Source organism: Xiphophorus maculatus, chromosome 12 (assembly GCF_002775205.1).
Source record: "Xiphophorus maculatus strain JP 163 A chromosome 12, X_maculatus-5.0-male, whole genome shotgun sequence".
NCBI classification, from domain to species: domain Eukaryota; kingdom Metazoa; phylum Chordata; class Actinopteri; order Cyprinodontiformes; family Poeciliidae; genus Xiphophorus; species Xiphophorus maculatus.
The window spans coordinates 22,539,814-22,817,454 of record NC_036454.1 but is presented as its reverse complement, the minus strand read 5'-3'; the positions used below and the strand labels follow the sequence as shown (position 1 = coordinate 22,817,454).

At 39.2% G+C, this 277,641-nt stretch overlaps 15 protein-coding genes across 37 annotated transcripts; 8 read left to right on the top strand and 7 right to left on the bottom strand.

Moving 5' to 3' along the window:
• The first annotated feature begins 4,828 nt into the window (after positions 1–4,828).
• On the top strand, positions 4,829–29,565 carry aak1 (AP2 associated kinase 1). 10 transcript variants are annotated; one of them, XM_023344349.1, is made up of 19 exons: positions 4,829–5,641; positions 9,316–9,434; positions 9,821–9,929; positions 10,377–10,519; positions 10,657–10,778; positions 10,865–10,946; positions 11,391–11,523; positions 11,642–11,745; positions 11,966–12,045; positions 12,585–12,748; positions 13,067–13,242; positions 14,099–14,281; positions 15,029–15,216; positions 15,494–15,684; positions 15,757–15,825; positions 20,404–20,505; positions 21,597–21,758; positions 22,061–22,147; positions 22,668–25,201. In XM_023344349.1, the coding sequence occupies exons 1-19, from the start codon at positions 5,482–5,484 to the stop codon at positions 22,760–22,762; spliced, it is 2,469 nt and encodes an 822-aa protein (XP_023200117.1). In that variant the 5' UTR covers positions 4,829–5,481; the 3' UTR covers positions 22,763–25,201. The 10 variants fall into 10 exon arrangements, with proteins under 10 accessions (XP_023200117.1, XP_023200108.1, XP_023200109.1 ...); XM_023344340.1 differs by lacking the exon at positions 22,668–25,201 and adding an exon at positions 27,375–29,565 and having other exon boundaries at positions 4,830–5,641; positions 13,073–13,242; XM_023344341.1 differs by lacking the exon at positions 22,668–25,201 and adding an exon at positions 27,375–29,565 and having other exon boundaries at positions 4,830–5,641; positions 20,404–20,472.
• A 790-nt stretch (positions 29,566–30,355) lies between these two features.
• On the top strand, positions 30,356–34,230 carry med22 (mediator complex subunit 22). 3 transcript variants are annotated; one of them, XM_023344104.1, is made up of 5 exons: positions 30,356–30,464; positions 30,652–30,798; positions 30,910–30,990; positions 31,455–31,663; positions 33,672–34,230. In XM_023344104.1, the coding sequence occupies exons 2-5, from the start codon at positions 30,676–30,678 to the stop codon at positions 33,856–33,858; spliced, it is 600 nt and encodes a 199-aa protein (XP_023199872.1). In that variant the 5' UTR covers positions 30,356–30,464; positions 30,652–30,675; the 3' UTR covers positions 33,859–34,230. The 3 variants fall into 3 exon arrangements, with proteins under 3 accessions (XP_023199872.1, XP_005804388.1, XP_005804389.1); XM_005804331.2 differs by having other exon boundaries at positions 33,666–34,230; XM_005804332.2 differs by lacking the exon at positions 33,672–34,230 and having other exon boundaries at positions 31,455–33,323.
• Positions 34,231–34,971: 741 nt separating this feature from the next.
• Positions 34,972–37,857, bottom strand: c12h9orf78 (chromosome 12 C9orf78 homolog). Its single transcript, XM_005804330.3, has 9 exons — positions 37,687–37,857; positions 37,452–37,511; positions 36,890–36,941; positions 36,734–36,804; positions 36,561–36,638; positions 35,981–36,178; positions 35,723–35,859; positions 35,531–35,635; positions 34,972–35,439 (listed from the first exon to the last, which is right to left on the bottom strand). The coding sequence occupies exons 1-9, from the start codon at positions 37,767–37,769 to the stop codon at positions 35,342–35,344; spliced, it is 882 nt and encodes a 293-aa protein (XP_005804387.1). The 5' UTR covers positions 37,770–37,857; the 3' UTR covers positions 34,972–35,341.
• A 46-nt stretch (positions 37,858–37,903) lies between these two features.
• On the top strand, positions 37,904–41,791 carry LOC102231591 (NFU1 iron-sulfur cluster scaffold homolog, mitochondrial-like). Its single transcript, XM_005804329.3, has 8 exons — positions 37,904–37,993; positions 38,834–38,934; positions 39,147–39,282; positions 39,724–39,790; positions 40,276–40,393; positions 40,483–40,546; positions 40,631–40,805; positions 41,397–41,791. Exons 1-8 carry the CDS (start codon positions 37,923–37,925, stop codon positions 41,427–41,429), a joined length of 765 nt encoding a protein of 254 aa, XP_005804386.2. The 5' UTR covers positions 37,904–37,922; the 3' UTR covers positions 41,430–41,791.
• Positions 41,792–43,035: 1,244 nt separating this feature from the next.
• On the top strand, positions 43,036–60,114 carry LOC102231329 (glutamine--fructose-6-phosphate aminotransferase [isomerizing] 1). Its single transcript, XM_005804328.2, has 19 exons — positions 43,036–43,119; positions 44,733–44,840; positions 45,783–45,890; positions 45,978–46,103; positions 46,206–46,264; positions 46,361–46,495; positions 46,616–46,677; positions 46,822–46,901; positions 46,990–47,098; positions 48,004–48,167; positions 49,338–49,433; positions 50,614–50,711; positions 50,890–51,010; positions 51,254–51,411; positions 54,438–54,552; positions 55,178–55,305; positions 55,642–55,809; positions 56,540–56,701; positions 58,273–60,114. The coding sequence occupies exons 1-19, from the start codon at positions 43,113–43,115 to the stop codon at positions 58,315–58,317; spliced, it is 2,049 nt and encodes a 682-aa protein (XP_005804385.1). The 5' UTR covers positions 43,036–43,112; the 3' UTR covers positions 58,318–60,114.
• Positions 58,444–90,395, bottom strand: LOC102217611 (anthrax toxin receptor like). The gene is made up of 18 exons (XM_014470746.2): positions 89,914–90,395; positions 86,883–86,954; positions 86,735–86,806; positions 84,717–84,798; positions 84,505–84,538; positions 83,397–83,476; positions 82,753–82,821; positions 80,199–80,279; positions 79,560–79,620; positions 77,768–77,866; positions 74,037–74,106; positions 73,836–73,914; positions 73,455–73,550; positions 71,015–71,056; positions 69,446–69,541; positions 69,159–69,326; positions 68,275–68,355; positions 58,444–63,696 (listed from the first exon to the last, which is right to left on the bottom strand). The coding sequence occupies exons 1-18, from the start codon at positions 90,093–90,095 to the stop codon at positions 63,283–63,285; spliced, it is 1,878 nt and encodes a 625-aa protein (XP_014326232.2). The 5' UTR covers positions 90,096–90,395; the 3' UTR covers positions 58,444–63,282.
• A 4,204-nt stretch (positions 90,396–94,599) lies between these two features.
• kansl3 (KAT8 regulatory NSL complex subunit 3) lies at positions 94,600–116,651 on the top strand. 6 transcript variants are annotated; one of them, XM_023344307.1, is made up of 21 exons: positions 94,634–94,783; positions 96,217–96,489; positions 96,618–96,788; positions 96,894–96,984; positions 97,227–97,412; positions 97,544–97,672; positions 98,029–98,145; positions 98,244–98,342; positions 98,621–98,692; positions 98,799–98,873; positions 98,972–99,129; positions 108,303–108,555; positions 109,481–109,637; positions 109,943–110,020; positions 110,258–110,431; positions 111,996–112,083; positions 112,300–112,427; positions 112,812–112,921; positions 113,792–113,990; positions 114,637–114,755; positions 115,539–116,651. In XM_023344307.1, exons 2-21 carry the CDS (start codon positions 96,281–96,283, stop codon positions 115,539–115,541), a joined length of 2,616 nt encoding a protein of 871 aa, XP_023200075.1. In that variant the 5' UTR covers positions 94,634–94,783; positions 96,217–96,280; the 3' UTR covers positions 115,542–116,651. The 6 variants fall into 6 exon arrangements, with proteins under 6 accessions (XP_023200071.1, XP_023200075.1, XP_023200074.1 ...); XM_023344306.1 differs by having other exon boundaries at positions 115,602–116,650; XM_023344303.1 differs by lacking the exon at positions 115,539–116,651 and having other exon boundaries at positions 94,600–94,654; positions 114,637–115,279.
• Positions 116,652–118,595: 1,944 nt separating this feature from the next.
• Positions 118,596–156,045, top strand: LOC102234545 (bone morphogenetic protein 1). Its single transcript, XM_014472304.2, has 20 exons — positions 118,596–118,862; positions 129,496–129,609; positions 132,993–133,118; positions 133,888–134,005; positions 136,043–136,221; positions 136,482–136,587; positions 142,735–142,859; positions 144,886–145,001; positions 145,655–145,757; positions 146,209–146,325; positions 146,631–146,776; positions 146,867–147,062; positions 147,263–147,388; positions 148,610–148,770; positions 149,450–149,630; positions 149,744–149,869; positions 149,984–150,111; positions 151,570–151,783; positions 151,885–152,135; positions 154,783–156,045. The coding sequence occupies exons 1-20, from the start codon at positions 118,718–118,720 to the stop codon at positions 154,915–154,917; spliced, it is 2,913 nt and encodes a 970-aa protein (XP_014327790.1). The 5' UTR covers positions 118,596–118,717; the 3' UTR covers positions 154,918–156,045.
• disp3 (dispatched RND transporter family member 3) lies at positions 155,783–180,836 on the bottom strand. 4 transcript variants are annotated; one of them, XM_023344298.1, is made up of 24 exons: positions 180,289–180,836; positions 180,066–180,176; positions 179,707–179,815; positions 175,351–175,414; positions 171,596–172,555; positions 170,292–170,511; positions 170,069–170,205; positions 169,843–169,977; positions 167,561–167,721; positions 167,244–167,383; positions 167,041–167,132; positions 166,751–166,915; positions 165,592–165,753; positions 164,735–164,881; positions 164,524–164,666; positions 164,273–164,442; positions 164,054–164,184; positions 163,545–163,729; positions 163,263–163,389; positions 162,254–162,399; positions 162,005–162,164; positions 161,803–161,916; positions 161,531–161,703; positions 155,783–160,329 (listed from the first exon to the last, which is right to left on the bottom strand). In XM_023344298.1, the coding sequence occupies exons 5-24, from the start codon at positions 172,545–172,547 to the stop codon at positions 159,973–159,975; spliced, it is 4,017 nt and encodes a 1,338-aa protein (XP_023200066.1). In that variant the 5' UTR covers positions 172,548–172,555; positions 175,351–175,414; positions 179,707–179,815; positions 180,066–180,176; positions 180,289–180,836; the 3' UTR covers positions 155,783–159,972. The 4 variants fall into 4 exon arrangements, with proteins under 4 accessions (XP_023200066.1, XP_023200067.1, XP_023200069.1 ...); XM_023344299.1 differs by lacking the exons at positions 180,066–180,176; positions 180,289–180,836 and adding an exon at positions 179,934–180,058; XM_023344301.1 differs by lacking the exons at positions 161,531–161,703; positions 180,289–180,836 and having other exon boundaries at positions 180,066–180,259.
• An 89-nt stretch (positions 180,837–180,925) lies between these two features.
• On the bottom strand, positions 180,926–191,558 carry LOC102234804 (dynamin-1-like protein). 2 transcript variants are annotated; one of them, XM_005808489.2, is made up of 18 exons: positions 191,409–191,558; positions 190,826–190,952; positions 190,197–190,338; positions 189,892–189,930; positions 189,663–189,709; positions 189,493–189,564; positions 189,319–189,405; positions 189,029–189,191; positions 188,493–188,613; positions 187,657–187,995; positions 184,792–184,912; positions 184,558–184,713; positions 184,385–184,474; positions 183,789–183,887; positions 183,479–183,595; positions 183,279–183,388; positions 182,971–183,130; positions 180,926–182,860 (listed from the first exon to the last, which is right to left on the bottom strand). In XM_005808489.2, exons 2-18 carry the CDS (start codon positions 190,925–190,927, stop codon positions 182,804–182,806), a joined length of 2,022 nt encoding a protein of 673 aa, XP_005808546.1. In that variant the 5' UTR covers positions 190,928–190,952; positions 191,409–191,558; the 3' UTR covers positions 180,926–182,803. The 2 variants fall into 2 exon arrangements, with proteins under 2 accessions (XP_005808546.1, XP_023200078.1); XM_023344310.1 differs by lacking the exon at positions 189,892–189,930.
• Positions 191,559–191,872: 314 nt separating this feature from the next.
• On the bottom strand, positions 191,873–197,437 carry LOC102235073 (ubiquitin-like protein 4A). Its single transcript, XM_005808490.3, has 4 exons — positions 197,243–197,437; positions 193,794–193,899; positions 193,494–193,702; positions 191,873–192,512 (listed from the first exon to the last, which is right to left on the bottom strand). Exons 1-4 carry the CDS (start codon positions 197,288–197,290, stop codon positions 192,405–192,407), a joined length of 471 nt encoding a protein of 156 aa, XP_005808547.1. The 5' UTR covers positions 197,291–197,437; the 3' UTR covers positions 191,873–192,404.
• A 1,082-nt stretch (positions 197,438–198,519) lies between these two features.
• LOC102217870 (cGMP-dependent protein kinase 1-like) lies at positions 198,520–210,637 on the top strand. 3 transcript variants are annotated; one of them, XM_023343157.1, is made up of 20 exons: positions 198,520–198,650; positions 199,009–199,201; positions 199,329–199,452; positions 199,629–199,795; positions 200,726–200,839; positions 203,580–203,685; positions 203,876–203,939; positions 204,113–204,154; positions 204,318–204,412; positions 206,255–206,320; positions 206,468–206,545; positions 206,620–206,716; positions 206,832–206,971; positions 208,037–208,126; positions 208,373–208,514; positions 208,584–208,747; positions 209,772–209,894; positions 210,051–210,113; positions 210,214–210,280; positions 210,373–210,637. In XM_023343157.1, exons 2-20 carry the CDS (start codon positions 199,012–199,014, stop codon positions 210,454–210,456), a joined length of 2,016 nt encoding a protein of 671 aa, XP_023198925.1. In that variant the 5' UTR covers positions 198,520–198,650; positions 199,009–199,011; the 3' UTR covers positions 210,457–210,637. The 3 variants fall into 3 exon arrangements, with proteins under 3 accessions (XP_023198925.1, XP_023198924.1, XP_023198926.1); XM_023343156.1 differs by having other exon boundaries at positions 204,077–204,154; XM_023343158.1 differs by lacking the exons at positions 210,051–210,113; positions 210,214–210,280; positions 210,373–210,637 and having other exon boundaries at positions 204,077–204,154; positions 208,584–208,743; positions 209,772–209,888.
• Positions 210,638–211,223: 586 nt separating this feature from the next.
• LOC102218120 (long-chain-fatty-acid--CoA ligase 1-like) lies at positions 211,224–228,615 on the top strand. The gene is made up of 20 exons (XM_005808511.2): positions 211,224–211,311; positions 219,193–219,407; positions 219,509–219,623; positions 220,567–220,631; positions 220,735–220,824; positions 222,385–222,484; positions 223,837–224,015; positions 224,111–224,143; positions 224,333–224,384; positions 224,543–224,616; positions 224,926–225,003; positions 225,080–225,214; positions 225,300–225,434; positions 226,071–226,239; positions 226,332–226,420; positions 226,497–226,613; positions 226,869–227,012; positions 227,115–227,216; positions 227,309–227,380; positions 227,471–228,615. Exons 2-20 carry the CDS (start codon positions 219,195–219,197, stop codon positions 227,606–227,608), a joined length of 2,100 nt encoding a protein of 699 aa, XP_005808568.1. The 5' UTR covers positions 211,224–211,311; positions 219,193–219,194; the 3' UTR covers positions 227,609–228,615.
• Positions 228,616–228,933: 318 nt separating this feature from the next.
• bin3 (bridging integrator 3) lies at positions 228,934–263,460 on the bottom strand. Its single transcript, XM_005808491.2, has 9 exons — positions 263,349–263,460; positions 256,603–256,651; positions 254,247–254,287; positions 250,347–250,408; positions 247,487–247,623; positions 241,947–241,987; positions 235,649–235,790; positions 233,507–233,641; positions 228,934–230,262 (listed from the first exon to the last, which is right to left on the bottom strand). Exons 1-9 carry the CDS (start codon positions 263,354–263,356, stop codon positions 230,116–230,118), a joined length of 762 nt encoding a protein of 253 aa, XP_005808548.1. The 5' UTR covers positions 263,357–263,460; the 3' UTR covers positions 228,934–230,115.
• Positions 263,461–267,031: 3,571 nt separating this feature from the next.
• On the bottom strand, positions 267,032–272,064 carry egr3 (early growth response 3). Its single transcript, XM_005808492.2, has 2 exons — positions 271,575–272,064; positions 267,032–269,094 (listed from the first exon to the last, which is right to left on the bottom strand). The coding sequence occupies exons 1-2, from the start codon at positions 271,726–271,728 to the stop codon at positions 268,016–268,018; spliced, it is 1,233 nt and encodes a 410-aa protein (XP_005808549.1). The 5' UTR covers positions 271,729–272,064; the 3' UTR covers positions 267,032–268,015.
• Positions 272,065–277,641: the final 5,577 nt, after the last annotated feature.

Sequence of the window (277,641 nt, the reverse complement as noted above, 5' to 3'; positions counted from 1 at the left end):
TCTGAGTTTATAAGCAGAAAATATGAAAAATTTGATCAAAGGATCAGTCAGAGCTGCTGATTTTTTGTTTAATATTTTCTGGCATTTGCATTAGTCTAAATATAGCACAAATCTCTCAACATTTATAAATATAAGTCACATCTGTTGACAGATGTGACTTACAAACAAACAGTATCTGTCATCGCTTTACTAAAAGACCACTGAGAAGATAACGAAAGGTCATTTCATGGCAAGAAAGGTCACATCAACGAGAGCAACTTCCTGGCTTCAAGGAATAACAAAGGTTTGGGATATGTAAAAGCAAGAGGCTTCATTTTGGTTGAGAGTTTGCTAAGGAGCAGTTAGTAATTTACAGCATTTGAGAATTAAATTAGAAAATAGAAAGTTAAGACCAGGATTATTGATTGGCTTGGCAGATTTAGTTTTCGAGTTAGTTTCATTTAACTAATAACTAACGACATAGGCATTTCCACAAAGAGACAAAATAAGAGGAGATTGTTATGTAAAAATAGTAGTTCAAATAGTTAAACAAATTGCTCTTCGTTTATATTTATCTATGCTTTTCAATTATTAATCAAAAATCTTTATTGGTTTTTATAGCAACCATACATTTAATTGATGTCAAGCTTTTTGAATGCCTGCTCTGGTATATGTTGCTATTCATCTTCCTACATCTACCAACATTTTCCTGATGTTCTTGCAGAGAATCGTCAAGTCTTTTTTTATTTATTTGATGCCATTTACTTTGATAAAAAAATGCTCTTCCACTGTTTGGAAAACATCCCCAAAGCATTTGCTCCCAGCACTGTGCTTGACTGTGAATATGGTTGTCTTGAGGTTGAGTGTTGCTCCTTTTTTGTCTTTACACCAATTCAACACTACATCATTGCGGTCAATCAATAAAACTTTAGTTTCATCTAACCAAAAACCAGAAGACCACAGGTATGATTTTGAGCAAAACCTTTTAAAAAATGTTTGCATTAATATATTCTCTTATATTCATCTGTGTGATGCTTGCTTGAATCTCTCTGAGAAAAAAAAATAGTTGGTAGTGCATGGTATTACACGTGGTGTAAGCAACACTTTCACCTTTGAAAATCTTTTAAATTTACCGTTTTGGAGTAAATTTATGGAGTCAAATCAAGACACATGGAAATTGCTTCATAACAAAGATAATGATATCCTCTTCAACAAAGTAAAATTCACATCCTTTAATGATGCAACTCCCACTCAGCTCGGCTCCCAGACACCATGAAACACTGTTGTTGATATGTGCTTACATAACGCTTACTTTTTTTTTTCTTTTCAACATTGCCTCTCTGGATTATCTGAAGCCCTGATGCCGAATGGTAAGGATGTTTTGGTTCTCAGGGGAGCACAGACAAATGAGAACAGAGTGTGTTTACCTTAGGGTTCCTGGTCAGAGGAGATCCAGTATATTATAAACGATCAGAGAGGAAAGAACACATCAGAGCATTGTGATTTATCACAAGCGCTCTAACAACTCTGCAGCTTAAATGTTTAATGGTTCAAATATTCAGTTGTTCAATTATGTTTCACAGTATAGTTGGATTGAATCCAAAGCATTGGCTGTGTTGGAAGGAATGTTCTGTACACTGTAAGCAAATAATGCATACATGCGTTCACTGTATCCGTAACAGATTTGAGAATAAAGTCTGAAATGAAAGGCATTTTTCTTTCTTAAGTCATTTAAAAAATCATTAACATTTAAGAAGTTCAGAAAAAGAAAACATGAGCATGAATTGGTGTTACATTACAAAAATAAGAAAAGTGGCTTTTGTTTAATCTGAAAAATGATATAAATTGAGTCTTCAGTAAGACTGACATAAGCTAAAAAATAATAATAATAATACAAAAGCAGACATAGACTCAAATCAAATCTGCTTTTTAAATCACTTAAGGACAGAAAAAAATGTTTTATACCGTCCCAGTAACATCAGGTATGAAGCCGATTAATGGTTTAAGAAGAAAAATACAGGCGAAGCGCCATCATATTTAATTTATGATGGAACAGTGTCCTCTGGTGGAGAAACATTCAGAAACAAGCTTGAATAATTTTAAAGATGGTGTCCAATAGTGTTTCTTTTATTCACCCACAAATGAACACTGACAAGAATAATACAACAACTGAAGTATAGATTTATAATGCATAATTTCACAAAGTGGCTGCACAGTAGCACAATTGAATTCTGGCCTGGAGTCTTTCTTCATAGAGTTTACATGTTTTCTCCATGCATGGGTTATCTCCAGGTAGCTTGGCTTCATCCCACAGTCCAAAAACATGACTGGTAGGTTAATTGGTCTCTCTAAAACCGGTCTTTTTTTTGTGAGTGCGTGCCTGCATAGTTATTTCATAAAGTCAAAAGATTTTTATAAGCATATCGAAGAAAATAACCATCTAACTTTACAATACTTTGAGTCAATAACATCACCAGAGACAAGAATTGGGCAAATTAGTTGGTTTTATTAAAAAACATTAAATCTATCATGCTTTTCTCATTCTCAAAATATTTCCTTTTTTTTGCAACAGTACGGAATAAAGTAAACACTATTAAAGGAGGAATTTGAGTAAAGCCCTTGAATAGACAAAGAAGAGTAAAGTTAATTAGTCATACAATCAAGATGTGAGAAAGAGCCATTGGAAGCAACAGACTTAGGTCAGAAGTGAACATTTGTGAGCAGCCATATGGTTTCAAGCCAATAAGTAGTACTACAGATGCAATTTTTGTCTTAAGGATGCTGATGTGGCCTCCATGGTCTATGCTGTTTGCATGTGGCATTGTGATTTGCAATATCAGCAGGGTGCACATAGAGGAAAAACTAGAGAGGTGAAGGTATTTACTAGAAAAGAGAGGAATGAAGATTACTCACAGCAAGACAGAATACATGTACGTATGTAAACAAGTGGAATGGTGACATTAGAGGGAGCAGATGTAAAGATATTAGAGGACTTTAGGGTAAACAGTCCAGAACAGCAGAGAAAATGCATAATAGGGGAAGAAGTGTGCGCAAACAGGTTGGAGAGGGTGGAGAAAAATATCACTTGAGACACATGATAAGAGGGTATCAGCAAGAATGAAAGGAAAGGTGTAAAAGACAGTGGTGAGACCAGCGATGTTGTGATTTAGAGACAGTACTAATGAGAAAAAGACAGAAGGCAGAACTGGAGGTTGCAGAGCTCAAGATGCTACGGTTCTCTATGGGAGTGACGAAGATGGACAGGATCAGAAATAAGTACATGAGAGGGACAGTTCATGTCAGGTGTTTTAGAGATAAGGTTAGAGGGCAGATTGAGTGGGTTCAAACACTTTCAGAAGAGAGACAATGAATATATCGGCAGAAGGATGCACAGGCTGGAGCCACCATGCAGTTGAAAGACCAAAGAGGAGATTTATGCGGATGTAGTGAATGAGTATCTGAAGTTAGTTAGTGTGAGGGTAAAGAATGCTGAGAATAGGATTAAATGGATGAAAATGATTCATGAAAATGAGTGGAAACTGCTTCAGGAAAAAGCTAAAAGAAAAGAAGAAGTAAAGATAAAAAATTAACAATAAAAATAAATAACTATATAACAGACCCTGCATGATATATTCTGGTTCTGTGAAAAAATAAAAAGATTAAACTATTTAACATTGTTTAACGCTTCACATTTTGACATGTTATACCCACAAAGTTCAATATGTTTTACTGTGACTGCATATTAGAGCTTAATTTATATTAAAAATATATACTAACTAGCTATAAAATAATTTAAGTTTTGACGATCTGCAAAAAAATATATAAAAGAATCAGAATCATGTTTTTCTACGTGTGTGTATGTTTCAATTACAACATTTTTGTTTGTCAACTTGATGTGGAAAAAATGGACACGTACAGGATGCAGGGTTTCCCCCAGAAAACTTGTTAAGCTCGGTGGTCGGGGAACCAAGGCGGCCCACCGGCGGTCCACCATGTTTTTGTATTAAAAGATGTTAAGTTGACAGGAAAAGTAAAAATATTACAGGATAAAATATATGTTACGGGAAAACATCGCCAGTGAAACGCTATCTAAACCCACAACCAGTCTCAAAAACAACAAATAAAAAAATACAATTAAAATGAATATCAATTATTTGCACTTTTTAAAATCCAAATTAAAAAAAAGTGCTTCTAGTAAAGCATGGCAGGCCGCCAGGCTTATAATACACTGGGGGAAACCCTGGGATGTGAACACATAGAAACATGATTGTGCATGATGTGACAACTGGGTGCACAGGGTCTAACAGTTTACATAATTATTTCAGTTTGTGTTTAATATGTCATAAGCCTGTGTTGCAGAACATCAATAAATGTCTAGGTCAGAGGTGAGGTTATCCTACTTACTACAATGTTGTCTGCAGTCTGCATCATGCATGTGTTAGATTAGATTAGTTGCGTCAAGGTTTACTGCTGCAAGAATCAAACGAACCTTTTTACAAGCACAACATTTTCAAGCATTTGTTCTGTACATCCACCTATACCCATGTAATCTACCTGGTCCTTCCAGCTGCTGCTTGATGAAATGTACAGCTTCCCCGAGGTCAGCTTTAAAGCTCCAGCTTTTGGTGATAATGTGACTATAATTCTTTCCTAGACTGAAATGAAACGAAATGAGATCGGTTTTGTCCATTACTATCACTATCAATGATAATAATAACTAATGACATTATTAAGTCGCGGCAACGACTTATGATTTTTATTTTTATTGTACCATGTCACCAGTAAGTCGACGACTTGAACAGCCCAACAGGAAGTTATTGATGTTTTGACCAATCAGAGGGAAAGACCGGAGCTGGAAAGAAGGTGCGCTTCCCCAGCAGCCTGTAGCCACGTTAGCCCAGTCACTAACCTGGAGCTGGTCAGCCATCCACAACTTGCTGCGGACGCGTATAGGCAGTGTTTTGTTGTTGGTTTTTTTAGCATGAGACAAACCCGCTAATGAACTAGCTAACACTATGTGCTGAAGACACAAGTAGAGATGTTTTATAGGCTACACTGGCCACCAAGGACCTACCTGGCTGCCCAGTCTACCGACTGACAGCTGTCACCTAGCTGCTTAGCTTGGGAGCTAGCTAGGTGAGCTAACGGCTAACTGGGGATTTTTTTAGGCAGGCTCTCAGCCAGGCTAGTATAGTCAGCCGGTGTTGGTGTCGCTCCAGACAGAAAACAATGACTTCTTGAACATTTGACTCCGCCTGTTGGTCAAACCATGAGTTAGCAGAGGCTCTTCAGACAACAGTATTTGGCATTATTTCAAGCTAGTTCAGCTATTTTCTAGCTTCAAGGTAGCTCACTGCTATCATTCAGTTATTAAAAAGCTACTGCAGGAGGAAAACACCGGTTCCTCCGTGGATTGGGACCTACTATAACTTGCTGTCGGCGTTGTTTCGATTCTGAACTATTTTTTGGACTTCGGCCTACTTTCGATAGCATCTGGGTGAAATGAAGAAATTTTTTGACTCTCGTCGGGACTTTGCGGGCTCTGGGCCTGGTTCGGGAGCTGGTGGAGGAGGCACTGGTTCTGGCGGCGGCGGGAGCTTTATTGGACGGGTCTTCAGCATCGGAAGATATCAAGTGACTGTCGAGGAAATTGTTGCAGAAGGTGAACTACGTGTCACTTAGCTACTCTTGATTCATTATCTAAAATATGAAAGTGAGGTATTAGCACAAGACATCTTTATCTTTCGGAAATTGATTTGGTTGCAATCCTGCTCTTTTTTTGTCAAAACTGTTGACTCAGATACATTTGCCTGAATAGCCATACTTGCATGTGAAACAGTAACAATCGTTTAAATTGTTGTGGCCTAGATAATTTTCCAAATTGAACTGAGAGAAACAGGACCTAAGTGAATTTTCAGCGAGGTTCTAAAATATATATCCAAGTTTCTTTGTGATATTTACAAATTCACTTTCTTGATGCTCAGATTTAGGGAACCATAGTCACTCTAACATTGTCTGTGTACTAAAACATCACTGGGAACCACTGTTGAACAGCTGAGATCTACTATTTCTAAGTGAATAATGGAAAAAAAAAATATTTGCAACTTCTTGATAGTCTTAAGCATGGGATAGTTAACAAATCTTTGAAAGTTATGCCATGTTGTTCCATGGTTGCTTGTCTTTGCATTGAGAATCTACGATTCTTTGTTAGCTAAGAGGGCCTGTGACTAAATAATACATGAAAAAAGACTGATTAATTTATCAGTGCTCTCCTGTAGAAAGGCCCCATCTGTTTGGACACCGTTTGGTTTTATAACCTTTGCTTTTAACAGACAGTGTGTAGTATGCTTTTCTAGATTCTCCTTTGTATTAACTCAATATTTTTCAGTCACAGAATTTTGCCCTTTTACTCATTCATTTCTGTTAAATCTGTTACACATGGTAACATTAATAAACCTGCATCCACTTGTTAGTGTTTCAAGACAGTACAGTTGTTCACGCTCAGTTGATCTATGGGGCCGTTTTTGGCATTTCTTTGTGTCATGTTGTTTGTAAACTGTATAGTAATTGAAGGGCCATGTGATATGCATCATCCCAAACCCCAGACTGTAGTCACTGGAATGCCATACTATTAGTGACAACATTTTATTCATAACTTCGAGATGTGTATTCAGGGCCTTGAAAGACTTTACAGTTGCAGATACATAATTGTTGTCTAGATTAGTTGTCCTTTTTACACATTTACATGGATTTGCTGCCGCACCTGTGCAGGAGATTGAATGGTATTATCCTGACAGTCGGTTACGTCAGGAGGCAGTGGCTATTTGTAGATGTACTTATTCATTTAGTCACACAGTCTACTGTAAACATAGACCTTTGCTACATGTTGCTTAAGAGGGCTTTGCAATCCTTCTAATTTCCAACATGCACCTCAGATTGGACAGCCAAGACAGCGGGGGTTACGCTGTCATTACTCTTAACCTCTCTCACACGTCTCAGTAAATACTAGAGCTGCACAAAATAGTGCAAGTAGATTAACATCACATTATCAGTCTTTATTAATGTCGCAAGGGATTATTTGAAATTCATTAATGGTTTCATGAGCTCATACTTTGCATGCAAATGTTTTTTCGTTATTATTTTGGATATTCTCACAACTGTACAGGTCTACAGATAATAGTGCCCGAGATAGTGAGTCATAAAAGTGTTGGAAGCACAAAAGAGAGACAGAAGTGAAATGTACATTTACTGAAAATGATACTGTCATAATTTCTTTACCAAATAAAGTCAGTGTCACATGATGATGGACACTAAGTTTCACTTTTAAGGCCTCTAAGATATTATTTTCTGTCATTTCTATGGTTTAAAGTTTTCCTAATGAGACACCAGAGTTTTGTCAGGCTACAGGGAATTTAGAGAGTACCCTCTCCCCATCTGCACACTGCCAGTGAGCTGGTTGAAAGAAGTATCCTACACTTTTCATTTGCTAGGGAAAATGACAAAAAATAATACTTATTTGTGCTGTGAGCACCATGCCTATGATTGTAGGTTACCTGTTAGGACAGATAACCCAACTAATTTGTGAAACTAATTAATTTGAAGTCTGAATAAAATCAAAATAATGGTAAAATAACCAAAATAACCTTATAATGCAGATAGTGGTATCTGCATTATAAGGTTATAAGGTTATAATGCTATCTGCATATACGTTTATTGTTCCCAGTTAACAATAATTTCCCTTTTTGATGTTGCTACTCTGTGTAAATTTTCTGCATCTTTTTGTTAAATTTCCAGTCACTGAAATCAGACCAATCACAGTCAGGTTGTTCCTCCAAATTAAACCATGCAAAGTGGTTAACCTATTAAAAGGTTGTTAAAATTGTTCTTGCTTCCCACTACCCCAATTTCTGTAAAAGTACAGATGGCTGAAATGTAGCTTCACGCTGTGCTAATGAAACATGAGGCCGCCTGGTCACGTGGAAGAGTCTTTGGCTTTGTGATGCCAGATGAATGAGTCAGTGTTGGGCATGGCTCTACCACAAACTGTGTGAAGGAAAAATTGTTCTGAAGCTCTGAAGTTACAACAAATATATACAATTTATCATTAATGCTGCTGTGCTGTCTAAGACTTGAATTGCATAGTCTAAGATTGAACTGGTGAGCTAAAATACCCGTACTTGAGTGAAAGCTGAAGACTTCAATAATATAAATGACACCAATCAGGCATAACATAAAGACCACTGGCAGATGAAGTGAAAAACAGCAATTATCTTTTCATCATTGCAATAACCTGGACGCCCTTTAAATCGAGCATCTGTTAGACGGACTGAACAAACACTTCTGATCCACTTCTGCTTCACAGTGGTTTATGTGCTTTCTTTCATGCTCTTTTATGCACTTTTATCTGTATTTGTTGAGGGTTGTAATTCTGTGAGAATGTTTGTTGATGGAGCCCTTGTCAAGGATGAATTTCTGTCACCAGCCGGACATATCGTAAAGGTTTTCTACATGAGGGCCTGCTGCTGCTAACATTGTAGGACCAACTGGAAGGGACCCATTGAGACCCAGGAGTCTTAATGGGTCAGGACTGTTTTAGCAGCAAAAAGAGTCATAATGTTATGCCAAATTGGTCTTTACTTGTTTTTTGCTTTTGCTGTTTGCTCTGACTGGCTTTCATTGGTTAGCTGTGCAAAACTTCAAGGAATATGTTTGTTTGTTTATTCATCCATTTACTTTAGAGATTGCAGATGCTGACTCTTCACAAATGAAGACTTGGCTTCTAAAATAATGTATTTAGAAAGCTGTGTCTGAGCTCAGGATTTCTCAGAAGGATGGCTGCTGTTCTTGAGTTTAATGACATACTGACAACTTGCACAGAACATTTAATTGCCCGACTGCAAAATCAAGACCTGCTTTGAGGAATATCCAAAATGTGACTGAAATGCACTTTACTTGCAGATTTGTTACAAACTAATATTGTGAGAGGCTACATTTTAGGGGTTTTTTTGTTTTTTTTTACTATGTGAGGCCTATCACACATTGATCAAATATTTCTTTGGCTTTTAATTTACGATTGTTTCCAGCAGCAGCATTTATCAGCAAACTTTTGTTGCTACACTGGAATTTACCGGTATTCACATGAGTTTCATAAATCAGATGTGGAACTTTTTGTGCCCAAGTCTTCACTTGTTTTTGATCAGTGAGAGTCAACAAGCTACAGACACAAATATGTCTCTGAATCAACTATCTTACCTGCTAACCCAATTTGCATCATGACTGACATGAAAACCAAAGACGTCGATTGCATTTTAATCTTCTTCCTTTTCTTTTTTGCAGGAGGTTTTGCGATTGTGTTTTTGGTGCGAACTCACCAAGGGCAACGTTGTGCTCTAAAAAGAATGTATGTCAACAATGAACATGATCTCAGGATCTGCAAACTTGAGATACAAATTATGGTGAGTAAAAACAAGCAACTTCGAAAGGAATTAGGCTGCTTTCAGGATTTGGCTTCACCGAGTTTTTGAAACAGGTTACAGTTGTTGCATAGACGTAATTGGAGGAGCACCCTACATCTGAATTGCTCAGTACACAAAATGTACACCAAACTTTTGATTTCTAAGCTTATCTGTTTGTCCAGTACCAAACTTGGAGGCCTTTGCCACTTGGGGAAAATACGCAGTTCCTGCAGCCACACCCAGCATGACTAACGGTGGATGGTTATCAGGATTATTTCTGGTTTTTAAACAGCTAAATGAGCTATTTAGATGCATATTATAAAGGCTATTAAAAGTATATTTGTCATTTTTGTTTTTTGTGTGCATGTGCATTTTTTCACCCACAGAGAGACTTGGTAGGCAACAAAAACATAGTTGGTTTCCTGGACTCCAGTATAGCCGCTGTGGGAGCTGGAGATGTGTGGGAAGTCTTGATCTTAATGGACTTCTGCCGAGGTAAATCTGCCCAACCTGCATCACTTTCTGCTTCTGTTTAACTGAATTGTCAATTTCCTTCAGGGGCTCATGGTATCTGATAGCAGCCATGTCAATAGCGCTTTACATTCATTCAGTGCTTAACTGTGCTGTTTTTCATAAAAATTTTTTAGATATTTACCTGTGGTTTTTAAAACACAGAGGATCACAGTTTAGAGTTTTCTTTTTTATTTATTCAACAAAGATTTACTATCTGTTGCAGAAGTTGTAGAACAAAGTTAGTGTAATAAATAATGAAAAGATTTGCCCCTACATTTGAACAAAAAGTTATTACAAACTTCGAAGATGTGACAAAGTGAGAAATGTAAGCTATTTCATAAGATGCGTATTTATAGTGACCAGAAAGATAATGTGTGTGTTTATTTCCATTTATGTAGCAAAGCTCTTATTGGCCTGTTTCTTTTGTAGGCGGGCAGGTGGTTAACCTGATGAACCAGCGATTACAGACCGGCTTCAGTGAAGCTGAGGTGTTGAGGATTTTTTGTGACACATGTGAGGCCGTCGCTCGGCTTCATCAGTGCAAAACTCCCATCATCCATCGAGACCTCAAGGCAAGTTTGACTAATTTGTTTATATGCCTTTGCTACTTGCTGCTAGCTGTTTGTTAGCTGCACTAATTGCTTAATAAAGTTCTTTCACATTTTACATTTTTAAAATAATTTCATTGTCTTTTTTTTTCCACATGTAGGTGGAAAATATTCTCCTGCATGATCAGGGGCACTATGTGCTCTGTGATTTTGGAAGTGCCACAAATCATTTCCAAAACCCACAGACTGAAGGGGTTGCAGTCATAGAAGAGGAAATTAAAAAGTATCTATCTTTCAAAGTTCAAGAAATACCTTCTGTCTGTTTTACCGGAGTCCAAAAGCCATTTTTTGTGTTTTTTTCCCCCTTAGATACACCACCCTGTCATACCGTGCTCCAGAGATGGTCAACCTTTATGGTGGAAAAGTCATCACAACAAAAGCAGATATTTGGGTAAGAACTGAGTACTTTTTAAATTATTATTATTTTGAAGGAAATTAACTGCAAGCTTGTTTTTCTTTTCAGTAGACGCCATAAAAATATGTCTGGCCAATATTAATAATCAGTTTTTTTTCTTAGTACTGACCTAACAATTTTGACAATTTCTTCTTTATTATTGTAAAAACTTTAATACCTAAAAGTCAGACTTTTTTTTTATATTTTTGATTGAGATAGAGGTTATGAATCAAACAGAAAACTAATTGATACAAAATTGTCCTGAACAATCTTTCAAAAATCCCTATACTTTCTCAGATTTTTTTGTTATCGGTTGATGCTGTTAAAGACCCCAAGTTGGAGGAGTTATTAGTTTTGATGCATTAAATAAATAAGAGAAAAAAGTTGAATAAGTTAAGTTGAATGTTACTGCCTTTCTAGTAAAATGTCTTGTTTTTTTAGGCTTTGGGTTGTCTGCTCTATAAGCTCTGCTTCTTTACGCTTCCTTTTGGTGAGAGCCAAGTGGCTATCTGTGATGGTACCTTCACTATCCCAGACAATTCTCGTTACTCCCAGGAAATGCATTGTCTTATCAGTAAGTAACCTCATGTTTCACCCTGATAAGTTATGTCAGAAACTCCTCAAATGTGTATAAGCCAGACTGCTCATATGCTTTACTAAAAATTTGCGTCCCTTGTTTGTGAACTTCTCAGGATACATGCTGGAACCTGATCCTGACAAGAGACCAGATATTTACCAAGTGTCCTACTTTGCCTTCAAACTGGCCCGGCAGGAGTGTCCTGTCCCAAATCTGCACGTAAGTCAGCATGACAGGAGTATGACAGATAAGTTGCTTTATAACTTTGCTTATTTTTCTCTAATAATTTTTATTAAGCTCAAATAATGAACAGTGTTGATTGAGCCTGGCCAGTAATAATAAATAACACACAGCCATATCATAACCCAGTTGTTATTTTCTGGTAGTTTTCTGGCAGTGATGTTGGCTTTAATTGTCTTTTATCGTCTTTCTTTTACAGAATTCCTCAATTCCTTCAAAACTTCCTGAGCCTATCCGAGCCAGTGAAGCAGTGGCCAAAAAGAGTCAAACCAAAGCCAGGTGAGTGGGAGACAAAATAAAATACTTTGAATTATTGTGGTGAACCTTTTGGAGCTATATGTACTTTTTTTCTAACATGTGTCTTCCTTACTTGAATTCTCACAACAGATGTGATCCACTTGTCATTGATTAATCTGTTTACATTTCAGCTTTTGTTGAGCTGTGGTGATACAGTTGACACACTCAGCTGTGTCTGTGAGCAGCACACTGACGGGCTTTTACAAATACTTTTATTTGAAGCTGTACGGTGTGATTATTCTAAAGAAGAATCATAGATTTGATAGCCCTGCTGATACTTGATTTTTATTTTACTTTTCACTCTCTCTGGATGAGTTTAGTAACAACTAAAACTGAAAAGATTTGCAGCACATCTCTTCTACTTTTCTGTAAGGCAAGAGTTGAGCTCATTATGTTTTTGTTCGACATGTACCGTGAAGCATATCACAAGGTGTTCAAATCAACACCATGCAACTGAGAAAAAGGATAAGGAATAAGAAATTTTCTCACTATGTTCCCTCTTTTTTTATTTTTTCCCCTAGGCTAACAGACCCAGTTCCAACTACAGAAACCTCTATTGCACCTCGACAGCGACCCAAAGCTGGCCAGCCACAGTCGCAGCCTTTATCAGGCATTCTTCCAATCCAACCAGCTCTCACCCCACGCAAGAGGCCTAATGTGGCGACAGGAACACCGCCTGCTTTTGGTACAATCTGCTTTGTTGTATTGTTGGTTAGACTACTATTTAGCACTGTTAGTTCAAAATGCATCTAACTTTGTTGGATGTGATGTATTAAAGATATTAAGTTTAGACAATTGTATTCTTACTTAAAATAGCTCTTTTTGTCATCAATTTTTTCAACATTGTGAAAAATATAAAGACTATTTAAAGAGTTTTTGGGGGCACAACCTGCTAATAAACACACACAGGAAGTTTAAGTAGTTGTGCAAAATGTCTCAAGTCAAGATAAATGACCTAGTTGCTTTTTATTATTATTATTATTATTATTTTTGTCCATACGAGCGGCAGGAATCAATGCCGCAGCTGCTGTTCAACCTGCACAGCAAGCTTCAGCTGTACAGGCTGCTCATCAACTAACGCAGACGAGCAACAAGCAGCCACAGCCTACGGCACATCAGCAGGTCCTCATGAAGACACAGCAGGCCTCACCCTTCCTAATCCCTCACAATAACCAGCAGGTAGGAATCCTCCCACTGCCTGAATGGAAATTCAGTTTGACTGCCTTGTATCCCCCGGAACAACTTTTAATCACAACTGTGTAAATATGACACATTATATAATATATAAGTAATTACCAGCTAAAATAAAGTGTTATCACAATATCAATATATGCAATATTAGAATTGCAAAGAGCTGCTTGAACTGAAATAAATGGTAGCTAATTAAATGTTACCATGACAGTGGTACCTTTGGTAATGCTTGTGGTTTATTGCAGCAGAAAATGTTTCACAAGGGAAATAAGATGTTTTGTTGCCAAATATGAATATAGAGAGATACAGCTTATTCAAAAACCTCTTTGGTAAAATGTAAATCATAGATGCATTTTTTTTCCAGTAGCTGTAATTTGCTGTGTCCATATTTGCAGGAACCCTAATTAGAAAGACATTTGCATCGTTTAGTTTTGTATTTATGTGCTTATCCCAACTCATATCGCTATTATAACATTTATGACATTTTACTGATATCGTGCAGCCGCACGGAATAAGATGCTGTCAAAAACAAATAGTGTAAGCCTTCATAATATTAAATTAATAATGTTATACAGAGAGGATCACTCAAAGTTATTGGTGATTAAAATCAGTTCTACCAGTTATGGCATCATGGCTCGAATGAAACTTTTTAAAATTACTCTTAATATTTAAACCCATGGAAACAGAGTGGTCCATTTATATTTCAGTGTGATGTTAGTTAGTTATTAAAACCTTCCACGATGTAAAACTGGAATTTCCCTTTGTTTTTTCACAAGTGATGAACAATGGTATGACATTAAGCCTTTCTCATAATTGGTTGTGTGGTTATTCCAATCGACCACAGAACCTGCAGCACCAACAACAAACACCCTCCCATGCATCTGCTCTGCTGCAGTCCAAAGCTAAACCTGTTTCCCCAGTTTGCGCTCTGCAACTTCAGCAGCAGCATGTAGTCCACGAACCAGCCGCAACTCATCTTGCTCCCATTCCCGAGTCTGCAGTCATTGCTCCTACAGCTGCCCCAGAGGTTGTGGTAACATCGAACTCCTGCTGCTGTTTGCAGCTCTTCGGGTCGGGGCTGATTATTATTGTTATTATGAGGTCATCTCTAACGAATCACATCACGATTTTTTTTCTTCTGTTTTCTTCCTCGTCTTGGGCAGTGAATGTACAGAAATTGAGTGTCAATTAGTGTGTTTAAGTCATGGAGAAATTGTATGGTTTCTTTTCTAGTGTTTTTCTCAACATGGATGTCTATAAATCATAAGTTCTCCTGAGTTTACTTTCAGTTAACTTTTTTCTCTTATTTTTCGTTAATTAATTAACATTCTACTTAATTTTTTACAATATTATACCTTGTTTTTCAATTCATAAATGCAGTTTGTTTTTCTGATCAGTTTTTTGTAATGCATTTACAGCTGAAAAACTGAGAAAAGAAAGGGTGCAGTGACGATAAATTGGAAGAAAAACAAATGAAAGTAAAATGTACAAAAGTTTGAAAAACAGAATTATTTTCTGACACCTGGCTTTTTTTGTCTTTATTTGTTCATTTAATTAACTGAAAGTAAGCAACTTCTTCTTCTCCCCAGAAGTGATTTAATTTCACAGCATGTTTCTTTGATTTGATTTATTTCCTCCAATGATACTTGCCTTATTTTTCCTCTAACTTTGTTTTATGTCTGGGGTTAGATTCTGTTTTGCTTTCCAAGTTGATAGAAAATTTTGTGTTGCCTTTTTGAACCTGACCTTCTGTGTCATTTGCTTCTCACTGCAGACTCCAGGCAGAGAGATGCACAAAGCTGGCTCTTTGACACCTCCTTCATCACCAAAGATGGCCCCAAAAAGCGGCCACAGACGAATCCTGAGCGATGTCACCCACAGTGCCATCTTTGGAGTCCCAGTCAGCAAATCCACCCAGCTGCTCCAGGCAGCCGCAGCTGAGGCCAGCCTCAACAAGTCCAAGTAAGCAGAATAAACTCTTTTCAGCAACCCAGGAATAAAGAGTTCTTTTCATAGCGTAGAGCGAGTCTGGGAGGCCAGAGGGAGTTCATTCATACGGCAGAACGCAACAGTAAGATAAATGTCCCTTTTTACATCCAGAAGAATCGGGCTTTAGTAGCACCAGTTAATTCAGTCTTTAAGCTCGCTTAGTGAGTGGCACACACAAACACTCTACACCTTCTATTCAGTTTCACTTTGCTTGTTTAGCCTCATGTATTTAAACATGTTTGTGTTCCAGATCAGCCAGCACCACTCCTTCTGGCTCCCCCTGCTCGTCCCAGCAGAATGTGTATCATCCAGGTGGTGACGCTCCATCAGCGCTCGCTGCGCCAAATGCTCAGCCTGGCTGGAACCCCTTTGGAGATGATAACTTCTCCAAGCTAACTGCAGAGGAGCTACTCAACAAAGACTTTGCAAAGCTATCGGAGTGTAAGTTTTGTACTGCAGCAAGTACATCTACTGGTTGTCATTGATCTAAAACACTGTATTGTTTCTGCACAGCTGCTCAGCCTGGTGAAATAGACCTCACCTCCAGTGAAAGTCTCATTCCAGAGCTCGGGGCTTTTCCAGGTAAAACGTTACAGTATTCTTCTCTAAGCTATCCAATTACTTTATTATATTACCCAAATGTTTTCTTTGAGATTTTACTGTGAATGGGTCTGTGTGTCCAGCAGTATTAAGTGGCGTTGCCAGAGGTGATGGGTAGCAATTTTGTTGTTTATATGCTCTGTTGTTTTTTATGACATTTTGATATATACTCATTTAGTTGTACCTTTCAGTCATTTGTTCTCCCAGTTTTATTTACTCATGTTTTTAATATAAGGTTCTAGTTCTGCTCACTGTACTGTTTGGTCAGGTCTTTGATTCACTCCGACTTTTGGACGTAAATATTGTACAGTGTGGTGTAAAGTTTTAAGACCGCCAGAAACATTGTTTTTCACAGACTTTACTGTTACTCCAATGTTGGATTGTTGTTTTTTATTCAAAATGAATTAATATGTGGACTTCAAATGCTTTTATCTAAAAATGCACTACATTTTTGAAAACTGAACAGGTTTTTAATGGAATTAAGGCTTGGAGAGTTCCTTGGAATATTGACCCAGATGTCAATATTATAAATCCTGAGGTACTTGGTGATCACCTTTGCCTTGTGACGCTGTGTTCCATGCTGGAAACACCTTTGTCCATCACCAAATTGGGGTTATTGTATAAAGTTGCTCTTAGAGTATGTTTGGATTCCACTTTTTATTTATGGCATTTTTTATTCAAAGTTGTGAGAGACTCTTAAAACGTTCTGCATGGAGCTTAATTAGAGAAGACGATGGGCAATCCTGGTTCTTCCTGGTTCTTCATAACATTCCAGCATATTATAAAAGTTTCCTCTTCACTGTATTTGCCGAAACACTTAAACCTCCTTGCTGCCATTTCTTGACAAGCTTTGGTGGCAAAACAATCTTAGTTGAATATTTTTTAGGAGATGAACTCTATTAGGGGCTCTGAAGCTTTATTTTAAGTTCTGGGTGATTTGACAAATTTGCAGATTTGGTTGTTTTTATTAGCAGGAGCATCCTTGCCTGTAATGTCCATTTTATGTGTATTTATGTATTTTCCTTGGAGGTAAATAATGACTTAATGCACCACTCCCTGTTAAAGAAAATTATTCTGCTGCTCTTATTCCATCAGAATGACAGCATATATGTTAGCTGTGGAATTAGCATTATTAGCTTCTCTGTCTGTTTTAAATCTTTCCCTGGAGCTAATTATAAAGTGGTTGAAATTATCCTACCAGGTCATTTTATACCAGCCCTAAATAAAACATAATGCAAATTTTTTTTCCCCTTATTAAATTAATTTTAATTATGTTTTTGTTTCATCTAATCATTCTACTTTACAAGATAAACTAACGCAAACTGCCCTCACCAAAACAGGAGCAGTGAAGTTTGCACACCGTGCTATCATGTTGACGTAGCTCACAGCCTCACAGTGGCTTCTTGTCCTTGTCTATGAATAGACACCTTAGATACAGCTAGATGGCATCTCACATGCAGCTCTGCGCTTTCACTGTTGCATGGCAACGCGCAGGACAAATTCCCTTTTGTTAATTGGATTGCTTTACTGCAGCAAGAGGGCTTACCAGAGCCACGAAGAACAATTGAAAGTTAATTATACCGTCATGTTAAAGTGGTGATCCAGTATGTGAGGCTCTCCTTAGATTAACCTTTGAGCAGTAATCATTTTTGTATGTTTGAACTACTTTGTGCAAGTGCTGTTCAAAGTAATTTTGTTCTATGTAAAGAGGATGTGTTTAATCTTTCACACCTTCCATGACTCATCTGTTAGATTCACACTAACGTTTACTCAGATACCAGTCACAGTCTTAACATTTGCTGATGAGGCAGAAATTCTCTGAGTACCGGTAGTTTTATGGAGCACTTGTTAATATACAAAAAATAGAAAAAACGTTTTATTGTCGCATAATTTCCAGCACCTTTATTTTTTACAAATCAAAGATTTGTGTAAACCTTTTGATACATTTTGGCCTTTTTTCCTCGTAGTCAGGGCAGAAAAAGGTCACATCTGCTGTGTCATTTCCTGAGTCAACACATTCCTTGTGTTAAGGTCTCTTCCACACCCCATTTTGACTCATAGCACTTTACTTGTAAGTATGAGCAGCAGCCACCAATCGGTGGTTTTGTGCATGGATTGCACCCCACTTCGGTTTATGTTGTCCTGATAACAGATGTTTCACTCGATTTAAAATCATTGTGTGTGACATGGAAAGCTATCTTAACAAATTTTACTGTAGGTTCTTGTAATGAAGTGTCATTACTGGGATTACATTTTTTAATATAAAGGAATCGTGCTAAAACATGTTCTTACAAGGTTTGGAGAAAGAGATTTTGTGCCCTAATTTTTTCAGCACAGCATTACTTAGCCATTTGAATGGACAGCACTACTAACTTTGTTGTGTAATGTGTGGCAGTGTTGAGTTGAACTAAATCAATTAAGAGACCATGTAAAAAAAATATGTATTTTTTACTACTGTGCACTAATGTTTCCCCTGTGGACTAAAAAAGTTTTGAATTAAGACTAATGGATGTCTCAAATATTATTCAGACTTTTTGAAAATCAAAATTTTGTGGCCCTCTGTACTTACTGGTACTAACATTTAAATGAATTTACTCACCAAGAATGCACCCGTCCCATACAGAGCCAGCTGATCGTTTGTTCTCAGCCATCCTGTTGGTTAGAATAAATGAGCCATGCCGGGACACGCTGTGACTGTCAAATATGGAGACATGGATGAAATGCTTCCTATTTGCATTAAGTGTTGTATTAGACCTGAGTGAAGTTGGCCCCCCCACCTTCTTCAAATTAGACAAAATTGGTGTCAATCAACTCGGCTACGTTTGTGCTGGTTTGTGCAGCAAAGATTTTTGTTTGTGCCGCTATCATTTTAAAGATATAAAGAAATGTTTTTAGAGGTCATCAAAGGTCAACCAGCCCCCCCACCTTCTTCAAATCAGACGAAATGGGTGTCAATCAACTCGGCTACATTTGTGCTGGTTTGTGCAGCAAAGATTTTCATTTGTGCAGCTATCATTTTAAAGATATTAAGAGGGCTGGTTGACCTTTGATGACCTCTAAAACATTTCTTAATATCTTCAAACCCGAAGCAGCACAAACAAAAATCTTTTCTGCACAAACGAGCACAAACGTAGCCGAGTTGATTGACACCCATTTCGTCTGATTTGAAGAAGGTGGGGGGCTGGTTGACCTTTGATGACCTCTAAAAACATTTCTTTATATCTTTAAAATGATAGCGGCACAAATGAAAATTTTTGCTGCACAAACCAGCACAAACGTAGCCGAGTTGATTGACACCAATTTTGTCTAATTTGAAGAAGGTGGGGGGGCCAACTTCACTATGAGCACAGCTGAGTGCTTCAGTTAAATCAGAAAAAAAAACTCTTTCTGCAAACTGTACTTTAATGTTCAGCTGTTTTGGATTCGAATTTGATAAAACTTGCTGAGGAGGACTTTCTTCCCATAAAGCAGGTCTTGATCCAGTCAGCCAGCTCCCTCTAACAGCATCTCGGAGCCACCTTCTGCCCAAAGACTAAGTCGGTGCCACTGGACTTTAGCTGTTTAGATTTTGTTCTGACTGTAGATACAAACATGTTTTGTAGGACTGCTATTACTCAGTCATTTGCAGATCATCTCATATGCATTTAGTGGATTGTCATCTTCTTCTCGCTTTGACAGAAGAAGCTAAAAAGAGGTGGGCTTTTGTCATACTAATACTCCAGGGAAACAGGAAATAGTGGGCAACTAATTGAAAAGTAATTAGACACTGAGATCCACTTGAAAAAGTGAAGCATAAAAGTGAAAATGCTTTGCTTACTTTTGGATTTTTAAGTTTGCCAATCATTTTGGTAAGCTTTTCTTTTTTGTCATTTTCTGGAGACGTTTCAGGATAAGCTTATGCTTCAGTGATTAGAAGGACTAACTGGTTTTGTGGCTTACACTACACAATGTGTTGAGATTGCTGTAACTTTAGTTTTGTCTCGGAGTTGAAAATGTAAAAATATTTTATTGCTTGTCATCTCTTGGATATCTATAGATGTGTAGTGTCTTCAGTTTGGCATTACTTTAACAAAGTCTAAAGCAATGTAACATTATAATGGAAAATATCTACAACTCCAATATGCATCATAATTGGTAACAGGCCCATACATATATCATGTTGCATTAACTTTCCAACTGGTTTTGAACTTACTGGAAATTCCCCACCCAGCCATAGCCTTTTCTGTCTTTACAGCTGTCTCTGCTCCCTCACTATTTTCTGTTTCTCACTCATTTAGAGAATGTTACAGAGACTGAAGTCCACTGAGTTTTCTCTGCTACTTCCTAACATTTTACCCTTTTCTGTGGCTCCTTAAGTACTTTTGCAAAAAATTTTATGGCCTTCTACTGTCTCCATGCATTTCCTCCAAATTTCACATCTTAGGCTACTGAAACACATTTGAATGTGTTCTTAGCTTCCACCATGAGTTTCAAAGTAAATAAGGCCATCAGTTTGTACCCAACTACATTTATGTTTTCATGTCTATTATTAACAACCATATTTTTTCTGTGTTGGTGTAGCAAAGGCTGAGGTGTGTGTGGATTCCTTGATTCCTGGTTTGGAAGCTCCTCAGCCTCAGCGAAATTCAGGTCAGCCAGAACATATTGCTGCCAGCATGCCAGGTCAGCATTCTGGACCACAGATAAAAAAAAAAAATAACTATAACTTGTGAGACTGAATTATCCAAGGCTGATTTTTAGTCAGAATAGAAAATTAGGAATCTGTTGGGAAAAAATGTTGTTAGCAGTGATGTTTGGCTCTGGGCTTTGGACAGGATGGGTGCTTTAGTGTGGCATTATGACATGGATAAAAATTTTAAGTGTGAATCTTTAAATTTCTTGTAACGCTGTTTTTGGTAGAGATACACTGAGATATTGGCTGATGATGAAAATCTGCCTCTTTAGCCTGATCAGTGAGTCAGAGACTCAAAAAAACAATCTTTTTCTGAGCATAGAACACATCATATGCAAGTACAAATAGGTCTTGCTGACAGCAACATTTTTTGTGTGGAAGTTGTTACTGGGTTTGCTATCTTCTGTATGAGGGAGATCCTTAAAAGTGAAGTTAAAAGAAACAAAATCGAAGAAGCTATTTTTTTTTTGCTGACGAATGCTGACTGGTCATGTAGCAGATTACAGGAAGACTGCAAAGTTACTCTGTTTTATTGTTTGAATTAGTCTACTTCTGTTGCGGACTGAAGTTTTAGAAAATGATGATGGCCTTTTGGAACATATCCAGAGTTGAGCTAAGGACCTGTTTTCTCTTGGGATAAACACAGACTGCTTTTTTGGGAATTCCTAGCCTTGCTAACCATGCTAATACCTAATAGAAGATGCTAAATCACTTCAGCTGCTTGTAGCTATCACTTATAGCTATTAAATCATCAGTGACTACAGGAAGGCTAAAACATGTTTGAATAATGTTCTTCAAATTCTCCTTAAAGAACAATTTAATCTGCAAAAATCACTAAAACGAGGATCAAAAATCAACCTGATTTGTTCATCTTTACTTTTGAGTTATTTATACCTTGTTCCTCAAATCTAAAAAATTCAGCATTCAATATTTAGTCAAAGCAAACATTAATATTTTTTGGAACTAATTTCTGCTGTGTTGCTCTCTATTTTGTTATGCGAGCTTGCTTTACTAACAGACTGCATCTTCCTTTGCTATTCTAACATGTTTATTTTCCTGTGGTCCTTTGGCTACGCTTCAGATTCTTTCACTGGGGAGGCATCTCTGCTGGGCTGTGATTTGCTAACTCATACTTCTGCTGGAAGCCAGCCTGTTTCAGCACTCCCTTCCTCCTTCTCCTCTGGCCCTCCTGGCTGTGGCTCCGGATCCTGTCTGGAGGATCTGCAACCCAGTCAGGCTGCAGGTAAGCCCTTAGTTTTGCACCTGAGTGTGTGCTGGGTATGTGAGCCTGTCACTTAAGTATCTCAGAAAGCAGTACCTTAGGTATGTGTCATAGATAACAGAGTGGATAACAACCTCAGGAACCTTGGCTTCTTTGTTCACACTCTCTAAGCTGTGAAACTTCGATCCTAACACTGACTTCTACATCATCTGTCTCTTTTTTATTTCCACACACACACTACTTTTTTCCTGGCTTGTCTTCCCTCTCTGAATTAACCATTTCCTCCTTCCATTTCTACCTCACTTGTTCTTCCTTCGCCACAGACTCTTTCCTCTTGTCTGGTGGGAAAAAGGGCAATGATGAAGAGTTTGACCCCATTCCTGTGCTCATTCCCAAAAACTCAAATCAAGGTAAGTTGTAAAGAAATTCAGGGATTTCACTCACACCTGGTAAGACCACAAAGATGAATGAGCTGATCCCTAGTTAACTCACTCCAGCTTGTAATAGTGTTACATCAAGGCCCCCAACCCACCGCTCATCAAACTCTCACCTTACCTCTTTTCTTTCCTTCATCCCGAATGTTAAACTGCCATTGTTTCCCGATTTGAAGGTGTATTGGCTATGTATAATTCATCTTGAGACTCGCTTCATATTAGAGCGGAAAGTCCTTACACTCACCTATGATGATGCAGCTGTATAAACATGACCCCAGCTTATTCTTTGCTTCTTTCTCTCTCTGCCTCTGTTCATACTTTTTTTTCCTTTCTGCTCTGCCATCATTTCCTTAATCCTCATCCTCATATCCTTACTCATAATTTTCTTCATACGATCCCCTTTTATTGACTCTTTCTTTTGCTTGTCTTTCAAAACCTCCCTGGGCTCCTCCATGTCCATCTCTGTCTCCTCTTTCTTTCTGGCACATTTTTTCAGGTGGTCACACTCACAGCAACAGTGGCAGTTCAGAGTCCAGCATCCCCAACTTGGCGCGCTCCCTTCTGCTGGTGGATCAGCTCATCGACCTCTAGAGGGGTGGGAGAGGTCGAAGGGGCCGAATGCAATCCTAAAAACTAAATGAAACAAATAAAAAGCGTGTTGGAGAGACAGGCACTTACTGTATAAACCTTTTGAAGTGAGGAAAAGCCAGCATGGATTGGTTCAGTAGAGCCATTCTGTTTATGTGCCTCCTTGGCCTCAACTCCATCTCTAGCAGCGTGATAAGCTGGTTTCATGCATCTCTGCTGGCGTTGACATTTCCACGCTGGTAATTTTGTTTTTCCTTTTCTGTTAATGGCTGAGCATATCATGTCTGCTTCTGTCCTGGCTTCACCATGGTCTTTTTTTGTTTTTTCATGCTTCCTTGTTCTTGCAATAATGTCAATCATTGATTTTTTTTACACCCATGGTGATTGACTGTCATAGCGTGCACTGCTTGGTCCCTGGTGTTTTTTGTTCGTTATCATGGTTGAATCTTGAAAGGACTGTCAGGAACATTCCTGCATGTCAAGAGGTTGTTGAAGAAGTGAAATTGAGAATGATGTAGACCTTATGAATACTGTGATGGAGTCTTTTTTTAATGATTTGGACTGGATCAAACAAGATGGGACATTAAGGAACCACTCAATCATTTACTGCTGCATTGAACAAGTTTTTTTGAGCAATGCAAAAGGGAATTTGTTTTAGTTAATTCAACCCATTGTGTTCAAACAGCTTCAATAGGATTACAGAGCATATAGCCTTAGGAATTTATATCCATTCAGTCCTATTCTGCTGTTCCCATGTGCATCTTTCACATTGAGGTAGATTATAGTGCCTTGCAAAAGTATTTCTATACCTTGAATATGTCAATGTTTTGCTTACATAGCAAAACAACTTTCAGTGTATTTTAAGGGGGATTTTATATTCTACATCAGTACAAAGTTGTATAATTATTGACGTAAATTTAAAATTAAATTTAAAATTATTTCACTAAGAATTGAGGCACTTAGCATCAGAAGTAACTTAGCTGTAAAATTGAGTCATAGATATCCTGTGAAGGACTAAAATGTTGAGTTGAGAATTTTAAAAATTGATTTATTTGACTTGAACCTTTATGTTTGTTCACTACTTTGTGCTGGTTTATCACATAAAATCCCAACACAATACATAGAAACTTATGGTTTTAGCATGTCAGAATGTGGTATAAATGCTTTTCCAATACACTGTATAAGTAGTTGTATGCAGATTTCTTTTTCTGAATAACATAAAGGATGTTACAAATGTTAAAACTACAACAATAATGGTTGTGATCTTTGTCTTTTTAAAACACGAAATGCTTGAACTTTGGCTGACTAGTTTGACACAAAGATGTTCTCCTGATCAGCCTTTTTCATAACATCACGTGTGTATTAATCAAACTGGTGCATTTTCATTTGTATTTTTACATTTTTCCAACTCTAACACTAATGTGAACAGACAAGAACCAAAGTGAAATGAGATTTTGTCATCCTGCTGTTAGCGATTTAACGTTCTGCTCTCAGGGTCAGTATGAGTGAGCAGACTTTTTCAGTAATCATCCTCACACTGAAGGAGGTTTAGTGTAGACACCATCAAGTGTTTGTTTTCTGTGGGACAACCATCTTAACAACAATGACCTACCTGCTCTTAGTCAATTCCCTCTTCCTTACTCATATTTATATGACTAACTTCAGTGCAAAAATATCCTACTGCTCAATTTCACTATTTTTAGCCCTTTTGATTTTAGATAGTTTTATTGTATATTATTTAAAGGCATTTTATCTGTCATAGTGTGAATAATATTCATAGGGATTTAGTAAAACATGTATGAGCGGTCCCATCATTTAACATGTTGAACAATTTATTTAGATTAAACACACATTAATTACAGTGTATTTAGAAGTGTAAATGATGACCCAGCCTGTTCAATTTTCCGTTATTTATTTCTCTCCATTCATGTCGATCATTCAATCAGAGCTTTTGATGTTGATGCACTCAATACATGACATGGTGTGCTTCTGAGTTGTCTGCCCAGATCATATTTTTAGCACTTTGTTCCCATTGTACCACTGATATGTTACTGTTATAGTGACGGCAGATTGTTGTGTTGTGTTATAAGAGATGTTATGATGGAGTATTCTTCCTGATGTCTCTGGAGCACCTTTGGTTCCTCATGACTGCCTGGTTTTATTTATCAAATAATGAAAGAGAGGTGAATGGCAGCTGTACAAAAAATGCATTACATTTACTGACAATCATTGCAGTTTATGTTGTTATATGTAAAGATTCCACCAACTTCTACTTTGAATTATGGCTTTTATTTTGTGAAGGAAGTTTAACTGCATTGTACATTGTAAGCTTATTTTTAAGCGTAGTTTGACCTTGCATTTAACCTAGAACTGCACATTTCTTTCTGTTTTGCCATCACTGCTACAGTTAATGGTTTATGCATAAATCTCTTTAAGAAATCAAGTTTAATTCCTTTCATTCACTGAAAGTCACATGGTTAAGAATCAGCAGTGGTAATTTAACACCCTTTGGAATTGTATTATTCAATCATTTTTGATTGATGCATTTCTATAATACCTAGAGATGCACTCATCAGAATTTTGAGATTTCTGATTCCCAGTTTTTGTAAAACTTTGACGTTGTAGCAACCAGTACCTAAACAGGTAATTATGATAATGCTAAATAATAAACTGAGCTATTGGAAATGTAATAAAGCAAATAACATTATCAATAATTTTAAGAAGTTATGCATCATTTTTATTATCACCAATCAGTAGTATTTAAAAAATCCTCTGTAAATGTAACCACTTTAGCCAGTAATGTAATAATACACAAGTAAGGCCTCATGTCTTAAAAATAACACTTTCTGCAGTTTTTGTACATCATAAATGGGTATTGTAATTTTTATGTAGCATATTCAGTCACTAAAGGTATGTAATATAAAGTACTCTCCTCTCTATCATTGATTTTGTAAAAGCTGATTTAAGATTTATTTGTTGTACAAAATCTTAATCTGCAATATTGCTTATATACTTTTAATTCATATTTTATATATACAAATATTACTATATGTTGTAGTTGCATTACTTGGTGGAGTGTGCCGGAATTCAGAAAAATGATTGCGTGTTTGTTCAGGATTAGATGAAAAAGGAACAAAGAATTGAATAATGTGTTGTTCATTTACTCTCCATGTTGAAAAGGACTACAGCCTGGTTAAAAGTCATTATTAGTAACATATTTTTGGAAAGTTACTACCATAACATATTTTCTATAAAATGGGCAAAATTATTGTCCTTGGCCATTATTACATTAGTTGCTACAAATCTGTCGATGTTTTTTTTCATCACATGGTAGCTATATCATATGAGTGTTTATAGTGAATCTTTTTCAAAATACTAAAATATCTTTTCCTGGTGCCGCAGAATGCTTTAAAACAGAGGTGTCCAGGGGAAATTTGTGGCCCGAGCACTGATTATGTGTGGCCCCCTGACTACAATTTAAGAATGTTAAAAATGTAGCCTGCCACTAAATCTCCAAAGACTGTTTTTATTTGTAAATGGAGGAAGAAACTGCTGAACATATTGAAATCTGAAAATAGAAATGATGAACAATACAAAGTATACATTCTTTAAAATTAATGCCTTTTGATTCCTTTTTAATTTCATAGTAAATAGGACCAGAAATACCTAACGGCTTGTTCTCAAAAGCAGACCTGACTGCACCCAAATCTACATTTGTTAAGTGTATTTAAGAAAAATAAAAACCTGTCAAAATAAAAAAAAATAAACTGTATGCATTTCTTTCAATATTGCAAATGTAAAAATCGTTTCCCTCAAAAATTACTTTATTTCGCTAAAATATTACATGTGTAGTAAGTTGTTGTCCAGAAAAAAAGTCCCAAAATTTATGGGGTCTTTAATAATAACAATTAAAAAAACAAATGGCATCATTGGGCTGTGTTATTTATCACAGCTCAATAACTTGGGCTGTGATCAGTACAAATGTGTTGCATTAGAAAGTATTGGGAGCATTATAAAATAGAGCACTGACTAGTAAAAAAAAATACCAAAACAGGTGCTTGACTTTTAATGGCTTCAACTAACATCTCTGCAAGAACTACCAGCTAACACCTTCTGCCAACACCTCTGAGGTAAGACTCTCCTCGCTCCACTAATCTGTTCTAACCTGTCTGTCCCTATTTTCAGCTTATCTGTGACGATTTTCCTCACTTGTTTCCACAGATTTGCTAACTCCATCTAAACTCACATTTTAAATAATTCTTACTAAAATTTCAAAATACTGCTTTATCCCTGACATGGTTTAGAAGGGTTAGATTGAGACACCTGCAGCTAAATTGTGGAAACATGACTTTTGATAGCATAGTTGCTAAACTTGTCTGTCCTAAGTGGCTTGTTCCTCATAGTAGAGTTTATTTTGTAGTCTTGTGCTGGTTCGTCATCGTTCCGTCCTTTTGATCCGCAGTTGACAGATGTGTAGAGAGAGTTTGTTGGTCACAGGTGTGAAGTAACTCTGAAGGCTGATGGTGTGGTTGACAAAATGTTGGGCTTGCTACTTTCTGGTGGTGTTTGTAATATGTAATGGTTTTTTTTCTTCTTTTGTGTCTTTGTTGTGTAGAAGTACAAGTGGAGAGTAATGGCTACACTATGCTAGAAGAGGGACAGGAGGCTGAAGAGGTTGAAGAAAATGATCCAAATAATGAGGGCTGTGAGCACTCCAGCGATGAAGATGTGGAGAAGGCAGAACTTAAAGAGGAGCAGGAGGGGAGAACAGTCGAGAGCATCGTTGCTGTTCAAGACTGCAGTGGCTCTAGACCTCTACTGATGGACTCTGAAGATGAAGAAGAGCCTGGACCACTGGTAGCTCCCCATTCATCCCTGCCCCCCAACACAGCACCAGCACAACCACCTGCCGCCTTCTGTCAATTGAGGTCTAGCGCCTTTGCTCAGAATAATTCCTGGAATGTAGCAGAGACAGGTGTCACTCCAGATGTCTTCTCCAAAGCCCCCTTCCCGACTTCGCAAGAGGACTCCGCTGATGTTTTTGCCAATGCTCCATTTCCACGTTCCCCTTTTGTAGCTCAGCATCAGCTCGATGTGTTCTCTCAGGCTCCCTTTGGAAAAAGAAAGGAGGTCTTGGCTGCGCTGCCGAAGACCTCGCACCCCCAAGCAGCTGGGGGTCAGACTTTAACCTCTGATCAAGGAGTGCTGGGACAGGTAGCTCAGCAACCGTTCCGCCCTCAAGCTCTGGCCAAATATTCCCGACACTTCGAAGGATCCGCAGCTGAGCAGCCGGTAGCAGCTCCCAGTTTGAGCAGGCAAGCTGTCGGACCGCTTCAATCATGGACGTCAGAAGTTAATGCTGTAGACCCGTTCGTATCTGCACCCTTTCACCTCAAAGCACCGCAGGAAAAGCCCTGAACATTTTTTGCTACATTGCTAACATTGACAACATTGCAATGTACATTGCAAACATTGCTACATTGAGATAGCAATGTAGCAGAGATTTGCACCAATTAATTATGCAAACTGCAACTGGCTTTACTGCATGCTGTCACCAGCGCTGCAGCTGGACTGCAGGCCTTGAACAGATCTCATCCTCAACTTGCTAAAATGAGATCAGGTAGTGCGAGTTTTCCTTCCCCGTCCCTTCCATCCCAGTGTGCATCTACACTAAAAACAATGTTGGGTCAACCATTTGATTGTTTTCCTGTCTACCTCAGGTTGTGAGGGAGTTTGTGCAGGAGCTTTTGCAAAATTCTTTTCTGCACACTTAAGATCGACTGTAAAACTGTGATCTGTTAGCACCCCATACAGTGGTTATCAGAGGGAAACTATTCAGCATCATAATTTCACAGAAGCTTAACAGGTAGTTAAAAACAGATTAGAGAATGTTCAAACCATCTAAATGTCTGTTTCGAGGACCTTTTTAATCTTACTTGACTTGTTAATGAAATAGATGCTGGAAATAGTTTAAACAGACATTTCCATTATTGTGTTTTGACATAAAATCACTTGATGTAATGCAGGATAATTCAATGAAGCAGATCACAAAAATCTTTCTGTAGGTCCCCCCCCAAAAACAAAACATTTTCAACATATTATTCGTGTAGATCCACCTGCTGCATGAAACATGTTTTACCCATCTTAAAGCTGCTTTCACATTTGATTGCACTTGCTTTCAGCACCAAATGCTACTACTGTCTTTGGTGCATAACATCATAATGCAACACTGTATGAAACCTATTACTTCCAAAATGTGCACAAACTGACACATGCAAGTCTGTAAAACTGACGTGAAAATGTTTGACTGTCTTCAGCACTTAATCTTTGTAATTCCAGCCAGGGATTGTAATAAGTGTTGTGCGAGAGCTTGAATAGTGCCTGATTGATGACGTGTCATTTAATTTATATCATTCACTGTTTGAAAATATTTTGTGGTTTTTCTAGTTTATACAATCTTTTACACTAATTGTTTCCCACCACGGCACTTTTTTGGAGAGGGAATCCATGCTGTTTCAACCCAAAGGTTAACTTGTGTTTCTCTGTTTGAAGTTCTCCCCATACAGTCTCACCCAGCCTAAACACATGAAGATTGCACAAAGTAACTGATACGGAGTTAGGGTTCTGTAAGAATGTGTTCTGTCAGCTGTAAAATGAGTTTTGAGTGTTGTTGTACACCTAACCTCTGAAGGACGAGCAGAAAATCCTCTTGGGACAATAAAAAAAGCACTCAGAATACTTGTTATGCTGCACAGTATGCCTTTAAAAATGTCATAAACAAAAATATTAAATGAATGTAAATGAAATTCTGCACACGTTGCCTTTCTTTCTATGTTTTATGCCTGCTGTCAAGTATTTGTGTTCTAACACTTTAGTTAAAATTAGTCAGTTGTCACTTCCAAAGGCCAACTGATCAATCAAGACAGTCCAACTTCATGCCAAAAACTCTCCGTATAAATAAACTGGATTTAATGAAGGTCTGTAACTAAACATTGTGAAGACCATTGAACACACCAGGTAGGCACGAGATGTGGAGAAGATTGTTTAAAAACAATAATCCAAGCTTTGAATATTTCAAAGCACTGAGTTTATCTATAGCACAGCTATAAACCAACCAAAACATGGCCGTGCACCTAAAGGAAGATGGTAGCATAAAATCTCAAACAGCACTGCACCTTCACACCTTACAGTGTTCCAGGGTAATTAAATTTATTTTAAATAGTTTAAGGAAGTATCTATGTTTTTAAATAAATTTTCAATTGAATTTATAGTTGTGTTGTGTGTACTTGTATATCAGTGCAATATTTAAAGTATTATAGATTTTATTTAATACACATAGTTACAAATTTAGTTATGTTATTGCATGTAAAATTATTTGTTGACCAATTTATTTATTGAACTTTGGCACTTTTGCCATTCGATTATTTAAAGGTGTCTCAATACTTTAGCAATATTTGGTTTGGTTAAAAGAAGACTTTAATGACGTCAGGCAGTTTGGTCCTACTTATAATGCGCTTTAATTTTAAGCAAACTACAACTTATACAAACTAGACACTTTCTAGCACTTCGCCTGACTTTCATCTAGAGGGCGCTAATGTACATAAACATACCGGATGTGAATTGCCAACGGCCTCAAGAAGAAGACGGGGAGCCACAAACGGGATTTTCAATGAAATAATGCTTCTTCTGAGAATGCATTAAAGAAGTAAGTAATATCTGCAGTTGGCTCTCGTATAAATAAATATTCGTTCTGAATCGTATAAAACAAAAAACTGTGTTAATGTCGTCATGTGGTTTTGTTTAATGAAAACGCGCCTTTTCTGTTCGAGGCTGAATGCTCTCGGTCTATATTTGTTCCACTGAGTTGTTTCTCTGCGTTTGAACGTAAACAGGCAGAGCTGGTCCTGCTGAGCATCATGGCTACCCAGAGAGTGCTCCCTCAGAGCAAGGAGACTCTGCTGCAGAACTACAACAAGAGGCTCAAAGACGACATCAAGTCCATCATGGACAACTTCACGGAAATCGTCAAAACTGCAAAGGCAGCTCTCTGGTTTCTCACTCTAGCATGTTTTCCCCCCAGCAGTAAAATCTGCCCAGAGTTCACAGCATCTCTCTCACAGTTCCCATCTCCTTCTTTTATTTTTGTCCAGATAGAGGATGAGACTCAGGTATCGCGACCCACTCAAGCAGAGCAAGACCACTATGAGATGCACGTCAGAGCTGCAAACATCGTAAGTGAGACGCAAAGCGTCATTGACACTAAACATTCTGCTTCCTGTATAAACTAGAAGAATTAAACGTGGAAAAAAAGTTCCAAAGGTGCTCATACCTTTGCAGGGCACTTTATCATAAGTTGCTAGTAAATGCAAAAGAAGTTAATGTAAAGAAATTCACCAGTTTCATCCAGTTCGCTGGCTGAAGGAACACGTCATTTCCCAAAAGGCTCCACATAGAAAACACAGCAACATTCATTACATGTAACATTTCAAAAATAACATTTTAGACACAGAAAGCATACAAGGAAAATACTGAGCAGGTCAAAATTTTCTTTTCTGAAACAAAGAAACGAAACGAAGATACAAATCCACAACCAATACATGTACAGAAAACTTAAAAAATAAACCTTAAAGGATTGGCTATGTAGGGTTTTTTTTGTTTTTTTTAAGACAGTTTTCATTCTGTTTTGCTGCACCAGGTTCGTGCCGGCGAGTCCCTGATGAAACTGGTGTCCGATCTGAAACAGTTCCTGATCCTGAATGACTTTCCCTCGGTGAACGATGCCATCAGTCAGCAGAACCAGCAGCTCCGTGCACTGCAAGACGAGTGTGACAAGAAGCTGACATCGCTCCGAGATGAGATCGCTGTCGACCTCTATGAGCTAGAGGAAGAGTATTACTCCTCCAGGTACAAATAGGCTCAGATCCGCCCCATCCTGCCGCTCCTGTGTCGTCCCATTGCGTACTGTCTCAGCTTTGAACCCGGTTTAAAGGGTCTCGGTCAGATCTATTTATTGATCCAGACAGATCATCCACACACATCTCAGCTAAAGGTCATATTTACATTTTCTCTAGTGTCTTCACGATGTTACTGTTAATCAAGTGCCTTGTGTTTTGTTTTTTTTTTCCCCCAAAGTAAGGATCTTAAAGGGGCAAACACTACATATCAACTTTACCCACATATCCAGTTCTCAGTCTGCTGGTCAACATGTTTGTGACACACATCTGTTTAATGTTCATCACGCATTCTTCTGGTGATACCTTCTATAAACCAAAGAGATTGATGTCAAAAATGCTTTGCTAAAATATTCATACTCCGCAAATATTGTCACATTTTGTCACATTGGAACCAAAAATCTCTTTTAATTTATTGTGATTTTGTGTGATCAGCCAACTTAAAGCCTGACAAAATGAAAATAAGTGGAGGAAAAATTATGCATGTCTTTAATAATATTTTGTAAATAAAAATCTGGACATTATGCCATGCATTTTGAAACAGCGTCTGAGGATCAATTTTCAATTTAACTGTTGGTATGATACTCTGAACTCTTATTGGAGGTTGATGGAAGTTAGCTGGACAGAGCTATTATAACGTCTTAGGATGTTTTGATCTGAACAATTGCATTGTAGCCGTGGATTTATGTTGAGGGTTGTTGTCCTGCTGAAAGGTGAACCTCCACTTGAGCCTACAGTCTTTTGCAGGTGCTGACATGTTTTTTTCAACCATTGCCCTTTATTTAGCTCCATTCCACTTCCTTTCAACTATGAGCAGCTTCTACAGCCCTGCAGAAGACAATCACCCCAAAGCATAATGCTGCCAACACCATATTTCACAATGTAGACGGTTTGTGAGTTGCCTGGCTCACACAGTTTTACCATTTGGAGAAAAAATGTTGGGGTATTTTTTTTTTCCTGTTTTGGGCTGGTGGATTGAACTAAAACAGGTTAGGCGGTTGGTGGCACTTTATTTTATTTAGCTATATCATGCCTCACTTTTCCTTCCCTTCACTACTTTATCACATAAAACCTTAAATGAAATGTGCTATTTTTTGGTTGCAACATTGAAATGTGCAAAGGTCATGAATAGCTTTGCAAGCCACTGTATTTACTGCTGTTTTTATTTTTGTCCGAACTTAGAACTGTTCTCAAGATCAAATGGATTTATGAGACATTTTAACTTTCATGGCAGAGATAAGAATTGAAATTGTAAAAAAAAAAAAATCAAATTAAATCTGTTTTACTCACTGAGTTGTTGGAAGCAACACAAAGTTTTATATGAAGTTGGAAAAGATATTAGAAGAACTAAAGCAATATAAGAATATTTTTCTTGAAACAAATGAAAAATAGTCTGTGCTATAATTGATTAATTACTTTGCACTGTTGAACCCAGACTGGTTTTAACTTAAACAATTAGGTGGAATCTAAACCTAGTGTTTTGATGTAGATGTGTTTTGATAAAGACAATTAAGCGCCAACGTTTGTAGTGTCCATCCAATCAGTCTGTAACCATGTAAGCGGTTCACAGGACGTAAAATGATTGAGAAATAAAGCGGAGATAAAACGCTGAAGCAGTTTCTTTGTTTCTTATTTTGTTTTTTCTTTTTGAAAAGTGCAAAAAAGTATCTCTGGAGCATGGTTGATGTGGACCTAACTTTCTTGCTGTCCTTGCACTGCTGTCTTAAATAGCAACTAATTTCATCCTTTTGCTCATCTTAAATCAAGTTGTAAATCCAATCAAAAGCTATTCAATATATTTTTTTTTCCTGTGCTTTTGCTTCTAACGATTCTGTGCTTTCATGTTGCTCTGCTATGGGTGTGTTTATTCTGACCTGCTGCTCTCGTCTGCTCCTCTCTTTCTGCGCTGCGCTGACTCTTTGCCTCCAAATACGGGTTTCTGCTCTGCTGCAAAGCTACAGTCAGTGGAACAGCACTGACCTGCCTCTGTGCGAGGCCTACCGCCGGCGGGACAGTTGGGCCTCTCCAGACAGCAGCTCCAGCTCCACCCAAGACGACAGAGAGGAGGCCGCCAGGACGCCGTCGCAGGAGGCAAACGCCCAACATCACGTCAACGGACACGGGACGACCGCCACGGAGAAACCATGAGGGGAAAGCAGGGATATTTCTGCTAAATCTGGGCACTAGTGGTTTAGATGTGGCCAATATAACTATAGAAAATAGTGTTTAGTTTTGTTTTATGGAATTCAATTTACTATTTACTGAAAAGGCACAGGGAAATTCAGTGCACTGAACAAAATAATCTGGGAGGTCCAGTTATCCAAAAATGTGAGTTTTGAGAGCAACATTCCTCCTGATATCGGTTCAGTTTTTATGTGAAACGATTACTTCAGACATTACTGAAAATTACACTGAACTAAATGGAATGTATTGCACAGATCCTTGAAGTTGGGCCTCACCAGATACGCCCAACTGGAGAGGATCTATCTGGCCCAAAAATATAAACACCTCTAAGCTGTTTATATGTATATAGTTGTTTTTTTTTTTTGTATTATTGATGCATAAATCAGGAAAGGAAAGATGTTTTTGATAATGTGATACAAGGAAAATGTGGCAAATTCTATTAGTTAGCTGATTGGTGCATCACATTTTTAATTAATATTCTAAATGCATTTATCCCTGGATTTAGATTGTGAAACTTTTTTCCTCTGAAACTAATCGGATCACATTAAAGAACATGCTGTTTCTGTTTTTATTTTTTACCTGTATATTTTCATAGGGAGAGTCATAACGGAAATTTAATGCTAAAAGTGAATAGTAGAAAATAAATAAGCTGAAACTGTTAGGATTTGGCAGAGTTACACAGCAATGGATAATCTACTCTGCTGTTGACAACAACATTAAAAGTGCTTGGGTGCAGCAAATGGGATCCAATGCATCAGATTTACATCTGATAGATGTAATTTTTCATCAATAAATAAAAGCACCAATGTTTATTAATATTAGCAAACAACACAATGCATAAAAAGTTTCATTGTTTAAAATGGCACAGCCTAATCCACAGAACTACCTAAAAGGAAAATTAAAAATTGGGAATGCATATAAATAAAACACAATTGCAGTTCTAATGTTGCCTTCAACATTACAGATGTTCCCCCACTTTCTGCTTCATTGTCACAGCCACTGTAAATATGTACATGGTGTTTATCAAGGTCTGTTGAAAAGCGTCCAACCAGCCAAATCAGAAAGATTGAATAGAAATCCATGACACTGGGTGGAAATGTATTCAAACAAATATTGCATCAGAACAAGTAGATTACACTTTTAATGTTGCAAACATTATGGTTTTATTTACTTCAAAAACAACCAAATATTTTTAAAGTTAAAACCGTGAGATATTATTTGAGCATTTTTATTAAAAAGTATTGAAATTGTTTTTAAATCTGTGAAGAGCCTAAGTTAATGGGACGGCACAGAACATTACATGCCTAACAGACCACTTATGCTTTTTACAATAATTAAGGTAACACACTGTCAATGTACGGCCATCATTACTCTGTAGGTAACCAAATCCAGGAGCCGTCATTATGCCTCAGTGTCTAGGAAAGACGCCATGTTGAGTATTTCCATGCTAATATCTTCGATTCATCTTCTTAAACTTCTCATAGTGGTAGTCATCTGTGGCTTTTTCGTTGTTTGGACGTTTGCGGTGGTTGGGTGGTGATGGAGCTATGGATCAACAGAGAAAGCGTCATTTAGACTATTACAGTTTCCTGCTACACAGCAGTGGATTTAACAGGATGTGGCCGATGTCTCATACCTTCTGGACCAGGTTTCTCTGTATCTCCGACCCGCAGCGGTCTGGCTTTGGGCTCTTCTTTGTGCCTGTGATGCCTCTGTGGTGCATTCACATCCTCATGGTAGACTGAGAGGAAATAAATAAAACCGTTCAGTTCCTCCACAAGCTAATCACCTGGGTTTTTAACACCACAGCAAGTGGAAACGAACTCACAGCGGTTGTGTTGGACGTAATTTACAGCAATGTTTGTGGGGACAAAAGAAGTGCCCTGGTCTTTCTTTTTGTTCCTTTGTTCTGCCAAGAGTTTGGCTTTTGCTTCTTCTGTCTGGATGATGTTTTTTATCTTTGCACTGAGAAAGAAATTTAAAGACGATTGTAGCGTTAAAAGGAAGTGACTAACTGCAAGATGTTCGTAACAGGTATCCTCTGACACAGCCTGAGCAGTGTTATTAACGAATGGTCTCAACGTACTCAATGCCAAGATCAACTTCAGGGATCCCGCTCAGCATCTGATTGGACAACATCTCTTCCGTCTTCTTGGCAGAGTTGACCCTGATACTCTCTGGCAGCTCGTACAGGTGGTCCTCCGCATTTTTCACCTTTACTTTCTGCTCCTCAGCCTCCACCAAGCCCTTCTTCTTTTTTAACTCAGTCTCGATATATTTCATCCTATGAAAGACAAATACATGAAGCCAATGTCATGCTTGATCAGTGACATGCCACATTTAATGTCATCCCTACAAATTGTTTGTGACCCTCAGAGAAATGCTCTTTGGTTGCATCTGATCTGACTGACTGTATCAAATACATTCCAGTATCTATTCATCAGATCCACTGACATCTAGAGATATTCTAAATGATTTGGAAATTGATTCAAAGTTTAATCCTAGAAAATAAGGATTAAACTTTAAAATATTGTAATTTTAATCAGCCATTAAAATAAACTATTCATCGTGTTTTGAACAGCTCCATTGTTTGCTTTTTGAATACTGAATAATGTAAGCATTTATGTGTATAAATTAATTCTAATAAGCAAAGGAAGCACACGTACATGTCTGCATCCTCATCTCTTCTGTTAGTTTCCGCTGAGAACGATGTGCCAAGGTTCAGGTCTGTCTCATCTTCTGTCCTGTAATTGGATCGGTCACATTATTTAACAGATGGCGTGCTTAACTGTGAAATCAAACCACTTTATATACACAGCACCAACCTCCATTCACTTACATGTCTCTGTTCCTGTCTTTCACTTTCTTCATGTCTACAACCCCTCCGGTCTTCAGTTTGAATGGATCATTCTGTCAGAAATGTTCAGTTTAGCAAACAGAAGTTAAAGCGAGCTCTCCATTAACACAAAGATAAGGGTTTATTGACATGACTTACATCTATTTCAGCTTCTGGTGGGAGTTTCTCTCCAACCAATAAGGCAGTTATACTGTAAAAATTATAAAAATGTAAAGTAACTTATCTGTAATAATTTTTACATGCACGTCTTTCCTCAATATATTCCCAAAGTTTATAAATAAACCAGTTCAAAACTCAAACGAAGATTTATTAGACACATATTGATATATTTTAAGAGTTCAATTGTAAGAAAGACTGCTGACATGACAGTTGTCCAGCAGACAGTCAGAGGCATCTTCTACAAGGAGGATAAGCCACAAATGATCATGGCCAAAGAAGCTGGCTGTTCATAGAGTGCTATATAAGTGTAATAATGGAAAGCTGAGTGGAAGAAAAAACTGCACGAGCAACTGGGGTAAGTAACTCCAGTTTTGAGAAAAACACCCCTTCAAATGTTTTGCTGAGATTCACATGACATGAACTCTGGTTGAAGTGAGTGCTTCAAGAGCCACCCCACAGCATCTTACCCGAGATGAGGACAAAAAGGACTGCACTGTTCCTTAAAGTTTCAGAGTCGTCGTTTCAGATAAAATCACATTACCTGACTCCGCTCTGTCGTTTCCTCAAGCTCTGTAGCTCCTTTGCCTCTTCTACTTTCGATCTGAAAATATATAATACAATCTCACTAGATAAACAGCTTATTAAAAATCACTTATATCCATAAACTACAGTTTATGGGTATAAACTGTAGTTTAATGCACAGCTGTGCTAACTGCTATGTTAGCTAACACAGCGTTAGCTTCAACTGTATTTTAATCTGCCTTTAAAGTACTTACCTAACTTCTTGTGTAGTCCCATTATCTTCGTCCTCGTCGTCGGACGAATCCCTTCTCCGTCTGAAATTTTTGCCACACGGCATTTTCACGCTGCCTGAGTATTATTTTTGAACCTCCAGTAAAACTGCGCTTTCAATTACCAAGCTCTCGGTTGTATCTGGGGGAGGGATTTAGCACACGCACAATAATAATACGTCACTTCCCCCCCGTAGGACTACTTCCGTCCTCCTTAGTTAATGAAAACAAACATGGCGACTTATGCACAGGTCGGGAGGTTGTTGGGCGTTTCAGCAAGATTTTTGCGACCGTGAGTATGTTTGTGGGTGAACTGGAAGCAGGCGCTGCTCGCTCATGTTGTCTGTTAAAAGTTTCTTTTTTCGGCGTGTGAAGAAGCGCTGAGGGCAACTTGCTGGTTAAACATGGAGTGACGCAGACACCACTAGTAGATACACCAAAAGAAAGACGTGGTTGTTTCACCATAAGAATAATAATTTTGTTTTTTTTTAATTGCTTTATTCATAGTCTACGGAGAACGTCTGGTGACATCGGAGAAAAAAAATAAAAATATTGACCACGACTTGTTTAATTCGTGGACACGCTTCAAGAACTCATGGCCACGACCTAATAACTCGTGGGGACCACTTGTTTAATTCGTGGGCACGGCTTAATAACTTGTGGCCACAACTTAAAAATGATCATTGAGTACCATCATTAATAATGATAAAATATCCAGTGGTCCTGCGATGGACTGGCGATCTATCCAGGGTGTACCCCGCCTGTTGGCACCATCACCCCTGGCGATCTCACTAGGGACAAGCGTGTAAGAAAATGGATGGGTCGATTATCCAGCGATAATATCTTATCAAATCCGATCTCATTTCAATCTGGGAATGAATTATAATCACATTCTTCAGACGCTTGCGGTTAGGCATGGAGTATTTTTTTTAGCAAGAGACCTTTTCTTCAAAATCAATTTGAATTTGTCCCTAAATTTCAACCTTGAGTCCGGATCTCAGTCTGTTAGCTGTAATTTACGATATCACATTCTCAAATTCTGCATTCAGGCCCAATCCGGAATACATTAATGTTTAATATTAGGGTTTATATGCTCACATGTGTGTTTTAATGTGTTTATCTAAAATTTCAGACTGACCAGCAGTGGCTGTCAGAGCAGTAGAACCTATTGGCCCTCAAAAGCCACTAGTCTCTCCAACAGATGGCCACAAAATGCAGTCTGGCTGGTTCCTGGTTTGTGTTCCTTCTCTTTTTTTTCTGTTGGTCATTTAACCTGGATGCTGATACAATATTGATTGTTTTGAATGTTAGTGTGTGGTAGCAGCTGCTCACGTACTGTGAGAAAATCTTATATGGGTACATAGAAGACAGTCACATAGACACATCATATAAATGTTTCACATCTCAAGCTACATTTCTGCTCTTTGTGTTTTGTCTCTTTTCAGGAAGGACCATGTTTGTGCAGACACAGGACACACCAAATCCAAACAGTCTGAAGTTTCTGCCTGGGCGGACAGTTTTAGAAGAGGGGACCATGAATTTTGCTGGCCCCCGCGATGCATTCTGCTCACCGTTAGCCAGGTTTAGAACTTCTTCATAAAATGTCCTCAGAAAATTGTTTACTGAAGCACAAATGGTACTATAAGCACACTTGATAGAATAAAGCCTCCACTTTATTTATTAGATAGATTTATATTTTAAAAACCTGCATGTGCTCCCCACCGCCCCTCATATCGAGGGGGAACCAAAAACCTCCGTTCTGAAAAAAGTTTTTTTTTTAAAAAGACCTCAGATTCTTTTGACTTCTCCATAAACCTCAAGATGTCCTTGATGTTCCAGCTGGCTGTTCCCTTTAAGTTTGATTTAATTGTACTGCTTTTATTCCAAAGAACATGAATGGAAATCTCTTTTGAAATGATGGATGGCTGCATGATTGTTGTGTGCATAAATATATACTGTATATATATATATATATGAATTTGTGTTATATATTTATACTTCTCAAATACTTGTTTTCTTCAGACAGTTGTTTAGGATCGATGGAGTCAAGAGTGTGTTCCTGGGCCCTGATTTTATCACCATCACAAAGGTAAATTTCAGTTCAATATTCAGCACCTGTCCAAACTTTAAATACATGTATCATGTCTAATAATGTCATGCACTATAATTCCAATGTATATAATTATATAATTCCAAACTGGTTGAGGAATGTGTACAGCAGGTTAACATTAAGCTTCTGAAATTGCCAGAACCTATTTTTCATTTTAAAAAAGCAGTAGTTTGGGTCAGTACCAGAAAACTAACCCTCTTTTTTTTCACCAACTTAGCCTTTTTAAATAAGACGTGTGGTTAAAATAACAAACCATACTTATGTAAGTTGGTAGTTGAAAGTTATAAAAAAAAGCATTGGGAGGAGGTGAAACTTAAAGACATGAAAAGCCCCGATTTATACAACAGTCGTACTTATGATGGGTCTACTTACGCTCCTGACTGTATTTGAATAATTTATTGTAGAATAATGTAACACCATTGCCTTAAATAACTTGATTTCTCTTTCTCAATTTCTTTGCTTAGTCCAATGAAACAGTGGAATGGAAAGTAATTAAACCTGACGTTTATGCGGCTATCATGGACTTCTATACTTCTGGGCTTCCAGTTGTGAATGAAGGCAGCAAGCCAAGTGCAGACACAGGTCTGGATTTCAGCAGTCTGCCCAACCTGTAGGATGAGATGGGTGTTTCTTTCAAGTGGCAAATGATCATCGTTTCTGCTCTTTTCCAGCGCCATCAGAGGATGATGATGAAGTAGTTGCTATGATCAAAGAGCTGCTGGATACACGAATAAGGTAGTGGGTTCTAAAGATGCTTTCAGGCTGTCTGTTTCTGTGGTTTGTCGCTGTCTCACGTATGTGGATGCTCTCACCTCGCAGGCCAACAGTGCAGGAGGACGGAGGCGACGTTCTGTATCGGGGATTTGACGATGGCATCGTTAAACTGAAGCTGCAGGGCGCCTGTACCAGTTGTCCCAGTTCTATTGTTACTCTGAAGAATGGAATCCAAAACATGCTGCAGTTTTATATACCTGAGGTTGAAGCAGTTGAAGAGGTTTGCATGTTTTTGGTACTTCTATTTTTGGTTTTGTCAGAGATTTTCTTCTGACAACTGTTTTGTTAAAATTACTGAAATTACTGTGTTTCATCTAGTTACTCCAGTGGGTCTTTTAAGAATGATACTTTTTTTGGGGGGGTGGGGGCATGAAAAACTCAGTTTGCCCTTCTGCGTAATTTCTTCTCCCTAAAAAAGTATCAAGACTAGTATTGAGCTGTCTTCGTTGATATGAGCAAATAGACCGCTAATAATAAAGTCCTTATTACCAAGTAAAAAAAAAAACAACATCTGGTGATGCATGGAAATGGATGAAGTCATGATCCAGAGATCCAGGTGACATTTTAGCAAGGGAATAATGGCTTTCCTTTTAAATAAATAATCAGAAAAAAGGCTAATTTTGTTCAGATCCCTTGTGTGTCAAATAATGTATTATTTGAGCAAACGTTTTGTTAAAAAAAACCTCATAGCAAACATTTACTGAGATTTATTATAGATAAAGTACAGGAGACAAAATATTAAATGCCGTTAATGAAGAAACTATTTTAAATTTTTTGCCTAAAGATCTATATATATTTTTTTTCCTTGCAGGTAAAAGAGGATGAGGAGGCGGCTCAAGTTTAAACTACTGAAACCAGAGACGTGTCAACATTCCTCTCTATACAATCCACCTCCTTCAATCAAAGCCATAGATGCAATAAAAGTACTTAGCCCTGTTCTGATGACAAGAACTCATTCTCAATATTGATCCAAATATTTTCATTTCGTTTCATAGTTCTGGTTTGAGGAATTGAAAGATACGTTGGACACAATTCATAGAAACAGATTGTACAGTTGAAATAATTTGTATTTATTCTTTCATAGTGTTACACGACTTCTGAATCAGTCAGCAGTCAACACTGCCTATAGGCTGAAAATTCATATGGGATGCTTTATCTTTACAGAATGTATGCTGTGTCTATATAAATAAACATTGCTAAAATATGTGTTACGGTGTCTATGGCTTATACTTAAATGTTCAGGGTTTAGTTTAACTTTCCTTTCGTCTGTGAGAGTGAAAACTGATAATTATTGCTTCAGTTACAAATGTACAAAGATATCAAAAATTGATACTGTCAGTTATTTTCATAAAGCAGCCATTTGGTAGAACAGCTATTTGCTGCTTGTGATTCATCTTTCTCTCAGACCTGCTAGCCTGAACCTATCTTCACCAAGCTGGAATCCATAGAAGGCTTGCTATAAATTCAACAGCATAGAGGGATTGGAGCCCTGCTGAAACATACTTTTACATTTTATTGCTGTTTTCTAGTCTTTATGGGTAACTTCGTTGTATGACTTTGAACTGAAGACCTAATGTTTTCTTTAAATAGTATTTAATAATTCTTTTTTTTATTACTTTGTAAGAATTGCCAAAACTTAATGCGGTGCAAGATTATTATATTGTAGAAAGGGGAGGACATTACAAACAACCAAAACACCAACCACTAGGATTGTAGTGTTTGCTTAATCTTTAGTTTCAGTGTGTTTAGTCCATTGTCTTGGAAAAACACAATGTGAGATTTTCAAATACACAATGTCTGAAAATATTCATATCATTCAATATTGTCGTGGTAATCATACTAAAATCAGCGTGTACAATGTAGGTGTGTGGTTGAATAGTTGCATATGTGTATAATATAATTGTGTTTGAGTGTTTTGCTGTATGTTTGTGGGTGTAGATGTTGGGGTGGGAGGGCCTAAAATGTGAGATAGACACAGATAATGTAATGTAGCCAAATTTCAAGTATGTGTCACGATATAATTCCATGTAAAAAAATTAAATACTACTACTACTTCTTTGTAAATATGGCTACTATCTAAAACAAAAATGATATGATTTGTAAAATCACTGAAATAAATAGAAATGCTCTGAGTGGCGATGGTTCAAATTCGAATGGGTTTAATGTCTTTCGCTTTGTTAGTCTAGAAATGTGCGCATTACAATTAATTGCACTAATGGTTTACTAATTTGTTTCACCGTCGCTGGAAGCCGGCAGGAAGTCCAGTTATCCCATTACTGATGATGTCGGATTTCTCATCCTCATGCCACGTCATTATTATATACGTGTTTGTAGGCGCAACCCGACCGACACGACGCTCGACCAATTAGATGCTGCTGTTGAAGAAGGAGGTTGGCCTCAGCAGTCGCGTCGACCAATCAAAACGGGGCTGAAGGAGGCGGTTCGCGCTCAGGGGGCGAGGCTAACTGACAGGCGTCCTCAGCTTCCTTAGTCCTGAGTAGCTGAATCTCACAACAGCGCTGCAGTCATGTGTGGTGAGTGCTTATTCTACTCGTGTATCATTCGTTTAGAATGTTATGCTATCATCTCTTTTATGGGCTTGAAAGCAGACAACAATAAAACGGTATCGACTGTGTGTCTAGCGAGAAAGCTGCTAGCTGGGTGGCTAACCTCTTTCCAGTTAGCGAACATGAGCTGGTGTTACTGATGCTGCTCGTCAGCTAAATATAAAACAGTCTCATTTCTTTGCTGCTTTTCACTCCGTTTTTGACATGAAAGCTGTCTTTGTGTATGTGTATTCGCGAGTGTAAGTACAATTCCTGCTTTCTTCCGTCTAACGTCAGACAGCTAATGGGGCTTGCGATGACGCGTACTAATTTTTCCACTTGCTATTTTCTTATTATCGTTACGTATTGATTAAAATAATTGAGAATACCTTTTTTTGTTTATATCTAATCTAAAAATAGCTTTTGTCCTGAAACTGAAACTTAACCGGTAGCTCTGTTTGCATGTGTTTCCCACCCGCATTATGTTATAGAGAAACATATTTGCATACATGTAATGTTTTTGTTTATAACTCGTTTGTAAGAAAAGTATTTAATATCTTTGTTGGTCTGTTTCTTCGCTTTCATTTGTGACTGATAGCTCACGTCTCTGTGTCCCATCACTGTCTTTACAATCTGAGCAGACTAACAGGACCTGATAAACTCGTTTCTATTTTGTCTATTGACACCTGCCACCACTTTGCTCGATTAACCTTTTACTTTTTTCAGCCTCAGTGCTTCGTCAAATATTGTTCCTGTGAGTCACTTAGTATTTTTCCCTGCCCCTCACCTCCTCTGTCTATCTCTTGCTCTACTGAATGAGGTCTCTGTTTTCAAGCTTTTTTTTCCAAGTTCAAGATTTGCATTCATCTGTGCCTGCATAGCTGAGAAACTCAGTAATTTCATAGTCTCCTCAGGCCATGAGTTGTGTCCTTGCTTCTGGTAGTTGTTGAACTGAAATGTAGATGGGATCAGGGTGAAATCTTTATTAACCTATTGCTCTGATACTAAATGGCTTAAAATCAAAATGTCTCTGACTAAGATTTTTCCCCGATGCCACTGTTAAAATACCTTCTCCACTGACCCACCTTCTGCGTCCTGTTCTGTAAAGGCAAACAAGGACAAATAGCAATGTCTGTTTTTAGATTCCTGTAAGACTGGTCTCTTGTGGATTACTCGCATGCCTATTGACGTTGACAAATTGTTGAATTTCAAATATTTCCCTCCCAAGTACTCGCCAAAAACGGAATAAAATTTGTGTACTTACAATTTTAGAACTTACCAGTCTGAGTTTTCCCAAATGTAATGGTCATGTATTGACAATTTTTGTTTGATAAATATTAATGTTTGTTGTCAGAGAGAATACCCAGCATGTTTCCTCTCTGTTTCGTTAAATATACTGTATTTGAATTGAATTTACATTGTGAATATAAATTGGATCTGTTTTGTTGTAATTTGGCTCTATATGTATTATACATCACTGAGCTAAAAGCATTGTACCAACTGTTGAATAACCACTATCACTGCCACTATCACTGATGTAGGTATTTAAGCCTAGCAAACATTTTGCTTAATTAATCTTTGTTTTCTTTTCTGTTTTTCAGGAATATTTGCTTATCTCAACTACCATGTGCCAAGGACACGCCGAGACATCCTTGAGATCCTCCTTAAAGGTCTTAGACGCCTGGAATACAGAGGCTACGACTCGGCAGGTAAAAAGATGGTGGAAGGACATGATAACCACAACTTTGTTTTTTCAATTTCAGGCAATTGTCTCATTGTTTGAAACTTTCAAACAATCAAATTTAATATAATGTTTGAAATATGGGAAAGTAGGTCTTAGGCTGGTGTGGCTGCTAGTTTGGAACAGAATTTGTTTAAAATGTTTTTCATATGTCAAAGTACTCAGAGTCTGAGATCTACTAGTGTAGTGGGGAGTGTGTAAAAGACAAGTGCACTCTGGATATAAGAAGTACACCATACACATTGTGTATATGAGAGAAGATTGCACATAATGTTCAGGGCTTCAAGCTTTCAGCAAGACTTAAAGCCACTTCTATTGACTGAAGTACTCATTCAGCTATCCATTTATGGCTTTTAGTAACACATTTAAATTGTTCTGTATGTCAAGGTGGGATGATGATGCAACACACATCTTAAGTGAATTTTAAAAATAAGAATGCTGTTGTAATAGCCAGCTGTTCATTTAGACCATTTAGTAAAAAAGGTTTTCTTGACTCTAGTGGTATTTTATTTGATAATTATCAGACAGGAAAGCGGGTTGTGAGAGGGGAAGACATGCAGCAATAGACTCAAACTCATGACAGCCGCGTTTAGAACTTAGGCCTCCACATATGGGTCACATGATTTTACTCTTTCGCCACCGCCATGCCCCATTTAGGCCAGTTTTAACGATGATTAGATATTGATTCCAGGCACTGGCTTTAGCATGGCTTTTGTTTTAAACCAAAGTCTGCGCAACAAAGCAGAATAATAAACAAATTCAATTTGAATTTGTTTATTGTGGCAAACACTGTTTGGATATTGAGCTGCAGTTATTCCAGATGAATCTTTAACCACAGAGTCTAGTTGTAATTTGTTAAGGTACTTTAATAGGTATTTAATTACGAACTTTGTTTTTTCCTTATTGCCAGGTGTCGGCATCGATGGAGGCGACAGCAAGGACTGGGAGACAAATGCCAAGACTATCAAGCTGATCAAGCAGCGTGGAAAAGTTAAGGCACTCGATGAGGAGATTCACAGTAAGCTGAGATTAAGCTTTTTGCGAAACAGTCATAGAACGATCGGCATTGTAAATGTGTTGTTGTTTTTTTCTGTTTGACCTCTAGAGCAGCAAGATCTTGACCTGGATGTGGAAATTGATGTTCACCTTGGCATCGCTCACACCCGCTGGGCGACGCACGGCGTTCCAAGCCCTGTCAACAGTCATCCACAAAGATCAGACAAGAACAATGGTCAGTTGTTTCATAAAGGCCAAACTAAACAGCTCAGATCGTTTGAACTGTGTGCAGCTGTCGTGGATTTATAAACATTACAATATTCTCTCTGGTTTGCAGAGTTCATTGTGATTCACAATGGGATTATTACCAACTACAAGGACCTGAAGAAGTTTCTGGTGAGCAGATGTTTATTTCGTTGTAAAATAGACAAAACTCAATATGATTTTATTTGTCTCATAAAAACGACTCATCCACTCACATTAATTCCACAGGAGAGCAAAGGCTATGAATTTGAGTCAGAGACAGACACTGAGACCATTGCCAAGCTGGTGAAGTACATGTATGACAATCGGGAAAGTGATGACATCAACTTTGCCACACTGGTAGAGCGTGTGATCCAGCAGCTGGTACAGAAAAGCTACTAAAATATGTGTCTCAGAGGCGCATATTTTGTATTCTAGAACATTGTATCTGTTCTAGAGATACAATGCTTTCCTTAACATGTTGACCTTGGTTTTACCTGGCAGGAAGGAGCTTTTGCCCTGGTTTTCAAGAGTGTCCATTACCCCGGAGAGGCAGTTGGCACAAGGTACTGATGCAAAGGAAAATATGACAATAAAGACTTCTTTATTTTAATCATGACGATATAACATCTCTATTTCTTTGCTTAAGTTAGGGACCTACATACTGTAAAATTCTCACTTGCGTAAGGTGTAACGTGTTTTATGTGCAGGAGGGGAAGTCCTCTCCTGATGGGAGTGCGCAGTGATCACAAGCTGTCCACCGATCATATTCCAGTGCTCTACCGTTCCTGTAAGTATTCTTGTCTCTTTCTAGTCTGAATAAGTGAAATTTGATAGGAAGGTTTGGAACCTGAACCCTAATTGTTTTATTTCGACAGCTGGAAAAGAGAAAAAGAGCTGCAGTTCCATGCCGAGGACAGACCAGGACACTTGCCTGTTCCCATTGGACGAGAAAGCTGTGGAGTACTACTTTGCATCTGACGCAAGGTAAGAAGACTCCTGTGTTGCTGCTTCACTATGGGCAGTCTTCCCCTTTCCACTGCTGATAGTACTTTGCAAGTATTCTCCTTAAACTTTTCAAATTTTAACATTAGAACCACAAATGGGAATGTATTAGGATTCTATTTGACAGATCAACTCTAGTTGTGAATGATTGTGTAGTGGAACTAAAATGATGTATACTTTTAAAACAATATATTTAACAGATTTTTACTGTGTTATCAGTAAAAATCTTAAAATTTGTGGTGCAATATGTAGTCTGAAATCCATGAACAAAACTTTGTGGCACATTTTGGTCTCAGAAGTAAACTAATTTGTAAAGTAAGTACACATATTTGTAATTTAATCCTGCTTTTCTGTGAAAGCTCCAGAGGTCTTTTAGAAAACGCTAGTAAAAAAATATGTGCATATTGAAGACCCCGGGAACACAGAAGGAAGGTCAGAGAAACGGTCAACAAATTCCCTCCACAATTGGCCACAAGCCCTGTAGTGGACACAGCAAACAGGTGGAACAAGGCGCCCCGATTACGTAGAAGACTAACACTCCCACACCATCTCCATGGTAGAGGAAGTATCATGCTAAACAAGACCAGGAAATTTGGTTAGAGTTTCCTCTAACCAGTTAGAGCTGGTTAGAGGCGCCCCGATTACGTAGAAGACTAACACTCCCACACCATCTCCATGGTAGAGGAAGTATCATGCTAAACAAGACCAGGAAATCTGGTTAGAGTTTCCTCTAACCAGTTAGAGCTCCTTTCTCTCTCTGCTTTTCTTCCAGGAATATTGTTAATGAATATAGGCAACTAGTGCCAAAAAAACCTTTAAAATTAATTAATAAATGTACCTAGAATTAATGTTTAATTTAGATTTTGGTTGATCTCTTGTAACGCCAGCGCTGTAATCGAGCACACAAACCGGGTGATCTTCTTGGAGGATGACGATGTTGCTGCCGTGATGGAAGGCCGACTGTCCATCCACAGGATAAAGCGCAGGGTGGGGGACTACCCGGCCCGCGCCATCCAGACTCTGCAGATGGAGCTACAGCAGATTATGAAGGGTGAGTGGAGGGTCAACTTTTTGTGTTTTGTATTTTCTCTCCTTTAAGTTACTGATCCTTTTCAAATAAATCATCTGCACACTGCCTGGCAATTTTCCCTAAAATCTTGTTGTACAGCATATTTGTTGCCGCTGAAGCTGAGCTGCCTTAACAATTTACCTTTAGCTGAACTGTATTATCAGTCAAACAGTTGACGCATTTCTACACTAGCTGCATTCCTCAGAAGTTGCATTGTTGTTAAATGATTTTATGACTCTGTTGCACTCTATCTGAGTTTCATGTGCAAATAATATGCTTTTTTTTTTTTTTTTTACTAAGCCCAGTAAGTGAATATTTCTTCATTTTAGAATTTTAACAAGTTAATTTTATCATTCATCAAACTGCAGAAATATCAATTATAAGTGGGCAAATCATCTAAAAAAATCACACTTCTTTTCTTCTCCTTTGTTGCTTTTACATATAAAAATGTTTTGAAATAATAACGTACAAGTCGCATAATATAAAGGTGAACCCTCTTGAACTTCATCGTCTCTAGTTCCTGCCGGTTCAGTGTGCAGCAGTACATTCTCATCTTAATTCAAGCGAACTCACCATCGCAATAATTTCAGGTTAAACTACCTTGTTTGCTTTTGTTTCCACCTTGCTTTTCCAAAATAGTCCAGCAGGAGGCAGTGGCAGAACTGATGTTGGTTCCACTTCACATTCCTTTGTGGTCCTGTCATTACTCAGCCTCTCTCTCCTCTGTCTCTTCTCTGGAGTTTTTCTGCTGAATAACCTACTTTGCGTGACCCACATTGCTGTTGAAGAGAGGCTAAAAAAACAGCAGAGTTTCTGACTGTCATGGTTTTTTTAATGTTGAGACAAAAACATCTGCTTTAAGCCTCTTTGTTTTTATTTTAGATTTTTCCTTAAAGTTGCATAATTAATCTTAATTCTGAACATACGTTAGAGTAGAAGGAGATACCTCCCTGCAGTTCTAGGAAGCCAGAACAATTAGTGAAACGCTGTGAAAACAAGGTTGTCGGAAATGCAAAATGCAAAAGTGTTGGCAACATCTTAGAATGTCAGAATGATTTCTCCATAAGATCAACTATGTTCTAAAGATATCACAGCTTATTTTTTGTGGTGGTGTAGTAAATTTTTTCCCATTTTCTGTTCCTCATCTCTCAGGCAACTACAGCTCCTTCATGCAGAAGGAGATCTTTGAGCAGCCGGAGTCTGTGGTGAATACCATGAGAGGAAGAATCAACTTTGACAACAACACAGGTTAGAGATTTGGTTAAATTAGCCTTTTATGAAGTGCACAGATGATATATCTCATTTTAAATGTTTTAACTTTCAGTTATCAAGATCAGTCAAAAAGTACTTGCACTCTTATTAACTTTTTTTTTATAAACCTCGATTAATTTTATTGGGACTTTTTTTATGATGGACCAACACAACACAGGGCAATGCTATGAAGTGAAGAAAATTATACTTGATTGCAGCACTGATTGTATTCAGCCTGCCTTGGTCTATGCTTTGCAAATGTAGAGACCAAACATTTTGTCCACTTGTTTTGCAAACAACTTTAGCAAGTCACTCCAGTGTAGCTCTTGCTGTACGTTTAGCATTATTGTTCTACCACAAGATGAACTTGCTCGCTATTCTCGAATATTTCGCATCTACAAACAGGTTTTATCCACGATTGTCTCCAATCATTCTTTTGTAAACTCTAACCAACTTCCCTGTCCAGGCTGGGAAATGAGCATTCCCATAGCATGATGCTCTCAGCACTATGTTTCACAATGGGAATGGATTGTTCAGGACATTATGTAGTGTTTTTGTTTGATGTTTCCCACAGTTCTTTGCATGTAGGTCAAGAAGTTGAATTTAGTCTCTTCTGACTAGAGGACTTTCTTCCACCAGACATTGCTGATGGCTAACATTAAATGGCTACTGGTCATGTATTAATCCCATTATTATTTCCACTCAGCTACCAGAGCCAGATTTGTGCAGATTAATGCTCTTAAGCTACTCAAAGGTGAACTTGGTTTATTAATGAGTTGAAGACAATTTGTTGCGCTGCGTTTTATTTAGTAATATGAAAATAAAGTGGGCTGACTACAAATGCAGGCCTCACTTTTAAGATTTTTTTTTGTGTGTGTGTGAAATATTTGTAGCGCCATGTATTTTTTACCCACTTCACTACTATGTACTACTTTTGGTCACACTGAAATGTGTAATGTTATAAAATGTTGCAAAGCTCAAGAGATATGAGCACTTTTGCAACGCAAGAAAGTTTTTTTTTTTTAATTATTATTATTTCCGCACACTATATTGAAATAAATCTTAATTTCCTGACTGGACATGGATATATTTGCATAGCTGTTGCATGCAGTTCTTAATGCATCATTTCAGTTCCTGCCAGGGATTCCTCTGACGATTGGTCTTATTTGGCTTTTAGTTATACTGGGTGGACTGAAGGATCACATCAAAGAAATCCAAAGATGTCGGCGACTAATCCTTATTGCTTGTGGCACCAGCTACCATGCTGGAGTAGCTGTAAGTACAACCCCCCCCTTGTCACAACTTTTGGTCACCAGTTACTTCTTCTCATAATTACTTTGTGTGCTTTGTGGATGCAGGCTGGAGGTTTACGTCTGACCACATTCCCCTGCTTTGGGTTTGATTGGCTCGTTTTAACAGAACGACACTGTCTTGTTCTCTATCCCTTTTTCAGACCCGCCAGGTTCTGGAGGAGCTTACCGAGCTGCCCGTCATGGTAGAACTGGCAAGCGATTTCTTGGACAGAAACACCCCGGTCTTCCGAGACGATGTCTGCTTTTTTATCAGCCAGTCAGGTGTGGATCTGTGTGCTGTCTGAACCTGATTAACTCCACATTCCCCATCTGTACTCTGCTCTCCCTGTAGAGGAGCTGTCTGTCCACTGTGCTGTGGAGGATTGATGAGTTTATTTTTACCTGAGTGTGTAATATTTCTATGGTGGGCCTTGTGGTCTTTCATATGAAGCTTTCTTTACTCAGAGTCCTGCTTCTGGCTGAATCAGTTCCCTAACAAACAGGGCATTTCTCCCAACCCTGCAGGGGAGACCGCCGACAGCCTCTTGGCTCTGCGCTACTGTAAGGAGAGAGGCGCTCTGACTGTTGGCGTCACCAACACGGTGGGGAGCTCCATCTCCAGAGAGACAGACTGTGGAGTCCACATTAATGCTGGCCCAGAGATTGGAGTAGCCAGCACCAAGGTAAAGCAGGACAGCTAGAGCTGCTCCTTCAGACTGTATTACCACCACATTCACGGACGCGTTACCGTTTTTAACAGGCAAAGAGTGAAAGAGAGCTCATAGTATTAAATGGATCCAAATCAATACTAGGTTGTTTCTCCATGACTTTCTGGGACTTGATTCTAGGACACTGCTTTTCACAAATGTTGGTGAAAGATTAGTTGACCAAAAAATAAATAAATAAATAATAATCCATCTTTTATACGGAAAAATCCAAACTTTAATTTGAGTAGATCTATGTAGAGTAAAAAATAATTAAGAATAGTTATTTTACAAGATAACAGATTCTAATTCTAAAATTGACGCTGAAATTGACACTACAAGCAATTCTTGTAAAAAAAAAAAATAATAATAATAATTTATAGTTTATTTTTTAAGTTGATTAGATCCATGACTACTTGTTTCCCAGGGGTATAAATATGATGTAACACATATACAAGGGAGTAACCATGATCTCAGAAGAGAGGATGAATTTTTCAGAGATCTATTCATTGATTTATTGTCTCATTTAATTGTGCATCTCCTTAGTGATTATGTGGCTAAAAACACACATAATCTTTAACAGCCACAGTATGGCACCACTTTGTAAAATAGGAAAGAAAAGAGAATATAACATTCAAGCAAAGCTAATGCGTTGGTTTTCATAAATCAGGACATATTTAAAAAAATGCTACTGGCCTGACCGTCCTCACATCTACAGTCGGTGCAATTATTTAAAATCTTAAAACAACCAAAAAGGTGATAGAAAAGACCAGCAGCTGGGTTTATCATACCACCAGGCACAGTGTGGAGGTTTGTTAATAAATCTCCAAAGTTTATTGCACTTTAAAATCTGCTGCATAATGTGGAATATTTGAGTTGCCAAGTCTGTAGAATAACCATTAGAGCCTATCTGGATGCCAGATAGGCTCTAATCTGTTGGGGAAGACATACTAGGAGAATACAATTCCTGTCCTATCATCACTAACATAAATCTGTTGAGTTTTACAAACTACTGACTACTGATAGAACTACTGACTTCAATGGAAAATATGTGCTGTTGTCAGATTAGTGTAACTAATTAACTACTGCAGCAAACACTTCAGGTGGGTTTGGACACAAACCAGGGGATGAATGGAGCAACTCATGGACACTGTTGTGTATGGTGTAGAATCTGTGATTACATCATGAACTCTACTGGGAAGTCTGGTGACCTCTTCTTGAAAACTGAAGATGGGTCATTACTGGTGAAAATAATCATCCAAGTTAACAAAGAAATGGCTGCATAGCCACAAACCAACCGTCTTCTTCTGCCTTCTCATTATGAGCTAACTGACCCTTTAATACTGAGCTTGGGCTAGCTCAGGGGTGGGCACTCCTGGTCCTCGAGGGCCGGTGTCCTGCAACTCTTAGATGTCTCCCTGGTCCAGCACACTTGAATCCAATAGCTGAATCACCTCCTAAATGCAGTCAGGTTCTCCAGAGTCCTGCTAATGACCTCATTATTTGACTCAAGTGTGTTGAAATAGAGACCCATCTAAAAGTTGCAGGAGACCGGCCCTCGAGGCCTGGAGTTGCCCACCCCTGGGCTAGCTGGTGACTTGCTCTTTTTGGCTCATCTCACAGAATCCGATCACTACTATTTGAAATCCAGGACATCGCCAATCTATTCCCGCCTTTTGGAGCTTAACATTGTCTCTAATGCAGCAGAGTAGGGTGAAGAACCCCAGCATTATCAACTTGTCTCATGTGAATTCAGTTCCACTGGTATTTATGCCTCTCCCTCTTCTCACTTTCATAACCACAAGGATTTTCCAGCTGGGACTGAGAGCAAAAAAAACAAAACTGAAAGCCTCAGTCAAGTTTGTGTGCAGAAAGAAAAGAGAGGGAGGGAGAGAGAGTGAAGTAGGTCTTTTCCTGGTCCAGATTTTCATCTTGGCTCAGGGATTCTCTTGCTGCTCCAAAGCCCGAGAGCACACCTCAGAGACGCCATCTTTTATGACTGTGTGAGCTGAGCCATAGACCCACCTTCACCAAACATTTTACAACCCAGCTCATCGGATCCTCAAGGAACATCTAACTCAGTTTTTACTTTTATTTCTTTTCTTTTTTTTTTCCAATCGTTCTTTTCAAGATTCATGGAAAAAGTGCCGAATAAAGACTAAACGCTTTGATGCAAATCCTTTTGTCCGATCTGATGACGGAGCTTGGAAGATGTCCACTTTATGAATTACATAACAGCAGTTATTGGGATCTTGGAGGGTTGCAAAGTTTGTCTTCAAGTTACAGTAAGAAGGAGGGTTGTTTCTTATCATATCTGAAGAGAACAGTTGTCATGCGATGCTTTAAAAACCCTAAAAACGTAGTGAAATGTAAAATATATGGTTACATCACTGCAGACAACAATGATGATCAGATTTCTGAGGGTTTGTAGCTAATGTGGTATCAGGGGAAAAAAGAGGTTTTACTGTTGTTTTTTTTGGTCCTACATACTGGCTTTTTTTCTTAGCCCAGTGGGTCTTGTGAATCAACTTGGCTTCTCTTAAATCTCACTAGTAGGCATGGAAAGTCTCCAAACACACCCTGAGGGAGGGGTGGGGGGTTATGACAAAAGACTTGGAGACTCAGATGTGTGAGGGGTTGATTCTGTGGCATTTCTAGAATGAACAGAGTGGTATTTTGAACCTAATTTTACGAACTCATCAGGTTTTCCAGGATGAGCAGTTTGAAGCCGAAGCCCGCTTCTCCTTTCCTTCCCCATCTGGGCTACATTAGCATCAGTCCCATTAAAAACAGGAAGACGATGAGCTTCACAAAAGGCTCAGTTCTTCAAGTTCAGCATGCTGATGAAAAATAAGAAAACTACCATGCGTTTAGTAATCTGGCAACGGTATTCCACTATCCTGTTGTCATCTTAATAAGTAAAATCGTTAAGAAGACTACATATAATGAGTAAATATAAAATGTTTTACAGTCTTTTGTTATCTTTTTCCCCTTTCTCTCTGCAGGCCTACACCAGCCAGTTTGTGGCTCTGATCATGTTCGCGCTGTTGATGTGCGATGACAGAATTTCCATGCAGCCCAGACGCCGTGAAATAATCCAGGGCCTGAGAATTCTTCCAGGTAGATTCAGACACAAACACTCTATATAGTTCAGCCATGGAAGGCCTAAACCCGTACAAGGATGAAATGCAAGAAGAAAAGGCTGGAAACCCAGCTGTCAGAACAAAAACGAAAGAATTTTCAGAGCCTGTTACTTATTAAAGCAACTAAGACGCTTGGACGAGAAAACTAAAAGAGACAAGAATGGAACAAAAAGGAGGAGGAGGGGAAGGCAGACAACTGGGTTTTGGCTTGTTGTGTGCTTCCTGGACCTGAAGCACATATTGTAGCACATGACTGTAATAAATGGTCAACAGACTGAACTTGTGTAGTCCAGATGAGTATTTCTAGCTGCACACATGGTCAAAATCACCTTAAAATTACATATTTACATTAAAGATTTATCAGTCATAAAATGGGGTGATAAACCAAGAATAATTTCATAGATGAGACTTAAATGTTACTTTAACCATGTTTTCCCAACTGATGATGGTAGATATTTGTTCTTGTAGCATGTTAATATCTAAATCTACTCAAATATTATACACTTCTATGGAGATTATGTGGATCATTATCAAAGTGCCATTGCTCTTAATCAGCCTTTTCTCAGGAGAAAAGAACAAAAAATGTGCTTTTTTTTTGTTAGATCTGATAAAGGAGGTTCTCAGTTTGGATGATGAGATCCAGAAGTTGGCGACCGAGCTGTACCAGCAGAAGAGCGTGCTGATCATGGGCAGAGGCTACCATTATGCAACATGCTTGGAAGGAGCACTGGTAAGCAATTTCAACTTAATTCTTACAAGCTTTATCAGAACCTTCTTTCATTTTCTTCCCCCATTTTTATTTCAGCCTTTTAATGCTGTGTTTAATTTATGCAACATGCGATTTGGTTTAGAAATAAATCCGGTGTCAGGGGAACCATCTAGATTTAATGTCTGCGCATTATGTGGAAAAAAAATTCAGTCTTGAATAATTCTTGCATCAAACTCTTCATAGGACTGATGAGTCTTATGTAGTCTTCTCCTTGGGAAGAAGTGTTAAGGTAGATCTGTGGGTCTGGTTTACAACAATTTAAGCTTCATCTTTGTTTAATCTGTGTCTGTTTTGCAGAAAATCAAGGAAATTACCTACATGCATTCGGAGGGTATCCTGGCAGGAGAGCTGAAGCACGGTCCACTGGCTCTAGTAGACAAACTCATGCCCGTTATCATGATCATCATGAGAGACCACACCTACACCAAATGCCAGAACGCCCTGCAACAAGTCGTCGCACGACAGGTAAGGGCTATCTAAACTAAATGTTTGTTGAAAATATTTACAAAAAATATTACAAATGGCACCGTTGCGTGAAACGAAGTGGTCTTGGTTTAAATATGTGTATACACTTCTTTGGAAACTGACAAAATTTACAATTAAGTTTGTAATACAGCGTCCCTTTTCTTTGTATATGTCAGGGCTGCACAAAACCGGGAAAACATGTAACTGTTGCTGAACATTGTGATGGTCAGCAATAGTTGAATATCACAACTATTGCTGAACATCCCCGATATGTTCAACTATTGCCGAACATATCATGTCTCTTTGGCTCAACACTATCAAGGTCAATCATATGGCATTAAAAGGCTATTATTTACATGCAAAATATTCATGCAATATTGCATCCAAATAGTCATTTGCAGTTGCAATATTGCACGCACTGATATTGCAATGACAACCGTGATTGTGCAGCTCTGCCACACAATCAAACGTTCCTCAGCCTGATGTGACCATGAGGTCACTCATTTAATCCCTTTTTGAGCCACACCTGTGATTCTTCACCTCAGTCCATACAGGGGAGGCGCAGTTATAACATGACATCAGTTCCCGTGGTAACATCTAGCACATGTAGCTTTAAAAGAAAGACGACGGTAATCTGAGCGAGGACGTCTCTTTTTGTTGCTCATATTCAGGTTTTTTTTTTGTTTGTTTGTTAATTTTGATTTGTTTTCCTACCTCTCTTGATTTCCAGGGTCGCCCCATTTTGATCTGTGACAAAGACGACCACGAAACCATCAAAAACTCTTCCCGCACCATCAAAGTGCCTCACTGTGTGGACTGCCTGCAGGGCGTCCTGAGCGTTATCCCTCTGCAGCTGCTGTCCTTCCACCTGGCTGTCCTCAGAGGATTTGACGTAAGTGCTGTCCCAGAACGTGACTTCAGTCACCACCGACTTGAAATGTACCTGCGCAAACTGATCCCCAAAGCTTCCTACTTTCAATATCTTTGGTAAAGTTATCGCCAAAAAAACTGTTCAGCAATACACTCCAAAGAAGTTTCTTTGTAAATTCCCTGCTTTGTAGGCAAACATAGCAGAGCTCCATCGCCAGAAATAAACAGTGTTGGAAACACTTGTACAGATAAGTGTTTCCACTTATCTATATAAGTGGAAATTGTTTTACAAAGTAAAACAAGTTTTTTATTTAATGACAGAAACTTGCAAGATAAGATGACTTTTTATTAAAGGTCAAGAGCGACATCGTCATTACACAGCCTTGCCGAAGCATAATTTGTTGTATTGTTAATTACAGTTTTGCAAGGGAATGAAAAATATATTGAAGCAGTTCTATAACTATAGTGCTGACGGCCACAAACTTGAAAGGATTTTATTGTGACAGACCAACACAAGGTGGTTATTGAAAATGATGTGTTCCTTTGCAAAAAGAAAAAAAGTATGTCAGGCATTAGATTTAGCCGCCTTTACTCACCTTGCAGTTGTAAGCAAGCCCACGAATACTTGGCCTTGCTGCGGGTATGCTTTATGCTTTTCTTCAGCAGAGTTGGAGCGAAACAGACGGGAGCTTTGAAGGAAAACCTGATGGCAGCAAAGAAATTGAGCCTGGGATGAAGGTTAACCCTTTAGAGCAGCGAATCTGAACTTCAGTTCTCAGGAACCTTCCTTGCATAATTTAGATAATAATAATAATAATATGTATCTGTTCCAGTACACCTGTTTCAAAAGATTGCATGACTTGCTCTGCATGTGCTGCAGAAACTTCCTAATCACCCACTTATTCAAGTCAGGTGTGTGACAGAAGGGAATCAATCAATCAATCAAATTTTATTTGTATAGCACATTTCAGCAGCAAGACATTTCAAAGTGCTTTACATCATTACAAACACAGAAACACAATGCAATATAGAACCATCTAAAACATGCAGGGCATTGGTCCCTAGAGCCTAAACATTCAGCCAAATGTGCAGCAATACTTTGTATCAAAGGGTGGCCCAGTCGAAGTCCAGACGTTTTTGAAGAAAGGGCAAAATTTTCAGTTCCTAAAAGTGCAAAGCTGATGGAGACGAACCCTAGAAGACTTGCAGCTGGAACTGCAGCGAAAGGAGGATTCGCTGCAGTTAAAGCAGCGAATCCTCAGAAGGGCCGTGAATGCAGCTGTTAAAGATTTTATTTATAAAGAGAGAAAAAAACCTTAAAAGCCATTGTACCATTTTCCTTCAACTTCACAGTTCTGAACTAGCTCTCACATAAAATCCCAATAAAATTAAGTTGTTTTTTTTTCTTCCCTCCTTCCCCAGATTTAGCTAAATTGTCTTTTATAGTTTACCAGCAGCATTTAGTCATCAGCGAACATCTTGTTAGCCTATTATCCTTATTAAGACCAGCAACAAAAGGCAATGTGAAGTCCTGTTGTATTTGCTACTATGTTATTAAATATTCATCAGTTCAATTTTCCTGCTTGAATTCAGGTGGACTGTCCACGAAACCTGGCCAAGTCGGTGACTGTAGAGTAACGGCCACCCTCCATCACCTGATGACAGAAACCTGGCAGACACACGTTCAAACACTGACATCAAGGGAGCATCCGTATAGAAAAGAGAAAACTACATCTTGTTTGGGTTGTCACTTTTTTTTTATGCTTTTTTTTTTTTTTTATGCAACATTTTAGGCGAGCCTTGTGAATATCACTGTCTCATTTTATTTTTGATTCCTTAGATTCTTTGGGCATCCTCGTCAAATTACTGTCAGTGAAGATTTGTCTGGGCTGGCATCTTCGTCATATTGTGTGGTTTTTTAGATTTTAGATATCGGTCATTGGTGAGCAAATGGTTACGGTTGTGTTTAGAAAGTTGTGAGCAAGTTTTGTTGCCAATTGGTCTCTGCGGGAGCTGATCTTTCAAGCTGTTGACTCCGAGTAGTTACTTTAAAGAGCTTCCTGGCTCATTTTCTCTTTTTAGTGCAATGATTTGTAGGTTAGTTGGGATAACTTTCCTTGGCAGCTAATGATTTAAAGCTCTTTACTCGATGGCTGAAGTAAACCATAGACTGGAATCATTCCAAGCCGTAGGTCATCGCTTCATAATTGCAGCTCTGTTTTGTGTCCGTTTCCCATCTCGGACTTTTCTTCTTCTTCTGAGGATGTGGGAGTAGCACCGCGAGTCGAACTGTAGAAAAATGCTTTTTTTCCCCCTCTCCCCTCCTTTTGTATGTTACGGATTCTCATTATGTAATAGTGTGGATACAATAATATTTTCCTTTCTGTTGCCTTACTGAGATCTTGTTACTGACTTTTGTTTTTAATTGCAACTAAATGAAGTGATGAAAACGTGGCTTATCTGAAGTTGAAGCTCTCCTGCCACCATGACAGTTGCCATTGCTTACTGGGACCATTTTTTTTTCTTTTCTCCTTTTTAAGTGATTTTGTTTTATTGTTAAAATGCAGGGTACTTTATTTTATAAAGAGAATGTTACTGATTCAAATATCAAACCAAAAATCTGTGTAACGGCTTTGATGATCACAAACCAAAACATGTATATTTTATGCTCAGCCACTGTGTTTTGTAGCAAAGCTGGGTTTTAATGTATGAAGACATGTTTAGGCCTGTAATGAAGGCAGTTTACGTAGCGCAATCATCATGTTGTGTTTACTGATGCAGAACGTCATACATGCTTTATGTGTTTGTGAGCCTTGGTGTTTTTGTTCTTTTTTTTTTTTTTCCTTCAAATGCCTGGGAAATAACGACACTCGCACAGTTCCAACAAGCAATGAAGTAGAAATGCAAACTTCAGGTTTGAAGATATTATCACCTTTACAATCAAGCCTTAATGGGTCCTGAGCCAGGAAAAAAAAGGGGATAGAAAACTGGATTATATTGTTCCAGGTAATTTTATAACCCTTATCTTTTTTTTCCCCTCTTTTTGCGAGATGAAATGACCACAGGGACGCCATTAGAGCTGATGCAATAAAGTGTCTGAATTTATTTGGTTTAAAGATGCAATCCAGTGGTGCAATTTTATTTTATGAAATGTAAACTGACAAGCAGGAGGTTTAAGCTGATAAATCGACGTTTATAAACTCTATGTGAATGAACCAATTTCTGAGACATTTATGTCTCCGAATAAATGTAGAGTTAAACTGAATGACCCGAGCCATGACGGATGCTAGTATCCATGGCAAAGCTGAAGCATAGGCTGATGATTATTTTTAGAAATATAACTGGTATAAGTCAATTGTGTTCCATCTTATTGTTTTTTGTGCGCATCTGCCCTCGTAGAATGAATAAATGCCATATCCTGCTTGTATCACCTGACTTAGTAGTCTGACCTCATACTACTTTAGTTAACTTTTCTGATTACAAAGCGATTGAAATTTGTCCTCCCTGTGGTGGTGCTAAATACACCTGGGCTCAGCAACCTTTACGAAATGAAAAACTACTCATGTCCTTGTTTCTGCTACAATAAAAATTTACCTAGTACCATATGTACACCTTAATGATCTTTTGGGAGATGAATAACTTGCTGAGTTTCTAAAATACAAGATGATTTATGGTCAAGAATGGAAAACTATTAATTAGAGATTTGTTTGTGTGGCAAACTTTTTTTTCCTGAAGCAACAGTTCTGCAAAAAAACATGGAATTAAATCATAAAATTCTTTTTGATTAGGCTCAAAATAATCAATGAGGAGCTTTGATAAATCAGTCTGCCCTGGTCCTCTAGTCTAAGAAACCACTTCCATAAATTTTATGCAGTTTCCTGAAATCCATGCAGTTTTTTTTCCCCCATGTATGGCTTAAATGTTTAGCTGCTTCTGCCAAGTAAAATAAAACATAGCTGAAGAGAAAGTTGCTTTCTAAAAAAAAAAAAAATGAAAAGGAGGGCTGGGATGGGGGTACACATGAATGTAGATTGAAGAACTGAAGGCTGTCTTGATTTCACAGAAATATCTTGCTTGAGGCTATAAGAGGCTTCTGATCTAATTTATTACAATTAAAAACATTCAAAATACAGTTAAGAGATTTTACAAGCATTAAAAGCTGACACTTTTTTCCCCCTTCTATATTTGGACAATATATACAAAATTCAAGTACATGAACCCCAATCACCTCAGATGGACCACAGATTGCAGCCACCAAGTATTTGACATATTGTCCCCAGTGGTCTCGTAAAGGTCCAAGACGCTGTAACGGTGGAGACGGAAGGGCCAGAGGGATCTGAACCCAGCTGAGGGGACCGACAGTATCGTGTGGACGAGGCCCAGGAGGGTCGCAGAAGCACACAATGAACGGCGGTAGATTGTAGGCAGTACACGCAGCACCGCATGGACCGACTTGAACCACTGCGCAGGTCTCCTTTCTTCGCCGCAGACCAGAGAGGCGCTGTCGTCCCAGATGCTGATGGAGGAAAGCCGGGCGGACTCTCTCGGGCGCCCGCTTCGGTCCAGGTGCCGTGGAGGCAAAAGTTCCCCGGTCAGCGCCAGCCGGAGGAATGCGTTCAGCTTCAGCATGACTCTCAGGTGAAAGGCCAAGCTGCTGGTGACGACAAGCGCAGTTTTCAGGAAGATTTCGCTGCACATGCTCAGCATCATAATGGTTTCACATGCGGCCGCAGAGCAGTTGTAGAAGTCAGCCATGAGTCTAAGCAGAAATGGTCCCAGTTCTCCGACAACGGGTAATTTCTCACGGAAAAATATCATTGTGTGAAGCAGCTCGGTGTGCAGGCCCTCCTTCACCAGCCAGAGGATAAAGCGGCACAGCAATTAACCGAGTAAATGAACACAGGTGGTGTTGAATCGTCCTTACCTTAACTTATTCAGGCTACAGCTGCATCTCAGTAAATCACAGCAGTGAAAAACAGACCTTTGAATTAATTCAATTCAAAAAGTGACGCTCATATTGACGAGATACACAACAAGGATGTAGCTTAGAGCTTATTTCAGTTCATTTTGATGATTGCATCTACAGCTAATGGAAATTTGAATATTACAAATGACTTTAACACGGAATTTCAGCCTACAGCAAAATGTATTTAAGTACTGCACGGTATATGCTCTCAATAAATGTTTGGGGGTCCTTTTGCATGAATCACTACTACATAAATCCAGTGTTGCATAGAGGAGGTAAGCAGAAGAAAGCCCAGCTTCAAACCCAAAAAGACAAGTGCCTTTTTTTTTCTGCAGTTTGTCCACATTTCCTGGAGATTAAATGGAGTCTAATATTTTCCAGGGCAGATCACACCATTCCAGCATGCGACATTAATGCAACATATTGACATCTGGAATGTGTTAGCCATGCCCTGCATATGCTTTCACAGGGAGTAATTGAGGTCTTCTGTGCTTCTCTGCACTCACTCCCTCTTGACTGTGAGATCCTAGAGACAATATCAGCTCTCTATGTTGCTGCTGCTGGTAAAAGAAAGACAATAGAAGAGTTGTAGAGTTAATCAGGAGTGCACACATTCTGGTCTTATTATAAAATATTGCAAAATAAAGGGCATATAAAAATACCAGATCCTCAGTGACCCTGCAATAAGCAGTAAGTGGATACAGAGACAATAGATGGACGGATTTAAGGTATTAAGGGATAAGACAAAACTCAATATGTGGCATATTTTGAATAGAAAAAACATACAAAAAATAAACAGATCTGCTGAAGCATTTCTATATCAAGCAAATATTCCACTTTTTATTACAACAGCTGTTGTCTTAAGCTTCCAAACCTTGATAGTGAAACCTAGTGGTAAATGTACAAGAATGTAGTTTTGCATTATGTATTTGTCCTTGTGCTACTTTCAACTGGGTACAAAGGTAAAATGATTTGCAAACCATTGTCTGTTTCTTCTTTGTTTAGTTTTTCTATATAAAAAAAGACAATTCTTTAGATATACATTATTTAAAAAAAAATGTAATGAAAATCTTATTAAAAGTAAAACCACAACGCTCACAGGAGCTTTCTTTGCATGCATTGGCTGAAACCTAAAACAAATGTCAAGGAGTTTCAGATTCCTGTAAATCTGCTGGAAACCAAAAAACGGAAAAACATTTGAAGCCTGAGTTTCATCTCTAATCAGAAATATTACAACTGACAAGCATGCATTTGAATGTCATGACTAGTACAGGTTGGCTTCTTATGGAGGGCTGACAATGCAGACATTTTAGTCCGTGAGGCTCCTGAGGATTCATCCAAACTTATGAGGTTTTCTGTGGCACCTCTGAGCATCATCTGCACAAATGCTCTGGAGCCGGTCTGCATGAACTCATTTGTATGGACTGTAGAGTGTAATTCAAGCATCTGAGTAATTGCACTGTTCTGCTAGATGTGTACAAAGGTCAGTGTAGACAAATAGCTGGATAGAAGTGTTTCTGGCCTCTCTCCACAAGGCAGAAGACTCTCATGTCCTTGCTTCAAAGCACAGGAAACATTCTGCAAACTGATCGCTGCGGTCCTTCAGTTTTGTCTCTCTGCTGTGTGATGCCACAGCCCTACAGGCCGGGACGAGGCGGCGGACGGGCGGGTGGCGGGGCTCGCCCCGGGGGAGGTCCCTGTGGAGGAGGAGGTAGCGGGCCGGCCGGAGGCGCACAGGGCGGAGGGGTGGGTGGGGACGCTGGTGGAGCGGGTATGTACATGGTTGTTGGAGGAAGAGCTCGTTTGGGAGGCGGCGTGTAAGGGTGGGGCGTGAGGGGTGGTGAGGGAGTGGGGGAGACAGGAGGAGTTGAAGGCGGTGATGGAAGCGGGGAAAAGGAAAATGACTGAGGGCTGCCAGGAGTCGGCGGCAGGGAGCCCTGTGGTGGAGGAGGACTTCTGCTGGGGGGGCTGCAGATGGGTGAGGGGTGGTAGTTAAAGTTGGGGTAGCGAGGAGGCTGAGATTTTATGCGGGTGAAGTTCATACATCTTCCCTAAAAATATAAGACAGAAAGTATTCTATTAGAATAAATAAATGCACGTTCATCAAAAAAGAAAAAGAAAAAAAGAAGCTTGCATAGCTCGATATAAAACGCCCTTTTGGAAAACACAGATTTTGCCCCCTACTGGCCGTTAGAAGGAATGCAGAATTAACTTTTAACCCTCCCACAAATGTCACTGTCGAGCTACAGGAGGGTGGAGTTGTCCCATCAGACCGTCGGTTCCCTAAACCACACAAAATAAAACTTTGCAAAGTGGGCTTGTGGTCAATGCGACCCCACCAAACCGTGCAGAGTAAAAAAAAACTCATGGGGTCCAAAAGATCCCATCTCTTAAGACTGCGGGAGGGTTGAACAACCTTTATATATATATATATATATATTTACCTACAGATATATGTTTAAAGTGAGGTTTTGTTAAAACATTATAAGCAGTTAACTTTTTTTTTTTTTACCTGCAGAAGATATTTCACTTGGTTTCTTCATTCAGTGTAAATCCAGACTAGCTAAGACCAAAGTGAACTTTTCCTTCCTTAAAACAACTACAGCAGTCTCTAAAATATGATAGCAGGTTATGCTATAGTGATATAGCTATAGTGACAGTTTATAACCTTTCTTTATTTTCATGTTTTTTCATGTTTGTATTTAGCTTTTAGCTGTATTTAGCTTGTATTTACCCAGGTACTGTAGGAGTCGGTAAGCCACCATTGATCAAACATGTTGTGAGAGCTGAACATATAAAACTTTTCTAGTCAGAGAAGAGCGAAGCCACCTCATAGATAACCAAGACAGTCATTAAAACGATGTTCATTTTAACCACTGCAAATTTGTTCTTTTTACACTCACTGTTTTACTTTTGATTGACGATTTACTCAGAAATACTTTAATTGTTCTTGCTAGTCTTTTACATTTGAAGATCACGGTTGATGCAAAGCCTCCTGTCTATATTTTCCATGTGACTCATCCTAAGGTTGTTTTTAAATGTGATGGTGATTTAAAAGTTTATTAAACATTGTTCATAGAAGTTTGAGATTGTTTTAGGATTTGCTTTTATCTTGGTCCCATTCTAACCGGTTGTCAGCCTCCAGGACAAACTAATCTTGATTTAAATTAAATGAAAACATGAGACAAAACAATTTCAGAACTGTCCCTTTTACAGGCTTTTATGATCAGTGTTGGTAATGTTGGTCATTTGTTGGTTGGTCATTTGCTTTAATCACATGAGTGTTAACATTTAAGTTTTTATTAAGGTTAGGAGGAAATATCCTTCTTCCCCCAAAGACTGTTTGCAAATGAGTCATTTGCTGTTTTCTATTATAAATTTTAGGACTGCTTTAAATAATGCCGGGACTCATATTCATGTAAGGACTGCACCATTACTATAAACAGGATACAGACAATTTTTTTGTTTTGTTTTTGCAATAAAAAAACATTTTAACCATGGGTGACTGTGACATAAGCAACCATACAACTACTTGGCTGAAGGTGGATTCTGCAGCTAGTTTTGACTTTAAAATGAGGTAAATAAATAAATAAAAAAACCCATCTGGGATAAAAACATATCAGGTCATGTAAGCACAGGAGCAGAAACTTAACATTTTATTTAAATCCTGATGGAGAGTGAATATAACAGCTTTTTTAGTGTCTGTTGTTTTCTTTTTAACTAAATTTTAAAATAGTAAAGAAGTCATTTTTAACACGTGTGTATCCCTTTATGGTGTTAATTATGGTGTCCCTCAGGGTCCAGTTCTGTTCTCTACATATTCCCATGCTTTATTTAGACAATTTCATCAGGATGCATCGTTTTACTTCCATTGCTACACTGAGTCCATACAAATATAAACCACACGTGAAGACCTGGATGACTTGTACTTTTATTACATTTAAGAAAAAACCCAACAAAGTTGTCATCCGTAGCCCCTACAGAAAGTCAGAGCTTCCATCAGGTCTGGTAGTTTCCCTTCATGCCGTCTCATTGGCATTTGGTCAAAAATAGTTATGTCATTTTTACCAGGACACATTAATCAAGTCAGTTAAATCGTTTTCAACTATTCAGTATCTTGAGGGAATAAATTTAAAAAAGTAAAATCTTACTTACCACCAGCTTGTTTCATGTCATAACAAATTAATCTTATTAGTCGTATGCAAATTTGGTCATATGAATAAAACGTCCTTTTTTGATTTTGTTTTAAGTGTTGTTTCATTGTGATGATTCTAACTAGATTTTTTGATTACTCGATGTTTAATGAATGTTATAAGTTGCATTTGTGTTTTAAAAGGGTCACATCAATATATCCATATTTAATCAAACCGAACTGTAACAGGACAAAATAATAACTTATATGAAACCCACTAAAATTATACAAAAATCTTGTAAATGAATACATAGAGAGCGCCGACTTCAGTTCTCCTTTGGCCGTCAGCAGGAAAAGAAACAGGTTTCCACCCTCCAACCACTGAACTCATTTTGGTTAAGTCATAAAGTTTAGGGCTTGACATGAGATTTCTAATTGCAATAAGAACCAGGTTCTTAACTTCTTAAGGAAATTACTGTAGGCTAAACTGTTCTTCTTTAAAGTTTTTATATGAAGGAAGTTTTCCTAGTTTTATATAATTAAAGAGTTGTTGGTGAACTCTGGAGAAGAACCAGAAACATTGTCATGTAAGCACTAAACTTCGATTTCAAAAAGCATGTTGGACATTGACTGATGTAAAGCTGTACTTTCAAGTAGGATTAACCAAAACCTGTAAAATAATGAAAATAAAATTAGCTTTTGTTCTACATTTAATGGGATTGCAGCCAGGTGTCCACAGTGCCAGACTACCTGGTAGTCTTTGCCCCTTTCAGCTGCTACAGGTAGCTGCCTTTGCATCATGGGAACCCAATAAGCTCTAAATAGTTTTGGAGAGAGTGGTGGTAGGTGATGCGTAAGTTCACTGCATGTTTTATCGTTACAAGTTTAATGAGCTGTAAAAATGGCAGCCTTTATCATAATGGTTGCCTGCCGTTTTTGGGCAGCTAAACTCTGGATTTAGATAAGTGGAAAATCTCTGAAAATTTTAAAAAGAAAACAACAACAAAAAAAACATGTGAAGCTCACAACTTTTAAATGACCAGCAGTCTGTTTTTTGAGTGTTGTGATCCTACACAGTGCTCCCACTGTGTAGGGAGCAATTTCCTAATTCTCCCAGAGAATTAGGACATTGTTCATTTTGTGTTCAAATACAATGAAATGACAAAACTAATAAAACCGAATTGTAACAAGACAACATAATAACTTACAGGAAAACAAGAGAAAGAAAACAGATACAGAATAAGACAGTGCTAGTTTGGAGTCCATTTTCCCTTAGAAAAGGAAAGATCTGCTGGATTTATGTTGAGACGACACACATGTAAAAGCAATTTTAAATTCTCTGATAGATCACGCAAAATTCCAAGCAGATAATTAATTTGTGGTCATAACTTGTAACGTGACATGTGAAAATGTGGCATGAAGAATTTTGAAGGATACCTTGTTTTATTATTTGCTAAAGTTTGCCATACTGTTGAGAAATTCAAACACGCAATAAAATGGTATGTAAAACCCGTCAAACCTTTAAAATGAGCCCAGTAAAAATGCTCAGCTCCTGTCAGTCAGACATCACCTGTGTGATTATATATTTTTTGCTGCTTAGTCACATCAGATGGAAACAATTTGCTGCCATTGTTGCAGGACCTAATATACATTTCCACCCTATCTGCTTGGCATAGTGTAGGTAAAACTTCTGTTTGAAACACAGCTCCTAATGTTTCTTCCACTTAACATGACGTCAGGTCTGAGTCGTGCTCACATGGATTTTATTTAATGTAAAGTCAGCTGTACGTTCTTTGGTGAATTGAACCATCCACACAGTTGTCTGCCACCCTCAATAACAATAGGACCAAATCAGGCCCAGACTATACGAAGGTGAGTGACCATGGGTTGTTGTTTAATATAGCTAAAACTGTTTAATATCATACTTTGGAGAATAAGCAAAAAGGTCAAGATAATTTATGTAAGGATTATGTCAGACTGCTGTAAAAATGTGCAACTGGGAAATGAGAGGAAAGGATCTGAAGACTGTGGTCGCCTTGAGCTTCTTCACAGAGTTTGCCGTCTGACGTATCCAATGTGAAGCATTACATAAACTCTTGCGGTAAAGGACTATCGCAAACAAAATTCCCTCGAACTCCCTCTTTCTTTTTTTTTTTTTTTTTCACATCTCAGCTGCCAACTTTTGACGTCATCACATTGTTACCGTCCCACTGCAGCTGGCCTTGCAGCAATTACTCTGGCCTCTTCGTAATGACTTCACCAGACAGCCTTGCATTGCAGAACTCTCTAGCCAAATGTTGTGCTCAGAATCTTAACTCACTAAGCGTTTTCCCATGAGGCTTTTTAGCTCACACTTCACTGCAGACAGCTGGTCTGTCTTTTTAAATATGTTTTCGGATGCAACAGACTCATTCCTAATTCTCATCGTCTTTAGTTAAAGGCTCAAGTCAGGTCGGCCCAAGAACCAAGACATATGATCCGTGTTGAGGTTTTTTACCTTGTCTCCTGGATGAGGTCTCATTACAGACACTCGGTCGTAGCCTTTTTTCAGCAGAACCCACAGGGCGTCGAGTTTGCTCTGCAGAGAATCAGAGATCAAACTTTACCTTAACAGGAAACTGTAATGTTACACACAACAGATGAAGTCTTCTTTTATGGTAGAAATTTAAAACTAATTTTTACATGTTTTTAAATGGATTTGGTGCAAAGAGTCCTCTCAGTTTTTAAAAACGGTAAATATTTCAGGGATGTGGGCAGAAAACACAGCTGTTTTCCCTCCCAAACTGCTGGCTTTGCAGTTCTCCTCCCTAGAGGTCAGTCCAACAACGCTCTGGCTTCTATTAGCAGTCCCCCCGCTGACTGGAAACGCTTCACTCCATTAACCCCGTGCTGGCCTTCAAGGAAGGCGCTGCATCCCAGCAGTCACCAGACATTATTGCCGTCATGCATCTCGAAGCTTTTTCAATGCGACAGTACGGTAATACCTGATTATCCTCAACCTGACTAGCATGAAATGATTTTCAGCAGCTGTTGTACGTTATCCTCAACACATGCTCACAGCTGAGAAAGGCGCTTTGTCCCTGCAGAGCTATGAAACAGTTCTGAATGTTTTAGTAAATCAGATGTTTGCTGAGACAAACTCAAGATTTGTTTAGCAAGCACTTCACAGATCATACATCTTTGGTTATAATGACCAGTTAAGATCTGCAACTTTTCAGGGTTGTTTTGAGTGAGAGCTGTCTGCCGGAGTAGGAGACATGGAGGAAAAGCTTTAATCTCACTTCAAACAAGCGAGGTTTGGAAACCCTGAGTAATTCAGTTTTTTAGTCAACAGTTCATGGGAAGGTTTGTTGAATTTGCTGCAAACTGCTGCTGTGTCACCTTAATGGGTGAGTACCACTTGTGCGGTGGCGGAGGTTTCTGCATGCCGTTGTTGAGAACCCGAGTGGCCGGCAGCTCGTACTCCTGCTCTGGCATCTTCACTTTGGCATTTTTGGCTTTCTCCAGCTTCGCTCCTTCTTCCGTGGAGCCTTTCTCTCCCCAGCGGACCTGGTGGCAAACTTTAATCAGTGACTTACTGCATTCAACATCTTTTATGTTTGACACCCCATGTCTCTGAGGTCCTCACTCAGACCTTTTGAACAGCGTCAGATTTGCATGTATTTTACCTCCATCCTTTTGATCCCCCCCACTCCTCTTCCTCCATAGTAGGAGGCATCTACGGTTGGCCATTTTTTCTTTGGAGTGTCAAAGTCCTCATCATCCTGTAAGAGAGCAACATGAAGCGGATGATAAACATTGATGAGTACAACATTGTTTTTCTATGTTGTCTTAAAAGGAACCCTTTATTCAGACAAATGATAAATCTAATTGACATTCAGCGCCTCCTTCCACATTTCTTGGCACCTGAACAAAAATGTATAAAAAGTCTGAAAGTAGTTTAATCTTTAATTGCAGTTTTCTGCTCTCTGTCTCAACATCGTCGTTGTCCATGGTGTTCAGTTCAGCTTGTTCCAGCTCTTAAGCCCTTTAGCTATTGCTCTTACCGCCGAGAAGCTGCATAACTTTAGCTTTTAATAGAGACATGGTTGCCTTATTTTATTGGCATGTTTTCCTGTCTACCTTTTTATGTGGGGTGGCAAAGAGAAACGTCTCTCCTTGTCACATCATTTAGTTGTACAACTGAGAAACAGAAAGTAATGGATTGTAAGGGGGGGGGGGAACTAAAGCAACCTCTTAACTTCAGCTGGGAACTAAAGCTCTTGACAAAAATGGTTTGTCCAAATGAACAATTACCCTAAGCACTCCACCAAATTAGCTAAACCTGGCTAAAAGGCTATAATTTGGCCAGGCGGAATAGACCAAAAATCCAGCAAACTGCGAGTCAGTGGTGAAATGATTTTGTTTGAAGAAAATAGATAAGAAAAAAATGAAAAAGTAAGAAGATTCTTATAAATAAATACAAAAAAAAATCCTTCTCAAAACTCTTATATTTAGCGAAATTACCTTAGCAGTCGTTACCAACCTAAAACAAAAAATAGGTTTTATCAGATTTACCTGTTTTTATATTGTGTCTGTGTCTTGATTTAAACTTTCTTTATTTCTTGCCCTCCTCATTCAAACTCTGGGGTCTTGCGCTGACTCCTCTGATAAAACCTCTGAAGTTTTTGCTCTTTTTTTTGCAGCTTGTCTGACTCATGATCCGCCAGGCGGTCGCATGGCAAAAAAGGTCACAAATATAGAACAAGCGTTTTGGAGAATTTAAATGCAGCACAGTGTACCCCCAGTATTGACTTATGTTTGGGTGTTTTATAGGGGATTTTCTTTTGTCTGAAAGACATGAGTTTGGCCATCAGATTCAATGAATTTCTTCATATCCATGTCAAGCGACGAGATGAATTGCAAAACTTGCATGTTATTTGCCTAAAGTCCCAGGAGCTTTGATTTAAAAGACAGAAACTGTCAAATAGAGCATAAGGCAATTTTTCCTCTTCTCCCATCAGGGCGTTAAGTAACTCACATAACATTTAATGAATAATCAAAATGAGGTACGGGAGTTGTGAGCCAGAACGTGGATGAATGATGCAGCCTGGTCATCGAGGTTTAAGCTGGCAAAGTCAGCAGTTAAAGGGCAATTACACAACTTAAACACTGGCAGCTTGCGAACTCGTAAATCACAAGCAGTCTTTCTCTTTTGTTTGGTTGTAAGAAACAGACTTGGATTTGGCTGTCCCTACCGAGCTTTCCTCCACAGGGGGTGGTGGCGGTTCGTGGATGATCTGTGGGACAAGAAGCAAAATGTTAGCACAAGTTGAAGGTCAACAACAGATTTATCAAAATGGTTTTTAAAAAGTACGCACAGCAATGCGTCCTCTGTTTGCAACAGGATAGTTACACAACAACGAGGAACTGTTGTTTTTTTTTTTATTTCAGTCTCCACTATTTACAAGTTCAGTGTGCTAACCTAAAAACCTGCTCTCCAGATTCCTTTGGCCTGAGCTCATTGATTAGCAAGAACGAAGAGTAACCGGGTCGTAAATGTGGTTATTGTTATGCACCAATTTTGTTTATGAAACAAATCTAAAGCATTACTTACTTGCTATTTTTACTTGAAGACTTTCCTAATTATTTGATCCAAACAATTTGATTAGCTCTATTTTTTTTTACTGTGTAAAATCAGTTTTTATGCGGTCTGTAATAAACACAACCGTTCATATTTTTAATAAACGCAACCTTTCATATTTTTAAATACCTTAAGTTTTTTTGTAGGATTTTATCCCTGCCCCTTGAAATCTTGGAACAGCCTGGGATTCCCCATGGTAACCTTGCAACATTTTTCCAAAACATTCTCTCGCTGATCAGACTCGCTAAATGAACAAGGACAGGAAAACTGCACAGAGTGAAAGGCACGCCGTAAAAGCTCATATTTCTCACTGGCAATGCCCAGCTTTCTAGGTTCCAGCACTGGAGACTCTGGAGGAGAGGAGGAGAGGCTGACATTCATCTGGTGGTAACGAATGTATTTAATTCCACTGCTGGTAACTTCTCTTCTTTCTAAATAACACCTAAGTTTTATTTATAAGTAATCCCTATATTTGACTGCATCCAGATCAGGTGTTTTTTTTAAAACTTCTAGTACATTGTGTTTTTCTCACGGTAAAAAAGACATTATCCTACAAAAAAAGTCATGAGCACAAAGTGTTTTTTTTTTCCACAGTACTAATTGGAAACTGAAATTATTCTGGGCTGTTGAGAGTGGACCCATTTTACCTTCTTTCAGTGAATGTATAGTAGGGAGGAGAGCTCACAGGTCACCTCCTTTGGCCTTTTGGAACCATAAATTATATCAACAGCACAATAATTGCTTATTCATGTATTACTTCACCTCTTCTGAAGACTAAATTCACCTCCAAGGATTCGCAAAGAGACAAAAACATTAACATTCCTGCCAGCATTAGTCTTTGGGCTGATAAAAGGACCTGAAAGTTCACCAGCAGTATCTGGATATTCTGAAAGAATGCATTTACCTTGCATATGTATCGATCTTCCCCACATACTTTCACATTAAACACTTCAGTGTGTTTAAATATTCCAGGCGGTACCTAAGTACTTGTGGGTTTCTGGTTGGCCCGCAAATTGTGACGTCGGCAAACAGCAGCGATGGATGACAAAGCCGCTTCTCTTGGCCCACTGCAAGTAAATGTTTGCTTCTAAAAATGATTTGATGTGACTGGAAAAAGTTTTGTTGTTTGCAAGTGGTAGAAAAATGAGTTAGCCTGTAGCCAAAGCTATTCAAGCCTAAAGTACAATCCCCATATAAAACTTGTTGCAGCAAACAACAGGATCCACATTTATAAAGTAGTATTTTTTCCAAGAAGTTACATGGATGATTAAGAATTCTTGGAACACTTAAAGGCCGATTGGCCAATAATAGCACGATGCACCAATCTGATACTTGAATAACCTAAATAACATATCAAGAACAACAAAATATCTTTGTTGCTTGATTCATATTACTATTACATATTGCAAAAAAAAAAGAAATTGAAAATGCTTATTTTGTCAACATAGAGTTTTTGATTAAAATGCAAATAATTGCACTTAATTAATTACAAACTCTGCAATTAACTTGGTTCAAATTTTTTATTGAGTTGGATATAGCTGAATTTAGGACAATACTGGAAACAATATGTTAGAGACAATAATGCATTTGTGACTGGAGTTGATATTTGCCTTCCAGCAGGACAACAACACACTAAAAATGCAGCCAGAGCCACAATGAAATGGTTTAGATGTGTTAGAATGACCCAGTCAAAGTCCAGTCTAGAGTCTGTGGTAAGAATTCAAAATTGATGTCCTGATCAAACTTGAGCTATTTTACAAAATTACACCCTTTTAGATGTCCACATACCCCAAAAGATGCTGTCGCAGCAAAAGGTGGATCTAGAAAGGCAACATTTTTCCTTTCACTTCACAATAACGTATTAGTTTGTCATGGACTATCACATAAAATTCCAATAAGCTGCATCAAAGCTTGTGATTATTCCATGACAATATGTGAAAATCTTCAGGAGGTAGAAGCACTTTTACAACCGCATGTAAAATGTAAAAAAATTTAACCTGCTGCAACCTGACAAGTTGCATGAAAGACACGTAGAAGCCTTATGGATAACTCACCACGGTGCAACAGAGAGGCCAGAACCACCAGAGGAGAGCCAGAACTAGGAGCAGCATGAGAATAAGCAGCGCTATGGCCAGGATGGTCCCGTCAGACTGTAACAGAGACAGAATCATCAACATGGTGTCGTAAAACATTGAGTGCTAAAAGAAAGCCAAAGCTTTTGGCTGACTGCTTTGCAGTGAAGAAGCTCTTTTGGTTTTATCTATCACAGAGATCAGATTTCAAGGCTTTACTGCTGCACAAGCAGTGCTTGGTTTAATTTGCGACTGGGTTCTTTAGACATAGACCTATATTTCATTTAAACCCATTGTTCTAAGTTATTTTTTAAAAGCACACCATGTTTCCATTCTCCTGCTGCTTCAGAGAACTATACTCACACATTTCACAGTGGTAATGGTGACTGAACTGGAGATAAAACTGAGGCCCTCGTTCATACTGACATCCAGATTCGCTGCCCTGGAGAGGAAAAGAAAAAAACATCTCAGCTGTCATTTACAGTCATTGCTTTTTCCTTAGAAAAGCAATAAACAGGTTTCATAAGAACCACTTCATTTGTTTAAATGAGCTGAAGGGCTTACATTCCCTCCTCCTGAAGGACTGGGGCGGGGCAGAGGAGATATGTGTCCTCAACAGTCAGGGGCTTCATCACTGGAGAAAAACATTTAGAAAAAAAAAAGAAGATGATGAAAATCGCTGAAGCCTTCAACAACCCAGATCACAAACTAGATGATCGTGTTGACAGAAGCAACCATGGTTGGTTAGTCTCTTTACTAACCGTGGTAAAGTTAGTCAAGAGATGAGAAAAATATACTACGGGTACATCTAAAAAAAATTTGAATATTGTGAAAAAAGTCCAACATTTAGAGTGAAACTCGTGTATTATGTAGATTAATTACTCTGAGTAAAGCCTTTATTTTTGCAATTTTGATTAATGTGGGTTACAGCTAATAAAAACCCCAAATTATGCATCTCAGACAATTGAGAACTATAGCGATATATATTCACAGAAAGGTTCTTAAAATGAAAAAACGAGCGGTAGGAAAATATGCACCGGCAGTAGGGATAGCTGCAGGACTGGGAGGATTGTCAAACAAATTCCTTTCAAGAACAGAGAAAGAAATGAACTGTTGCTCAGTGGTCCACATTTCTCCTCTCAGATGAAAGCAAAGTTTGAATTTCATTTGGAAATGAAGCCCTCAGAGTCCGAAGAGAGAGTGGAGAAGTCCAGTGACGTTTCCTCAGTTAGTGATGATTTCGAGCTCCATGTCATCTGCTAGTGTTGGCCCACTGTGTTTTCTGAAGTCCACAGTCAACACAGAAATCCACCAGGAAATTTCAGAGCACTTTGTGCTTACTTCTGTTGGCAAGCTTTGTTGATTTTATTTTCCAGCAGCTGGTTCGGTGACCTTGGTGTTACTGCGCCTGATAGGCCACTACACTCTCCTAACATGAATCTTGTCAATTATTGTTGAAATTTTAGGAGTTAAATCAATATATGGTAGTTGACAATTATGAAATGGAAGGAAACACAATCCATCGTTTCACCATTTACCTAATCTTAGTCCGATTTGATGGAGAACGTGTGTAGTAACTATTTTTCAACTCTTAAAATGGATTCTCAGTTAGATTCAGGTCTGAATTTTAACTTGACTCTAAAAGATCCTGTTCCATTCATCCTCTCATAATCTATTATTAACTGCCCCATTATTATGGGGCATGGCTTATAGAAAACCATGCCCCAGCATGACGCATCCACAATTTGCTTCACTAACACTTTATGTAGGAGCATGTGAGTAAAGGGGAGGAGAACAAATCCAGAGAATTTTATTTCTAAAAAGATTGAAAGGACCTTTTATTTCCACTTCACAGCTAAGCACTACTTAGTGTTGCTCTCCAACATCAACCACCAAAAGATACATGAAGTTTGATAAAAGCTGAACATGCTTAAGGGATGTGATTACTTTTGCAAGGCACTGGAAGTCCACCTGTTGATCAAATAATTGTTCTAAAGGTTTCTCTAACAAGCACTGTCACCTGAGCCTCATGCTTGTCCTAACATGGGGACAGCAAACCCAGGAACTGACCCTATCAACATAAGAAGCTGTTTTGTTTTTGCTACAGATACAAAGAGCAAAACAGAGGAGGAGTAACAGGGGTGGAGGTGGCCAATTACTGCCAGAAATGACTCCACGTCACGACAAATGAGGCCAAGCATGTTCATGGACTCAAATGATCCATTTAAAGCAAAAAACAAAACTGTATAGGAGGAAATCCCAGTTCAAGAGTCGATGGGAAGTGATTTACTGTCGTCTGCACATTTTCCAGAGAACCCTTGAGGAGAAGGGTTTTGGCTCAGCATCCTCAGTCTGCGTCACAATGTTTTATTCGACTGGTTGCTCCGGGAGAGGTCGTGTTTTGCTGTGAGGTGCGGACAAGTGCCCAGAGTTTAGAAGAAAAAGGATAAACTTTGGAAGAAGACAAATATATAAACATTGGAATGATGCTGGTAGCAGATTCTGAGGAGAAAGTTGTATGTTTGAAAAGCTGGAGAATTGGCTTTGAATTGAACATTTGTCAAATTTTCTTGCTAAGATTTTAGCAACAAAAAGTAGATTTGACAGAAACAGGAAACAGTTCTGACCTTTGGTTGAATTATTGTCCTGCAAATTAATGCATTTCTCCATATTGTTCTGACATCATAACTACAAAAGGATAATGTAGTGCAGATTTTTTAAGTGAAATGAAAATTATGGGTGATTTTCATATCACACTGTCTGCACAATGTATAAGAAGCATCATGTTAATGTCTGCAAAAGACTTCAGACTGGGTTGGCAGTTCACCTGCAGCAGGAAAACAATCTGAAACATGCAACCAGAACAATTATCGGATTGTTTGAATATAATCATATCTATTTGTCAGAATGGTCAAGACGTAAATGCTATCTGTGGGAAGACTTGAAAATTGGCATGAGCAGATGCGCCTCTTCCAATCTGAGTATGAGACATATTCACCTAAAAGAGTGGAAAAAAACAAAGGGTATGAGCACTTTTGCAAGCAACCATAGAACTGGAAGAACAGTGTGTTATAAATGTGATAAATGCTAACATCCTTGAGCCAAAGATAAACTTGTCTGTTTCATACTTTGTCCAAATGGAAAAAAACAACATGGAAATTATTATCTGTTTTTTTTAAGTATCAGAGGTGAAAATTGTTTACATAGCTTCATTTCGCACTCAAAATGAAAGAAAGAATTCCAGAATTTTCCCATGTTTTGCAGTAATCGCCCACTGCTCCACTGAAACATCTGTCACCGAACAGCGAACAGCTCAGGACAAGACCTGCCAACTCCCCGCGGGCCTGACTGTTTTTGCTGCTACTTTTTTCCTGGAGACACAAACTCAAACATCAATTCATCTGTTTAACACATGTCGTGGCACAGCGCTGCTTTCCTTTTGTACCACTTTGACGAGATCTGCCTCGTGTGCAGGAGGTTAAGGACAAACACATCAGCAAAGGAAAAAAAGCTTTTATGTCTGGGAGACCCAACCATGACCCAATTATCCTCTTTTAAAGTTTACCTATTAGGGGAAATAAGTTCCAGAAAGATTGTGTGCAAACATTCTCAAGAAGCGAATTGCCCTGAGGAAAGATAGCAGGGCGGACATAAGGAGATAGCTGCTTTGCAGGACGCTTGCAATAATATAATCAGTCACCAAACATACAAAAGAGAAAATTAGCATATTTGAAAAATACTGACCAATTATATCAACAAGAAAACATAACCTGACAAAAGCAACCATGAAGATAGCAAAATAATTTCCTAGGATCAGGTTAAAAAGTTTACAATCCTTTGTAAGTTTAACTAGAAAAGCAGACATGTTTGAACTCCGCTGATGGTAAACAGTTTTCTTTGCTCCTAATGCAGCAAGCGTAGCAGGACGGCTGCTTTTACTGCCATTACAGTAAGCCGCTTGTAAATACCAGGGGGGGATCTGTTTGGATCCATGCAGACCTTTTATCTCTGTTTGCCCTGTGTGTGGTGCAGCCGTTCTTTTATCTCCTGCTCCCCCTCTTTCATCGGCCTATAAAACAGCCCAAAATGTCGCCTTAAAAAGGCAATAATGCCAGTAGCAACAGTAAAGCTACTTGTTTGATCGGGAATGATTCCAGCTGTTCAGATGACTCTCCATACTTGTTGTTCCTGCTGATTTCACTGCAAAACAACAGAGTTACCAGCTCTGTAGCTCTGGGTCACTCAGAGTGTGTGGTGTGTGTAAGAAACATTTTGGTTGGTGATGGTTGACTTACTCTTGGTCACAGTGTCGTTGATCCGGAAGCTGCACAAAACTTTGTCGACGTTTCTGGCATGGAGGAACCCATTTCCTGTTACCACAACCTGGAATGACTCTGGTTGGAGAAACGTCCAGTACGTCAATTCAACAGCGTCGATAATGGACAAATGTAATCATATTTTAGCATCCAAAAATCTACAAGTCTTAAAAGTATGACATTTTAATAGAGCACAGTTGACTTTCTACTATTTTTCCAAACAAACAGGTTGTTTTAAAACCTATTTCTGTAACAAATTGACCGTTATCTTGTATGAATTCATGTAACATTGGAGCACAACTAACTGATTTAAACAGAAAACAAATTGTTTTCTTGATTTAAAAAAAAAAAATCAAACAGGTGTAAAGTATATTGAGTGGATGTGTAGCCATTTATTGGTGCCATAGAAAAGAATGAAGTGAGCACTCTGCCCAAAACTCCCTTGTGAAACAAAGGCCAGGGAAAGTCGATAGGACAGTAGGAATTGTTGCCCACCAAAAACAGTTTCCCCACTGGAAATACTTTTCTCCCTAAAATTCAGAACACCTCAAAAGCTAAGCGATGAGAACAAAGCACATTTCATGCCACTGTGTGCAGATAGCTTCAGTGCAGTCATCAGTCAGACCAGTAAGGCAACCGCAGCCATTGTTTGTGAGCACAAAGTTTCCCAGGTTGTCAAACATTTTGATTTTTTATCATGGCTTTTACGCCTTACGTGTCCTCTGTCAGTATGCATACTGATGTCTATGAACTGATTTATTAAATTAACTCCATTAAATAAACTACTTTCATGTTCATCCTACAGGTTTACCTACAATGACCAGCTGCAGCAAAACATTATCTTTTTGTCAGTGTTGTAACCTAATAAACGGTAACTTGTATAACAGCATTTTAACTTTGCTTCTAACCTACACATGAATAAATAGCTTGAAGGGACCTTTTAGAGCAAGCAAAAAAATTAATGAGTGCAGTTGGACATCTTGAGCTTGAGTGACATAGATTTAAAATTTTAAATAACATCCTGATAGCTCCATAGACCACTGCCACTGCAGTGCACCCTAATAAAACAAAACAATTGTTGACATCTGTGGACCTCAATACAATAGACTGTAATTTTTGGTTCACAATTTTTGTCACTAGTGGCAAAAATTGTGGGGAATTACAAGAAAACTGAAGTTGCCAAAGAGAGATTTTGGGTAGCAGCCTGGATTAGGCCTACAAACCTCTGTCTTACATATTTTTCCCTTCTCGTCTCATAAGCCTGATGAACTCACATTTGAAGTGGAGACTTTGTTATCACGCTTTCTTTCAATTACTTATTATTTTTTTTTTTTTTTACATATTTCTCAATTTTAGATATGGAGATAAATATAATCAGCTACTATCCTGAACACAGCCAAGCAGGAAAAGTTGTAAAAATAATGATAAGTGTGACAATGATATTATGTGGCTGTCAAGTTAACAGATGTTGTTAAATATAATTCAGCTTAATTTGCTTCTTCTTTAGTAATATATGATATTAGAATCATTCTTTATTTTCTTACTTGTTGCAGTGAGAATAATTTATTGTGAGATTTGTATTTTGTCACCTTCAAAAAACAAACAAAGATAAAACTAAACTTTATGATGGGCTCCATTATACCTTGTTTTCATTTAAATGTCAGAAAAAGGTCAGACTTTGTCAAGCTATGGGGTATGAAAGCATTCTTGAACGGGGAGTTAGTAAACAGACAGAGGAAGTTAAAGAAAAGCCTCGTCTTTTCCGTCCTACCTCCTGCACATATGCTGGAAGGCTCTGCTGCCAGAATCTCAATGCAGGACTTCTTCAAAATCTGAGGGAAAAAACAAAAAACGAACACAATTTGCGTCTTTCAGCAATACCAGAGTTTGTTTTTCTCACACTGTAAACCAGTTTGAACCATGGGGCATTTTGAGGTTCATGTGTAGTAACTGCTGTAAAGGACTGGCCCACATTTATCTAGAAACATGTACGCTGTGACCCCTAAAGAGGAGGAGGGTTGATTCATAACCCAGTGGCACACACACACACACACACACACACACACACACACACACACACACACACACACACACACACACACACACACACACACACACACACACACACACACCAACACACACATCCCGGTAAGAAGCTGCAGCTTTCAGTTTGCTCTTAATTTGATCCAGATGTCTGCAGCTGTCTGACCTTTACTGCTTCTCAAAAGAAAAGAAAAAAAACTTTTCCACTTTGTTATGCATGTTCTGACGTATGATAGTTTCAAGGAATAATGGGGAACTAAATATGAGGCTAATATGAGAAGACCAATTAAGTAAAATCATTTTGTTTTCTTGGTATTAAAATCTGCTTTTTGTGTAAATGTGAGTGTGGCAACAGAGAAATGCTTACCGAATCTATGACTCCTTGCAAAGCCTCAAATCCACCATTTACAGGAAAGACGTGGTCTTTACTGTCAGCAATCTTCGCCAACTAGAAATGAAACAAATCATTACAGCTCCAAATGACAGGGGGTAGATGGTCTGGTTGCAGCTTTAGCACATTTGCTTACTAAATAAAGTAATTCTTCTTCTTCTTCTACTCAACCAAAGATTTTGCTCTGTCAGAATTTAGTTGCCTTCCGAAAGTATTCATACCCTGTGAATATTTTTCATTTACAACCACAAACTTCAATGTATTTCATTGGGATTTCGTGACAGACTAACACAAAGAGGTGGAATATGAATCCAGTTGTTATGTGAGGGATTCTGGGGTTTGTTAGAGCGCATTAGTGACCAAACAGCATCATGAAGACCAACACACCTGAGGTAAAACTTTGAAGATGATGAAAACAGACAGGCTACTAAAATAATTATCTTATGATTTGAACATGATCACAAAACATTGTTTAATAAATCATCTGAAAGTAGATTATGGGACAACTGCAAACCTGCCAAGTTATGTCTGTCTACCAAAACTGACAGACCAAGAAAGGAGTTTATAGAGAACTAGACAAAAGGCCCATGGTAGCTCTGGAGGAGCTGCAGAGACTCGCTATGCAAGAATATATTGACAGGGAAATTGCACTCAACAAATCTGGCTTGTGACAAAAATAAAGCTATAAGAAGTTTTGCTTGCACTTTACACAATTCATATAAGAGACACAATAACATGTAGAAGAACATGTGGGAGAAGGAGCTCTGGTCATATGAGCTGTTTGGCATACATTAAAATCCATTGGGTTTTAAAAACAAAACAAAAATAACTTCTCTGGAATATATTTTGAACCAAATATGTTGTGAGAATTTGTGGAAAAAATCTCCCCCATTCGAGGTTATCAGTTTTATCTGAACATAATTAAGTCTCCTTCCTCTGATAAAGCATGGTGGTGGCAGCATTATGCTACTGAGACGTTTTTATTAACATTATTAACTCTAGGTAGAGTTAATAACGAGATGAATGGATCTACATTCATTGCAGTCCTGGAGGAAACCTATCAGAGGCTGCAAAAGGCTAATTATTCTGGTGGATGAAATGATTAAGATCAAGGTATATTCATGGATTAGAATGGCCCAGTCAAAGTTCATTCTTTGAGCCCACTGAAAATCGACTAAAGATTAAAATGTTCCGTTAGCTATTTAGAGCTAAAATAAGTAACTCTGATATTTGCTGGCGATGTAAACAAAGTCCAGGAGACATGCTTCATATGTTCCTCATGTGTCTGAACCTAATTTCTTATTGGCAGGAGGTTATGGGAAAAATTAACAGCACCCTTAACTCCAACTTACTCTTGACACCTGCATTGGGACTTCTTAACGTCTTAGATTATAAGGTCAAAAGAGGAACAAAAAAAGCACAATGGTTAAAAATAGCCCTCACCACGGCAAGGCGAGTTATATTAAGACACTGGAATGGTCAAAATATCCCTACCTATACAGAATGGTATGCGGCACTTTCAGAGACCGCCTCTTACCAACGACTCATCCACAAGATAAACGGTCAGATTGAGGCGTATCAGAGTATGTGGGAACCGTTCTTAAAACCAGAGAGGAAAGGCTGAAATACTATTGGTCCAAAATGAAAAAAAAAAAAAAAAATATATATATATATATATATATTTAAAAAAATAAAAGATACAGTGTGTGTGAACTTTTTATTTACATTATTTTATTTTTATTTTACTATATTTTCTTTTGCTTTAGCTCCTTCTGTTGGCTGGGGTGGGGGGAGTACGGGAGGATCTGGGGGGAAAATGTTAAAAACTCAAGTCCTTCTCTGTATAACTACTTAATGTTGCATACTTTGCAGTACTGATATTGTCAACATCGGTTTCACTGTATGTTTAATTGTTGAAGGATTTAATAAACATCCAAACTGAGCATATGTCATTTTCCAAAGAAGTTGGACCAAAAATATCATTCTCTAAATATGCAAAGCTAAAAGAGACATACCGCAAAAAAACATGATCCTGTAGTCCCTGCAACAGAACAAACTATTGACTGAGAGGAAGGGAACATAAATGCATGCCACACTTTTCAGATTTACATGCGTCAAAAAGAAACCCATGCACTGTTTACCTTTGAGCTGACAGTTATGAGCTACTTTGTGTAGGTCTATTACACGAAATCCCAATAAAATAAATTGATGCTTGTTATTACAATGGGACAAAATGGGGAAATAAATCTTGGTGTTAATAAAAATACAAAACCAGCGTGCTGAAAGAAATTGAAAAATATGCAACATTGTTGTTAAAAAAAAGACTTATTGGCTTGACACAACACATTAATCAAACTAACAAGCATCAAATCCTGATTGAGCAATTACTTATTCTTTGCAGAAATAAAATCGTTTAATTTGGATTTCCAAAGCTCACATGTTTGTTTTTTGCTGACATTGGAAGTTGCAACTCACTTAAGGCGACGCTTTGATGTCATGGGGCAAAAAACAAAACTTCAAAACCACACACCTGTGTCTCATTGAAGTCCTTGACTCCAACGCAGTAAACTGTGGCACCCAGACTTCTGGAGCGGTTTGCCTGTCAGGAATGTACACAGAATCACAGTGGAAACAGGAAGAAGCTCGATGCCTGGCTTCAATTACACCTCCGCCTTTCACAGCATCACCCGAAACATATCTCTAAAATTGATGTTTGCCTCTGACATGACTTTACAAGCAGTAAAGCAATACTGTTTTTCTGCATAACAACACTCAAAGGCCTAATAACATAAATGTTACACTGTTATTATCTGACTGCCAGGCAAAATATGCAGGTCTGATTCTTCATTTTACAGAAAATTATTACCCTGGAGTTTGCAGTTGACAGTTACTGACATTAAGACCCCCCACCCCGTAATTTCCAAGAAGCTAATTTCCAACGGGAATCTCAGATCAGCCTGGCTAGTCAACATGTATCTGAAGCAATAAAAGCAAAGAATGGAGGGACTGCTGCATGCAGAGTGCCTGCAAGGTCTAAGGAGCAGATAAATCATTAGATCCCAGATAGCAGGGAGATCGAAAGATGATATATGTCATGGCAGACTTTTATCTGGCTCATTTAGTGTGTCGGTCACATGCTAAAGTTTGTCATATTCTCTGTTTTCACTGCCTCACCTCCCTCTCTGCATAGAAGAAAAAGTCCTCGAGCAGCTCTCCATCAGTCAGAGCTATGATGACGCTGGCAGTGCGGTAACCTGCACACAGAAGCAATCAAAAATATGTGTTATTATCATGGCTCATTTTATTCTTAATATTATAGGAGAACAAATGCAGGTCAGTTGGATTGGAAGTTTCAAAACAACCCAAAGACATCCAACCCTCAGGTTGATCATAATCTAGGAGACGCTGGAACGACAATGATGTTTCAGTCCATGCAGAATCTTATCATCACCCACCACTGAGGGAGTACCAACTCTAATAAACTTATTCAAAATTACATATGAACAATCTATAGGTAAGCACGGTGGTGGCAGCATCATGCAAAGGGAGCGTTTCACTGCCAGATGCTCTAGCATGTAGCACATAGAGGATGAAATAACGCAGGAGGACTTCCGAATTATTCTTTACCTTGATCTTAAATCAACACCTGAATTGCTGAAATGTGGACACAGCTGGATGTTCCAAGAGTGATAGAAAACTCACACCGAAACGTTTGATAATTATTACAAAATTGTATGATACAGCACAATGTATGGGACATTTAATCATGTATTGTGTGCATGTATATTTGGTGCACATATTTCCTATTTTAGAAAATCTAATTCAATTCCACTTTATTGTCAAAACTGTCAAGACATACACAGAGTTTAAATACTGTTTCCCTAATGTTCCTGGTACAAACAGCTATGAACAAAAATGATAAAAGTGCTATGTGAATCCCTCACAGTGTAGTAAGCTTTGTGTTTCATAAAAATAGAAAAGGTTACAGGCCTACTTTTACAGACTGAATTATGAAATACAGCTGTGGATAAAACTTGAAGTTATCCTGAAGGCTAATTCAAGAAAGAGAGTAAAAACTATTTACCATCACTTCAGCCAGGACTTTGTTTCCACATGGGACATTTTAAAAGACAAATCAAAATAATTTGCAGAAAGTAGAGGCGAAATATTTTCCAACTTTGAAGCTTTGTAAAAATAAAAATCTGACAGCAAAACATCCTTCCTCAGCTCAGCTGCCTCTTGAAGCCGAGTTGTGCTTCTGTTAGCTACAGATAAAACCCACCTTCTGTGTTTCCATGGTAAATCTGCTCACTGGCCTGTAAAAATAAAAGAAAATCCTGCATGAAACAGTGAAACAAGCAGTGAATAAAGTGAAGCCCCTTCCTGCTCTTAAACAGGAACCATGCAGGAGTTCTGCACTGTGTGGTTCCTGTTTCTGGAGCCGTCGTAGCGGTAAGGCCTGAGTTATCTCTGAGCTGGATGCTGTTCACTCACCCGCTGGATGCCCTCATGCATATAAGTGTCTCCTCCTGGCAGAACTGCCTGGAGCTCCTCCAGACCTTTACGGATACGTTCCCTGTGCAGAAACCCAGAGGAACAGATAATGCTATATGATCAGAAATATTTATTCTGTCAGAATCATTTGTTGATTTATCTCCACACTGAAGCCAGACACACTTAAGTTTGGTCACAGAATAATAGTTTCCATAATAGCAGTCCTTTGAGAAAATACAAGCAATGTGTAGCAGATGTGTACAATCCAATCAGTACATATGAGGTTTTGCAAAACTAGCAGTAAAGGTCAAACATTTGACACATTTTGTCACATTTAGACTACAGACTATTTTATTTGCATTGTACTTAAAAATCTGAACCAAATTACTGCATGATTGTGCGGTGAAAGAACATCCACCAACTGATAGTTGTGCCTACCTGTCTTTACAAATAGTTCAAGTCAGGCTGGATGAAAAGAGTCAGTGAAATTTTGAATTAAATATGGACTTGGACTAGGCCATTCTAACAGATTCCTGTGCTTTGACCTAAACCAGGGGTGTCAAACTCCAGTCCTCAAGGGCTGCTGTCCTGAAGTTTTTAGATGTGCCACAGGTACAAAACACTGGAATGAAATGGCTTAATTATCTCCTTCTTGTGTAGATCAGTTCTCCAGAGCCTTAATGACCTAATTATTCTATTCAGGTGGTGCAGCAGAGGCACATCTAAAAGTTGCAGACTGCGGCCCTCCAGGACTGGAGTTTAACACCTGTGATCTAAACCATTCCAGTGTAAGTAGCATTGAATGTTTACGCTTGCTATCCTGTTGGAAACTGAGCCTCATCCCAAGTCTCATGTCTTTTACAGCATCCAACAGATTTTCTTCCAGGACTGTGCTTTAATTAGCTGCATTCATCTTTCCATCAAATCTGACCAGCTTTATGTCCCTGCTGAAAGAAAGGCATCACAAAAGCATGATGCTCCCAACACCATGTTGATGGAGGGGAGGGAAGCATAGCATTTATTGCATGATTTTTTTATTCCATTTTATTTTATTTATTGAAAATGGGACACTATAGCATTAACAAACATGACTAAAAGTACTAAAGGTGCAGAATTTAGCCATTGGTGTCATTTCCATCTATAGTCCTAAGCAGATGAATGGGACAAGAAATAAAGAGTGAAGAAAAGAGACTAAAAGAAGCAAAGATTAAGAAGAGAAAAAATAAACAAGACAATAATCAACAGACAGATATTAGTATTAACAAAACCAGACCCAGTCAAGCAAGAAAACTGGACAAAAAACAGTGACTAGATAAAATTAGACTTAAAATGCAGCATGCAGGAGGTAAATTGTTCATGTGGCTTTCTTAAATGTTTCCCTGTATCTCCACATGGCTCCTAGAAAACTCAAAGCAGGACTTCTTGTGACTTTCTTTCACCAATGGATTTTGTCTTGCTACTCCTCCATAAAGACCAAATATGCCAAGTTCACAATGAGTGGCTGTCCAGATTCTTCGATTTGATATATGAATCTCTGTAAATCCTCCAGAGATATGCTATTTACTACTAATTTTATATAGTTAGCATAAGGGTAAAGGAGGCTGAAGGTATACGTAAAGTACACTTTTTACATTTTTCTTTGTAAAGGCATTTAAAAACACTTGGATACGTTTTCTTCCACTTTACAGATAGTCACCATTTTGTGTTTCTTGCAGCGTGTTTGTCTACCAACATTAGTTATGATGGAAGCATTAAACCTCCGAGAAGATGGTCTGAATGCTCAGGAAATATAAATTCATGAACTGTTCACAATATGTCAAAATCAAATGATAAATTACATGCCCCGACTGACAAAACTATCAGAGCAAGAGAAAGTATCTGTCTGGATTCTCTGCTCAGTCATAAAAATCGTGTGTCATAAATATCACATCTGTCTAAATCTGCAGCTTTACTGTTTCCTTTAGCTGTATGGCAGAGAAGCAAAGGATTATCAGCAAGTTCGGGACATCTCCTCCCACCTGTCTTCTGTCAGCCTCATCAAGATCCGTCCCTCGTTGGAGAACACAATGAAGGACATCCGCAACTGTGGGCTGAGGTGAGAAGAGCAGGAAAATAATCAGTAATTAGGTCTTACCAGCCACTTTCTCACTGACACTGGGCTATTACCTTATGAATTTATGTGCCAGGTGTTCAACAAAACTGTAGATTTCATTCCAGTGATTCTGCACACTTCCAGATCTGAGAAGAGAGCAGACAACTTAACGTAAGCAGAATATGCTTCAGCCTCTGTTTGAGCATCTAAGAAGTTGACAGTGATAGAGGATAGTATGCAGTGCCTTCAAAAAGGATTTAATGGACCTTGATGTATTTCCTTATGTTATTCCCTGTTTTTATTGGGATTTTACTTTTTTTATCATTGCAAAGTTTTGCATAATTCTGAAGAGGGAGAAAAAGTATGCATGCTTTTTAGATTAAACAAAAACATTTTAAAACATGAGATCCATGTCCCTGAATGAACACTTTGAAAAACAAATCTTCACTACAAATACAGCTACAAGTGTTTTTCCTATGTCTTTATCAGCTATTTTCATCTTCGGATCCAAATAGCTGTTCACTGTTCTCAAGCTCAGTCCGATTGAATGAAAAGTGATCAGCTTTTTTAACTCTTGCCAATGATTCTCAGTGTAATTGACTGGACCTCAATCGAGACATTTGAATGCATAAATATTTCTCGCTCTAAAAAATTCAATCGTAGCTCTGGCTGTACGTATATTTACTGACTTGCTGGAAAGAGATGCTCTGTATCAAGTTTTAGTTGAGTCTAATAGGTTTTCTTGCATAATTACATTGTTTTCATCCATCCGTCTTGCCATTAGCTCTGTTCTGTTTCCTTGTCAAAGTTGAAGAGAAGCATCCCATTGGATGATGCATTTATGTTTTTGTTAGGCATTCTGACTACCTATCATGTTTTGTTGAAATCTTCTTTTACTTTTATTTCTCTTTGCAGTGCTTAGTAAAATACAGAAAAAGCAGCTGAATCCATTAAACTGTTCAGACCTGCTTTACCTTAAGATGAATCAATGATTCCATACTTACTTAGGCATCAGTTTCTGTAGAAATCCTCTAAAAGCAACTGAAACATTTTCTAGTTACTGTGTAATCACTTCCTTGTCAGACTGATGGCAGCGGTCTTCTCCCCAATTAAATAATCTCACATCTGACCTTTTCACTGTCATATTGTAACTTGAGGGTTTCATTCCCTTGCACTGTGATCATGACAAAGGCTGCTGTTTCCTGTTCTGCTGGAAGAAAAGTACCATTTGGGAAGGTTCCTATGGCATTTGCGTTCTTGTCACTGCTGATTCTTATCGAACGGCCTTTGATTTAAACCATAAGGCCTTGAGTTTTCTTAATACATATTTTTCCAGCGTTACCATGACACAAGTCCCAGCTCGAGCAGCTGTGCCAAGAGGCTCAACATCTGGATAAAATGGAGAAAGGCAGAGCTGACAGAGAGTAAGAAGTAGTGTCCAGGATGAAGAAGTCATTGGGGGCAGATGAAGGACATCAGAGAAAGGTTCATTTGGAGAAACAATATGTTGAAATACAGGAAGAGGAGGAGTGTTTTTAGAGAACTAATGCCCACCTAAATTGTTGGTGTAAGCCAACGATTTTTGTTAAATCAACAACAAAGAGACACGCATGAAGGAGGGAGTTGGAGGGAACCGATGCATAAACATGGAGAACATGCAAACTCGATACAGAAAGACCTCCTGCCAAGACCTTCCTGCGGTGCTATCAACTGTGCCGCTGCGTAGCCCACCAGATGTGTATCGAGACAACTGAGATCAAAACATTTACATGAGTTAAAATGGCCCAGTCAAAGTCCAGACATCAATCCAGTTGAGAATCTGGGGCATTCCTTGAAAATGAATGTCCAAAGACGTTCTCCATTCCATCTGACTGAGCTTGTGTTACATTACAAAGAAAACAAGACCAAATATAAAAGTCTCTAAAGCTGCAAAGTTAGCAAGAACACGCTTCAAAAGACATGGAAACTCAACAAAAAGAAGTAAAGACTCAGGGGGTTGAGTCAGTTCTTTCATGAATTCTTCACGGTTTAGATTTTTACTTGTAAAACGTGTGAAAAATCATCAATGCATCAATGAACACAGCCAGATTTTAGAATTTACTTTTAAAAACCTCTAAAAACCATCCCTCATTTCCCTTTCAGCCTTAGAATTAAGTACTATTCAGTGTTGGTCTATAACATAAAACTGCAATTTTGAGATTTGTGAATGTAAAATCACAACATGTGAAAAGCATTAAGGCAGTAGGCAAATTGTTGACAAATGAGAAAATGCTGTATTTAGCATGGCTCATCCACCGCGACTGTTTGCTAAGTCTTTGGAGATGGTAAATGCTGCTGAAAAGGTTGTGACCTACATTTGAGCATGAACTGAAATCGCTGAAACACACATGCATGTGTCTTTCAAGAACTTTACATTGACTTCCATTCATTTTCTATTTATGTCCATAACCTCACCCTGACCCTTACAGGAAATACAACCATTGTCAGTACCTAACCCTACCCTGAAACCTAACCTAAACTCAATTCACACCTCTGTCCTAAACCTAACCCTTAACCCTACAACAGCATTTCTTCTTATGGTCTCTGGGCTTTGGACCCCATAAGGAACAGTGGGTCCTCTGAATGATTTGTTGGTAAAATGGGCCTTACATGGTGCGAATTACCAAAACACACACACATGCATACACACAAAATGATGAGTCAAGTCCAAGTTAGACAAACACAGATGTCTGCATGTCAAAACTTAACAAGCTAGTTATCGTAACTCCCTGGTGATAAAAGAGCATTTGGAAATTTACTGCAGCGAAACTGACATGTTACACTTAGAGCACAAAACACAACTGGTTAAACATCACAAATCATTAATGTTAAAGGTTAATGTACTCTGCACTTTGCTGCCATGGAGAGTATAACTAGGTAACATACTTTGAGAAAATATGAGCTGTGGGTAACTGGCAGTAAGACTTGCATGCCCTGTCACTAGAGATAAATTTATGTTACATTATTTACCATTCTTGTCAATTTGAGCTGAATCAGTCGACATGTGTAAACAGAAACCATTTGCTCCCCCTGTAAAAGTGCCAGGTGAAGTGTTGGCTAACTTACATGTCCAGAACAAAGTAGAGATCAAAACTTCCGAAGCATGAGGACTGCTGAGCCTGCCTCCTGTCCTGGTTTGGTCCAGCATCCACAGCAGTGAGCAGAACCAGAGTGGCACCAAACACAACTGGGAACCAGAGCCTCCTGCTCCAGCGCTGAGACATCATTCCACTTAGAGAAAATCTCATAACAATCAGACCAAAAAAAAGGAGAAAGGATTAATCCTTTTTGCAGAATCTTCTGTCAATCCTCCATTGATGTTTTCAGATGCAGTAATCCAAGGGGAAAGCTGTGAGTTTTGCTCAGTGTTTGAAGAGGAAGACTGAGACAAAGCAGAGGTGCTGGTGGCCCCCTCTCATCTGCAGGGTCAAGGCAGCAGGCACATGGATGAGAGAAGCTCCTCAAACTACATCTGAAGCTGCTCTTTTGTTTGTGCCATGTAGACAGAAAAACCCTCCAACCCTGGATGTGTTTGCAAAAACTTTCCATGTGTTTCTCTCTTTTTTCCTGGATCTTAGTGGGAAGAGTGATGAGGACAATGTTGTGAAAGCACCATAATCTTCTGACTACTCCTGCCACCTAGTGGAACAATGAACAATGGGGTCACTGCTTTACACTGACAGCAGTGACCCCACCAAACACTGAGGGATTTGGCACTTAAGCACTTACCCTATGCCAATTATCTAATTGCAGCCCTGCCATTGTGTAAACAAAGAACACCCAACACGTCAATGCTTTCTGCAACATTTCATTTAAATATCACCAAGCTGGAGAAAAGAAACACCTGGAAGGAGTTTGAAATCATGTGTGAACATATATATATATATATATATATATATATATATATATATATATATATATATATATATATATATATATATATATATGCTTGCTTGATTTTCTTATTTGTAGAATATATTTCAGAAATTACATGAAGCTATATGACTTTTTCATTTGCATTGCTTGTTATATGGTAAATGGACTGAACTTATATGGAGCTTTTCCAGTCATATTGACCACTCAAAGCGCTTTACACTAGAGTCACATTCACCCAGTCTCACTCACAAACATGACACACATTTATACACCAATACGCAGATCGGTAGGTTAAGTGCCTTGCCCAGAGGCACATCGACATGTGACAGGAGGAAGCTGGACTCAAACCTACAACCTTCCGATCGCAAGATGACTACTCTACCACAGAGCCACAGTCGCCCCTATAAAAGGTATTAACCCAAGCGTGTGAGAGTCTTCGAGTCTTCGAGTCTTGTGCTCTGAACAACTTTAGAGGTTTTTTTTTTTTTGGTTTTACATCATCTATTCTGGATTATTAACCCATAACATTCTCACAGTTCAGAAATGATGGAAAAAACAAAGTGTTCTTCCTATAAAGAAACAGTTCATGAAGAAAAAAGAGCATTTGTACAAACTTTATGATATGGATCAAAAATACTTTCTGTATTTAGTGGCCAGATATGAGCTAGCAAATAAAAAAAAGGACCAGTCCATAGTGAACCTGTTAACGGCTGGAGGCGGACACCAATATTCAAAGAGCTTCTGGTTTTTGACCTTGACTGTCTCCTGGTAAATCTCTCTTTTTGTTTTTCCCTGATTTTCATCCAGTCACGACACTCATCTCTGTTTTTGTGTTCCAGGCGCGCCAGTACAACCACATCTAACAGGACCACTTCAACATCATCACTTAGTGTCTAATAAACCTTTTGGTAACCATCCCCTTGTCTTGGCTGCATGTTGGGTTCTGCCTCATTTACTAAAACGTTACAGGATGTGGATATTCAATGCTGAAACACACTGACTAGGAAATGACTAAAACATCAATAAGAAATGTCGAACTGACAGTTTGAACTTCAGTCAAAATGAAGTTCATATGTATATAAACTTCTACATTTTAACGTTAATTTAAAAAACTAAAAAAAAAAATTCTGAATGAAATAAGATTAGTTTGGCCTGATTTAACTTCAGACATTGAGGAAAAAAGAGAAATGCATGTTTTTATTCTGTTTATGTAAACGTCTGGTTGCAACTGCACACACTGTGGCTTTTTTACTGCTTGTGTAAACTAAAAATATATATATATTGCTTTCTTTCATAGGTTTTCTTGTAAATCGCAAAATATAGCATGTTTGTATCAGTTGCATGATCAACATTGGTGTCTGTGGTATGAATTTATATAGTTTCTTTTTTCCTTCCTTCCTTTCAAATAAGTGAAGCAATAGCTAGATTACCTAGTTTTAGCAGCTGGCACTCCAGCTGCAACCACATTTCAGTATTTTCTTTTTTACTGTGAAAAACACTGAATCTACAGAAAATGGCCCATAGTATCTGTGGATATGTGTTCCCACTTTCATTACTATGAGGTTTAACTACATTCTCCTAAATACATTTTTCATATTCATGTCTAACTAATTCACAGAACAACTTACTTATTCACTGCAAATGCATTTGCATTCTTTCAATGCAAAAATACAGAAATACAGTATATGGTGCTCCCTGTTTATTAGGAATGAAAAACATATTAGATCCACAGAGATGAATGTCTTTGCCGTGTCCTTTCAGCCTTGATCTGGCTGCCACTGCTAATCAATAATTTACTGAAACTGAAGTTTTCCTTTCTTAGTTTTTTTTTATAAAGGACCACAAACATTCAGCAAAGCAGGCATTAGCACCTACTTGTCTAAACAGAGTTATCATTGGACAAAAAATTATCAATGTCCCGTTTTTGTTGCTGGGCATAAACTAAAGTTTTTTAAACCAAGAGAGAAGACAATTAAGACAAATAAAATTACACTATTGTGGATCTACAGTTATTATACTTTAGTCAAATTACTTTGTTTCATTAATATATAGCACATTTAGCTTACTGTTTGGTTAAAAAATACTAATTTACAGTAAAATTGTCTTTTGTATCTAATGTTTTTGGCCAATGATCACTTTCAACTTGATATTTATGGCACTCCTAGCAAAAGTTTTGGACATCAGAGGTTTAATCCCCTGGCCTTCTATGTCACTGTGCCTTTTGGAGATGAAACTGTCAGCCTTGAGTAAATATTTGAATCAATAGTTAGACTTCAGAAGGTCAAACATCTTTTATTTGTGCAAACACATAACGACCATGCTGAGCTGAAATGTGTAAATTGTCACAAGTACATTTTTTGTATTAATTTTTTTCAGTAGTCATATGAAGGTCATTTACAAAGTTAGATTAAAGGATCTTCTTAGTATTTCATAAAACCCTCATTAGGACGTTCAGATAAACTGAATCAATAATTGCATTATTTTCCTACAGCAGCAAAAATGGGACAGAGCTCGGATGAGTTGTCTTTCTTGTGGACAACATATTGGCATGCCTTCGGGTCAAACACAGAAACACAATCTTCAGGGAATCTTGTTGGAGTTGCATACCTGAAATCAGACGGCAAGCAGAAGAAACAATGAAATGCATGTAAATCGAACTCTTTTATATTCCTAAAGGATTTTTTTGCACGTACTCATAGCAGCATCGATCACAAGTACAATTTTGACATTCACTGTTCCTCCATTTTGTATCTTTAGGATGCCATGTCAAATCCACACCATCCTGGCAATGGGTCTGATTTTCTCCTTCTGGGAGAAACAAAACCAATATATGCGTTTGAATATTTAAAGCGTAGAAACCTCATCATAAGAACCATAAGTATTATGTGAATGTTTCGTTTTACCGGGTGTCCTGAGTTTGAAAATACACTGACAGTCTGACAGCGACATCAAGACACAGAGCAGCATAGCCAGCGCCAAATGTTTCTTTAGATTTAAGAACACACAGTGCACTTTAATAAACAACGGAATAACATTTTTATGTAAATATAATCAATCCTTTTATGTATGCATGCACTTTTAGAGTTCAAGCAAACAATTCATAAAAAATATAACAAGAGTTTTAGAAACCCTCACAAGGAACTTTCAATGCAAATTGTTAAATAAAACTTACCATTGTAGCTCTGTGATTTGTCAGTTTTGATTCTGTCCAGGTAAAGAAAAACATGCTGAAATCTCCTTTGAGGACTGTGTCTCTTAAATACTGCTTTTTGCAGGGACCTTTGGAATCAAACATCAATATAGGAGTGTCTACTTCATTTACTGGAAGGGGTCATAGCGCATTGGGGGGAAAATATATATATGTATATATAAAATGTGCAAAATAGATAGTTTTTGGGAGGGTTGTTCTGTTAACTGCTTGAGCCCTCGAATTACCCTGTTCTAAAACTTTTTATGATTTTAGAGACATGTTGCTGATGATATGAATTAAAGTGAAAAGTCATACCGTTATTCTGAACAAAGAAAGTGAGACAATTATTATTATTATTATTATTATTATTATTATTATTATTATTATTATTATTATTATTATTATTATTATTATTATTATTATTATTATTATTATTATTATTATTATTATTATTATTATTAATGTATAAATAACCTCACCAATCTTTATGCTTGTCACATTTATGGGGGGGGGAAACACAGTCAGTTTAATTTGTATTACTTTTTTGTATTTTTGACCAGTTTCCAGCTTTATGATCCACTGCAGTGATCCAGTCCATGTTTTGCGTCACTCTCTGAGGCGCCACAAACTGGGTTGCCATAATGGGTACATTTCAGCTTCTTCAGTCCTGCCTGTTATCAATGCGAGGAAAAGGGGGAGAATTGTAGCGCGACAAGGCAACAAACCAGACAACAAAAGGAAGTAAGGGCTTTACGCAGAGTGGTTTTATGTTGCTTGCAACATTTTCATCATATTGTTTAATACAAACCTCTTTTTTACTTACTCGGCTCGGAAGTCATACCGACAAAGATGATCTAATCAGATGAGGAGGTATATTTCACTGGAAGCTGTAACGACGTCTTACGTATTTGCTTTTAGCTTGCTATGCTAACATCCTTCTGCTAGGCCAACCCACTCTTTAGCCTGTTCAAGCTAATAATGTTTTGTATTTTTAAATATCTACTTAAACTAAAAGTGCGATACTGCTCGGTGGGGGTTATCATGATTTACTTAATCTTACAAAGAACGCAAATACGTTTACGTGCAGTGACTGAAGCTGTATTTATTATGACAATTTTTTCAATTTGTGTTTTGGCTTATTACTTTAGCCTTTTTGGCTTTTTAAAGAATTATCTTAATTCCGCTTACTGCTTCTAAGACGGCCGAAGCATTCTCAGACACACATAGTGACTGAACATGTTTCTAATTTGAGCATTTGTTTATGATTTACGTGTACCAGAATATTAACACATCAGCATGAATAGTAAATCATTTTCTGGGTTGACAAGATTCCATGTATAATTTTTGAAGCTGTGGATACAAATGTAGGCTTGACAGCATGGTAGTGTAAAGAAAATCACATCTAAGGTCATAACCTAATATTCATATAACTTTATTATATAACTTTTTATAAATACGACGTGCGTGTGTATGTATTACGTTTAAAATGACACCAATATCAGGTGTACAGGTTCAGAACTAGAACAGCGACTTTATCTTAAAGGCAGAACATCTGGATTTATTTGTGTTTTGTTTTGTTTACGTTTCTCAATTTACATTTAGACCTATGGAGTTGAATATTTATTCTATTAACATTTTTTTTCAAGCTTTGGAAAAATCAAATGTAGTTTTGTTGAATAGAAACTTCAATTTTACACTACATATTGTTATTTAACATAGCTACCAATAAAGTGTCTGGAAAGTTGCTAATAGTAACTTACCTTCTGTTATCTATTAGTGGGACAATCTCCAATTTAGTTCGTTCAGATTATCACAATATGATCTAAATCTGTACTGTCTAATGCTTTGATAGTCACCTCTATTTTCTTTGTTTCACCTCCAATACGATGAGGTCTCTTACTTTTGTAAGATACTTTTTATTTGTGGTTTCAATTTAACGTCATTTATTTTGTATTAATGTGCTTAATGTGTGTGCTTAATGCGTCACATTGAACACAGTTGGGATAAATTCACCGACATAAGAAGTGAAATTTGTAAACAAGAAGCTGGATGTGCAACATCTGTCTTTCGGCGAGAAGAGCAGTAGTGCTGGGTTGGGTAGAATAAGATTGTTGACTAGTCTCTGAAAAGTCACAGAGGATTTCTCCCTCAGAAGCCATCGCAGCGAGGATAATAGTGGTCTACATAACTTTGCAAAACACAAAGTTTGACATTGATTCCTCAGTAGGCAGTAAAACAAGAGAAAAGTTATTTTCTTATTTCTTCAAGCATCTCTAAATGCTCTCCTGTTCCTCCTTTTCCAGATTCATCTAAACACCCCACCAGTGGCTGGGGTCTGTTTTGGGCCAGGCGTGGCTCAGGAAGAAGATGCACCGCGGGGATAAGGACTTACAGTCATCTGCACGCAAGATGGGGACGTCCTTGCTTTTCCAGCTGTCGGCCTACGAACGCGAGCTGGACCTGGTGTTTCTGGACCACAGCTACGCCAAACCATGGAACGCTCACCCAGATGCCAGCAGCGCTCGGCCCACAAGAACGCTGTTTGTCACTCCGCGTCGTCAACCTGAGACTTTATCGTGAGTATAAAAAAAGTTTTAAGCGTTCTAAGGAAATAGACACGTGGCTACTTTGTTGTTTACTCTAAAGGGTGGATCATTTCTAAACAGTTCCTCGTACGATTCCTTTGTTGTTTTCTTCCGTACAGAGACTCGGATTCCCTAATAGATGTGGAAACGATCACACCAACACCTGTTCCCCTGTATGACAACCAGAAGGCTCAGAGTGTGATGAAGGAGTGTGAGAGGCATGTCCTGTTTGCTCGAACAGCCGCCGATGGCCCCCCACCTCCAGATGACTGGGAGGAACATATAAACAAGTAATCAGACTTGCTTATTGATCACTTCTACTGCCATATTTGAAGCTTATAAGTCTAACACACCGATCAGCAGGTCAGTGTTTTGAGATCATTGTTCTTTTTCAGGACGGGCTGGTCAGTGACCCAGAACAAGTTGTTCAATAAAGTCCTTAAAGCTCTTCAGGGAGAAAGACTGGCACGACTGGCCAATGAAAATGTAATCTTTTTTTTCTTCGCTGTTGTTTCTGTATTAGTTTTCAACTTTAGACGATTAATTTGTGTGGAACGCATCAAAATGTTTTTTTTCTTTCTGTGCTTGAATATTATAATCGCCTTAAACTTCAGTTTTTGTGTGAGTAAAAGTTGTTGCGATTTTCTGGATTCGGTATTTAGACCAAAGACCCTGAAATGCTGCACTTGATCAGTAATGACACATTTTTCTTCATTGGTATATTTTAGGCTTCTAACGAGCCCATTCTGCGGAGGATAGCTGTAGACAAGTGTGCCAGGAAGGTGCGACACGCGCTCGCCAGCGTGAACTGGGAAACCAAGCTGACGCAATGGCTGCACACCATGCTGATCGAGTCGTTGAGTCTCCCCATGCTTGCTGCTTACTTGGATGTGCTGCAAACTTTAAAAAGCAAGGTATGATTTAGTCACCCCTTGGTCACCAGCTCTTGGCGTATATAATACACCAAGATCTGAGCTGGTGTATGTAATATTTCATTACTTGCTTGATCAGAGAGCTAAATTTTGATTTTTTTGTTTACGCGAAGCTGCCGACGCTCATCGACAGAATGCTACTGCCGTCTGCAAAGACTGGAGCTCCGAGTGCGGAGGCTTTGTCTCTGCTGCTGAAGCGTCCCTGGGATCCTGCTGTTGGAGTTCTTTCGCAGAACAAACCGGTAAAATCCATGACTAATGAGAAAGGAAGTATTTATTGGATGTGTTTTTTTTTCTTCAGTGTAAGTAGTGGTCAAGTCTTGAATAAATTACAACAAAGTTTTTCCTATGCTTGTTGAGTCAGAAATCCTCTAGCAGCGACTTATCTGGGTCTGTAGTTGGTATAAAACCAACTACAGACCCTCATTTATTTGTTATTGCATATTTCCCCTACATCACACAGCCATAGTTTTAACTTAAATGTGTTTTACTACAATTTTGTATGAAAAAAACTAATGTTTGACTAATACTGCGAGACGCAGCATGTTGCTCAGATAGATGTGACTTGATCCACTCTCCATCCATCTGTATGTTGCAGTGCAAGCTTCCTGGGTCTCCTCTGATCCTCATCGCGCCGTCTAGCCCAACAAATCCGTCCCTCTCCACCTCACGGAGAATGAGGTTTTGGCAGTCGCAGCTCTCCTGCCTGGGAAAGGTTGAAAATCTCTCTCTGTTCTAGTTTTCCATTTGGAATGGAAGTCATTTTGTTTTCCTTGCAGATAAACGTTTTAATGAGTGCTGTTTTTACTGCAGGTCATCCCGGTACACACTCACGTGAACAGTGGGGCCAATATTGGAATCACGCAATGTTTGGAGCACATGCTGGGAACGGTCAGAGCCAAAGTCATGGAGGTGTGTCTTTATATATGTATTTATCACTGTGTGGTTGCTTCCTATCGGTGTTTTTAAGATGTACATTAAAAATAATTGTACCCATCAAAATATCATATTAAGAAATTGCTTTTTGTTTGTAAATATTATGACTAGCCTAACAAAATCCTTGTTTTTATCGATAAAATCTACGGCTCTAAAACCAGGACAAGAATGATTTGCCAGTTCACCACGTGTGCAGATCCACATATGCTATAAAATGTTTTTAATGATATTATTTCGTAAACTTTGTCCGACAGGTTCACAGTCACTTCCCACACAAGCCCATCATCCTGGTCGGCTGGAACGCTGGCGCTCTTATCGCTTGTCATGTAAGAGTTGAAGAATTGTACCACAATCATGCATCATGATGTGTAAATTTATGTTTTTTTGTTGTTTTTTTTTTCTAAATAAAAACTTGAAGCTATTTTCTGCCAGGTATCCCTCATGGAGTATCTGACGGCTGTCGTGTGTCTCGGCTTTCCGCTCCTAACAGTCAACGGACCAAGAGGGGTGAGACCTCAACTATCCTCCTACTCACCGTTAAAAAGTATGAACGTCAGCTTGAATTCAGGTCTGTGATGAGCTGCTGGTGTGTTGCTGGTCTGCAGGACGTGGACGACCCGCTGCTGGACATGAAGACCCCCGTGTTGTTTGTGGTTGGGCAGAATGCGCTGCAGTGCACCACAGATGGCATGGAGGAGTTCAGAGAGAAGCTGAGGGCAGACAACAGCTTGGTGGTGGTCGGAGGAGCAGACGACAACCTCAGGTTGGTCACCGTCCTGCACAAGGTTTAAACTGGTTCAAGAGCCGGTTTAAAGCTTACTGGTTCTGTTACACCTAGAGAGGCAGCTTGACGCCTCTTCGTTAGCTAACTTAAAATTCTTTCTCTGTTATATTGAGCTTAGAGAATCACAATGCGGGGAGACTGTGGTATCAGTGCATGACTAGGCCTGTCACGATAGCAAATTTTGCTGAACGATTAATTGTCTCAAACATTATTGCAATAAACGATAATATTGTTTGAAGACCTTTTTACACTGAAAATGACGTAATAACGCATGTGATTTCTTGCCAAAGTTAGATACACTTTATTTTCAACAGAACACTAAACACTGTAACTGGTAAACAAAATAAACAAAACAACCAAAAACAAAAATAAAATGGATTCTCAGTCTCCATTAACAAAAAATGTACTGGAAAAAAAACTAAACAACATAAAGCCAAAGTGTAAATAAATACTGCATTCAACCAAAAGAGGGCAGATTATGAAGTCTGTATATTATGTTGCCCTTCAGTAATAATTAGATTTAAATGGGCACATTGACTACCTGATGCAATAGTTCACACTACACGATTTTTTGCTCCTATTTTTCCCCTTACAACAATCTTAAAACGTTGGTCTTTCTAAGATTGTGTGGTGTGTTACCGTAGATCCTCGTTGCCGCTCTGATCTAAATCAGGGGTTTTCCCCACTGGGATCTTTAACGCAGCCTGTTGAATGTGACAGGTAACCAATCAGAAAGCGTGGATTCTCCTCCATGTTTTCTGAGGGGAAATTACGGACGCAACCCGAAGTCCAGCGGACATTGGAGATGATATGTGGAAACAACATTAATGTTTATTCAACATGCAAAGAATATAGAAATGACAAGAGGAGGAGTTGGAGCGAAACCGGTAACTTTTCAGCTGTTCTTCGTTAACGTGAGGTAAATAGGTTCTGATGATTTTCATTCAGTCAGGACTTTACGCTGACACTAGAGCCACATGCATTGCAGGTAGATTGTAGTAAAGCATTGATTAAGGCCTGGTTTTAAAATTAGTTCACTGGACTTGTAGCCATTATTTTGTGCCCATTGTTGGACACCACACGGCAGGACCGAACCCGATCGAACCGTTATACCTAGGATTTCTGTCGGCTAATGTGTGGTCTGTCAGGTTTTGAAAATGGGCCGACAATCGGCCGACAGCTCTAAGATCGTGTCGTGTGCGCTGGGCTTTACACTAAGGAAATGAGGAAGGGAGGAGTCAAGAGATACAGCCGGCATTAGGAGAGCAAGCTGAGTAGTATAAAAGTTGAATGGTGAAAATAGCACAAAGTATGCAGGAGAAGAAGCGTGGCGAAATTTACAGAGCAACCAGGAAAGTGGAACTCAATAGTGTGAATGAATGCCTACAGCATTCACACTAATAAAAATGTGTAGGGCGGTAAAGTGGAGGGACCAATGGTTCCCTGGCCCAACCTGTTCTGGTGAAGCTGCGCAGGTCACTTCCAGTTCAGACTTGTGGGAATAATGTATTTAGTGCCCACAGATTATTTATTTTCATAGCGCATGCTCACTGTGAGCTATTAGTACCCCAGCAACAGTTGCCATGCTGCTGACAATGATGTCATCAGCCTTATTTCAAATGATGTCAGTCTCCATCTGACATCAAAGGCCCTTCTAAGGATGCCTCTGTGATGTGTGATGTCATAGTCCATGACATCACCAACTGATCAGTTGAGTCTCCGGTCAGTCAACACAAAATTCATTTGGACACTTTAGCTGACGGAATAAAGATGAGCAACGAAAGCGACGTTTATGTGAGACCCAAGGTCTCCTTTTGGAGCAAAGTCAGAAAGACGTGTTCTAACAGAGTTCATCCTGGGCAAACCACCCCAGATTATAGGAAGAAGAAATTTCTCAGCGAGCTTCTTTGGAAAATAATAGAGAAAGTGGCAGACGGCCCCACCATGCATCTCGTCAGAGAAATCTTTTTAGAACAGCACAAAAAACTTTTGGCCTTACTGCTGAGACAAACGGGGGAAATAAACGTGGACGTACTTTCAGATGTAGCAGAGGAACTGAGCGACAGAATTTTCCAAAGTATTGCGAGGGACGCGTTCCACTATGCTTCAGGACTTAATTTGATTGCCCTACTCGACTACCCGGAAGGGCATATATTTATCGTGAGAAAATTCAAACACCACTTGGAGAATCCGGTTCCTAAAAAGAAAATGTTTACGACTACAAAAATGAAGATCAGGAGGACATTGTTTCCCAATGAGGATTTGTATAGTGATGAAAATTGCCTGAGTGAGTCTTACACTCAGGCAGAAATGGATCCCGAACAGTTTTTAAAGGACGCAAATGAAATGGGATTTAAACGGGGAACTGAAGCTCAAAGGAAAAATATGGTGGAAAGAATATTTTGGAGACTGATTTATATATCAAGTTACAGATCCAGTTATGGCTCTTATAAAATGAAGGACACCGACCCCGTCCACAAGAAGCTTGGTCCAAAACTTTGGGAAGCAGTAAAAGACATAGATTTTATATTTTTTGAGGAGATGGAGACAAAACTCAGCCAGGACATATTTCAACTTCTGAGCGGAAATGATGACGTAGTTCAAGAGTTATTGTTTAAAATGATAAAAAGTGAAAACCCGCTGGTCATTTATAAACTCACTGAATGCTTCAGAAGAACCCTGGCACGTCCAAGAAAAATTCATTTGAAGAAAAGTTATATTAGAAAGATGTGGAAGTGGATTGAACAGGCTGTCTGCTGTGGAGAAGATTTAGAAGAAAGTCAAGATGTTTTTAACAATGGACCAAATGTTGAGCCTCGCCCTGCCTCTGACTTGGTACCGGCCTCTGAGTCGGGGCCGGCCTCTGACTCGGGACCGGCCTCTGACTTGGGGCCGGCCTCTGAGTCGGGACCGGCCCCTGAATCCTGTCCGGCCTCTGAGTCGGGACCGGCCCCTGAGTCCTGTCCGGCCTCTGAGTCGGGGCTGGCCTCTGACTTGGGGCCGGCCTCTGAGTCCGGTCTGGCCCCTGACTCGGGTCCGGCCCCTGACCCGGGTCCGGCCCCTGACTCGGGACCGGCCCCTGGCTCGGGGCCGGCCTCTGAGTCGGGACCGGCTCCTGGCTCGGGACCGGCCTCTGACTCGGGACCGGCCTCTGAGTCCGGTCCGGCCCCTGACTCGGGTCCGGCCTCTGAGTCGGGGCTGGCCTCTGAGTCGGGGCCGGCCTCTGAGTCGGGACTGGCCCCTGGCTCGGGACCGGCTCCTGGCTCGGGACCTGCCTCTGACTTGGGACCGGCCTCTGAGTCCGGTCCGGCCCCTGACTCGGGTCCGGCCTCTGACTCGGGTCCGGCCTCTGACTCGGGACCGGCCCCTGACTCGGGACCGGCCTCTGACTCGGGACCGGCCTCTGAGTCGGGGCCGGCCTCTGAGTCGGGACTGGCCCCTAGCTCGGGACCGGCTCCTGGCTCGGGACCTGCCTCTGACTCGGGACCGGCCTCTGAGTCCGGTCCGGCCCCTGACTCGGGTCCGGCCTCTGACTCGGGACCGGCCCCTGACTCGGGACCGGCCTCTGAGTCGGGGCTGGCCTCTGACTTGGGGCCGGCCTCTGAGTCCGGTCTGGCCCCTGACTCGGGTCCGGCCCCTGACCCGGGTCCGGCCCCTGACTCGGGACCGGCCCCTGGCTCGGGGGCCGGCCTCTGAGTCGGGACCGGCTCCTGGCTCGGGACCGGCCTCTGACTCGGGACCGGCCTCTGAGTCCGGTCCGGCCCCTGACTCGGGTCCGGCCTCTGAGTCGGGGCCGGCCTCTGAGTCGGGACTGGCCCCTGGCTCGGGACCGGCTCCTGGCTCGGGACCTGCCTCTGACTCGGGACCGGCCTCTGAGTCCGGTCCGGCCCCTGACTCGGGTCCGGCCTCTGACTCGGGACCGGCCCCTGACTCGGGACCGGCCTCTGAGTCGGGGCCGGCCTCTGAGTCGGGACTGGCCCCTAGCTCGGGACCGGCTCCTGGCTCGGGACCTGCCTCTGACTCGGGACCGGCCTCTGAGTCCGGTCCGGCCCCTGACTCGGGTCCGGCCTCTGACTCGGGACCGGCCCCTGACTCGGGACCGGCCTCTGACTCGGGGCCGGCCTCTGAGTCGGGACCGGCCTCTGAGTCGGGACCGGCCTCTGAGTCGGGGCCGGCCTCTGAGTCGGGGCCGGCCTCTGAGTCGGGACCGGCCTCTGAGTCGGGACCGGCCTCTGACTCGGGGCCGGCCTCTGAGTTGGGGCCGAGTTGGGACCGGCCTCCGAGTCAGGACTGACCTCTGAGTCGGGCAATAGGGCGAGTCGCCTTTCGGCATTTCAAGTTAGGAAAGCCCAAATAAATAGACATGTCCCCAAAATAAAACACCCCTCAACAATGCAGACTAAAACACAACCCAAAGAAATAGCTGAAGCATTCGCAGAATACTATAAAAAACTATATGATAATACGGACAAAAACACTCAGGAAGATGTAACATCCTCTTTTTTCAAAAAGATTAATCTCCCAACTTTGTCAGAAGAAGAGTCGCTGGAAATGACCCGACCTATAACTTCACAGGAAATTATGAATGTTATTAAAAACCTCAAAAACAACAAACCTCCGGGGACAGATGGACTGCCAGGGGAATTCTACAAAACATTTAGCCAAGAACTAACGCCAGCAATATGTAAGGTATTCAACTATGCACTAACAGAGGGGGATCCCCCTAAATCACGGTCTGAAGCCATTATATCGGTAATCTATAAAGAAGGTAAAGACCCAACTATGTGTGAAGGCTACAGACCCATGAGTTTATTATGCAACGATTTAAAAATACTAACAAGTATAATGGCAAAAAGAATGCAAAAATATATAGCTAAATTGATTAAACCAGACCAAACGGGATTTATTCTGGGGAGGCAGGGAGCAAACAATATTAGAAGAATATTAAATGTAATGTCATATACAAAATTTAAATCATTATCCTCCCTTTTAATTAGTTTAGATGCCCAAAAGGCTTTTGACAGGGTAAAATGGAGTTTTTTATACCAGACATTATTGAGATTTGGATTTTCACAGCAATTTGTTGAATGGGTGAAAGTAATCTATAAAAATCCAAAATCCCGAATTCGAATTAATGGGTACTGTTCAGAATTTTTTGATCTCAAGAGAGGAGTTAGACAGGGGGACTGTCTAAGCCAGGGGTGGGCACTCCTGGTCCTCGAGGGCCGGTGTCCTGCAACTCTTAGATGTCTCCCTGGTCCAACACACCTGAATCCAACAGCTGAATCTCCTCCTAAATGCAGTCAAGTTCTCCAGAGTCCTGTTAACGACCTCATTATTTGACTCAGGTGTGTTGAAGTAGAGATGCATCTAAAAGTTGCAGGACACCGGCCCTCGAGGACCAGGAGTGCCCACCCCTGGTCTAAGCCCTCTACTATTTGCGGTTAATATTGAACCGATGGCAGAAGCAATAAGACAGAATAAACAAATCCAGGGAATAAGAGACGAGGGAGGGGTGGAACATAAAATATCACTGTTTGCCGACGATCTATTAGTACTCCTAACAGAACCACTCCGGTCAGTACCAGCTCTACTAGAAAGCCTTAAAGAATATGGGAATATCTCTGGGTATGCGAGTAACGAAAGTAAATCAGTAGCAATGATGGTATCAGGGGAATGCCCAGCACAGCTAAAAGATAAAGTAAAGTTCAAATGGACCGATAAAGGATTTAGATACTTGGGCATAATTATCACACCTCGAACTTCACAATTATTCAAAGCAAATTATGAGAAACTGAAGAAGGAAATTATAAAAGACCTAGAAAGATGGGAGATCCTACCACTGACCCTCGGGGGAGGGTAGAAACAGTCAGAATGAATGTATTACCAAGACTACTGTTTGTATTCCAATCACTCCCAGTTTCCATTCCTAACTCCTTTTTTAAAGAGATGGATAAAAGAATATCAAGGTTTGTATGGCAAATAAAAAGGCAAGAATCAAATTTAAAATACTTCAGTCCTCAAAGAGTAATGGAGGGTTAGGTTTACCGGAATTAAAGAATTATTATTTAGCTGCTCAACTGAGAGCCATAGCTCTATGGTTAGCAAAGGATCAAGAGACAATATGGGTAGATATGGAGCAAAGAGCCTGCCCAAATCTGTCCCTAGAGTCACTGCCCTTTACATCAAAGAAATCTCAAAATTCAAAATTACTGGATTAAGGAAACGATTAACATTTGGTCAAGAATAAAAAAGAAATTGAATTTCCCTGACTCTATATCAAAAATTGTAAAAATAGTGAAGATTCCAGATTTTACCCCAGCTACTATGGATACAGGGTTTGAGAGATGGACAAAAGGGGGACTGGTATTTATAGCACAGCTTTTTAATGGATCAATAATGAAATCTTTTGAACAAATCCAAAGGGAATTTAATCCACAAAAAACAGATTTTTACAGATACTTGCAACTTAGACATTATCTCCAGAATCATAGTGAATGGCAAAAAATCTCAACAGATATGACCAAGACTGAAGAAATTTTATTATCAATAGCAAAAGGTGAGTCAACAAAAGGCATGATCTCAAAACTATACAAAAGCCTGCAATATGAATCCAGTGTTAATGATAAGTAGGCCTGTCACGATAGCAAATTTTGCTGAACGATTAATTGTCTCAAAAATTATTGCGATAAACGATAATATTGTTTGAAGACCTTTTTACACTGAAAATGATGTAATAACGCATGTGATTTCTTGCCAAAGTTAGATACACTTTATTTTCAAAAGAACACTAAACACTGTAACTGGTAAACAAAATAAACAAAACAACCAAAAACAAAAATAAAATGGATTCTCAGTCTCATTAATAAAAAATGTACTTGAATAAAAACTAAACATAAAGCCAAAGTGTAAATAAATACTGCATTCAACCAAAAGAGTGCAGATTATGAAGTCTGTATATTATGTTGCCCTTCAGTAATAATTAGATTTAAATAGAGAAGATGGGCACATCGACTACCTGATGCAATAATTCACACTACACGATTTTTTGCTCCTATTTTTCCCCTTACAACAATCTTAAAACGTTGGTCTTTCTAAGATTGTGTGGTGTGTTACAGTAGATCGTCGTGGCCGCTCTGATCTAAATCAGGGGTTTTCCCCACTGGGATCTTTAACGCAGCCTGTTGAATGTGACAGGTAACCAATCAGAAAGCGAGGATTCTCCTCTGTGTTTTCTGAGGGGAAATTACGGAGGGGAATCCCAAACAGCTGACACGGCGCAACCCGAAGTCCAGCGGACATTGGAGATGATATGTGGAAACAACATTAATGTTTATTCAACATGCAAAGAATATAGAAATGACAAGAGGAGGAGTTGGAGCGAAACCGGTAACTTTTCAGCTGTTCTTCGTTAACGTGACGTACATAGGTTCTAATGATTTTCATTCGGTCAGGACTGACACTAGCAACATGCATTGCAGGTAGATTGTAATAAAGCATTGATTAATGCCTGGTTTTAAAATTAGTTCACTGGACTTGTAGCCATTATTTTGTGCCCATTGTTGGACACCACACGGCAGGACCGAACCCGATCGAACCGTTATACCTAGGATTTCTGTTTGTGGTCTGTCAGGTTTTGAAAATGGGCCGACCGACAGCTCTAAGATCGTGTAGTGTGTGCTGGACTTTACACTAAGGAAATGAGGAAGGGGGGAGTCAGTGGAGAGCACCGGAGTTGAGCCTTTTTTCATTCAGTGTCATTAACAGAAAGAGGAAAAGGCCGGAAGAGACGATAATGCCGATAATTAAAATGACGTCAATAGTTTCAATTTATCGTACGATTAATTGATTTATGGTTTATCGCGACAGGCCTATGCATGACTCTTTGAAAAAACATGCAGCAGTTGATGTGAAGATATACCAGCATCAAGAGATTTTTATTTTTAACTGTCTAATGCCAAAAATAACTTTCTGTCATTTTTGTTAAATGTGGGCATCTACTGCTGTGAAACTGCATATTGCATCAACATACACACCTGGAATATATTGGCCCACACCGCTGCGATATTAATATTGCACATACTGATGTTGTTGTTGCAATATTTTTTGCAGTTCTACATTTTATCTGCTGTTTATCTGTTATTTATCGTGTTGTTATTGAAAGTACATAGTTTTTTATCACCATCTGTCAAGAACAACATGATATTTAATAATCTATGTAATCTTGAAAAGTCAGAAAATGAAAGTTTAGAGTTCCCAGAGTTTCACATTTAATTTTCTAAGAGACATATTTTACTCTGACCTTTATTTTGTGAAGAGTGGGGCTTTAGCATTGATTTACATTTAGCTGATCATCTTTTTATCTGCGGTTTACTCATTACAACTCATCAGATTTTGCCTAACTCACTGATTGTATTGTTTTCTCAGTTACTAAAAGATAAACACGTATATTGAAAAATGGGGATTAGAAGAGATCATTTCACTTCTATAGGATTTTAAACTGGGCCCAATTCATTTTAAACTGAAACATTTTTATTAATCCGGGTGAATGCTTTATAATCCCAAATATCTGATCTGGGATCAGGACAGGTAGCGCTGTAAAGGTGAAACGAAGCTCCGTTTGAACCTCTGTGTGTCCGTGAAGGCGAGGTGCTCACTAGCAGTTCTTAGTTCAAATTTTTGCTCAGCTGAAGCAGCAGCGTTCCAGTCATTGATTTTCGCTGCTGCTTCATTGGGGGCGTTAATGTGCTGGTTTGTACACTGTCTCGGTGTATTATTGGAACGGGCTTCTCCTGATGTTGCAGTGACTCAGTTGCTCTACGACGGCAACATTTTTGCATGTAAGCAGCACAAAGCTGGCTCAGTTTGGTCTGTGGATGAATCGCCAAAGAGAACAGAGGCGACAGAATAGTTTGGGTTTATTTTTCTCTTGCTGAGAAGTCACAGCTGATGTCTGAAAAGAGATTAAGTAAGCCTCACATTGCAGATTTATGCAAGTTATCAAACTTTTCTTCACTAAATAAATGTATTTTTTCTTAAAAAAAAAAAAAATTTGTACTTTATGTGAGGCAAAGAGACTGTAAGGAGTTAAAGTGGCTGCACCTTGGACATCACTTTCTGTTTTTGAAAAAAATCCATGAATTTCTCCACAGAATCAATTCGGCTAAGATGAAGTCGGAAGGTTTGACGCAGACGATGGTGGACCGCTGCATTCAGGATGAGATAGCTGACTTTCTGTCAGGGGTTCTGGCCCGGGCAGAGGGCCACAGTCACGGCTCCGGAGAGATGAGAGACCTAGACACGGAGAAGAAGAAGCGGCCTCGACGGGAGCTTCCCTTTGACGTGGAGAGAGGTCGACCTTCGTCTCCGGCTCTTAGAGTTCCCATTTCACCCTCAGGTTCAGAGGTTTGTTACAATCCTGTATTTGTACAGTAGCTGTGCTTCCATTGATCATAAAATTTCACAAACTGGAATTGCAGAAATAAATTTGTTTAATGGAAACATTTTGAACAATTTTGGGAAAAAATAAACAAGTTAAGTTTTTGGAAAAAAAAGTTTTTGCGCTACGATGAGGTGATTATTTTTTTTGGTCGTCTCATAATTTGTGTATTTTGCAAAACTGATTTGTGTCTCTTATTTAATAGAAACACAGCAACTGCAGATTGTGGGGTTTTTGAAATTAGCGGAATATCGCCAAAGTTTTGCCCACATTTGTAATTGAAACAGTCAATTACAGTTTACAAATAGGATTTCTGTGCATGGGGGTTTAGTGTTTTGGTCTGTGTTTTTTGTATAAATTACATACACATGACAATTATCACCATTTTCACCACAAACAGAGGTCATTTGTGGAATGTGAGGACATTTTCCTGCTCCTCACTTTTTTCAGTAGTACTGAGCTGTGCTAGTTATGTTTAGAGGTGTGGTGTGAATAAGTTTTGGTTAAACATAAATGTTTCCTTATACCAAAACATTAACGATTTTTTCTTAAAATGTTTTTTTTTTCTTTTCAAAGCCAATTTTCAAAATTTTACCCAATATTCTGTTTAGATTTATTCAGATGAAGTGAAGTGAACATCTATTTTTGTATCTTAAAGTAAGAAGTTATTTTTTTTTGTTTCAAACAATAGAATGCAACAGATCCACCAGACACAGAAGCCAAGATAAATAATTTACAGTTAAACTTGGGAGCACTGTTGTTGGTGACCCTATTCTCCTGCAAGAGAAGAGTGTAAAAATTGATAATTAGCTTCAGTTTTCTTCTATATAAAATAAATCCTGGATATTTCAGTTGACTCAGAGTTGTGGCGTATCTCTTCTGTTCTCTCAGGATTTGTCCAGCGTCTGCAGCAGCCCCACCTCCAGCCCCAAACCGAAGACTTCTGGTCTGTCTCCAGCACAAAAGTCCAGCCTGATCACAGCCACGCAGCTCCTCAAGACGCACATGCAGCGCTCTGGCACCGTGCTCACTCACAAGCAGGCTCAAGGTTAGTTAATCTCCCAACTCTGGATGCTTTAAAACACTCTGTAAGCTTTCACATTCCTGGTACCTGAGCATAAACAACCCTCCCTTTGTTTAAATATTTTTGGAAGTTAATCGCCTCAACTTTGGCTGAACTTTGCACAAGCAGACGCCGTGGTATGCGAGATGTGAAAACGATTGCAGCGTGTTTTATCGTGTCACGACATCCGACGGGGTCAGATGGAACGTGACTGAAATGCTTTCCTCTCATCCTCTTGTCTCCTCTCCTTCTGCAACTTTCCTTTCTGGCTTTTTTCCGATTCATTCCAGCTCAGTTTGCTGCTTTTATGAAACAAAACATGCTTGTGAGGAAAAATCTTCCTCCTGGCACCCCTCCTTGTATTTTTGGTAAGTATCTGTCTATCTGTCTCTCCTTCTCTTTTCTGTCTTCTGGTCTTTTCTCTTCCACTTAGTTCTTCATGTAAATTCAAATAAAGTACCAGTTTAGAAGTACAAAAATATATAGAAATGTTGTATTATAGTAAAAATGATCTTATTTTCCCTGGCAAAGGAATTAAACCCTTATTAACCCAGGTTGCCTCAGTGCTTCTGTCATTGTGTGTTGATGCTTCTTTGCCCATGCAGTTCCAGTGACCAGTGATCAGCTGGAAGGCCTGGACAGAGATGAACTACGTCCTCACGGCAAGAGGAGGCAGACACCCAGTCCCACGCCCAGCAAGGCCTCCAAGAGAGCAAAGATTAAAGTTACCATTGTTTCCCAAAGCGAGTCAGCAGGAGGCGCCATCAGCCCTGCTGAAGGTAGAAAATCTGGATAACTTCTATATTTCCACATAATGTAGTGTTTTGGTTTGTGCTTTCCTGTTGTAGCAAAAGTGCCAACTTTTGTGTGTTTAGTAATGAAAATGATTCATCTCGGGTGACATGTGAAACTCCCTGAATGTGTTTAGCTTCACTTAGGAATATCTTAGTTTGAAATCATCAACTTTGATTCATAAATGGGTAATTTGCATATTTATTTATTTCACACTTTAAGCCCTGAAATGAAATGAAATTTGGCATAAAATTTGTGGACACGTTCAAATGGCAAGTTTTTGTGTTTATAAATAAATAAATATATATATTGCAGTGTTTCTATTTTTTGGAAATATAATAATAGGGAATGACCACAGATGTTGCACCGCAGTGCATTCTGGGTGCTATGTAGCAAAATGGCAAGTGCACTCAGAATAGGCAGCGCTCCATCAGGTTTTTAGACAAAAAAGAGAAAACAGTGAAATAGCAAGAATGAGGGGCAATTCTATTTATCATAGCAGGATTTTCATAGAGTTCAATATTATGAGAAAATGTGCCTTTTTTATACATTTTGAATCCATGTGAGACTTCTGACAGTGAACAGAGTGAACCTGTGATCCCGATTTTTTTTCTCTGTTTTTTATTCGACATTCTTGAAAGAAACACGACACGTTTTTGTCCAGGAGAAAAGAAAAGTTTAGGTATTTTAAAAGGAGTTGTGGAACATTTTGTTTATTTTATCTGAGTTTTTTAAGACCTCCAAAGTACAGCCAACAGTCTTTTTGAAGAGCATCTCATTTCCTCACAACATATTAACGCGTGTTAGTGATGGGTACCAGTCCAGCATGCAAGTAGATACAAAGTTGAAAATGAGCAGTTTTTCACATGATCTTTACGTCTGCGCCATTTAAATGACAATATCTTTAGGATAATGCTTGGATCCATTAACTCTTATTCTGAGTTTGAAGCCTGGATTCGTCACGTCCTGCAGTAATAGCAGCCATAGCTACCAGTTGAGAAATGTGCCATTAAAAGCTTCACGTGGTCCGAATCAATATGGCCATTAGAAAAACCCTTTATAAAATCTTTTTCATTTAGGTTTTTAATCACCCCTCGCCATCATTATTTCAGATTATGATGATATTGCTCTGGTGCTCTATCATCTTTATTTTTGATAGCTTGTGTGCTTATTTTTCTATAAATAAAAAGCAAGATTTTATCTTTAATTTGCTGATATTTCTCCTGATATCTATAGTTTGGATAATTCTTTCAGAACATCCAAACTATAGATGTTATTTTTTTTTTATCTTGGCTCAGAAGTTGTTTGGGGATTCAATGATAAAATCACCAGAAATCTCAGCAACTGACTAACATTCAGATTTCAAGACAAAATGACACGATCCAAAGCTCTTTTGTTGTTGTTCTTTGGTATTGCAATATTACAGAAGCGGAGTAGAGTGCTTTATCAACACGATGGTGTTATGTAAATCACAGAAAGTCAATCTACTGTCTTCCTAAATCTATCTGTAGCTGCCTGTCCTGATCTTGGGCTCTGTTTCTCTTCTCCCAGTGGGTGTCTCTGGCAAGCCTCTAACTGTGGCAGTGGGACAGACCGTGCCGGGTGCCAAGGAGCTTTCTGGACTCCTCACAGGCCAGCGGTAAGCTTGCCCACTCTCACAGGCACAACGTAGAGCTCCTAAAACCCTAAGCGTATCTACACCCACGTCCACGCCTCCCCCTGTTGGACGACAATGTGTCTGGTGCAGAGGGGATCGATGAGAGGTGGTACTCAGAATTTTGAGAGCTGAATGACGGCCAAGCAGCCTTTGCTGGTGTAGCTCCTGAGCAGACTGGTGGTGTGTGTGTCACTGCAGGTCTGGTAGTCTCTCAGAGGTGTCTGGTGCCCTGTCCCCAGGCTCAGGCTCATTCAGCAGCGTGCAGCCTTGCATGGTGTCAGTGTCCTCCACACCAGCCCAGGTGCAAGCTCCAGCCACTGCCCAAGGTATCTCTGTCTTGTCCCGCTTCGCACGCTCAGTTGCACGCAGCTGTGCAAAGAAAACGCAGCACGGCAGCTACAACACACACACCGTAATCTGTTGGCCTGAGTCAGATTGGAGTTCTGAACACTGGATGAGGACAGTGTGTGAGGGCAACATACTTTAGCAAACATCATCATTGATCACCTCTTGCGCCATTGCTGCTCGTCACTGATCCAAACCTTTCCCCCTGTTTTGGACGTGATTGTCCTCGTTTGTGCTTGTGTGTGTGTCCATGTGTTTAACCTTTTGGTTTATAAAAGTATTAATTTGGTCTTAATATCTGCTCAGGATACTTTTTTAAAAATTTATTTAACTTGCATATTTGCTGTTTATGCTTTCCTCTGCAGCACCGGCTTCCGCCAGCAGTCTTCTGCAAGGTCTAAGTTTCAGTCTGCAGGAGATCGTTACCAAAGCTCCTAACCTTCCCTCCACAGCAACAAGCACAGGCAGTACTCAGGTAAACAAGGAAAGAACTTTATGCTTTGTACAAATTATGATAACAAACAAGAGTATTGGAATAAAACCACTGCAGTTGCTATCAGAAGTTTGCTTACACTCATTAACATGACTGTTGTATTTATTTCTGGCTTTCAAAGATGCATGTAAACAGTTTTTAGGGGCTACAAGAGACATCCTTCAATGCAAAATACGGATTTTCTTTTGCCCAATATGGGCTTAGTTACCTCTATGAATATGTTCTCTCAGTAAAGGGCCTTTTTTCAGTCTGTATACTCCAGTTAACAATTAATCGATTATTAAATTAGTCGACCATTATTACTAATTGATTTATCATGATTAATACGATTAATTGTTTCAGCCGTAATCTATTGTAAAACCAGATTTAGTTTGGGTTGAGATCAGTGTCTAATTGTGTTTAGCTGTGGATTTGAGGTGAATTTGGAGGTAGTTCTTCACCAACTTTGGGAAATCCACAGTTAGCACTGGCAACAAAAGCATATGATGCTGTAAAGCCACTACCGGGCTTTACAGATGGTACAGTTTTCTCAAGTTAATTTGAAACCAATAATTTCCTTTAATCTAAGGAGTAAAGTCTAGGTAACATGACTGATCTAAGGATCCCAAAACATAAAAAGCTAAAATTCATCTTTGGTGATGAGTCTTTGAAGCTGGAAGGCTCAAACCTTTCCATCAAGCTAATCTCTTACAAAATGTCTGAAAAGACAAGTCCTATTTCAGAGATTTTTTTGTTTTTCAGTCCCCTAATAAGATATGAAATTTTAATACTAAATTGATTCTATGAAGCTGGATTGATGAGAATAAATAAAGAAAATCTCTCAAGTTTTTTTTTTTTTTCTTCTTCTCTCAGGCAGTTTGTGGAAAATCCCAGGAGGCGATCTTGAGCTCGGTCAGTACCGGTGGCAGCACTCTGCTCCGGGCAGTACCCGTGGTCACCTCAGGAAGCATCTCAAAAACCACCGCCATCCATCAGCTGCTCACCAACGGCGGACTGGCCAAACTGGCCAGCAGCTTGCCCGGCTTGGCGCACATCACCAATCAGACCGCTGGTATGTGTCGAACTGCCAAAACGCGACGGCCACGTTGAATGCCCGGGGGTTCATTCACTCTTTGTTTTGGAAACGGTAGTTCAGGACATTTTTAGGCCAGAGAGGATTACGGCATTGCAGAGACATAGAGGACAGCTCTGTGGATGAGTGTGAAGACGGGTTTACTCGGAAGGAGCCGACTGGTGGCAAGTTTGCAGAGTCGCACGTTCAGCTGACTCTGCATCAGTAGAACATTTGGACTCATGTTTATGGAAAAATTGCTTAATTATTTGATTCTGAAGAATTGAATATAAAATTATGTTGGATACGTTTGCTAAATTTATTAAAACATTCAATCCAGCCTGCTGCCATTGTCAGTCATTTGTTATAATTATCATTGCATGTTTCTTTTGTTTGTCTCATTATCTCGTAACATGCTGTGAATTGTTATTTTCAATCACCTGAGTTAAATAACATTAACACATGGTATTATTCAGTTCCTGTGCCTGTTACAATAAAGACTGAAATCAAACTCATCTGTCCATCGTTTCCTTTTATTTTGGTTTTCCTGTCTAACCATTGGGTGAAAAGCACAATTTTGTTCTCTATGGAGTACTAGCATGTCTAGGTTGTTATTGTTACAGGGTTTTTATCTGTGTGTTGTTAGGAGGGCAGAAAGCCCCGGCTTCTATAACGGTGACCCTCCGTGGAGCACGGCCGAGTAGCGCAGCAGCTTTCAGCCAAGCAGGTGAAACTGTGACGGCAGCTCAATCAGCTGAGCCCAAGGTGCGTCACTGGAGCCCGGTGAAGCTTTTTAGTTCCTCTGAACACAGCTTGGCTTTATCTTGCCCTGTGCATCAGCACGTACAAACTAATTTATGAACATACGTCTGCCTTAAAATGGGGGTGCAAAAGTGTATTAAGGTGAATAACGACTTGCTCTTGGAAACAGGTGACTGAATGCAGGGCAAGACAAAACATCTACCTATAAAATCTTAACTTGGGTTGTTGCAACATATTGCATTAAATTGACACGCAGCTGAGTTTGCTCACTTTTTCCTGCACGCTGCTGGTGAACTGGCAGAAAAAGTGTTTCCTTGCTTCCAACAGACAGAAATCGGGATGTTTGAATCATGTCCGGTCACAAAAACGCTAATATAGTGCCACTCATCACTCTTGCTATGAGTGAAAACTGTTTTTTACAACTTAAGGAGCAAAAACATATTCTGCACAAAAAGTACTTAAAAACTGCTGCTGAATTTAGTGTTTTTTTAGTGTAGATTTGCTTCAGTTTGTGTCGGAATCACAACAAATGTTAGTTTTATAAAGATTCTGTTATTTTCTGATTATTTTGAAATAAAAAGAATTGGCTGATATGAAATTTTCGTTTCATTTTTTTTTTCTTTTATTATTGTGAAACCAATATTTTTAACCAACATTTGGTGAGAATCTGTCGGCTCACATAATTACATCAAGCACTTAAAGGCAAAATAGGGAAGTGAACTGATTGCTCCCTGCAGATTGAACAGAATAGTTTTGTCATTGGGTTTCACTGTGCCCTTCTCACAGTAATGAACCTCTCAGCTCACTGTGTAAGATGATGCCGCATCGGCGACTGTTCTCTGCCTGCAGTGATGGACACAAAACCCCACGTCGTGCAGAATAAACAGCTGCCTTCTGTCCTCCAGAGGGGTGTCCCGTAGAGGTGGGAGGAGAAGCTTGGAAGTCATGATTGCTGTGTTTGTAGAGGGATTCAAGCTACAGCGCAAGATCTCCTCATTGTACTTTTAAGTAGGGCATTTTGACAGCAAGATATACGACTTGATCACATGTTATCCTCTCTGGAGAAAATTATATTGTGAGTGTAAGCCACAAAACTACCTGCATTGTGGTAAATTAGCTCTGACAAAAGCAATTGTCAAATAAAAATAAACTAAAATGGTTTTATGCACTTCTCAATTTGCCGAACCCTGGATTATTGTTCTCTCACAGCTTGTTGTAGATGGTTTGAATGTCACAGTTAGAAAATTTTTAACATTTTTGTTTGATAGACTTGGTTAAATTTCGGCATCATTCCTTAAAGCATATTGTTCTTCCCGCTGGCTGTGGAGCCTTGCAAAAATATTTATACCCCTTCAACTATTTAGCATTGGTTATGTGATTCACAAACGTTGATATGTCTTATTGAGATTTTACATGTTAAACCAATCCAGAATAGTTGTGAAGTTTTTGAAAGATTGCTACAAATATAAATGTATAATTGTGGCATGAATTTTTATTCAGTCTCCTTCACACTATTATCGCTGAATAAAATTTGGTGCATCCAGTTTCCTTCAGGGGTCACCTACTTTAAAATAGTCTATTCATGTGATTTTCCCAATTTTATTTAAGAAATTATGAAAATATAATTTTCCTTACACTTTGCTGGCTTATGCTGTTTTGGTCATTAATTCTCATTAAATCAAAGTAAAATGCATCCAACTGTGCAGTCATAATGTGACAATAGAATAGTTATAGGGGTAGGAATATTAAGGCAAGCCACTGTACATCATATCAGAATTCATTTTTTGACTGTGTTATATTTCTCTGATATATCTTATTTGTGCTAAACTAATTTCAAATGTCATTATTTGTTCAGAATCGCAAATAAAGTTGTTAAACATGTTCAACTCTCACAATAAACTTCGTTCCATTTAAGTGTATTTAGTTTGTACTGTTTCACTGCTTACATTTTATTTGGCCTTCTTGTTTGCACTGAACTGGTTTCTTCCCTCTGAGAACATTTGCTTTGCTCGACCAATCTAAACACTTTTTCCTGTGTGTTTAACAAGTAAAGAGACTCTGGTGTTACATTTTGAGGGATGGATACCATTTTGTGTTTACAGATACTGTATAAATACAGCGCACTCATTGCAGAAGACTTCCTGTCTTCAATTCCACCCAGCAACAGCAATCAGATAAGATAGAGATAAGAATATGTCTCGTCCTTCTTATGTAAGCCTCAGAATTTGCTAAAATGTACAGGAAACTGGTGCCAGACATAAAAAAAAAAACGTTGTTTACTTTTGCTATCAACTCCAGTAACTGATAGTGGTTTCTTAGGGATCCAACATGTTGATATATGAACTTCTCAGAAGTAATTTTTATGTGTTTGAGGATCCATTTAGATGCAGTGCCTTGCAAAAGTGTTTTCACCTTTTGCCACGTTGCAACCACAAGCTTCAATGTATTTTGCTGGGATTTTGTCTGATAAGTAGCATGGAATGGAAGGAAAGTTATGTAGGAAGAAGAGTGTAATAGTAATAAGTATTACAATTAGCTATCCATAAAAAGAAGCAAAAACATTCGTTATATGCACCATCTATCTTTTGGGGGCAAACCATGGACAGGTTGCCAGTCCATTACAAAGACACACAGGACAGACAACCAAGTTGCCAGTTGTTGTTGATTCTTGCGTTGTGTGTGAATTGTGAGACAGTTATTTTTTGTTTTTGGGCATGTGCACCGACTGATGGCACCCTTTGAATTTCGTTGTCCTTGTGACAATGACAATAAAGATTTATCTTATCTTATCTTATCTTATCTTATCTTATCTTATCTTATCTTATCTTATCAAGAGCAATTTCGACAGACCAATTAACCAGATAGTAATTTAGATAAACCAATTAACCTTTTCGGACTGCGGGAGGAAGTGGAAAAAACATGCATGAAGGTGGAAAACATGCGAGCTTCATTAGCACAGAATATAACCAGGTTAGTGTAACAGGCCAAGGTTTTTACAACTTCTCAGTGAGTTAAATAAATAAATAAATATTTATTTACGTGTGTAGTATTTGCTATGTCATAAAAGAAACACCAAAAATAATCGTAGTTGGCATTAAAGTTGCACAAATTAACAGCATACCTTATTTTGTTAAATTTTCTTAATCCGTCGTTTATTTGTTTTAATGAAACACCGACAGGTGGCGCGCTAATTGCATTCTTGGCGCAAAATGCTCGAAAGGTCACGCAGTCTGAGCGCGTGCGTGAGGCAGCGTGAGGGACTGCTGGCGCACGTGCGAGGATGAACCGACCGAGTGCGCGTCGTGTGCGGAAGTAAACAAGGCAGACGGAGCTGAGTATAACCAAAACCAAAATATAACTATAACCAAAACTTTAATTCAAGTACGCGAGACCATGGAATTGCAACTCTGAGATATTTGACACTTTTAAAAACCAAATGCCATCAGAGCAAAGCCCATAAATCCTTCATTAGCTACATATAATTTACTTCAGTTTGTTTCTATTGACCTAAATTAAAGGTTTTCTGCGGCAACTGCTGTTGATAGTTATAAAAAATGAAGTGCGCCGCCGTTATACGCTCGTCAAGGTTCCCAGATGGACCAAGAAAGTAGCAATAAAAATGCAGCCGGGCATCACCGACTGACGGGGCATTTTCATTGCCCCGGTGGAGCTGCTGCCATATCATCAAAGTTTCTCAGGCGGTAACCCGCAGCTCCAGCTGGAGGAGAGAAATCACTGCCCCCAGAGCCAAGAAGACACCGGAGAGAGGGCTGGATTTAAAACCCGCCCCCCGGCGGGATTTCGTCCCCCCCTGAAAAAAAAAGAGAAAGAAAAAAAAAAACCTCCCATTTTTCTCTCTCACTGTGTCTGCTTCTCACTCACTCTTGTCTCTCTGTCTTTCCCTCTGTCCCTCTCTCTTCCTCTACCTTTATCCCTCGCCTTTCGCCGTCTCCCCCACCACAAACATGGATCTCTCGGCGAGGTGTTTGTTTCTTCTATCATGTCTCGGCGTGATATTGGCGATCGATTTGGAGGCGATTGATCCGGGCTACTATGTAGAGCCCAGTGCCACATCAGAGGCGATCGACTACAAGGATCCCTGTAAAGCTGGTGAGATTTCGTGCCCCCCCCCTCTGTTTGGTGTTGTACGTTTCTGGCGAGATTTTTCTCATTTGAGAGGAGGTAGAAACATGCAGCTCGCACAGATCGAGCAGGAAAACGCTTTTAGTGGAGATGACAGCAGTGGATGTAGTTTTTAGCAGGATCTTGAGAACATTGTGTGCAATTGTTTTGTGAATGGCATAGTTTCTGCACTTTGAAACATTTGAAACAAGTCAGATGAAACCATCTGGAAGGATGAAAACACTTTTTTATTTTTCTGAAAAGAGTTCAGATTTCATTTGCAGAGGCATGAAAAGTTTTTGTTTTCAGTGCTAGTTGAAAAGTTGCTGCCTTGTCTCTGAGAAATGTCAAGATCTTCTAGATTTTACAGTTTATGGTTTTTGATCTGTTTAAAAATCTGTTGATTTCTGGATTTTTATATTAAAACTTCATCTCCCTTTCAGCTTCCCCCCCCCCTTCTGGACAAATAGTCTTTTTTTCCCCACCGTCTGTTCACACAGCCTCTAAAAAAAGTGGAGGAGGGGAAAAAACAGAGTACAGTGGAGCTTAAATATTATGCACACATAATTCTCTTAACTCGCACACCACAGTATAAACATGTTTGTCTTCTACTTCCAGCAGACAGACCATTGAATTGTCCTAAAGATACCCGAGATGCCATTGTGAGCTTTTTTCTCTCCTTTTTTTGTAATCTGAACTCACTGTCTTGCCAAATCCCTTTAGGGGGAGTTTGAGCAGATTGTGTTTTCCATCTGGTAAAAGTATTCAGGTTACGGATACAGAGAGCTGGCTTCAGTCGAAAATGACCTCTGATGTCCTGGAAGTACTTCCCAGTTGGGAATTAAATGTTTTTTTTTGATGTGTCAGCTCAGTGCAGAGCACATTTCACGCTGCCAACCCAGTTACCCAACTGTCTTTCTTTTTTTCTTCTTTTTTAAAATCGTTCCTCATCTGTCCAAGAACATACGCTGGACGTAAAACTTTTTGGAACGATTGCAACCGTATGTAAACACGACAAAGGTCAGACTCCAGTTGATCGGTGTGTCATGTTCAAGTCATTAAGTTGTTGTTGTTTCCTGCGTTTACTTTGTTTACGTTGAGTCATTCGAATATCAGATTCATCGGACACTTGCACTTGATGCTCTCTGTGATAAGTGGTTTTTTTTTCTGATTTAGTTTAGAACTAATTGTTGATGTTGCAGCTCTGTGTCTCAGCAGGGACATTCCCACTACACTAGACATGACTGCTGTTTATCTTGGCAAGGACGTTATCATCAATTACAGCTCAGTTTGTCCAGGCTGTCATTTCTCCATACTGCAGTTGTTTTTCACGGTCTTCCTCAGGGCGCGCCTTCAGGCAGGTGGTTGGAAGATGGTCACCCATATAAACTTCATCCGTCCATCTCTTCCCACCCTTGACCTAAGCTCCTCCTGCCTCAGACAGTCTATTTTCCAGCACTCATCCAGAACAGCGTGTGCAAGGTGGCCATTCTTGGATTATTGATTTTTTTTTCCCTCTTCTATTTTTCCCATTTGTCTCACCTCGCTGTACTCGGTCTGTTTGATCGCTCTCTGTGACTAGGGGTCAGCATTTCATGTTGCAGTCCTCCCACTTAGGGAAATGCTACATTCAGCAGTGACCTTGTGAGGGGAGGTGGGAGACCCTGTCTTAAGACTGCTTTACGGATATCCAGCTTTTCACTAATTGTTGTGTAAATTAGATGAGGAGAAGGATTCAAGTTTGCTCTTGGAATATTTTTATTTTTTTGCAGTGGCTATTTACCTAAAGTAAGGCATGACTAGGAGGAGATGAGAACCTTGAGTAAGACAAAATCTAATGCTTTTATTTAAAAGAAAGAAAACCAAAAATGCTACAAAAAAAATAAGGTTACATAATGAACTTCAGGTTATGAATTCTGTTTATGTATTATTTTGATTTAATTGCACAAACTTTAATAAAAAAAATATAGGGTAGCAGTTTTCAAGTACTTATTTTTTCTGAATATTATAACCTTTTGGCATTTTGCTCTGTAGAGACTAACACAAATATGCAGGGGTGACATTAGCTGGTTAAATAGTCTTTCTATTCAGCCAGCAGTTGGTTACTTTACATACAACCAGTAGCTTTTAAACATTACCTTAATAATAGTGATGAATAATTCTCCTTCTGGTTCTTGGCCGTCCTGGTTTTTCAAGAGTAGGAATTTTCTCAAACAGCGATTAAAGTGTTGTAGCCTTCTTTCATCCAGCTGACCATCAGTGTACAGTAACCCTTGGGGAGGGACAGTGCTGCGTTATTCCACACATCCAGAAAAAAATACAGTTCAGCCTGGCACTTAATAGAAACTTTTTGCAATTTTGAGACTGTGAGATTTAAAACATCCATACATGTGTTGTGGATAGTTAATCCTGTTTTGTCAGACTATGGATTAGAGCTGTTCTGTCTTGAATGTTGGGATCTTCAGACTTAAAAATCAGGTTTGGACCATTAAGAGTAAACTAACTGAATCAATGTAGGTCTAAACCAGTGGAAAATTCCTTGTTTCTGCTGAATTCACAACTTGGCAGTGTCCCAGGAAGTCAGTGAAGACTCTAACAAGCCTCTAATATTAGACCCACTCACTTTCACAATTAAAAATGGATGAGAAGCAGACATGCTCGTTGTGTTTTTCTGCTCAGATGATAATCGGACGGGTCTCGCTGGTTTGACTTATGTCTCGATTCAAAGCGCAGACATCGTAATATACTTAAGGTTGCTGTGATGGGGCTGGCTGAGCCTGTGCATCGGAGCCTCTGTGCCGCCGTGGCTGGAGCCACAGACAGGTCAACCTCACAATCCCATCCCTTGCTCGTGCAAGTGATTTTATTTTATTTTTTTCCGCAAGCCTCAAGCTCTTTTCTCTGATTGGCTAAAGCACTTCACACAGACGGAGTCATTCACCTTGTGCCAAGGACTTGCAAGGCCAGCCACACTCTGCCATGCCAGCTCAGGTGAGGTGAGTATACGCCATTCATGAGGGATTCTGGCAGGTTCAAGCCTTTCCTTTCAGACAGAGCTTATGTCATTCCTAATACCATTCGCTGCTGGTCATAAACGATAAATTTTGTTATCTGTGGAAAGCTTTGATGATTGTTTAAATAGCATGGCTAATTCGGGGAACTGCATATACACGGACCCTGGATTCCTGCTTTAGGCTTAAAATACGGCAAAGTGTTTGCTTTCCTCTTTTGAGTCCCAATAAATTTGAAGAAATTCAAAAGGATGAAGATGCAGGATCAGTGGAGTGGTGTTGTGACCAATTACAAATCATTCATTTAAAAAATATATTTTAATCTCTCACACGGCAGTAAAACTTTTTGCAGTTTTTCCCACAGAACAGTAAATTACAACAAAACAATATTTTTTTTCCTTTCATATTTAAAAATTAGCAATAACATTGCTGTCTTAATAACATTTTTATTATGACTGCACGATATTAGACATCTGTGATGTTCATGCAGAATATTGCATAATGTTAAAAGTTACAATTAACCTGCATTTTCCTGACTTCTTTGCTCCTGCATCACAGTAACATGAGCTTAATCATCACAGGTATTAAAATAGACCTGAGGATTTGGTATGAAGGGCACTTGGGGTCCATCCAAATGGTCAGATCTATTGTTAACCTGCAGTGCTTGAACAATTACTTGTTCAAGCACTTGAAATGTATTTACCTATCCAGTATTCCATCCAAGCAGCCACTGGTGTATTGCAGTGACAGCTGTGATTTAATCTATTATAAAGCTCAAATTTCTATAGTAAGATAAAATATTGTTTTCGAAAACTAGCCAAAGTTATAGAGCTGTGTCTCTCTCCATTGATGGAAATCTGCAAACAAAGCCAAATCCTGCAGGTTGTGGGACAAAGGTATCTGTGCAAATTAAAGCCATCTGAGAAGCATTTTCAAACACATTCTTTGCTCTTTTTGTTTGACAAGTTATAGCTTTTTTTGTGCAACTTGAAATGTTTTCTACATAATTACTTCAAACTATGAAACAGCTTTATCCAAGCTAACATTTGAGACAAGAAAAGCTCTGATCTAGGGTTACATGTTAGATTGTTAAATTCATATATTGAGAATACAGAAGAGCCTTAACCTTTCTATTGTAATTTGTTATTAATTATTCACTATTCACACTGTTAATAACTTCAACTGTCTATAGAAACTTGCATAAGCATTTTGCACAATCACCAGAGAAAGCATGGGCCTCTATGTTGGCCAATCACCGATCAGGTCTAGTTGAGCATAAAATTGTTCGATTCCGATACATAGCTAATATTTTGGTGCATCTCTTAAAAAAACAAACAAGCAAAAAAGAAGTCAAAAATAAATAAATAAAAAACTGTGTCCCTACACTCAGACAGAAAGTCATCCAAATTCACAAACACATATTGCTGAGAAAAGCAGAATACCTTTCAGATTAAGGTTAAAGGGAGTTTATGAATAGGTTGGAGCTTTTAATGGCCTAATAGACGGTATGAGTCAAAAGACAGAATTACCTCCATGACATGTCAGCTAGTTTCGTAAAGACCTGGTCATTAAATGTTCATTCCACTCAGATGTGCTGGAGCGGAGATTCATCCAAAAGTTGCTGCAGACCTCTGGTGGTATTAACATGATGAAGCCTCACCAGTGTCAGGACAACAAAAAACCATCTTACTTACTTAAACTGAAATTTTATGTTTCGAAAAGTATGTGACAATTAAAACATAGAAACTGGTGTTTAGTGAAAGACTTTACAATATTTTCTTTCTGTACTGATGATCGTCTATATTATGCGTCCAGAGATAGACACGTTAGTGATGTCCAAATACCCCGCATTCTGTTCCCCAAAAGCTTTATGTCCTATGTCCTTATTTAGATCTTTGGGGAAAAAATGGCAGCTGGAGACAGATGCTGCTCCTTATCCAGCTCCTTCCATCCTGTCACGCTCTGGCAGGGTGATGGGTCTCTGTTCTGCTGGACTGCTGCTGCAGGATTGGGCCTCTAAGCAACACTTAAGCAGATGCTTTTCTTTTATCATGGAATGCAGACTCTGTAGCTGAGCCCAAGCTGAGTGTTGAGTTTTTTTTTTGTTTTTTTTTTTTCTTTACATGACGGGACCCCTGCCTCTTCCCTCTCTGCAGGGTTCGGGTGATTAGGGAGCTGATCCATTGGCACGGTCTCAGTGCATTAGTTAGAACAATATGTTTGCCGTCAGAGCTAAGTAATAACTAATCTTGCATAACGCTAATACCAAGTCTGGGTGTGGAGCCGAAGTAGCAACAACAGCTTTGGGTGTGCTAATTGAGGGGCTTTGAGGATGCCTGTTCAGTGTACTTCTTGATTCAAAGACCAGATTAAAATTTTACTTTATTTGCTCTCTTCTCTCTTAGTGCTTTGCAAATATGCACTTGTTCATAACCTGTAATTGCGAAACCAGGTTTAGGGGAAAATCTCTAAAAAGGTTATGTTGAATTATTCATCCCTGCAGACGACCTCAGGTAGTGTGCGACAAATGATTGGCAGGCTGATGAATCATTGGAGGGAGTTCGACCGGCAGTGGAGTGTATCAGCAATCAGCAACGGCGGTGACAATAAGCTGGGGAATCCAATCTGCTAATGGGCTTGATGGAGTGTGAAGTGTTAAAGGTGAGGCAGCTTCTTGCTGTGCGCCCTTTTAACTGAAGCCGCTCTTTATTTTGTCAGATGGAAGCTGCCATGCGGTGACAGTAGCTCCAGCTGTGGTTGCTGAGGCGTCTGGCTTTATTAGAGAATAATTACTTCACTCTCCAGCTGATGTCTGTGACTTTGCTGGAGCCGCTCTCTTCTAATTATGCCACAGCTACCTTTTAAAAATGAGCTGTGTGGTTACACAGATTTTCTTTTTTTTTTCCTTTTGCTTTCCCTCCTCAAGCTCAAATTGTGGTATTAGGAAATGTCAAGGTAAGCATTCTTTGTAGAGATAACAGCTGGTGTTTTTACAGAGGAGAGAGGTACTGGCTTAACACGACAGCAGCCCTGCATGAAGCAATTCATCATATCCAAGTTAGAGTTGCGTTGCTTCTGAGAAAGTTTGCCTTGAAAGTTATGCGTTGCAAGTTTTGTAGCGTGAAAAGTTCACAAAATCTTCAGGTAAACGGCAAACACAGACCTCCTGGTGAACCCCTTAAGACCAAATGAGTGATACTCACCCTGTCATCAGATGGTAATCACCCTAACGCAATACGCTGTCGGCCTCTATAGGAATTCAAATTACTGCGTTTGTTTCCAAACAGGAGCCGTGAAAGGGGGCGCCATTGCATTGTGATGCATTTAGGGTTTCCGTCGGTTCTGGGAAATGACCATCCAACTGTCCCCCTCCGGCCCCGTAAGCCCTGCCTCCCAAAGGAGCTGCTCTTCCACCAAATATAGGCCGATATTTAGTCTCCATAGCGGCTTAGTATTGATGTTGGTGCAGGTTTCCGCAGCAGATGTCCCGGTGCGTGATTCCCCTGATAGAGATTTATGGGAACGGTCCTGGAGCGTCTGACGGCCCGGAGGTCAAGGAAAGGGCGTTACACAAATCAATGGGATTAATATGATTGAGTTCTGATGGGTAATCCTTCTGGCTGTGGTGAAGCAGACGGAGATGAGCTGGATTATGGTGGTTTAGATGAACAAAAATAAAATAAATAAAAACATTGGTGGACTTTGGTTTTGCATAATCTAAATTCCCTTCTCTAAAGAAGAACTTCCACCCTTCTGCTGTTTTCTAATTACAGTGTATACATATTATCATTTTTATATCCGCAGCTGGTGACATCTACATGATGAATAATGTTTGGAAAGGGATCCAGCTCTGCACTCTCCTGTGATCACTTGCCATCTGCCACATTAGCTTGGCTATAATCTACGGTGCGACACAGCAGTGTCATTGTGTTTGCGTTTCACGTTATTACACAGCCCCTGTATCTAGTTTATCGCATTTCTCCACAGCCTGGCCTCAATCCCAGCCCTGCACCGAGAACAAAAAGATTCCTGAAACCGTGTGTCTGTGGATAATTAAAGCCAGGAGACAAGGGGATTAATTCATAATCCCCGTGAGTTTTTTTTTTTTTCCATAAACCTGCTGCACCGTCTCTACGACGACCACTGCACCCAGGGGGAAATGGGCCCTCAGTGTTAACTGGGCTGTACATTATCACACTTTCCTGTTTAAGTTTGCACTCACTTCAGTCTCAACATCACCAGTAGAACCATTCACCTTGCGGAGAAAGATTGTGCTTTATTTGGACAGAGCTTGCAAAAGTATTTTATATATGTCCCTTTTATATATCCCTTCAATTTCAAATCTCATTATGTTATATTACTGTATTTTATGGGGGGGAGTTTCATGTGTTAAACCAGTGGTTCTCAAAGATTTTCTGGGCCCCCCTATGGATTACAATAAAATCCACCCCCTTTTGCTTTTAGTCAAACTAAGTTTTCTCATCTTGCATTTCGTACTTGGAATACAATTCTGAATAACTTCATTTCTTTTGAAAATTAAAATATGACAACCTGGAAGCCAGAGATGTCAACATAACTACATTAAAGATGTACTCTTATACATTTTGTAAGCAGTATCTGCTTGTTATTTTGATTGTTGTTGTTTATAATTTTTGTTTTGGACATCAGAATGCCAGGGCGACTAGAGATGGAAAATTCACCAATTGGCTTCAATGTCACACATAGGCTACTCTTAGTAAATATATCATCCCAGTTTTTAAAGGCAGACTGGACTGAGCCAAGCAGAGGACAGAGCTAACATGGTGAGGAATTTGATCAGTTCAGATGAGGCCAAACTTAAATTTTTAGGCTTCACTCAAAATGCTATGTAGAAGCAAACACTCCAAATGCCCTTAGTACAGTGAGACATGGTGGTGGCAGCATCATGCTGTGGGGATGTTTTCCTTCAGCAGCGACAAAAAAGTGGGTAATTGTTGATGGGAAGATGAATAAAGCTGAATGAAGGGCAGTTCTGTGAGAAAAGCTCAGTGGCTCAGTCAAAGTCCAGACCTAAATCCAATTGGGAATCTGTTGCAAGACTTGAGGATTGCTGTTCACAGATGCTCTCCTTCCGGTCTGACTGAGCTTTTTCAAAGAAATGACAAACAGTTCTGGCTCTGAGTGTGCGAAGCTGGTAGCAAATACTTGCAGATATAAATGCTATTGAATAAATAATCTGTCGAATAATGTGTGACAATACAATCTCTTAGGGAAAAAAAACCCATATGGTCCCTATTTTAATCACTTCATTGAATACTGTTCAACAATATTTTGAACTTCTTCTCTGCACGTGCAGCTCCGGTACTCTCTGTTCATTTCAGCTTTTCTTGGAATCAAATAAAGGATGTTAAGCTATAAAAGGAAATTTTATTCTGCAGGGACCTCTTCCGTCCTTTGTAGGATAACATCTGGTAGCTTCTCCATTTCACCGTTTTTTTTTTTTTTTTACAGATGGCTCTCTATGAGAGCTGGCTGCCTGCAGTCAGGTTTGTCTCAGATTTGGTCATTTACTGTTCTTTGAACCACTGGACCTCTGGAATTCAGACCCGTCGTGCGCAAGACAAGGCAAGACATACCCTGTCTTGCGCCTTTTCTTATTGCTGTCATTAACCTTTTATCCTTTCGTTATGCGCTACATCCTCTATAGCTTGCAGGGTGGCTGGAAGTCGTTTGCATTGAACAAAGTTGATTCCAGAAAGTTTTAATCACACTTCTTTGGTTTGAAGGGACTTCAGCCAGATTTTTCTCTCTATTTCATTCTTCCTCTCTTGACGTGGACCATCTGTGTCTCCATGTGCAGATAATCGAGCATGAGTTGGTTCGCAAATGCATGGATTCTAAGGAATTAATTAATCAGCCAGGGTTTGGAATTGGCCAATTTTCCTCAAATCGGTTGATTGATGAGCGGTAGGTCTGGATTTCTATTTTAGTTTTTGTCTATTCACTAAATGCATCAAAATTCCTACAATTTTCAGTCAGTAAATCCAACAACCGACTGTATTCCAGTGCATGTTTTTTATGTAAAATTAAAAAAAGGAAAAAGTTAGGGACAAATTCTTTGATGTTTAAATGGGAATGATTTTGTAATCGATTCATTTTCAGTTTGATTCAGGACTCTTTTACTGTTAGAAGAGGTAGCATCTAAACTGTGAGGCAAGATATTACATAAAACTAAAACTTCATATCAGTATCTCTACTAAAACTTAACCAAATACAATAAATTGTTCACATGTGTGTTGTCCACAAGCAGTGGAGAAAGCTTGTGTAAGGGCGACATTATGATTAGAACAACTACCAAAGAGCACCTCATTAACCCAAATTTAATTGCACCCCTGGGTTTTTCTGGCTTTCCACCAAGCTGACCAGCCAAACAGGCATGCAGAGGCCTGTCATTTTCCACTTTGCTGCACATCTGCCTTTCCTATTCAGAACCGTGCTGTGGGCACAGGGGATGTGTCCCTTTCCACTAATTTCTTCCCTTCTAGATGTCATCTCCTTTTCAGAAATGAATCGTCTGCCCCCACCCTACCTCCCCTTTCCAAGTTCCTAGAGAAAACTCCCCCACCTTCTCAAACTCCTGCGTACAAACTGAGCCATAAATCCTGAAAACACGCTGCTGTTAAGAGCCTGTAAACTTGAGCACCCCGTCTCTGTGGCGAAGGCTTCTAGCAAAGGAGCGCTTAGTAGGAATCTAATAGCGCACATTCCTCATAAAGTGGGACTGTTTGGTTATTTTCCACCTCCTTGGCCTAATTAAAGAGCTTCTACTCGTTCAAGGTGCCCCATATTCTTCCAAGGAGGCAGTGTCGGCATGTCATTGTTTCATAAAGTGCTGAGAAAAATTATTTACCCACTTACAGATATTTTTGGGGTTGTTTTTCCTTAGAAAATGCTTCAGATGATCAAACCTCCTTTTGTTAAATCTTGATCTTACTATAAGGAACCACTTTACTGTGCAGTTTAACTAGCACAATAAATCAAATCTGATCATTAAATCAAATCTGTTGAATCATTAAGTCACTTAAGTAGAATTCCCGAAGCATGAATTAGGATAAAATATTTTAAACACACTTTCTGTGGAGTTTCAAGAAAAATTTGTGTTAAATAAATTCAAGAACGATAAGAGGTTGTCTCTGTCTGATTATTAATATTTGCTTGATCATCTGAAACATTTAAGTTTGTCCAAAATATCAGACTGTACTTGATGATTCTTCTACGCCAAGTTAAGGTGTTTGAGGATATAAAGTTACTTGTTTGCTGGTTAACATCTAAGCTGAGTTTCAGCACCAGTGTTGCAGAAAGCAATGCAATTCACATGGCGTGTAAAATGTTGCTCTCTTTTCTTCCTGTAGCTGAACTGAGACACGACTGCCCTGGAAACCAAAGCAACACACTGCTGACCCGCAGCTCTAATTTTATTTCTCTGCAAGGAAACGTAAACAGAACTGAGTCAAATAAAGAAAAGTGTATATTCCCATCTGTGTGCCTCGACTGTGTGCAACCTGCTCGATCTGAAGTGACTGAATGATGCTTCGCTCTGTGTTAATCCCGATTCTGCTTGTCTGTTTCAGCTGCCTTTCTGGGAGACATTGCTTTGGATGAAGAGGACTTGAAATCTTTTAAGGTGGACCGAATCATCAATTTGGCTCAGAGAACCGTTCAGACCATAAATCACACAGATACAGGTAATGACAATAAGAACCCGCTGGACTAAAGAGACAAAATAGCAACAATGTTTGGGATCTTTGCTCTAAATCAAATTGGGTGAAATAACCATAATTGCTGCATTGCTGGTGTATGCCTGTGGCATTGTGTTGTCTGAGAACATCATGCTGCATTCTGTCAAGCCACTCAGATCCTCTCCACCCTGCAGCCATGTACGCGTTTGTGTGTGTGTATTAAGCCCTCTTTAAATGTGCCTAAAGACGGGTTATCGGCACACATTGCTACACCTCTAAGATTAAGTTTTATAATAATTGCATGGCTTTGTGGAGCTGAATAAAAAATAACAGCCGTGAGTCAAAGCAGACCAGAGGCTTTCCTGCTCTGTAGGATCCAGGAGAACAGGAACCAACAAGTGTGTCCAAGTTGGCGTCTGTGTTTGAACAGGGCTAGTTTGCTGCTCTTTTGATTTTACTAACAGGCATGTAGAGCGAGAGAGACTCATTGAAAGATTAAAAATATATTGCAACATCTTAAAATATTACCTTGAGGGTTGATTTGTGGCGTGAATGGGAATCCCTCAGTCACAGAACTGGAGCAGAGACAAACTGTCCGTACGCAATGGAACTGGTTAGTCACAGCACATTTCGTTTTTATGTAGTGAATAGCTACAATAATTTTCAGAATGAGCACCTATCAGCTGCAGTGTTCCATAAAATACATCAAAATCTGGAAGCAGCATTTCGTAATAGTAATGTTTCTTGGGTTGCTGTTAGCTTTAGTCATTTTACTGTCTACAGTACTAATGCCCCTAGAACTTCTCCATATTTTAAAGTGGAATGTCATGCAACAGACCAACATACACTACTGCATCACTCTGAAATGGAAGGAAAGGGCTGTGTTCAGGTTATTTATTAATGCAGAAAGTGTGATGTGCATTGGAGTTTAGCCCCCTAAATAAAATCCAGGATTGTCCATCTAAACTGTACAGAAGAGAATTGGAGCCACTTTAAACTCAGAATGATGGTTATAATCTCAGAGTTTTCTGATGTTAAAAATCTGAATTCTGAGAGAAAAAAAAGTCAGAATTTTATTTTATTTTTCCAGTGGCCTTAATTTTCTAATGTATAATTGACAGAATAAGAAATCCCACCATGTGTTGACATTTTAAAATGTATGTGGTTGTAATGTAGCAGAATGTAAACAAGTTCAAGCAGCTTGAATTATTTTGTAAGACAGTAAGTGAAGTTTGGAGAACAATTTTCTGTGTTTTTGACACCAAATGCATGATATGTACAAAATAGTTTTCATGCTTCATCAGTTGTATATAATACTAGTATTAATAATAATAATAATAATAATAATAATAATAATAATAATAATAATAATAAAATCAGCTATTACAATTGTTTTTTGTGCATGCTTTGTCTCTGCATGTTTTATCAGTGAACTGAGATGATTTGCCTGTTTTCCACAACATGTGCACAAGTGAACGTGCTAATTGTTCTCACCAGGCAGCCAGCATGGATTCCTGCAGACTGAGCTGCAGCAGAATAGATTTTTCCTTTGCACATTGTGCATCAAATTGAAAGGAAATCAGGAGTTTCATAGTGCTTCTAAAGCTGCTGCTACAAATGAACAATCTCATAAGGGATGACCCAGCCCTTGGTGGAGATTCAAGTCAACAGTGACTGTTTTGATTTTGTGGAGGATGAGAAAAAATAAGAGACAAAGGGGCGTTTGTGTTACTTGTTAAAATGATCCCTTTTTATCAACAACTCTAGGATGGGAAGAAATGATGCAATTGGTTTTCTCAGCAGTTTTTCAGTCTTGCTCATCAGACTCCCATCAGTTTCCCCTCCTACACAGATTTACTGCTTCTTTTTTTTATTTCTTCTGTTTCAAACAATGAGTTGTTTTCTCATGAATGTTATGTTATTCAGAGTGAACTTTTAAAATATATTTTTTTATTTGCTGTCTCAGGACTAAAAACCAAACATAATTACACATTGTCTTCAATTGTTCCATGTTACGACCACATCTTCAATCCATTACGCTGGGATTTTATGTGACAGATAAACACAAAGTAATGCGTAATTGTGAAATGTAGCAGAAATGATTGAAGGTTTTTAAAGATTTTCTTTCTAATAAATGTAAGGTATTGGTTTCTGCTACAATAAAATCTTTTGGAGGATGTCTCTACTAGATTAGGTAATTTACAGACTGGGAATTGTTCCCGTGTCCTTTGCAAACTTGTTAGCTCTGAGGTCTGGAGTTTGACTAGGCCAGTGCCATAAATGTGCTTGGACCTAATCTATTCCATCATAATCCTGGCTTATTTTAATTCAACCAAGAAGTTTGTTTCTGGAAACAAATCTCTGCTCTTGATACTCCTTACAACAATGCAAAAGAAACATTACTTTGAAAAAGAAAGTGTCTTGTTTTGCATTTTTATGTAAAAAAAAAAAAAAAAACACCTTGAAAAATTGTTTAAGTTGGTTATTTTTTGTTTTTCACAACTGCAGGACAATTTTTATTTTTTGTGGTGATGTTTTGAAAATGTTAGTTTTAAGCTCAAAGTCTTTGAGGTTGGGAGGCCTCTTTTCCATCACCCTAATCTTTAGCTCCCTTCACAGTTTCTCTGAGATTCAAATGAAGTGGGTCACTTCAGAACATGAATATTACTTCCAATCAGATGAAACATGTAGTCAATAATAAATTATTACTCTAAGCTTAGTTATGCAAGGGAGTTTCCCCATCCATCCTCATGACGCTGGAGAAGAAAAGGTGAAATTGCTAAAGACAGGTGTGCTAAGCTTAGTGGATGCTATTAAAAAAAAAACTTGAGGCTGAAATTGCTGCCAAAGTTGGATCAAAGTATAACGCTGTGAATACTTATGTAAATTAGATGGAAAGAGATGAATGTAGCACAATTTGGCATAAGGCTGCAACATAACAAAATGTGGAAATTGTGAAGCGCTGTGAATATTTTCTGGATAGACCTTATACACAGATCGAATCAGAAAAGAAATGTTTCTTTTGTTAATCTTTGTTTTTAGGTTGGGGCTCGGTCTCCATGGTAACGTTCATCTCAGGTTGAGTGACATTAAAATAGTGAAATTAATTTGCCCGAAATGTCTGCCTCCTCTCATATTAACATGAAGGAGGGTGCAGGCGAAGGGAAGAACAATGCTGTGGGAAGAACATGTCTCTTTAATTAAATAAAAGTCAGAATTTAAAATGAAAACTAATTATGGAGCTTGAAAGCATCAAGGCTTTAAAGAGTCTCTTTGAATAAATGCTCAATAAACTTTCACTATTGTCTCTACAGAAAATGTTGGTTAGTTTTTGCTGTTTTAATTAATCAAAGGATTGTTTTGTTGTCTTGTTTTGCTTAAATCCACAGATTCAGTCAGTAGCAGTGATCCAAACAGACAGGGTGCACAGCGCAGGAAACGGGCCGCCACCTCCAGACCTGAGCGTGTTTGGCCTGAGGGGGTCATACCCTATGTCATCAGTGGCAACTTTAGTGGTAGGCAACAACAACTGACTTGTTATGTTCTGTATCTGTTTAAAATATAGCTTCATAACAAAAAAAAACCCCTGAAGATAATATTTGTGATTACAGTAAAAGTGAAGATAAATAGCTCTTCTAGTTATCATTATGGTTCCATTTGAGAAGTATTTGTTGTTTAAGTAACACCGACCTAATTTATTTTTGTCAGAAAAACAGGCTTATTATGCTTTTAGTGATCATTGGTAATACATAAGAGGTAAATTAAATCATGTTTCAGTTAAAAAATTACATCTTTTTGCCATATGATTATCAGTAGCGATTGCAAACCAAAGGGAGAAATGTGTGGCTTGTATTGAGGCTTTGACCTGCTCATAAAGATATTGTCAAATTTGTATTTCTGTTTAAGAATTTATAAAAAGTTCTAATTTTGAAGTGTTCAGTATGGTTAGTGCTGCTAGGAAAACAAAAAACACAATCTTAGTGTGTATTTTAGAAAGACTGAGAACATTTCAACAGAGGTTGAAACACAAACCGATAAAACAGAGCACTCTTTTTAACCCTCCTGTTATTTACCGAAAGTCTTGCTCTCTCCCTCTCGTTTCTTAAAGCCTTTGACTTCACTTAAACATGTCATTGATGCTAAAAGTAGATACTTTTGAGTCTTCATTCAGTAGCAGCATCCACACTGAAGAGTGCTTACCAATATTTGTCAACAGTTTCTTGGTTGAAAACAGTCTTTATTCGTCCAGCTGTGTTTTCTCACCTCCTCTGTGGTCCTTTTCAGGCAGCCAGCGGGCTATTTTCCGCCAAGCCATGCGGCACTGGGAGAAGCACACCTGTGTGACCTTTATAGAGAGGACCCAGGAGGAGAGCTATATTGTTTTCACTTACCGTCCATGCGGGTGAGTCAGTGCGGTTTTCATCTTGCTCATGTAGGAACTTAACATTGCTCATGCTATGAGCATTCGGTATGCACAGCTAATTATTTTTGTGCGTGAGTACTCCCCCTTGTCTCCTGCTCAGCAGCCTCGTTGGTTCCCTCTGTCTGCAGCCTCTCTGCAGTCGGGGAGGTGCTGTTTAGCCCACTGACAGCTCTGAAAGTGACAATCCTTTCAGTGAGCAGGAATTTCCGGTGCCTCTTCATTGAACTTCAGGACTTGCTGAGTGTCTCTGTGTCATTCATGGCGTACAGGACAGAGCAGGAGGAGGACATGTCCTGTCAGCGTTTTTCCTTTTCTCAGGGGAAGTGCTTATTGTGTTGTTGCTATGCGACTGCTGTCGATCTGTTTAGACATGCAAGGGATTTTTTGGGTTTTTTTGGTTTCCTGATGATTATTTTCTCATTAAATTTTATAAAAAACATACTATATTTTTAGCAAAAGAGGCTCAAGGCAACCTCAACCCACAAGCCATTAAGCCATTCGCCTCTTTGGACTGATTTTTATCATTCAACACCAACAGTCCAAATAAGAGCAAATGCAGCTCCTGAAACTGAACTTTACCAGCTGACTGCGAGTTGCCATTTTTAGCCTGCTAGCTGGCCTTTTAGGCAACAATGATGACATTATCCGCAGGCAGCAGCGGTTAGCAGTGGGAAAACTCGACTCTGCTGCATATTCAGCAGGCCCCCATCTGTCCTGTGCAAAGTTCAAGGCGTGTCTCAAGAGAGCCCGGGCTGGCTTGCAGTAATTAGAGAGCGGCTGTCTGGCCCTCTGAGCCACTATATGTGTGCCTGTCCTGCAGACTCCCACAGTGAACCTTTCATGTCACGGTGAGGTGGAGAGCTAAAAGGCAGCAAGGTTCTGGTGCCATGTTCCAATTTTTTATTTTTATTTCTCAGGCAGATGAATGAGTGTCACACCTGTGTGAACGCATGATGGGTCACCTACCCGGAGGTTGTTGAGCTATTCATAATCAACTTTCCTTGGCATCATTACAGAGTAATTGTCTTGTGTTATCTTTCATTTGTTTATACTTTGCTTCTAAGCAGCCAGACTGCCTGGTAATCTTCTAAATTGGGCCTGAGCAGTAATTCTTCAGACTTTCTGGAGCTTTCAGATCCAGAATTGAAATTTCCTCTCTACTAAATATTCCACAGTCAACTATTAGTGGTATTATAGCAACATGTAAGACAGCAACTCAACCATGAAGTGGAAAGTCATATAAAATCACAGGGCTTGCGGATACTTGCGGGCAGCGACTTTCTGATGACTTAAAAGCTGCAGACCGCCGAACTTCTTTTGGCTTTAAGATTAGACCAAGGACCATCTTCATAGAGGGCTTCATATAATGAGAGCAGAGGCATCCAAGCCTTACATTGGCAAATGCAACACAGAGCATTGGATGCAGTGGCACATTTTGAACAATTTTATGCACCTGTCTTTGTGGGAACAATTTCAGGTTGACCTCTTCCTGCTCCAACATGATTGCTGCGCTCCGCTGCACAAAGCAAGGTCTATAAAATAATGAAAGAATGGGTTCAGTGTGGAGGAACTTGACTGAGCCCCTACCTCGATAGAATACCTTTGGGATGAATTGGATTGGGAACTGGCAATCTTGTCCAACATCAGTGTCTGACCTCAGAAATGAAATGGGCCCCAGAAACAATGGTAAGACATTAAGAAAAACTCACTCGGAAATGTTGTGGACAGCTTTCCCAGAGGAGTCGAAACATGAAACTGATATGTATTTGCTTCAAGGCGTTTTACAATGACAGTTTCTCATTTTGCTTGGAAAGAAAGTATGGAGAAGTTCATCCATTTGCATAGTTATGAACAGAAGTAACAAACGTCCGAGCTGTTAGAGACACAATCCTTTTGTTTCTCCTGGTATCCATTCAACTCATTAATAATTATTTTATTCCTGAAGCATAGAGTCTGGTATTTTAATGTTTGTCTTGGCTTGTGTATGTGTGTGTGTGTATGTGTGATGATTCATAGATGCTGCTCCTACGTGGGTCGCCGAGGAGGAGGCCCCCAGGCCATATCCATTGGTAAAAACTGTGACAAATTTGGCATTGTGGTGCACGAGCTGGGACATGTGATCGGCTTCTGGCACGAACACACGCGGCCTGATAGAGATGAACACGTCAGCATCATCAGGGACAACATCCAGCCAGGTAGAGGAGCACAGACCTCGCCTAGGAATGTTCCCACAGTCTCGTACAAAATCCCCATCTCCTATTTTTCATACGTAGAGAGAGTGAACTAAGTTGCAAAACAGCAGAAGAAAAAACCCAAAGAGATTTTCAGGAGTTTTACATCTTTACATATGTGTTCTTAGATCTGCTTTAGCACATATAAAAGTGATCTCAACTTTGACATACTTACTGATTTACAGTCTGACTCTGTTTCATAACTCTTGTTTTCTCTCCCTCAGGGCAGGAGTATAACTTCCTGAAGATGGAGCCAGGGGAGGTGGATTCTTTGGGAGAAGTCTATGACTTTGATAGCATCATGCATTACGCTAGGAACACATTCTCCAGGTAGGCGCCAGGCAAAGTCCGTCCCCTTATGTCTCAAGCACGAATATTAGTCTCAGATAAAGTCAGACTGAGCTGTTTCTCCACTCTGTTCTATGCTTTTAGCCCAGTGCCCTGTTTTCCATTTCAACTCATGTCGCTCAAAGACTTGTCTCGATCTGTAACCCACCAGTTCTGTATCTACAGGCTACTGCTGAGTAATCTGGCAAAATTCCCAAATCTTGGGAAAAGGGAATAATTAAACTCTCAGTTCTTCTCTAGTAATAAATCGTGAGCAAAACACATTTTTTGAGGTAATCCTGCTTTTTCAAAAATGCCCTTTTTGTTTCTTTAAAGTCAGTTTGGATCTGAGTGTTTGCTTCTCTGCCTTACTTCCTGTAATAAACTTGGGAAGAAAAAAATTTTTTTGAATCTAAGTAGAGAATTTGACAAAACTTTCAATGTGAAACAAGGATCCCACTCTGTTTCTGAATCCATCTTTTGACCTTTTTTCCTTACGCTGCAGTCCCTATGGGAGAACACTATAATGACAAACTCAAGTTACATATGTGTTTGGAATTACAAACACATAGGTTAAAGTGAAATTTAATGAGCAATTGGATTTGTCTGGATCCATTTACCATTTCCCTGTTTTCAACTCCTCAGTGCTTTACAAAAGTTTTCACACCCTTGAACTTTTTTTATGCTTTACAACGTTACAACTCCCGGAACGTGAAGCTCCATTCCAGTCTCAAACTTTTTACAATCACCTTCAAATCAACTCTGAGCAGCTTCTAAAAAATATCTCGCTGCATGTTGCTGCCACTACAGTGTTTTCACAGTGAGGATGGCGTGTTTTGAATTTAGGTCATCTTCATCTTCTTCTTTAAGCTTGCTCTCTCACCTTTAAGGCTTGTTGAAAACTGCAAACGTCTCTTGGCTTTAATCTGACTAATTTTCCATATTGGTCAGAAGGATTTGTGTAGTGCATGTCCTAGAGCTGGTAGAGCTGGGTGATAAATCAGTTTTTTGATCCTTCTAATTCTATGTTTTTAAAAATTAATTTTGGGAAAATCAGGATTTTCTGCTGTTCTGTTCTTGATGGCTGATTCGGGTGAGCAGCAGCAGCTGCTGCTGTTTCATCACCCCAACATGTCTTTACACCTCTTTCATGGTGGTATGAAGATTCTTGTTAAAGCTGTGCTCCTGTCCCATAAAACACCTCTTTATGGTCCTGGAAGCTCTTTAAAGAGGCCTTCATGATGAATTGGATGGTTGCATAGGAACTAATTTCAGCAGCATCTGCTGCAAGGCACTTCTGCACCTTTGAAACACTCAGGTGTTATAAGGGAAACATATTAAAAGCAGACAGGGTGCAAGTTATTAAACCAAACACATTCATCTGCAGAAGTGGAGGAAGTTCAATGAAGTTTATTGGCTAAAGTTGCTTCCACCTGGTTCTAAATGTGTGTATCGTGGATTACAATTGATAATTTCACAAAATAGTTATAATACATCAGCTAGGTTCTGGAAGAGTGTTACTCCTCATTAACCTCATTCCTGGCTCTCTGTTGAAACCTACAACTGAGCACAATGTTCTGCTGTCATTTCTCAGAGGAGTGTGCAGGTTGTTACAGAAATCTTTGGCAAGAGTGTAAAAAGTCTTCAAAGCAGCATCATCGCACTAAATTTTTTGGAGGGTAAAAAATTAAGAAATGGTTTTTTGGAGATGCTGGAGGATTTGGTTTTTGTTTTTGTTTTTTTGTCTCCTAGCTCTCCTAACAATTCCTTTACAATAAACTTTTTGCAGTTTATACTTTTCCTTTTATAATTAATGGGATTGTGTAAAATCTGAATTAGCTAATCATGACTCCATGTTTTCCTGTGTTATAAATATGCTTCTTTTAGCAACTCAATTGAAAAAGATGAAGTTTTGTGTCAACCATCATAAGTCGGGAACAGGCTACCCTCCTAAACTTGTTCATATGTACAACCAGAGCAATAATTAAAAAGACTGAAACAACTAGAGCCGTGACAGACAGGAACAGACAAGGAGCCATGTTTATCCTGCCACCACAGACAGTCAAGGATGGTAAGGGAGGAAAGCAAATCTACAAAGATTGGTGGTTGGAAAACTACAGCAAAGAGAGGCACCTTGGTTCACCCAATCTCCATTACAACCACCAGACCGATGGTGCACTAGTTCCCTGGTGCAGATTTGTTCCTGTTGCAACACGGATGAATCAGAGGCTTGAATTACCTCCTTACTTCTTAGAAACACTCTTGGTTTGTTTATAGGAAGTAATGGATAAATATGTGGGCAAGTCCCTTATGTCCATTATTAAGTACGGTAGAGGATTTCTGATGCTCTGGGTGTCTTTCACCTCCGTTGTTAATGGCATCCCTGTTATGGTGTTTAGGACCATGAACCCTTTGGCACTCAATTCCTTTCTGGTGGCTCTGCCCAAGAAAAACTGGAACTGGTTCAGCATTTGGTCTTTCAGCAAAAATAATTACCCAAAACAAACACAGAAATTAGCGCAAACATGGTTTGCCAGACAAATACAGAGAGAGAGAGACACAGAGAGAGAGAGAGAGAGAGAGAGAGAGAGAGATTGCTGATCTGTCTTTGTCTGCCTGCCACAACTTTTTGAAATTTATAGAAATCCAAGTCCTCTCCAAAAAGAGAGTGGACAAAATATTCAATAAAGGGTGCTATGAAGTGTTAAATAGCTGATTTTAATAAAATAAATCATTCCTTACTCATGATTCCTCTCCTCCCCTCTTCACTTCCTAAAGGTTTCAAATTAAAAGTTAAGTTTTTCCTAAAAGTTTTTCATCAAGAGGTTAAGTTGCCGCCATAAAAGATTAATTTATTTTAAGGCTTTTCACACATCTTAACTTACCAGCTGGGTGACGGCAAAGCCAAACCGGACCTCTGTAGAGAGACTGGCTCCCGCTCAACCGCTGATTCATTAATGTAATTATAAACACACCCTTTGCGGAACGACTTCTTGCAGCATTGCCATGTACAAGCTGTGATATTTTAACTTCAAATGAAGGTCTGGGGCTTAAACTGTGCTACTTCAGTAAACACCGGCGATTTAAGAAAAGTGCCAGCATCTCTGATCATCATAGCATTTCTAATCTGATCTCGAAATTTCAAGCAAGAACGACAGCAAAGCAACAAGACGCAGCCCAGGCAATGATCAGTGCTTCCTCCGTCTGATATAAGAAGCAGCTGTTGGCTGTACCTACTTGGCCCTCGCTGTCAGCTGTACATATATTCCACATTACAGCCTCTCTGGGTTTACCCTTTCGCTGTTGTGGCCTCTTCCCACATCTACTGCTGTGCTCTTGTGGCAAATGGATTCTGGGAAGCAGAGAGGGAATCTTTGTCTAAACAGCCGCTGAGGCTGGATGTAGGCCAACGTATAGAAATTCCTGTCTGGCCCCCGTGCCTCAACATTCAGGTTAAATATGTAGTTCATGCAGATTAGAAGTGAAATATGGATATTGTTTTGAGAAATTTTATTTTTTTGTTGTTGTTAATTTGAATGCTTGGTAGTAAAATAGGGGAAAATCGCTCAATTTTATAGCAACTTTTGTGACAGGCGGTATTTGGTGAAAGATTTGATTCACTCTCTGCGCTATAAGCTGTTGTCACTCGTGGGTCAAGATCTGGATTTAACCTCTTAATCTTTCAGATTTGCAGAATACCCTCCAGCTTTCTGCTAAACAGAGCCAATCAGTTGCTTTTGTGAGGTAATCCGCCCCTGCTCCGTTTCCAGTGTAACTTCATTCCTGTTCTAATTCATGGGGCCGTGCCGATCAATAAGAGTGCTTAGGAATCGGAGAATGGTTGCCTCTGTTAGGGAATGTTTCACACCGCTGGAGTAGCAGAGAAGAGGCTCCTGTTAGCTTTTCTCAAGTCATTCCAGGCACTTTTTCTTAAGTGCTGATTGGCTGATTTACCTGTGCCAGTGTCATTCTGTGCTGCCTTATTGTTAGCCGGCGTGTTTGCGCGGTGTTTTACAGTAAATCACCGTGGGAAGCCGGAGTTTCTGCCTGCGGGTGTTGTTCGGAAGATTTCATGGCTCGTCTTGATGTTTTGCCTTGTCTCCTGGGGACGATCAGGGCTGATCTCACGCGTTTTGTCTACCCTCTAGTCTCCGACCCATAGCCCCTGTGCTCCCCCATCCGATATTTTTTTTTTCAGGACAGGAGGATGGACCAGTGCCAACTCAAATAGAGATCAACCAGTTCTCCCATTATTTGTTCTGACACTGGTTGAGTGGCGTCCTTTTTCTCTTTTTTTTTTATCAGTAGCCAGCTAACAGGCTTCTGGAGGCTCACAGACAGTCAGGCAGGCAGAGTCCAAAGTGTTCGCTCAGGCTGCTCTGTTTGCACATGCCTGGCGTTAGTAGGCATGTCGCCATGGGAACGGTCTGCGAGCCAAGCCTCTCCTGGCCAAAACTTGGAAAAATTAAGATGATAAACTATCAAACTGTCAAGTTACAGCAATTGAATCTAAGAGTGTTTATTTCCCGCACAAACTGTTCTAGTATACATTTTTTAAGCTAACAGACACCCAAATAGATCAGTTTTATGGTCTGCATTTTAAGGAAGACAGTGAATTGTGCCCAAAGCTCATGTTGTTCTGTACGGTCATTCAGTAACTGAAGAAGTTCTTGGTGTAGGCCCAGACGTGCATTTGGAACAATCTAGGTCTTTTTTTTTTATCTCTGTGACAAACAGCTTAATCCCTCTTCTACTCTTGATAAGTGTGGAAAAGAGTAAGAGTACCAGAAAATATTTCTATTCCAGTCTTTACTCCCTCTGTCATTCGCCACGAGATAGATGTTTGTATACACAAAGCTGCTCCAACTAGTCTGTTATAAACTAGATAAAGAAAATTCATTTAAAAAGATGCACATGGAATTTTGTATCATTCTTTTTGTCCATCAATTCTTCCATCTCTTCAGCCATCAATTCTTCTGTTCATTCATTGGTATTTCCTTATGGTCTGTGATCTTTTGTACTTTCTATACTTGCAGCCTTACCACTGTGAAATAATGTGAAATTTTGTCTCTATGGCTGAAATTCAAATACTCAGAAATTGACTGATACGTCTGAAAAAGTAGGAAAGTTTGAAAACTCCAAGGAACCCTGCTTTGTCTTCCAGCAAAATTTTGTAGATCACAAAAATACATGAATCAGACATTTAATAATGATAATAAAAAACTCTGAGAATGTCCAGATTACACTTGTGCACACATTAAACTTTTTCACTTTAACCTTTACTGAAAATAAGAGATGAAGTGATGCTGAAAAGTGGGATGACAGTAGAGACTAGTTGCTGGTGGCAGCTGGGGCCTGTATTAGTAACACCTTTTTGTCCAGACGAGCGTTGATGAGCGCAGTCGTCCACAGGTGGTTTTGCTACTATGATTCCTTTGAACTACTGCCAGGTTCATACAAACATTTATGCTCTTTGCCTGGAAACAGATTGACTTTGGTAGATTTATATCAGAAAGCTTTTGTAAAACAATATTGGATATTTTATAGAAGCATAAAGTGTTTTTTAGCTCTAAAATGATAACTCAGATGGAATACCAACATGTGAATCTTGTCTGAGAGCCATATTTTTCATATGCAAAATTCATAATTTGCACAATGTATGAAGTGTGATTGATTCTTTACAAGCCTGGTTTAATTTTTTTCTTCACCAGCTGTCAATGGTGTCCTCCAGATCTGTGTCTTAAGGCCCCTTCACCTTCTTTTTTTTTTCATGCTGGGGATCCCCAGCTCTACCTGTTTACATCGTTTTTGTTAGTGAGTTATGCTCATTTGCTTATAATAATGGTACAATTTGTGCTAATCTTAAACATGCTCTACTTACTGTACATTTCAGATTAAGTACTGCATAGCTTCTACATTTTTAGTGCCTTTTTTAGCCATTTTCTGCATTCTGTGATTAAATTTTTTTAAATTCATGAGTTTTGAATGGCACCTTTAATTTGACTATTATTATTATTATTAATATAATTGTTATGATTTTTATAGATAAATCATGCTATCTTGAGTGCTAGTGTTTTTGTTTCGTGCATTTATGCTGGAATGAAGTTAAAAGCATCTCTTTGCATCATTCTGTTTTTCCCCAAACAACAGAGGCATCTTCCTGGACACCATCCTGCCACGCTACGATGTGAACGGAGTGCGACCACCCATCGGCCAGAGAACCCGACTTAGCAAGGGCGATATTGCACAGGCACGCAAACTCTACAAATGCTCGAGTAAGGTCAAAATAATAGATCCTGCCTCTTGTGTGCCTTTATTTTATTTTGCATGCTTATACCTTATAACCTGAGAGTGACTTTCCCTAGCTTTCCCTTGATGCTGCTAACTCTGTGCACATCTACTGTTAAAGGAGGATGTGTCTCCTTGGCTACACTGTATAAGTCTCCCAGGATGGAAGGAGTGTAAACACATCCATGAGAAGAGGGGGAGGTTAGAACTCTCCCTGAAACAGATGAAAAAGAACAGCTTTGTCTTCTTTTTTGGAGACAGAAACTTGTCTGTAAATCACTGTTTGTACAGTGTATAAAGTGCAGCTGCTCACTAAGCCTGCCCTTTTTCCCCTGGCCAAACAACATGTTTGTACCTCCAGAGATGAGAAAGAGGGAGTTCAATACTGCTGAGTTAAAGAGATTTTACGTCTTTAACTGATGTACACAGCCTGGCAAACATACTCACTCACTTTAACTTTACAACTTTAGACTTCCTTGCTCCTTATTGGGGTTTATGTAATAGACACTTAGCCCTATAATTGTGTATTTGAAGTAAAATGTTGACTTAAATAATGAATTTAATTTTACAAATGAAAATCTGAAAACGTGGCATGAATTTACCCTTTTTACTCTGATACCCTTTAATAGATTTACTTACAACCATTTGCTGGAATCAAACTTAACTCCATTTATTCTCAGTGTACTTTCTGGTGTTCTGTCAAAGGTTAGATTATTAAACAATATCCCAAATAAACGTACAAAGACATGACTGTCCGAATAAACTGTCAAGATGGTCACAGAGAGCATTAATTAGCAGCCAAGTTATTCTGGAGGAGCTGCAGAGATCCTCAGCTCAGGTAGGAGGATCTGCTGAATGGACACCCATCATTCATGTAATTCATGAATGATGGCCTTTATGACAATGACCTTTAAAAGCCTTAAGATATTCCAGTTACATTTTCCCACAAAACATGGGAAAAAAAGTTTTTTTGTATGTGTTCAATCTTTCCTTAAATCACAACAAATAAACCTGGAGCTGGGTTGCCACAGATGGACCAGCTCATCTGATACTTACCAGGACAAAGGGGAAGTTTTAGAGCAAGCGTTTAGCCCTATTACTCCCGACTGACTCAGCCTCCTGAGGATGAGTGAATGATGTGGCGCACATCGAGGAGGATAAGGTAGTGATTGAGTCTCTCCACGTGTTGTTAGGGAAAAAAGTTCGTAAAGAGACCCACATCTCCCATTCACAAAGCATTCCTCAGAGTTTTTGTCATCCCTGGTTATTGGTTTAATACTGGCAGACCTCTGCCAAGCATGATCACACTCTGCTGGAAGCTCAGCTGGTAGCTTTATAGCTTACACACAATGCCCAAGAGGAAAAGATGTTTTCCTAGCTGGTATTAAGGTAAAATAAGACGGAGTTAGCTGTGAATTCATTAACGCTTGTTGAGATGGACAGCTGGAGACAGCCAACTACTCGTTGTGTGTTTCTTTGTGACTTAAATAAACACATTTTTCCTCGACTTGGCAAGATTCTCTGTGGGTCTGTGGACGATGCTTGGAATAAAACCATGCCCACTCGAATTCTTATGTTTCCAGTCAAACTAAAGGCTGTTTCTTTTTATTATTTTATTTTGTTTTCTTGTCTTTTCTTTGCCACTGGCAACATGTACATAATGCATCACCTCCCCCAGGGGACTGTGTTATTTATAGAGCAGCAGGTTTATTTTCAGAGGATACTCATAAACAGTGTTTTACACACACTCTTCTATTTTGTGTAATCATCATCTGGAGTGGATGGGGGGGGGGAGGAAGCGAGGACGAGGATAATATCATCAGCAGATGTGCCTATAAACATTAAAGCGATGCTCTTTGTGTCACATCCAGTGATCTAATCCAGCATCTGTTTCTGAAGAAAAGTTTTAGTGTGTGTGTTTGCGGAAGGACGGGGTCACCTCGGAACAGCCGGTTTGCAGTCGGGTTGTCGGCTGGCCTTGACCTTCAGCTCTTTCTGTGTGTCTTTGCACAGAATGCGGGGACAGTCTGCAGGACAGCAGCGGGAACTTCTCTTCCCCTGGGTTCCCTAACGGATACTCGGCCTACATGCACTGCATCTGGAGAATATCAGTCACACCGGGGGAAAAGGTATCAGCATACAGACAGCACCCCCAACAACTTTGAGGTGTTTAAGTTGGACTTGGCTCACCGTGGCAATATTGTACAAACAACTGTCTGTTTTGAAGAAAGAGCCACACACTAGACAAGTTGGTCACGCCAAGTGCTGATAACTATTGAAGCTTTACCTTCATTAAAATAACTTTTTTCTAGTATTATGACTTTCTTCTGGTGGTATTGTGACTTTGTCATAATATCAGGACTATTTTCATAACTTAAAAAAAAAAAAACTATCTTAGTCTGGCCCTAATACTCTACCATAAGAGTCAAACTTCAGGGTATCAACAATTTAAAAGGATTGAGACAAATACTCATGCCTCTGAAAGTTTTACACTTTTTGTTATGTGTTTTATGTATATATGAAATTATGCATAAAGTAGTGCATGATGGCAAAGGAGAAAGTCATTGATGAATTGCTTTTCTAATTATTTCCTTAGGAAAATAATTAGTATTTGTAAGTAGTAATACTACTTACAAATATTATTATTAGTTCACATTTTAGGTTTGGAAAGGTTTGCTTTTAAAGATTTAGCAGAATAATTTAGATCAAAGCACGTTCGTGCTTTAGAATGGTCCAGTCAAATCCAATCCACATTAGTAACTGTGCTTTCTATGTTTTGAAGATCATCTTGAACTTCACCTCCATGGATCTGTACAGGAGTCACCTATGTTGGTACGACCATGTGGAGATTCGCGATGGATACTGGAGGAAGGCACCTCTCAAAGGTCTGTTCTGTTTGTAGATTATGAAACTGGGAAGACATTGTTGACCAGCAGTCCAAAATTCAATCCAAAAGACACTTATCAATAGAAAACAAGAAATTCTTCTGTTTCAGAGTTAGCTGTTAACAACTTGGAAACTGCTTTTTGTGCAATTGCAGCTGCTGTCAGACTTGGCATTATTTGTGTTGAGGCAATCAATAAAGATTGGTTTGGGAGATCAGACCTCAAAGAAAACATAAAATAGGCATTGACCATATTAGGAAAAACGACTCTGATTGATGCATCTCCAGTTTCAGAGATATAACAAACCAAAACTGCCATAAAAACACAAGTCAATAGATTACAGTTTCATCAACATAACGGATTTCTTTAATTAAATTAATTGAGTAAAACTTATATGATTCCTGACAGTCTAATGTCCAGCAAAATTTTTGCGCATTAAACTTTTACCCAGGTCGATTCTGTGGCGACAAGCTGCCCGAGCCGATCATCTCCACCGACAGCCGACTGTGGATCGAGTTCCGCAGCAGCAGCAACTGGGTCGGGAAAGGCTTCTCCGCCGTCTACGAGGGTTAGCAACCATTATTTTCCTGTGCCTGGTTGTCGGATGTTCCACGTTTTAAAAATGTGGCCGAAAGCTGCGGCAGCAACGTTCTCCACCTTCCTCTGGCCTCTCTGACGCTGATGTGTCAAGAACATTATGTTGCACTGATCAGATTTTGGCTTCACATTCAGCTTCACTATTTCCACATTTTGCATGTGTGTTTATTTTTCTTGTACTGCAAATTGATCTTCAATAAGGACTCTTAACTTTCTGCTGCCTTTTTAAACCATACTGCTGTTAAGATACCTTTTTTTAAATGTTTTTTTGTGCAGCCATCTGTGGTGGTGAAGTGAAGAGGGACAACGGTCAGATTCAGTCCCCGAACTACCCTGACGACTACCGGCCCAACAAAGTGTGCATATGGAAGATTTCTGTTGCTCAGGGCTTCCACGTAGGTCTAACCTTCCAGTCGTTTGAGGTATGCTCTCCTGTTTTCTTCATTTTACTTGAGTATTATTTACCTGTAATCTGCCCTTTCCTTAACTCCAAACTCCGCTTCTATCCGTAGATTGAAAGACATGACAGCTGTGCTTATGACTACTTAGAGGTGCGTGACGGGCTCTCTGAAACCAGTCCCTTGCTGGGCCGCTTCTGTGGATACGACAAGCCAGATGACATTAAAACAAGCTCCAACCATCTGTGGATGAAATTTGTTTCAGATGGCTCCGTCAACAAAGCAGGCTTCGCTGCCAATTTCTTCAAAGGTAAAGGGTCAGAGAGGGCCTATATCCTATCTGTTCCAGGAAAAAAACCCCAACATATTCCAGGAATCGTTCATCGCTCATATGTGTCCTGCTTGCTCCGTGTGACCAGCTTTGACCGACTCGTGTTGTTTTGGACGATTTCTCCACTGAACCGATGGGGCCCCAGCCTAAAGGTCGCTAACATGTCTTTGTGTTTCCAGAGACGGATGAGTGCTCCAAACCGGACAACGGTCGCTGTGAGCAACGCTGTGTCAACACGCTGGGCAGCTACAAGTGTGCCTGTGACCCGGGCTATGAGCTGGCGGCTGACAAGCGCAGCTGTGAGGGTAAGTACAGGGGAGGACAGCCAGCAGCCCCGCTCACCATGTCATTTACATCCTAAAGCTCTTCACACACTTAGCTACCCAAATGCAATAAGTACAGTCATTCGTAAACACCTAAAAAGATCCCAGCAGAGTGGACTGAGTCGGTGGGGGTGCTGCGATTTTAGGGATTTGTGTCAGAACAACTCAAGCTTTATTTCTGTCTTAAATTATAGGTTGTCTTTTGGAGCTAAATGCTAGTTTGCAAGAAGCGCCGTCTAAGCACTTATTTCATTCCTGCCCCTGGAGGAAGACAGGTGTCACTCCATCTTGGATGTTTAAATAAGAGGCAGAGATAAAATGTGGACATCCATGATATTCTCTGTGGTACTAATAAACTGTGCCTCGATAAAATATTCATACCCCGTTTTCCTATATTATAATCGCACCCTTCGACGTATATAATGGGATTTTTTCTGATAGACCAACAATTATTCACAAGTAGTGCAAAATGAAGCAATGTTTTCAGAATGTATTACAGGTAAAAAGTCAAGCATTTATATTTAGGCCTTGAGTCAGAACTGCAAAACTGCATCTGGTTTCAGTTACAGCTCTGCTTCACAAACATGGGCTATTTGTGTTTGTTTATCACATACATTTACTGTAAAATCTATTGAACTTTGAAAAATGTTTCAGTATTAATACTTTCAGTGTTGATGCATTTTAAATGCATTGCTAAATCCCCATTAACTACTTCAGTAGACAAATGTGTTAGCAGTAGAAATACTGCTCACTACCTCATAAAATAATATTTTATATTTAGTCTTTTTCTTACATGAATTGAAAACCTAAAGTGAGTCAGAATCTAGTGTCTGCATAGTCTGGTAAAAATAGCTTCGTAGTGTTGCTTTTATGACTCTAACGTTCCCCACATCTAATAACTCCATGTGTCAACACAGCCTTTGCTGCAGTTGCTAAGGATCAACACTGCACATTAATTTCTGCCAGGAATTGTCAGGTGAGGGCTTCTGTGCCACAGTTTTTAACATTGTGCGTCATGGAGCTGACAGAAAGCTGCTAGGATCTTTATAGGAAGATCGTAAAGTTTTGGGGTTTTTCTTCTTTCGAAATGCTGAAAATATATTTCAGGGGACAAGTTGAAATATATTTTTTTCTTTCTTCTACGCAACTGTTTCTGAGTCTTACAGTTTGTCTGTGCCTCCTCCCATGTTGTGTTGTGTCCAGCTGCCTGCGGTGGCTTCATTACCAAGCTGAACGGCTCAATCACCAGCCCAGGGTGGCCCAGAGAGTACCCTCCCAACAAGAACTGCATCTGGCAGCTGGTCGCCCCCACGCAGTACCGCATCACTCTGCTCTTTGACGTCTTCGAGACTGAGGGCAATGACGTGAGAACTGGGGTTTTTATCAGTCGATACGGGGCGGGTTTGTTCTGTGCTCGGTCATCTGTCCGCTCTAACATTACGGCAGATAATCTTCCTCTTCTTCTGCCTGTTATTTTATGCAGTTCTGCTCAAAATAACAGCAATGTGTTTACATTTGTGGGTAAAGTTCAAAATCCATACAATAGCTTTCAGTTCAATACGCAAAAAGGGATTGAGAACACGGCCTGTTCTTTTTCCAATCAAGACGTAAACAAAAGAAAATCTAAATTATTATGTTGCTAGTGAAGGTAAGGACAAAGGAATAATAGGGTGTTCAAAAATGTAGCGATATCTGCATTTTACTGTATAAATTTAAAGAAAATTCGCAGTGAATTCCTGAACCAATATTTACATCTGCGTAGAATTGGTGACTAATTTCTGGCACCTCTGATCGGGTATTCCAGCCCTAACCATTGCACAACATCGAAGAATTCCTCCTCATTTCTTGGTTTCTTCAAAGCATTCTTTATTGGTTTTTTCTTCCTCCACTACACCTACTACTAATTTATTTGCCAGGTAGAAATATGCTTTCTATCAAAAACAATGATCGATGATGTTGGACTGCTGTTGTCTTGAGCACAACCTCTATTGAAACCAATCAAACCTTGCCGTAGCTTATTGTATGCTTTGTTTCTCTGCTCAGGTTTGTAAGTACGACTACGTAGAGGTACGCAGCGGGCTCTCAGCAGACTCTAGGCTCCACGGGAAGTTCTGTGGAGCAGAAAAACCAGAAGCTATAACCTCTCAGTACAATAACATGCGCATAGAGTTCAAATCAGACAACACAGTCTCCAAAAAGGGCTTCAAAGCCCAATTTTTTTCAGGTAAGTCCTCTCAAAATCCATTTGTTTTGTATCTGCCATTGGTAATTATGATCTGCTGGTATTCAGCAAAAAGAGTTCAAGTGTGCCGTTTTTTTTTTTTTCATTTGCTGCAGACAAAGATGAGTGCTCTAAGGAGAATGGCGGCTGCCAGCATGAGTGTGTCAACACCTTTGGAAGCTACAGCTGTCAGTGTAGGAGCGGCTTTGTGCTGCACGAGAACAAACACGACTGCAAAGAAGGTATTCCACCTCAGACTATTGCCTCCTGTATTTTGTGGCTCAGAGAGCATACACATCGTCTTGTATTAAAAGCATAATCACATGAATTCTCACTTCTTTTTTTTTTTTTAACAGCCGGTTGTGACCACACTGTGAATAGTGTTAGCGGTGTTATTACCAGCCCTAACTGGCCAGATAAATACCCCAGCAAGAAAGCGTGCACCTGGGCACTCACCACCACTCCAGGCCACCGCATCAAAATAGTATGAGCCGCTTCCTCCTGCTCTCAGCCTAATTCCATCGCTCATTGTTTGTGTGTTTATTTGTGCACTACTTGTGTGTGTAATCGAGCTGCTTAATATAACCAAGGACATCTGTGTTTACTGTGCTCCTGTTAGAATCTGTTCTGGTATTTCTACTGGTGATGTGTGGCTCCCCCTTCTGACATTTTCTAAATTTTTGTTTTTTCTTGTGCCGCATATACTGAGCATATACTTCAAAATCTTTCTTAATATATTAAAAATGCAATTAATGTATAATTTTCCTAAAAACACAAGAAACAAAATAAAAATCAAGTCAAAGTTGATACCAGCTTTTTTTTGGCAGAGAACATGACATTCCCACTACAGTAATGTAAAACCTGGGGGGAAAAAACAACTTATTTCATAAATGCTGTGTGAATGTAAGCCAATAAGACGAGCTTTTCTGTTGACGAAGTTGAACTGATGGTTGATGGTACACATTTGCTGAAATTTTTGTAAAAGAAAACGTTTTTGAAGAAATATGTAAAAGAAAATAAGTTCACAATTTTGAAATCTCTGAAGTCTTTGAAATCATTGAAAACATAGCATTATTGTGCTAGCATTAACCTATCAGCAACATTAATATAAGATCGACATGTTAGATGAGATTAGCTAACACTAGCTGCTGTGCAAAACACATCCTATCTGCTAGCTTTAGCCATTTGCTCATTTTAGCGAGGGTCAAAAGGGACAGGATGAAATAAATATCATTGTCATTAATTGTCATTAATTTAATGTACCCGAATTAAATAAGCATTTATTTTAATGTTTAAATAATGTATGTAATGAAATTTTAATGATTAAATATGTCATTAAATCATTAAAATGCAAACTTATAATAGCCAATGCAGATAATTAATTAAACTTGTATTTAATTATTTAATGGTTCCTATTCCTGCAGCCATGAAATAATGTTAATTATCAAACTCGCTCGTTAGAGTTGAGGGGCAGCTCTAACACTGATCTGTTGAACTCTAGATTAGCTTCATTCTTTGAAAATCATGGCAGCGCTTTAATGAAGGATTTTCATGAGCTTTTCTGTGAGATCATTGGAGAGATTTTCCAATTAGCAGACAACATAGAAGCAGGAAATTGTCATCCAGACTACGGGCCAGATGACATCGAAGAATTTATTTAATGTGATTTATGTGATTTAAAATCTTTCCCCGTTTATTTCTATTGGAAAAATGTTTGGAAAAAAATAATATTTTAAAACTTTAACATCATGGAAGTTCTAGCTACTATCCAGATTATAATTGTTGAAAATTGTAAACTCTGGAAGGTTTAAAAAATTGGGAAAAAATGTCAGCAGTGGGGGGAGATCTTGACATTGTCAATGCTATGTTATATTTACATAATCATTATAAGTTCTACTCCCCATCCATTTGATCTAATCTCACTTGTTGTGTTTTGTAACAGGCCTTTAATGAGATCGACATGGAGGCTCACCTAGAATGTGCGTATGACCACATCGAGATCTACGACGGGCGAGACGCAAAAGCCTCCTCTTTAGGTCGCTTCTGTGGCTCCAAGAAACCCCCTCCCATCATCTCCAGTGGCAACAAGCTGTTCATCCGTTTCTTCTCTGATAACTCGGTGCAGAAAAAAGGCTTTGAGGCATCTCATACTGCAGGTAAATGTAAAGCTGAGGAATCCTTAGTTGTGTATACATCAACAGATCTTCTCTCTTTTTGTTTGATTTAACCTTTAACCTCTCTCCACCTTTCTGTCCAGAGTGTGGAGGTCGTCTAAAGGCTGAGGTTAAAACCAAAGACCTGTTTTCCCACGCCCAGTTTGGAGACAATAACTATCCCGGAGCCTCCGATTGTCAGTGGGTGATTTCAGCAGAGAAGGGATATGGTGTGGAGCTCATCTTCCAGACTTTTGAGATAGAGGAGGAGGCCGACTGCGGCTACGACTACATGGAGCTCTTTGATGGAGCGGACATCAAGTCTCCTCGACTCGGACGCTACTGCGGCTCAGGGGTAAAAACAGCTCACTATCACCCAGTATTCAATAAACAGTTTGACTAATCAGTATAATACATATGCAATTTTACAAGGTACTAATATACTTTTGTCAATTTACAATTACAAACTTGAATCTTAATATTGTGATAGACCAACAAGTAGGAGTGCATATCTGTGAAGCCAAAGAAAAATAATGCAGAGTTTACGTAATCTTTCACAATTAAAAATCTGAAAAGTGTGTAGTACATTTTGTATTCAGCCACTTTCTTTTGTAATTAAGGCAGCGAGTCGTTTGGGGAATGTCTCTACCAGCTGTTTCACAAGTCACATCTAGTAACAGTATCTTTTTTACCAGTCTTTTTTTATAAAACAGACAAAGCTCAGTCAATATCATAGCGAATCACATTTTTTAAAATCTTGCCGCAGACTCTCTCAGCCTGGGCTTTAACTAGGCCATTCTAACACCTCAGTAAACTATGATCTAAACCCTTCCATTGTAGATCCAGCTGTATTTTAGGGTTATTCCTGGCTTTAAGAGGTATACTGAGATTAAATTACATAAATGTGAATTTGGTTCACTAATTAGGAGACTTCTGAAGCTAGCTGGCTGCACTGGATCTTATTTTATGGTATCAAATTAAAGGGGGCCGAATACAAAGCCATGACACACATTTCAGATTTTCTTTTGTAAAAGATCATAAAAACTTTGCATACTTTTCCTTCCACTTGACTTTTTTGTGCTAATTTGCATTGTTCTTTCACACTGAATCAAAAAAGAAATGCATCAGTGTCGCAATGTGACAAGACAGAAAAGGTTCAGCGGGTTTAAATGCTTTTGCAAGGCACTGTCTGTCGCCACAAGCGCCAACTCCTCTGGTGTTGACAGAGCATCATGGTCTCTGGTGCAGGATTGTAAATACAAAACAATAAGCTAAAGCAGATATCGCAGCTGGAGACTGGAGCAATGAAACCAGTAGGGAAAAGAAACACAAATTTCCTCGTCCCAAAGAACAGCTTGATTTAATTTACATGCTTTTACAATAAAAGCTGGCCTCTTACTCAGGCTTGTTCCTATGAATCATCCTCTGAGGGGGGCATCACTCCATCAGTACACTGGGGAACAGATTCTCAATCAAGTTTCCTTTTATAAAACAGGTAGAAATGAAATGACACCATTCCGTCAGGAGTACGGTGAAAACTCATTATGATTACAGGAGGCATTCTTTTAGCCAAAGGCCTTTTTCAGTAATTTAACAAAGTTTCTGGGTCCTCAATCAAATTTCTCTTTTCTTTTGTCCCTCAAACTTCTTTTCTGGACCATTGTAGATACAAAGCGTTATTCATGTTGACTGGCAGCTTTAATCGCAGCCTGGTGTTCTTACATCTGTCTGCAGAAGCTTCAGCTGCAGCGCTTGACAGACCTAATTATTTTTCAAAGTGATGTTTGCTTTTAATTATAATTAAACATTTTTTTAGATAAAATTCACTCTGAATATTTTTGTGCTCACATAAAGCAGTTAATTGTCTTTCTGCTCTTCTAGGAACTATTTGGCAGACGTAATCCTGCAAAAAAGTGTTGAAACATATGAAGTGATGTGTGGGTGTGTGTGTGTGTGTGTGTGTGTGTGTGTGTGTGTTGCATAGTTTGGCTTACAGTTTTGCAGAGCTGTGCACCTGGATATAATCAATATCTGACTCAGGAGTTATTACAGTTCAATGGAGAAAGGCTTATAGTCCTTGAAATTCTTACACTTTGTCCTCTTACAATCAGAGACTTCAGTCTACTTTATTGGGATTTTATGTTCCGGATCAACACAAAATAGGAAGGAATTGTGAAGTGGAAGGAAAAGGATACAAGGTTTTGAAAAGTAAAAGTAAAATATCTGAACAGTATGGTGTCCATATGTATTCAGTCCACTGAGTCGGTGCTTTGTAGATCCGCCTTTTGCTGTGATTTCAGCTGTAACTGTTTTGCGGTATATCTCTACCATCTCTACCATCGAGAGACTGAGACTTTGGCCCGTTCTTCTTTGCTAAATAACTGATGCAGATCATCTGGGAACATCAGTTTTCAAGACTTTCCACAGATCCTCAATTGGATTTAGATCGGACCTCTGACCGGGCCATTCGTACACATGAACATGCGTTCATCTAAGCCATTCCACTGTCACTGCAGCTGTATGTTCAGAAAGTTGTCCTGCTTGAATGTGAACCTTTACTTCAGGCTCAAGTCTTTTGGTGCTTCTACAGGTTTTCTTCCAGTAATTCACTATATTGAGCTCAGTCTATTTTGCCATCAACACTGATCAGCCTGGTTGGATTAAACAGACCTTCAGAGATAAAATCATCCACAGATGGAGTTGATTTATTAAATTTTAAGTATTTATTAGGTGACTTGTAAAGGCAATTTGTACCGAATATGCATCCCATATTTCTCGTTTTTTGTCAACACTTTGAAAACCAAGTATTTCAATTCACAATTGTGCACTTATTCGTGTTGGTCTATCACATAGCATAAAAGTTGTGGTTGCAGCCTGGGGAACTGTGTTCAGACAGAATATCCATTTGACCTCAGCTCCAGTGTGACAGAAGTCTTGAGTTTTAATTGGAGCAAACTAGCAGAAAGCCACCTGTGACTCTGTTGTTTCCTCCTTCCTGGCAGCCCCCAGAGGAGATCTACTCGGCCGGCGACTCAATTGTCATCAAGTTCCACTCTGACGACACAATCAACAAGAAAGGTTTTCATGTCCGCTACACCAGCACCAAGTTCCAGGACACACTGCACTCACGCAAGTGACCAGCGGGGGCCGGAAGGGGCCGTGCAGGGCAAAGGGGCAAAAGGAAGGGCCCCCGGGGGAGGCGCCAGCCTGTCGCTCGGAAACCTTCGGCCACCAAGACGAATCAGACTCGACAGAACAGCCGCAAGACCACCAACCGCACCTCGACACCCAGGGGCTCTAGCTCCCCCCACAGACTGTGAGGAGTAAAGCCATTCTGCACCTTGTTTTTACCTTTGTAGGGTTAGGGTTGGGGTGAGAGGACGAACAGCTACTTTAGGCAGACAGTAGGGGAAAATGTATTGACCCACTCCCCTCCAAAAAAATGTTTTTGTTTTTTTTTTATTCTTTTTTTTTTAATATGCCTCCTACTCGGAGGCAAAAAGGAAAACAGTGGATTCTCAGGACCTGTAGGAAGGCAGGCATCAGCTGGACAGATCTCTGCTTTTGTCAGGCCAGCCCACCACATGGCGGGGGAGAAGGGGGGAGGGGGGTGGAGAGGAAGAGGAGGAGTATGGGAACATCTCCTGCACTCTTCGGTTATTGCTCTCCTCTCCTCTCACTCTCACTCTCTCATGCCTACGGTGCATGGATTCCTGTCCATAAGAGGATTAAAAGGACTTCACTTGAGATTTTTTGAAACTGTATGTCAGCCAATTGCATGTAATTACAAGGAGTGAAGGAAAGCTGTACAGCGGCAACACCAGCATTTGTACTTGGCATTGTCCTGGCAGCCAGTGACAAGATTCTTGTTCTTACCATTAACAAGGAAATTAGGGAAGCAGTTACCTTATTAAAGGACTAATAAATGAAATGTTGTCCATGTCTTCTGGTTGGTACTTACTTCCCTGATGACTGGCTATTTCTGTACCTCCATGTATAGAGTAATGTTTGATTTTTTTTTTTTTTTTTCTAAGGGAACATGTGCTTTTTTTCAGCTCGAACCAGTTAGCACTTTACAGTGAATTGTTCCAAAATCATGAGCTTCTAAAACTTTGTGAAATGCAATGCCAGTTCACTTATTTTAAAATGCATTTTATCTCTTCTTTGTTTTTTTTATTGCTCCATCTAGTTCCTCAGGCATACTTGAACATTGTGTGTGCCCTGTAACATGGGGTGAAATAAAGATATGACTTTATGTTTCAGTATAACTGTTGTTTTGCAGTTCTGATGTAAAGTACATTCTCTCGAGAGCAACTTGCCTTTTCTTTGGTACAATGAAACATTTTTCGATGACCAAATGAGCCGTGGTATTTATTATTACACATATAATGTAAAGGTGGGAAGGATCCTATAAAAGCCTTCTAATGTATAGTCACTTGTGTTTGTTTAATCTATGTTGTTGCTCACTAACTTTCTCTGTCATTCGGCTCCATGTTTAAAGAACGCACAGCTGTTCTTTTGTTTTCTGTCTGATGCGCTTTTTTCCACAGGAATAGTTTGGACCAATTTAGAGTATACAAAGATTGAACCAACCTGCTGTGAAAGTATTCAATCAGAGATGTGTGAGAAGGTAACAAAACTTAAATGAGAACTTAACCCCCAACAAACACACACAGCGCCTCTGAAGTATTAATATCTCTTGGATTTGCTATTTTTAGATAGAGGGTGTCACTTCACAGAAATGAGAAAAGTACTGTGACACTATCATGTACCTGCCTTGCATTTTAATGAAGTTCAAAACCACCATTTGTTATCCAAAATATTTCATCTTGTGTTATAACAAACTCCCTGCAGCAATTTTAATTTTTATTGTTTTACCTATTTCCTAGTTCAACAAAATTTGCCTAAATTCAGTACAAGTCATAGCAACGACCTGAAACTTCAATCGCATGCTATTCTATGCAGATGCTCAGTCTTCACTGATGATCAACTTCACACCCAAATGCTTAAAGTGGGTCTGAAAGACGGGGTGAAAATTTATCTTAAGATTTCAACAATTATTTGATCACTTGAGTGCAGAAGTAATTATTTCAATGATACTCAAAAACCTGATTTTCACAAATTATTTTAATGAAATTTACCCCTCACTTTGGAAGCTATTGTTACAATGTTTACATACATTTCATATGAAGGACCAAATTATGAAGTTCTGATGTTATTTAATCTCATTGTTCAGAAGCTCGGTCAGCACCGATTCAGATTCAATCACCTCTGAATACTTATTTGACTTTTTGGTGGCACTCAGACTTTGTATATACCTTTGAACTTTTAACTCCATATGAATCTTTGCAAGTCCAGAACTATTCTTCCTCCAAACATGTTATGGACATTGATTTTAAATTTGCTCTCTTCTGACCAGGCTGTATGCTCACATTTCTTACTGACCGGCCCAAACAATTTGCAACAATAATTTCTTCAGCAGTGGAGTATTGTGCAGCAAGTGTGCAGATGAGCCATTGAGATTGAGAGCATTACGAATTGTTTTGATGTGAATAACTGCACCTGCTATTTTCATGTCTTTTGTTGCTCCATAGCTTTTGGACAACTCTTATTTTCACTCCTCTGTCAGAAATCTTAAGGACACCTTGTTTATGGTAAAATCATTTTCTTTCCACTTTGAGTGTAGTTCCAATGAGGCTTACAGTATCATTCAGAAGTTTAGAAATGCAGCTGTAACAAATTTCCATTAGTATGTTCTGCAACTTAAATCTTTTGTATCAGTCTTTTTGCTTTCATCAGTCGCACCACTGTGACACGGTTAATATTAAGCGTGCTGATTTTCATTTGCACATACCAGCTGGAGTGCTGTCTAAACACATTTTAGCTGCTTTCTGTGCCTTTTTGTGCTAACCCTTCTCATAATACTTTCAATATTTATTCCCTGCAACATTTTAACTTTTTACTTCTAACTTCATTTGTTGACTGATTTGCACATATTGTTTAGTATGTGAGGATTACTTGGGTTATTGTGGACATCTGGTGTGAATTTTACCTCAATGGGCCCATTAGACATATTTCAACAAAGAAAAACTGTTTCTCGGGTGTAAAACCATCCTATTACATGTCTCTCTGTGACACAATACCAGCTACACATAGTGCAGAAACTTATCTCTTAAATTATGTAGCAAAAAAAAAATAAATTCAGAGTTGTACAAATACCTTCACTGACATTCAGATAATCCATATCTCTTTTTCTGCTGCAACACATTTCATTTTATAACAATACACCAAGGCCTTTCTGACTATCAATCATGAACTACATGACAGAACGACACCAAAACATCATTCTCCTTTTACTTTTCAGCATAAGAATAAACCGCTCTCCTGTTTACGGAGTCCGAGTTGTTTCGTGTGGATGATTAATAGCCTAGCAATGTGACGCTGGAGCTCCTACTGTAAGTATGTGACTGTAAGCAATCAGCGACGCCTCTCCATCCTCCTCCGTTATACAACTAAGCAGAAGGACGCAGCACTGACCTTTCACTAATGAGAACACAAATGGCTTTCTGCACCTGCTTTATTTGACATTCACAAGTGTAACACACACAAAAAAAAAATCCCAGAAACGTACCACTCTTGCCATGACTGAGTGGGTTCCTCTCCCTAGCCATTATCGTGTTATATGGTTTGACAAATGTTCCTCACCTTCACTGCAGGGCAGCGCGTTGCTGCAGCTGATTGGTGTTCGAGTGGTGCTCTTTGCTGCGAGGACAGGAGACTTTTACACTGAGTGCTTTTAAAATGTGATGGAGTGTACACCTGAGGACGGGAAGAGAGGATTCTTTCCATTTGTTGTTTTTTTTGTTGTTGTTACAAAAACCTTAAAGCAGTTAAAGATCTGATCACATAAAAATAACGCAACAGTATTCACAAGCACACATGTGCTGGCAGCTTCCAAAGGTTCAGTTCAGAACAACATTTACATCACACAACACGTTTTACCAAACAGTATAAATTCTGTTAATACATCTGTTTGTCCAGCTGCAGATGGACATAGTAAAAGCTTTCCGAGAAGACGCGGCATTAAACAAAAATCAGGAAGTTTCACAGAAGACCATAAAGTAATGTAAACCGCCAACACCACAGTCAGACGCTGTGTTATTAAACCCATCGGCAACTCTTTACGACTCAACAACGTAAAGCAAGAACATTTTCCAGGAATTACTCAAAGCCGAAGACAAAACGGAACGAAACATTGTGTCTTGCAAAAATAATCCAACCTCTTAAACTTCCCTGCACTTTGTTACAAACACAAACCACTCCAGTGTGTTTTATTGGGATTTTATATAATAGATCAATACAAAGCAGTACATGGTTTTGAAGTGGTTTTTCAATATTTTTATGAATGCAAACCTGAACAGTGTGGCCTACAAAGGGGGGTCAGCCTAATTTTGTTTAACACCTCTAAGTAGAATATAGAGCACCCAAATTACTAAGAGTTCACTGGTGTGTAATTTTAAAAGAAGTAACATATCTACATATATTTTAACATCTTGCATAAAAATTAAGAGTATGTCTTTACTGCAAACCAACAGGTCCAGTCAGAGGACCAACAATGGGCGAAGCAGCTGAGAGGCCTGTGGTAACTCTGCTGCTGAGGTCTACAGCTCAGGTGGGAGAATATGCTGAGAGGATTCTTATTAGTTGCACAAACTAAAAAGATTCAGATTATTTTAGTTTTACTTCTCCATCTAACCTGAATGAGACATAACCAGGTTTAGATTTGCAAAGCATGTATAGTTTTTCTTCCACAGCACAATTATGTGCGACTTTGTGTCGGTCAGTCATATAAAATCCCACTAAGTTACACTGAAGTATGTGGTTGTGAAAATAAAAAAAGCACAATACCTTAACCTAGTTATCATGTCAACTCACAGGCAGAACAGAACTGAGTCACGTAGTTACAAGAAGTTACTCAGCAGGTGAAGGATTGTTCCCCTGTATGTCAAACTCACTGACTATTATAAGTAAAGTGAATCTGTTCTTAGAAAACAAATAGTTTTCAATTACTGAGACAGTGTTGACATCTTTGTGCTTTAAAGATCACTTACTGATCTGATATTTCTCCTGAAGGTAAAGGAAAATACATTACTCTTGTCTGACATCAGTGTGAGTCGAGGACAACAGTGTGTTCATGTGCTGAGGGACCGCCAGGCCGATGCCCCCAGCTGCTGGCCCGTCCAGCACAGAGCCCCCACCAAGGCCGCCGCTGCCGTCACAGCCAGGCTGGCCTTCAGCACAGCGCCGGGGTGTCTGCTGAAGCGGGCCGGGGCCATGCAGGCCAGCAAGGCAGAAGTCACAGACAAGGTGAAGAAAATGGAGACGGCTGTGTTGATGGCCACGATCTGACCGAACTTGGCGAAAGGCACAATGACGCAGAAGAAAAGAGGGACGGTGGAGATTGCTGTGGTGACGGCGCTGGACACTATGGCAACGCCCACATGGTTCACTGCCTCCAAAGTTCGCCTCTGCCTCTCGGCTGAAGGCTCCTGTAAGCAAATCACACAGAATAAAGGGTTGATTTAAAAGCATGTTCTTTCAGCACGGCGAGTCTCTTTTGTTCATGAGACATAAAGGTGTGGGTTTTTTTTAAACCTTTTTAATTAAAAAGCTCAAATAAATTATTATAAAACTTACAGTGTCTTTCATACCCCTTGAACCTTTTCATATTGGGTTATTTTAACAACCAGAAACTTCAATGTACTGAAGTGGGTGAGAGACCAACAGAAAGTAGAACACAGTTGTGAAGTGGAAGGAAATGATACATGGTTCTCAACACATTTTCCCAAAATAAAATTTAATGCAATCATATTTTTTCACTAAATTGTGAGCACCAGTGTGTGATTTAATCTCAGTATAAATCCAGCTGTTGTGTGAAGGACTTTTGTTCATAAGAGAGAGAGAGAATTGAGTTTCAAGTTTAAAGCAGGATTAGATCATTAAAAATTATGCAAGATTTTGAATATCTTACGGAAAATTTTAAACCATTATCTGACAATGGAAAGAGTTTGGCATGATTTAAACCAACAGAAAAGGCAAGGAGCGCCTATGATAACTCTGAAGAAGCTGCAGAAATCAACAGCTTAGGTGGGAGAATCTGACAGCAAGAAAACTGTTGGTCATCCAACCAAATCTGGCTCTTATGAAAAGGCAAAAAGAAAACCATGTTGAAAGAAAGCCTTGAGAAACAGTTTTTTGCAGTTGTGCCCCCAACAAGCCATGTTGATGCTGATGCAAATTAAAACAAAAAACAGTATCTGAGGTAGAAAGTTAACACTAAGCACAATATGCTAGAACTATGTTTTTATTTAGGGGAAGCTGGTCAGAGTTGATGGGAAGATGTATGGAGCTAAATCCAGGACAATACTGTAAAACTCAGTAAAACCCTGGAGAGCAGTGCGGAGGCTCAACTTCCAGCAAGACAACATACCCATGTGTAAATAAACCAGTCAAAGCAATGCAATTCTAAATACATGGCAACAAATTGGTTCGTTTCTAGTCGCAAAATGTGCAAAGCCAGTAGAGACCAAGACAAACTATTGACAATGATGAGATTTTTTAAATAAAACTTTAAGAACCCCACATATCGTTCACAAGAATGTGATCAAATCTGACAGGGTTCAGATTTGATCACATACACCGTGTGATTGGTCAGAGCTGTGACTATGAGAGAAATCTGCTTTCCCTTACAGAGTTGTGTCCAGGCAGTAGGGAAGCCGTCTCGCCAGCCAGCAGGTACCCCTCCACCAGGTGCAGACAGTAATCCACTGAAGATCCGACAAGTATTGACAGAGAAATCGCTTCCACTGCTCCCATCTCCCAACCCAGCCAATACATGACAGCCACAACCAGACAGATCACTCCTGAGGGGGGGGGGGGGAACAAAACAACGAACAATCTGGACCTCGATACATCCACGCAAAAGGCTTCCAAGCACGTACATGAGCTGCTTCGTCTCTTACCTATAATTGTTATGAGCACCGGCAGCAGCAGCAGAGGATGCGCTGTAAACACAGACACGGCGGCCACACAGATCGCTAGAGAGAGCAGGAGACTCCAGAGGGCACTCTCCACACCTAAACACATCAGACCTCATTACATTTATACACACACTTCTCTAATCAGTTAGCAGAGATAAAACACTGAGCCGAATCAAACACCTACCTATAATTTCCATAAAGATCTGCTTCCAGTGCTCACATGTCTGGAAACCACGTTGGAGAGCCGAAGTCTGTGGGAGGCTGGCAAGCTGCTCCTGGATGAAGTTCTCCCACTGGAGGAAGTCTGAGTAGGTCTGAAAGGACGATTTCCCCTTGTATGTGGTCTTTGGAGAGGAGACGGTAGGTATGGCCGGTCAGACAGCTTTTTTTTATTACACATGCGGAGGGAAAGCTGCAAGATTAAAGGACTTACAGATTCAAAGGCCATGGACAACCAGCGGACCTTGCCGCCGTGCATTCCCACTGCGCCATGGGAGAGCTGGCCCGGGAGGAGATTGGGTTCGGGGAGGGAGTGGCACTCAGGATGGAGCAGAGGAAGAACTGAGGAGAGTTTGTTGCCTGCCGGGAGCAGAAGAAACACCATCATCCTCCCCCTCGTCTTTTACCCTTCACACATATTCATGACCTTTAGAACATTTCCACAATTTGTCACTTCAGTGTAATTTGTGTGACAGGTGAGAAAACCAACACTGCCCATCATCCTGAACGCACCAGAAAGCATGCATGGTGCTGGGGGTGGCAGCATTATGCTATGGGGATGCATTTCTTTAGCAGGTACATGAAGGCTAAGTCTGAGTCAAAGGGGATGATAGATGCAGCTGAATACAGAGTAAAGCTGAGGAAAACCTGCTAGAGGCTACAGCTAATTAGACATTCTGCAATGTTAAGGTTATTATTAGTAAAATAAAAATACATACAAACATACAAATACTTTACCTTCTTTTAACTTTCATTTATACACTACTTTGTGTTGGTCTGTGGTATACAATTCAATAAAATGTGCATTTTTAAATAATAAGCGCTGATTTACAAAGCACTTTGTATTTCTTTTCCAACATTTTATTTTTTCACACATTTTATGATTATCTTTTCCTGTTAATTTAATGTGATTCTAAGATCACACACAAAGGCACTCAGAAAATCACAGTGTTGAACATACAGTACAGACCAAAAGTTTGGACACAACTGTGTGTCCAAACTTTTGGTCTGTACTCAATACAGAGTACAGACTCTGTATTGAGTCTGTACTTTCTCATTGAATTCAATGAGAAGGTGTGTCCAAACTTTTGGTCTGTACTGTACATTCAATATTTAATTGATTGCCATGAGGCACGCAACGATTTGCCTTACTTCACATTTAGCTAGTAAACATCTTTGGGATAAAAAAAAGTGCACCAGCGTTACGACTGTGTGAGTTTTACCTGAAGGCAAACACTGAGCTCCTCCCGGCTTCACGAGTTTTCTGTTTGCACCAACAGCTTTGCAGATTGTGCAGAGATGGCCCATTTCCTTGAAAATATCAAAGTCTGGATCCAGGATAACGCTGCCCTTTAGAAAAAAAAAAAGAAATAATGTAAGAGAAACACTGATGCTGCAAGGTTTTACTAAATGTCTTGCAATATGGACTTGCAAATACAATTTAGGCAACTGTCATTTACACACTGGGGACAACATGGAGATCAGCATCATGCAGTGACCCTCACCATGTCTCCAATTACATGGTTTTCCCTGTTCTCGCTTCGATTGACTCCCAGGATCCCGAATACGACGAAAACCATGGCCCCGGTGTCAACCAGGGGACGCACAGCTGGGCGACCACAAGCGCCGCCGCTGCACGGGTTAAAGCCAGACGTCTTCGATGCCTTTGTCTTGGCAGCGGATGAGGAATCTTTGAAAATAGAACAAAAGGAAAATCTTTCAACTTTGTTTGTTTATTCAGTGTAAAAATAGCTTCCCGACCAGAGTGCTGTGGGAAACAAAAAAAAACACACAACTAAAAAAAAATCCTCCAGTGAGTTTACAGAGTGCCACTTCAAGAAGCTGCATTTCAAGAAGCTGTCATATCACAACATTTTCTCGAGTCATAACACTCACGATGTGGGAGTAAATGACAAAGACATGACAAGGTAGAGAGACTCGTGCAGTGTTTTCCTAATGAACTGAATAATCACTTTTATGTTGACAATGATCTCAGACAAAGATGCTTGCATACCGATGGGGAGGGGGATATAAAAAGATCCTTTTAAAGGTCCGTCAGGCCCAGAACTGAAGCCACAACCAGGTGTTTTGACACACAGCCTGCTGGGATGAGGTCTCTGATGGCACTGAGCAAAATACAGCCTCCTGAAGGCAGAAGGCAGATTTAATTTGACAGAAATGCTGCTAAAGCCTCCAGAGAGTTTGTACTTGAGCAGAGGATTTGTTATTCCACCTGCTATTCTGCTGCGGGGACGCTGCAACGTAGAAGGAAAACTCTTGGGTCCAGCCGTGGCGGGGATCGCACAAGCCGGACGTGATCATCCAGCTGGGGTAGGGGCGATACTCTCGGGAAACGCACACCGTCATTCTGCTGGTGTAATTTCTCTGGGGATGACTAAAAGCCTGTTCAGACAAAAGTAAAAGATTGTTTTGGCGGCACGTGCCACGAACGGATCGCATAGACGGCTTCGTTTGCTCCCAAACCTGGAACGACGACACCTCGTCACGCTCCGTGCTGCACACTTTCCACGGCGACGGGATGCTGGTGTTGAGCGAGAACCTGTAGATTGTTGTGGAGCCTCCTTGGGCCAGCTTCGACATGTACACAGTCAGCAAGGAGTCTGACACTAAGAAGCACATGAAGACATCAAGACCAGCGCTCTTGCATATGGAGGATCGTTTTTACCCTACCTACCTGTGTTGTTGGTGCTTGTGCTTGTTTTCATGGATGTCTGGGAGACAGTCGAAGCTGTCGTGCTTTGACTTTGCTGATGTGTGGAAAACCTCAATCCTGACGAGGAAGTATGCGTGTACAGCAGATGTGGTTTTTCCATGAACACCCCTAACGTGATAAAACGTGCCTTTAGGGCAGTACGTCTCAAACTGTTTGTAACAAGCACCACAGCTGGAAATAAGTTTCCATGTACAAACATACTGAAACCGTTTAAAGCTGTTTTAGGCTCACAAAAGGGACCCGGAAAATGACACATAAAGGTTTTTAACCACAGGAACTGCAATTGTATGACTGCACTGCCACATCCTAAATACAAGGATGTGATTTAATTATGCACATCCTTTCCCTCAGAGGCTGTGAGGTCAACTTCAGGTTAAAAAATATTAACAGATTTACTTCTCTGAAGTCTGAATTTTAAGTGGGAAAGTTCTGCAGCAAAATTCAACATGGCTGCCTTGCATATAAAAAAAATATGAGACATAGTTTATTTTCTCTTCTGATAGTTTGCATCAAGTTAATTCTGTCCAGTACGCAATACTTCATAATCTCTCTGTGTGAGGGTTACTACAGTGTTTACATCAGTAAATGTTTTTGATATCATAAAACACTCACACAATAGGACGTAGAGATTTTCAAAACTCATTTACACCGCATTATTGTTTAAACTAGACAGTTTATTTGTACTTCATTAATATTCTAGATTTTAAATAACAAACCAGGATTTATACTTAATGAAGACATCAATTATGTACTGCTGGTAGGATGTTACCTGCTTTAAAACCTTTTCAACAGAGCCTCTTTAGCTGCTGTGGCCTCACCTGAGCAGGTGGGGCAGGAGATGCCCTGACCACTCAGGTTGCTGCGCAGAGCCAGCAGCGTCTGAAGGTTTGTTTCCTGTCGGAATAGGAGGGGGGCGTGGGTGGCCGGCCTCAGGAGGCAGCAGCAGCCCGCAGAGAAAACCAGAACCAGGAGAAAGACACCTGGATGGGAACCAAGACAGGGACAAATAGCGGCAGCTAGAGAGGAGGGTCTGATTGAGCAACATAAAGAAACTCCTGAGGAACGATATAGAATGTTTACTGAAAGATGCTTTTCATTTCACAGTTTTAATCTCACCGGTTGAAACAAAACAGATGCAGATGTGGGCAGATTTAATGGTTGCCATGGTGAGGATGCGTAAAAATGCCCTCGTTCTTTTAAGCCCACTTAGAGGTTGAACTATTCCAAGGAGAAACGGGGCACTTGTTCATTAACCTGATGCATTTTCAGTTCTCTCTGATCTCTACCATGGAAACATTAACAGCTCTGTAAAAATGTAAGTGTTGTGAGAAACAAAAATATAATAATAAGAGGTGAAATTGCGTTTGGCTGAAGACTTTCCAGGTGGTTTTTGGTATGAAACAAAGGAAATGCGCCTCAGAGTCATTGTTAAACAATGGAGGACATGTGATACTGTTTTTCACAAAACTGAAAATTGGCCATCAATGGGAATTTCAACAGGATCTTCTGCATGTTATGGCCAAATTAACCCAGTAATTGCTCAAAGGCAAACTACAAACTAGAGCAATAGATCCATGACTGTGGCCTTCTCTGCCTCTTTCTATGGTTTATGCTCCAGCCTTGAGAAGGCTTATAGAAGAGTCAGTGCTGTCCTGTTGGCAACAGGGGGAGTTGTACAAAGTACTAACACCAATAGTACTATCATCACTATAACGAAAAAGAAAAAATAAACATCAATATTAGTGTTTCTTCCTGCTAAATAAATGCTTTCAATTTTAAAGTTGTGTTTTCTACCATGTTTAGTGTGAGATTAATTTCCTGCAATAAAATATTGATTTATTCATTGATTTTTTATGACTGTTACATCTTTACCAGGGGCACAGACAAATGTGCCTGTGTTTCTATGTGCACTGAGTATTTTAATCAAGCGGCATCACTCTCATGGCTGCAGCAGAGTGAATTCATGTCATGTCTCACCTAAAACTGCTTTTCGATGCTTCACAGCCGGCTCAGCCACTAAGTGCTTCAGGCACCACTGGAGGTTCGTGCTCACCACACCCATCTGATGCTGTCCTGCGGGGGATAATGGTGTATCCACTGTCAGGGAAAGAATGGCTCCGTCGCTGTCTGTGTCACAGGAGCCTGACAAAAAGGAGAATGACCTCAGCGATGCAAGAGCAGCTGCGTTTTACAACCTGGAATCGTTCCCTGTCCTGTTTCTCCCCCACCATGCCATCCCTTCATTGTAAAGGAGATAATAATCTCACCTGGCTCCATGTCCACCGACAGAAGTGCCACATCATCATCTTCATCTGACAGAGGGCTGTAGCTCGCTGACGAGCCCAAAAGCAGCTTCACGCTTCAGGGAGAGGACAGTTTAGGGTCAGAGGCAGCTGGTTTGAGTGCAGCAAAGCTGAGCGCAGCCACCACAAATAACACCTTCCAACAAAGTAAGGAAATAGGAGCTCACCAGTTCATCCAGTCGTGTTCGTGAGGCTCCACATGCCGGGTCCAGATACACAGGGCTGCTGGCATCAGGACAGACACCCAAAGCCAGGCGCAGCTGACAATGAGGGCCATGAATAGGCCAAAGTCATGCACGGCTGGGATCTGAGTGTCAGTTAAACGCAGCACAGTGTGAAGAACCTTCAAACATTCAATTTGTGCTTATCGAGTGAAAATGGCTGTCTGCTGAGAGCAGCACTTCTATTCATCCTCTGCAGAGGAGTCATTTAGACTTCAAGCAGACATTCAGTTAAAACGCCGCGTTTCTCTTCGCCCGATTACCTGAGAGAAGGTGTTCGCGGCGTAGGCGGCCGCGGTCGTGAAGGAGGTGAGGAACGTCGCCCGGCCGGCCGTCTTTATTGTGTAGATCATTCGCTCCCGGGGCCAACGGAGATGGGAGGCCTGTCTGAAGGTGCTGATGAACACAAACACATCATCCACCCCTGAGAGGCGGAGAGCAGAAACACATGAGTTATTATCTGTGGAACGGTGCAGTTTGTTTTGTTAATATTACAAAACCCTTGAATGTTTTCATTCATCTGGAAAGTGGAATGCAAATCAAAACTGCATCCCTGCAAACATATGTTGAAATAAAAAAGCTCGGCTTAGCATAAAGACTAGAAAATATGGGACATGATAAATTTTTCAAAGAGGTAATTTAATTTGGGTTTAGTTGTTGTACATTTTGATCTGGTGGAACAATTTCACGTCTTAAACAGTTAACTCAGATATGTGCAGCTGCTAGGAAGATCCAAAATCCAAGAAGTAGTAATCGTTTTTACTGTTGTGGTAAAAAAAGAAAGTACATTCCATGTCAACCGTGCAGTTATAATCTGCATTTGGTCTGGCCTTTACTAGGTACTGAGATTATTTAACTATAAGGCCAAGTGTGCAAAACAAACAACGCACAGCTGATTCCAATTTGTTAATATTTAGTAAACACAGATAACGGCAAAAAAGTTACAATTGTGAAATATTATATGCAAAAACATTAAATGTGGCAAAAATATGTAAAACCTTTTCCATCTTAAGAAGGAATTATGACATTTGGTCACATTACAACCACAAACTTTAACTTTAACTACATTTCATTCAGATTTAATGCAACAGACAAAAACAAAGTCGTACGTAATTGTACAGTGGAAGGAAAAGGCATGCATGTAATGGAAATCGCAAACCAAAATTTCTAGTGTGGCATGTATTTTTATTTAGCTCTCCCTAGAACCACATTTGATTAAAATTACAGATGCAAGTCTTTTGGTGTATCTTTTTACCAGACTGAGATTTTTTTAAATATTTTTTTTATAGCCCCAGCTCAGTCTAATGGATTTCTGTCTGAACTATTCAATCCCAGTTTGTGCTGTATTCAGCTTCATCCATCTTCCCATCAACCAAACCAGCTTCCAATGTCCTGCTGCGAAAAAGAGCATCCCCACAGCATGTCGCTGCCATCACCACCTTTCACTGTAAGGATGGTGTATTCATGAAGGTATTTTTGTCACACACGTGCACTATTTTGTGTTGGTCACATCAATTCCCAATAAACTACAGTGACGTTTGTGATTGAAGCGACACAAAATAGGAAAAAAATTAAGAGCGTTAACAAGGCACGGTACGAGACATCTGATGCATCTCAGAGGAACTTGAATCTTTGATGTTTGATTTGATGTTTGATTTAATTTTTTCTGACAGCTTTATTGATTAAATTATATAGATTTTTGTAAGGAGCTAAAAGAATGTTAAATTTAGTTGAAAAATGTCACTCAAACATTTTGAGAACAGCTGAAACCCAGTGTGCTGGTCATATAATCTTTACATTCAGTCGGCTGCTGGACAATAGTTTTCACTGTCGTTGGTTCATTATAATTGATATAAAAGATCATTTGCAGCTTCAGCTCAATCAGCTTCAACAAAGTATACATAGTCCAGATCTATGTGGTAACAATTTGATCAAGTTAGCTTATAGAACATCCTTTCTCCACTCAAAAGAGAAAAATCTTTAATCTCTTGTGTGTTTTGGAACATGACAGTGACTATCACTTCTGGAAAAGAAACTCACCAAGCTGAGCAGAAGCCCAGAGAACAAGTGTATGTCAACACTAACAAGCAAAACTAAAAGTGTTCTGCTTCCCTAAGTAGCTCTGCTATGATATTCTACTGGAGTCGCTTTTTATCAGCAAATAATAACCAAAACCAAATCTCAGCACCGTTTGATGTACTCTAATTAAGTTCTCTACATTTGAGCCAGTTTTACAGCTTGAGGCCCTGATTGACTTCACATTTAAAGTTCCCTAAATAATCATGTTATCTTATACTCTCAGTATATTGGTCAAACATTGCTTTAATAAAGAATATAGCTGAGACTTTTTCCTACTTTTAAGAAAAAGTTAGGCAGAAAAAGTTTGACCCATTGGAAAGATTTTTTGCCTGTTTTGCCTTATTTTTGCTCTTATGCTAATCTAATTAAAGGCTTATATCTGCTGAACAGAGCTGTTTGTAGAATAATTTCTCCACAATAAAAAAATAAGCAAAAACATACTTTCAACAAGATCCTAATAACTTACCAATCCCAATGATAACAAATGCTGCGACTCCATTGAGAATGCCGAGGTACCTCACCCCGAAGACAACGTGGTATAAAAACAGAGCCATCAAGCAGCTCAGCCCAATGGCGGCGAGTCCAAAGAACGTCAGAAAGACTTCAAAGAGAGCAGAACTTGAGCTGGTTAATATTCCAAGCTACTGTATGAGTACAAGGAAAAATAAAATGGGAAACTGCTCCTACTGTACCAGAAAACGAGGTGAGGATATAGACGAGCACGGTGATGCAGACTCCGCTGATGACAGCCAACATCATATCATTGTAAAAGGTGTGTCTGACTTCATCATCAAACAGCTCCGTCCCTCCATACAGCACCTTCACTTCACTGTAAAAGGAGGTGCAAAGTAAACAATCTGCAGTGGTAATATGTACTGCGAGGCTTTTAGTGCTCCAAACACCTTTGTCTCTGACCTGGTAGACTGCTTGGCCAGCATGCCTGCATACTGAACCACAAAGTTTTTGAAGCGAGCTCTCTGCTCGTCTCCTCGGTCCTGCAGGGAGTAGTAAGATGGCAGGGGAGCCCCAAAGTGGATCTCACTGCGCAGGAGAGCCGAGGAGAGACGCTTGGGGGAAAGACTTTCATCCACGTACCAGTAGAACTGTGGGTGGGTGATGGCCAGACTTAAGGAACCTACAACAAAGCACCAAGAGATGAAAGCAGGTGATAGGTTAGCTCGTTTCAGGAAGTCTTTGATGACACAAAAGATTTCCTACTCCTTGAACTCTGACATTTTGTCAGATGGTAACCACAACCTTCAATGTATTTCACTGGGGACTTGCAAGACCAACACAAAATATCACAAATAACTATAGAGAGAAAATAAAAGCCCATGTAGCTTTTAAAATATATTTCTTTTATATAAATAATACTCTTAAAATGTGGCATGCAGTCTTGCTCAACCCATTGAATGAATACTTGGTAGAATCACATCTCTGCAAATACAGTTTCAAGTCTTCTGCGTTATGACTCTACCAGATTTCCATATATGGATTGAAATGCTGTGTCTTTTGTGCTTGTAAATATCCCAGATTGACATATTGCACAGCAGTTCTCAAGTGTTGTCATTCATTGTTAATTGGATTGTGCTCTGGGCTTTGAGTGGACCGTTTCAAACCACAACTTGTCATCTAAATCTATCCACGGTAACTCTCGTTCTGTGATAAGGGTTGTGGTTTTTCTGATGGAGCCCTAACCCTAATCCTAACCCTCACAGCATGATGCAGCCACTACTATGCTTAATTGTGTTTTGAAGAGTCAGTTTTCCACCACATATAGGATTTTGCATGCAGGGAAAGACATAATTTTGGTTCAAGTCCTACAGGTGCGTCTTCTTCCACCTTATGGTTTTTTTTCTTGGTAGAGTTCACAACAGATTGTCATACCTGAACTGAAGATCTCTGCAGCTCCTCCAGAGCTGCCTTGGGTCTGTATCTTGTTTAATGCCCTCATAGCCTATAGCTTGTCATCACAAGCACAACTGCAATTATTAATGGTGTGCATTAATAAAATTGCATTTTGTTTGTAGAGAAGGTTTAACATCTATTTATAATTTTCACTTCTTTAGAAGTTCTACACTTTTTGTGTTGCTCCATGACATAAAACCCTAATAAAGAACACAAAAGTCTGTGGTTTCAACATAAAATCACGTGGAAAAAGCTCAGTGGGCATCTGAGCTTTTGCAAGGTAATGAACTGGGACCTTCACGCTGACTCACCTTGAATATCAGCCAGATCTGGGCCCATGCCATCGTAGTATATCTTCCCCGCTCTCTCACTGGGGTAGAGGTAAGACAGAAGAGAGCTGGGTGGGGAGCAATAGGACGGCCCCAGAGGCAGATCCCTTAAAATCTCCATAGGTTTCCAGCAGAACTGATGAAACTGCGAATGCTGCATGAGGAGACGTTCTACATGGTGGATCGTCTCCAGGCGCTCCGGAGTGAAGATGTTGCGCTCCCCTTTCCCCTGAGCCACAAACACCAGCTCGATCCTCCACAGAGCCTGGCTCTGCATGTAGTAATTAGGAGCAAATCTGCGCTTCCTAATGAGTGGAAGGGAGGAGTTTCCGTCCCATAATCCCTGCTCCTTTTCACCTCCAAGGCTCTTGTCCCTCCTCACCCCCTCCTGACTTGAGTCGGCCTCAGTTCTTGTTTCTCTGGCTTCTTCTGTTTTTAGAGTGCTGCCTGTTTGAAAGGAGGACTTCACTTTCTTCCCCTCTGTCCAGTTGAAAACTCCCCTCTCCGCCAGCTTCTCCAGGATAAGCTCCTTAAGTTCCTCAGACTCCATGTCATCGACGTCCCGCCTGCGCCTGTCCCAGGACCCCAGCTGAGACTTCACAGCGATGGTGAGAGCATCAAAGCGTTCAGCTGAGAAGTGACTGTGAACCTCAAAGGCACTGTAGGAGAGGTCTATGTCCAGAGGAGGGCAGTAGAGCAGCATGTAGGCAAACAGGGCGCAGGGCATGAGGAAGGCCACCCCTAAGACCACCCCGCTGGCCCAGGGTTGTGTGTAGACCCACCCCACTCCCCTCCACAGCCCACAAACCCCTACAGTCCCCGAGAAGCAGCCATGCCCCGCAGCGTGCGCCACCCCGTCGTCCTCCTCCTCCTCTTCCTCCTCATCATCACCCCAGCTGGTGCGAAACAGCAGCGCCTCGTCCTCCACATCCATGCTTGCACCTGTGAGCGACACATTACACCACCTCATTATTACTCGCTCGTAGCTCTTGCAGTGAACGCGAGGGTGAAATAGATGTTTGAACTACGAACTGTTGACACAAGTATTAGGCAAAATGAAGGACAGGGGAACCTCCAAATCTGTCCTGAGCAAGCAAGGGTGTGAGGGAATTAAGTTTGCTCTAGAGCTGCTGTGAGCCAAGGTCCTCCACTACTGAGCTCGTTAGCAGAAAATTAAAGGAGGGGGTGAGGTGGAAATGGGGTTCAAGGGCTTAGAAAAGAAAAGAAAGAAAAATGTTCGCAGCTTTCTGCTTTGAGATGCTGCTCACAAGAGCTTGGGGGTGAGTCAGGGTAAAAGCTGCGATTTTCTTCCTCTCCCTGTCAGCCCTTATCACCTGGAGAGAGTCCACCAGTGGCTGTCAAGGTGTGTGTGTGTGTGTGTGTGTAGAAAATTAAATAATCTCACCTGTCTAATTACTGACAGAAAGAGCAAGCGGGGTATTAGAAACAGTTGCTGGCTTATCTCCTGTGATGGACAGGTCTTGCCTAATGGTGTCAATGGGTGCCTCTTATTTAGACTCTGGTGCTCATGATATGCTGCTGCAGATGGTTTGCATTCTGATGGCAGCGAGCGTTCTCCAACTGCGGCAATTCATCTGCACTCTTTAAGGCTGCACTCTAAGGTCAGTCAGGTGAGGCACTGAATCACGATTAAGTGTGAACAATAGCTGAGCCCTGCAGCTGAAGTGAAATCCATCATAAAAAGGAATTAGCTGTTTGTATTGCTCGAGAAATACCACAAATGATGAAGAAAGCGGAGACAAAGGTCTCTTCACAGACAAACATTGAATTCATTATGAAATGAATAGAAAATAAAAGGTCAGCCGATTTAGGGACTTTTATTTTGTGCTCTGAAGCCGGACTGAAGTTCACACTGGGACCGTGTTCGGTTACTCAAAGTGCACCAAGGTCTTAAAGACGTCAAGACGTAAAAACCACCAATATATTGCCCTTTAAAATGAGATGCGAGAGAAGGTGACAGATTTAGAGAAAAAAAATAGCTGCAACACTTTTCTCTCACCCAGAAGGACTAATGAGGCAATTTGGAAATGTAACATCATAACCAACAGTTATGATGCAGAGATGATTTAAACCATGTTTTTGATTAAGTCTAGATGCATTAAAGATAATCAAAGCTTTAGTATGTAACTTGTATTCACAAAAAGGTTTTTGATACATTTCTTGATATTGTCACTATGTTGTGACATCATAAGAGAAAATCTGTTTAAAAATAAAATCAAGCTCCAACGTAGCAAGATGAGATCCTGCAACCAGATCCAAAATCTGCTCTTTGTGGAACTTTGTCCTCCAAGATGTTCAGCCCTCACCAATACCAATTATTACATTTGCTCTTCAGCAGGTACGTGTTGCAAACAGGCAGTAAGGGCAATTCTGTATTTGATCCTGTATTTACAAATAAACATGGAAGAAGGTCATTAACTGCTAAAGTGTTTGCAAAAGTCATAGTGTACAGGACATGTTTACCCAGGTCTGACATGGAAAGCTGTGTCAAATTATCCTTAAATGATTACTCAATTGAAATTGCAATTGTAACATTTAAACTAGAAAATATTTTCCTCAATTTGTTTAAAGCTGGTCTTTTTGTTCAATTCAACTTTTCTTGGGGACCCCGATTCTAGCAGGCTCTGATATTATTAATTTTGTATATCAATTTATTAAAATATGTCACAGTATTTCAGCAGCAGAAAGTATATTTTTCTTTCTCTACTTCAAATAAAAAGAATTACATTCTGCTATACATATTTTAAAGTCTATGCTTGTATAAATGCAGTGATATCTTACGACTACAGGCCACCGAAACAGTTTCACTCAAGGTTACCATTACCAGGAGACTCATACCAACCCATTCATATTTCACACTGCAGTTAAAGCAGACAATGTATTCATGTTTCCAGTGGAGAAAAATCTCCCACAGTGGGACAAAGTCAGACTGCAGTTCACTGATAATGCGGCGGCTCACGGACATCTGTAATGAGCCCATCATTAAAAGTTTTTGCTCTTCACTTTCAGAAAGCTTTTAATATCAAATGTCCACACGACTCAGACGGGCTAATGCTGTTTTATGCCACATTTTCTCCTTTTATGTAATAGATAATAAAGCCTTTAGAAATGAAAATTGAGAGCTTCACACTGAATCCAATATTCTATAAAGGACACCAATTTTCAGCTATTTTCAACCACAACCGTGGTTCATCTGTTTTATTTTATTTTTAAATTAAGAGAACGTGGACTTTTAAAAAGGGGAGGGACAGCGTTAATGTGAACTTTTTGAACTTTTAAGGGAACAAATTTATTTATGATTAAAGTACAACTGCAATTATTAAGTTATTCAGCTAAATTGTTTTTCAGCTGCTACTTGATTACACAGCTTCTAATTCTGAATTAACAAGGATAAAAGAGCTTGTACCTCTTCAGCCTTTCCATTTAGTCAACACTTTGTCAAACCACCTTTTCTGCAGCTGCGGGTCTTTTTGGTTTCTACTTTCGAGGGACTGAAGGTTTTCTTTCTTCAATCCGATTGGGGAAAATCTGTGAACATTAATTTTCAGCTCTTTTATTTGGGCAAACCTTTGAAAATCAAGTATCAATTATTTTTCCCCACTTCACTATAATGAGCCACTTTGTTCTGCTGGTCCAGCACATAAAATCCCAATAAACACTTATTGTCTGTGGTTGGAAAATGGCAAATTATGAAAAATTTCAATAGGTATAATTACCTTTGCAAGTTGCTGTATAATTTTCTGTCCTTGGCGGCGGTCTGAAGGTAGAATGATCCGTTATCTGCAATCAGCAAAAAACATTGCTGACAAATGTTTTATGTACTGCAATATGCAAGGTACCTCGACAGAGAAGATCAGTTATGTGATATTTCCAAGACAAATACGTGTCTTATAATTCTTTATTGCCTGCCAATGAAACTGACTGCAGCTGGTGGAGTTTGATGATTAGATTCTCCTAATCCTGTTATGTTTCATTTCTGTCTCTCTGCCTTGTTTTAATAATGCCACTTCTACTTCTTGAGTCGACAGGAGAGAACAGAAGGCTCCAGGACTAGCGCAGCGACATAATGAGAGGAGTGGAACAGAAAGTGGAGAGGAGAGAACAGCTTGGCTAATGACGACTAAAGTACACAATCCTGCACTTATCAGCTGTTCAATAGCAAAGATATTAATAACGGAGAACAAACTGGATTAGAAGTGTACAGTTACATTTCCACAGCTCCATTTCTTTCCACATCCACATCCAATTTGATGTGCTGATTTCCTGGAGCCATTGCGGAGTTTATGAGAGTCGTAAGTGCATGTCAGTCGTTACGCAAAGCTTTGTGCTACCCTTCATCTGTCTCCGTGAGTCTACCGACACCTGCCAGTGAAGGGGAGCAGAGCTAATGAGAGTGATGCATGGCCTGAGGGACGCATCCGTTCTCCCTGTCTGATGAGTCTGATGCGTCTTCGCATTCAAGAAAATCAAGCCTCATGCACAATAGTTATGAGCAATGCACAGCTGTAAAGCACCGCAAGCGCTGCGGAGCTGTGGTATAACTAATGTGTTTACAAGCCGCCGGATTTGTTCAACATTGCTGTTTTTCTGCAAAGATTAAGAGAACATGGTGGATTTAAATCCTCATGCAGGTGAGGATTAAAGCTAGACTGCAATTTGACTTCCCGCATTGTTTGTTGGGATAAAAAAGGAGCTGCCTCCCAGATAACGCCTGGATTATTAAAGCTATTTTGTCATTAGTGAATCACCGTTTTGTGTTTTTCCTTAAAATGCGGCACCTGGATCTAAAATAGAACTGATAAATGCATGAAGCAGAACGAAGTGAATCTCTGTGCATGTTCTGAGAGGAATGAACATCCTCTTGTATAATGTATGGTGTATTACTGGATGATCTGCGCGCCCTCATGTTGGACTCACTTGGGAACTTTTTCTGGAGCTTTAAATATATATATTTTTTTTTCTCCAAAGTTTTGTAGCTCAGGTGTTCATGCTGTATGTGTCTTGGTGTGGGAAGAACATGAGCTGCATGTGAGGAGGCTCTTTGTGCAGCGTAGGAATGAAGGCGCCGACGAGCGAAAAAGAAAATCATAAATCTTAAATATTTAATGTTTTAGGCGTGTAGACACCATGAAAAACAGGCATCAATTTTTCTCCTCATTTTCCAGGGCAGCAAAAGCAGTACAACGTGTCTTTAAATCTGCATATTTGATGCTTGTGGGTTTGCTGAAATCAACTTGGCATCAAAGTCACAGATGCATCTCAACAAACAAGAATATCAGAGTTCATCAATTTTGCTCAATAACTGAACGTCATATTGATTAATTTAATTAAAAAAAAAAAGAACAAGACATTTCAGGAACTAATTTCTGTTAATTTAGATAATTCTGGCTTACAGCTTGAGAAAACCCAAAATTATGAATATTACATAATAAGGAAGGATTTTTAATACAGAAATATGCATGTCTCCATGGATATTTCCATATTACACTCAGTACTTGGTCATGGCTGCGTTTGAATGAATTACTGTATCAAATCAGTGTGGCATAGAGGAAACCAGATGTCGCTTTAAGAGCATCCATCAGTTTGTCTCCGCTGTTGGGTCTGGTGTCTCTCATCTTCTTTCCGACACCCTGTAGTCGTTTTCTCCTTGAAGGCGGTAAGGAAGTTGTGGACTTGTCTCTGGTTCCTGAGAGTCTTAACACCAGGAATACGACAGGTGGAGTCCACGTTCTGCATACATCTGTGAATAACTTGAGGCCATTTAAGATTTTACTTGCATTCCAAACTCTTGGATTTGCTTTAAAATCCCTTCAAGTCTGTGGTTATTCCCATTGCTCATGAATATTTTCCTAAAAGATTTTTTTTTTTAACTTCGCATTAATATATTTTGCAGCACTCCGAGAAAGCAGTTTCTTTAGTAATGAAGTCTTGTTGCTTAGTATGCTTGCGTATGACACCAATGATGGCCTGCAATACGACTACCAACTCATTTCTTCCCACATTTTTGTTGTTCACAACACAATATTTCTGTATTAAAAAATGCTTTCTATTTGGTTTTCAGAAACTGAATGTTAGATCTGCACTAGCAGTAACCCATAATTATGAAAAATAGCAAAATGAAATGCTTGCAGTATGTACACTGGTAGCTTCCCTGTGCATGTTTTTGGTTCTTTTAAACAATCTGAAAAAAGGGTGGTATTCATCAAAGGACAGGACATCAAGAAAGAAGTTAGGAAATCCATCCAGATGTGTAGAATTACAGAGATTAATAGATTAAATAACTGTAGGTAAGCATAGATTATTATCTGTAACAATATTTTAACCAGAACTTAAACTATCATGTACAGTTGACATAAATTTGGTCAGCGTGGTCAGGAACGAGCCAGGAATCATCGAGGCACAGAGACGATGTAGAAGCTGGCATCGCAAGTTTTCAGTCAAGAACATTTGTTGTTACGAGAACTAGCTGCTCGATAAACAAGTCTAAACGCAAGTATCTTTTAATGATGGCTGACCACACAGACAAGGTAAAGGGTCATCTGCAGTAAAGTGGTGTGTTCAGATAAGATAAGGATGCTGTCTTGTGGTCACAGTGTGTATCCAGATGTGCACTTTAAACTGGGAGAAGTAGAAGTGGAACACTAAACTCAAAGAATGCTGTGCCATATGGAAAGCATGTTGGTGGTGGAATCATAATGTGGGGTTTTGCAAAAACAAAACAAAAAGAAAGAGCCGATCTCCAGATCTTAAACTAGCCAGGTGTGCCATGAGAAGAATGAGGTAGATCGGATTTCTGCTTCTTCCCAGTGATTGGAGATCAGTTTTAGCAAAGCAAATAAAACCTATTTACTTGTATGTCAAACAACAAATCTAAATCAAAGAAAGCCTGATCAAAAATCCACTAGGATCTCCACCAGAATCTTGTTAGTGACTAAGCACTTAGTGAAGCAGCAACAACAAGATGTAATTAACCAATTGCAGGGTGTGGTGTTTTTTTTAGACCCGATTAATGACTTGTTGTTACAAACCCGTGTGAGATCAGTTACTACTAACTAATTAATCATATTCAAGTTTCTCTTGACTGGATATTTCAATGATGTGGGACATTAAAAAAACAAAAGGCCTAAAAACCAACCCCACAGAAACTCAGACAGGAATAATTACTTGTCTTTAAATCTTAAAAGTCGGTGTCATGGGGATGAAGCAGGAGCTTGTAGCAGTACCAGCCTCTTGAATCTTTCAACTATCCCTATTTTTCTCGGCCTCCCTGAGCACTAGATTCACTTTCTGCCTTTCACTCTGCTGCTCTTCTCCACCCTTCAATCTTTCTGCTTTTTCTCTGCGTCTTCCCCTCGGAGGTGAGAGATTTTTAACCTTGCCTCTGACGACAGCTTTAAACCTCCCTCCCACCTCTACCTTCTTCAGTTTATCTCCTCTCCATCTTATCTGATACGGACACCACATGCTACCTCTCTTGCCCTCCATACACACACACGCACGCCCACACGCATACACACTCAGGCTGATGTAAAGTCAGCTGGAATCGCACCCAATTTAAAGAGGCATTGATTTCCCCCACCGGTGCTCTATGAATACATTTCTTATGCATGAGCGCCCAGAATGATGTTTATATTCGGCGTGCTTTCTATTCTCCACCATGGCCTGAGTGTTATGCTTCGACTCAAACTCTCAAGATCCAATTTGGGCGAACAGAGGTGCTCATTTCTCTCATTGTTGATGAATTGCTGCTCACGCTGCTGGAGGAGCAGAAGCAGCATGCAAGGTGAGTGAAGCATGGTGGAGATGAAACATTTATACGTTTCCCCGTCCTTACAGTCTGAATAAACAAAAAACTGAGTAAGTAAGCCCTAAATTTGCTCCAGTTTTTCTTTATCGGCTGCATAATTTGCAAATTAAAACACACAGTGACACTTATTAACCCAAACTTTTAGTGATTTATCAAACCAATTAGCTCACATTTGTTTAGCAGGTGAATGCATCCAGAAGTCAGCTTATTTGCATTTCCTGAATAAGTAAAAAGCAAATACCTTTAATGGCGAAGGAAGACTTACCTGAGGCTGATCACACAGGAATCACAGGTGGAGCGTTCAGGCCTGCCTGGTCCACTTTTATAAAGCTGAACTTGACCTCTGCAGCTTCATCTGCTCCATTTGCCGATATCTGAACATGAGGAAAAAAGAAAAAAGATTAAACTGCTTTTTTTTTGACATAGTTAATAACTCACAAGGTAATAGAAATAGATCCACCCAATGAGCCCTTATAAGAAAATGCCACACACACAAAAATAAATCCACTTTCCTCCCTCACTGGGCTGGAATCTCCTGATTCAAACACCCAGCTCTTATTCTCCTTCAATGCGCCCAAGTCCTTTTCCTCCTGTTCTGGTGCTTCCCTCCCCTCCTTTTCTTACCCGGTTGTCGAGGCGACAGAGTCAGCGAGAGACATTTCTTCCCCAGAAGCTCCCCTCACTCTCTCTCTTTCTCTCCCTCTCCTTTCTCGTGGCTTTGTTCAGCACGCTCTGCTGGTTGGCCCAATAGTGAGAGAAACGCGGCTCAGAAACCCCCACACACGATGATGCTGAAAGGCAAAAAAAAAAAAAAAAAAAAAAAAGAAGCCAAGCAGAGTGTTTTTACCTCGACAGAAGTGTCACTTTCAGGGAATGAGTGCTTATTTGATCGGGTAGAGAGGATCATGTTACAAGAGCTGCCTTGATGCAGCAGCAGAGCCCCCTCTCATCATGCTGGAGTTGGTATGGTCTGGTCCAGACTCAGTTGGTGGGGTGTGCTATAAGAGGGTGATCAGAATAACTGGCTACAGTGAGGGGCAGATTAAAATTACCAACTGATCAGGATTTATTAGCCCACAAGTTCATTTTTCAGAGAAGACAAATCACTTCCATCTGCTTCTCAGGTTGCGTTCAGCACCTGTAACAGGCTTTAAAGAGAGCAGTGATTGGAGTTGTCATGTTTAAAAACGCCAAAAAATATCCTATTTCTCACTGTGGCGTCCTCACTCCACCTGCTCTCGTCTAACAGGAACAAGGAGCTCTCCAGATTTTCTCCAACATCCATCAAACCCCCTTTGTTCATGTGCAAGCCGGACTGATCACAAGGTAATAATTCATCAAACAAAGGAGAATCGGGGCGGTCGCTCTGAAGTGAGACTTCACAACCACAAACAAAGCAGGTTCGGTGGTGCACACGACCACAAACGTGTGTGATAAGAGTTATAACATATCTGATGTAGAAAAACAAACTCCTACTCATAAAGTCTCCATTGTTTAAAGTTTAATGAGCCTTTTGGACTTCATTTCAACAGACACGTATCACAAATATTGGCAGGCATGAACTCGGAGGCAGCAGCCGATACAATATACATTTAAATAATACAAAACGCACGTTCATTCACACGTCTGCACATGCACACTGAGCACATACATGCGGAGGTAAACGGGGGGTTTCATAAGGTGTGACTTTAGGACAGGACTATGGCGCTACTGTCTGATGGTTACATAAAAACTCATATTCCCAGTAGTACCCATCGCATTTAGGATGAATGGATTGAAAAATTATAAGGAATGTTTTCCCAGACCGAGTAGGAACCCTGCTCATTTTTTAAGAGATCTAAACTTAAGGAGGATTGCACACTACTATGAAACTTGAGAACAAGCAACAGATGAAACATCTTCTAAAATATTTAGAGAAAAGGTCAGAATGGAGGCGGATCTGGGTAACGTTGGGTCCATGTTTACATCAGTGAAAGGAAAAAAAAATACAGGAAAATAGCTGAATCCTGAGTTATTCATTTTAAGGGCATTTCCAAAGAACATGAGTGCGGGTAAGAAATTAGGAGTTGATCTGGGAAAATGTAACAAAGTCACTATTTGGATATGAAGTCAAACAGTTCTACTTCTGTATTCCCATCATTTGACAGGCATTTCAGTAATCAGCACTAAGTGATGTTCCTTCTCTATATCTAAACCAAACATGGAAATGAATGGTGGGAAAGCTTTCCTTAATGACAACACACAAAAGCTGCTACAATACAAATGAGCTGATATGTAAATGTGACTCAGCATTAAATGTTGCTGTTTACCAGAGCTACAGAGCTGAAAAAGCAACATCTAGTCACAGAATCATTTTTAGGAAATTGACTGCAGTTTGTGTCTTCACTGTTGCGTTGCAGTGTTACGATTGATGTTGTGTTGGGTTTTTGAATTTACTACCGGCTCTCCTGAGCAAAGGGGAAAACGGCCGGCATGAAAATATGACTATGGGTTCATCGGATCACAGTTTTTACATAAAAGTTATAATGTGCAGCACAATCCAATTGGTTTTATATCTTGCTGTCGCTAATGGATTGCTTACTGCAGCTTTAGAACAGCGTTACATTAGTAACAATGTTGGGTGAAGCTGTTTTAGTTCACACACTATCAGGGCCTGCATTTGGCAAAACCAGAGATATTTCCAACCACCCGAATTTGTCTTCTTTGTAAATGAGGGAAAAGTTTAATATCCTTCTTTCAGCCAGCTGATGGCAGTGCACAGCTATAGGTGGAGGAGGGGCAGCAGCGCTGCATTATTCTATGTTTCATACAGTCGTGGAAACCTTTTGGTTACTCCACCATTTTCTTTGGCTTTCTGAGAAGGACTTTAATCTGCAGGAACAGTGTGATGGACAAACTGAATCTGAAATAAAAAGTTAAGAGTTCTGGATCTAACACTTCTTTAGCATCTGATAACTGCAAAGGGTTAACACCGTTTGATAACAAAATAGAAGCATAAATAATTCACATATCATTTACAATACCTTTACAATTATAGCAGAATCCTCTAAATTAAAACAAACACGTTGTCCTGAAGCAAGAAAAAAAAAAACAATCCAAAAGAAAACAGATTTTGTTCCTGGCTGTTTTTCCACATGCATTACTTAAATAAGAAGACTTTTGGCCTGAGTGGATAAATAATGGTCCTCTGTACCTAACATTCACAGTTAAACACAGCCTCAGTGTGCTCAACAACAAAGCCAATGGGGGAAAAAAAGCTGATCTTAATGTGCTTTAGGTGTTCCTGCTCCACAGACTCGGTCTACAGTAAACTCACATACACTCAAAGCTACCCGCTGATCAAGCAACCCAATTTCTTCTGGCTACCACAGATGCGTCTCCCGAATCTCTGAGATGATGGTATTAGCTTTTTTAAGCGCCTGAGGGGAAAATAAACAAAACAGGCGAAAGAAGATGGTTAAATTGCTGACCTAAAAAAAAAGTATTTGGTGTTTGTTATTTATTCAAAAGCAGCATCCTTCAGTTTTACCTCGAGCATCTGAGCGACCTCGGTGCGCTGCTGCGCGGTTTCCTGCGACTCGATGAGCAGCTCCTGCAGCAGCGGCTGCTTATAGAGCTGACCCACCAGCTCGCTCTGCAGATGCTCCTTCACATGATTCACCAGGAAATGCATCACTGTCTTGGGCACGCTGCACACGCACACACACCCCCACACACAGAGCCAAGAAAGTTTCAAAAGTTAGAGAGTGACAATCAACAACAGCAGAATGCAGCGACCGACTCAGAGGGACAGTGGGAGCCCTCTGGCGTTCTGGGTGTGTCCCAGTCAAATCGAACCTGTCTTGGATGCCTTTTCGAACAATCAGGAAGTAGCACTTGATGAGTCGCTGGATGACCTCGCAGTCCCGCTGCTCCTTCGCGCTCAGTTTGCGGGATGCGGGCATTGCCTGGCAGATAGGACGCGACGTGAAACTTTATGCCGTGCGCGATCAATTAAATCCTAAACGTTTTGCGCTTCTAATGATCCCATCACTCACCGTGTCAAGGAGGTTAATGGCTTGGCTTTTACTCGGACTGCCAAACCCCACGGCTGGAGTTCTCTCCTCACTAACCTTCTCGTTCTTCCACCGCTTCCCTCCATCAGTGGCGTCAGCCTGAGAGCAGGAATGCAACAAAGGCAATGGGCAAAAAAAGCAATTTCACCGAGTGTGAATCTCACATCGTATAACACTTGGATGTGAAACATACAGATTGCGGCTTCGTCGAGCGCAGCGCCTGCTGTTTGATTTGTCAGGATGAGTGAGAGACATGAAGGTTTGCTGTAGGACACAAACAAACAAATTGTACCTGCTGACTGTTGACGGATGCCGAGACCTGCGCTGCATCTGTAAAGTCCGGATGCTTTGTGTTGATATAAGCGAGCTCTATGGCCACTAAATTGTGCACCTGACACACAAAAACAGAACAAAATGGCTCAAAATGTCTGTAAGATTTTGTTGTTTCCCATAATTAATAGAAGTCCAATAATCAATCAGACTGAGATCAGATTCTGGCAATTTTCCTCCTGATCAGCAGATCAAATACAGAGAATTCAGAATAATTTTTTGCAATATATTTCTCGTTTGTAAATGAGACCTTGGATCTCGATGAGTATGTAACTATGTAAATAAAGGTCAAACAAGAGAAAAAATCTGATATAAATTAGGTACAAATGTTTAGTTCCATAAATTTGAAGCATATTGTACTTGCATTGTCAACTTAAAACCACAACTTTGGTCATAGACTGGCAGCATACTGATTTCTCCTCCTGTTTTATTGTTCTTAGAGAAAGAAACCTGGAATGGGTAGGTCAAAAAGACAACTGGAAACTGATCTCAGCCAAAAAAAAAGCTTTTTGTTGGCAGCAGTTAACCCAGAATTATAACAGTGAAGCTGCGGATTACCATTTCATTCGTGATTGGCAAGCGCTTCCTCAATAATCCAGTCACAACTTCCACAATGGAATCATGCAGTTTGGGAAATCGTAGAAGCTCCTTTAATACACACAGAGGCACACTCTAATTAAATAAACCACTGATGCATGAAAGTTGAAGTGGATAACATTCTCTTGACTAACCTGAGTGCTAAAGGAGGAGCAGTGCTGGATGATCCTCTGCAGCTCTTCATGAACCAGCTCGACACAGCGCAGGCTGGGCTCCTCCAGACGCTTAATTTGCCTCTTTACCAGCAACTCGAAGGACACCTCAGGCACAAAAAGTGCAGGTCTTGGACCCTGCAAGGTAACAGCAGTACAATTATTTATCTGCTCTCCGCCCCGAAACGAAAAGAATGAACAGCCACAGACGCTCACCGTAGCGTTGCGGATGGCGGTGAGGATATCCAGATCGGTCAGTCCTCCCAGCGGGTCGATGGACTGCAGGGTGCGGCCGAAAGTCTCGTGGAATATGTAACAGATCCGAGCTCCACCGCAGCTGCAGGGGAGATGGGTTCAGTTGTGAGTGTGAGTTAGCTGTGATAATTGAGCCCAAATTAGATGCAGTCAACCCAAAAAATGAAGGTCAATATTTGCTCTCGACACGTTCAAGTGCATTAATCGCCTGCTGGTGAGAGAGCTGAAGAGCTGGACAGTCCCAAAAGAAGAAGCTTAAAACTCTTCAGTTTACACTCTGATACACTCTGAAGGCATAAGATCGCAATCCAGGGACCGGCCTGCTAACTTCTGCAAAAACTGCTAAAAACTTCTCCTTTTAATGCATGTCAATCATTTTATCAATGAGTGGTTAATATAAGCTCTCATATTGATACATTTCTCGTTTATTTAATCTCGTACTGCTCTAATATTTGCAGAGTTTAGTTGACACCATTCTCCTTAAAAAATAAAAAAGGCCTCCTATATTAAGATTCACATTCAGGAAATGTGAATCATGTAGCATTGCAATTAATTATTTTTTTAGTAACTGATTATTCTGACAATTCTGCATCCATTTCATTAAATATCTTGGACTTTTAATGCAACACTAGAAATACATGAAAAGAGGCAGATAAACATATAATTAGCTTGATTTTTTAAATAAAAAAATGTATTTAATTCACAAAATAAACATTGTATTGCCTAAAATGCAATCATATAGTTTTCCTTTAGTGTACTAGAACCATGTGAAGCTAAAACTGCCTCTTGAGGAGTTTTGGGTAAAACATATTTTCAGGCAAAAGTGTTTTTATCTTAAATTCAATATATATATATATATATATATATATATATATATATATATATATATATATATATATATATATATATACAGTACAGACCAAACGTTTGGACACAACTGTGTGTGCAAACTTTTGGTCTGTACTCAATACAGACCAAAAGTTTGGACACACCTTCTCATTGAATTCAATGAGAAGGTGTGTCCAAACTTTTGGTCTGTACTGTGTATATATATATATATATATATATATATATATATATATATATATATATATATATATATATATATATATACTGTGTATATATACATGCTTAATGGGATTAAGCATTTTGCTTAATCCCATTTCCTAAAAAAGTGGTGAAGAAGAAGAGGAAAAAAAGGCTTTATGTTAGAAAAGTGAAACTGAAGATGCACACGATATAAGCAGAAGTTCAAACAATACGTTAAAGAAAGAAGCACACATAAGCAAGTTTAAGCCGTCTCCATAACTTCACAGAAATGTCAGCCGTATCTCTTCAAGCTACTAATACCTTCAGGCTATTATGGTAGTTCAGTTCAGGCAATGAAACTGAAAACAATTTTACTGACATAAAATAAGGAAGATTAATGCTTAGGTACCATTCTCAGATTTTGTATATATACAGTATATATATATATATATATATATATATATATATATATATATATATATATATATATATATATATATATATATATGTATATATATATATATATATACACAGTATATATATATATGTATATGTATATATATATATACTGTGTGTATATATATATATATATATATATATATATATATATATATATATATATATACATATATATATATATATACACACAGTATATTGTACAGTCTACACTGATCTGAATGTGTTTATTTTAAGCAAACAACATTTTTGAATGTGTTTACTCCAGTTAATGATTAATCAATTACATTAGTTAACGATTATTTCAATAAATGCCTACTCACAATTAAACCTTTTTTTTCAACCCTTGTATCGTGCAGCAATCACCTTGTCTGTATAGTTATGTTCACCCCCATCAAGAACTCATGAATAATTTTGACAACTATTTTATTAATTAAGTTATTCAGCTAGTCTGAATGTGAAAAAACAGAGAGTTTTTTAAGCATACTATTTTTCTCTTTGTTGGAGTTTTCACTGCTCAAATCCAGTCTTTTCCTTGACATTTTAAATGCACCACTGACACAGATGGCTTGTTTATTAAAGTCAAACGTTTGTGTAGGAAAAACTATCCCCACCGGATCAGTGAGGCGCCTCGACAATAACAAACCCCGGATCACCAGTGAAGGAACTGCTTAAGATAAAGTGAGGTTTCAGGAAGAGAGGCAGGAAATTACTGAGAAGTGCACAAAAACAACCAAAAGTCCAGATTAGACAAGCAAGGAGGTATTCGGGTAAATGCCCAGGGGCAAGCTTCAGCAAACAATGTAAGAGATGTGATCAGGGATCAAGAAGAAAAGCAGGTTTCAAGCTGAAGGAGAATTAGAATGATATAGGTCTGGACAGAGCCAGTGAACTGAATCTACTCTTCAGTGGGTCAGGTTCATGAACGAGCTCTGCCTTCTCCTCAAATGCCATCGATCCAATTTTCTGTTACACCTCAGCTAGTTACACCTTAGCCCCATCAACTGAACTACATTAAATTTTGTTAAAATTTTAAACAGGGAACCATGAATGTAGAATATTACATACTAACTTGAGGTTACCCCATTTGCACATTTTCTTTTTTAAAAACTGTGGTGTTTAGATAAAAATAAGCACATTATAAAAAAAAGGTTTAAAACGTGTTTAATGTAAATGATTTTTAAAAAGTAAGTCTTCAACGCATACTTTTTTTGTTGACTTTTTTAACTGCAAGAATAGCTTGAGATATAGAGTCGATTCTGTAAAAATCATGCACATGTTTTGATTCTGATCAAAACATTTTCTTTGGTGTGGAAGCTGAAAGAGAGAGGAGGTACTCACAGCTCGGACGTTTGGATGTGCCTGGCTGTTCCCTCGATGGTGTTGCAATAATCACTGGCAAACTTGGTGACAATTTGCAGCAAAGTGGCGCTGTGATCCTCCACCGGCTGACCGTAGCTGTTGAGCTGTGCTTGGTACTGGGAACTCAGCACTGTCACCCTGGTTTTGAGGTCTGGCAGGCAGTCCCGGATGTGGTGCATGAGCAGCCTGCTGAGAGTTTTGGCCAGATAGCGTGAGCCAGCCCGTGAGGCGAGCGAGGGGTAGTGGCGCTGCAGGAAAGCCTGTTCGTCTTTCATCGAGTCCTGCAGGCTCTTCTGGGTGTTGATGTCATGCTGGCTCCTAGAAGGAGTAAGGAGGGACATCACTGATTAAGTCAAGTTTATTTGTGTAGCACATTTGACATTTTGTCAAATGCCAACATGAAAGTCAACAAACAAATATCCATCAAATGTATTGATCAATGTTCAAGTTATTATGAATCAAACACACTCTAAGCAGGTCTTGATGTAAAAAAAACCCCTCAGTTTTCAGGAGTTTTTTAGAAATCTGTTCCAGATTAATGAATGATAAAAACTGAATGCTGCTTCTCCATAACCAAAAGATTACACGAGTGGTCTGGAAAAATCTGTGATCAGAATCACACATCTTTAACGCATTTTGATACTTAACCATTCAGTGATTTATAAGCTAACAGAGGTATTCTAATGTCTATTCTCTGAGCTACAGGGAGCAAATGTAAAGACTTTAAAACTGTAGTGATGTGCTCTATCTTCCTGGTTTTAGAGAGAATGAAAACGAAACAACACTATCAAACTTAAATTAATTAAATTCCAAACCTGTTTACCACCCCGATAATCCCAAGCCGGATGGGAATGACTCGACCCAGAAGGACTTCTAGAGCATCGGTTCCAGCGTCCATCAGGTCCAGTTTGCTAACAACAAGCAGTGTCCGACGACCTGACAGATTAAAAAAAAACAACAACAAAAAAAAAAAACAACAGAAGTCAAGATCACAGCTCACAGGCAGAGTAGTACAGAACATATCAAGACTGCAATGTATATAATAAAATAGAACATTTAAACTGATACAGATAGCCTGATTTCCAATCACTGCACAGATTCCAAGAACAATCTAATAGCCTCTGAGAAGACATATATATGCACTACATCTACTGATCCATCAACTCTTCAAAATGCACTGAGGGCAACACTTCTTTTTAAAGTAATTGCTGAAGGCCTGAACGTTGACAACTGTACACACTAACCACCTTAAAAACTGAAATCTTCCTGCATAGTTAATCATTTAAAAAGCACTCAATCCTGATTACTTGTGGACAGTATGAGCCATGAGAAAGAAAACAAGATGTCTTACCATCTGGATCAACCTCACGAGCCAGTTTGAGCGCATCGGAGGTGGCCAAGTCTGAGTTAGCCGGGGACACTGCAAGAATAAGGGAGTTTGGATTGGAGATGAAGGACAGGATCATTTCTTGGACTTGAGCTTCAATGTCTTCAGGTTGGTCCCCAACAGGAACCTGGAGTGGCCACAATAGAGAGTTGACATATGTTAAAATATTCAAAGCACACAAGACAAACTGAGCAGAGTTTCTGACTTCACTATAGGCATTTTTTTAAGGAAAAACAAATGGCGGCTGAGTTTACCTTGGTGATTCCTGGTAAGTCAACCAGAGTCAAATTAAGAACATTGGGGGAAAAAATCTTCAGATTTATGGCTTCAGGACTGATTCCCTGGAAAACAAGGAATGTGTATCAAACAATATCAAAACAGAAAAAGCAAATATTACTTTCTGATCCAATTTCAAGAAATCTTTATACCTTATTATCACCCGTGCCTCGGTTTGTCTCTGATTCAATCTCCTTACGGATTTCCTGAAAATCTGTAAAGATCTGCGAAATGTATGCCAGAAAAACATGTGTTATGCATTAAACTTAACTTATGACACATAACCAAGGAAACGCTTACCTGACTGCAAAGAAAAGCATACCTGATTCTTGGAGTGCAAGAAAGTACCCCACTCTTCAGCTTTAATCCCTGAACAAAAGATGAGGTTCTTTTAACAGAATGCAAATAAGACAAAGCGTAGGTTACAATATTTTAAAAAATAACACCAATGCGCTGTTTGAGTTGAATACTGCACAATGAGTGAAAGATGTAATAAAACACTGAATGAAGCTTAATACAGACAAGCCCATGCGGATTAAATATACAGAGACCTGGGTAGCTGTTTTGAGCATTTTGCTTAATCCCATTTCCTAAAAAAGTGGTGAAGAAGAAGAGGAAAAAAAGGCTTTATGTTAGAAAAGTGAAACTGAAGACGCACACGATATAAGCAGAAGTTCAAACAATACGTTAAAGGAAGAAGCACACATAAGCAAGTTTAAGCCGTCTCTTCACAGAAATGTCAGCCGTATCTCTTCAAGCTACTAATAGCTTCAGGCTATTATGGTAGTTCAGTTCAGGCAATTAAACTGAAAACAATTTTACTGACATAAAATAAGGAAGATTAATGCTTAGGTACCATTCTCAGATTTTAGTCTTTCCTTCAGAGGAGGGACATTAACCAGCTGCAAGACAAGGGGACGTCTTGTGACTATTCCTGATCCTCGAGGCAAGAAATCTCGTCCAACCAGGCTCTCCAACACTGAGCTTTTCCCACTGCTCTGTTGTAGGGAAAAAATGAGTGTAAATACATCCACATACACTGATACGCCTAAATTAATGTGTAACTCCTTGCCTTTGGAAGTAAACTAAAAAGTACAATTTACCTGTGTATTAATCTCAGGATAAAAATAGCTGTTCTGTAAAGGCCTCAAACATTTTTTGGGGGGAACATTAGTGAACAAACAGCATGAAAAAGACAAAGGAGTATACCAGAAAGGCTAGGAATAAAGTTCTGGACAGGCCTGTAGCAGAGTTAGCATATAAAACAAGATCCATAGCTATGAACAAGCCACAGAACCCTGTTCAATCAATCGGTCTACCATTTTAAATTTAAATAATACACACAGACTTGTGAGAAATTCAAGATGTACCAAAGCTTCTCAAATGCACTTTAGAGTCCAAGGTTGCTTTTTCTCCAGCTACCTGCCCTGCAGAATACACTGAAAAGGACACTTTAGTTTCTGATTACCCATTTTATTGACTAACCTGAGATCCAACCACAACTATTTGAGGAAGCTGTATGATTTCTGCCCCCACGGTCAGGAAGACCTCCTGCAGCCGGTTGATAGTGGGAATCAGAGTCTCCATCCTTCAAAAGGACTGGGAACTCTTCCTAATTTGAGAAAACCTTGTTAGAAATAATAGAAAGTCCACCTGTATCATAAGTGCAAATGTCAGTGATTTTTATAATCTATATGTACAGCAAAAGCTGTATTTTGCCATCAATACAAAATGGCAAAATACATTTTGAATAAAGTGAAAGGAACGGCTTGCTTCGCTCCAGGAAGAAGTGGTCCTGATGATAGGGGAGAAACGCCCCAATCCCAAACCGACAGCAATCCTCTCACGTTACACACAACCTAAGCCTTGATTTACAAATATAAAATCGGACTACATGTTGTAGGTAGCATAACGTACCCTCGGTATTATTACACTGCAACAAATGGTCGCAACACTGGCCGAGGGAGTCGATATTACGCTAACCCCAGCTGGCTAAAGGCAGGAAGTGTATGATGAGCGATTTGCTAATGCTAGTTTAGCCGTCAAAACAACCGTTGTTACCGCTTACCTTCCTGTAGTTTAATAAATATTCTTAATTTATCCAACTTGTCGGATTCTCATGCTTAATATAAAGAGCCGAGTGTCAAAAAAGAAACATTTTTCTTCGGACCGACATCCACAATTAGCAGTGAAATGAACAAACTGTCCCTCAACGTCAGAGGCGGTACCATAGAACTATTCATAAATATGATTGGTCAGAAAACTGACATCACGAGTTCTCCTGACGTGGGATTGGTTGGAAGAAAATTCAACCGCTAGGTGCCATCTTTTGAAATCCTTCTCTAAACATTTTTTAATTTTAAAAAAAGGATCTAACATTTATAAAAAAAAATTTGAAAATAAAGATTATTCCACATAGTTGTCCCCTATTATGACCTCTTCTAAGAGTCTTAAAATAATACAATAAATAAATAAATAAATAAATAAATAAATAAATAAATAAACAAAGACCAGCCCATAAATTAAGGTGAAAGTGATTTTTTCAGTTTTAATGTTTGCAAACATATATATAAACAAATATATTTACAAATCATACAATGGTGAACAGTATATTATGGGATAAGACATGTTGCCCACAATTCTTGGAAAAAGATAAAAGTTATCACTCAAGACAATAATAAATACCCTCCTGTAGAAGTTAGTATGCCCGAGGAAATGTAGCAGCCAGAGATCATGTGAAAATAACAGCATAAATTATTCCATTGTATTCAGATCTTGTGTGATCAGGCTGTGAGTCATTAACACCCAACAATGATGAAGGCCAGAGGAAAAAAGGGCCACATCTTCTCATATCCAAGTCCTTTTTATCTGGGCGGCTAAAAAAAACAGGAAAAAAGCCGAGATATTCAGCTGTCAATGTGATCACTCAGCTGGAGATCAGGCAAACGCCAGGATATCCCTGAAATTCAACTGATCCTTTCCTTTCTCCCCGTCTAAACACGGTATCTTCAAGCACTGAAAATAACTCAACAGAAAAACATCAGAAGAATTCAGTTATGAATGGTTAGTCCATGTAAGAGGTGTCCATGCTCTCGCCTTCAGGGTGAAGGAGTCTCCCCGCCAAGCGCTCAATATCATCGAGGCTGAGCTGTCGAAGTGAACGTTCATAATCCTTAAGGGAATAGAAGAGGGACAAAAAAAAGGTAACGGTGAGAAACAGAAGACAACATGATAACATACAGTACCTGAAGATATTGAAAATGTCATTAAAAAAAAAAACATCTTAGGAGGGAGCTTCAGATTAGAGTGATGGGATGGAGGCTTTCCAACCTAATAGGCTTGGAAATTTTCACAAAAGAAAAATGGTAAAAATTGAGTAGACAATTAAAATGATCAGCAATCCTAAAGAATTCTCATTGATTACTAAGAAGGGTATTCAACATATTCAACATGCCATTATTTTATTAATTTATGAATCATTTTTTAAAAGGTTTTCTGGAACTTTATTCATTAGCAGCTGGACAGGAAGAAGGGCAGAGAGAGAAGGGGAAGACATGCTGGAAATGGCCTCTGGCTGGGAATCGAACCAGAGACTGTAGCCTACGCATATGGCTCTTCAAGATTTTATTTTAAAATATGACTTAGCATCACTTTATTGTCATCCGCAAAACAGAAATATTTTCTTGGTTGAATAAAAATAATTTTAAACCTAAATCTAACCAGAGTATGAATCATTTTGAGCAAGAATGTAGTTGATAAAAGTGTGGGAAAAAAAGATTTGGTAAATATTTTTAAAATGGAATATTTATATATATATATATATATATATATTTTTTTTTATGTTGATAAAAGTACATAATTTAAAATAAACATTTTCCTCATTTGGAACCCCTTTCAGTCCACACAAAAAAACACACCAACTTTTAATGATCATTTTTCTATAAATATTAATCTTGCACTTCCACGTAAGATAGAATTGTAAGCTAAAGTTTTGAAAAGCATTTATCTTCTTCATATTGCATTTACATTCTGCAAATGAAGCTAAAGTCATGACCATGATCAATTAAAATTCGAGATTATTTTCTGGTACTTGCCGATGAGCTGAAGGAGGACAGCTTTTAAAAGTGGATTTTTACATGATTCATATTATTACCTTCATAAGCTGTTCGTGAACTTTAGCTGCATCTGCTGGACTGAAGTGTCTGGCTAGTATAGTGGATACAATCTGCCACACTCCTCCCTGCGGGTTGCTGCTGCTGCCGCCTGCCATCCCCGGAGCTGCAGCCCTCTCCCCCACGGGACGGATGACAAGATTCAATTTAGCCTCAGGCCCAATGGAGTAATCGCTCAGTCTGTGCTCGTCTGAAAGAAATGTGACAATCCATTACCAAAACCTCAAACAAAAGGACGGTTGGATATATATCAATTGTGAGATGCTTGTGGGTAAATCTACCTGCAAGCGCTTTCCCTTTGTAGAGTAACCGCTGCTGGTTTGCAGGGATGTTCAGTCGTTCAGACACAAGCTCCTTCACCGTGGACACTTTCTCATCTTCGGTGACCTACAGGATCAACAGCGCAATGATTTAGTCGCAGCTTCGCACGATTCCCTTTTGGATCCATCATATCTTATTTGTCCGCCATATTGCAGACGGTTACCCAGATACTGATCTCATGGCAAACAATTGAGCGACAGCTAAATAGCTGAAATTGATCTGATTCACAAGTGAATGAAAATCTTTGCTTGGGTAAGAATACACAAGCATTTCATTTATCTGGACATGCAGCATAATAACAGTATAATTATCATCCGATTAAAAAAAAAAAGTTCAAATATGATTAATGCCACACTTCTGTTTTGACAATGGTGAATTGCCATCACAAAATAAAGGATTACAATGTAATGTTTAATTTTTAATGTTCATTTCTGGAATCTTATTCAAATTAATTCTTACTACTGTATTTTTTTTTTTTTTACCTCTCTGGATCTTTTTTACGTCTTCAAATTAAATTTCATGGAGGAAAGACCGAGGCCTACCATCCACCAAAACGTCATGCGACTAAAGCTGCATTACTCCAAAACATGCAGAATGAGCCGCACAGACGCACCAAACATCCAAATGATGTGATGCATCAGAAACTGGCTTTTCCTACTTCCCATCTCACTGAGAAACGCATCACTGGAAAGTTATGATCTCGTCTGCAGGCAATTTTACAGTTGGGCGTCTTTTCTGCAGTGTGTTCAAGAGCAATTTTGCAAATGTGAGGAGACGGGAATGCTTTCATTGCCACTGATTTTTAACACCAAGTTTTTGTGGAGGAGCCACTACTTGGAGGCAAAGGCTGAAAGCATAGAAGACGACGGTGAGAAAGGATGAAAGAAAACATCAAGCAACTCAGCAGTGAGATAACTACGAAATGATACAAATTGAGAGGGTGTCAAATACAGTATTTTACTGTATTTTGTCATGCAAACAATTTGGCTGTATGAAAATAAATAAGTCTGAATTTATGGCTCTGATGTAGAAAATCTTGATATTTTTCTTTATAGAAGTAACATTTGTTAATAGATAAACAATAACCTTCAGTCACAACATCTTGTAGCTCATAGCCAAAGTCTTTGTGCAAACATGGACATCTAACAAAAATATTAATGGGACTCATTAACTAGTAATAGACTCCTTTAACAAAATTCATATTTTGCCCTTTTTTATGAGATCATAGATTAAACTAGCAACATGAAATTTCGCCAGTGTTGGTTTGTGAAAATGTAAGTGACAGCCATCTGCTTTTGACAGTGTTTGTGATTCTGACTTGTTTTGTTAAAAAAAAAATCACTGGTATAATTATAACATTACACAAAAAAGTTCACAAGGCTGATTTACAGCCTTTGCACATTTTTCAGAAATAACTGCTGCTGTGAACTCAAGACAAATGTGACATCTGGAACTGATTCTGGCTGCAGTTACGTCAGCTTGGAGCAAACAATACGGCAAATAAATTCCTTCGTGAAAGACGGCATATGGCAACCTTCTGAAATCAGTAATTAGAAAGTCTGATGTGCATACACTAATCAGTTGTCAAATGTTTAATGACAATCAGAAGATATTCTGCTTCCTCAAAAATCATCTTTGCTTGAGCTGTTCCGCTCAGGTCATCTAGGGTCAACACAGAGTCAAGGTGTTGTTTGACATATGACCTGCCAAATCTGATTTTCAAAAAGAAAAATAGAAAAATGCTTGTCAATTCTAACAGAGGTAATAGCTTTGAGTAAAACAGAAAATGTTATTACAAAATTATTCCCAATTAAAGTCCATGTAAGTAACTTTTAGCAGATTTACTTCAACTAAAATAAAAGTTCAAAGTATCTTGCTTGATGCATTTAAAGACTGGAAATTGAGTTGTTGTTTTTTTTATCTTAGTGAAATAACAGAGAAAATTAAAAGAAAATTGGATGATTCTAACCACTGGTTGATTGAGTCATACATCTCTGCTCTTTTCACAATTAGTGCAGTTCAAAGTTCTGCGATCTCTTTTTGGGCTCTTAAACTACCAACTAATTCCTGGTTTATTAAATGTAGTTGCACATTTGTGAGACATTTATTCAAGGTAGAACAAAAACACTGCATCCATATCATTCGATTGGAAGATGTTAAAAATGTTATCAACTCTAATTTGTGCTCCAATCTCTTGATTGGTGATGATGCCATTGTCTATGCTGTACTGCTAAAAACAAAGAGCTTTTCTTTCACTGTTGCTGGTTGCAGTTTTGAAAATTCCAGGTGATAGTGTAAAAGAAATGTACAAATAATATTCTTTGATAGATATTTTTAAATGTTCATCCTTCAGTCAGCCACATGGTTGGAACTTATTTCTAAAGTTTTTAGTCCAACAAAATTGTTTGATTTACCAGAAGTAAACATTTTTACATCACCCACTGTTAATATTTTAAAGTGTCTGTAGGCAAATAAATAGAAGTTCAAATGAGTAGATGCCTTATTAGCCTATGAAAAGTTTAAATTATGTTCCAACATTGACATAATTTACAGGGCATTTTCAAGCTTTTTTACTTTTGAGCTTTGGACTGAAGAAAGGGATACCAATTCTTAACATTAAAATAGCAGAACACTTCAAGATGGCTTTTTGAACTATAATTGCCCACTCACATTTTTTAATTGGGCTGTTGTTAATGTTTCTTACAAAGGTTTAATGTCAATTAAAGAACACTAACATTCCCCACAAGTTGTAACTGTCCTACTTTCAACCTAAACAAATTATTTTATTGAGATATTAATTGTTCCTATCTGACTATTTTTTTTTTTTTTGGTGACATACCCAAGACTTCTCCAAAAATCTTAGCCCTGGTGGTGCTGAAAACAACAGTAGTATTTCGTTATTTAGTCCATTTCTTGGTTGTGCATTAATTTCCAGCATTATCCGCCTAAAATATGAGAGGAAAAAGAAAACATCTATGTGCAATCTTGAGTAATCAGTCTGTGTTAATCTAACTTTTTAAGATGCTGGTGGCTTGCTGTTAGGTGTTACTTATATCGTGGCAAGAAAACTAAACTATTTACAGATAGACTCAGAAACTGTTCTTTAATTTTAAAAAAGTATTCAAGAGTGCAGTCTATCCCCTTATCTTCTCTATTGGCCTGTAGAGAAAGGCTTTTAGAAAGTATGTTACAACAAGCTGCTAACGGGTTAGCTATCATGCTAACCATGAGAGACTTTTTATTTAGCCACCAAGCGAGTTTACCTGCACCAAGCAGTGCATTTTAGGCAAATTTCACTGAAAACGTATCTATGGTTTACTTCAGTAGGATTAACATCAGCCTGTTAGTGAACCACCGCAGTTAGCTCACCTGGTTAGCCAATTGTGTGCATTAGCTGCGTGTAAGTTACCTGAACACTGCACTCCTTTCCTTGAAGCGGTTTCACGGTGAGGATCATTTTCTAACACCTCGAACAAATGAAACACAGCAGAAATATGTTGAAAGTTTAAATATTAAAACGTTCTTAGTAAGGTTTTTGATAGTTCGTAACAAAACTGCTGCTCCCTTTAACGGTGGCCCATCTTCTTCTCCAGCATCAGCGGCTCTCGGCGGACACTAGCGCCACCTTCTGGTTACACCTAGTCATTCTCTGAATAGATATCCCCAGTATACTGTACCGCAGTTTTTCTCGGTCGCTTTGGTGCACTTCTCAGAGCAGAATTGAAATTATTTAAACTGCTTGTTCATCTTCAAATCACTGTGTCACTTGCGCACATAAAAAGCAGTTTCTCATTCCTTTGAGAAAGTGGCAAATGCTTTGCATCCATTCAATTTTGTACAATTCTCTACATTTTCAATTACAAATGCAATGTTTATCAACATGTAATATGGGTCTCTGTTGAATAGTCTCAACCTCCACAACATTTAAGCATAAATTTGTCGTGTAAGTCTTACAGTAGGATAACAGTCTGTTATAAGTTACCATTTTTAAACCTGATGCATGGTATTTTCATAGAGCAGTGGCAACGGTTTTTACGACTTATACTGTATAAATTTAAAAAAATCTATCTATCTATCTATCTATCTATCTATCTATCTATCTATCTATCTATCTATCTATCTATCTATCTATCTATCTATCTATCTATCTATCTATCTATCTATCTATCTATCTATCTATCTATCTATCTATCTATCTATCTATCTATCTATCTATCTATCTATCTATCTATCTGCTTCTGGAGTTTCTCATAGAATAAAATGCAACACCAAAAAGGTTTTCTTCTAGAAGGGGCTTTATCAGGTGTGTGAAGGGTGCTATTTATCGAGAGCATTCTGTTAATCATGGCTTTCATGATTAGTTAAATTACTGAAAGTCACGGAACACACAATTTCACAGAAAAAGTAAAAGATCGTATATAAAACGCTCAGAACAAACACTGATAGAAGAAGTAAAAAGTCTAGACCTGGCGCACACTTCTTCTTTTCTTTCTTCCAGTGAAATGATTAATGTTCTTCGCTCAGTTTGGCGGAACCTCCCATGGGCTCTTCAACCACTCTCCAAGGACCCATTGACCCAGTTCGGATCCAGTCCATGCATTTGTCATTACCCCCTCCCTCCCCCGGACGGTGTGGGTCATGTGATTGGCTGGCTGCGCCGTCTGTGCAGCCGCGGCCAGCGGGAGAGAGGAGCGGAGTATCCCTCAGTTGGGCGCTTTCTTACAGAAGAGATGTGCACCTGTCGCACGGACTGTCCGCTGACAGACATGCACAGACCCGCAGGAGACAAGTGAGACAATCACCCCTGCATCGACAGGGTAAGAGATCGGATTGTGTCTTTGGCCAGAAATCGTGCATGTGCATTGAATTTACTGCATTTTGTTATGTTTGTTCAAGTGTCTGTAGAGTCATTGCAATTTCATTTCTGGTTGTCTTCTATTTTCTTTGAGTAAAATACGAGGATAGAAAAACACAACAAAATCTATCTATCTATCTATCTATCTATCTATCTATCTATCTATCTATCTATCTATCTATCTATCTATCTATCTATCTATCTATCTATCTATCTATCTATCTATCTATCTATCTATCTATCTATCTATCTATCTATCTATCTATCTATCTATCTATCTATCTATCTATCTATCTATCTATCTATCTATCTAAACACAGGTGATGGGTACACTTCGGGACCTCCAGTTTGCACTGCAGCTCAAGATTGAGGAGCTCCGTCAGAGGGACACACTAATAGATGAGTTAGAGCTGGAGTTGGACACAAAGGACGAACTCATCCGTAGGCTGCAAGAAGAACTAGACCGCTACAGAACCGCCCTCTCACTCCCTGGACCCTCTGCAGTTGTTGCAGGTTTACATGATTTGATGCTTTTAATGTGTGATATCTTGGGAGGGGCAACAAGTGCCACAAGCTTTAACCTGACCTAGAATCCTGTCATGTTGTGTGTGCGTGTGTGTGTGTTTTTCTCCTACTGTAGCTTCTGCAGCTCAAATCGAGGACAACCGGAGTGCAAAAAGGCAGACAGTCATTTCAGAACCCTTCAGTCCAGACCCTATGACAATCGCAGTGGTTTCGCACAGAAGCTGTGACAAAAGCCAGGAGTAAGAGCACGCGCTGTTCCCTCAGTTCACACCAGCTCTGAGTGAAAACTCTTGCTCTCGTTAACTGCTAATCAACAAGTATCTCTTTAAGACCTATTGCAAGCTTTCACCAGACTGCATTCAAGGTGATAAATGACCAACAGTGTGACATATGCGTCATGTCTTTATATCCTCAGATCTCGAAGGCTGATCCAGGCGGCGCTTTTGAAAAATGACTTGTTGAAGAACCTTGATGAAGAAGAAATCAAGGCAGTCACTGCCTGCATGCACCGAGCAACCATCAATCAGGGCTGCTTTGTTTTCCAGGAGGGGACCTCCGGGGATCAGGCTTTTGTTTTAGAAGGTAAGTCATTTTCTTCTTAAGATCAACAACATTCATCTTACTTCAAGTTGTTTATCAGGACTTAACCTAGATTATAGGTGCTCCAGTGCAAATGTGATTACATTATTTTCTTAACATTTGCATTCTGTTGCGTTCTGGCTCAGGCTGTTGATTTGATTGGACAAGATTGAATGCCACTCTAAAGCACAGTTATGGAAATGAAAGGGACCTGTGCTGTTATTCTGGGTTGAAATCTAAGGAGGGAGCAGAAAAATGGCTAATGGTTCCTTGAAGAGGTGAAAGTGTTTGGAAGGTCTCAGCTATTGGTGGGTGCCATCTCCCTGCTTTATTCTAGTCGTTTACACCATGAGCTGTGTCTACACTGAATCCTCAAGCACACCACATTATTCAACACAAACGTACACGGCAAGTATTTAAATGTCTGCATCTTACATAACACTCATATCCCTTAAACTCCAGTAGCAATCTGTGAAAGTGGAGTGGTTCAAAAGTTCAGCTTCCAGCAGGACAATGGCATTAAACATTCTCTCAGTGCTACAATGGGATTGTTTAGTTTAGATCAAAGTATGCTCATGTGTAGGAATGGCCTAGTCAAAGTCTAGACCCAAATTCAATTGAGAATTTGTAAAAATCATTAAAACTGATTTTTACATATGCTTAAGCTGTTTTACAGACTGTACAGCTCTGGTAGAGACATATCCAAAATGACTTCCTTATGACCATAATTGTAGCAAATATTAACTTTTAAGTTTTTTCATTGATAAATAATTTTGAAAACCACATACTCCTTCTCTTCTACTTCACAATCGTGCACTACTTTATGTTGGTCATATAAAAACCTCAATAATAATATCTTTTGTGTTTTGGTATCATGAAAAGATGCGTAGGTGTTTAAATGTTGTAAATATTTTTTATTTATTTTCTTGGCAGAAGGAAGACTGGACGTGACAAAAGATGGACAGAAGGTGCTCACCTTTGAGCCGGAGGACATGTTTGGAGAGTTGGCGCTCCTCTACGACTCCACCCACACCTACTCTGTCTCAGGTAGGCGTTGTGTTGACGTCTTTTTACAACGAAGTACAATTATCACTCGAGGAATGCCACAGGGAAAACTGATGGGGGGCCCCTTCTTGATTCATTTTGACTTGGATGGAAAATAAATAATTATTGTGAAGATCACAAGAATACAGAGCTCTGGTGCGGTGTGAGACGGAGGACGTCTGTGGAATTTAAAATCAAAGACTCTTTTGAAATCATAGACAGCACTGCGCATTCACATGTTTCTTTTTTTTCTTCTTTTTCAGAGATGTGGGGAATTTCAAACATGTAATGCTTTGCTGCATAAGCCAGCGGTCTTCTCTCCACAAGCATGCATTAGTCAGAACATTTACAAAATAAATGCTCTCTGAAAATATCCCTTAGCTCCCACATTTAAAAAAAAAAAAGAAGTGGACAAATCCTTTTAACACAAACATTGCTCTTTCATTTCTTCCCCTCATCCGATCTCAGCCCTGTGGGAAAAAACTTTCTCAGCTGTCACCACAGATATCTGGCCTGGTTTCACAAATAAATAAATATTAGCTGTGGGTAAACAGGCTGTGGAAGCGGCTGGGATCAGTGTAAATGGAAGAAACATCACTTTATTTGCCATCACTGAGCATCTAATTCTCTCTTTCAGCTGCTTTCTTTATCTTGAGAGCAGCCAGCCATTCCAATTTACCGCTCTCAGCTATCTGTCTGCTCCCTGGTAACAATCCTCAACTCACGGTGACAGCCTGTCCTCCTTTGTTCCCTGCCCATTATTGTCATCCTTTCCCTTTAGATTCGCTCAGGGCCCACCGTGCTCATCTCCTTCCTGACCTGAAAATAGTTTCGCTTTGTGTTTGACGCTGCCAGTGAGGCTTTGGTGTGGTGATACAGGATATCTGTCAGATTCAAGTCATACAGATATACAATGACGTGCAATAGTATTAGAGCCAGGTAAACATTTTTTTATTTATTTATTACCATTACAACCAGAAACTTTACAGTATTGTATTAGGATTTTCTGTAACAGATGCAAAACAGTGGGAAAACCTGTGCATAGTACACCCTGCTCAGGTAGCTTATTATTATTACAGTATTACTGGTGGGACTTGATTAAAATGTTTAATCGAGTTAATTGCAGGGTCTGCATTTAATCGCACTTTAATCAAAAACTACATATTGACAAAATAAGCATAATTTTCAATTCAAAAACTCTTAAGAGCTCAACAACAAATGTTTATTATTTTTAATCAGTTTTTAGGTTATTCAACTATCAGATCAGTGTAAAGTGCTATTATAAATTTTCAGGCTTCAGGTGTTTTAGGAACCCATGATCATTCATGGATCTTTGAACAAATACTTCTTCAGAAATATGGACGCCTGTTCTTGCTGCAACTTGTTGTGCATTGAGATGGTATTGTAGGCTGGAATAGCTTTGGTGATAGGCTCCTTTTAGCACAACTTGCACACAACAATAGTTTTTTTCCAGTGTTCCATCATGTTGTTGTCTGAAGTAAAAATTAACCCTTTATGGGCCAAAAGAAGCAGCGTTGTCACCCATTGCTTTTGCTTGGGGATGTCCCTGGCGCGTCAGATATACGGGCAGACCAGAAACGTTGAAATTCAAATTCTAACGTGATTAATTGCATTAAAAATCGGCCCCAGTGAGAACTTTTCTACAGACTCTAACAGATCTTCTTTAAGGATTGTTGTGTGTTTATCTCCACCATCTTCATCTCAACTTCGAACAACTTCCCTTCCCCTACTGAAGAAAAGCATCCCCACTGCATGATGCTGCCACCTCCATGTTTCATAGAGAGGATGGGTTGTTTAGGGTGATGTGGAGTGCGAGTTTTCCACCATACATAGTGCTCTACGTGTAGATATCAACCTTTGATATCTTTTTTTCTCATTCTTGCCTTTTGCTGAATTTCAAGTATAATAATGGAGAAGGTGGTCGCTTAAATGTGCCATGGGAAGAAGCTTTAAATTTATCTGACCGGAGCTGAATTGAAAACAATTGATCTCTTTTCAGATTTTTACTGGTAAAAAAACAATTAAAATGTGAAATTCATGTCTCTTTTATCTTAAACTTTACAATTCTGAGCTAATGTGTTTGTCTATCATACAAAATATAACATATTATAATTTGTAGCTGCATTACAACAAAATTTGAAAAAGCTAGAGGTTTAAATGTCTGCAAAGCTTTCTGTGTGAGACAAGAGCATAAAGACGTGCTTTGAGAAAGGCCCATATGACTTGAACGAAGTAGATTTGAAATAAAAAGCAGTAGCCAACAATGAGATGTCATGTGGTGATAAATTAGGAGCACACAGAGAATATTCTAATGGGGAAATTAAGATATCAGGGCAGGACCATCTGATTAGACATTGGATGTAATTAGAGCGTCTCGAGGACATCTACTTCCGTTTGCAGGAAGCTTCCATGAACCAATCAATATGGGTCATTATTAATTTACACCACTTTCAAACTCTATTATAAAGAAAGGGGGTATTTATGGTGGAGGGAATTAGATTAGATTTATCTTCAGTGTCCTCTGTAAGAGGGAAAAGGGAGACATTTTTAATGCAGCCCTGACCTAAACTGTCTGAGTGCATAGCTGTAGCTTTGCTCTTCAGCCACAACGGGCTGCAGGCGGCGTGAGTCTTTGCTATTGTCCATAGTGTTTATATCAGAGCGCCCGTGTCACTGACACAACCTTTATCATTTCCTCTTGCCTTTGTCTTTTGATCTGCAGCACAAACAGACAGCAAGCTGTGGGCTATCGACCGCAAGAGTTACCACTCTGTTCTCACACAGTGTGGCCTCAGCCGTCTTTCTCATTCAGTGGACCTGCTGAGAAGGTGAACATCAGACCCCCGAAACTCTAAATATTGTCTGCTGCTTCCATTTATTCTCCCCAGATCTCTGTTGTTATTTTGTTTGTAAGAAATCGTTGAAATATAGATTAGGATTTTTCCTTTTTTTTATGAAAGTAAAAAATTATTTTCATAAAAAAAAATGTTATTGTGTCTTTTTTGTGTCTGTGCGCAGCATTCCCTTTCTCCAGTCGTTGCCAGACGATGTCATCAGTAAACTGTTTGATCAGGTGCAAGAGGTACAGATTGATTTATTTTTTAACAGAATTCGGTAACATTTTCAGCTTCAATCTTCCTTTGTGTCACGTCTGTGGAAAAGTGAAGACATTCGCTGTTCTTTTCTTTTCTTGCTTTTTTAAAATTCCTTCTGCTGTAGACAAATTACTCAGATGGCGACTACGTCTTTCGACAGGGAGCTGTCGGAGACACCTTCTACATCATTAGCAAAGGCCAGGTAAAGTTAAATGTTCTCTAACAGCAGCTCAGCTAGAAAGAGACTTTCAGTGAAATGGGCTTAGACTGAGTCCAAATGTCAGAGCAGCAATAGTAATTATTTTATGAAAGGGAAAATAGACTGTGGCTCTTTTCTGCAGTGTTCATCACCATTTTTCCTTTAGGTGAGTGTGACAGAGAAGAAGCCAGGCCATCAGGAGCAGATCGTTTTGGCCGAGCTCTCAGAGAGACAGTGGTTTGGAGAAAAAGCTCTTTGGGGGTAAGAAACAGAGTTAGTGAGCATCAAAGATATCACTATATATAGAGAATTAAATATGTATACACACATGTGCCACTTTGTTACTATGACACAACCTATTGACACAAATCTGCCACTCACATGGGACTAACATTCAAACGGAGCATCAGGGTGGGAAAAAGAGGGATTTAAGAAACTTTGTACATTGCTGTTTGTGCCATGCAGGTTAGTCTTAATGTTTCACCTCAAAAACACAAAATCTTACCATTGTTGTTTTAAGTAAGTAATTTCTTAATATTGATGAAAAAGTACTTGTTCCATTTTACTTATAACAAGATATTTTTGCCATGTTCCATGTGAGATCATTTGCCAGTGGAACTAGGACTTTGTCATCAATATTAAAGAATTATTCACTTAAAACAAGCTCCTATTTCTTGCTGAAAAGCTACTTGTAAGTTAATTTTGTCTTACTTCTTTGTACTAAGATATTTGCACTAGAAACTAGACCAAAAGTACTTGTTAGGGTTGAGATTTTTTGCAGTGCAGAAACTGCTGGGGCTTTCTGTGACTGGGACTTTCATGCACAACCATCTCTCAGGTTTACAAATAGTGGTTAGAAAAATATAAACTATTGTGCATATTTCCGTAATGTGGACAAAAAAATGCCCTGCTGATGTTAGGGCTCAGATGAGAATGGGCAGACTGGTTCAAGATGATAGAGAGGCAACACCTATCAGACAAAAACAGTAAACTGGGGTTACAAATCTCACAGGCTCAGTAAAACTGGTCAACAGGTTGACAAAAGTTTGTCTGGTCTGTTGGGTCTCAATCTCAGCAGCAACATTCAGATGGTTGGAGCAGGATTGAGCTTAAATGAGGTGAAAGCACAGATCCATCCTGCCTTGCATTAAGGGACCAGGCTCCTAATGGTGGAAAATTGTGTAAATTGTCCACAAAGATTCAGTTCCAGAAACTTCATGTTTCCCTGTTTGAAAAACACAGCGACAGACAAGACAAACAACCATGCACACACACTAGGGAGAATTTAGAGAGACCATTTTACTTGACAGTCATGTTTTTGGACTGGGGGAGGAAGCCAGAGTACCCAGAGAGAACCCACACATGTACAGAGAGAACATGCAAACTAAACTCCATGCAGAAAGACCCTGGGCCGGGAATTGAACCCAGGACCTTCTTGCTGCAAGGCAACAGTGCTACTAACTGCGCCACTGTGCAGTCCTGGTCTGTAAATCGTTCCCGATTATTCTAAACAATTGTCTTTCATTTGTGGACAGTCTGGATCTTTGAGGCTGTGGTAACACATCTGAATAATTTTTACTTATGAATCTTTGTTAAAAAACGAGGATCTTTGAATCTTAAGTTGATCAGTACTATCTCCAGAAGATTTCCTATGTTAGCAGCATTTTCTATATTAGTGAATTTACAGTTTTCTTTCTTGGTTCTTTACTGACTTTCTGAATGTTTCTGTTGTTTAGACTATTGGTCAATCCAGTGGCTGTTGTCATACCGATCATTATTGCTTGGAAGACAAACTTCCTGCAGCTATCAGCCATAACCACTAATAGGAAAATAAAAAGCTCTGCCCTTGGCAAGTGAAAAGACATCCTCTGACCATCAATGCTTCTTGATTGTAGACTTTGTGTTTATATTTGAGTTTCTCTATAATCTTTGAGTCTGTGTAGAATATAAAGAATAAATTATAATCTCTGCAACCAATTCTTGGTTTTAAAAATGACTGTGAAGCCTAAAAATGAATTACTTTCTTGCAGTTGATGAATGCATGTCTGATTCTCATTTATTAATTATATTCATATGGTTTTCTTTATTTATCTCTGCTCTCAGAGAAATCATCCAGCCTGTAAATGTAATGGCTATTGGAGAAGTGACATGCTTGGTAATAGACAGAAGGTAAGGTGACAATCTGGGCAGACTAAATAACATGCATTTTGAGAGTATCTGATTCAGTTTCTATGCTCTTATATGTTGCATACATACTGTGATTCTTTTTGTCCAGAAAAATTAGGAATTTTCACTACTTGCTTGCTTGCGTTTCAGGACCTTTAGAGATGTTATAAAAGGTTCAGGATCTGACAGCCCTCCACAGCTGCAGCAGAGCAATGAATCAAAAGTCGAGTGAGAAGCAATGCAGTAGTATCTTATTTTACATCCATAGAAAAACACAATTTCATCTGTATTTTCCTCCTCAGGCCAAGGGAGGATCCTGCCTCCCTGGCAGCTTCCACCTTAAGCGATTTCCAGATTATTCGTACCCTGGGACTCGGGGAGTTTAGTCACGTGGATTTGGTAAAGGCTTGATCTCTCACTCACAATCGCACCGATCCCAGAGCTCCTGCCTCATTGAGATTCTTTATTTCCACAAGGCTATGTATTGATTCCGCCCCACCCCCATTGCTTTCAGGTGCAACTAAAGAGCAACACCAGGTGTGTTTTTGCCATGAGGGTCCTCAAGAAGAAGCTGATTCTCAACAGCGGTCAGCGTGAGCACATTCTGAGAGAGCGCAGCATCCTGATGGAAGCCCGCTGTCCATTCATTGTCAGGTATCACTCATTCAGCAACTCGTTTAAAAAAAAAAATTGCAAAAGTATTTACACCCTTTAAACGTTTTCATACTTTGTTATGCCACAACCATAAACCTTAATCTGTATCTGTTAGGATTTTTTTTTTTTTTTGGGAGAGCCCAACACAGAAAACACATAATTGTAGCAACATTTGAAGAAGTGGTTTTCAAGCTTTTTTAGGCATAAAAATCTCAGTGTGGCATTTGTTTTTTAAATCAATATTTCGAAGGCCTCAAATTTTGTTTGTTAGAGAACAATATTACACAAAAGGCATCACGAAAACCAAGGAACACAGCAGACAGGTGCACTGTTCTGTCACCTGAATGTTAAAAGAGTATGGGACAACTGTATACCTACCAAGACGTGACCACCCACCCAAACTGGCTGGCTGTACAAGAAGAGAAGCAGCTATAAAGGCCTTGGTAACACTGGAGAAGCTGATCAAAGCACAAATAGAAGTTGTGCACAGACAGGAAAAAGGCAGTCAGATTAATGGAGATGATCATTTATTAGAATGAAACTCACAAAACAAGAGACAAGCACAAGGAGACAAACTTGTCTCCACAGGAACAATTAAGAAACAGGAGTACAAGAGAGTTAGCATGGATGCACACAACAATAAAAAGATCTGACAAGGAGGTGATTCAACGGACTGACCCTTAAATGACAAGAAGGTGATTCAGCGACAAGATAACTATGAGATTAATCGAGAGAATGAAGAGTAGATGGGTGAGTAACAAACTGACAAGCTGAGGGGAAGTGACTAACTGACACAAAATAACACAAAGGGAACTCAGGGGAAAACAAAAGGATCGAACTAAACCAAAAGCCAAAGTCTAACACTAAAATAATGCTCTAAGCCAACAAACAAAGTATAATTTCCCTTCAGGTTCATAGATATGCATTACTTTTATTTGTCTGCCAAATAAAACTCCTCTTAAATACTTTAAATACAAGTCAATTAAAATGGTTACAATATGAAAAAGGGGAAAGCATTCATGTAGAATGGTGACTTTAACAATTTTCTTTATATTTTGATTACAGACTGTACAAGACGTTCAGAGATGCTGACCATCTTTATAGTTTGACAGAAGCTTGTCTGGGTGGGAATTTGTCTCGCCTACTCAAAGAGAAGTGAGTATGTGAAACTACAGCAAGCTGACAGCGAGGTCACGTTTTATCATGTGCACTGAAAATAATCAATGCCAGTCTCACTGTTTTCATTCAGACTTTATTACAATGAAACAAAAGCCACTGATTGTTTTGGCTTTTGTCATGTCACCTTTTGTTGCTAGTTGTTATGTTGTTAGTTGTAATGCTTTGGTCAATGACAGCTGTTTTTATTGATTTTCTCAGACTGATAACGTCTTTATTTTTCAGAGGATCCATTGACGACGGCAGCACCAAGTTCTACACAGCTTGTGTTGTCGAGGCCTTGAGTTTTCTTCACTGTCGAGGAGTCGTGTTTAGAGATGTCAAGCCTGAAAACATTGTTCTGGATGAGCAGGGTTATGGCAAACTGGTAACTACAAACTGATTCAAGCTCAATGTTTAATCGTGGTAATGCTGACCGTATGGATGTGTACCGTAGATTGGCTCCAGATGTCTGAAGAGGGTTGAGGTGGGTAAGAAGACGTGGACGTTCTGCGGCACACTGGGCTACATGGCACCTGAAATTATCCTGAGCAAAGGCCACAGTACATCCGCAGATCTCTGGTCTCTGGGTGTTTTTGTGTTTGAGCTTCTCAGCGGTAGGTAAGCTTTTAATGTTTGAGGAGTCATTATTTGTTAAAGTGTTTGTTGGGGGTGATGATGTTAAAGTAAAAAGTAAGAGACTTGTCAAGAGATTTGACATCTTGGGGGTTTTCACATTCAGACTACAACCACACACTATGATGGGCTTTATTGGGATTTATTGTGATGCAAAGAAAAATCTGAAACGTTATGAATTTGCCATCAGCTCCTTTACTCTAATTAGTGTAAATAAACTCTAGGGAATTAGGAATTGGTAAATTAGTAAGGCGGAGTTCATTTTTAAGGTAGATTAGAGAACATTAGTGAAGGAGAGGCATCGTGAAGACCTGTGAATATAGCAGATACATTTCTCTAAAGTTATGGAGACACTTAAAGTTGGAATGTGCTCTGAATCGTCATCCAGAGATTTGAACATCTCATCAAGATGTTCATTAGTTATCCAAAAGAGAAAACTTATGGAACACGAGGAAGAACATTCTTTAGTCTCATGGGACCAAAGCTGAACTTGTAAAACACTATATAACTTGTAGAAAACAGTCAGAGCCACAATGGAGGGGTTTTGAAAAAGATATACTAATGTGTTCAAATGATCTAGATAGGCATAAAGGAAATCTGAAATCCCTGGATTTGATAATTACACATAGATGCTCTCCATCCAGTCTGACTAAGTTTGAGTTGCTTTGCCAAGAAGAAATAAAGCAAAGAAATTTTGCCATATTTGTCAAACAGGGTTTGATGTAAAAGCTGGTAGATGGCCCCTTAAAGCTGTATTTTAAGCAAAATATAGTTCTACAAGGCTTTGAATAATGGTTTTTGAAACACAAATTTCAAAAAACATTTATTGGTTTCTTTCCACCTTATAATTATCCACCTCTATTTTATCCGTCCCAAAAGAAACCATATAAATGCATTCAGGTTTATGGTTGTAACCATACATAATGTGGGAAAATTCAGGGGGTGTGCATACTTTTTGCGAATCACAGTAGATCAAAGGTTCCCGACTGGATTGTGTTTCTCTGTCCAGGCTCCCATTCGATGGCTCTGACCCGCTGAAGATTCTCACCGCCACTGTTAATGGTATCGATCAGATCGAATTCCCAAAGTCATTCCGCAAAGACGCCTGTGATTTCATACAGAAGCTTTGCAGGTATAAATACTTTCTAATAAGAATAGAAAATCAAAAACCTGTATTTCGATGGATTTTAGTGTTTCTTCATCTTTATCCTGCTTCCATCGCTTGAAGACATGAAGTGGGTGATTAATTCATAGCTTGTTTATTTTTGTTTTGCTTCTCATCACCCAGGGGCAACCCTTCAGAGAGACTGGGCAGCCAGAGAAACGGGGCCAAGGCCATTCAGAAGCACAAGTGAGAGCATGGATTGATTTCATTAAATACAGATTCTGGGCTCTGCTTGGAAACGCAGTGTTGCCGGTGATGACAATGATGGTACTCTGTTTTTCTTCAGGTGGTTTGATGGATTCAACTGGGATGGACTCTGCAAAAGAAAATTAATCCCTCCACTTATTCCAAAAGTATGACATAATGAGTTTGACTCACTTCATTTTCTGTTTTGTCATTAATTTTTCGTTTGTTTGTTTATTTACTCTGCTGCATTGCCTTGCAGGTCAACCTTCCTCTGCAAAGCGCTACATGCGCACTTTACTCTGCAGAGGCAGTGGAGCTCTGCACGAACTGGGAGGATTTCTGATCACAGATTTCAGACCGAGACACTTTTCCTGAGGCAGTACCTGCAGATGCTGCTTGAGACATTAACCCCCCTCCTCCACCAGAAAGCTTAGACTGTTTCAGACGCAGAAAACCTTTATAAATTTACACGCATAAGAATTCTGTGATTTTTTTTGCTGCAGTCCAAAGAAAATCAATAAACAAATATGTTGTACGATTATCTCCCTCTCCAGTGTCCTTTCTTGTAGTGAGACTTGTGGGGCGGTGTCTTCCTAAAAAGTAGAAGTGGAGCCAAAGGCCGACGTTTGCTCCTGTTCAAGTCTTGCAAAACAAAATCTCCAAATGGAGGAAAAGGAAGTGTGCGTTCTAACTTCAAAATAAAGTAACTCATGCGCAGGCGTTAATGGAAATCACAAATCTAAGGTTGATTTGGCCTGTGTGTATTTGTTACTTGTGCTACCGTGTTTTCCAACACACGCACTGGCGCTTAATTTAAAAACAAAGCAACTCTCATGGTGATGACGATTCATATTCATTTATGATTACTGTTATCATTATTATTGTTGTACTACTTAATTTGTCAATGAATAATTGGACATGAAAGTGCTGAAAATATGTATTTATATTTTAAAGAAGCAATAAACAGCATACGCTTAGCTTAATTTATCATTCTTATTTGACAGAACAAGCCATTCCATGTTATATTCCACGGCTCGCTGCAGATTGTGAAAGAGTTTTACTCTACACGTTTAGCCGGAAATAAATGCTTTTTGTGTCTTGACTTGACACGTGAACAAATTCAGATGGGATCTCCTGCAGGAAAACTAAAACTCGCGGTGCAATCAAAGTTCCTTTCTCAGGTCTGCGTCGTGCCCAGGTAAGTTTCGTCTGCAGCTGCTCACCTTGTTGGGTTGTTCTGAGTTTGAAAAATCAACGTTTTTTAAAAATTATTATTATTTCTTTGGAGGTTCAGCTTTCCGAGCAGAAAGGTTTTGCAGCAACAGCAGCAGACTGTCAAGACTTTTCCCAGACTCCGGAGCTGAGAGCCTGTTGCAGCTTTTAGATCTCAGAGGAGATGAATGAAAGTGTGCTTAAACTGATGTACTAGGTGTAAATAAACCCACTTTAGCTGTTTTAATATGAACAAAGGTGAAGTTCTTAGACGAAACAATTTGCACAATACTAACTGTAATATTAGGTGGCTATTTTAATGGTTAGCTTAAAATAAACTGGTTGTTATTTAAAACCCCGCAGAAACATTTAATTTAGGGTAGATTACTTTCTGCTTGTTATTTTTGTTTGTGTGTGTGTGTGGGTGTGTGTGTGCGTGTGTGTGTGTGTGTGTGAATAAATGATAGATAATAGTACTTTATTCAACAACTAGACATTATTGCATGTTTTAAATTTGAGAAATGCTACTTTTTCTTTTACAGAAGAACAGAATCATCTCTCCCCATCCAAAAAAAAAAAAAAAAATCTAAGTAAAAATAATTTTAATTTATTTCTTCATAGTAAGTTTTGTTTTTTAATACTTGGCAGATATTGGATTACTTGGATGAACAGCTCTAGCTTGTCGTTCCATAGAATACACAAAGCATACTGTGGCTTTTTAAAGAAAATATATGAAAATAAGCAAAAAGAAAGTCAATAATGGACAAAATAATCAAGTTTGAATTTAGTTGGACCGCCTCAAGTATTTTTGACATAAGTTGTTTGAAGCATTAACATCCCCTCACCCTCATAGGCCCCAAATTTGGTATTTATCCTCTCCTGACTCTTCAGATCAGTTTTATGCCATTCAAGTATATTTTCAGCTCTGTGTCCACTGAACATTGTTGTGACAAATTACTCTACCATTCAGGATAATTACTGCCATATCCCCTGATCTTTTACCTGACATTTAGCTTTGTATCATTAGAGAGAGTGGGCATCTAATGGTTTTCAATTTTCCACGTTTCTTGGATCTGCTCCGTGCTACAGACCAGGTAGAAGTCTTTCAACACTGTATGTGATTTATTCATTGTGTGATTGAAATTCAGTTCCTGGCCTTGCTGCAGCTGCATTACTTGTATATATAGTTGTTCAGTCTTAATGTAGACTGGGGCATTGGTCGTTGGGGAGGATTTTTCCGGTGCATTGCCTCCCAGTTAGTTCTACTGTAGAGAAAATCTGAGTGTTTATAATATCCAGAATGTTCTGACATACACCAAAAACCTGGTTAGGTTTGATACATTTTTAATTTCCTTCCTTTTATGGGAAGGCTGCACTTACTGTGGCCTTGCCTCTGGCTCAAATCTTGCTCTATGTTGAGATTATCTATTCTAACAATGTCGATTACAGCTATATTCTATTGATTATAGCTTACAAGTTTTCATCAGCTAATGATTTCAACATTGAATAGCAAAAATTCAAGCAGTTCAACTGGAAAATCAGCTCAGTATCAATTGCTGGGAAAAAACCCCCAAACATCTGGCTGCCTCATAGGCTACCATAGTAATGGCACACAGTCATGCACTAAACATCCTCCAGCACACGCAGGGTAACCCTGATCAAGCCAGCACACGTCCAGGCCCGCCTGAAGTCTGCCAATAACCATCTGGGTGATTCAGAGGAGGCGTGGGACGAGGTCATGAAGTTACATGAGACCAAAATATAACTTTTTGGTGTAAACTCCATTTGTCGTGTTTGGAGGAAGGAGAAACATAAGTATAATCCCAAGAACACCATCCCAGAAATATACTTTTGGGTGCTTTTCTGCAAAGAGGTCAGAACGACTACACTGTATTGAGCAGGGGATGGACGAGGCCTTGCATTGTGACATTTTGGGCAACAGCTGCCTAGTATTGAAGACTGGTCGTGACTGGGTCTTCCAGTATGACAGTGACCCAAAGCAAAGCATACCACCAGGGGAACTAAGGAGTGGCTCTTTAAGAAGCATTTCAAGGTCCTGGAGTGGCCCAGCAAGTCTCCAGACCTGAACCAAATAGAAAATCTTTGGGAGGAAACTGAAAGTCTGTATTGCCTAGCGACAGCCCCGAAACCTACAAGATCTGGAGATGATCTGTGTGAAGGAGTTTGTCAAAATCCCTTTTGTAGTGTCAAAACCAACTCAAAAACTTTAGGAAACATTTAACCTCCGTAACTGTAAACAAAGGGGTATCAAATACATTTCATTCAGTAAAATGCTTCTTAATTACTTAAATGTGATATTCTGGATTTGTTTTTGATTTAGACTCTGTCTCTCATGCCCCTCTTTCTCTGACTGTATTAATACATTTTAAAATACATATTAATCATTGTTTTTGATATTTCCTGTTTTTACATAAATTACTGAAATTGTTCTATTGCAAAGTAGCACTAAATTAAAGTAGGAAACATGTGAAGGTGATGCCTGGAAAATGGAATGTAGCCTTAGTGTACAATGTCATGTTAGAGTCTAGTTCTTAGTTGCATGAAAGTGAAGATTTAATACTTCAGAAGAAAAAAAGACGGACAAAGCCTTCATTGTTTGAGATCTGAATGGTTTTGAGTGAATTTGAGACCCATAGAGACGCTATTCTGTCCTTTGGAAAGTCAAGTTGCAAGATGTAAAGCCGTCCCTTATTTAATTTTCCTATACTGTACCGCGTGGGGTAGAAAATAGCATTATTATGAAGTACCTATCCCAAATTTGGTTATATCTACACAACAAGCACAATCCAACCACTTATTTGAGGGAGTCTGTGCAGAGTCCAGTTCTACGGTTCCTGCCTGTTCTGTGGTGTTGCTACAAAGCCTCCCCCTCCACATGTCACCTCCTGTAGTTTTCTGGGTCATTCCCTGCCGTTGCTCAGATCACCACAGAAGCTTACTTAGCCGCTGCACAAAGCATTTACTTACACTTCATTTCATTCTTGTAATGATCATGACCAAAAGGTTTGTTTCAATCATAAAAAAGATTTTGTTGCTGCTTGCCAGAGAAAAGAAGAGAACGCTTCCTTCAGTGTTTTATTTTTACCACAGTCACGTTGAGTATTTGACAGAAAACTCGTGAAAAGAATTTACAGCTGCCGCTTTTAAATGGAAGATGGAATTTTAATTAAAATTCTTCACCTTTTTTACCATCCCTTTTTTTTCCTGTTTGGCTTTACAAGCTGCGTCGCAGATGTTGCTATAATACATTCCAGAGTTTTCTGACCATAATTATCACTCTACAAAACATGTCTAAGGTTAAATTTTACATTAGCTGGAACAATGTGCATTTCCTGCAAGAATGCAGCTTGAATGCTGTAAGCTGAATATTTTTAGTGAAAATTGCAGAAACATTTGAAGTTGACTGCAGAAGACATGCAGAAATGTAAGAAATAGGCGGAAGCAGCAAAATAAAGCAAAAGCCTGCAAAACGCAAAGAGAAAAACTGTAGGAGAGAGGAAATTTAAGTCAATGCAAAAATTGCACAAAAGAGTATCAGAAATTCATGCAGAACACTGTTTACAAAGCTAAATTAAGGTCACAACTTTATAAGCTAAAATTAGCTTAGAAGCTAATTGAAATACAAATGATAGCCTCCAGGTTAGGATTAACATCTTGACCTACAGTAACATACTCCACGTAGTGTGAAAAAAAACAACATGTAAAAGTTAAAATTCGCTAAAGCGCTAAAACTTGCTAAAATAATGATTATAGATTCTAGGCTAGCACCTGCATGTTGACTTATAGTAACAAACTCCAAATTATCAGGTTGGCCAACATTAATTCACTACTCTAAAGAAATATTTGTTTTTGATCAAAGAATTGCTTGAAAGCTAATGAGATAAAAGTTCTGCAAGTATTCATGCTTTCACTCAATGAACTAATGAGTCAAAATACATATTTCTTTTCAGAGAAGAAGACATGTTCTAAAAGTAAACCCAGAAACTAATCAGTCACTCATACGAAGTGCACAGCTATCGTTTTTTGAAGTACAGAAAATGAGAAAATCTGCCCTAGATTAGGCACTGCTGATTGGATGATGTTGTGCACTGTATGTGATTACCATGACAACAATCTGAAGTGCTCTCTAAGACCTTCGTTTTGATATATATTCTATTTTTAAAGCTTTTTAACCTGAAAAGATGTTTTAAAATAACTTCAAATTATTTAAATAAATCCACTCTGCTACAAGAAAGCGGCCTTCAAGTGGCAGAGATTTTAAATAGGCAAGTAGAAACTATTGATTACTTCACGCACAAGCTTGCCTGAACACAGAGCCTTTCAGCTCAGGGCTTAACGTCCCACTTGCTCTTGTCCAGCTTCTATTCATCCCATTCTGAAGGCTCAAGCTAAGTGGCCCGCCTGCTGTTATGTACTCTTTCTGTCATTGTGTCGTCTTCTCTGCAACATTGGTGGTTGTGGCTCAGGAGGAAGTGTCATCACTCACACAGACTTGACGTTTGAGCGCTTCGATCTGTACCCTCCTCCGTCCACATGCCGATGTTTCCGTAGACAGGAAACTGGAGTGTACTTTGGATGCATTGTGAGCCTCGTGTGCGGAAAAGATGTCGAGGTTGTTTCACAAGCTTGGGGTGAACAGAGAGAGGGATCTTTGTAGATTCAATCTTTTTAGATTATTCAGAGTTGTGGGTTTTCTACAGGATTCAGGCCTGAGGACTGGAGTGGTTAGAAGAAGGTTGTTTTTACTTCTGTTTAGCCATTTCAGTGTTGATTTGGCCTTAACATTTGGATCATTATCATCATATTGACAGACAAAATTATGACCTTTCTTTTTCTTTGGTAGAATCTACAGTATTAAGATTATATGTACTGATTGTGTAAAGAAACACCCAGCAGAGCATCACATATCCTCTGCTGTACTGAACAGTGGGCATGAAGAGCCGTCACACTTCATCTTTTCTTACATTCCTGATCCACCAGGAGTCTCAGAGTAGTTTAGCAAACTAACATACTCATGCACTCTTTTGAGAGTTTGCCATCTTCTTGACTCTGTGTGGTTTAATTAGATAATTATGGATCCTCATCCATCCTGCTTTCTCACAAATCCAATTGCTATAAACTAATTATTGCTCTGACCGTACATATGGGTCAGTATAGGCATGGAGATAATTTCTTGTACTTATTTCCTAACTTATGACGACTAAGAAACATCCACCTTAAGTGAACTTTGTGTTTACTTGTCTTTCTCATTTTGGATATTTATGTTATATTTGTACCCCTTCGAAACAGCAAAGCCTAGATTACAGATCAAGAATTCCTTGACATTCTAAAGTAAAATAAGAAAAAAAAAATCCTTCAGTTAGATTTATTATTTAGATGTGTGATAATGTTAGCGGTGATGTAGGTAAAAACAACAGAATATGAGAATTTTCCCCACTGAACAAATAGCACTTGTGTTAAAGGTGAGATATTTCCACACTGTGCCCTTCATCTCGCACGACGACCACAAACCTGCGAGGATAAGTAGGCATAGAAAATGGATTGATGGATCCTCACTGTGGTTGATAATCGTGGATGGACGTGTAAAACTACAGATGTAAATGGAAATGTGTTTTGCCACCAGCAGTTTTGTTCTTGTTGGGTTCAACTGGAACTAGAAGGATTGACCAGCTGGGTTCCCTATTTAATTACTCTTCTGAATAGCAAGAACATTATACACTTTGAGTGTTTTATGGCACCCAAAAAAAAAAAAACAAGAAAAACATGTAACCGTTACTTTTCATACTGTTGTTGACTGCATTCCAGGTTTTTCTTAAAACCTGTTTCTGGTTTTGGGTTTCCCACCTCTAGCAAATGATGTTTCTTGCTTGTGTTTCTCACCAGCTGTGTTTCTGCTTGCTGGCGTGTGCATGGACATGCAAACTGCTCCAGGCTTTCTGCTACATACCTGCCTTCTCGCGGTGACCATACATTCTGCTCCCTTACAGCTTTCTGTATGAGGGCTAACTTATAGTTTCACGTTGAAAGATGATAAAATCACTTCTGTACAAAAAAATGGCTCCTGCTCTCTTGAGAACTTAGGGATTCTGTAACAATTTAAAAAGGAAATCGCTCAGACTCACTTTTTTTATTTAACGTGTGTTTGTCATCTCTTTTGTCTTGTCTTTGGGGAGTAAAAGGCTGGGAGTATAATGGCCCTTGTCTGAGCTCCAATGGAAACCAGTAAGAAAGGATGGATGGGGGTCGAGGAGAGACAGGAACTGGGGCTGCAGGAAGCTCTTTTTGCTGCACACCGTCATTTTTTTTTATGTCACATTTTGTCAAGCCTCTTGTTTTCCATTTGTTTACTCTCATGAAAGCTCTCAAGGGGATCACCGGCTGCATTGCTGCTTCAGCAGGTGTAAAGTGGAAACTAAACGGCTTTAGCTCGCATAAATTGCTGCTTTGGCGAAGATTAGAAATCCTCTGAGGATGAGTGCAACTTCACTTTACCCAAGAATAGGAAGGGAAGCGACGTAGAGTCAGCCTGGTGAGAAAAGAGAGGGGAGGGAGGGATGTGAGATGCCACTTGGTACCCCCGCCCCCTTCTCCCACTCCTGATCGGGTGCTGGGGGGAGAAAGTAGGTGAGAGGTTGAGGGGTATTCAAGAACGGGCGTCAGAGTGGGAAGTGGAGGGATTTATTCAGTGACATGAATTTGTTTTTCTGGTGAAAGATGAAATCATTTTGCCAGAGAGGGTGACATTAGCTCCCTGTTGTGAGTGAACACTGTTATAGAGTTTGTTTGTGTTCAGTCCATCAAACTCTCAGCTTTGCTATGAGCAGTGGAGTCTGGCCATGAATCATTAAGGCTGAACCTCGTTGATCCTCCTCCGTCAGCTCCTCGCTACTGTACTCACCCACATTTTCTTGTTTTGTTTTGTTTCCGCTCTCTTTCGGGTGAAACCGTGGCAGAGCATGACTGAGAGTAACCTCAGCGCCTGTTTCTGTTGAGCCAATCGTTTCTACTTCCTGATGTCTCTCCACCAGCCCTCCCTATGTGTGCCCAAGCCTTTTCTTCTCCTCCTTCTCTCCCTCTCTCTCTCTGTCTCTCTCCAAGTAGTGCCAAGCCTTCGGGCCGCTGACCACACTTACAGCCAGATTCCACGCTTTCACATTTTCAGTGGTTTTTATTTAATTAAGGCAGGTGGACAGATTTTATCACTCAGACACCCAATAAAATCTGTATTAATCAGAAGAACTCTGCATGCTCTCCCTCTGTAGAAGGTTATGTTAATTTGGGCCAAAACTGACTGATATTCCGGACTGTTCACAATTTTATCTGCATTGAAACAAAACCCCACTTCGGTCCTAGAAGTACCCCCAGAGCATGACACCACCACCCTCATGCTTGGTGATCTCACGGTGACGTGCAGTGATGTTTGAAAGTAGCTGCCAAAACTTTAGAAAGAATTTTATTTCATCCTTTCACAGCATTTTCTCCAACAAGGTTTAGGAAGATTTTAACGTCTGGGAATTTTGTTAGAGGGTTCATTTGTTCGAACTATAAATCTAAAAATCTTTCATAAATTGTTTGGTGTTAAAATGTAAGATTTTGCAAAAGAAAATGCAAACCACAAATCAATTTTCAGCCATTTTCTAACATTTCTTGTGCCATACCTGCAAACAAACTCAAAGCAAAATGATGAAACATGCATCAAGTTTAAAAAAAAGAGAGAGCGAGAGAACTGTAGCGAAGCAGAATAAATTACATCTCTGTGTGTTTGTTTTTGTGCAGACTTAAACATTTGCTTCTGCACCATGTAATTTTCATGCATTTCTCTGGGCATTTCGTTTCTTTCTCGCAGCTATGCAGCTCCAGGAGTGGTTGCGTTCGCTTTGCTCCCACGCAGGACTCAAAGGCTCTGAAGCGGAGGAGCTGTGGAGTCTCTTGCCGTCCCTGTCGACTTCCTCTCTGCTGGGGTTAGGGGCCCTGGCATCCCTCACCGTGTACTGGCTGCTGACCCGACCCCTGCCCGTTCGTCCTCCCTGTGATCTGCAAGCCCAGTCCGTAGCTGTCGGCGTGAGTGGCCCCACTACCGGCATTTAAGCCTTTGGCTGTGCGTTAATGTCATCGTCGTGGCAGAGCGTTCAGTCGCCGGTAAATGTTTGATCTGTCCACAGGGAGACCCCAGCTGCAGGAGATCTGCTCTTCTTAAAGATGACAATCTGCTGGAGTTTTACTACGATGACATCAGGACGGTCTATGAGATGTTCCAGAGAGGTCTGAGGATATCAGGTGATGGATGAAGCAGGGTTCTCTTCCCACAATGCCTTGCTAAATGTAATTTTGCTGTGATTTTTGTGTGAGAAGTGGCACACAGAGTAGTGCAAAAGTGTGGAAGGAAAACAATACATGACTTGTTTTTTTTAAACCATCTCATATCTGAAACGTTTGATATTTTCATTCAGGCCCAGAAGTAACCGATGAGTAACCTTCATCGACGCTTCACTTCAGTATCGTTTGTGGGAAATACTCAACAGAAGGATATAATCAGTGGTTTTCTCTTTACATTACCGTTGCTTTTTAAAAACAAAACAAGAAAAGCATTTAAAACGAAGAATATAATGAAAACAACATTGTGTCGCCACCTTTTGATGCGATTAGCACGGAGTCTTTAAAGGCGCGTCTTCACCAGCTTCCCACATCTACACATAAAAACTTTTGTTTAGGCTCGTCAAATAGCCGTCTATAGAGAGTATTTTTTGGTCTAAAACTGCCCTGTTTGTGCACCATATAATTCTTATTTTTGTCTCTCTGCATTTTTTTTCTTCTGCTGGATCCATATTCTCATAAATCCAAACTCCCTGACTTCTGAAGGCAGTTGCTCATGTAGATTTTATTTACATGCATCTGATTAAAGGGAATTGAATAACAATGCGGCTGTCAGCTCCTTTTACTTCAGAGTTATACTCTACTTTGTCTTGCTCTGTCACATAAAATCCCAGTTAAATGCAGTGAGGTTAGTGTTTGTAATGTGACAAAATGAAAAACAGTTTAACTGGTGTAAATGACAAAAACAATCAAACTGCAAAAGCAAATTGTAAATGTGTGTAAGAAGTTTGTTTCTTACCTCTGGTGGAAGAAATAAGCTGTCCTTCTGCTTTAAAAGTCAGAGCTGTCGCATTCAGACGCAGTAACTACTACTGCTGTATAAATCGTAACGTTTTGTGGCCTGCAGGAGACGGTCCATGTCTTGGCTACAGGAAGCCAGGCCAGCCCTACGAGTGGATCTCCTACTCTGAGGTTTGACACCACTAAAGTTTGATCTCTCCGTCCATCACAGCACCATTCCTGCGTAATGTGTCAGTCTTTACTGTGTGTTGACTGAAGCTCTCCAATCTTCCAGGTGGCTCAGCAGGCTCAGTGGATGGGGAGTGGGATGATTGCCAAAGGTTGCCAGCAGTTTGTTGGGGTTTACTCTCCAAACAGACCAGAGGTGGGAATTCATGTTGTCAGCCTAGTCTCCAGGGAACCTAAATCCTCTCCACTGACAGCTTGACAAAACCTACTGTGTGTGTGGCTCACCTTTTATGCTCACGAGCAGCTGCACACACAGTGATCTCAGAGGGAAATGATTTTAACAAAACAAAAGGAGTCAATCCAGTAAAATCTCAGAGAGCCAGTTATTGCTCCTCTGCACACCAAGTGAAACTATTCACAAACAAAAAATATTTAAAACTATTTTCCACAAGAGCAGGTTCACCTAGAGGCCAGACAGCGCTAAAAAAAAAACAAAAAAACAACCTAAAACTTCATTGAAGGCTCTACAGGCCTCAGCTGGCATCTTAAATAAAAAAGTGATGAATCATGAAAAAAGGAGGCCTAAAGAAAACCTTTTATCTTTAAAAGTAAATAATTTCATGCCTTACATTTGTTAAGTAGCATGTGGACACTTCGCTAGATTTTTACTCCATATCTTATCAAACTAAACCCTTTATTTCAACTCAAACACCTCATGGACTCGCTTCAAAAACACGAAATAGTTTTTGTCTAGTTTCTAGTGCAAACATCTTTGGACACTTGAGATAAGACAAAACTAACTTACAAGTAACTTTTCAGGAAGAAATATGAGCTTGGTATATGTCAATAATTCATTGATGTTGATGAAAAAGTACTGGTTCTACTGGTGGATTATTTCACCTGTAACTAGAAACTAGACGAAAAATACTTGATACGATTTTGCGTTTTTTTCAATGATTTAAGCTTGTTTTTTCAGCCACACATCACCTTCCATTAATCGTACTTTGAACATTTACTGCTAGATTAGTGCAGAAAGGGTAAGTTCAGCATCGACTCTGGGTCTTCAGTATCATAAAAATGTGCTTTAATTGCGGTCCATTAGGAGGGCAAGCTGTTTACCTCCTTGGCGCCGTTGAAATCGCCAAATCATTTACAAATTAGCTCATTTTTTAATTATAAAGTTATTTATGCAGGAGTGGTTAGAGGATGACGTGTTAAAATTAAGCAGCTTCATTTGACTTCCCCAGAGAGAGTCGTTATTATGGGTTTCTATGGCTGTAAACAGAAACCATTCCTTCAAATCAGACATTGTTTGATCTTATGTGTTGCAAATGTACATATAACACATTATTTCAGTGAGAAACACAGGTATGTCATCAGATTAACTTTTATTTAATGACTGAGAAATTCATACTAATGAACTAATTGATTGATTTTTTTTTACATTACATAGATTTTTCCCATATAATGATGCTGCATTTTACCTAAAGACATAAAATGTCTTTTGGCTGTTGTTTACTTTGGTTATATGCCAAGGAAATGTCAAATCAGTATTACTGAAAGAAGATGGGATTATTTATTGCATTACTCCACACATGCACTTTCTTCTCATACCTAATAAATGTGTCTTTAGGGTGTGTAAATATGCTTAATTTAAACGTGTAGTGTGTAATCATCTACCTAAATGCTCAACAGTGTGTGACGCCTGTGCGAGTTGGTCTAACCATGCTGCTTTGTCTCCCTCTGCTGGTGGCAGTGGGTCATCTCAGAGATGGCCTGCTACACCTACTCCATGGCTCTGGTTCCGCTGTACGACACGCTGGGGACGGAGGCCATGGTCCACATCCTCAACCTTGGTGAGAAAACGTCCCTGAAATCTCTGCCTGGTTCACGTCTCAAACTCTTGAGTCTTCGTTAAAAAAGAAGAACCTCAGCAGAACAAACAAGTCAGAGTCAATAGAGAAAATGTTTAGAGATATACAAGAACAAAGTGTTCATTAAACTTTATTCTAAGGTCAATTATGACAAAAACAATCTGAGATTTTTTTATTTTTTTTGTATGTTTAAATAAGCTGTTCTTTGGTGGGACTTTGGTGTTGTGGTTGTATAAAACCATTAAGATCTTCCTACTAAACTCTATTCTTTTAAAAATGGGACATGATTTCAAACATTTAAAATGTTTCTACATTAAACCTGTAAAGTAACTATCAGAAAAGAAGTAGAGGAGATACAGCATGAAGTTAACTGAGGTAAATATCAAGCACTTTTCAAGTGCAGCTACAGTCAGTGCTTTGCAACCTTGGATCTTTTTCAAATGACTAAAAACAAATTGAAAAGTATGTTGTGCATTTCTATTCAGCTGCCTTCATACTGACAATCACTATTGTCAGTATGAAGAAGCCCAGCTTTTCTGTGAAGGCCTCTTTGAGAACATAAGTGAACAAACCGCATCACAAAGACCAAAGAAATACAGCAGACAAGTCAGAGATAAAAGTTGTGGAGAAGTTTAAGCCAGAGTTATGTTATAAAATAATATTCTAAGCTTTGAAGTGCTGAAGATGGACAGATGTAAATGCAGGATAGTCCTGGAAGGAAACCGTTTCAAAGTAGGAAAAGACTTGAGACTGAGGAGGAGTTTAACCTTCAAGCAGGAAGAGTAACCATAAAGATTCAACAGAGCGACATTGGAACGTTTAAATCAAAAATGTATTCATTAGAATGGCTCAGTCAAAGTAAAGGACATACATCCAACTGAAAATGTGTGGCAAGACTTGAACATTGACGATCAGATAAATTATATTCATGGCTGTGTTTCTCCATTACACCTGACTGAGCTTGAGATGCTTTGCAACAAACAAAGGCAAAAATTTTAGTCTCCAAATGTGAAAAATGTTAGAGGGATACACCGAAAGGGAAAGCTGGTTCCTCTCAGGGCTCTGAACACACATCCATGACTTTTCAGATTTTTATTTGTGAAAACAAAACAAAAAGAAATTCCTAAAAAATGTACCTTTCCTTCCGCTTTGTGTTGGTTTGAATATAAATAACATGTTTTGTCCCTCAGTGAGTAATTACCACATTAAATCCCAATAAAATACATGCAGCTTTGTGGTTTTTAGCTGTTCAGAATGTCCAAAAGTTACATTCATACAAACCTTTTTGAAAGTTACACGCAAACCTTTGTGTGTATGCGTGTGTGTTTGTTTAGCTGAGATGTCCCTGGTTGTCTGTGACCGAGAGGAGAGGGCAGCGTTGTTGCTGGAGTGCAAAGAGAAAGGCATGACTCCCAAAGTCTCCTGTCTGGTTCTGTTCAACGACTTCAGCCAAGCGTTTGGAGAGAGGGCGAAGAAGTGCGAGGTGGACGTTCTGTACCGGGAGCAGCTCATGGTGAGTGGGTGCCAGCGCTCAGCGGAGACTCTTTTCAAACACACGTGCTTTTTAGTCGTTCCCATCAGTGACTGTGTGTACTGTACACGTTGTAGGAGCTGGGAAAGCAGAACCTCAAAGATCCTGTGGTGAGTTTGTCGTCTCTCGGCTGCGACGTCACCGCATCAAACTGATTCATGACCTAAATGCCCGCCTGACGGTTCTGTCGTTGCTCCTGTCCAGCAAGATATCATTAACACTCACTTATGAACCAGACCGAGGGCTTCCTCCTCTCTAAACCTGAGTCACGTTCTCATATTTTTCGCTGTCTGCCGCAGCTGCCCCAACCTCAGGATCTGGCCGTGGTTTGCTTCACCAGTGGAACCACAGGTACGCCTGATCTCAGAGGTCTCTGTGTAATTACACCCCTCTAACATCATTAGAGGAACGTCCCTCAGTGCCCACATACAGGCCTTCTTTGCGGTGCCGCTGTAGGTTCCTTTTTTGCTGTGCAGGGCACGGCAATAATTTCTTGTTTATTTATCCAGGGAAGCCCAAGGGAGCCATGATCACCCACGGGAACATCGCCTCCAATACTTCCTCTGTCATTAAGATCCTGGAGGTCTGTCTACATTTCCACCTCCTTGTGTAATTGAGAACAGCCTTGCAGCTAGAGTCGCACTCCCATCTGCTTGTATCTCAAACCTGTTCCCCCTTCCCTGCTGTGTCTAATGGTATGATTAATTGGATGTTTGATTGCCCCATGTCGCTGTGAGATACTTTAACTAATTGCCCCTGTCTAAAGATTGTGCTGTCTAGCTGCTGCTAAAGAAACGTGTTTGATTGTCTGCGGGGCTTCGCCTGTAATCCCGCTGCCTGAACGTAATCTGTCCCCCGAGCTTCGCTCATCTCTCTTCCTGTTGCCTCTCAGGGTTCGTTTGTGATCCGGCAAGAGGACGTGTCGATCTCTTACCTGCCTCTTGCCCACATGTTCGAGAGGATGATCCAGGTAGTTTAACATCTTAGCAGGCATTTTTGTTTCTTTTTTCCTCTGTCTGCCCCAAATAAATCCCTTCCCGTCACAGCTCACAATGTACTGCTACGGAGCCCGAGTGGGGTTCTTCCAGGGTGACGTTTCTCTTCTCATGGACGACATTAAAACTCTCAAACCGACCCTCTTCCCCGTTGTGCCCCGCATTCTTAATCGCATCTACGATAAGGTCAGTGAAGCGCTCAGTTAAGCCGTGAGAAGGCTCCAGAGAAGGTGGTTCTTATCTCGTCCATTTTCCTATGATTTCCTCCAAGATCCTGGGTTCTGTGACCTCTCCGCTTCAGCGGGCTCTGCTGCACTACGCTGTCGGGAGAAAGCAGGCCGAGCTCTGCAGAGGGATTGTGCGCAACAACAGTCTGTGGGATAAACTGGTGTTCAAGAAAATTCAGGTCAGAGTCTGAAAAACACAAATGCCTCGTCTCCCAAGTCAGTTTCCTAGTGTTGCTTTTATATCAGGGTTTTCACTTTTTTTTTTCTTATAAAACAGTATAGTACTTCTGGTTTTAGGTAAAAGTCTGTCATATTAAGAATAGAAACAAGAAATGCCTTTTTTACCTTGATTTTTTACATTTATTTAAAACTAATGATGTCACATTTAATTCTGAGATACCACTCTATTTTATGGACGGAAACATTTTTTCTGTTCTGTTTTATCTTTACCGTTTTAGTCATCTGTGCATCGCTTGAATTTAAATGGCACGGCGTTAGTGCGTATATTACCTGTGAACAATCAGCCTCGCAAATCGCACCAGATTCAAATCCAAGCTTTTCAAGAGAAGCACAATTGTTCCAGCAGCTGATGCCAAAAATCACCAGCAGCATATTGGACCTGTGGGAGTGCATTGAAGAGGCATTTACACATGCGACGCAGAACCGAAGGAGTTTGGCTTGCTGTATCAATTCAGATGGGAAACTGTGACCAAGGGTGACAAAAGTTCAGACAGAAACGAGCTCAGATCCATGACACGGCTGTCTTTTAGCCATTTTTTATTAAAAAGCTGATTTTGTTTTACTCTGTATTTCAGGCCAGTTTAGGAGGTAATCTCCGGTTTGCCTTGACTGCCTCAGCTCCCATCTCCTGCACGGTGTTATCCTTCCTCAGAGCCACTATGGGCTGCATGATATGTGAGGGTTATGGACAGACAGAGTGCACTGGAGGCTGCACTTTCTCTTTGATAGGAGACTCCAGCACAGGTTTGGATAGTGCTCTTTTAAAATGCCTGCACATCTCCTTCTGTCCTCATCAGATAAGTAAATGTCTTTTTTCTTTTGTGTTTTGTTTTCAGGTCACGTTGGTGCTCCTTTGCCATGCGCTATGGTGAAGGTGGTGGACATCCCTGATATGAACTACTTTGCTAAGAATGGAGAAGGAGAGGTGAACTTTATGATGCGTCGCATGTTCTCCTCTAGCCTGGAGCCTGGAGATAGTTTTCTGTCCTTTGTCTTGGTAGATCTGCATCCGCGGCCCCAGTGTGTTCAAGGGTTATCTGAAGGACCCGGAGAGGACAGCGGAGGCCTTGGATAGTGACGGCTGGCTCCACACTGGGGATGTGGGCCAATGGCTTCCAGTAAGATTGGGACATAGTCAGACTATAATGGAGGCCATCAAGAGAGAACTGTTCACGTTTTGTCTCTATAAAATGTAGTTTATGTTATGCGATTGACTGAAAAAAAAATCTAATCTGTCAGAATTCTGCTTCATTCTGTTGGTCTACATGTAAGCCGAAAAAACGTGAATAGGTTTAGCGGTTATTAATGCTTACATGCAAACTGTCTTTTGTCTAAATGAGAAAATATTCATGTAACTCCAATGCTTGTGTCAGAACGGCACGCTGCGCATCATCGACAGAAAGAAGCACATCTTCAAGCTGTGCCAGGGAGAGTATGTCGCTCCAGAGAAGATAGAGAACGTCTACATGCGTTCTGCTCCCGTCCTCCAGGTGTTTGTGCATGGAGACAGTTTACAGGTTGGCCTCTTAATAAGGTCGTTTTCAGTCAATCCGCAGGCAAAACCCTACCAAGAGAGAATGTGAGATGTTTTGACTTTCTGTTGTGTTTCATGTCGGCAGTCCTATGTTGTAGGTATAGTTGTCCCTGACCGAGAGGTGTTTGTTGAATGGGCTAAGGAGCGGGCCTTTGTGGGGTCCTACCAGGAACTGTGCCATAACCCAGTAAGTTCCTATTAAGCTACTTCAAATGTTCTTCATCTAACAGTTTGAAAAGGGTTTAAAAACAAAAAACGAGCAAACCTTTTCTCTGACAGGATGTAAAGAACGCAGTATTAGAAGACATGAGGGCTGTGGGGAAGGAAGCAGGGCTCAAGTCCTTTGAACAGGTGACTTGTTTGTGACATCAAAACTAATATCAGATCAAATTTAACAGCAACAAAGAACACTATGGTGAGTTTCTCTTTGTGTTTTCTCAGGTGAAGGATCTTTATTTACATCCGGAGATGTTTAGCATCGCCAACGGCCTTCTCACGCCCACCCTAAAGAGCAGACGAGCCGACATCCGTAGGGTGTTTCAGGAACAGCTAGCGAACATGTACAAGACTCCGATTTAACTCCAAAACACTTAGTGTCTACAAAGGGAAATATTGTCCATGGTACCTGAAGATAACTAGTGGTGATATTTTGTTTTTCAAACACTTTTAACTCCACTTGATATTTGATTGAATTTCACTCTGTTTTGTGGTAACTGCATTTCTGATCAGTGCCTCCAAGCATCAGTGCTTGGACGCATTATTCCAGTGAATAATGCTTCCCTATTATTCACTGGAGTTTTGTGTTATTTGTAGAAAGCAAAATAACAAATATGATTAGGAAGTCACCTACAGAGGCAGAGTTTCATCTTCATCATGCTGCACTTCTTTCTAGGAGATTTAAGGGTCTGGGTGTAGAAGGGACATTTTGCTCATGAAAGCTAGATTACTTGTAGATTTATATCGTACAAATTGTGTAAGCATACTTTGTAAAGTATTTGTACCCCTTGAACTTTTCATATGTCTTGTCATGTTACAGCCATGAATTGTTGTGTATTTCACTGGGATTTTAGTAAAGCAACAAAATGCAGGATGCCTACAAAATGTCCATGTAAAATTCCTGCTATTCCCCAGTCGGTATTCAATTTTTTGAATAGTACCAAATAGTTGAGTTTTATGTTTTCACCCTAAATATCATGAAGCAACACTTTTGGCAGCTACTTTTGCCAGCTAGACAAACTTTGATCAGTCACAATCGATAATACCTATAAAATGTGAACTGAATTATGTCAGATTTAATGGACATAACTTTATTTTAGTCCATCGTTTCAGTTCTTTGGCATCTTAACCAAACCCATCTTAACAACTTTGGGTTCATTTTAAAACTCTGAAGTAGATCTAGAAGCTTAATGAAGGGCTGAAACATTTTTTTTATTGTTGAATGAGTGCATTCATCTGTAACACATGAGAGTATGTGTTAGCGAGGAGCTAACACATACATTCTTTTAGCAATAACTTTAATTATGCCATCCTTGCATTGCACTGGATTTTGTTATTTTGTCATACATTAAATATATATATGAACACCATGCAGTTTTGTTTTAAATAATAGCAAAAACTAAACCTAATTTACTTCTTCTTTCCAAATATGGACTTCCATGATGGTCTATCAAAAAGCCCGATAAAATGCGTTGATATTTGTGGTTGTAATTGTGAGAGGTTTTAGGGGTGTGAATGCTTTGAGGGTTTTCTCAGCTCAGTGGTAAAACCTGTCAGAGGATATCTTAAGTTCATCAAAATAAAAAATCATTTCAATCTGCAATGATAAATAAAATATGAACTGGTAAACCTGCAGTTTTGAGACTGTTCATGTTCAGACTTTGAGATACAAACGAGAAAGCAGCTGGTGCCTCTTTTCAAACTTAATTTACTTAATTAGACAGAGTAACACAATACAATAACTAAAGACAAAGATTCCCATTAGTTCTGTAAAAAAAAAATCAACTCTTAAAAAATAATTTAACCGATTAAGAAAAGCACCTTCATTTTTAAAGTTATTTCTGTGCAACATAAACAACTTAGGTTGCAGAGGTCAACTCCAAACAATATAAAAATGGAGCAAATCAACTTGTTACCATACAAAGGAAAGAAAGATAGAAAAACAAAGTCACAACTGAGAAACCAATGTGCACATAACCGTATAGTTTAGCTTTCATACCGAGGCTCATCTCAATAGAGAGTGAAAACAAAGCAGTGCGACTCCTTCCAAAATCAAAGGAGGCCAGAAACAAAAACTGGCTTCCAACCCTGGTGTTGAGGGTGAAGAGAAGGGACTTTCTAGCATGCCAACAATGTGTGAGGCTCTTCGCTAACACATACTCTCACCAACAATAGAACAAAGGATGGGTGCTGTGAACAAAAGGAAAGTCGGTTGCTGTGTGCAGCAATTCCCACTAGAGGGAGTACAAGCATTTTTCTCGGTGGAGACGGTTCCTCTCTCCTGTCTGAGTGGATAACCTTTCAGCAGGGCAGCGGAGACGCATTATGCAGAGGTGAGGTTGGAAACGTTTAAAGCCCTCACACACGATGGCAAAGAAGTCACTTAAATATCACAAGAAGATAAAAAAGAACAGTTTTTTTTAACAATAAACAAGCCGTTTGGGTTTTAGTCCTGTGGAGTAAAAAATAATTTAGACTTTTAGTAACACGAGTGATCAATAAAACATTTTTTTGAATGTAACATTAGAAAACAAACTCGCTCCAAAATAACATAGTAAAACCTTATACTTTGCTTTAAAACATCCTGATTCCATTACTACAAAAAACAATATAACATATTGGCTTATAAAGTCGCACTTGGCTGATGGCTTAGTTAAAGTGGCGTTCAGCTGCTCCGTATTACAGCGTCTTTGCAAAGAGGGAAAAAAGACATTAGGATGTAGTGCAAAACAAGAGGGGCTGCAATGAAATAAACTGTCAATAATTTTCAAGCCACTGCTGTCCGTCTGAACTCCTGAGGAGCTTGGAGGGGATGAAATCCATTCAGGGAGGGATGAAAAGAGCACATCCCGATCTCCAGCATTTCCCCCTCAGTCGTCGGCGACGATGGACAGAGAGCGCAGCTCGTTGAGTTTGGCCTCGGTCTCCTTCTGCCTCTGCTCATCAGTCAGCCCGGCTTCGTCGATCTGGTCCGTTAACTGGCTGAAGATGTTGTACATTTCAGTGAAGTAGACCACCTGACAGGCAGAAAACACACAAGAAAAGATTGTGTCATAGCAAGAAAAAAAAAACAACATAATCCCCATCTTTCCTTTGAAACAAATGTATTCAGGGGTCAATTAGCAGACCTTTGTTCACCGTTAATCTCACAGTCTGATCATGCTTTGACTCGCACGTCGGAAGCTGCTGGTCTCTAAGTCTTCTCCTAATGAGGAGTGATTTGAAAAAGAGGGAGCCCGTAGAAATCAAACAACTCTCACAAAGCCCCCAAAAAGCCAGCACTTGAGTGGATAGTGACCCTGCTTTCCTCTCCCAATGTGAACAAGAGATAGAGTGTTCACTGAAAGCTTTCTTGACACTTCCCACCCCTGCTTCTTCCCCTTAGTGCATGAGTCAGGCTCCCTGGAGAGTTGCTTTGATGATTAATAGACTTTAATCACATTACAGGACTCCAAGAAGAGTAGGCAGAGAATAAAAGTACTGGGAAATGAAACCCCCTTGAAACCCACAAGCATATCTCAATATTTATTCAAACAGCAATGCAAACAATGCCACGCTCTTGAGGGGACGCGCGAGGCGTCCGTGGTACAGCATAGATTTTCCGCTGCAGAATAAAACACCTGGACTGACCAAGATAATGAGACGGGGAGGGGGCAGATTTACTTACTAAATTGAATTATTTGTTGACTCAGAAGTTTGTCAGAAGTATAATAAGGATTTCAGGCCAGAAGCAATAATGTCAGGTCTCTCAACCGCTCTTTTAAGTGCTCAGTCTGAAAGACATTGCCTGTTTAGACCAATATGTGCCACCTAAACCACATGAGTGGGCTCTAAGTATTGGGTTACTGCTGTTTGTAGGGGTAAAACGGATACACTTTTTTCCCCCAAAAGTGACTTGTTGAAAGGGCCATCGGAAATGTCCAGAAGAACGGTGATGATAATGTACACCAGATCACTGTGCCCTCTGTGTCCAAAGCCACTATTTCACTGCTGGGAGTAAGCACGGCCACACACACCTGCAGCTACTTATGACCAAAGAGGAAAGGAGAAAATTAACCAAAAATGCAATAGAGACGGGGAGATATGTAGTTTATAGTGAATGAGAAAAATAAAATACTGGGCCAGAAATTTGCCATCCTGCCATAATAAGGAACCCAAAAGTCAGAAATATGACTGAGGTTGTTAATTTTGCTCTTAGCACTTTATTTCTACAGCTGGTTTCCTGATGGCTCCAATAAATGCTGTTTACATTTCAGAAAATTGTTGTGAACTGTGAACTATTTGGCAGCACAGCTTCCCTGCCTGATATGTACGTTTTAGTGGGACTCCCACCTGCATGCAGCTGTATGATAGATTTGTAGCCCAGGATGAATTACAAAATATCTTTTGTTGCCCTGCATGTCTCAGATGTTTCCCTGTTTTAATGTGCCTGATTCAGCTGACTGCAGGTCAGCAAACGCCTGTTCATCATCCATCAATTGAAATCAGCTAGTCTGGAACAAGGAAACACCTAAAACATGGAGGGCCGTGTGCTAGGGTTGGGAAACCTGCTCCTAAACTGTGCTGCGTTGGCTGCTGCTAATAAAGTTTTTAAAGGTTTCAAAACCACTAAACATACAGTTTCTTCTAGTTTAATGTCCTCTTACTGAGACACCAGAGAAAGTAAAAGAGTGACCTTTTTTTTCTGGTTTTGTCCCAGCCGTGTAAATCACAGAGTAGCACTCTTGTTGATATACACTTCCAATCAGATGGCTGCAACAAGGTCACTACACTTTACCTATACTTGCAATAAAAACACATTGTGCTGTTTAAAGAAAAAGCCTGCAGCCAAAACTCTCTGAGGGAGCTGGAGGAGCACCACCCAGCTCTGTTGATAAGGTAACACTGTTTAAAATCTACAGCTGGTAAAGTATTGAGCAGCTGGGCTGACCGAATTACATCGCTAACATGAGCCTGGTTTCAGAAAGCAGAATGACAATCAGCTATAATATTCTGCAATAGGAATATTTACGTCAAAGTAACTGCTAAACCTAACAGGTGTTTAGTCTAATTATTTTATTTTTTAACATAAGTCCAAGTAGCGAAATCAAAATGGCAGAATAAAATATTATAAATTAATTGGAATAGTAACTGAAAAAATTACTTTTTGGGTTTTTTTGGGGGTGAAGTCAGGGTGTGTGTGAACCTTTTCATATAATTATCACAACTCAATTTAAAAAAAAATAAAAATCAAATTTTATTTCTTCTATTCATTAAATGTATAAAAACTAAGATTTTCAAGTTTCAGTCTCTAAATGCATCAGCCAACAGGACATATTTTAAATTATTTTGATTTTAATACAAATCAAACGAAGAATAATCCTAAATGTTATACTGTATTTAATATAGAAAAAAGAATCTGAATTTGGTAAACGAGAATCCTCAGGTCAAACCATAAAACAATAAACAGAAACCTGTATCAGCCAGATGAGTTGATTTTTACTCAAGGCTATTGTCCTGTGAGAAGCTCATACCGGCCTGTGCCTACTGTGAAAATCACTGCATAAGACTTGTTACAGTGAAGTTGATGTTCACAACAAAAGCAGCCTTTGTGCCTTTATCTGACACAGCAGGGAGGAAGAGAAGTGCATGGCTCAGGATCAAGTCCGCTTATCATCCTCTGGAGAGTGCTGCACTTCATAGCTAGAGTCACAAACAGATTCTTACTAAATATATATATATATATATAAATATATATATATAACAACAGCAGGTAAATATGTTAGAATTTAATCTCAGTCACTTGTATGTCTATTTCTGTTGGGCACAGTTTGATGTTACATTTGCAAGTTCAAAGTGCATCGGCAAACTCCTTAATTGACAATAAGTCACAGATAATCTAATCTGCTAATTAGGAGTGTGCCAGTGACTGTCCCAAAGAGGAAATGACATGGGCCAAGCAGGTCTGTGTCGGCTGGGCGGGGTGGGGTGGGGGGACGTGGCGCTAACTTCAGACACTCAGCTGCTTAAAGACGAGCTCCAGGTCGGAGGAAGGCCTGCAGGACTGCAGCGGAGCCAGACAGACGAGGCCTTCCTCACAGCAGTGTGGGCCGTCACTGGGGGGTTAATCACATTAGGACCGCAGAGAGGGAGACAGACTGCCTGCGTTAAACACACCCTTCATCAGACACTTTATCCACTGTTAACAGCTCCCTGCTGACAGGGCGTGTCTGCAGCTGCGAGAGCCTTCATCACACTGCGATTCTGGGGAAGTCTGCTAACCTGCGCCCGGATGAGAGCCTCGAAGCTGGGCTGGAAGTAGTCGATGCGACTCTGGTAGAATTTGGGCATCTCGTCCAGCAGCTGCTTGTTCTTGGCCTCAAAGTCCTCCTTGACTGGTCGCAGCTCATCTTTTGCCTGGAGTGTGGAAGAAAACCAAAAAAAGAAAGAGAAAAGCACAGGTTACATATAACCTGCCTCAAATGTAGAAAACTCAGGGTTCTCGCATCTTTTTTTAAAAATGTTTTCCAGACTCAAACTCCCAGAGTTTGAAGTCCTTTCCTGCTTGATTTCTTATTTTTAAATTTTAGTCAGGTTTATTTGTATAGCACATTTCAGCACATAATAAAAACATCATATAGTCAATCATCAAATAAGCAGTGAACATTACATCTTGTCAAATGCCATCATCAAGCAAACACACATCAAATATGTTGATCAATGTTTCGCTAACCAAGGGCAGCTCTAAACAGGTGGGTTTTTAGGGTTTTTTTGCTGTTTTTTTATATATATTTTGTGTACCCGGCCAGGGGGGTCTTCTTTGTGGGCTCTAGTGTCCCTTATATGATAGTAGGCTGACAGGAAAGGGGGAAGACATAGGCAAATGTCGCCGGGTCTGGGAGTCGAACCAGAATTTGGCCGTGTCGAGGACTCAAGGCCTCCAAACATGGGTCGCGCTATCCCCTACGCCACCACGGCACGCCCGGGTTTTCAGTTTTGATGTAAATGAACTCAGTGTTTCAGCTGTTTTGCTGTTTTCTGGAAGTTTGTTCAGTGTTTCAGCTGTTTTGCTGTTTTCTGGAAGTTTGTTCCAGATTTGTGGTGCATAGAAGCTGAATGCTGCTTCTCCATGTTTGGTTCTGGTTCTGGTTCTGGGGATGCAGAGAAAACCAGCACCAAAGAACCTGAGTGGTCTGAAAGGTCGTTACAACACCAACAGGTCTTTAATGTATTTTAGTAGTAAGTCATTCATTTTTATTCTATAAATGAAAATGCTCACTGTGAATGAAAAGCAAATATTTCTAGAATACCCAAGTTTTATATATTGAGCCTGAAACACCAAACATTTTATAAAATGGATGGATGTGTAGAAGAGTCATTGAATGAATGCATTTCCAGGGTTTTCCAGATTGTTTATGAGCCCTTAAAATGGTACATTGTTATTATTTATTCTCTCAAGAAAATATATACAAGTTCCAGATAACCACAACTAAAACCCACTCTGACAAGAGTTAGATTTGAGTAAATCCATTACTTGAGCCACCATGAGGAATGTTTTTCTTATTGTTATGAAATATATTTGCCTAATTCCCACGGAGATGCAGTGCAAAAAAGGCTGTAATCACGACCACAGTGAGGAGGAGTGGGTAATGTGGGCAGACTTGGCTGTGAGTGGACTCCAGCACCACTGATCTCTGTGTGAATGTATTAGTGGGTAGTCTGCTGTAGGCATAGAGTTATGGAATGCACAATGAATAATTGTGAGAGGGTGAGAATTTTTATTAAGGGGGATAGGGGGAAGTTGCAATAATCATACACTAACATATTGTTTATGTGCAAGCATTATGATAAGCACCTCTCGCCCTGGTTTTATTTCGCCACATATGTTCGCTGAAATGGCCAACAAAACGTAGAGCGAGGATCATTTCTTTAAGTGCGCACGGATACAAAGGGCAGGGATGTTGGGCCTCTTCAAGGCTTTGTTCCCCTGACAGAGCTTTTCTCAGAGTGTGTGGGTGGCTCACCATGTGAGGATGCGTTAGAGGCAATAGCATAGGCAGCGCTGCAACATTATCTGTGAATGTGCACACTTCTGTAGTGGCCTCGCAGTGCGTGCATGTGTGTGTCTACAATTCTCAATTACGTAGATGTGCAGCAGTGCCTTTTTTCATTTTTTCAAAAAGGCACAACTTGAGAGAGCCTGGCAGCTTGCGTGGGTGAAGGAGTGCACATGTACGGTATGCATGTGCTAAACTACTTTATTCATATCCAGTCAGCATTTGTGTTTTTTTTTTTTACACCTATGATGCTCCGTTCTCAGGACACATAAACAAACAAGAGCAGGTGAACCCTCCTCCTCCTGCTGCTGAAGTTAGAGTGATACTTTTAGAGCGCCGATGTGTGCGGCAATACCAAACAAAGTACCTGACAAAGTTTGACAATAGCTGGCCCCGTTTTCTCTTTCTCCTCATACTTCTCCACTTTGGATTGCAGGCGCTTGTAGTCCTGCAGAGCCTGCTCCCGGCGTTTCACCGCCATGTTGAGGCTCGGGAAGACGCTGCTGTACCTGAAACGACACCCACAGATAGACACATGAAGCAATACTCGTAGTAAAACAGTTCTCAGACTGTGATGGGAAAAAAGAAAAGATAGCTGAACTTACTGAAAACAGTGAAAGTGTACTGCATCATAAAAGCCGCTGTGATTTAATAAAATGGCTCTACTCAACATCTTATTGTAGAGGTGCTCTCCATCCCCCAGAGGACGGCTCAGCATTAAGCTTCCTCTCATCTATTATCTAATTACTATAGTTCAGGGTGGCTTGAAACAATTCATTTTGTGACAATTATCATATTTCAAATGAAAATGCATTCTTGCAACAAGAATCCTGGTCTTGTGCACTAAAAATAGGGAAACATTCATCTGTAACTTAGCAACAGGAGTCTGAGCTTCATCCTGGGACTTGTTGCACTGGTTTTGTGGCTGCTTTAAATGGGAGACGGGAATACTGTACACAAATATATTATCACGTATGATAATATTTTATGCAAAAATTAAAACTTAAAACATTTTGTTTGCATTGTCTTTACTTTAGAAGGTATAACTTAACCAGATTTAAGTGCAGTCTTAAACAACAACAAAGTGGAAAATGATTTAAAATTAGGGCAAAAAAATCTGAGCAATAAACAAAAACCAGAGAAAACAGTTTTCCAAAGCAGGCCTGGAGGATTACTCTTACGTGCTGATTACACATGAGTCAGAAGTAAAAACAGTCGTAATGAAAAATTTAGATAAACCTATTCTGAATGAGTCATTTAAAGCGCTTCATCAGCTGTGTAGGCACACTACTACAGTCGCTTTTTTAACGTCAGCCATTAGGTGTAGCGTTATTAGCTGCAAAATGTGTGGGCTCCATGATTTACGTTGCTCTCCATGCCAACCCTTGCCCTACTATGTGCGGCAGATCAGGGAACCACTGAGACCGTGCATACGGATTGTGAAATCCTAGATTAGAGCTCTGTCTGGTGCTGCGCCTTAACGTAGGCTGCCTGGTTAAAAGGGGGAAGGCGCTGAGGATCTCTTCCAGACAAGCAGGGATTGTTTCCGACAGGAAGTGAAGCAAGGAGTGGTCTAGTAGTGTTTGAGTGACATCACGCAGCCCAGCCCAGCCCCACAGCCCACGCTCTACCGCTATTTATAAAATCCCACTTTGGCCCAGTTTATGGCAGGGGTGGAAGCCGATCCTCGAGTCTACTATCTGCTCCAGCGTACACATACTTCAAGTGCCAGGGGATTATGTAACTGGCCTCAAGGCACGAGTGCTTTCCAACGTAGTTCTTGTGGTTGATGACAACGCAGCAGCACACTAACTTCTCCATGACACGAAGGCTAATAGAATATCCCCCCAGCGCAGCTCACCTGGTGTCCTTTCTTCTGCCAAACATAAACAGGCTGAGGCTTGCAGCCTAGGAAGGGACAGTGCTGCTGTCAGCACTCAGAAACTTCACATCACCACTGCCCAAGTCACCATAAATGAGAAAAAAATTTAATTATAAGCGGACAATTCCTCTTCTTCCTATCCCAGATGCTAATGAAAAAGTGTTTACAGAGACCAGGGTGTTCAACCCGGGGGTCTAGAGCCAAAAATGGTTCTTTATGGGTGTGTCTCAATAAATTAGGGCATCAATTCACCTCAGTAAGTCAATTCAAAAAGTGATATGCTGAAGAATGCTGACTTGACAACTGTCCAGCAGATAGCGATTAATGTGGTAGACAAGCAGGGTAGGACACAAAAAGTCTCTGCTAAAGAAGAGGACCATTCACAAAGGGCTGTATTGAGGTGCAATAAAGAAAAGTTGAGTGGACGGAAACAATGCAGCAGAAAAACAGAGATAAACGCCGGCTGGAGAAGATTGTGAAGCAAAAAAACAGAAATAAAACAAAGAAACTCTTGGCAAAGAAACCCATATGTAATGAATCAGCACTTTATAAACTGAATTACAAAAACCTTTTAGGAAGTATAATTGTTTTGTCACGATTGAGGAAATGTTTATTCAAAAGCAATTTTTTTTTTTTTAAAGGTTTTGTTGGCTCTAGTGGCCTTTATTTGAAAGTAGTTTGACAGGAAACTGGGTAATCAGAGAGGGGGAAGACATGCGGCAAACGTCGCCAGGCCGGGAATCGAACCTACGACCACCGCTACAAGGACTAAGGCCTCAACGTGGGTCATGCTTTGCCCCTGCGCCACCACACCACCCCATTCAAAAGCAATTTTAATTTTCTTTTGGTAAAGTCTTTTGTGGTAATATTTTTTGTATAACCATCAAAAATTATGCTTTTTAACTGTAAAACAAGCTAATTTGATATGTAGCATTTCCCTCGATGTCCCTGTCTTGGCTGAGCAGCTACTGGTCAACCAGTAGCCTTGCATTCTTTCTCAATGGCTCTCGGGCTGGATGCTGCACAGAGGCCAAGGGCACGCCACGATGCATGTGACAGGTCAGGCTGTGGTGAACAGGCTGAATGGAAATAGCTTATAGACCAGAGTTGTGTTTATGAGCAGCTGCCAATCCACAGGCAGGCCAGTCTGAAGCGTCAGCCAAGCCCAAGTCTGGTCTAGACTCCCTCAGTCTGGAAGGCCGAGTGTCCCTGTTGACTTTCACCATCACATAACTCGACTCTACTAACGTAGAGAAGACACAGAAATCAGCTGAAAATATAAAATAGCTGCTTTCTATGTCTGTCACTGGGCAGAAAATGATATAACAATGTTGAGAGCAATAAACCATGGGGAGGTGTCCACAGCCTTCACAATCCAAATAGGTTGACTTCGTTCTCGCTCCTATAATTTAGTTGCTTGTTTCATTGATATATTTTATTTTTAGAAAGAAAAACCTTTGCAAAAAGAGAACAAAGACTTTTGCACTAGAAATGTCCATATTCATGAAAAATGCATAGTTTGCTGTTTAATTAACAAAAATAAAGGCTACAATAAAAAGGACTCCTTGAAACATTATTGTCCATTTGTTGAGGAAATTATAATATTGTGAAAGTGTTTGCCCCCTTAAATAATTCTCATGTTTTTTTTACATATTTACATTTTTTAAATCACCATCAAACAAAATATTGGATAAAGATTACCTAAATACAAAATTCAGAATTTTCAATTAAAAACTTCTTTATTTAAGGGAAAAAAGCTATCCAAGCCAACCTTGCTCTCTGGAAAAAGGTAAATCAAGAATGAAATCTGATTAAACTACATTTTTTAGAAAGCTGAGCTCGGCTTCATAGGATAAACTCTGCCCTGGTTGTTACCTGGCATGCATACATTTAAATATAATCTTCCTGAAAGATTTCAAAAAGCATCACATCATCTGGAAAAATGTTATAAAGCTCTTTCTGAGATTTAAGGATGCCAGAATGTGAGAGCCGTAGTCCGCAACTGGAGAAAACATTTAAGAAAGAAGAAATCTGTAAAGCACAACACTTTTTCACAAAACAGTAATTACACAGCGCAAAGTGCTTTACATTATAGAGATTCAATTTCCATCAAGAACTATCTAATCAAATCAATCCAAACATGTGGACAGATTTTAAGTCATTACATACATACAAATTTTATCCCAGCTACTATGCAATACTCAAATTTAGTTTATAATACCAACAGGGAAAAAAGTTTTTTCATCTGAGGACAGTTGGCCGATTTCATTGAGTCACTGACATCGAGCCGTGAAACAATCTCTCATAGTGTGCAAGCATGAGGCGACAGTGGAAAGGAACCCTTTTAGGACAACTTCAGCTGTGGTGGCTCTTTTAATGGCTTCCTTTAAAAGAACAACAGAGCTAACAGATAAGATCTGAAACCAGTGCTAACCCCCTGCTAACCCCCTGCACCACCACAGCACGCCCCACGTTTGGAGGCCTTAGTCCTCGACGCAGATGTCGCGGGTTCAACTCCCGGTCCCGACGACCTTTACCACATGTCTTCCCCCCTCTCCTCACCCTCCTTCCTGTCTGCCTACTGTAGAAAAAAATACGAGCCACTAGCGCCGCAAAAACTCTTCGGAGAAAAAAATGGAAAAAAAAAAAAAAAGATCTGAAACCAGTAGCGAAATCTGTTAGATTTCTAGAACAGATCTTCACATCTATTTCTATAAGCTATAGATCTAGAAATATTGAATTAAAGATATAAAGGCTAAAGTGGAGAATCAAAAGCACCATAAGTGGTTCCAGACTCACATAATCCAAAGCACTGCATTTAGAGAAAAAATATCTGCATTGCTTATTCTCACATTTTGTTCACTTGAACTTAGAAAACTCACAAAAAGCGTTGTTCAGTGACGTTCTTCATAAATAAGGAAATTATAAAATTTACAGTCATAAAAATTCAACAAGTCCAGCCAGAATTGAATCTCTGCCTCTCAGCCGTCACGCAAGGGCCTTGAAGTCCCTTTGGATCTAGCCCTTAGACCTGCATCAGGAGCGCTCTTCCTCTGATAGAGACGGGTGGTGCAGGGTTTTTTTTGTTTTTTTTGTTCAGTCCACGCTCAACCCAGGTCAAAGGTCTCAAAACAGGCCTGACTTCTGTCTCGCCCAAAACAACAACAGAACAAAAAGGCTACGTTAGGGAGCCCTAGATAACACAAATGCCTCCATGCCCACGCACTCCCTTCCCCCCCCACATAAACACAGTGATGTCACTTAGTGACCCTACTGAGCGGATGAAACTCACAAGCAGCTCCGAAGGAAAGAAGAGAGAGGCTGATGGTGGAGGAGGGCTGTTTTTAAATTTGTTTTCTGTGCACTTCACCAGACTAAAGGATAAAGGATGGATGCCAAAAGCTTAAATAGCAGTTACAGAAGGACAATGTTGAGTAAACTAACACACACACACACACCCACAACTAAGTGAGAGTCTTCCATTAATTTTACAATCGTCCTTTCAGAATTTTACCAGTTGTATTTAGAATGCCACAAGATCACAAGCAAGAATATTTAGAGACAAGTAAACAAAAAAATTAACAAAGCACTAATGGAATCCTAATGGAAGCTTTAACGCACAACAAGGTTCGTGTCTTAGCTTCTTCTATGGACAACACCATTATAAATTAATGAGTAGAAATGCTGTCTTTTAGGGAGGCTAAAAATTAAAATGAGGAGGTCAGCTCAGCTTGGCACTGAAACTAAAACTTGCTTCCACTGCTCTATTTTAGAATCATGTTAAAGCACAAGTTCCTCAGCACCCCCACCCTCGAAAATCTGGGCTGCTGTCTGTGTGCTTATGTGTGAGAGAGTGTGTGCTGTCCTGAGACAGTTCTCCTCCTCGACCAATCCACGGCTCTGGGCCCAGGAAGCTGGGCCTGTGCCATATTCTGAGCCTACCCACACGTCCGCCTGCCGCCCACCAGGAAGAGGAAATTAGAACCATTCCATCCTGTCATTGCTCCGCCGCCGGAGCACATGAGGGAGAGAGGGATAAACGCACACTGACACCGACCTAACCCTGTCATGTTTTCACAGCGTGTTCACTTCATATAGGTGAACCCCTCCCCCACTCTCAAAATGACAGCTTTATGGGGGGAGAAAGGTCAACAAAAAAACTGATGTAGAAAGATTCTGCTTTTGTCCTCTTAGCACATGTTTAATATCAGGGGAGGAGCAAACAGGAGGAAGCGATTCCTTAACTAGCAGGCCGGAAGTTGGGTGTGATAGCCCAGCCACTCCTTTCAGCAACTTTGCTTTGCATTTGTGTGTGCACATGTGTGAAAGTAAGCAGAGGGAGTTTTATGAGATGGAATAGCACTCACGGCATGTCAAATGGGGGCGAATATTAGGAATGGGAACCAAATAAACTTTCTTCCAGACACATTCTGACCACAGCAGCTCTGCTCATTTTTACAATCTGTGTAGTTAGACTGAAGACCTTCCTGTGATGTTGCATAACAGCATTACTTTCAATCCTGGAAGAATAGGGTCCAGACACTAAAAATGTTTATGGCGCTCATCTTAAATGACCCACAGTGGTGAATACGTTATGAGAAATAAGCCACAAAATGAAACCCGACCTCCCTTTTTTAATAACATCTTGTAAAACAATCATTTTGTTCAGCCACTCAAACCAAATGTTACACAAATTCTCTTTTTGGTCCTGAACTAGAAAATGAAAACCTGAAAGCACTTACACAAGAAAAAACACAATAGAAAAATTAAGAGTAACCCTTACTTTTTCAGAGGGTCTATGACGGTCTTCTGAATCTGGTTAACCTGGAATAAAAAGGACACTATTAGGATTAAACACGCTAAGCATAAAACATAATTCATTGTCAATTTGCATTATATCAGAAGATATTTTTTATGTAAAAACTCCAGACTCGCATTTCCAAAGTTATCTGTGTTTTTCTAACTCATTTTAAAGGTGTGAGTATAAAAAATGTATACAGTAGATGAATGGATAGTCTAAAAGCTGGTAAACAGATGGATGATTGAAAAATGGATTTGTGAGTGGGAACTTGATGGATAATATGATGGATGGGAAAATTGATGAATGGAGGGGGTACTCCGTCCATCAATGGAGCACCCCCATTGATGAATGGGGGATGAATGGGTCATCTATCCATTAATGGATGGGTAGATGATGTGCAAACGCTATGAAAGCATGAATGAATGAATGAATGGTCAAAAAGATGAAAATAAATGAATCCCAGAAAGCCATCTTTTTCTATACCCTATGCTTCCCTATATCTATCCAGATCTAGAAAATACTTAAACTAAATTCCTGACTTTTTAGGCCGCATAAGAACCCTGAACCAGCTTCTACATCTTTTTTCTAATTAGTGGCAAAGTAACAATACAACACAAACACCAATAATTATGTGTAGCTCAAAATGAGCAAACAGAAAAAAAGGGAAAAAGGGGAGGAGGGCTGGCAAAGAAACTTTCATGACGTTGACTCTTTTTATTGTACGCAAGCCCCGAGGAGAAATCCCTGAATATTCATCGAGTCTGCGATACAAAAGGATGGAACTGTCAGGGGACGGACATGAAAGCAAAGCCCAACTGATTTGAAATCCTGTGCAGGGTGGGCTGCCTTACAAGATGAAAGTTCTTAACAAACAAACATTTTAACAATAACAGTTTATATTTTCAAGCATTCTCCTTCTGGTTGTCAGAACCGACAGGGGAGAGAAGGAGAGGTTGGGGGTGTTAAATGGAAGTAAACGAATAACACATTATGAGGCCTCCAAGCTAAAAACCCAAGTCTCATCAACAGAAGTTGGTGCGCAATTAATGAAGTTTTAGCGTCATTTACATTGCAGACATAAAACAACTACAAGAAAAGCCAGCATAAAGGCGCAGCGCCAGCAAGACAATCAACTGAAATGATGAGCATGAGAGTGAAAAGGGGTTTAAAGGGAGAAATACGGAACGACAGCTGCATGAGAACAATGAGCTGCTACAGTAATCATATGTTCACTTTCTATTGGCAGGACAGTCAATCACACAGCAGCAAGGAAGCAAGATCAGAGCTGCGCTTTGTGAAAGTGCCCTGACCATCTCTGAGAAAACACAACACTCACTGCTTCACACAGGCACATTTCCAACTACAAAATGGTTGATGGTGGTTTGAGGGAAAACAGAGAACCAATAACAAATAAGTACATGGGAATTCACATTTTCTTTGTTTTACATATTCACATCCCCAGCTCCATCCCCTCCCCTCCTCGACTTGAGCTACGCTGCTGCTTTTAAGGTGAGAACACGCAGTGAGGAGGGAGAATAACAGCAACAGATTTGCTTAAGCATGCTGATGCCCTCTACCCTCTGCCCCTTCCCACAGTGATGGGGGGAGGGTGGGGAGCAGAGCAATTCCTTGGAGGCCCCACAAAGCCTGAGGCCTGATGCTCAAGCAGCAGTCTCCATCAGTGAGTCACGGGGCAGAGGCCATCCCGGCACACAGGCCTCCCAAAAATACACACAGATCGCTGAGGAAATCAATATCCCTCCAAACGGAGCATCCTCCACCGCGCTGCCGCCATCTACGCCGGGGCTCGGCTTTGGTAGCAGTGCGCCGCCGGGGCTGAGCGCCCTCCTCAGCCCCAGAAATAAACACACAGACCTGGGCCACTGCTGCCTTCATTATCGCTGCACGTTTTATCTGCTGGCTTTCTCACTCGCGAGCCCTGCGGCGCAACATCTCGTCTCAACGCGGAGAAGAGCAAAGGGTGGATTGCTTTTGTGTCTGTTTTGCTTGAGCAACAAGGTTTGCCGTTTGTGCCGTCAGAACCAACCGCCAGCTTGAAGGGAGAAGTCAGAGTGGTGTTCTGCAGAGCGGCGCTGGATTATAAACACCTTGCAAACCTAGAGGTGATGCACACTCTTGGACTGACCAGAAAGTTCTCACAATCACTATTTTGCCTTTAGCTCAGTTCGAGACAATATTTAAAAGGATAGACGAGCAGTTCGGGTCCAAATCTGGAACAGAACCCTAATAGATTTTCACTTGTTGAGACTCAAAGAGCAAAAAAGACAATAATACAACTGTGTCATCTACGTAATGTCCTGATGCTGAAAATGCTTTTCACTGTGTGTTTTAATAACATGGAAAAAAATTACGTGAGCATCAGTTTGCAGTTTGTATTTTCAAATTAACGGTAGAAGAAATGCACAAAAAAATGACACTTCTCCTTATTTTAGTTGAAAAATAAAATAATAAGCTTTGTGTTTTGAACACGGTCCAAGCAGGGCTCTCTACCAAGTCGAGTGCTGGGACATTCGCACCCCAGATCACAAACCACACTGTCCAACCTACATTTTATTTTGTCTAGTCACTCAAAATGGCTCCAGTAAAATTTGATGAAGTGTGACTATGGGCTGTCTGAAAGACTGGTATGGTAAAGCTGAAGCAGCAAGGTTGGGGACAAAAGTGACAGCCTCAGGATAATAGCCTCTTGCTTGTGGCCAAGCTTAATTTCTACAAGTTTTATATTCAGTGGGCGAAAGAAAAAATAAAATAAAATAAAACAAATTCCACTGCAACACTGAAGACACTTTCTATTTATTTGGACCCAGAAAAATAACAACAAAAAAAATTCTGACATTTTAACAAAAATATTGGATTATATAAAAAGTTAAATCACATTACTTAACTTTGTGATGCAATTCCTGGCTACGACAGTAGACTTAAAAAAGTCTAGTAGACTTTTCAGTCTACCTGAAACGTTTCAGTAGACTTAAAAAAAGCTTTTTAAAATTTACCTTTAAGGCCCATGTGAAATTATTAACTTAAATAACAATTTATTTAACTTACCTGTCTTAAAAAAAATAAATACAACTCTGTCAACAAATAACAGACGAAAGATGGTACTGTTAAACATAACAAGAGCAATGTTGTACAACAAATAACTAAAAGGCAGCTTCGTTGGCTGGTTCACACAGAGGAGTCAATGTGTACTGATAAATCCCTTCCTGCAATGTCGTTGTTGCTCTACATCTGTTAGAATTATCAAAATATAACAACACCTTGATGCCTCAGTCAGAACCACAACCTAGTTCATGTAAAAATCCAGACAGCACTTTTGATATTAAACAGGTTTGGTTTAGATCAGTGACCTCAAGCAAAAAGATGCTTTTAAATGTTCAAAGAGCCAAACGGAGGTGATGGAGAGCTTGCTAATATTAATTTAATATTTCCTTCTTTTTTTTTAACTTTTAACTTACAAATCAGTTTTATCCTAAGTTTGATCTAAACCTACCAATTAACAGTGTGGTTTTACTCTTTTGATGACGCATTACTTTTTAACTCTTAGTTGTGTCTAATCCCTGCTGCACAGCAAATGGTTGCAGAAGAGTTTTTTGTAGCACCTTGCTTAAAGTGCTACAAAAAGGAAGTTGATATTTGTAAGGCATTTTTAACCAATACTATTTAATACACACATTTTTAAGACTTTTAATGTCAAGAGCAAACTCTAGAAAAGTGTCTGCTGTGTTGTACTAATTTGTTTCCCTCTAATATGTTATCATTGGTTTGATTTTCCAGAAGCAAAACGGAAAAGGAAAAACACCAAAAATATACCATGCCCTCAAAAGCAAATATATACATTTCCAGGTGACATATGTGATTCTTGTAATATTACGTGATGGTTTCTAGCAAAAGTTATATTATCCACTATTTGCAAAGATAATTATTTTCTCCATGTGGTTTACCATTGCAGTATGAAATCATTCTGGCTGACAGTAAAATATGGAAGCAAAAGGAAATATTTTAAGATAACAAATGTGAAAAGCCCTGAACACCTTCTGGCTGGGCAATGAGTCAAGAAACAAAGCTTTAAAAAAAAAAAAAGTACATACCTTTCCATGATCTCCCCTTCTCTGCCCTGTATTGTTTGCTGTTTAAGTGTCTACCCTTCAGAGAGAACTGCCTTAAGGATGCACACATGCACTGCTACAATGATTCACATTATAAGTACCTGTGGCAATGATTATAATCACAAACTGGAGAACGCCGGGCAAATATACAGAAAAGGTCAATGGAAATAAAACTGTGGAAGGGCAACCAAGACTACTCTATGCAGTGGAAAGTTATCTATCAATCTCAGATTAGCTGTGAGGAAACTATGGAAAACGGTGAGAACACACATTAAAAATCTGCAAATTCTGTAAATATAGGGTTATACATTTTTATTAAGATTATGGCTCACAGCTAATGAAAACTCAAAATTCAGTTTCTCAGAAAACTTGAATATTACACAAGACCTATAAAATGTTTAAAAACACAGATATTGTGGTATAAACTGCACATTTGATGTTCGCAAACAGCGATGGTCAACAAAGTCACTTCTCTTGACCCTTTGGGGTTTAATATTTGCTTCAAAGAAAATAATATGATGGGACCCTGGAAGAGACTATTGTTGTATAAGTTATTAGCCTGTAACCAAAGCTATTCAAGCCTAAAAACACCAACTCAACGCACAACGTGTTGCAACAAGCACAGACGTCCTCAAGGTTGATGTCAGAGTTCATAGTCCGCATTTCTAAAGAAGTATTTAATTTTTTTGAAGAATTTCCATGAATGATCATTGGTTCCAAAAACACTTGAAGCTGAATGGGTATGATAGCTCTGTGCATCCATAATAGATTAAAAACAAATATCTTTGTTGGTGATCTCCAATGTCTATTCAACAATTTAGTAGTAAAAAGGGGGTTTTCAATTGAAAATGTTGCTTATTTTGCCAACAATTTTTGATGAAAATGCAATCAATTAATTATAGACCCTGTAATTAACTCACTCATCATTTTAATCGAGTCCCACTACTATTTTTAATTGACGATATATAAATATGAAGAAGATATGAAGTAACATATAGGCAGTGAATAACTCCTATGAGTTTTGTAGCAGGTTTTCTTCCCTAGACAAAGCCCCACTATTGTTGTTGAGTTATTTTGGACACCAGTGAGTCAGAAACATCAGTCTCTCAGCTGATAACCAGCACCTTGAGCTTTTAAAGCACAATACAATAGATACTTTTCAAAAAAACACAAAAGGAGGAAACCCAGAGAAATAGGTTTTAGCCCACAGGCTACACAATATAGATAAATATAAAAACATCCAAATTTAACAGAATGCTGTCCAGTTTTCGCTTATGCATGCCTAACAATAATACTAAACCTGATAAAACTGTCATTTTAATAGGATAGATAGAATGCCAAGGCAAAGCCGACAAAGACTGTAAAACAGTGAAATTTAGTAGGAATAAATCTCACCTTTTCCTGGTTAAATGCATCCATCCTTTTCATGGCTGTGTCTAAAGCAGTCATGGAGTCGAGGAAGGCCTGGTCCTGCTCACACAGTGGGTTGCTCAGCAGATCTGCAGAGATCTTCACTGCTGCTTTAGACATGGCTGACAGCCATACATACACAAGACAGAGAACACTGTTAAAACATTGCCAAATAACTGTGTCAAAAAGGCTTTAAGCGCTTTTTTCAGTGTATGAATCCTGTATGTGGGAGGGTATCTAAAGGCTTCAGTGAAAGCAAAAGGAAGATGGCAACAATGCTGCCCCCCATTGTAAAAAAAATAATAAAAAAAATCAGAGGTTGGCAGGGATGCCTGCTGTTTTGAATATTCACCAGTTCACCAAGAATCTTTGCCATGTTTCTTCACAGCAAAATTTACTGTTAATCTGCACACATGGCACTTTGTTAAGACACAGGGCACATTTCAGATTAGGGCTTCTTTTAGGGTTTTTCTCTTTTCTACCAAAAGAGGCTCACTCCAGGGCTAAAAACCAGGACTGTTTAGTCAGTTCTTTGCTGGTTACATAAAAATAACCAGTTTGATTTTCCAAAGCCAAAGAACCAGCATGGAGCCAGATTACCACATCACTAAAAATGTCTCTTGGACTAAATGTTTCATCCTCCCACTGTCATATTTTCAGTTTTTGGAGAAAATCAAAGTGCAGGGAGACAGTTTAACAAAAACAAATCCCATTTCATTATATCTGCAAACAGGTGTCCTAATATCTCCATTTTAATTTATTAGGACAGATTTTTACAACATGCAGTGTGTCAATTAATTATTAATCCCAATGTCTGATTTAAGCGATAAAGCTGGATGTTTTGATAACTTCTGGTGATAATGAAAGACCAGTAGCACTTAAGAACTGATACTGAAATTGTTGTGCATGGGTTTGGTGGAAAATATCTGTGATATCAGCGATGCGATGCATTAGCCTACATGATGGGTGTTATCAAAATAGTGGGGAGATAAAGTGATGGCAGTTATCCACTGCTAATTCAACTTTTTCATAAACTTAACTTTGTGTTGTATTTTTTTTTATCCTAAATTAGACAGATTAATAGTGAAACAAGGAGTTAAACATGGCATTTGTAATGTTTTCATTGGTTGATTGTCTCCATGAGGCCATTTACTGCTGCTGAGAAAAGCGTTTTTTTCCCTCTGGCTCGGAAATAGAGAAGATAATACAAATAAATGCTAAAACTGGTTTGGTGACTGTTTGGTGCTGTTATGATAAATGTGCACAGGGGTTACAAGGTGAAAAGAAGACCTGCACTGAAACTAGCTTTATGCTTGTTGCATTTTCCCCTGGAGACAATTATAATAACTACTGTCCCATTTGTGAATAATTCACTGATAACACCAACTAATCATTCACTGGGTAGTTTAATTGAGATTATAGAAGAGTCAATTCAAAAGGTGGCCTGAGGAGAACTTGGGTAAATTATTAGTATTTTTTAATATATAAAATGTCAGAATGGAGAAAAATGAAACAGCTCACACAGGGTGCTTGATGTAAACATTTTTTTGTTAAAACTTAGTCATATCCACTCAGCTGTCTCTGCCCTGTGATTTTCCATTCTAGCTGGGTGGCCAGGTCTCCATTTTGGCAATCCTCCATGTTTATTTACCCATCTCTGTACTGAGTCACTTGCTCCATGGGCAGACTCAGACGCAACCGCCTAGGACTGCAGTTGGCAATGGTAGTCAGAGTTCACAGAGGTTGCTTCGTGTGACAAGAACTACTGGCTGCAGACCAGGTCAGCAGAGTTTGAGTCTGTCCATGGAAAATTAAGTAGGGGCCTCAGACCTGCACCATAACCGGGTTGCCAGACTGCAGGCAGGGATTCATTGGAATAAAAAGGGTGTTTACAAAAAGACTCATGCCAGATCAAACTCTGCCAGATTACTATCACAAACTTCAATGTAATTTACTGGAGTTACAAGGCCATGCAAGAAGAGCATTAATCAGAGCAACTATTGAAGTCTGAGACAATGTGACAAAATGTGAACATGTGAATGGTAGGAGTACTTCTGAAACTCAATTTACCATTGCCACTTTACTAATCCTTTGTAATTTCAAAATGTAACCCTAACATTTCCCCTGATCATATATGTGTGATCAGACTATCGCTACCTTTGACTACAGCAAAGATGGCTAACATAACCAACAGTCATCTGTTTATTACAGCACTGACATTCAGGGCAGGTCTGGTTCTTTGCTGGGTTAACAGTTGGTGGAGATGGGACCTGAGCAGCACATGGAATCCATTAACAATAATGAGGCCCTGACAGCTATGACACTTTGATGATGCAAACATCCATATTCCAGAGCACAAAGGAGAGGAAATGAAGGAGGTTCTTGCTCCTCTATCCGTTCCTGCTCCACCGCCCCCACAACCGACTTCTTACCACAGGCCATTTCTACTGCTACTTCACAAACACACAAATCCAAAACCAACAAAAAAAGCAAATACATGTTGAGTAAACATGGTTGCTGTTGCAGACAAGTGCAAAAACAAATGATTGCAAAGACGATATACAAATCAAAGCCATAACTGAGCAGTGCACTAAATGTAAGATGAAATACAATGGCAACAAGATTGTAGAAGAGCTTGAAAAGGAGGATTTACACGGAAGCGCCTTTTGTTTTATTTGTCACGTTGTTAACACACCACAGAGAAAAAATAAAAGAAAAAAAAATAACCACTTGAATGTTAGGATCCTGGTAAAACCTGCTAAGTAACATCCAGTACGTTGGCTAACAAGTGGATGGATCTGAATGGAAAATCTAATGATAAGACAAGTATTTTACAAGAACACACCTAAATCAGCCTCTGTGCTTTTCTTCATGTCTTTGTGAAGCTTCTTTGTCTGATCCTCAAGCCTGTTGGACAAGAAGGAGAACGTTCATCAGATAACTCCTCATCTAGTTATCTGATGCAATAAAAAATTATGGTATATCTGGGACCAAGTGTGCAGAAAAAAAAATCTATGTACAAAATAAGTTATTTTTCACTTGTTCATGTATAAATCAAAACAGATGAAACATAGAAAATGAAACTAATTTAAAACAAAATATAGTTCAAGAAAAAAATTAAACATTTCATTGCCTCCGCATAAAATCTGTTGGCTAATTACCAGTACAGGGAATCTTTTTAGCACTGTAAAGTACATTTCTGCTCTAAAACATTAACATCTTCAATCATTCCACTCCACATATTACACTGATGCTGTTAAAAAAGGCAATTACCAGACTACTGAGTATGAAAACACATGCCATTCATTACATCAATTAAGGCAAAAAGGGGGTTTAGGATCTCCCAAGAGACAGCTATCATATCACTTCTCTTGATTTGACAAAAAATGCAATGATGTAAGGGCTCACTCCCATCAGTCCTTCCATCTTTTTATAGGACTATATCATAAAAATGAAAAACACCATAAGTGCTACTTTAAAACTTTGGATTTCTGGTGTTAGAACTTGAGAAAAATACAAAAACTTTGAGAAATTGGATCTCGAAAATGGAGGAAATCATTTTAGAGCTTCAAATATCCAGCAGCTGACAGATAATTCCATAGAATGGCAAATCAACACATTAACAGGTGCTTAATATAATCATAAATGATTAAAAGAATACTTATAAAATCATTACAATTTGTTAATTATTTATTTAAGACGTTTACTTATTTTCAGTGTTATGTGAAGGTATTTGACTGATTATAGCTTTCTTCTATATTTGCTTTGTTGTCACACTTAAGTGCTTTCAGATCATTAAACAAGTTTTCATATCAGAGAAAAATAACCTTAGTAAACAAACAATGAATTAAATTACAAATTTAAAAAAGCAAATGACTCTAGCCCTGTGTGAAAATTTAACTGGAATTAACCACCTGTTGAGAACATCTGAATGTACAACCAAGCAGCATTAAAACAAGAAACCATGGGTAATTTTTCCAAGCAGCTAATATTTTACATGTATTTTGAGTTCTACTTGCTAGAAGAAAATGGCTACTGACTTTGCAATAAACATTAAGAAATACTGCTTTCTTCATATATCTGTTTAAATGCAACAACTTTAAGCACCTAACTCTATTGAATGCAAAGAAGAAAAACAGAAAAATCTTATCAAATAAAACTTATTTATTCTTTAAACTGGAAACAGAGCAACAGGAGGTCAGAAATGCAAAAGGCACATTTTGACTATGAATTCTTGAAGTTAATGTCACAGAATCATTATTCTATACCCCAATAGCGTTTGCACTCTGACGTCAAATTCAAATCACTTCCAACTAAAAGAAATTTTGTACTACTACTTTTGCTCCACTTAAAATGTGTAAATAATCCACAATCCTGGTGAGTTGTGATCACTTTAATCTGCATTTCAGAACATAAACGCTAAAAAATATTCTTACTTTAAAAGTCTGAAAATGCCTTACTGAGAGTGTTACCTTCTTTTTTACGCATTTACCCTGAAAGCAAAAGTCCTTGGCTCCTTTAATTAAAGCTTTTCACTAAGGTTGTCAGATTGTATCTTTATATTTGAATGTAACCTCTGTAACCTGTCTGTGTGATATTCAGAATGGATCGGATGGATTTAAATGCTGTCTGCAAATATAAATACAGGATATTGCTAATGAAAATTAGCAGGGAATATGATCTGCAGTTAGAAAAAACCAGGAGATTAAATGCTGTGGACATTCAATTCTGATCTGTGCAGGATCAAAGTTAAACATAATTAGCACCATCCCATCACAAGGCTTCACTTTAGTTAAGAGTCCATAAAGTCCTGCCTTCCTTTTAAGGTCATTTTGGGGATGTATTTCTTTTGGTCGGGTTCCTACAGTGGAAATATGGCCAAGAGAAAAACTAGCACAGAAATCTACGAAAGTTCCTGAAAGATTCCTCCAATGGAAAAGGATCAAAATATGAGGCCAGGGAATTCAAGTTGAAGTTACATGATGATGGGTAAAGCCATTTTGTTGTGTAAAGAAGCCAGAAATGCTTAAGACCAGTGTCCATACACTCACAATTTTGTCTTCTACTACCACCTCCTCCATTACAATGTCTCCACAATACTACTGTCCTCTCTACTTGGTGACAGTGAGCGAGCCTTTCTGGATGACTACCAGGTGAAAGCCTTGACTCTCTTTCCAGAAGGTGCTAATGGGGTGACCTACTGGTAACGCTGCTACTCTTTGCACCAATGCGCCCATGGTAGGCCTGTGCAGGCTCAATCTTTATGAAACTGCACTTATTAAAAGACCGGAATCACACAAACACATTTTTTAAAAACCTTTTTTAGCACAAATGCCCTGGGTGGCGTCTGATGATTCCAGAACATTTGGAAATGCATGTCAGATTTATTTTAAGCCATCGTCATGGATCCTGATCTATTGCTCTGTTGAAGATTGGATGGTTACTGACATCATTTGTTAGTCAGTCAGTGGGTGGAGTTAAACTATCACTCAACATAGCTTGGGACAGAGGAATATTATCTTTGGAGCCCCTTATGATGAGCAAGGGCCTTTAGTTTAAAGCCTTGCTGTCAATATTTCCTGAAATAAAGTACAACCTGCTGCTGCATCAGACTAGATGTGATTTATACATTCATATATGAATGTATAAATCACATCACATCCGTATGTCAGGCTGTAAACAAAAACAAGACATTTTAGATTTAAAAGACTAAATTAAAGGTCAAAATCAAGTTCAAAACCTATTGTTAAAGTGTTATACTACAGTTTATCTAATTTATTTTATATGTGCCTACATATGTTCTCAACAAGCTGTTTGCTGATTTTTCTGTTATCAGCAAATCATTATAAAATTTATATTTCCATCAAACTTATAGTATAACATTACTAAAAATATCATAACACAAATACCAATACCAATAAAATATACTTATCAAAAAATATAATATAATTATTAAAAAAGCTAAAAAATGTTATCTGATAACCATTCCAAAAGTTGCACAAGGCAGGCATGGCTTGCCAAAATGCAGATAAGATAAAAGTGTTTTGCTTGTAGTCCATGGATGTACTGTGTTGATATGGATCTCTAGGGTGGAGAACCTAAATGTCTGCACATGCCCGCTGCTCTGACTCATCTATAAGGTTTATTGGTACCACACCTTCCTGATAAAGGGCCCTCCTACTCAACAAAACCTGAGTGGAAAGCTGTGCTCCCACTCATTTTTCAGGGCCCTCGGGGAGTTTCTGCTTGCAGTGATCTTGAGATTTTAAGTGCTATATATTTCTGTCTCTTTAGTTTCATAAACACACTGAAATAGTGACTACTAACAAATTAACTAATTTTAAAACTATGTAAAATTATCAAAGAGACCTTTGTACATCATCATGTATACAACACAAAACCAGTCAAATTTGAACAATGCTCTTGAAATGCTTACAAACTTGACACTATAATGAAAATATTTAGCCAATAAAAATATCAGACAGAAAAAAGGAAAACTAACAGTAATAAAAATATAAAGAAGACAGATTTGGTGAGCAAGAAACTACCTTTCACCAAAGCAATGGCACAAAAAAAATGTTTTACAAACTTGCCCTTAATAATTTTATCATAATGATTAATAAAACAAGCATATATTACTGCAAATAAAAGTAATACTAGAATGATATGATTCAACTGGATAAAAATGCTACACATAAAATATCAATAATGTTCTCTATTGATAGTGCTGCATAAGCAAACTTACTTCTGGAGCTTTTCATGTTCGCGCTCAAAGTCTCTTTCAACCTAAAAAAGAAATAACAGACAGTCAACTTAAAATGGGAAAAATTGGTTAAGAGTTTGTTTAATTTATTAAGATGTAAATTTAACATTTTAAATTTAACAAATTTAAAAGGATAAGTGATTAAAACCAATGGAATTAAAAATGAAGTGGTCAGCTGAGCAAAGTCTGCACACTAAAACATACAGACAGAATGTTTATCAAGCAAACTAAAACTGAAACCTGAAGCATTTTTCCACTGGAGAACGTAGCGGACGGACACCAGATTCGATTCTGACCCTGGCATTCAGCGGCTTTAAGAAACCTACAGTTCATTGTCACTTCTGTCTGCTCATCAGTGGCCCTTAAGGCGTGATCTCATCATATGGTCATGCATGGTACTTGTGTTACTGTGGTTTGCAACAGAGCTAGACAGAGTGTCCAAACTGCTATTTTTCCAGCTAAATTAAAGTTTAAAACCACTTTTGAAAGCTTATATAACCCGGCTTATTTAACAGTGAGGCAAACGTTTTATCTGCCTTGGTTGCTTTGAATGGAACAAGGACTGAAGACAAACTGGTATGCAGCGTATGCACACACACACACACACACACAGAACACACGTGCATCCCCATGCGCGCGCACACACACACACACACACACACACACACACACACCTACGTGCACACACAAAAAAACACTAGTAGTGCTGCAGACTACAGCCAGGGACTTCTCTGAACCTACAGTGGTTTGGAGAAAAACAGCTGCAACTATTGTTAAAAGGTTTAAGAAATTAAAAAAAAGAAATATTCATACAAATGTGTTCACTAAAAACATTAATGTTGCCAAATTTTCACATATACAGGTCTACCAGTCAGCTACATTTAATCACCAAATAATACAATAGGATGAAGTTTGTCAGGAATTTTCAGAACAGAAGAAAGAAAAAAGTTAATATCATGCATACTGATGGTTTACAAGCTACTTTAACTGTGTTAGAAGGAAAAATAGTTTGAATCATCAACCAGCTAAAAATCAATTGGTCTGGACAGTTTTGATACCAATCCTCACATATGCGAGTTTTTAGATTTTGCTACTTTGCAATACATCATCAATACTTTCTTTGGGATTAGTTGCATTTATGTTTCCTTACCAGCATACGTATTTTGGACTAATGTGTCTGAATATAAAAAAAAGTTTGTCCATTTAGTCACTCATCTCCTTCATTAATAATAAGACTAGTTGTTTTTAGCTTCTGCACTATAGCTGTTGCAGAAGTTTAGAGGATTCTCTAGATGCTATGCATACTGGAACCCAGTATGGTGCACCCTGACTCTATGACTATCCTATAGAAATTGTATAACAATTAATAATGCAGAATGTATGGCATTCAAAATGTGTTACTGCAATTTAGATTAGATTATCAACTCATTTTAAACATATATTGTGGCTGTTTTTTCCCCCACATTCAGGAGCATTAGGCACGCCCGGGGAAAAGACAACTTAATTGGAAATTAGGCATCTAGATTTATATTTTAAAAAAATGATAGTTTCATTTTTTAAAAATATGTCATTAGCAATGGTGACAACCTGAATTGAATCTACCCTCAAACACTATTAAACCTGTGAATTAAGATTTTAAAAAGGACAGTTACCTGTTTAATTATTTTATTTATTTATTTTATAATTTCTCTTTAAATACTACTTAGATGGTCAACCGAAAAATTTCTAGTTGCTATTGTAGATTTCATTTTCATTTCTAGTCACACCAGAATGCCAAAACCAGACAGCATTGTTGAAGAAGGTGGACAAACTGAGTTGACTTACACAGAAATACAAATTGGTCTTAATTAGGCATTTGAATGGCTTGTCCATCGCCACTTTGAAACATGTCAAACAAGTTACACAACCATAATGACTTCCTGTCTTGTGGTTTTGTGGGTTTCTGAATTTAAACACAGGGGCAAAAACAATACAGGAAATGGTTCACACAATGTCACAAGTGGATCATCTGACGGCGCTGCATGTAACCCACTCCATGGTTTTACCTTGGATGGCACAGGAAGCTGGAAACCAAGTCTTACAAGGACTGCTGGGCCACAGACCCATTACAGTGGAAGTGGTTTTGCTACTAAGGGGAACACCCACTCAGTGCAACTTCAAGGTAATCAACTCTGTCCCCCTGACATGGCTCTGACAAATTGCTCTCCAAAAATTCCTCTAGCTCTAAAATGACAATATCTGTGTGATATATTTTTAAATTAGTGAAAATTAAAAAAAACTACCTAAACAAATAAATAACACCACTTCAGCTGTTAAAATGTTTGCTTTAGAGACTTACAGTTTTAGAGACAATCTGTTTTTTCGGCTGTCCAATCTTGAAGGGCATCCTGGAACGACACGAAAAAAAAGCAATGAGAGGTGACAGACACAAGCAAGTGGAAAATGACCACCAAAAAGGTGAGATCATTGAATGCTAAGATTGTCATCAGCGACATGATGTCTGAGCAGAGGTCAGCACTGGTCTGAGGATTCCTTAACGCAGACAGTAGGAGGCTGTTAATCTCTGTTCTTCTCAAACAAGCAGTCAGTGCCATGTACATTAACTTCATGTCATCGCTGATCACATCTGGCTTCCACAGCAAAAGGATATCACTCAACAGAAGTGGTTGTACCCTCTTCTCTGTGTGGTTGCGCTGCATGATGACCCCAGCTGGCAATCAAACACAGATGCTTATTGTGTATTTGGGTATCATGCCTTCTCCTGAATGTCAGGCAAGAACCCACGAGCTGCTATTCAAGAAGATAGTAGCAATTAGCACCAAGAAACGGCACAAAATGTTCTGTTTTTGCGCAAGCTGTATCAAGCATGCAATTTTCACAATAAAGCGAAACATCTTATGTACTGGTACTGAACCACAAAGAGATTCTTGGGACTGTTTTTGATGAAAGAAAAAGAAACGGAACTGTTCTTGGTAAAAAAAAACCCAAAAAGCTATTGTTAATCCACAGTTCAAAAATCTGTCCTTTGCCTTAATGAGATGGTGACAAGCATAGTGTTCTTGAAGTTCACAAAAAAAAACCCCGGAAAAATAAAAACACATTTTACAAAGATCGTTGTCTGCACACTTTCAATCATGTGCCTAATGGTCTAAAATCTACACTAAAAGATGGCCAGTAGCTGGTGACAGGCAGGGAGAGGCAGCAGCTGCGTCAGAAGAAAGGTGTGTAGACTAATGAGGTGGAAAAGTGAGGGTGTGATGTAAGGCCTCGTTGTGCAATCAGAATATGCTTCTGTGTCAGAAAGAGCTTTTTGAAGACAGCTTTTGTCAAATTATAGAGGTCAACTTGGTGAAACAATAGCAAAATTAATACAGCCAAAACAGCATGCTGATGTCACTAATGCTTCAAGTATGAGGACATTATTTTATTTGGAAGCACTGTTTATGTTATGGTCCCGTTGGATTCTATCTGTATTCTTCTTGTTTTTAGTTACGATTTAAACTAATACATAAGTCATTTCACTATAAACATGTTTTTGTTTTTATTTGAAGGAAAGTGGGTTCACTTGCAGTTACTCTAGCTTGCGTGAGCCAATGTGGGAAAAAAAACTCATGAAATTCGTCAGCTACATTTTATATGACTCACCTTTTTCTGATTACCTGAAAGATATACAACAGCGTCATGTTAGCGTAGCCGTCTGTTAGATTTGTAGGGCATTCGTGAACACAACAGCAACATAATTTGGCAGAGATGGGATTGAGTGTAAACGCTGGCTGGGGACCAAGTGGTGTTCTCCCGAAACTAGCGATGACATCAACCTCCCACGTTCACTTCCTATGTTGCAATAAGTTTTCCCAACGTAAGAGATGAAGCTAAACCGCCATTTGGGAATCCCATTGTTTGAGTTCAACTATTGCAATATACAGATTCTAATAATAACCAGTGTACTTCATGAGTTTAGGTACCTACACATGTATGTCACATCTTCATGAATCATGAGAACTTTGTCGACCTTTTAGTTTAAACAATGACTTGTAGATTCAGTCAGTATCTATTGGTATATTTAACTCTTTGTAATAGCTACGAAATATGACAAAAGTGAATTAAAGTAATGCTTTTGTGTTTTATATTTTGAAGATATTTGGAACAATAACCTGTGTATGAGAGATTAACTTTATTCCTAGATCCTATGTCTAATACAGAAATTAATAATTGACAAAGAAACAATAATAATTTTACCTATCAAGAAAGAAATTTTATGTTTTTTTAAAAACTAACTAAAATATTTTCCTGTTGGATGAGTTTTGTATCTAAAAGTACTTATTGCAAAAATCCCAACTCCAAAACTGCATTTGAACGGTTTAGAAGAATTAAATAGGAAAACTGCAAACATCCCTTTAAGCTCTCTATCAATGCACTGTAAAGCAATACATGTCTTGCTTTTAGTGTTTGTCTGATGACAAAGAAAACATGGAATTTTAGTTTTATCTAAAAATGTTGTAGGTTAAGATTGTGAGAGATTCTTAAAAAAAAAAAAAAAGAAATTAACTCAAACTGTTTGTGAGATGTGGAAAAGAAACAGAGTGCAGTGTGCTTTGAAAATGAAAAGAGCAAACAGAAAGAATGTGATAAAAAAAAGGATTGCAGACTCTGCTGACCATTTCTAAAGCTCACTAACACAACAATATTTCAGCCGGGCCTCCCACATTGAGAAACATTTGTGAATCTGGTCTTGTGAACCAAGAACAACTGACACAGAATAAGCCACAACAGAGTTTAACACAGGAAAATTTTGAGTAGGGCTGCCCAATAGCAGAAAATGTTGCGACAGGAATAATCTTGGTAAAAACTGCGATGACGATATCAAGTGCAATATATACCAATTTTCTAAACTGTGCTTCCCACACTCTGACCTTTAGCATTTTGGACAATGTTGTTTGTGTCCAGTGTCTTCAGCTGTGAGAATCTGTCCATTAGAATGAAAAATGTAACTTCCTAACATTTGGAATATATTAGCCAAGAGTATTAATGATACTGATATTGCACTTTTGATATATTCGCAATATGCTGAAGACCTAATTTTAAATTAAACAAATTGTTGGCCAGAGGTGTATTTTGGCTCATAATCAAAGTTATCATCACTATCCTTATCACAGTTTTTCAAAGCAGTGTTACAAAGTATGAAAATTATAACTAACTGAAATTATTGTTATTATTACTGTTGTAACTGTAGTGTTTTTAATTACTTCAGTCAGTCACATATCAACTCTCAGCAATATTCTGAATGTATTGTTTCTAAATTATGATAACATGCTTAGTCATGGCTCAGTGGAAGATTATCAGAGTATGACAACCTTGAGTAAAAAATCTAAGTTTCCCTGTATTTACGTAATTGAAAGAAAAATATGTAACATGATATGGTTACTTTTATTAAAAGCATATTTGCAACAATTTTTTGTATTTGTGTAAAAAAAAATAAAAATCACATCTATTAATTGCGATTAATAGATGTCAAACAACATCTATTAATCGTAATGTCTGACACTGTTTGTTGAAAAATTAAAAGCCCAGAATTTTTATTAGCATTGTGGTAAATGAACAGGGTTTTAACTGTCAACTAATTATAAAAAGGGGTATTCTTTGAACCAAGGCAGCCATTTAGTCTCAACCATCAGTTAGCTTTTTTTATGTAAATATAAACAAGAATAAATGGAAATAAATATTCAACAATCATGAGAACTTAAGAACTCTAATATTCGATGTTACTGGTAATATTTTGTAGAGCTTTTTTCCAGGCACAAAAAAAGGCTATAAATGTTTGATTCATTTTCAACCATTAACAAGTTAACCAACAAGCAATTAAAGAGGTATCTGATATCTGCTGTAATAGGATATACGTCACCACCATCACGTAAGCACGTAGGCAAGAACAAAGACGTAACAGTCTTCTTTATTGGGGACACATTATTGGGAAGACCCAGTGGCTTTTCACTAAAACTGCAAATGTGTACACCATTAGAGAGATACGGCATCATTTGACCTTAAATATTCCATAGAGCACAGAGGGTTGGTTGAAGATGTTGGGAAGTAGAATTGTTTTGATGATGACCCCAAAGTCAAACCTCTTACGTCATAAACCCTAGTGTGCAGGCCATGCTGGAATGCTTCAGTCAGCAGTGACAATAAAGGGCTCCTTTCAGTGACAGAGCTGTCCACTCTTGACCTTCTGGTTGGCAGTACATGATGGCAAAATCCTGGTTGCCAGTCATTACTGTTTGGCCGAACTGAATGACGGCATGACACCAAGAATGTGTACAACACTGTAAAGTTAGTTCTTATGCATATGCGTCACAATTGTATAGAAAAAGGTTTGTTTCTCTTTGTTTCCTCTTGTGCAGCATTCATAAATAATGAAGAGTGAATAACACAAACCAAAGGAAGTGTAACATTCCCAAGCTCAATTTGTTCAATTCATCTTTATTATTAACGATCCATTTCTATTTACATGGATCGAGTTCAGAGACGTATGAAGGCAAAATACTTTCACACTGTGGGCCATACGATCAGGAACTGGCAGAGATAGACCTATACAGAAACTACACTGTTGTATCAAATAGAACTGTATCAATTCTTCAAATGATTTGAGTACCCTGATTATTAAAATTCCTTGAGGCAAATTATCTGCCTTGCAGCTTTGTTAAATATTTGTGTTGCATAACGCTCTCACTTCCGCTTTTGAGTAGTTGGTGAATGCTAAGGGTTAGCAGCACAATGTCCAATTTTCAAGTTCGGTCCAGGGTATCCTATTTCATAGATTGATCCAGGTTTGTATCCAGATTGATCAAATGCCTATTGGTTTTTTGGGAGACCAATAGGCATCCCTAAAATGACTGGCGCGATGCATTGAGTATGACAGCTTTTCTCCTCACGGAGCTGCTTCCTGGTGGCCGGTGTTCAAAGCGAACAGCAGGGAAGAGCGCTGAAGGTGTATTTAAACAAGTGAGCGGATAGACTGAACACGGCGGGCGGCTGCGCTTTAGATGATTAACGTAAGTGTAGCTTTACGGACAAACCGGAAAATTTATTTCATATCATTTCAGTCGCAACAAATGGGTGGCGGAGCTCATCGTGACGGAACGTAGCTGGTAGATGTTTCTGTGTGTGATGAACAAAGGTGTCAAATCCAGTCGCTAACATGAACACAAAAGCTATAAATGTCTGGGCAAGGTGAGAGATCATTTATTAAATTGACTGAAGATGAATACTTAAACCAAAAGCTGGAGTATAGATATTTTTTATACGCCTGCCTTTTTATTATTAAATTGAATAGAATTTCAGATTTTCATATAATTTTTCTTCAGGTTAACTTAGAAAGTGAGCTATTGTTGTTACGAGTTGATTTTCTAAACTACAGAAAAGTTATTGTTAGGGAAGCTCAAACGTAAAAAAGTTGGACTGATGTTGATATCCGATAGTAACACTGCTGTTATGTTAGATTTACTAATGTTTTATATTATCTTTTTATTTTATCCGATTACTTGATTAATCGTAAGAATAATCAATAAATTCCTCGATTACTTAAATATTTGTTTACAACAGCGCTACTATATACATCACTATTCATAGCATCAATGCAGCACACTTCATAGTAACAACCATATCCAGCTATAAAGCACTTTAAACTTTAAATAGCATAAGCACTATTACAGTTTGCTCTCTGGTCATAAAATAACAGTCACAATTTTGGGTGAATTGTTTGTTAAGGGGTTAGACTGTAATGTATCCCTGACATAATACTTTAATATAGGAAGACATTCAGAGTGTGCTGTTCACAGATTGATGAAATTATAAAAAATATTGCTACTATTACAGCTACAACTAATCATGATAACACCGATGTGAAAAAATTATAATGAATTGTTCAATAATAACCTCTACATAAAATGTTCCTACTGTAATACATACTCTAAGAATGAGAAGATTTTCTTAAATCTTTATAGTGCTTGACAACATTTGGGAAAATTGCCCAAATTGATAAGAATATAATAAGAAATGCTGTGTAGTATTTTTTTAAAAATTTCTTTAAGAGCTAAAATTGTATGTAGGGAAATCATGATAAAATAATTACTGTGATTATACAGCAAATAAATTAAATAATTTTGACATGTCACTCACACCAGTGGTGTGGGATTTGGATTGCACCCCTGACCCTCTTAATAAACACCTCCATTTAAAAACTGTATTTGGTGTTAACTTGTGTTGTCTTTGACTAAAATTTAAATTGGTTTGATGTTCTGAAACACTTAAGTATGACATAGATGCAAAAACAATAGTAAATCAGGAAGGGGGGGAAACGCTGTATTTACTCTAATGTGGTATTTAAGTTGGCATAAAGGTGATAACTTAAGTCAAATGCTCTAATTATCTCATCTGTGTGTCATTACTTTCAGCACCTGTTTGTTATTGGCTACTTAATATAATTCAGGTATGCTGAACCTGTAAAACTTACAGAGCAGTGTGTTCCCGAGAACCAGAATATAACAACACCGGTCCTGCTGCCCTGACCACCAGATACAACAAATGTCCGTTCTCTTTGAAACACTACCTGAACTTCTTTGAATTCAGAAAACTAGAAGGTACCAGCAGACACACCTTCAGCTATTAGTATGTTGGAGATTGTTTATATATTTATATGATTCGCGGTCGAGAACAAAGTTGCCAGTATGGAACTGTTAGCTAAGAAACACTGTAATGATAGCTAGGTGTACACTTTATTAAAGAATCACTCAAAGTTGACGATACTAAATATTGCTAGAAACTACCCTATCATAAACGAGTGTTTTATGTGCTTTAGACTAACTTAGGTCAAATTAACAAGAACAAACCCCACCAGGAAAGGTTATATTTGTGAGTCACGGAGTTTAAATGCTAAAGCTAACTCCGTTGCTAGTGTAGTTTGGTTAGCAGGTCCAGGAAATAGCCGGAGCCCCAGGCGATTATTCGCTCCTCGGTAATTGCGAAAAAATAACTTGACTTACAGTTTATTCATAAGCAACACGTCTAAAATGTAGCAGGGATACATACCAGTTCATTTTGAGTGACTTTTATTCCGTTGGGCCTGGTTAATAGTGTTATCTCCTCAGAAACATCGCTCTCCCGTCACTTCACTGGCGAGCGTTCAACAGGAAGTTACTTCAGCCGACACGCTTCAGTTTCCTCTAAGGTTGTTTTTGAACACAGCTGAGCAAATGTCATAGATGTGGCGCATTGAATATACTAACTCATAAAATAATTGTTTTGTTGTCAAACGGTTTGTTTATGACGTTCTTTTAATTGTGTGTGTGTGTGTGTGTGCGTGTGTGTGTGTGTGTGTGTGTGTGTGTGTGTGTGTGTGTGTGTTTGCAGGAAACCAGGAAAGCACAAGGCAAGTTATATATTTCTTTATTCAAGTACTTACATAGAAATAACAAAACATTTGCATTACAACAAACTGAAGTGCCAGGTAAACAGGGGAGCACATCTCCCTATCACAAAGATATAGTAAAATTAATTTAAATATTCAGCTCCTCGTAAAATGACCTTATTATAAGGTAATAAAACATTAAATAGGCAAAAGACATCCACAACACTTTGAACAAGACCCCTTTTCTTTAACAAAAAAGCTAACGGAACAGTTATCCCAATGTGTTTCCAGTAATCCATCTTGCATTGTTGCTAGGTTTGTTCCTTTTTACCCATGTGACTTTTTTCATGCATAATTTAAAAAAAGGGAGTGCCACCACCAGAAAGTGTGGGTGGCACTTTCCGTGCACATGCAAACCTAAGGATATTTTGGTAATGAAAGGAAACACAGCACAACAGAAAACAGTGAGCATCAACTCTGTTTTAACACCAGCTTCACTGCTGAATCCCTGACGCCACCCTGTAGTCCATAAGATGACATGAGTTGCTATAATATTATCTACATGTTATTGAAATCATGTTAGTTTTTGTTGGTTTTTTTCAGTTTTTGCTGTAAGTGAGGCAAAGCTCAGTGCCTGGCACAAGGCCAATTTCACAAAATCTGTATCAAACATTAATGCACAAATATTAGCACAAAGTTGCTTTCAGCTACAAGCAGACAGGGGTTACGTTTATTTGTTGCTCCTTTGGAGTTGTTGTCATTTATTGTTTTTGATCAGCCAACCCTGCAACCCAGTTCAGCGCAATGATGGCTGATGATGTTGGCACAAACTGCAAACCTTTCAGCCACCTACTTTTGGCCAGCAGGGTATTAAGCACATAAGATAATGAATTATTAGTGGAAAGAAATTACATTCAAATTAGTTTGTTTTGAGTTTAACAGTTATTTCATGAATACTCATAGCCTCCTCATATTACAATAATTGGTATACAGAAGACAATTGTGCAGCCTGTGTTATAATAGCCAACCTATTGAGAAAGCAAGTAGTGGAGGGATAATATAAATTTTACAAAATTTACAAAAACACATACAAAAGTGTAACAGACACAGTGGGGTTGATTAAATATTGTTTCTGGACTTGTAATTACATGGCTTCATTTGGATGTTGATATATTTTTGCTGTTATCCCTACCTACCTTTTCATCATTTTTCAACACAAAGCAACAGAAACATAATGTTCTCTTACATAATAGAAAGATTTTTAGTAAAATAAGGTCTAAATGATCTTCAGTCTGTACTCATAACATCGAATAACTAGCATTAATGAAAGGCTTCTGTTTTCTTATTGTCTTTTATGTTGTGTCCATTCTTTGTCTTCTGATCCCTATGTGGTTATTGCTTGTTGCCAGATACAACATGGTCCATAACAATTTTATTATGAAAAAATACTTGTCAAACTATTTGGTGCTGTAGACTTGTGTTAGTTTGTCAGGTTTTATTTTTCAATTGCTGAAGGAGAAACTTTATTTTGTCAATGTCCAACCAATGCAATGGAACTATAGGTTTCCATGCTACACACCTATTGATTTACAGCTGTGGGCAGTCCGAACTTTTAAACTTTTCACACCAGTGCAAGGAGGACTGTTCATTTAACCATGTAGATGAATTTAGAAAAAAAAAACCCTCTGAGGCCAAATTAATTGGAAAATAAATGGATACTTGCCAGGAAGCAGAGCAGTGAAAACTGTTTCAGGAAAAAGAAAGGATGGCCTTCAGAGCTCTTTACGGCATGCACTGGGTTCTCTGTGGCACTGTTTGTCTGCACCTTTCCTTTGACCTTTGCATTAGTCAGTTCCTAAACTCCTTTAGCCCAGTCATTGTGTGTGCTGATGGGTACAGTGTTTGTTTTTTAAGCAGTTTTCTTCTGTGAAAAAGTACAACAAATGAGATTATAAAATATGTAAAAAAAAAAAAAAAAAAAAAAACAGTTGAATAAAAAAAATTAGAAGACTTGTTTTCTTTGAAATTTGAAAATATAGTTTAAGATTCAGGCTTTAAAAAAAAAGTCAGGAAGCATGCTTCCTGTTTGACAAAGTTAGTCCTACCAGTTTTTCTTTTATCGTGATTCCTTTGCTGCTTGTCAAATGTGTGTATCACAGAATCTTCTGCCTTTCTTATTTATAGTTTTAACAATTTTTAAAAGTGATTTCCACCAATTATTAGTGTAAAACAATCTTTGAAGTGCATAAATATGCCCTTTGATGTCTGTCACTAAGCCTGTAAAACAATTTTAAGTGTTTAAACTCCGTGAAAGTAAGGCAAACTGTCTTTCCTGTAAAACTAACCTATTTTCTCAAATCAAATCTGCTTTTGTTGCAATAATTAATGGAATGAAACACTTGGATCCTAGTGAAGTCCCTGATAGCTCACACAAAAATATTTTGCTAAAAGACAAAAGAAGTACCTTTTTCTTTCAGTTTAAAAATGAGTAAAGTAAGTGAGGAGTCATTAGTGAGAATTATTTGCATGATCCGTAATGTATTTTGTTTATGAATAGGTTCAGTCATTTAGGAAAATGTCTCACAAATAACCAGTGTTTTTATACTGCTGAGAGGCTGTGGTAATTAAAATAACCAATATTTCTTTAATGGAGATACACAAAATAAAAAAAGCAGTTTATTCAAAGAACACATTAGTGCTGTTTTTAACTGGTCTCCCTTGTTAAGCATACAGATGGTGCCATCCTTTTGTTTTTTGTCTTTCTGAGTTTTTTTTTTTTCCAGTGGAAGATAGGACAACATATCTGGCACTATATTGCAGGGATCTACAACATTTTGACAATAAAATATTATATTTTACTGAAAGTCTTAGGACACTTTCTGCACAAGCATTCAGTCAATTGAGAGTTCTTGTTAATGCAGACGTTTGTATTTACATAGTGTGCATGAAGGAATGCACTTTTATGCACAATTTAATACTGAACTGCGGTGCATTTGACATTTTAGTACAAAAGTGAAACTTCTACTTTAGCTACCTGCATACATATTTGTATACTGTACAAAAAGAAGGATACGTACATTTGCAGTCCAGTCTCTGAATTAAAAATATGTAAACATCGATCTTTTTTTTTATTTGTCTCTTACCGTTTTCTGCTCGTCTTTTGGTAGTTTAAGCGTTACAAAATGAGAAGACATGCCACGGCCCATATTCATCTTCTCTATAACGTCTCATTGGCAACCCACTGTTTTTTAATTAAATAGTTCAGTCTGTCTACAACGGTACTCTTAGTTGATTTAATTTGCGTGTGAGTGGCATATGTCTGTGTACTCAATTGCATATTGCAGAAGTCATGAAAAATAAACAGTATCATTGAGCATTTATAAAAAATAAAAAGAGCAACAGAAAGTACATTTGGTAACACAATGTCAAACCACGTTTTAAAAAGGAGAAAAACAACACACAGGGTGTCTCACAGTGACTAAAAATAAATAAGTATTGGCAAAGGCATCAGTTGCTGCAGACATGTTTCTGCATGTAACAGGACAAGACATTGGGTTTTGCTTCATGTGACCTATTCTGGAATAACCTGGATTCAAACAAATTGTGCAGATTCATCTAAATCTGGTGTGTGGAATCTGATCTTTCTATTGTCTCCACAGCTGTGCTAAGCTGATGCCACTCCTGGGTTTGGCAAATATCAGGAACAAATATAAGGAACAACATTGGCTGCATCACTGCAAAACATTTGGCACAATCTTTAAAAAATAATAATTATAAAACAACAAAACAAAAGAAACATTCAAATATAAAAAAACACACTACACTTGAACAAAAATAACAACAAAAAAAATACAGTCACGGGCCACCATTAAGAGAATCATGACGATACACAAATATAACCAATTGCACTTTTAAACAGCCTAATGATATTAATGCATACATCCCAGACAATACACCTTCTCACTGAGCTCCTTTCTTCAGCCTCTCTCATGCATTCTGACTTTCTTTCAATAAAAACAGTTTCTGTAAAAATGACACATCCACCTCAGAACCTAGTGATACACAAAGACCTCTGTGGCAGAATGTGCTGAAGTGCCCATATCTGTGTTTACACTATGTTACAGTAGCTGAGGCTCTGAATTGCTTTTAAAAGACAAGAGGAAAGCAGCCCTTCCCCTCTAACTTAAACTAAAGACGTCCATCTCAAAATAGAAGGAACTGAAAAGAGCCAGAGTGTAAACAAAGAAGAAGAGAATCACCTATTTATTTCATAGTGAATGTGATCTGTACTTCCCAAGTCTCTGTATAATCTCTGGCTAGGGTCTAGTCCAGGTGCATGTAGTGATGGTCATGATGCTCCCACCGCTGGCCCCCCACAGGAGCCTGGCGGCGTGCTGTGGCTCCCGGCCGCCCCGCTGTTCTTGTCCGCCTGCTTCTTGTCCTTCTGTTTCAGGTGAACCTTTGCATGTCTCTTTCGCTCGTCACTCCTGGCAAATTTTCGTCCACAAAACTCGCAAGAGAAGGGTTTCTCACCCGTGTGCGTGCGGATGTGTGTGGTGAGGTGGTCGCTCCGGCTGAAGGACCTCATGCATATTCTGCACTGGAAGGGCTTGTGACCCGTGTGGATGCGGAGGTGACGCGTGAGCTCGTCTGAGCGCGAGAAGCGTCTGTCACAGTTCTCCGCAGGACAGGCGTGTGGCCGTTCATGAACAGGAGTTTTGCTGGGACGGTTGGGGTACTTCCTAGGACGGATGGGTTTGAGTGTAAGAGTCTGAGGCGGCGGATGGTGCTGAGGTGGGTGCTGCTGACCGCCAATGAAACCCGGGTGGATTTGTTGCTTGTCTTTGAATGCTCTGATGGTCTCCAGCGGTGTGATTGGCGGAGGGTTGACTCTGATAGGGTCCATGGTCTGGAAGGGTTTGTGCTCCATGACACCAACCTCTCCCTGATGATGAAAAAGGTTGTAGTCAGGGATCATGGAAAAAAGGCTGCCATCCATGGGGGCTTTGGACGTTGAGTGATATTCATTTCCAGGGTAGGCGAGAGCCGTGCTGGTGGCGGGGCTGTGGTGGAAGGAGACCTGATCCTGGTACAGGTCACTGCACGTGGAATAGGCAGGCAGCGGAGGACCATATACCTGCTCCATGTCTGACGATTGTCCACCCATGTTTGCTGCAGAGGACGAGGTCTGCGTCGTTACCGTGCCGGGTGATGGAGAGACACCCAAAATGCCCGCACTGACGAGGCTTATGATATTGTTGTCGGGGCACCAGCCAGAGCCACCGATGCCACCTGAAGGAGGAGTGTCAAAGGCGAACTTCCCCAGATACGTGACAGTCTGCCCACTGCGGTTGGACTGGAAGCTGGATCCATACTGTATGTCTGAGCTTGTCTTCTCGCTTCCCATGCCTAGATCCATGATATTATCTAGATGAAAGTGGATTAAAAAACACAACACAGAAAATGAGCAAAATATCCTCCTGGTTTCTAAAAACATGAATTTAAAATGCAATCATCTAAGAAGAAAGCTGAGAGAAAAAAAGTTTAGATAATTAACATTATTTTGCCAAATGAACTTTTTCTAGCAGTTCCTGGTTTGTCCCAAAATAAAGCCTTGTTGCATATTTTTCAAAAAGTGACAAAAGAGAAAAGAATAATCACAAAAAAATCCCATACAGTTCACGAAGAAACGTGAGCCCTGTCAGACCTGGAAGTTAAGTGACTTGAGTGCTGCCTCTGAGAGAGTGGTGTCTCTCTCTCTTGCAGATCCCACAAGCTCTCATAAATCAAGACCTAAACACCCCCTGTGATCCAGTCATTGTGTCCCTTAGGAGGACAGCCAAAGAGGAATGGCAACATTTGATGTCTTAACAGCAGGGAGGATTATGAGGGCAGACGCCAAATCCACAATGCTCAGGAATTCGAGACACATTTGCAAAAAAAAAAAAAAAAGGAACATCTGTAAGGAGATTTCAGTGTTTCCTCTATATATTTTTCTTCTATTATTGTTATAACATTGCATTTACACACACACACACGCTCGTGCTCATTTTCTTTCTTTTTTCTTTATCAAAGATGCTATGAAAAACAATTGCACACCTATCAATAGCGGTGAATTTGTGGCACAGTTGTGCTCAAAAAGGTAAATGTATTGCAGTTTAACCATAATTCTTTCACAATAAGAATTTAAAATGAATACTTATTACCATCTACAGGAATTCATATGGACATGTTTGCTCTCAACAATTACAAGCCACTGAAATTTGGCTAGTAAAATCATGCAGCAATAAGGCAATACAAAAATGTTTTCAGAAAATATTATTTGACCTGTGAAAACACAGGGATCATTTTATTATTTTTGGATTTTAAATTTAAAAAGTAAATCTTCAGAGATTTTTTTTATCATTAAATTTATAGTTTTTTTTTTTTTTTTTCATTTTTTAAAATTTTAACCAGTGCTGAAAATGAAATAAAATTTTAGGCACAAAATAAGGTCAGTACTCTTTTCTTTGTAATGACACACCAGTTTTTCCTCTTAAATCACAGTTAGTGTTTAATCTCTATTTACACTAAATAAATACTCACAAGTAGCCATTTTAACACTGTATGATGTAAACTTTAACAAGAATTAACAACAATTTAACAGGAACACTCTGATTGCTGTCCTATCCTTTGCTGAATTACAGCCAATAATAAAGCAGATAATAATTATATTTTATGGCATGAATAAATAAAAATGCAGAGGGCTTATGCATGACCTGATTCACTTGAATTCAAATGATATTAAGCCTAAAATTAGTATGTTTCTTTTAACACCTGGCGCATGCTTAATTCAAACACACCTCTGTGATAAATCAAGGAGGGTTATGTCTTGGTAAATAAAACTACGTGTGTTTTCATCATTTTATGGCGGTGAGAACTTCTGATTAATAAACCCGCGAGTGAAAGTCGCTAAAGTGAAAGATTAACGTGTAGAAAATGAGAGATTTTGTATTTTCCTCAGCATTAATCTCTCATTTTAAAGATTAAGCTTTAACTCTTAGATTTATTGTAATATCATTAGCCTGTACGGTGTATCATCACACGCGTCATAAAGAATAGAAAGAATTAAAACAAACAGACGTATAAAAAAAAAACGTCTTTTAAAAAATATTGAACTAAGCGAATGCAATTAATAATGCCCGCTGTTATAATTTCTTAAATATAAGGTGGCGCATGGGCCATGCGCTTTGAGCGTGTTTCACATAGGAGAATGCTCCCACACACGCCTACTGAAACAGTGTTAATAGAGTTGTGAATGAAAGTCATTGTTTTAAGTAGCTGACCCCCCCTTTGCTAGTAGATATCAAATCTGAGACACTATGAACTAACCACAGTGGCACACATACCGATTTCATTCAGAGGAATCAATCTATTTTCTGTAATCTTCGTCAAAAACCTTTCCATGAAAAAAAAAAAAACATTTCTCAGATTTTGAGAAATTAAATCACAACGCGACAGTTTTTCCAGATTTATTATTATTATTACTATTGTTATTTAGAATTATTAATCACCGCGTGTTTAGTTGCGAAATGAGTTGTGGTCATTTGCGTTTTCACGCTGTGATTCATATTCTGACGCTTCGGCAACGGAATACTGACTCAAAACATTCAAACAACAACAATAAATAAATAAAATCAGAAACAGTCACTACCTATATCTACGTTTCAATTGGTATACTAAGTGATTTACACACCTGACCTCTCTAAAGTGTGGGCTAGTAAAGGAATCTCTGCCTTTGTGCGCAACAGAGTGGGAGCGCAAACAGGTGCTCCAAGCCCGAAGACAACTGTTGCCGTCCCCGCTCATCGCACTTTGAGCTTCATTTTTAACAGAGCTAGTAAATTAAGAGGGGGAAAAAAACTTACCTGTGTTCATCTGTGAATAGTGGTTTATAGACTCCGTGCTGGTGAAAATATTCATAGAGGTGGGGATGTCCTCCTCCGGGTAGAGACTGTCGGGGATCGTGTTTATTAAACTGCTCATGGTAAGAGGGATCTTGTCCGCTAGTTTCCCTGTCATAGCAGTTATGTTCAGTCCGACATTTACAGAGGACAGCGCGCAGGTATCCAGGTAGACACGCGGAGAAACGCACAGGTGCTGCTCGGGCGAGGTGAAGCAGGAGGCAGGCGCAGGATGGATCCCGGAGCTGTAGCTATCCAAAGTATCCCGCGGAGGACGCGCGGCGCCGGTTGTCTCCTCTCTGAGCGCTCGCAGCCTCTTGTTATTAATCTGATCACTGTGGAAGCTGACAGGCTGCTTGTGAGGGAATTTGAAGTCTGTGAATCAATGAAGGAGGAGGAGGAGATGATGGTGGTGTTGCTTGAACAAGAGGAGCCGCTCTGCGTGCTCTATTGGAGCTGGACAGGGGACTCCAGTCTACCCGTGTTAAATAGGGGGATGGAACATTTGTGTGACGTAGATGACCATATATGGACATGGGCGCCCATCAGCAGGCTCTCCGCGCGTCAGTCAGTGGAAACTATAGTGGAGGCAAAAGACTCCGAGAGAGATATCTAAGTTTACAAAAATCGAGATAGCGCACCCAGCTGCGTCCTTCTTCTATTCCTCCCCTGGCCTTGTAAAAATAATGGCAGCACATAATCTTGATTATTTTCAGTTCTTGTGGTACCTTCTGTAGAGTGTTGTGACTATAAAGCCTGTCGCTCACACAATGAACTTTATCCATCATTTACGACTGTCTTCCCACAATATATTATATCGTGATATTAAAACATGCTCTGTTGACTTTACAATCACGCCTCATCTTGTCCCGAAAAGTTCAGACAGAACTTTGGATAATGGTGTTCCCATTTTCCCAACCTCATTCTTTCCTTCTCTCTCTCTCTCCCCCTCTCCCTGTGAACTTGCACACACTTTATGCGGCACTATGTTGCAGAAAGCTGCGTCCAAACTCCTTTTCAAGCAGCATCATTGTCAAACAAAGACAGTAATTGACGGAGTTAATCGCTTGTAAATATTGCAAAGCTTTGCACAGACTTGCTTTGACATGGAGTCCAAGTAACAGGCAGAGTGGAAACTCCAAATAAGGCAGTGTCCGGCCCCGCCCATCCATGTCTGTATTTGGACATGCGAGTTCCGGGTGAAGTAGTAGTAGTAGTAGTAGTGGAAAAGTGATCGGAAGCCACAGACGCTTAAAAAGATGACAGTGGATGACACGTCATGGTTCGCATTTTTACCAGGATGCAAACTGTGAAAAAACAAACAAAACCATATACTTGGTGAGTTTGACAAAAGCCCCCTCTATAAATTAGTTGGTTACACACACACACAATAAATAAATAAATAAACAAAAATTGTTGGAACAAATAACCAATGTGAAAAAAACAACTTCATTTAGTCATGAGAAGTGGTTATTAAATTGGGGTGAAGATATTATCTAATATTTTCTAATTTTATATTATATATGTGCGGTTAACTTATAAAAAAGACAAACAAAACAAAGGCCTTTGGAATATTTTCAGAAAATATTTAATGGCATGTCAGTGCTTGCATACACAGACCTAAGAAATTAATAATACTCAATGAAGCATAAGTGTAAACAGTGTGTGGGAGAATTAGTCTGAATCATGCTTGGTGTTTGGGGGGCTTACACAAACAGAGCAGTCGCTGATCCTGCATGTCTCATTACCAAACGCAAGTCTTTACACTCAAGCTTGCCTCTTGTAGTAGCTAAGTACGGTCTGATCACTGTAGGTAAAGCAGAATGACAACAATAAAGTTTGTTTTTCTTACACAGCCCAATCTTTTTTTTTGCAATATTCTGACCCAGACATGTTTTTTTTTCAAATGCATTTCCATCCCTAATTGCCCACCACGAAAATATCTAAATTCAAAACAATCCCCTAACCATAACAGTTTACCCCATAGTTTAAAGTTACAGTTTAAAATCTGGTAAGTATTTCTGTGTACTACCAATCAGCTGACTGAGAAACAGCTGCTGAATGTCTGTAAATATTTCTGGTCACAAAGAGCACAGATTTTTATGTTTTGAAAACTCAAGATACACCAGACAACAGTTGTATTAAGGTAACACTGTTTAAAACTTCAGATGGCAAACTATGAGTGATATATATATACAAAAGAGGCTGGCTAGAACTGCAAAAAGTTTGGCTAATTAACAGGCTACTGTCATATTTTCTTATATGCTTGAATCTATGAGTCAAAATAACAATAACTGTTGATATATGTTACAGATAACTATAATCTGTATTATTTTGTGTGAGGCACAGTTGTACTGTTTGTTACTTTTTTAGTTTTAATCAAAGGTAAGGGATCACAATACAGTGAAACCATCAAATTATTTGCATTTTTACCTCTATATGTGGGAAAAATCAAATTGCATTCAAGGGCAATTGCATTCATAAGTTTAATCTAAAATGTTTGCATATTTAAAGCCTGGCTGGTCTTACTATTTTCATATAAATATATTTTTAGTATTGAATTTTGGCTAAGGATTTGACTTATTATACTCCAACATGAAACAAAGATCCTTATTAAAACTGTATTTAAAATGTTAAAACAAGAAGAACTTGACCATATAAACCTTTGCAGAATAATCACATGGCTTGCGTGTGTCAGTGTGTGTTTTAGGTCCTTAAAGTTGCTGCCTCATCTTCCTGTTACTCTGTTTGAATAAGTATTGCTACCTGAGCCGTACTGTCACACAGACTTTCAAAAAACAGCGGTGTCCCCTGTCATGTTTATGGATGCAAACCATCAGAGAATCCAGGTGTGGCCTGGGACTCTGTACTGTGATGTTTTACCTTGGGGAGGGGGAGAGTGTGTGTATCTCTGCGGTTGGAAAGTTGGCCACCCCGGCTGGAACACTACCTGTTGCAGGCTTGTTTCCTCGACTGTGAGACGGGTCACACGGGGGAGGGCCTGTATTGTTTGTCAATGGCTTGTGGCGTGACCTGGCTCAAAGCGCATCGCCCAGCTCTTTTGCATATGGGAATTCCATGGAAGCAGGGGCCCATTTTAAAGTGCTGTGGAAAACCTCCAAGGCACTATGGATGTATAGTCAAATTAGTTTTGTTTTTTCTTTCCACATATAATCAAGATGGCTAAAATGATCCCATGTTGTTGGTGAAACAGCTACAAAAATAAACATACCCACCTGGACAAACAACTGAGCAAATGCTGTTTCATTTTATATTGACTGAGTGCAATAAGTTCACCACTATTATCTAGTTAAAACTAAACACGACCAATAAGTTGCTTAAAATGCAGACCACCAGCATAATCTACAACTTTATTCAGAACATAGAATGTAATAAAAATATGGAGAACAATATGCATTCAAAAATACTTAAATGATTGTACACTGTGGATTTTCTCCTTAATTTTCATAAATTAATGAAATAAATTCATTAATTTATCAGACATAAAGGAAACTTAAAGATGATAGCGGTCACATATGGTAAGAGATGTTGACATAAATGTACATCTAAAAAATCTTAATGTCACACAGTTCAGTTTTTTTGTCACACATTTCAGAAAGTGAAACTCTCTTAGATTATTTGTACATAGAGTAAAATATTGTAGGCCTTTATTACTTGTAATTTTGATGATTATGGTGTATATGTAATGGAAACACAGAATTCAGTGCCTCAAAATTGTGACTATTATACAAGATCACTAAAATAGAATATTTTAAACAGGAATGTTAGACTTCTAAAGAGTATGTACAGTATGTCTCTATATACTGAATACTTGGTTGGGGCCAGTTTGCTAACCAGTCAAGCAAATTTACACCATGGTAATTGAACCTTGGCAATGTGGGCAGATGCCAAGTCCTGCTGGAAAATGAAATCAGCATCTTCATAGATCTTGTCAGCAGCAGAAAACATGAAGTGCTTTAAGATATTACGGTTGACTAGAAAACACAGTGAACCAACACCAGCAGACGATATTGCACGTCAAAACATCAGTGACTGACCCAGAATGAGAGACCATTTCTAGGTCACCATTGCAGATGTTAATTGGTGTGAAAACATGAGTTTCCAATATTTTAAGTCACAGAATGTTGGGTTTTAATTAGCCTAAGACATAATCACCAAGACTACAAGTAATAAAGGGCTCAAAATATTTCAAGCAAAATATTCTAAATATTTCAAACAATGAAACTGCTTGAGTTTCACTTTCTGAAATGAATGGCACAAAATAGGACATTTTTTCCATGATATTTTATTTGTTTAGATGTACGTGTACAGTGATTTGAAACAGTAATTATACCCATTGAACTCTTGCACATTTTCTTACATCACAGTAAAGTGTATAGTTATAGACAATGATTCAGGTTTTTTGCTGTGTTCCACCCACTCTATTCTGATTCCTCGAAATAAAATGAAAGTATTAACAATGACCTCAAAAACACATTTATATAGTAAATAGAGTCAATTTGATTGTAATTCAAGCTTAGTCTCAACACAGCTGACAGCCTACTTCATCAGCTAGAACATTATTGAACAAACAGAATCATTAAGACCAAGGAATAGGGCATATGGGCCATAATGATACAATAAAGATGTTTTTCTTAAGCAGGAATAGTGAAACTGGTCAGAGTTGATAGGAAGATGGATGGAAGAGAAACAGGGAAATTCTGGAAGCAAACCTGTTAGAGGCTACAAAAGACCAGAGACTAGTTCAAAAGGTTCACCTTCCAGGAGGACAATGACCCAAAAGAAGACAGAGCTATCTTTGAATGCTTTAGAGGAATAAATAATAATAATTAAAGAACATTTAACATTCACAGATGGAAAGCTGGTTGAGATAAATCCCAAAAGACTTCCTGCTGTGATTGCAACAAAGGTTCCTACAATATATTGGCTCAGGGGGGCTGAACACAAATGAACAGTTTTCAATTTTTACACAACAAGGATTTTGAAAACCTTGTATCATGTTCCCTCCACTTCAAAAGTTACAAACTACGTCCTCTTTAAAACTCCACTGACAAACATTAAACTTTGTAGTTCTGACATGAAAAAAAATTGGAAAAGTAGGAATACATTTGCAAATCACTGTATGAATCAGGTGCTGAAACGGTACAGGTGCAGGTCACCCACATGTATCATAGATTTGTATAACCACAGATGCTAGTAGAGTTTAATGAATGCAAAAGGAAGCAAAGTACTTTTCGCACAAAACTAAAACAAATGAAAATAAAATTAGAGAAGCTTTTGGCCACACATTTGTTGCAACTTTCCAATAGTTTCACCAGAAGACATGTTAAAGGTCACCTTCTTTATGGAGTTTTATATGATGAGATGAAAATATGTGCTTAGATAAAAAAATAAAAAAAAGATTCAGTTACCCAGAAACATGGATGAATGAAAGAAAAATTTCACTCTGAGACAGGACTCAAATCTCCTGAGGAATTCAAACTGCATCCAACATGTGCAGTTAGATATGGAAATATAAACTGTATGAATATTAACTGATCAGATGTTCCTCTTAAAAGCAGTAACTCAGAAATTCTCTGGTGAAATAATTCTTAGCATTATCTTGCATTATCTCACTTTTTGCCAATGAGACAACTGATCTGATTATAAAAATGATAAACTACGGTAATATTGACTTCAGTAAAGAAAATTTTGAAAGCCTTATTCACATCATCAGGGAAAGTGAGAAGCTTATATACTCTCCAGCACTGAACTATAACTGTCAATTTTTATTAATCATAACATTTAACTCTTGACATTTGGAGTAAAAATAAACACGTTCGAGGAAACTGAATGGCAAAACCCAACTGGTTTGGCAGGATATCTCTAAAACATAAAGGAGAAGGAAAAATGCACAGTGCATTTGGAAGTGCACATCTTGGCATTTCAGTCTTGTACTGATGGATTCAAGTAGGTGTTTTTTGGAAGAATGCTCTCCTACTTGGCATGCTTCACAATGAGTGTGGAATTA

What these genes read in the sequence shown, in the direction of transcription:
- aak1 (XM_014470743.2), top strand. Translation starts at nt 5,482, where the DNA reads ATGAAGAAATTTTTTGACTCTCGTCGGGACTTTGCGGGCTCTGGGCCT. An exon ending in CAACAAAAGCAGATATTTGG is followed by an intron (nt 10,947 to 11,390) that starts GTAAGAACTGAG and finishes TTGTTTTTTTAG; the next exon opens with GCTTTGGGTTGTCTGCTCTA. An exon ending in CTCCTACAGCTGCCCCAGAG is followed by an intron (nt 14,282 to 15,028) that starts GTTGTGGTAACA and finishes TTCTCACTGCAG; the next exon opens with ACTCCAGGCAGAGAGATGCA.
- med22 (XM_005804331.2), top strand. Translation starts at nt 30,676, where the DNA reads ATGGCTACCCAGAGAGTGCTCCCTCAGAGCAAGGAGACTCTGCTGCAG. An exon ending in AAATCGTCAAAACTGCAAAG is followed by an intron (nt 30,799 to 30,909) that starts GCAGCTCTCTGG and finishes ATTTTTGTCCAG; the next exon opens with ATAGAGGATGAGACTCAGGT. An exon ending in GAAGAGTATTACTCCTCCAG is followed by an intron (nt 31,664 to 33,665) that starts GTACAAATAGGC and finishes TCTGCTGCAAAG; the next exon opens with CTACAGTCAGTGGAACAGCA.
- c12h9orf78 (XM_005804330.3), bottom strand. Translation starts at nt 37,769, where the DNA reads ATGCCGTGTGGCAAAAATTTCAGACGGAGAAGGGATTCGTCCGACGAC. An exon ending in GGGACTACACAAGAAGTTAG is followed by an intron (nt 37,512 to 37,686) that starts GTAAGTACTTTA and finishes ATATATTTTCAG; the next exon opens with ATCGAAAGTAGAAGAGGCAA. An exon ending in AAAGACAGGAACAGAGACAT is followed by an intron (nt 36,639 to 36,733) that starts GTAAGTGAATGG and finishes ATCCAATTACAG; the next exon opens with GACAGAAGATGAGACAGACC.
- LOC102231591 (XM_005804329.3), top strand. Translation starts at nt 37,923, where the DNA reads ATGAAAACAAACATGGCGACTTATGCACAGGTCGGGAGGTTGTTGGGC. An exon ending in TGCAGTCTGGCTGGTTCCTG is followed by an intron (nt 38,935 to 39,146) that starts GTTTGTGTTCCT and finishes GTCTCTTTTCAG; the next exon opens with GAAGGACCATGTTTGTGCAG. An exon ending in TTCTGCTCACCGTTAGCCAG is followed by an intron (nt 39,283 to 39,723) that starts GTTTAGAACTTC and finishes TGTTTTCTTCAG; the next exon opens with ACAGTTGTTTAGGATCGATG.
- LOC102231329 (XM_005804328.2), top strand. An exon ending in CAGAGGCTACGACTCGGCAG is followed by an intron (nt 44,841 to 45,782) that starts GTAAAAAGATGG and finishes CCTTATTGCCAG; the next exon opens with GTGTCGGCATCGATGGAGGC. An exon ending in AGCGTGTGATCCAGCAGCTG is followed by an intron (nt 46,496 to 46,615) that starts GTACAGAAAAGC and finishes TTTACCTGGCAG; the next exon opens with GAAGGAGCTTTTGCCCTGGT.
- LOC102217611 (XM_014470746.2), bottom strand. Translation starts at nt 90,095, where the DNA reads ATGAGATTTTCTCTAAGTGGAATGATGTCTCAGCGCTGGAGCAGGAGG. An exon ending in CTCTACTTTGTTCTGGACAT is followed by an intron (nt 86,955 to 89,913) that starts GTAAGTTAGCCA and finishes CTCTCTTCTCAG; the next exon opens with ATCTGGAAGTGTGCAGAATC. An exon ending in CCATTACCACTGTGAAATGT is followed by an intron (nt 73,551 to 73,835) that starts GTGAGTATAGTT and finishes TCTCTGTTACAG; the next exon opens with TCTGACGGGACCATCCTGGC.
- kansl3 (XM_023344303.1), top strand. Translation starts at nt 96,281, where the DNA reads ATGCACCGCGGGGATAAGGACTTACAGTCATCTGCACGCAAGATGGGG. An exon ending in AGCTCTCCTGCCTGGGAAAG is followed by an intron (nt 98,146 to 98,243) that starts GTTGAAAATCTC and finishes TTTTTACTGCAG; the next exon opens with GTCATCCCGGTACACACTCA. An exon ending in CACTCACAAGCAGGCTCAAG is followed by an intron (nt 109,638 to 109,942) that starts GTTAGTTAATCT and finishes GATTCATTCCAG; the next exon opens with CTCAGTTTGCTGCTTTTATG.
- LOC102234545 (XM_014472304.2), top strand. Translation starts at nt 118,718, where the DNA reads ATGGATCTCTCGGCGAGGTGTTTGTTTCTTCTATCATGTCTCGGCGTG. An exon ending in CATCAGTGGCAACTTTAGTG is followed by an intron (nt 133,119 to 133,887) that starts GTAGGCAACAAC and finishes GGTCCTTTTCAG; the next exon opens with GCAGCCAGCGGGCTATTTTC. An exon ending in TTCACTTACCGTCCATGCGG is followed by an intron (nt 134,006 to 136,042) that starts GTGAGTCAGTGC and finishes GATGATTCATAG; the next exon opens with ATGCTGCTCCTACGTGGGTC.
- disp3 (XM_023344298.1), bottom strand. Translation starts at nt 172,547, where the DNA reads ATGGATGTGGAGGACGAGGCGCTGCTGTTTCGCACCAGCTGGGGTGAT. An exon ending in CCGCGAACACCTTCTCTCAG is followed by an intron (nt 167,384 to 167,560) that starts GTAATCGGGCGA and finishes ACTGACACTCAG; the next exon opens with ATCCCAGCCGTGCATGACTT. An exon ending in GATCTTTATGGAAATTATAG is followed by an intron (nt 161,917 to 162,004) that starts GTAGGTGTTTGA and finishes TGATGTGTTTAG; the next exon opens with GTGTGGAGAGTGCCCTCTGG.
- LOC102234804 (XM_005808489.2), bottom strand. Translation starts at nt 190,927, where the DNA reads ATGGAGACTCTGATTCCCACTATCAACCGGCTGCAGGAGGTCTTCCTG. An exon ending in ATTATCGGGGTGGTAAACAG is followed by an intron (nt 187,996 to 188,492) that starts GTTTGGAATTTA and finishes TACTCCTTCTAG; the next exon opens with GAGCCAGCATGACATCAACA. An exon ending in GCTCCTCCTTTAGCACTCAG is followed by an intron (nt 184,475 to 184,557) that starts GTTAGTCAAGAG and finishes TGTGTATTAAAG; the next exon opens with GAGCTTCTACGATTTCCCAA.
- LOC102235073 (XM_005808490.3), bottom strand. Translation starts at nt 197,290, where the DNA reads ATGATCCTCACCGTGAAACCGCTTCAAGGAAAGGAGTGCAGTGTTCAG. An exon ending in CAAAGGGAAAGCGCTTGCAG is followed by an intron (nt 193,703 to 193,793) that starts GTAGATTTACCC and finishes CATTTCTTTCAG; the next exon opens with ACGAGCACAGACTGAGCGAT. An exon ending in TTCACGAACAGCTTATGAAG is followed by an intron (nt 192,513 to 193,493) that starts GTAATAATATGA and finishes TATTCCCTTAAG; the next exon opens with GATTATGAACGTTCACTTCG.
- LOC102217870 (XM_023343156.1), top strand. Translation starts at nt 199,012, where the DNA reads ATGGGTACACTTCGGGACCTCCAGTTTGCACTGCAGCTCAAGATTGAG. An exon ending in CGCTGTCCATTCATTGTCAG is followed by an intron (nt 206,972 to 208,036) that starts GTATCACTCATT and finishes TTTTGATTACAG; the next exon opens with ACTGTACAAGACGTTCAGAG. An exon ending in TCTCGCCTACTCAAAGAGAA is followed by an intron (nt 208,127 to 208,372) that starts GTGAGTATGTGA and finishes TTTATTTTTCAG; the next exon opens with AGGATCCATTGACGACGGCA.
- LOC102218120 (XM_005808511.2), top strand. Translation starts at nt 219,195, where the DNA reads ATGCAGCTCCAGGAGTGGTTGCGTTCGCTTTGCTCCCACGCAGGACTC. An exon ending in GAGAGGTCTGAGGATATCAG is followed by an intron (nt 219,624 to 220,566) that starts GTGATGGATGAA and finishes TGTGGCCTGCAG; the next exon opens with GAGACGGTCCATGTCTTGGC. An exon ending in AGAACCTCAAAGATCCTGTG is followed by an intron (nt 224,144 to 224,332) that starts GTGAGTTTGTCG and finishes TGTCTGCCGCAG; the next exon opens with CTGCCCCAACCTCAGGATCT.
- bin3 (XM_005808491.2), bottom strand. An exon ending in GAACATGAAAAGCTCCAGAA is followed by an intron (nt 250,409 to 254,246) that starts GTAAGTTTGCTT and finishes CTTGTCCAACAG; the next exon opens with GCTTGAGGATCAGACAAAGA. An exon ending in CTATTGTCAAACTTTGTCAG is followed by an intron (nt 233,642 to 235,648) that starts GTACTTTGTTTG and finishes TCCACACTCCAG; the next exon opens with GCAAAAGATGAGCTGCGACC.
- egr3 (XM_005808492.2), bottom strand. Translation starts at nt 271,728, where the DNA reads ATGACAGGGAAACTAGCGGACAAGATCCCTCTTACCATGAGCAGTTTA. An exon ending in CTATTCACAGATGAACACAG is followed by an intron (nt 269,095 to 271,574) that starts GTAAGTTTTTTT and finishes ACTTTCATCTAG; the next exon opens with ATAATATCATGGATCTAGGC.